The following is a 288,358-nucleotide window of genomic DNA, read 5'->3' as shown; positions in this document are numbered from 1 at the left end:
AGATGCTACTCCGGCTCGAGTAAGCAATTGAGAAATGAAGTCCTCTCTCGACACAAAAAAACAACAAGTTTACAAGTCACCCATCATCCCCCTCTGCTATTCTTATGCTGCAGTGGTATGGACGATGACAATATCTGATAAGTCAACGGTACAGGTTTTCGAGAGAAAGGTTCTGTGTTGTCCGAATGGATGAAAACACTCCAGCTCTGAGAGTATTCAAAGCACTACCCGACGCGGGAAACAAAGAAAGAGGAAAACCTCCGCTCCGTTGAAAAGACCAGGTGGAGAAGGACCTGATTACATTTGGAATCTACAATTGGCGCTAAACAGCGAAAATGAAGAACGACTGGCGCGCTGTTGTAAACTCGGCTATAACGGCGTAGGCGGAATCTACGCAAATAAAGAAGAAGAAGCGGATAAAAATAAAACAAAATTTTCTATAGAAAAACAAGAAAACTAATCCGACTCAGCTCGTCCTGCTAATCATTTACAAATACATATACTTTATAGGATATCCAACGCTTCCTTTTTAGTATTACAAACCCCTGGAAAAATTAATATATTTTATTAAGGGTATTATAAGGTTTATGTAAGCCTTTGTTCCCTCTGAGACCACGAGCACAACAATATGGCAGCACATTATAAATGTGACCTGGTCTACGAAAAGGGGGCTTAGGTGTCAAAAAAAGGAGAACAATTAATGAGATAACGAGAAACTGACGATTATTTTTAACAGCTTTTCCCAGAAAACTAGTTTTTGCACGTTAGCCCCCTTTTCGTAGACCAGGTCACAAATATTGAAAACTCTTTTCAAGAGTTCATAGCCTGCGTGTGGGATTGCAATAAATACACATGGCACGAAGTTAATATAAAGTTTTCAAAATAGAGTGTTAATATGAAGTTGAAATATATTGAATTTTTTTTAATTCCCATAGTATTTAATTAATAGCAAAAACACAAAATACCTCTAAATTTAACAGGTACTCTGTTATTGTTACAGGCTCTCTGTTATTTCAGCACATTCGCAACTCACGAATACGAATACCACCGTTATTGCTATCACTCTATCTCTCACTCGTTCTCTGTTTCTCCATACAAAACATACAAAGCACTTGCACTTCTCTTCTCTCAACAATAAGTAACAGTACTTTCTATTTGTAGATAGTTCTCAGCTAACAGCACCACCTGTTGTACCCATGGCAATGTGCATATGCTCTACGCTCTCATAATAAATGCCTCCCACAATAACTACGTCATTATTTTAACCATAAGTATTTCTTCTTCTTAATGCATTTTATGCTGTAAATTTATCAGCTCTTCTGTGTTTTGTTCCACCGGCGTGAGTGGCTTTATATACGTACGATTATGTCAGGAAAGAGAAAGTATGTGAACAGATGAAAAGAAAATATGAAATGAAATGATAATCGGTGACAATACTAAACTTGGCGCCAATTTTCATATTCGCTCTTTCGCAGAGCGTCTCTTGCTGTGCTTTTATTTTATTTAATTTCGTCTGCTTTTACTACATTTTCCACATTTTCTTTGACTGCACATGTATGTGTGGGAAACATTGGCGCTTTAAAAGGGTGCAATTCGGTTTAGTTATTAGTAAGCGTTTAGTAGTGGCCATGCTCTTGCTTGTTATGGTGGCTTTCTAGAGGAGCTATGTTGTATTTTCTAATGATAATTGCAAGTTTTTGCTTTTACGAATAATTGTGAGTAAAATTTTTAATTATTAAATAAAATAATATTGTCATTAAATTTAAATTATTAGTCTCTTAAATAAGCTTCAAATGTTAGAAACCATTTCTGATGAAAACTTTGGAGAAAATTCCACCAACAGTAAATACTTATTTATATTTAAAATTTTTTATAAATTGCATAATTATTGTCCAAAGGTTGATGATATTCGAGTGTTGCCTTTTATATTTCGCGATTAGAGAAAAAAAACCAAAACTAATTATCGAAAATCGTTTGCTGTTTTCCAAAATACATTACGACAATATAGCACCCGGAAATTGCAATTAAATTTCACGGGTAAATGATATCTCAAAAACATGTATTTTTCAAACTTAGTGGAACTGTCCTTAATTACTATCCCAAATATGAGCGTGATCTGTTTACCAGTTTGTTTACAGCAGCTGCTTAAGTCGGTACACCTCTGCTGTGTGTGTTGCGATTATTACAATGGATAAAAATATCGAAATTTCTCAAATTTTATATTCATAACCATATTTCGCGTGCGGAATCATTGCGAATATTGGAAAAGGCTTACAGTGATTCAGTTTTATCAAAAACACCAGCCTACGAGTGGTACAAAGCCTACGTCCTCTTCAACTGATGAAAATATTAGAAAAGTAAAGGATATGGAAAACCGTCAAGCAAGTCTTAGAGAGATGGCAAGAGCTACATCGACATCTCCCGCGAGTCTGTTAGAATGGTTTTGGTGAATATTTTGGGTATGAAACGCGTTCTTGTTCGACTCGTCTCGATAAAACTGATTTTTTTTCAAAAAGAGTACAGTAAACAGGTCCAAAGGGACATTATTGATAGTGTAAATTTCGATCTTACATTCATGGAGAGTATTATAACTGCCGCTAAGACATGGATTTATGAGTTTGACATGCAAACAAGTCAACAGTCATCAGAATGTAGGGAAAAACATTAGCCTAAACAAAAAAAAAAGCACGCCAAAACCGCAAAAAATCAAGGCGATGCTCATTATTATACTCTCGCAACAAAGTTGCTAAGGAGAGTATTATAGTTTTGTTCACATAACGGTTGTTTGTAAGTCCTAAAACTAAAAGAGTCAGATATAGGGTTACATATACCAAAGTGATCAGGGTGACGAGTAGAGTTGAAATCCGGATGTCTGTCTGTCCGTCCGTCCGTCCGTGCAAGCTGTAACTTGAGTAAAAATTGAGATATCATGATGAAACTTGGTACACGTTTTCCTTGGCTCCATAAGAAGGTTAAGTTCGAAGATGGGCAAAATCGGCCCACTGCCACGCCCACAAAATGGCAGAAACCGAAAACCTATAAAGTGTCATAACTAAGCCATAAATAAAGATATTAAAGTGAAATTTGACACAAAAGATTGCATTAGGGAGGGGCACTTTTGGAAAAGTGGGTGTGGCCCCGCCCCCTACTAAGTTTTTTGTACATATCTCGGAAACTACCATAGCTATGTCAACCAAACTCTATGGAGTCGTTTCCTTCAGGCATTTCCATATACCGTTCAAAAATGGAAGAAATCGGATAAAAACCACGCCCACCTCCCATACATAGGTTATGTTGGAAATCACTAAAAGTGCGTAAACCGACAAACAAAACACGTCAAAAACACTAAATTTTACGGGAGAAATGGCAGAAGGAAGCTGCATCCAAACTTTTTTTAAAAATTGAAAATGGACGTTGCGTCGCCCACTTATGGACCAAAAACCATATCTCGGGAACTACATACTAGACCGATTTCAATGAAATATTTTCTTAACACCCTGATGTCATGTACGAAATATGGGTGAAATCGGTTCACAACTACGCCTTTTTCCAATATAACGCTATATTGAATTCCACCTGATGCCTTTTCTGTATAATATACACATTAGGAACCAATGATGATAGCGGAATAAAACTTTACACAAATACGGTATTTGAAAAATATGTAAATGACTGATAATGAAATCTCGATTATCACTTTATCATGCGAGAGGATAAAATGTTCGGTGACACCCGAACTTAGCTCTTCCTTACTTGTTTTTTTTTCGATATTCATGCTTGGGTGCATCATGAATTTCTTCGGAGAGACATGTGGTCAATAAGGAGTTCTATTTGGCCTTATTGAGGTGTTTGTGTGAGAACACACCGCCGCCGGAATTGTGAAAGAAAAGTTCCATAATTTTTTTTCGATTAAAAAAGTTAGTTTTTGATCTGAATTTTAGTTCAATATCTTTTAGAAAGATTTTTCGTTTCTATCCTATTATCCTTTTAAAATTTATAGAGTTATTTTTTTTGTTTCGAAGTTTTAAAAATCTTAGAGAGATGGCAAGAGCTACGTCGACAACTCCCGCGAGTCTGTTAGAATGGTTTTGGTGAATATTTTGGGTATGAAACGCGTTCTTGTTCGACTCGTCTCGATAAAGCTGATTTTTTTTTCAAAAAGAGTACAGTAAACAGGTCCAAAGAGACATTATTGATAGTGTGAATTTCGATCTTACATTCATGGATGATGTTGTGCGCTGTGTATAGGATACACCACGTAAAAAACAATGAAAAGAAAAAAACAGCCTCAGAAGAGAGAACCCTTTTGTTGATGACAGCTGCAAACGTATTAAGAATAACGATTTAAGGGCATGCACTTGGATGGTAGTGCAGAACCATTTTTAGCGCCGTCGGCATATTACTCGAAAAATATTTAATTTATGTCTTCGAAAGATTTGCTGTGTTCTACCTTTCCTTATCCTCTTAAAACTTATAGAGTTATTTTTTTTGTTTCGAAGTTCTAAAAATCGGTTTTTGTTTAACGTAATAGTTAAGAAAATCATAAAATAAAATTTAAATATTTTTTTTTGGTTCATAAAATTTCCAAATATTTTTGTACATTTTTTTTTTTTAGAAAAATTATTTTTTTCAAAAAAATTAAATTTTACATTTTCATATCATACAATATCATATAAAATTTTTTTATTCATAAAACTTCCAAATATTTTTGTGCATTTTATATTTTAATTTTTTTTTATCCAAGATTTTTTTTTAATTCAAAAAATTAAATTTTATTTTATTTCCGTCAATAAACTAAATTCTCAGCTATCGCATTGCATTAAATTCCAGCAAAACTGACCAGATCATATGCCAGCATGTGATGCTTTAAGCTACTTTACTCTCACTATTTTTCAAACCATTGTTTTGCGTCTAAAAAAAAGTTGAAAAAAAGTCCAACAATGAAATTAGTAAAGTGAGTCAATGCCAAACGCGAAATCACAGTGCTCAGTGATTCGTTGGTGTAAGCAAATAATGAAATTCCAGCAGCTGCAGAGACAACTGAGCGGCGCTTTTGAAACAACGCACAGGATGCATAAATACTCGTACTACTCGACCGCTCGGTCGTTCGGACAGTCAAGGTAAAGTGTTGACTGAAATGTATGTAGTAAAATCGTGGGTGTCAAGGCGCGGGATGCGCCGGAGCAAAGTGTGCGCGCAGTACTTGACAGCTTTTGCTGAATGACCACGGGCTATTCATGTCATACTCAAACAATTGTTTACCAGTGCTGCCACCTGCCTCATGCCAGCTGTTGGCAATAAATAGTGAATGTAGTTTACAAGATTTTAAAAATTAAAGCATGTAAATAGCGGCGAGTGAAGAGCGTGGAAAATGAACGGCTGTGAAGTACTTTACGTTGCTGGGGTTGCTCCGGCAACGTTGCTAGGCGATCACTGTCACAGACGAAGGGGTGTATGCAAATGGGCGTAAGTGAATGTGCAAACAATTTGTATTTACCTTTAAAGAGGTAAATGATGAGTCCGTTGCCACCTACATTGTGTACACGGAAAAGTGTTGTAAATCGCTGTCTGAAGGGTCTGAGGGGTCATGACTGAACAGGGGGAGTATATAAATTGTGAGCAGCTGCCCATCGGTTTATGGATTAATTTGACAAGTTCAAGATGATACAAAAATTTATTAAAATATGCGACCTATAGACTACAAGATTTGTAAGAATGAATAGAATTTTTAGGAAATATAAGTAAGCAAGTATTTCAAAGGCTCTTGTCTTCTAAAAACTCAAAAAGGTAAAGAAAAAGTATTTTTCTCGAACAGAAATACTTTCAGTAAAGCCCCTAAAAGAGGTATTGGTGGGCGCTGTAGAAAGCAGAACTGGCTATATACATATGCGAGTTAAAGAAAGCTAAGATAGCCTCGTGAATATAATTATAAATAATAATGTTACTGTATGCACCTTTTTCAACAGCGATGTGACCTACAACGATGTGCGGACGGAGTCTGTGAGTGAAGTCGACGAAAAGTTTGAGGATGAATCGAACCTCAAGCACCACATATATAATCTTCTTAGAAACAGAATGGTCGTAGTGCAGTGGGGTAGTGACTCCACCTCGAAAAGTTAATAGGGACACCTTGCAGGGTAAGGTACTCTATTCAATGCTTAAGATCTTGGTGGTTAATGACATACTTAAAGAGGACATACTTGCAAAGAAGCCTGAACGTGTCCAATGATCTTCGCACTGAGCTTTTTTACGAATAGATCGAAGCAAAGAGGGAAGATTGGAGGGGAAGTTTTTTGTGAGGGACACTTCGTCAATATTCGCCATAGAACAGAACTGCAATACTAGCGTTAATATCGCTAACTATGCACTCAAAGCTGGTCAAGGAGTATCTGTCCTCAGTAAAAATAGCATCACGCTGCTTCATCATCAGACTCGTTCGGGTGCCTGCTCACAGCGGAATGGCTGGCAAAGTCGATGAGGTACCTTTGTTCCGCTTAGATCGGATCCTTTTGGCTTAGAACAGAACGAAGGGGATTAAGAGGAAAGGTTTCCTTAGCAAAATTCGACTTGCCACAATCGTAGGGACTCTTACTGGATGTCAGACGCAAGCTGTTGAAGTTGTATGGAAGAGGGTGATAAGGAAACATCCTGGCACTTTCTCTTCTATTGTGCGGCCTTTGAAATACTGAGGTTGAAACAACTCTGTAATCCTACCTTGGACGAACCAGAAGACATAGCCGAAAGTGACATTAGCCGACCCAACAAATTTGTGATGGGCTCAAAGCGCTTTGCAGATTTGTAAGTATCTTATGATCAATTATTGCATATATATAGGTGTTTTAGGTAATACAACGGTCCGGCGTTCTAAGCTGTTCAAGTGAGATCTCTGTTAGGATCGACCTCTTCACTTAACCTAAGTATATCAAAGGCAAACTTCGAAGTCTAATTTTTCAGTTTATTTCACTTTAAACTTTACTATTTTTTAAAAGAAAATTAAACATAAAAAGTATTGGAAAAATAAAAATTTCATTTTCAAATAAGAAAACACATCGTCACCTACAATGCAAGACAACGTATAATCAAAAAAATGTATATTGAGTTTTTTATTATTTACGATTCACTACATCATATTACACCCATGTATCATAAAATTTTCGGCCTCCGCCGTCAGATAAAACCAACATATAACCAATTTATAACCAATAGATATCCAACTTATAACCATTTTATATCCGAAACTCAAATTTTTTTTCAATACTATGAGTGATTTCTATTATAGCTTTTTTCTTTCGCCTATAAACTTATGAAAAGTGATGTTATGTTACTTTGCATTTTAGGCGACGATATACTTGTATCTCTAGGTTATAAGAAAAGCAAAAATATATAATTTTCTTTTCGATTTTTTTTTTTATTAAAAGTATGCTAAACAAAAATTTTCCTTAAGAGTAACGCACACTGTTGACCAAACCCAAATCTTAAAATTATTTAATATGCTTCACAAACTACTTTAACTTTATTTTCTAAACTAACGCGGCCGCTGTCACACAATACGAATGCGCACAAACTCCTTGGCAACTCGTTAAGTGCACAGCACTGCGTCTTACACCTTATTGTGCATTACAAGAAGTTAGCACCTTGTTTACTACATATACGAGAAATACATCAGCCGCATCGGTGCAAATTGTTTAATGCCATCACGTATACGTAACTTTTTGCATACACAACTCGAGACGCAGCATACAACACCAAACAAAAAAAAAAAACAGAAAAAAAAACAGAAAAAAACGAAGAAAAGAACTTCGTTAGCAATGAATTCGAGCAGCAGTTGCTGTTGCTGTTGGTCTGCAACATTGTGATTCGAACAACGCGCGCGGTGCTTGGATGCCAGCAGATGCCTGCTCTTCCTGCATTCGTGTCCATGTTTTGTTGCCTTGCCATGCGCCATTGTCCTTTTGCATACAAAATTGTAAGGAAAACAGGACATGTGCCTTGCATCCGGTTCTACATGCCTGCACATCATCTACTTGCCGCCACGTTTTTGTCAAATTAATTCTTTATGTGCCACCCAATGCAGGCAATACAGGCGTGAAGGCAACAAGCAGTTGCCATAAACTCACTCAGCAACCTAGCAAGTGTGCAGGCACTCAGCCTACCAGTTTGCCAACACCACAGCACTTCATACACTACACATACAGCCCTTCCATCAGTTTACGTAGTTACAGCAGCAGTAACAATAATCAGCAACGCAGCAGCGGCATATGATTTGTGCTCACTTCGTAATGTGCCGCATAAAACTTTCACACTTTGGCGGCGAAAAAGTTTGCAAGGGTGCACATGCAATATACAACGCTTTTTCATGTGTGCAAGTTACGGAAGAGTGTGTAACGTGCCTTCCGGTAGGGTCAGCGCCTTGTTGCCTACCGTTTCTTCGCTACGCCTGCACCTACTGATGGTTCATGTGCAATGTTTTGTATACGGTCTTCCTTTCTTATGGTGCATGTAAGGCTGTGTGACATAAACTTTATGATTCGCCTGTCGAAAATGAGCTGATTATTGCGACAATAAGGAGTTATAATATATAGTTGTTGTTGAACAGGTAAGGTGTATGAAAAATATGTGTTGAATAGAGCAAATTTTGAAGTAAAAGATGAGCAAAAATAATTGAAATTTGATACAACTTCCTTAATTAAGGGTGTCATACCGTGCGACGGTTTCAAAAAATCGATCATAAATCTCTCGAAAACTCGTCCATGCCTCTGCACCGTATAGCAGGACGAGAATGACGAGTGACTTATAGAATTTGGTCTTTGTTTGTCGAGAATCTTTTTTTTTCTTTATTTCTCAAATGGCTACTCAGCCTGAAGTAGCATCTGTTGGCAAGAGTCATTCTGCGTTGGATTTCGAGACTTACGTTGTTGTTGATGTTAATACTGGTTCCAAGACAGACGAAATTATCTACTGCCGAGAGGTTCAGAGAATGAATTGTAAGTTATTATCGCCTTTTCATATACTAAACATGTACATATATGTGATCTGGTCTACGGAAAGGGGGCTTAGGTGTCAAAAAATCAATTTTCACTTTTTAATTGATTCTAACGGAAGATGAGATGCTTTTTCACGTGATGGAATCCAAAAAGTCATAACTTGTTTGAAAGTTCCCTAAAATGTAAAGACGAATGAAAACAAGACAACAGCAGCTGCGCGGTATTAGAGTAAACGTCAATTCTTCTACTTTTTTAAATGTTCCACACTAGCAACTTACACGATGAACTATAATAATATTCCGACCAAAAACAACACTTACTGGTCGTCCTTGAAGCCTCTGGAAAGGAGAACAATTAATGAGATAACGAGAAACTGACGAAACGAGTTGTTTATTTTTAACAGCTGTTTCCCAGAAAACTAGTTTTCGCACGTTAGCTCCCTTTTCGTAGACCAGGTCACATACGTATATGAATTTGGTCAGCATTGCGTATACGTAACTGAAATTGTATTCCAGAAACACGTTGCATTAGTAGTAAGAAACATTTTCTAAGTTCAACCCCATGCATAATTAAAGCGTTTTTTACACTTGCCGCTAACTTACGGTACTTCGCTTGAATATTAATATTTTATGCACACACACACACACTATCTTATACTACAACACTATGCGCTTGTCCGCTGGCGCATGGTGAAACCAGACAACCACGACCAAGCGGCATGTGTCTGCATTTATTTATTTGCAGCAGATAATTACATTAACAGCTAACTACATAGTTTGCAGCGCTCAACAGATGTAATTATCGCACACAATCACTGCCTTTCACTTAATGGCAGACACACTTAATTAACCCTAAAAGCATGAAAAAAGGCAAGAAAAAATGTAAACAGTTGCGCTGCATGCTTAAACAGCTTAAAGAATGAGTTAAAAGAACAAATATATGAGTATTGAATATTTGGCGCAAACAAATCGAAAGATAGTGTTAATAATGCTAGGTATATGCCGCAAACATCATACCACCAAATTTATTAAGAACTTTTATTTTTATTACTTTTATTTGATTGTGGTCTGCATGAGAAAACATTTTTTTGGTTTTTGTTATTGCTTGTAGTTGTTGCATGCATAAACATTTATTTTTGGGTAAAATATTAAGCTGCGATATTTCTTTAACGCTACTTCAAACGGTTGTATAATTTCATATTCAATTTTTTGTATTTGAAAGTTGTCCATACATTTGGTACACACGCAAAAGGCAAACAATAAATCATAAAATTGTCAGGCTTTTTGTACACATACAAATATATTATATATATATTTTTGCAGAAGTCACCGAATATTTTTTGAAGCAGAAGTGCTTAAAAACTCTATAGGCGAATTTATCTGCATTAAAATGGATTACTGCTCGCTCATGCCCATGAGCTATCTGCCATAACATGCATACCTATGTACTATACATATCCTCACCTAAAATGCAAAATAACGTAATACAACTTTTCATAAGTTTACAGGCGAAGGGAAAACCAATAATATTGAAACAAAATTTGAGTTTTGGTTATAAAATGGTTATATATTGGTTATATATGGGTTATATATTGGTTATATATGGGTTATATATTGGTTATATCTGACAGCTGAATCTAAAAATTTTATGTTACATATGTATAATATGATGTAGTGAATCGTTAGAGATAAAAATCTCAATTTCGATTTCTTTGATGATAAGTGGTTTTGCATTTTAGGTGACGATACTTACATACTCATATGAATGCATAAATGTGATGTCTTGTATATTTTAACAAACAAATATTGGAAAATGTGGCAAGGTACAAAATTTCATTATTTAGCGTGTTCAGAATTATGTCAAGTATTGTTAGAAATTTGAAAAAAAAATGCAGTTTAGACAACTTTATGTGAATACACATTAAAATGGGTCGATTTTTTTTTTGATAAAATCGCATTTGTGCGAAATGCTCTACAGATTACTCTGAACAGCTTTCCCTTAGAGACTGTGGGTCTAAAACCGGTTTCGAGGCAGCAGTTTTTAAGGCCAAGTTTAAAAACTCTGAATAACCGGTTGTATGAGAGATATGTGAGTAGGCTCTTAGGCACTTCTAAGAAAGTTTCTCCACGTGGAAGCGCCCTCCGCCTCACATTTTTATATATTTTTTTTTTTATCAAATGGAAAAATTCAAATCTCGCTTCCGACTACTGAAAAAACATCTCGTTGCATAGATTTTGTAAAAAATTTAATGCTCTACAAAATGCTATCCTACGATTTGTTCGTAAACTTAACCAATTTAAATATATCAGCTGTTGAATTTTAATTTTTTTAAGGCTGGGCTTTTTCTTATGAATATCATAACATCCCGTTGCAATTAAGTACCCATCTTTGGAAAGACTTTCTTAAAAGTCTCTAAGGACCAATTTTTTAAAGTACCAAAGGGAAAAAATATTCATATTTTGACCCACCCTAATGCACATATAAGTACATATCTACAAGTACATGTAAGCTAGCAAGAACCAATTTTTTAGAGTATCACGGAGTTGAAAGAAAAAATATTCGTTTTTTTCGACCCACCCTAATGCACATATAAATACATATCTACGTGTGTATTTAAGCTAGCATTAGTAAATAAAATGGTTGTCATATAAATTCTTCAAATTTAACTAAATTTTGGTATTTTTTGAGTGTCATAAAATCGCTGCAGGCTACCCACCTAATCCTAATACGGTTTTATGGCTAAAACCCAACAAATATCACCCAGAAATATGTATGATTTAGTTTTGTATTTGTACATGTGTATTTGTTTGTTAGACTGTACACAGGTGTCGGTTTACTGTAGCACGAATACAGGGGGAAATATAACTGTTTATGGCTTTAGTTGCAAAAAAATGTAATAAACTTTGAAACTTCGTACAATTTGCTAGAGATTCGGAAAATTTAAATCTATCTGATTGAAAAATAAATTATTAATTTTTCTGGTTTTTAATTGCTATTTATTCAATTTCTCCTCTATAACTTTAAATTTAGGTAAAACAAGAAAAAGATTCCTTACAAGAACTTTACTTTGATCGCTCAGTTTGTATGACAGCTATATGCTATAGTGATTCGATCCAAACAATTTCGCAAACAGATTACACTGTTGCTTTGAACAATAACCAATGCCAAATTTGGTGAATCTATCTCGACAAATACAAAAGTTGTCCATACAAACACTTCATTTCGCTTGTTCAGTTTGTATGGCACCTATATGGTTTGATCACAACAACTTCTTCGGAGGTTGTACGTTTGCCTTAAATAATAATACGCGAAAATTTCGTGTAGATATCTCATCAAATACAAAAGTTTTCCATACAAAAACTTGCTTTCGAAGGATCAGTTTGTATGCCAGCTGTAACCAATAGTGATCCGACCTCAACAATTTTTGCATGGATTGCCTCCTAGCTTCTAAGAATAACTCATGCCAAATATCGTAAAGATAACTTGTCAAATATATAAGTTTTCCATATGTACACTTTATTTCGATCGTTCAGTTTGTATGGCAGCTATATGATATAGTGGTTCGATATGAGCGGTTCCGGCAAATTAGCAGCTTTTTAAGGAGAAACGGGCGTGTACAAAATTTCCGATCGATTTCTCAACAACCCAGGGAGTAATTCACTCATATACAGACGGATAAATGGACATATATCGACTCAGCACGCTGATCATTTATATATATATATAACATATTTTTAAAAATTTATTTTATATATGTAAATATAATATATGTACATATCATATGTTTTAAGTTCTCAGACGTTTTCTTCTGGTTACAAATATCATGGAAAACTTGTTATAACCTGTGCAGCGTATAAATATCGTCCTTATAAGCATGAATCATGAAGTATTCTTTTTTAATATTTTTAAAGCATTTAAGTGCTTCATATAACTACTTATATGTATTATATAGTTTTTAACATGCCCTAAATATATATACATATATAAATATATATTATTTATTTTAATTTCTTTGTGGTGAAAAGTTGACCTACTTGAAACTGACTTTCAATTTTCTTAGTCTCACTAATTCTAAAGACTTTTACTTTTGCTTATGAACTTTTTGGAATGTCAAACTACCCACACTTTATATATAATTACTTACATACAAGTAGTATATACTCGTATATCTACTTACATAAACTGTCATTTACCAGCAACCTCACCACCTCAAATCAGCCTCGCTCTACTTCTTTACTAATCTTTTCTCACTTACAGGCACAAACTATTAGAAAGAAAAAGTGAGATAGTCATACTTTTAATTAATGCAAGCGGCAACAAAAAAGCACGCTAAGCTAGAAAAAATATTAATTTATAATACACAGCAAAGTAAAGCAAAAAACACACACACACACATACCTTCACTTGTACACAGTGATTAACGAAAGTGTGCAGATAAAAGCAGCAAATTACAAATTACCTACATTCCGCAAAAAAATCCACAATATCCTTGCTGCTGCAGCTTCCGGCTAAGGTTGCTGCTGCCACTATACACCACAACTGTCGCCGTCAATTAAAAAACAACTACAAACTCGAGTTACTATGAGGCGAGCAATTTTCTCGTAACTACAATGGATCGCTCTAAAATGCAGGCGCTGGTCTAGTGCTACATGCTTATATATATAAACACACTTACATACAGACATAAATTTACCAGCTGGCTACGCTTTGCAAGCACATTTTGTTTCAAGCGGCTTTACCACTTAGCTTTCCTATCCTCCACCTACCAATGAAAAAAAAAATAAACAAACAACATTTCCTTTGTTTTCTAATTTTCTTGTTGTTGTAGCCACACTTGTCACCTTCGCTGTACAAGCACACTGGCAGCGGCTTGGCGATAATATCTGCCCAAAATAATTTCTACACAATTTTCATTGTCCTTACTCTTCAGTCGCCTTTGCGCTTCATGACTTTGGTGGCGGCATTTACCGTTTGTAATGTTGTAGCCTTGTCAGTACTGGAAGGTATTTTGCTCGCAAGCGTATGCGCCTGATGAAGTTTTAAATTTTACATTGAATCGAAGTGTTTATGCACCTCGAAAGCTGTTGTTACAAATGAGGATTGAAAAACAAAAAAAAACGTTGTTGAATTTATTATCTTGTACATGAACTCTTAATTGAACGTAAATAGCAGGGGCAGAGGTGGTATTGGTACTGGTTGAAATGCGTCGGGATGTGGAAAAAAATTTCAGATTTTCTTTCACAGGCAACTGTTATGCTTACTAAGTTCGGTTAGGGTAGATAAATACGCTGCTCACTCTTAAGACCACGAATAATCCCCATTGGACTGCTAGAGACGCTTATCCCTTGTGAGCCTCAGCTTCACTGCGACCACTCTGGGCAAGAAGGCTTTTACAGCCCCACAAGTGCTGGTTGCAGACCAACGCTCTCTGAGCTCGCGTGAAACCCATAGATACAGCATCAAAATCTACGAAGAAAGAGAAACACCTGCTCGTTCTCAACCTGATGGAATTTGGGAAACAGTGCCTTTTCTTGCAAGCTTATCGACTTTACAATTTCCGACGATTCCGCTGTGGCCACGTACCAAGGCAAGTTTAATATAGAAATAGCTCGTCAGCGAGCTAAAAATCTGTATAGCAGCATTGCTCTATGTACGCACATCTCCGTAAAAGAAGTCGCCCTTCGGAGAAGTACATATGTTGCTACCTTGAATACCGGCATTTCTGCTTGAAAGACATTACAGTGGTCTGGCAGGCAAGATTTAATTGAGAGCTCCCGACAGATGACTTCCCCTCCAATCATCTTTTGAGCTTCAATCTATCTGTGAGCAAGCTAACTGCACCGCTTCTCTAGCGACTCCACTCTACCTACGTGTCTCCCGGAGGTATGTAGATGTCGCTGGGAGTAGGTTCCGCGGCGCACTGATCTAAGTTATCAAGAATACAATCGAAATGAGATGTGATTTCGGAATGGTACGTCTGGGACCCTTAATGTGTCCAGTTTCCCGGGGTCTGACAATAACATTCGCAGCAATGCATCTACCGACTTTGCCCACGGGTGCTATATGTGGAATGAACACAAGTGTCATTGGTAAACCTCTAACGAAGGAAGGGATGCATCTGGGGTTTTATAGCTCCAAGTAAATGAAACCAATTAAGTGTTTTATGAATTAACTGCTAAGCCGCTTTTTCCGCACAGCTAGCTACCATGTTGAGGTACTCTTGTGTAAGCCTTTCTCCATCATTCGTCAATCGTATCCAGGAATTTTCCTTTAACCATAAGAGGAACAGCATCTGCATTGGATATCACTCGACAGCCTCGTCGGTGGAGACAGAACCTTGCAGAGTGCCCTGTATTGAATTTTCGAAGAGTAGGCGATATACATACAAGATGCTTGGGACTCGTTTCAATCTTAAACCTATTTATGGCAGTAATGACTTCCTGTCGCACATTGCTTATTGTGCTGTTAATATTAAAATTATATTGCCCTCTAATGCAAACTTAAACTTCTTAAATATCAAAATATTATATATGTACATATATGCACATGTGAATGTAAGCAATGCTAATAAATATGCTTTCAATATCTTTCTTTACTTAAATTTTTTTATTGCTTTCTTTCATTAACTTCGCTGGCTAATGCGGGTAAGCGCGCCCACATCTTGAAAACCGTCGAACCGCATGCATGCCAACATACACACATGCCAACATACACACATATCAAAGTTGTTTAAATTTCGATTTAATATGCTGACTGGCGAGCAAATACAAACAATTTTTATTAAAAGAGAGGCTTGCCTTAAACGCAGTGACACTGCCGTAGCGGCATTGTTGACTCTCCCTTAACATTAATACTCTTAAAAGAGTGAGAGTGTGTCAGCTAAAGTTGAATTTAAATTTAATATGCTTTATACACTTGTGGCAATAAATTACAGTTAATAATGTATTACATTTGCATTCATATACGTATACATATGTACATGTATTATATGTATATACGCTTTTACACTGCTCTTAGAAAGAACGCACACTAACACTGAAAATTGTGGTAAATAGTTGAAAAATTAAAAAAAAAAATTAAGATGTAGTGAATACGCTGTGAGTGTTGTTAGTAAAGATACTGAAAATTGATTCATAAGTTATATTTTTAACTAAAACAATTTTTTTAAGTATTTACATTTCAATTAAAAAATCCAAAAGAGCAAAATTGTAGGCACACAATGAATAAATTTGTAAAATTTAGAAGATATGAAGCTTTTAGAAGTATACCTTTAAGCTGACATTTTTTCAATTTAGTGAAAATGAAGCTATTAGAAGCATACTACCTTTTGGTCATTAACAAGTTTCAAAAATTTTGAGGATATGAAGCTTTTAGAAGCATACCTTTAGGCTGTGAAAAAAATTAAAAATTTAATAAGAAATTAAATTAAGAATATGAAGCTTTTATAAGCATACTTTTAGGCTGTATTTTTTTTTTAATTTAGAGATATGAATTTTTAAGAAGCATACCTTTAGGCTGTGATTTTTTTTTAATTAATTTAAAGTTTTTAGAAACATACCTTTGGGCTGTGAAAAAAATTTCAAAAATTTAGTGGATACAAAGCTGTGCATTAGTTTCTATTATTTTTCGTTTACATAAAACGCATAAAAGTAACTTCTCATTTGGTTTATGAACTTATTGTTAGAAACTTCGTTTATTTAGAAGCATTGGTAGAAATATAAAGGGTAAGAAAACCTTACAGAAAAAATATGGAATTTCAAATTATTAACGTAATACTATAGTTATGTAGTACTAGTATTAAATTCTAAATTTTTTCTTTAAGGTTTATCGCATCTTTTATATTTCAATTTAAACTTATAAATAAAGAGAGTTTCTATGACAAGTGTTTGAAATTGGGGATAGATTTTCAGGCAAAAATCCAATTTCCTACACTTTTAGATACAAAATAAAATACAGATAAGAGAACAAAATATTTAGCTCTACATTTTTACCGCAGTGCTTTAAATAAATTATAATATTGACAAAGTTCTAACCAAACTACAGGTATTTATTATAAAGTCTTTTTACACTTATAAATCATCAAACTTTAAACAAAAAATTCTCTTTCAAAACTTCCATCAGCTTTAAATAAAAACAAACCCCAAGCTGTATTAAAAACCTTACGCTGTATTAAAAAATCCAAGCTGTACCAAAAACCTCACTTTAATAAGCACAATATCGCAGCGGAGTGATTTATGTAAACCACTTTGAGCATTTTCATTTAATCATTTTATGTCTTTATTCCCTCACTAATTTTGGGTCTGCATGAAAACAAAATGTCCACAAAATCTCTGTATTAAATTTTCCGTATTTTAATTTTATGGCGTCAAACCAATTTGGCTATTGTGTGCGTGCGTTGCGGTTGCTGAAGTCGGTCGGTCGGACACACATGGCGCCTGATGTAATTGTTAGTGGTGTGGATTATGACTTTATTACAGTCAATTTGAGGCGTAAAATGTGTCAACAAGCAGAGTTAATGAAACTTTTGGTTCGCAAATTTGACAGCAAACTTCATATGACTGTGCGGCTTTGGGAAAATATGTGACTGGCATTTACACAAGGGACATTGTTTAAAAAATTTAAGGCATTTTTCAGTTATGAGAAATTGCTAATGAAGTAGATGACATTTACTAAAGGAAGATATAGACGGAATATGACATTTACTAAAGGAAGATATAAGAAGAATATGACATTTATTGAAGTAAAATATATAATTAATATTTAAAATACTTTTAGGTAAAGGCAATCACTTGCTGGTTTATTTATTTAAAATATTTTGTAGTTATAGTTAAATAATGGAGTGATATTGTTTTTTTTTTTTAACATAAGCTATTCCTTAAAGATTTTTTCTCGAAGACTTCTTTAAACTTTTTTATGAAATTTCAATAAACAAGAAAAAAACTATATAATAACCTTCACAAATACAAAAAGCCCCTAACAAGATGATATGATGAAGAGATTTGATAGGTCAATTTGTATGGCAGCCACATGCTATAGTGGTTCGATCTGAACATTTTCTTCGGAGATTGCAAAGTTTTAGAAAAAAAACTTATGCAAAATTTCATAAGGATATTTCAGAAAATGAAATATTTTTCCATGCAACTACTTGATTTCGACCGTTCAGTTTGTATGGGAGCTATGTATATGCTACAGCACTTCGATTAATAATATCTTCGCATATTGTACCTCTGCCTTAAACAATAGTCCATACCAAATTTTGTGAAAATATCTCGTCAAATTAAAAAGTTCTTCATACAAGCAATGGATTTCAATTCAGTTTGTATGACAGCTATATGCTAAAGTAAACCGATCTGAACTATTTCTTCGCAGATTGCACTATTGTCTAATATAATGATCCTTGCTAAATTTCTTGGAGATAGCTCATCAAATAAAAAAGTTTTCTATGCAAGCATGTGATTCCAATCATTCCATTTATATGGCAGCTATATGCTATAGTGGTCCGATATCGGCGGTTCCGACAAATTAGCAGCTTCCTAGTGAGAAAAGTACGCTTGCAAAATTTCAGATCGATTTCAATACATAATATATATGTATATACACTAAAAATTCCTGCATACCTATAAGCAATTAGAAACAATCACAAAGTTTGTATAAAGCTATCGGCAATTATCGTAACAATTTGTGTTAGCAACTGCTGGAGAAAAGTTGCTCGTTGTCATGACCTAATCCATACAATTTAACTCATAACTGTGACTTCCGGTTGATAAAAAAAACCAAAGCACAAGTATATAATTGAAAGCAAGTGAAGCTGACGGCATCCTCGCCCCCAAACAAGCATTCATAACCGCTTACGATTATTTCACTTCCGAAAGCCTTTGCAGCACATAAAAGGAACATAAAATGCTCGTATACCAGCATACTATGTAGACATACACGCGTGGTTGCAGACATACATATATACTCGTATGACACGTGAGCTTATAACAGGAGCGGACTTAAGAGCAGAAATTTTCAAAAAATTACAAAAAACGCATGAGCTCGAGCCGAGCGCAAAAATTCAAAGCCTTTGAAAACTCTAGAATAATTATGATATATGCTGAATTGAAAGTCTTGGAAAGAGACTGGCATAATTTTATAAGTCACTGATATCTTCTATGTAAAATTCACGACTTAATCTTTGTAGTTTAAATATCTGATAAGACTTAAAACCAAATTGCAAAATCCTGCCCACACTGACCAAGATTACAAGCTTCGTACAATAATTTTTTATGACCCACATAACAATAACCATTTTCAATTTTACTACAAAACGCTTTTATTGCATTGGTTGACCTCGAAAAATACTACGTACTTACTTTCGAAACTCCCGTTAGCTACTTTTTGGAATCTCTGCCGCCAAATACAGCAGCAGTAAGCAACTCGAACACTCAGAAAAGTGAAATGTGTGCACGGCAGACCGCAAATTCAAGCAACCACATGCATACTGTTAGCTGTGTAGGTGTGTGTGCGTCAGTGTGCACCACCACTGACAGCGTTTCCTGTATAATAAAACAATAAATTGTCAAATTCCATTGAAAACTCGCCAAAGCACGGCATTGAAATTACCAGCGGCACTGAATTCAAGTGACTTGACGACATTAAAATTCCACTAAAGTTTAGTGGAGATGCCGAAAGTAGTAAGGTGCGTGTATGCAAAGGTATAAGTGTGCTTATGTGTATGTGTATGGTTGGTGTGTGGCTTTGAAAGTCAATATAAGCGGCATGCAATTTTCTGGTAGTATTCTACTGGCCAGCATAAGACTTTGATTGCAGTCTATACGCCCGCAGGAGAATTAACTAAAATCTACTGAGAAGTGTAAAAAAAAGGGAACGGCAACCAGAAACCTTTCAACAACCTTACTGCAGGAAATGAAATAAATAGTTTACGAACAAGTTTTGGACAACTTTTGAATCAGAAATGAATTCACAAATGAATTATGGCCAACAAAAGGTTTTTATATATGTGGTGATCAAAGATAAAGGGCATATGTCAGCACATAGCCGGATAGGCAACTTTAATTTTGTTGAAATATAGCATACAGATACATAGATATATACTTATATTACTAAAATATAAAAAAATTCCCTTCAACCTCTCCCTATGCGTAACCTTCCTCTGCAACTTCTGATGCGTGACTTGCGGTTATGAGTCTGGAGAGTTTTATGCCGACTCCAAGGAGTTGGCAGCGGACATAAAAGAAATGATCGGTATGGTATAGAACTCAGATTATTCGTAACAATGCGGAGATTAACTTCAACATCTGGGAAAATAGTTACAATAACCTCAAATAAAAAAATATCCAAAGAACTGCGATGTCTTTATGGAAAGCTGGCTGCCAGTTGGCTCTATGTAAGAAATGTGCCAGTGCTTAGGTGACTCTTGCGACGCAATGTGATGTGATTTAAAAGTCATGCGGTGACTTCAGGGCAGCTGGCTCTATATAAGAAACGCAGGCACCGTGCCTGGCCACTGTTAAAGTGACACTCGCGCCGCAATGTGATGTGAATTAAAACTCATGAGGTGACCCCACGCGGCAAATGTAAACAAACGGGTCATTGACTTCATAAAATACTATATAAACAAATGGGCCAGTGACCCCACATGTAAACAAAGGTTGTTGACTTGGCTAAGTGTAAACAAATGTAGTACACTCAGCTAATTGTGAAGCAAATGTTAATTGACCACAAAGGTAAACAAAGCGGTAAATGATCTCGGCTAAATGTCGGCCAAAAGGGTCAGCGAACTCTGAACAAAGGTTGTGGACTTGGCAAGATGTACACAAAAAGGTCATTGACCTCGGCCAAATGTAAACAAATGTAAACGAAAGGTTCATTGACTTCATAAAATGCATACGAAGTGATCATTGAACTCGGCCAAAAGTAAACAAAAGGGTCAGCGAACTCAAATGTAAACAAAGGTTTTGGACTTGGCTAGATGTAAATAAAAAAGTCATTGACATCGGCCAAATGTAAACAAATGTAAACGACCCTTTCGACCCTCATAAAATGTAAAAACAGGGGTCAATGGTCCTGCGTAATGTAAACAAAAGTTTCAGTATTCTCATATGTAAACAAAAGTTGTGGACTTGGCTAAATATAAATAAAGGTTGCGGACTTGGCTAATTGTAACCAAAAAGGTCATGTGATTTTTGAACTCCATTTCTCTATGGTAACCACTATACCAAGGAAACGACGAGAACTCACTGTGTCCATTAAACATAAAGTAATAAAAGCTCCTCAGCCTTTTTAGATAAATTTTTCAAAACCTGCTGATGCATCAGAATAGATCCATTAAGTCTAGTACAAAAATTAAAAATAAATAAATTCCTAGAGTCCTTCTCACACTATTGATTTTATCGACCAGCGCCAACTAACTAAATATACATACATATACCTAATCTACAAGTAAGTAGAATCTATAGCGATTATCCTTTTCTGCTGTCACTCTCGGCATGTACCACTGATGCAGTCAAAGGTAAGCAGCTGGAAAATACATAAGAACAACACTTGAAACTTAGCTGCAAATAGAATTTAATGGTCAGGAAAAATTTAGAGGTGCAACAACAACACACATAGCGAATACAGCGTGACACATACCTAGTGACCCAAAAAAATTTTTTTTTTACTGCGTGTAAGCTCCGAGTGGTACATTCGTCGACAAACAAAACTCGAAAATTTCAAACCAAATTGAAGAAGAATGTTTAAAGCGGATTAAGGCAACATACATCTAATACAACAAATGCAATAAAAGCTGTAATAAGCCACATAAATAAAATCACTTTACAAAAAAAAATACATAAAAACGGCAAACCACCGCCAAGCATTGCGTGCGAGTGCAGAGTTCGACATTGCTTGGAGAAACCTCTAAAGCCTCAAATGCGATTTCGGTTGAGCAAATAAGTGCTAGGAAAATAAGCTGTATAAGATGAGGTAAGATGCCGATATTTGAGACTAAGCAAACACACAGCCAGCAAAGCAGCTGTTAAGCGCAAGTTTCTGCTCTTGGCTTTACAAGTGACACATGTGTAAGTATGCGCATACACATACACACACACATATATATACATATATACATATTTGTGTTAGCATGCAGTTTTCCTGCAACTTTTGTATTTGCATGCTTTGAGCGCTTGCTATTAAGTAAGAGCCAAAAAAGCTCTTAGAATACACACACAAACGAACACGCATGCATGTGTGCGCTTACGAAATGTAGTCTAAATGCGATTAGTTACTACAGCATAAATAAATACAAAAACTTAGTTGCATTACTACCAAAATACACAATAGTTTTTGTGTTGAATTTGAACCACTTTTCTAGTAGCAAACAGCAAAGCAGTTACAGATTACGTGCTACGAAAATTGTATTTGTTTGTGGGCGGAGTCGCACGAAATTGCAATGAACAAACTGAAATATTTGCATGTGTTTACTAATACCACAGAATTGCTTGAGTAAAAATTGTTGTAAACTGTGTAATTTGTAGTAAAGGAAATATAATTTATTTGTCTCAGAAAAAAATTTATACAAAATGAAATCAATTTGATCTATAGTTCAATGTCATGCCCTTTTATGGAATAATTTTAAGATGTAAGTACTTCAAATGTAGAAAATCTAATTGAAAAATATAATATTGCCATTCTATCTCATACTAGAGCTTAAGTCCAAATTTAACATGTTATAGGCACTTTAGAGTCTTCGCGTTTTTGTTTTATGAGTTTTTTTCTTTTGAATAAGCATTATATTTAGTAAATATTGTGGAAATATATACTGTGTGTCTAACATTGGCAATCTCTTCAAGAGAAGAAGAGAACATTACCAGAAAATTTACTTTGCAAATAAATGCAAAGTCTCTCTGGGCTGCATATTTGAGGACTCCATATCTGAGGACTACTTTCAAAAGAGTACAATGCAGTGCTATACAGACAGATTGGGCTAGTATAGTAAGATCACGTACCAAACAGTCAATGCGCATGGGCAGATTTTCAAGAATTTATCTGAGAAGAACTTACAGTCTGGCAGCACTTCAGGCAATATCGTCCTTCGTCAGTTAAAATCATGGTACTGGCGCGCATAAAAATTCTTAATAATGTGGCCACTGAAAACAATATTCTACCAGCGTGGATCCCTGGTCATAGAGGCAACAATGAAAGAGAGCTAGCAGATCGCCTGACGGAAAAAGCTGTGGCAACCAGTTCTATAGGATCGGCACCATTCTTCGCTGTGGATTCTCATACTGTACGATAGAAGCTATGGAATGAAGAAAGGGCCAGTAAAAAACGACACTGGCAACAAGCGCTTGGACTTCGACGGGCGAGGCTGTTTCTGGGAGAGTTTGTTAGAAAACTGTTCAAAAAACTAAATGCTTTCCCCAAAAATAAATTTTAGATTTTTTGAAAATTCTAACTGTATATAACCGCTTAATACGTATAGAGCGTTTCGGATAAAAAATTTTTAAAATTTTGTCAGGCGATTACACCAAGTCCAAAAATTCTCAAATCACCGAAACTATTTGCTGGATTAACTGCAATTCTAGGATCTAGGCTCTGCTCAAATATATATACATTGGTCATATATGCAATGATGATATGAAATTCACAAGTGAATATTAAAATTTACAAGATTCAAACGCTTTAAATCAAAAATTTTTAAATTTAGAATATCACCTTAAGCAAGCGCTGGAAATTGGTAAAATTTTCAATAATTTAATATTTCATTACTACTACAATTTTTTATAAAAGTAAACAAGCATAAAAACTCTACCAAGTACCAACAACAGGAGCACATGTGTTCTATGCTGCTCCTACTAGGCGTATACGTAACATGTGGTAGGAGACTGTAAAGCCACCAGCCGCTACTACTAGTTAATTATAGATTGGTTTCTAAGCGTAATTATAGCAACAAACGCACATAATTTGTGGCTTACAACAACAACAACAGTAATATGTGCACATATACAAACATAAAACTCAGTACGAAAGTTCTAAGCAGCGCAGTAGCTTCAAGCTTTTAGTAAATTTTGAGCGACATTAAAAGTTTCTTCCTTAGCTTATTTTCGTATTTACATTTGGTATGATAAATATATATATAAATATGTTTAAGATATGAAAAATTAATATTTTGCATTTAGTGTGATCTTAACTGTAAATATATTTCTTATATGAAAACTTTAAGAAAGAAAAAAAGCTTCTTAAAAATATCAACAATAAAAGTAATATGAAATATTGATATAAAGGTATGAAATATTGCTTTTTTATGTACACTCAGAGCCAACAATAAAAAGTTTATTTTTATTAAAAAATACTAAAGTAACTAAGGTACGCTAAAATTCGGTACCAGTTTTATTGAATTTTATTGTTGAAAGCGCGCTTACGAAACATAAAAACAAAAAAACTTGAATCAATAAACTCAGCTATAAAACCTAACACCACCTACAAGCATCAAACAGATCGGTAGTTAACATCGATTTCGCCTACATTTTAAGCGTGTCAACCATGCTTTTTATTGCCATGTTTGCCACATTACTTACAAAGTTAGCCATTTCTCGCTGCTGTGGTCGCAATGCGCGCCGCTTTTACGTCAGCTCATTCAATTTTTTATTTTACCAATTTCCAGCAACTTTTACAACTTCGACATTACGCATACACACCCACCTAGCTTTCTTAAAACACCTACGCGAACAATGCAGTTCAGTTTTCCATGTAATTTGCCAGCTAACTGCCCCTTTTTATGCGTTTAACGTTGAGCGCATTTCACAAGCTTCCAACGACTTTTTACACCTTTATGTGTATGGGTAACGGTGATGCTTGAAATTTGCGCTTCTCCTTTGTATCAATGCTGATTTGCAATTTTACTCTTGAATAATTTGGAAGTTCAAAAAAATTTCACTTCTCTTATTGCATTTTTTATCGCTCCTCAATTAATAAGTGTTTGATTTGCTGTTTTGTGTAGTTTCCGCATTGTTTGCACTTTGGAGTAATTAATTGTTAACAGCGAATGATTGATACAGTTTTTATTACTGCCAAGGTACATTTTTACTTTCCTTTCTGCTGTTTTTTAATAGTTGGAACTAAGTAGAAAAGTTTGTTGGTAGATGGCGCTCTCAGCTTTTAGCAATGTGAAGTTAGACAAGAATTGTTATATTTCAAAAAGCTACTGACTTTATTAAGCGGTCGGACGTTTAACAAGTAGTCACGCGAAGAACTTTTCATATTCTGAGTAAGCGCTTAAAAGCTTTAGTTTTTTCAGGCTCTTGGTGAGCTTTTCAAGTCTCTAGTTTTTTTTAGATTCTTGGTGAGCTTTTAAAAGCTCAAATGGACTATAAAAGGCTAAGACAGTTTTAGGTTTAAATAGTCTCATAGCTCTCAGCTAACAGAAGAGAACAGAAGTTAGACACGAATTTTTATATTTCAAGCAACTACTGACTTAATAAAGCGTGGATAGATCTGAGTTTAATATACGAATATAGGTGGGCGAGAACATTCCAAATTCTAAGTGAGCTTTTCAAAGCTTTAGTTTTGTTCAGATTTTTGGTGAGCTTTTAAAAGCCCACAAGGACCAAAAAATCATACATTCATTTTCAGGCGAAAACTTTTTCAGATTCTAAGTGAGCTTTTCAAAGCTCTAGTCAGTCATATTCCAGTGAGCATTTAAAAGCTCTTTTTTATTTTTCAGATTCTTAGTGAGCTTTTATTTTTTAATTTTTTTCAGTTTTTAGTGAGCTTTTAAAGATTAAAAGCTCTATTTTTCCTAAGCTCTAATGGTTTAAGAAAAGATACATAAATGTGGAAGTTTAAAATCACTCAACGTCGGTAATATTCCAGTAAACTTTTAAAGGCTTTTCAATTTTTCTGATTCTAAGTGAAATTTTAAAAACTGTATTTTTTCGAGCTATAGTGACTATACATAGTTGGTTTAAATAATCTCTTAAAATAGTTAGCCTTTAAACTGAAAATATAAAATGTTCTGATTTGTCACTAGGATCTAGGTTTAAGATCTCCTGATTACTAGTACTTTTTCAAAGGTTTTTTCCATTATGGATAAAGAACTGTTTAAAATCACTTAAATTAAAATTATTTATCTTGATTAAAGAGATGCAGAAAAATGTGCTTGCTCGGAAGCCATATTTAGTATGAAATATTAACATAGAACATCAGAAAGCTTAAAAGCTCAACTCAGCCCTTAACTCAACCAACAGCTGAATCAACATAAATCTCGAAGTTTAAAGTCTCTCAACATCGGTCATATTTCAGTGAGCTTTTGATAATTTTTTTTTTTATTTTTAAAGAATTTTTGTGTGCTTTTAAAAACTTTTGAAGTTTTTTCTCATTATGAACGAAGTACTGTTTATTTAACTTACATACCTACATTAAAGAGTCACAAGAAGCAAATACTTTCTCTGAAATCATATTTGGTATAAAATATTAAAATAGAACAATAAAAAAAAGTAAAAGCTCGACGCAGCTTCTATCTTTATCATTAGATTAACCAAATCAGCTGAAGCAGCATAAATCTTGAAGTTGAAAATCTTACAACCTAACTAAATATTTACTAACCACAAATAAACTTAGGCAAAATGTATAAGCAAACGCAATACACCAGCAACAACAATACGGAATGCACTGATAAATAAAATCCTGAATTTATGAAGAAAAAATATATAAAATAAAAACTTTTGTTACTGGGGAGGCTAAAGCTTTTGCACCGCAATGGGAATAAGCAAAAGGCATTGTTTGCAGTCTCAAGCGGCGCAACAGCAACCAGCAACCAACCACCAAACAGCCACAACCAGCAGACCAAAACCAAGATCGGCAACCGCGTGATACTAAGCAGCAGCATGAATATTTAAATAAAAATGCCGGTGTTACGCTTGAGACTGCGGCGCCGCACACTGGAAACTTCAGTTTTCCCCCGTGACATGTGCCATGTGGCAAGTAAGCTGTACACGGCTAGGGCGCAGCGGTCGCTTGACACCGCAGCATAAATAAATAAATATGTAAAGCAACAAATCAACAAACGTTGGCGTTATTTAAATTTACAAATACAAATACATGCAGACAGAAATATGTAATATTTATAAGCGAAAATAAAAGCAAATATTTATGCAAACAAATTTAATACGCCTTTATGTTGCAAGTTGTCGGCATGAAAGCCGCTTAACATGCCGAATGCGGCAACTTTTGTTCTCCGACTTTAATGTGAAACAATTGTGGACAGTCTATGCAAGGCTTTTCTATTTTATTTGCCACAATTTATGCAACATGAGTCCATGTGTGTATGTATGTAACATATTGTTGTTGCTTGATGTTTGTGTTGTGCAAAAATGACCGCAGATAGATTTCGAAGGCAGGCCAAGCACATTACATAGTACAAGTATATATGTATGTTATGTACAATTGTATATATTTCTGGTTGTATATACAGAAGTATGTTTGTGCCTATGTAAGTTTATGGTTAGGTCAGGGGGAGACAGGTAACCGTTTGGTGCTGTAACTGAGTGCGACTGCTATATACCGTTAGCTAATATATATATGCCTTTACACATACATAGGCATTTTTCTCCTTCATCAGTGCTTGGACTTTCACTTAAATGAAAGCTGAAAAGCGAAAGTTTAAATTTTGTCGGCGCAGCTAATGGGTGTGACACGGTTCATTCGATGATTTTTATGATTGTGTTTCATATTTTTTAAGAATTTTCTGCACATTTAAATTAATAATAGTATTAAAATTGAAGGCGGATGGAACCATGTGTCGAAGTTCACGCAAGTGAGAAAATTCTCTAAGCGACATTCACTTGCGAGTGGCCAGAAACGATTTACATATGGATGAAGCAGCTCACGACTTCCGGTCGTAGACCAAGTATCCTCTGCGTAGCCAATAAACTTCCGTTTGAAGGCGTGCTAAAGTGAGAAGGCGAACCATCCCACCCCAGTGGTCTGCTCATGGTTTGGGAGCCGACCCCTACAAACGTGTTAGGGATTACGATTTAAGGGCATGCACTTGGAATGTCCGGTCCCTTAATTGGGTGCCGCTGACCAGCTGGTTGATGTCCTCGTTAAAGTAAAGGCTAAGTTCGCCGGGGCTACAGAAAAATTCTTCAAGGTATCCGGTTCGAAGAGCCACCAAGCAGATCGATCATATTGTGATAGACGGAAGGCATTTACCCAGTTGAAGACGTACGTAAGATTCGAGTTCCTAATATCAACTCGTTTATCAACTCATTTCTTATCAACTCCATTATCTTATTGCAGCTAAGATACACACGTTTTTCTGTGAAGTGAAAACCCCACGTCAAAAGACACAAGGAAGATTCGACGTGGAGAAGTTGCAATCACAACAGACAGAAGAACAATTTTCTACTGGTCGTGCATACCTGCTCTCTGAGAACACTCGTCAGCAACTCGGTATAAGGGAACTGTGGAAGGGCATTTCAAGCTCCTTACGTATATGTAAGTGAACAGAAAAAAGATTGCACAACGTTACAATCGACCACAAGGGATAGATACTTAAAGTTGAAAAGAGAGACACATTTGCAGAAGAGAGAAGCCGAAATGCGTGATTACAAAGGGCTTGGCAAGCTGCCCACAGGGGTAATGCTCGAAAATTCTACGAAAAGATGCAGCGACTAACAGAAGTTTTCAAAAAAAAACTTGAAAACATTTTCTTTTAAACGCATTAAGCACTTTTCCGCATTTGCAAAATTTCATTAATGAAATACGCTCATATAGAATATTTCAAAAGTTGTATATGAACTAGTTGTAAACTATTTTTTTGTAAAACCAAGCTATTTCTATTATCAATATGTAATATGTGTAAAACTGGCTGGAGAGTTTTTAGACAGATTGGTTTGCTAACTAGTTTCATAGGAACTAGTTGTAAACTTTTTTTTTGTAAAACCAAGATATTTCTATTATCAATATGTAATATGTGTAAAACTGGCTGAAGATTTTTAAGGCAGATTGGTTGCTAACTAGTTTCATAGGAACTAGTTGTAAATTATTTTTTAGTAAAAACAAAATATTTCTATGAACAATATGTGTAATATGTGTAAAAGTGTTTTGGAGTTTTAAGACAGATTGGTTGCTAACTAGTTTTATATGAACTAGTTGTGAAAAATTTTTTGGTAAAACCAAGATATTTATATTATCAATATGTAATTTGTGTAAAACTGTCTTAAGAGTTTTTAGACAGATTGGTTGCTAACTAGTTTCATAGGAACTAGTTGTGAACAATTTTTTAGTAAAAAAAATATTTCTATGAACAATATGTAATATGTATGTGTAAAAGTGTTTTGGAGCTTTAAGAGAGATTGGTTGCTAACTAGTTTCATAGGAACTAGTTGTAAATTATTTTTTAGTAGAAACAAAATATTTCTATGAACAATATGTAATATGGTTTAAGACAGATTGGTTGCTAACTAGTTTTATATGAACTAGTTGTGAACAATTTTTTGGTAAAACCAAGATATTTCTATTATCAATATGTAATATGTGTAAAAGTGTTTTAGAGTTTTAAGAGAGAATGGTTGCTGACTAGTTTTATATGAACTAGTTGTGAACAATTTTTTGGTAAAAACATATTTAAAGGTATTCAAAACATTTATACTAAACAATTTAAAAGACTTATTTGCAAATGTTTCACAATCGGACTGGTTATTTAATATAAAAAAATCAATTCTTATAGTTCTTCAATACAAACATCAATTTTTGGAAGTGCATATAACATTTAAATTGATTATTAAATTGATTATTCTATTTATTTATATTAATTCATTATTTATTTTAATACATTTGTTCTTATCACCTGCAGCGCTATAAATAAGCATATATGCCTTTGCTGCTATTGTTTGCTTAAACGTCTAACCAAACAAGCCCGTTATACAAATAATTTATTTTATGCACTGCAACACCTATGCGAACCACTTTAACTTCGTTAGCGTACGAAGAACAATGTGTAGCAAAATAATAAAGCAAATAACTCAGGCGTGCAAACCAAATGCATTAAAGTATGCTCAGTGCTGTTGAGAACGCAAATTGAAACTGTTATGCACATGTGCTTGACAAGGTAGGGCATATACAGTGAAAGCTGGATATATTATTACAATGAACTTCCTTATTAATGTAATAAACTACAAATGCATAAATATATTAGAAATTGTTATGAATTTAAAGTATGATTTAAATTACGCATTTAAGCTACCACTTGCTGCTAACACTTAACGGATCGCCACTGCGTATGAGTAACCTCAACTTAACAACATTTCCTTGCAATGCAAGGCAGTACATTTTTCTGCTATTAGCACAACAAGTAATCCACTGCAATATTTTAGAGCACTTCCTATTGCATTTAAGCGCCTTATGTAATTACCATAATTAATTTCAAATCGCCTGCAGTTATTTGGCGCAGAATTATGCATTCAGCACTAAAAGCGTGCGGCCAGGCCAACGCTTAAGCTGCCTTTGCAGAATTTAGCAACATGTATTACTCATTTCCTATTCTCATTTCATATGCGTGTGTATATAGCTGCTTGGACTGCTGCATTTCAATTTACATATGCATATGCGTAAAATCCATTGCACTTGCATTAAGTACTTAGGTTATTAAATTTGGTTAGCTTTTAAAGTACCACTGCAGGCATTTGCCGAAACTGCTTTCTGCTGCTGCTAGCGCATATAGAATAAAGTGAAATAGAATAGTTCCACAATGAAAATGTGATTGGCTCTAATGCATTTCATTGCGCCGAAATGAGCATGTTATCTTATGAATGGCTGCCATTTAAGTATTTTACTGTTAGTTGTTTGTGAATATATGTGTGCTTAGAGTAATGTATTTCTGTACACTCAGTTAAAATGCAATTCAATGAGCTTATTGTTTGAATTTTCAAAAAGTATGTTCAAGCAAAATATTTTAAGAGTATATATTTGCGAATTTATGTAAATACCAATAATATTTTGCATGCTTCAAAGTATTCGACAAGAGGTGCTGAAATGCACTTATAATAAAACATAAGCAATTTACGAACATTATACCACGAACAAGGACAGGCATATCTGAGGTATATATTGTATACAGGATCGGACCAAGAACGCTTCCCTGTGGAATTCCAGCACTAATAGGATATATTTTCGAATATTCGTCTTTCACTCTTACGTAAAAGTGTCTATCTAGGATGTAGTTTTTCAGAACAAGGAAAAACGGAGCAGGGAGCACTTTTTTTAGTTTATAAATCAACCCAATATGCCAGACTCGATCAAAAGCTTGTTGAATATCTAAAAACACTGCGGAACAGTAATTTTTACTTTCCAGCGTATTACTAATAAAACGAACAATGCGATGGCATTGTTCAGGAGTACCGTGTTTGTGACGAAATCCGAATTGATGCTGCGGAATAATGGAATTTTTCTCTAAAACTGGTAACAGTCGTCGCAAAAGGATTTTCTCAAATAATTTGGAGAAAGTTACCAGTAAGCTTATCGGTCTGTGCGACTTTGTGTCTTAGTTTTTTAGGTATCGATTTGAAATTTTGCACGCCGCTATTTTTCGCCAAGCAGCTACTCATTTGTTGGAATCGCTAATATCGGTACACTTTAGCAAAAAGCTGCCATACAAGCTGAACTATCAAATGATTATGTTTTTGTATGGCAAACTTTGAGATATACTCACGAAATTTGGTGTGAACCATTATCTAAGGCAGAGGTATAAAATCCGAATAAATTATTCACATTGAATTACTAGATCATGTAGCTGTCATACAAACTGAACGATCAAAATCAAGTCTTTGTATGACAAACTTTTTTAATTGAAGAGATATCTTCACGAAATTTGGCACGGATTATTGCCTTAGACATTGATACAATCTCTAAGCAAATTATTCAGATCGCATTACTATAGCATATAGCTGCCATACAAACTGCATGATCAAAGTCAAGTCCTTGTATGAAAAACTTTTTTATTTAATAAGATATCTGCATGAAATTCAGCATAGTTTATTATCTAGAGCATAACTACAATCTCCGAAGAAATCGTTGAGATCAGTCTACTATAGCATATAGTTGCCATACAAACTGACCGATCAAAACCAAGAAAAAGTTCTTTTTATACCATTTTATGCTATAAGAAATGCACCTGTGCAGGTTATTATAGCTTCGGTGCAGTTGAGCTTAACAGTTTTTTGTTCATGCCTCAATGTGTTCGATATGAGGTGCTGGACTAAACTGTTATATAAACAATTTATCTTCTTAGTTTCAAAATTTAATTTTCAAAAGTTTGTTGCAGTGATGTTGCTTAAATGCTATTGAAATGAATATTGAAACAATGCTAAAGCTTAGCAAATAACAAGTAAGCTAAAATAAATAAATAATAAGACTGTTGCTGTAAGCGGCTGCTAAATTTAACATTTCGCTTTACAGAAGCTTTAGTTAAGCTGAACTAAATCAAAAAAAATTTAATTTAATATAAAATAAAATTATTTTGTTTTTGTTGGTTTTATTTATAATAAAAAATTCAGATCCATTAAGATTTTTTGAATTTTTTAAATATTTCAAATTTTTAAATTTTTTTTAAATCAAAAAAAATATTTTTGAAAAGAAAAATTTTCAAAACAATTTTTCAGTTCAAAATTTAATATGTACCATAATATTTCGAAACTCTTTTATAAAAAATAATTGATTAACTCATTAGGTTAGTAGCTCTGAAATATTTTCCCGATCTCAAAATTCATAATACAGCCATAACAAACTTTATGCAAGAAACTGCCATTTTACAGTCAAATGAGTGCGTAATAAATCTCAATATGCCATAAACTCAATTTATGACACTACATGTCCAATTCACACTGGTTGCCTGACAATCGACATGCCTCGAAATGCACGCACAGCGCAATTTGCTGCTACAGGCAAAATGGAATTCAATTGAAACTTTGAAATTTTCAGACTTACGTAAGCCGAAGTCTGTGCTAAAAGTTGCCATTATTAAAAATGGAAAAGTTTTCATGTGCTACAGTGACCTTCACCCATAAAAACGTGTCACATGCACTGACTGTGGAAACCCTTTAATGTCACTTGTGGGTTGAACTTACAAACACATGCCTACAGACACTGCTACATGCATGTAAATTCCGTTTTTAATATGCACATTGTGATTTGCGACATGCCACCATGTGTTGCATGCAGCGTATGCTAATGAGCTGCAACGCCAACTTGATTGTAGCTTTGACGCAGCTTTTGCGCGCTGTACTTTTATCGTGAAGCAACAGCGTGTGTGGGCATTTTCTGCCTGTGTGCTGGTTAAAGCGGCGAATTTGTCACATAACTTCAACGGTAATGAACCAGCGTTAACTGCGTTAGTTGTGGCAGCAGCAATAGTGACTGATGGTGGCGTGAAGGTTATGGGCAGCTACAAATTAGTAAAAGTGATGCGTTTGGACGCCTTTACGCATATGCGCATGCATAAATTGGTACTCTTATATAACTGCATATGGTATAACCGATACTTTATAATATTTGCGCTTTTAATACCCTGAACAGGGTATACTAAATTTGCCACGAAGTTTATAACACCCTGAAGGAGACGTCGAAGACCCTATAAAGTATATACATACATATATATAAATGATCAGCATGATGAGCTGATTCGATTTAACCTTGGTCATGTTCCAATTCATCCGTCCGTATGTCCGTCCGTCTATACACCGGTATACGCGAAATTAGTTTTTGAGATATTGATCTGAAATTATCCACACTTCATTTTAACGCCAAAAAACTGCTCATTTGTCGGAACTGAGAAAATCGGACCACTATAGCCTATAGCTGCCAGAAAAACTGATCCACCAGAATCAAGTCTTTGTATATCAAACTTTTTTAATTGACGAGACATATTCACGAAATTTGTCATGAGTTATTTTCTAAGATATTGGTGTAATTTCCAAAGAAATTGGTCAGATCGGACCACTATAACATATAGCTGCCATGCAAACTGCTTGTATGGGAAGTTTCTTAATTTTAAGAGATATCTTCAAGAAATTTAGCATATGGTATTACCTAAGATAATAATTGAATCTCCGAGGAAATCGTTTGGATCGGACAATTATAGCATATAACTGCCATACAAACTGAAAGATCGGATTCAAGCGCTTGTATGAAAAACTTTGTCATATGAAGAGATTCTTACGAAATTTTATAATATAGATTATTGCCCAAGACAATAGCTTAATCACCTAGAAAATTGTTCAGATCGAACAACTATAGCATATGGCTGTCGTACAAACTGATCCATGGAAATCAAGTGCTTGTATGGAAAATTTTTTCGTTTGACGAGCTACTCCCACGAAATTTGGCATGGAAGATTGCCTAAGACAATAGGTTAATCTCCGATGAAATTGTTCACACCGATCAACCACAGCATATATGCAGCTATCATACAAACTGATCTATGAAAATCAAGCTTTTGTATGGGAAGCTTTTCCGTTTGACTAGATATATTAATGAAATCACGAATCTTTTGTATTTCTGAAGTGTATTGCAGCTTTGATGCAACCAAAGTCAATGTTTTTTCTTTTCTTTTTTAATTAAAGCATTTTATGTTGCAAGGTCAAGCATTCGAACGAATTTATAACTTTTCAACGATCATATATACATAAAATTGCTAGAAAAAATCGCCTTGTCAGCTGAAATGTATATAAAATATGGTTTTTGTGGCAAACGAGAAATGTTGCACATACAAATTGCTCTACATAAACATAGAAGCAGTGAAAGCCGTGGAAATGGTCAAAGTCAAAAAGCATGTTTTCAACTACAGCAAACTCGTATTGTTGAAAAATGTGACAAATGTGATGCAAATCGAGATATGTGCAACCAAACGTTAATTTTTATTTGTATGCATACATATACAGATATATAAACAAGTAAGCCAGTGCAACTGCTGGCTGTGAATATGCATTGAACAAACGCAAACTGTTGTTGCGGTTATGGCAAAATCTGGCAACACCAATGTGCTGCCAATTGTTGTAATGTTCACTGCAATGAAAACGAGCATTGACACATAAGCGAAAATACGAAAATACAAATTTTTATGCATGTACAAACACATCTACTATATAAGTATACAGCTACCAGTGTGTTTATGTGCGCTCATTTACACAGTCCGCCATAAATGTGGTCATAAAAACTTGTCGCATGTCAGCGACAGCAGCAATGCAGCAATAGCAATTGGTATTTTTCACTTTTCACTGTTTTTTGGCGATTTGTAAATGTTTTCCCGAACACATACTCGATTGCGTATACGCCATAGCATGCTGTGCTGGCATGCACTGCTGTAGCTGCGCTTACTGGTCGCGCTCTGTGTTTTGTTGTTTACTTTCAGCATGTACATGTACTATGTTTCGCGCTTTAAGTTCATTGCTTTTGCTTTTTTGTGGTTGATAAATCTGTGGCATTGTTTTTTTTTTCTCTGTTTCTATTGATTTTGCGCTGAAATTTGTGGCCAATTGTGGTGGCTGCTTGGTGTTGAATGCTCATAATTCAGTCGATTGCACTAAATGCTTACTGTGGTCGAAATAAGTAAAATACAATTTTAATTGCATTCGACCAGATTGTGTGTACGCCATTAGAGTTGTTAGTAAGTGTGAAATTTTGTGGATAACAATTATGGTTTGCGAATGATATATGGCTTCGTGCATAATGGAGTGTTCAATTATGAAGCTGATGAGGGCGAGTAAATATTATTTTCACTTGAATTTTTGTGGCAATTGAAATAATACTACTTGCTATCAGCAAGTGTGTGTAGTAAAAATATTTAATTGGCTATCAGTAACTAGATTTTTCGATAATAAATACTAAAAGCTTGTGTTATCGAAATTAATCGATTAATATACTAAATCACTTGAATACAATGATATATCTGGAACCACGAAAAATTGGCAAATAAAAATTTCAATAACCAGATTTATCGAAATAAATCCATTAATTTAATTAATTTATTAATTAAAATAATACTACATAAGTGCGAAAATTTATAAATATATGTAAGAAAATTTTTTAATTAACTATCGATAACTAGATTTTTCGTTACACTTAATGTATTTTACGCTTGTGTTATCGAAATTAATCGTTTAATATAATAAATTACCTGAATACACTGATATATCTGAACCAAGAGAAATAGACAAAAAAAAAATTTTGGATAAAAATATTTTTCGAAATAAATCGATTAATTTAATAAACTACATCAATACAATAATAACAGAACATGTCTGCACCAATAAAAATTTGCAAATATTTTATCGATAATAAATACTTAAACAAATCGGCATGAAACTATCGATAAATATACTTATCGAGAGAAACCGATTAATTTATTAAATTTATGTATAATAAATATACTTTTCGAATAAATCGATTTTTACAAGAACTATGTTATAAATATCGATAAAAAGAAGGTATTCGATTATGTAAACTTCAAAGCGATGAAAAAAAATATGTTTAAAGAAAACGATAGCACGAAATTGACAAACAGTGGCGATAAAAAGAAGTTTCTCAATTATATATACTTGAAAACGTTTTAGAAACTGATAATTGAGGAAAAAGGTATAGCGATAGCTTGTGAACTACTAAATGTCACGTTAATCGATTATGTTAGTATTTTCAATCGATAAGCAAAAAATTATGTAAAAATTAGAATCAAAAGATTTACTAAATGAAATAAATTTGTTTGTAAATGTCACAAATATCGACCAAAAGAAGCTACTCAATTATATAAACGTCAAATGAAAAGGAAAAAAGGTTAACTAAAGAAATTTGCGATGGCTTATACAAATTTATAAAAGCGAGTTTTATGTAACAAATTCATATTAATTTTCAAGCCGTGGTATGAATAGAAAATGGATTTAGGATAGCAACTGATAATAACTATCGACACACTTATATGAACAAAACTATATTCATGGATTTTATTATCAAAAAAATTATTAAAGTAAACGATTAATACATTTTTATTGATAAAAAATTATTACATTAATCCATAAAAACTGCATGGATTTTATTATCGAAAAAAATATTAAATTAATCGATAAAAAAAGTTATCGAAAAAATAATTTAATTAATCGATTAAAATTTTTTTTTAATTCAAAAAATTATGTTATAATTATACACCGGACAACAAAAAAATGTATTTCCATATTTTTTCCTTAGGAGAAACTGAAATTTTACATGCAGAAAGCAGAACCAAAAATCGTGTCGACCAGTGTAATCGATAAATTTGTATTTGTATAACTAACCGGGACAGACTCGCATCATCGGAAGAGAGCTTTATATACAAGGACGTAATATATTTAGAAATATGTTACGAGATAGCGTAGAATATAAACTAGTTGCTGAAAGACTAAAGCTTTTGCCATTAGAGTTCACTTATTTACTTCACTGCCAACAAAATCTCCCGAAATGCAGAACCTGCCACCACAATGCAATTTCCACACGATTGCAGTGTTTATACAGTAAATCTTAAGCATAGTTTTACTAATTTTGTTTAAATTTTACGCCCTCGAATTCCAAATATACACTTCGTTCACCATTTTTTCACTTCCACTAAAGAATATCACCAAAAATCTATGACGTCGCTAAGAACTCACTCACACCACATCCCCGCTTAACCTTTAAGCTTCGCTTACATGCATTAGTCCCACACAAACGCACACATTTCTACAAACAAAATGCAGAATTATCTGCTAAACAAAGCCAACGATAAAGCAAGCAATACCAATACACTTCGCATTAGCAGTTGGTATACAAAGCCCACAATGTTACACACACACAGATACGCACACCCTCGCATGCTCGACTTAAACGCCTGCCACTAACTAAATGCCGCTCGGGTATGCCTAAAGTGGCTAAGTGATGAGTGTTTAGTGTGCTTGTAAGTTTACGCCTTTTAGCTTTACATTTTGCTGCCGAGCCGAAAGCGGCTGCCACCCACAAATCACTTAGTGCCGGACTCGACGATGAAAGCTGCACATTTCGGTTGTTTTGGCCCTCTTTAAAAGTGCTTAATCAGTTTTCGAAAATACGCTTTTACCCAAGTGCCTGCTAGCTGCACGGAGATCGCACAAACATGCCTACATATATAGGTATGTGTATATACATACCTACGTATTTGTGTGTCTGTATGCGTTTGTAATTGTATGCGAAGCAATGGTGCATTCATTTAAACGCTTGCTCGTTTATTCATTCATTCGTTTTGGCACTTTTGGGTTAACGCCTACGACGATTCAAGTGTCAAATGCACATGCAGCCGCACGTTAACGGTAATACGTATACGTACGGCGCTGCATTGTTGTGCCCAAGGAATGAAGCGTTATAAAGAGCGGAGCGTTCGAGAGTGCTGCTGAGTGGCGCGCAGTTTACAACCCAATGCATCACCCGCAGCGGAAAATTATAATACAACGAGCTGTAGTGCAATGCTAGCTGCTAGCAGCTGGCCAGCGCCTATTATGGCAACAACACAAATAGTTGTTCGAAGGAGCAGCAATGCCTGCTGCTCACAACGGTCTTTCCATGTTTCTGCCCCACGTTTTTCAATTGCCGCCCATTACTCACAACAACCAGCTCCCAGTGGCCTTTCAACAAGCATTTCAACGCCATGAAACAAAGCGCTCCAACCAACTGGTCAGCTGTTCACTTGGTATCTGCAGCAACAATGCGATTGCTTATGCCACACGCAGCGCGCAACTGCATTTCATTATCCACTTCATTGGTTTTATGAAGATTTTCGGACACGATTTGCCGGTGCCGCCGTTGCCCTCCCTTGGCGCTGCTCACAGTCAGCCAATATGCAAAACTAATGGCAAATATGCGAGAAACTGAGAAACTTAGTAGTCTGCAAAGTAAAGTTGAGTAAAAGCGAGCGCAAAACTTTGCCCTTCCATTCTGTGCAATTTGTTATTAATTGAAATTTTTGGTGACATTTGCGACGATTACAAATCAAAAGCCATTGAAATCAGCACTGTGAATGGCTGCAAACTTTTGGAACTTCGAGTCACTTTGTTCATTGGAATTATGCACGAATGTCAGTGCCAATAGCTTATTGGACATGCCGTGCTGATTTTAAAGAGATATACATATTCTGAACTGCAAGCACTTTCATCAGTTGATATATGTACATATTCTGAACTGCAAGCACATTCATCAGTTGAAGTCCTTCAACTTCATCATGCATCATATGCTACAATGCTGTATATTAGAAAGTATGAAAAAAAAATTGTTAGGTCCGGTCAGTACTTGGACTCACCGCTCGTTGCAACTGCTAACACAAGAGAAACTTTCTAGTAATACGCTCTCGTGAAAAGAAATCTGTGTCGTTTCGTGACCGTCGATGGAAGATTGGTAAACTAGTACACTTTAAGGACCAAAACATAGATCAAAAGCGGTCTTCACTCGGTGAACGCTTTTAAAAAGAAGAGGACTCACCTTTTAGCTGAATACATTCTAGAGACTATTAAGTTAGAAAGGCCTAAGTTCGGGTACAACCGAACTTTTTATACTCTTGCAAGAATCAACACCAGGGAAATGATTTGTGCACTGTAAAGTGAAAGAATCAAATGGAATTTAAAATTGTGTTATATGGGAGTAGATGTGGTCCATTTTCGTACTGTGACATACGAATTTGAGAAGAGTGCCACATACTAAATTTTGACGAAATCGGTCGGTCCGGCCTCAAGATATGGGATAAAACTAAAAACTGATTTGAACTTGAATAGTTTATTATAAAAAGTCTGCTATTTTTCTCCACATGACTGTATATTATATAGCGTTTTGTGTAAATTATTGCGATGTCCTTAATTGATGAAACTAAAAACTGATTTGCATAGTTTATTATAAAAGTCTGCTATTTTTCTCCACGTGACTGTATATTACATTGCGTTTCGTATAACGCGACATAGTAAATTATTGCAATGTCCTTAATTCATGAAACAAAAAACTGATTTGCATAGTTTATTACAAAAGTCTGCAATTTTTCTCTAAATGACTGTATATGACATTGTGAGTTATTATTTGCATATCGAAAAATGCACTACTTTCAACAATCACTTGGTTCAACAACACCACCCATTCAAATTCAATGCATTTTCGAATTCACTCACTGCAATGCAAAAAATGTCCTGCTACAAAACTCACACGCATAATAACAAAAACACTATACTTCTCACCATTCACTTATGCGCACTCTTTACTTATCACATTTCATAATAAAAGAGATAATTATATCGAAAACGCAGAGAGCATGCTGCGCACTCAGCTCACACACAACACACCGTGCGTGCTCTCTGCAGTGTGTAGTGTCGCCAAAACAACAGCTATACAAATTGCTTTTGCGCATATTTTCAAATGCATTTGTAGTTTGTTGTTATTATATGTTTATTCCGAGTTTGTGGAACATTTCTGTGCATAACTAAGCAATTTCAAGGCCACTTATAAACATATTTACGTATTTGCCATCATTTACTCAACTAATTTCTGCATTATACATGTGCATACATGTGTGAACATGTTTATATTAAAAAACATATTAACTTCAAAATAAACATAAATATAGTTGCATTTTCACTTACTTGGATCATATCATTTTAGAGCAGCCTTCCTTTGCCTCGATGTTGCAGCTTCTTTTCTCACTTGCACACACTTTTACACTAACACTTTCACATGCGCCGACTCGCACCACTCATTTGCAACACACATATTTTTTCACTCACGAAATACACCACGCTTGAAATCGAACGCACGCACTAATATTTTACATACTTTCTATTAAGCCTTCCATTGCCTTGATATTGCAGCTACTTTCTCACCTGCACACAAATTTTACACTAAGGCTTTCACCTTTTCACTCACGAAACACACACTTGATATCGAACGCACGCACTGATATTTTACATGCTTCATACTACAAAGCCTTCCATTGCCTTGATATTTGCAACTTCTTTTCTCAGCTGCATACACATTTTACACTAAAGTTTTCACACGCGCCGACTCGCGCCACTCATTTGCAACACACTTATTTTTTCACTCTCGAAATATACACTTGAAATCGAGCGAACGCACTAATATTTTACATGCCTTCTATAAAGCACACTTCGAACTTTATTTTCAATAAAACTATTTTCAAATTAACAAAAAATTTACTAAGAAATCTTTAATTTTATTCTGCTGCGGTTGAATTGCACTCGTTTTCATTCGAGACAAACTGTGAACTAAAACGTATAACGGATGTGGGGGCGTCTGATTGACTTTGATTCACAGACTGCAATACAAAAAATATCCTGCTACAGAGCTCACACGCAAAATAACAAAAACACTTTATTTCTCACCATTCACTTACATATGCACACTCTTAACTTATCACATTTTATATTAAAAGAGCGTTTTCTGCTGTCTACCATTTAATTACAAGTTATATCGAAAGCGCAGAGAGCATGCTGCGCACTCAGCTCACACGCAACACACCATGCGTGCTCTCTGCAGTGTGTAGTGTCACCAACACCAACTACTATACATAGGAATTGCTTTTGCGCATATTTGCAAAGACATTTGTGTTTTGTTGTTGCTGTATGTTTGTTGCGATGTTCTCGTACATTTCTGCGCAAAGCTAAGTAATTTCAAGGACATTTATAAACGTATTAATGTATTAAAAAAGGTTTACTCAACATTATTATACATTATTATACATGTACATACATGTTTGAACATGTTAATATTAAAAAACATACTAACTTCTAAATTAATATAAATAGAGCATTTCTAGCATTTTAGAGCTGCCTTCTATTGTCTTCATGTTTGCAGCTTCTTTTCACACCTGCACACACATTTTACACTAACACTTTCACACGCGCCGACTCGCACCACTCATTTGCAACACACATAAGTAAGTAGTTTTTAATTCACGAAAAACACTCTTGAAATCGAGCGCACGCGCGAATATTTTACATGCTTTCTATAAAGCACACTTCAAACTTAATTTTCAATAAAATTATTTTCAAATTAGCACAAAATTTACTAAGAAATCTTTAATTTTATTCTGCTGCAGTTGAATTGCGCTCGTTTTCATTCGCGTTCGAACAAACTGAAACGTATAACGGACGCATTCACGTCTAATTGGCTTTGGTTGCGACAGGGTGGCATTCGCGTTGAAAAAGTTTTAAGTTATTCGAAAACAAGTTTTGTTTAAGAAAATATTTTGTTTTTAGCTGATTTGAAATATATTATGATGCTATTTGCATATAATAAAGAAATATATTTTCGACTACAATGCAAAACAACGCATCTTAAAAAAACTCAAAATTGAGCTTTTCATTGCCTACCATGCATTATATTACATATATGTATGTATGCATAAAATTTCCGCTAACAGGTATAACCAATTCATAACCCATATGTATATAACCAATATATACCATTTATAACCAAAATTCAAAATTTTCTTTCAATATGAGTGGTTTCTATTGAATCATTTTTCCTTCGCCGGCATGTATGCTAATATAATAAAGAAGAAATATTTGATTGTTTGAATTGAATAAACTCCGAAACGACTTTACGGATTTGAAAAATTCTTTCACCGTTATGAAATTACACTATCTCCGTTACATATAGACTATATTACCATATATTTTCACAAAAAGTTAGGGATTCTTACTAAAACGTCACTAATGTAGCCCAAGGTGTAAAAAATTAAATTAATTAAATTGTTAAATCCTAAACAAAATTAATTAATAATAATAATTAATAGTACTTCACATTCGAAACTGATTCAATACCTTTATATGAATTTTTTTTAAATTATGCGATGCGGACTTTCCATTCGTAAGATATCACGCCACGTTCTAGACGATCTGCGACCTCTTCAGCTGATGGAAATATTAAAAAGCGAAGGATTTGGTGCTTGAAAATCGTCAGGCAAGTGTTAGAGATATGGCGAGAGCACATCTCTCACGAGTCCATTCGAATGATTTTTGTGGATATTTTGGGTATGAAACGCGTTCTTGCTGGACTCGTCCCGTAAAGCTGATTTTTTTTTTTTTTTTTTTCAAAAAGAGTATCGTAAACTGGTCCGTGTGGATCTGATCGTGCGAATTCCAATCTCACATTCATGGACAGCATTATAACTGCCGATGAGACATGGGTTTATGAGTTTGGCATGCAAACAAGTCAGCAATCATCGGAATGGATGGTAGAAAATGAGCCGAAACCAAAAAACCACGCCAAAGCCGTTCAAAACTCAATGTGATGCTTATTGGTTTCTTAAGTATTCATGGTTTGGTGCATCATGAAGTTGTTCCGGAGGGATTGAGGCGTTGGCGTAAGAACATCCTTCGAAAGCAACAGCACATGTCATGTCATGTTTTACACAATAATAATGCACCATCGCACCAAATTCGCTGAAGCAGCTGAAGGTCATCCTAAAAGGTGTTTATAAAAAGTGTTTCGAGGACTGGAAAAATCGTTGGCATAAGTGTATTACAACTGGTGGGGATTACTTTGAAAGCGGCAAATTAAAGATTTTACGTTTAATTAACAATTACGGGGTACTTTTTTGTCACAATCTATATATGTATATCAGTTATATTTTTTATATTATATAAAGTAAGTGATAAATTTTGAATGACATTATAACCGATTTTATCCGGCTAATCCATTGAGATTTATAGAACATATAATAGTAATCGATCATAAACAACAAAATTTAATATATTTTGTTCTTATTTTTAGTCTAGCAGATCAATCAATACGAATAATTAAATTAGTCTTTGATTTTTATATAGTAAATAATAATAAAAATAAAAACTTGCTGTTGCACCCTGTGAAATGACACTTTCGAGTTCGCTGACTGAGAAAATGCCGAAAACACCTGCAACCAGACTGCAATAGATGCAACTTTGCACTCTGCACAACAAAACAAACAACAAACAAAAGAGAGTTTTTCATATACTCACACGCACTTCGCTGTTAAATGGAAAACACGAAGCGCATGCACAACCCGAGCTGCGCATTAAGTCAACAACCGCGCAATACGAAGCGCACTTGACATGGTGGCGTCTAAAAAAACTATTATCATATTAAATAGTTAAAAATAATATCGTCGATGAAATATATGTTATGCAAAAATTAAAATGTGAAAAGTGTTTCAATGAAATTGTGAAAAAAATTAGTGCGGACGCGTTAGTAAAAGCATTTCGCAAGCAAGTAATTCGAAACAAAAGTGAGTGTAGTGATTCGGTAAAGTGAAAAAGTCCTTAAGTACAAGTGTAAGTGTAGTGATTTGTGGCAAGAAAGTGTGTAAACAGTGTCTGCTTAATGAAATTGTATAATATTTTACTAGGTAAGTCAATTTCATGCATATTTTCTGAATAAATAAAATGATAACAATATCGAAAAATAGGTATACAGTCATGGTCACACAAATAGCACAGAGCTACGACTCGCGAAATATGTATTTTTTTTTTGCGAAAAATGGTACTTTTTTGAACGATATTTGTTTTTTTCACTTAATCTGTCTAGTCATAAGTACCGTTCGATAAGTTCCGTTATCTATCAGCGCCTGGTTTTTGTATTGAAATATTGCTTTCTTTTGAGGTGGTCACCCAAATAAGACATTTTTGAAAGTGATTTGTTTGCAAACAATAATCAGACGTGACTTTTTATTACTAATTAAGGTTATATATAATAAAGTGATTTAATTCTAGTAAAAATGGGCCGTGGTAAGCACTCTACTCAGGAAAAAAAGACGCATTATGCACAAACCCGGGAAAACCGTTGCAAAAATTTTTATTGAATTGTTACCGGAAAATGGTTTATGAGGGTCTTAAACTGATTAAAGCTGATGAGATATATTAGGCCAAAAAAAAAAAAACTGCAACCACTGCGAAAGACAACAGTTACTGAAGATAGAGCTATAGTCCAGAAAAACAAGGCCGACTCGTTTAAGTCTTCAAGACAAATAATGCAGGAAAACAAGTTTTTTTGTGTCGTAAAAAACCACTCCTGCCAGGGGACACATCCGAAATCGGCTACTTTTCGCGAAAACAAATAGGATTTTATTTTTTGGAAAAATGTACTATGGACTGATGAAACTAATGAATGGGTTCTGATGGGAAGAGTACTGTTCATCGTCCTAAAGGTCAATCGTTGAATCCCAGGTACACAAAAAAGACGACAAAACACGCAGGCGGAAATATTATGATAAAGGGTGCATTTTCCTGGTATGGCGTGTGCCCAATTATTCGCATTAATGGAAAAATGGATCGGTATCCATATTTAAACATATTAAGGAACGAAACTGAACCATTTGCTTTCAATTACATGCCCCTTCGCTAGACTTAATGCAGGATAATGACCCTAAGCACACAGCGAAGATCACAAAGGATTAGCTTATGAAAGAAAAAAATAAATGTTTTGGATCGGCCAACGAAAAGGCTTCACCTTAATCCAATAGAAAACTTATGGAACGATGTTAAAATTAAAATTGCTGCAAAACATTTCAAAAATTTTGAGGGTTTATGGGTAGTATTAAGGAAGCTTGGTAATCCATCCCAAAAGAGAGGTGCGAGAAGCTTGTAGAATGTATGGTACGCAGATGTGATGCTGTAATTAAGTATTAGAAATGTAAATATATTATGACACTAATTCGTACTTTTTTGAAGGATATTTTTTTTCCAAAATTAGCGACTCTGGTCTATGGTTCCAACTCCATTCCCATAGCTCAGAATTTTACCTAAAGCTACAAAAATTGTGTTAAGCTGTGATAGCGCATCAAAGCAAATATTTGTTAAAAATCTATACATAAAAATAATTCATAAATATTTTTCTTATTATTTTAAAATTTTTATATTATTAAAATATTTAATTTATACCTGCAATATGCGAAACTTTATTTTTATATTTTTTTTATTTATTTTAAATTTATTATTTTTTTTATATTTATTCATCCAAAATTAGAAAAGTTTTAATTTACGATTCATTTATTATGAACGCGACTGTGCAAGCTGATAATGAATTTCGTTTCCTCAATAATGGACAGTTCTCTCTTAATTTGCTAAGAAACGCTCTACATAAATATAGCAGCGAATGTAACCACTCCATGTTAATTACAGAATAAAGAGAATGTTAGTAAACAGCAAAGAGCAACAGCAGTAATGTGACTGCGCAGCAGATATACATATTTCTGAATTTACGCTCAGCTGTTTACAAAAACACAGAGGAACTAGACGAAATGAAGACGGAAACTAGAACAAGCATTCAAAGATATGTACTGTTAAAAGTTACTGCGGCATCTGCTGGCAGCTAGTAGGATCGTGCTTGATACAGTGGCAATCAAATTTTTGAAATTATATACATATGTATATGCCTTCGAAAGCTTATATACGCACATACATACATATGTACATACATATGTACGTGGGGATGTATATTCAAGATAAAAATGAAGTTATAATTTGTAATAAGTAGATACTATATAATATAAAATTTGCAATATCTAACCATTAAAAAGCACATTTCTGCATAAATATAAATGATTATTTAAAATTATATTGGCACTTACCGCACTTTATTTTACTTCGTTTCACATTTTCTGCAACAAATTGATACACTTCCCTACTCTAAACTATTTTCCCTATTTCTAACACTTTATTCACTTTCTTCACTTTAAAATAACATTTTATGCACAACCACTTGCAGAGCTGTGCTTGCGCCGACGCTCACTAACACTTTATATATGTACATTAGCATAACACATTTAACATTAACATATCACTTAATGCACAACCAGTGACAGAGCTCTGCTTGCGTCTTCGCTCAGCTTCTGCACTCACTTTTTTCACTTTCACTTTTACTACACAAATAACAACGCCCGAACACTTTTTTTTACTTTAAAACGATTAAATTCGCGAACTTCAACCTAATTCTCCAAAAAACTCTTTAATTGCAGCTTTAATTCCTAAACTAATCTAACTTTTCACGGAGCTGCTGCATAAGCTGCTTAAACGAACGCGGTATAAGGAAGCGTCTATTCGAAATGGCGGCGGAAATTAAGAACGACCAATGAGATTCACGCTTCTAAATTGAAGTGGCCTCTGTAGACTCTGTAGGAGATCACCTGCAACTACAGGGCTTACAAATATTTTTGTACTAGTGGGTAGCATGAGCATGAACATGACCAACAGATGGCGCACAAATTATTTTTTATAATTATCTAATGCACAGCTTATTATATTTGTTTATTAAAAGCTGATTCATTCAAAGTTGAATCATTAATTTAACTGATATCTGATTCGTGGTGATACTTTTTCTACAAGAGAAATTCACCGTCGATCGTATTGCTATTAGAAATGTAAACTCGGCCAACAGAGGGCGTTATTTTTAGTTGTCGTGCCATCTGTTGACAACAGCCGGCTTATTGTAGAGTATCTAGCCATTATATAGAAAAAATCATTGCTGTTAGCTTCATGAAATCTAAATAACAAAGGAAGCGTTGGAAAACCAGTATAAATTATATTTATTTTATGTATCCATGTTTTTAGAAGTACTTTGAAAACTATTGCAACCCTGAGCTAGTTATTGAAGCGGTTTAGTGTCTTCTTTTTGACAGCTCGAATATGATTGGTCGTTCTTGACATCCGCCGCCATTTCAAATTTACATACATACATTTCCTATATTCTCACTTGCGTCGGTGGAATTTGCTGCAGCTCGGGGAAAAGTGCAATTATTTTAGTTATTAAAGCTGCATATTATAGTGTTTTTAGTAAAATTAGGGTTGTGCGGGATTTCGGTTTAACAACGAAAAATCTGATCGGGCGTTATTAAATGTATCTATAATGATTCTTGACAGTAGTAGTGAAATGTGTTTCAGATGGGGAGCAGAGTAAGCTTTAGAGCATTAAGTGAGGTAAATCGATTGAAAAAAACTAAAATTAATAAAATTGTATTAAAATACGACGTAGGCCTTGCTCTCACGCAATTGTGTGTAGCTGTGTATGAATGTATATACATTTATATAGCTACTTGTATATACATATGTATGTATGTACATAACTACTTGCGCTTGCAAAAGTTTAATAGTTCCGCAGCCACTGTATGACGGTAAGATCCTTCTAGCTGCCAATAGATGTCGCTACTACGCTCAAGAGCGAATATCACCTGTTGCCTCCTCCTTTTTCCGCCGACATTGTTTATAGTTCCTTTTAGCTAAGCGTCCGCTTATATAGAGATTGCATTAGCAGAGCACGCAGCATATTCTCTCACAACAACAGCATGTTCTCTCATAATTGTAGCTAAGAGCGCTTGCACAGTTTTAAAGCTGCGCAGTAACACTATTGCTGTTGCTATCACTGTTGATTAACATTTTCTGTTAGACTTTCGTTCTTAGCATCGTCCATTAACACTTCTGGCAATGAGATAAATTAAAATTAAAAAAAGAGTAAATAAAAAAGGGGAAAAAATATAAAGTATTTTTTATTAAAGAAAAATTAAGGAAGGGTTAAATTCGGGCGCAACCGAAAAAAATTCAGTAGATTTTATTATCGAATTAGGCAACGAAGTGCATTATCCACCGTAATTTATAGGTAAGAAATTAGACTAGAGAGGACCAAGGAGCCATATGGGCAAGTGATGATATTTCTAAACGAATACCACGCTCCTCTCAGTGCCGCATAGCGGACCATTAGCTATGACTTCGAGAGGGTAGTCCCGGCTACTCACGGCTGAAGCCAGGGCGGATGACCAACTGAAATAAAAATAAACGAAATAAAATTATTTTCTTTTAAGATTTACTTAAACAAAATTATATTAACACCAAAATTTGAAAAAAATCTCTACAAACTAAATTGAATTGTAATTTGAGCAACGTTCCTCCCCAAAAATAAAAAATCAACAGCAATAATGTACGCTTACAAGCGAACAGTTCACAAGCGCGCAGGAAAATTTCTTCAATTTGAACATATTTAATTACGTACAGAAGCGCCAAGCGTAAAGCTGCTGGTAAAGTATAATTTTCTCAATCTTACCAGTCTCACAAAGTGGAGTTGGCTGACATGCAGCTTTTCGCTTATTAAACTTATGCTCATGCTTGTGTTCTTTCTTACGTCTCGCAGCATTTCTTTAACTTGCTTGCCAAGTGAAACGCTTTCTCAACGCTTGTCTGTAGTGGAAAATGAAATTGAAACCATTTTGTGCAGCTCATTCGAAAGCATTTACATAGAGACAGCAACCAACGCAAGTGTGCCGTTGTGTGTGTGTGTGTGTCTGTAATTGTGTGCGTTCAATAATGCGTTTCATTTTCGACAGTGGCAGCATTGTCTGCTCCACTCAACGCAACTCAGCGCGTCGCAGCGTCGTTCCGTTCAGTTCAGTGTACTCGACATGGCCTCCGGCGCTGGTAAAAACCACCACATACACATTCATATAGCGAGTGGCTCAACAATGGCGCTCGAATGTGCAGAAAGTGAAAGGAGCTTGTGAATGAAATGACTGCGCTCGGCGAATGCGAAAACGTTGTTATATTTTCTGCTTAAATACACAATTAACTTCTGAAAGACTGTGCAGCTGATGTGAAAATTGCGAAAATGGTGAAAATGAATGCGTTGAAAATTTCGCCAATTCAATTAAGAGTTTAAAGAATTCGCTTAACAAGCATTTTTGCTTAGTACCAAATACAGTATTTCAACTTATGTAATTAATAGCAGGTAATGCATTTATGTAATTTGCAAAAATGTAAAAGAAAGTAGGAAGGAAAGGAGATTCGCGTACTTCCTAAAAATTTTATTCTAGTCGTTCACAAAAAGTAAAGCGTCATTTATACGGAAATTCTCATGAATTCTTAGTGGGAGAGAGAGGGAAGGATAGTGGGAGATAGAGGAAATTATGTTATTGTAATCATATAGTGTCTAAAATGACATCTTCATATGAAGTCAACAACATTTCTCACTTATTGAACGTTATATCTGCCAAAAAGTTGACCGGAAGGTGGACATTCTTATACTATATTAAGAATATTTGAGCTAAGGCAAGGTCTTGACTTATTACATCTACTTTTTTATTGAAAAAAAAAGTTAATCGAGTAAACTTTTCCATAAAATTTCACTAAGAAAACTCATTCAACAGATTTAGTGCGGTAAAATAAAATTCATTATACTACATATATAGCTATATACTATATACATATGTATATATAGCATGGACCGATTTCAATCGCTTTCGAATAGATAGTTGTTCACTTAATTATAAGAAGTGGCTGATTGTAGTCCGATTCCATCTTACTTAATCCCAAGCTAGGCCTGGTGTTACCCAAGGTATGACCACGCTTGATCGCTAACTTGATCTCGCTTGAGCTCTGAACTACATAGGCTCCTAGCAATTGACGCCTAGTTTGAGTATTGTTCTTTTTTCTTTCGTATCTTGACCTAGTTTGGGTTTAGCTGAGGTCAAGCTAGGGGTAAATGGAGTTTCGCATCTTGCAGCTTGAACTCCTTTTACACTAGCTTGACCCTACCTAAACCCTAGATTGCACTCAACTAAGCTCTAGTTGGTACACTAGTTGACTTCGTTTGCCTCAATTTCACTTTGTATTCGAAGTTGATCTCGCTTACCTATACCCTGAACTACCCACCCCTAGCTTGTATAGTGTTCTCGTTTGATTTCGAACTTGACCTAACTTGCAACTTGACCCGTCTTTACCTCTAGCTTGACCTTACCCAAGATCCGGGAAAATATACACAGACGATGTGAGTACTGAACTACAGTTAGTTCATGTCATGTTAGATTCTTAAAAATTGATCTCATTTAACCCCTAACTTGTACACTAGCTTGAGCTCATGTCGTCCCTAGCTTTACCTATCTTGAACTCCAACTGGACTTCTCTTGACTTATAGTCCGAGCTCCCTACCCTTAGTTTGTGTAGTATTATCGTTTAATTTCTATCTTGACTTTGCTACTACCTTGAAGTCTCTATGTCTTGACCTGACCTAACCATAGCTTGATCTCAATTAACCCTTAGTTGGTACACTACTTTGACCTCGTTTGCTTCTAGTTGGACCTTTCTTGAACTTCAAATTGACCTCCTTTGAACTTTATCCTGAACCGGGTACCTCTAGTTTGTGTAGTGTTCTCGTTTAATTTTTATACCAACTCTTTATTCCCTAAATCTAATTAAATCACACAAAATCGCTTTTACTAATATTAGGCTTAAGTTTACTGCATATAAAACTTTGCTGGAAACAACCATGCACGTACTCAACTCTTAGAAAATCATTGAGTTTGAAAGAGTTGCCTCATCACATCATGGCTTCTCATTAGAGACCAAGCTATCGCCCACAGGGACACTTTGCTAACTCACTTAACCCTGACCTTCACATTTGTCAGTAGATAAGAGTACTCGCGAGTGTATGACAAATGTTTGAGCACGTGTATCAAAAACAAAAAAGTCAAAACCAAAATCGCCGCTCAAAAGCAAGCAACAAAAACGAAAATCAGTGCCTAATAATGACTTACCACATTAAGGCAGCTCCCTTACGGCATTGAAAGCACATATGAGCACAGAAAAAGCATAAGTCATCACAAAGGCACACATACATTTATAACAACAAAAGCTTAATTAAGCAACAAACGCAGCCACTTTGGTCTAAATGAAGATGTTACCCTGGAGCCGAGTTGAAACACCACGCTACTTACTTATGTGTAAACATACATGTGTGTGTGTTTGTGTTTACCGGCAGTCACGTTATATGCACGTGTCCTGCAGCAATTTGTCACACCAGCGTAGCGCTCATTGTCGGCCACAAGCTCCCTTACCCAAACACGCACACACGTGTAGGTGACTGCTACTGCTCGCCTCATTTCCTTCAGCATTTGTCTTAATTTGCGGCGCATAAGCACATAAGTACAACTGTCAACATATGAAGATGTTTACCTACACACCTACACATACATACACAGCAGTGCTGACATGCCTTTGTAGTGGTTTATCAAGCTGCTTAGAGCGCATTGTTCGCTCTGTGCACTGTGCGCCGCCGCTATTCTCAAGTGCTCGCGGTTGAAGCTTGTCTACTGACACTTTTACTTTTGTAAGCCGACGCTTATGCTCGTAGTTTCAATTGCTGTTGGCATTGTTAATACTCTAGTGACGTTAACAACTTCTGGCTTCTTACTTGCCTTCAACATACATACATACATACTAATATTGTGCCCTACTGTCTTCTTACTTGGCTTCAACGTACATATATTGTGCCGCTCCGACCCCTGTCACGTCACGTTCATCGCCTGTACTTGTCAGTGTGTCTATTTGGCATGCTTTCGCAGTCGACGACGCCCGCTGCATAATGAGCTACAACAATAACAACAACACTGAGACGAACAGCTGTCACATGTTCTTGCAAAGCATATTTGCGTTGCTCCCGCTTTCTTCCACGCCAAATAAAGTAGACCACACCGACTTTTTACTACTATATATTATGCATATGAATCCAGAGAAAAGACGCAGCTCGTGGTTTCTTTTGCCGTTCGCCATTATAATAATTATATGCTCGCTCGCTGTCACTTCAGTGTCGGTGTGTCTAGCTTATTTGCCGCACTTCCTTTATACTGTGCGTGTATGTTTATGTATGTATGTATGTATATATGTATGTGTGCATATATATTATATATCTTAATTGGTAGTCTTGAATATGTATTTGCCTAATTATTTTTTCGCACTTGCCTCAACCTCTCGAGGCACTTTTCGCTGCAGCTTTTTTCTAAGTGTATAATGACAATACGCCAACTTGTTATTTTTGCATTTGAGCTGCTTGTTATTGTGTGTTAGTAGTTCTTACACTTTTTCTGTGCCGTGTTGCTTATTAAAAGTTGTCTTACATAAGCATAATAATATAAAAGAAATATGTTGCATTTATTTTTATTTATTTATACTTACCTCAGCTGCCGGAAAAATCAGATATCAACACTTGCAACCTAAATTACCAAAAGAAAAAACAAAAACACAAGAAAAAATATGAACTTCGGTTGCACCAAAGCTATAATACCCTTCATAGATGCAGCTCTTAAGGCATAAAAGGGTATAAAACGATCTTTTTCTTGCTTTTTGTCTATAAGTTTGTATGGCAGCTATATAATATAGTGACTCGATCTCAACAATTTCTTTGGAGATTGCCTCATTGCTTTAAGCAATTACCCATGCCAAATTTCATTAAGATATATCGTCAATTGAAAAAGTTTTCCATACAAACACTTGATGGCGTTCGTTCAGTTTGTATGGCAACTACATGCTATCGTGCTCCGATATCGACCATTTCCACAAGTGAATAGCCTCTTTGTAAGAAAAGATCGTGTGCAAAATTCCAATTCGATATCTCAAAAACTGAGAGACTACTTCGGCAAACTTCGTTGCAAATTTAATATACCCTGTCCAGGGTATAAAAATTATAGCAGCACAGACTACTCTGTACTTGATTAATTTCGAGCTTGATGCATAAATTATTGTAGCCACTAACAAGTTTAAAGCACATTTTCATTGCAGTCTCACTTTTGAAGGCATTGCGTCACTTGCAGTTGGCTGACAGGCAGCTTGTCTACACAACGATTTTATGTGTACACTTTATATTCTCCACCAACACCTCAACTGCTGCAATTTATCTTCATAGTTGTTCGTGTTCAGACTAACAGTAAAATAATTTAGTAAAATCAGTGTTGTCACTGCTTGATAGCTACATTTTAATGTGAAGTAAAAATGTTGCTCATACGCCGAGGTGTTCTTGGAAAAGACAAACTATGTTTGATAGGCATTACGAATTAATAGCTTAGTTTTCTAAATATGGTTCTGAAATTTTGCACACTTCATTTTCATTTTCAAGAAGCTGCTACTTTATCGGAACCACCGATATTGGACCACTATAGCATATAGCTGTCATACAAACTGAGCGACCAAACTCAGTGCTTGTATGGAAAACTTTTTTATTTAACTAGATATCTTCACGAAATTTGGCATGAATTCATGTATATGGCAATGAAGTAACCACCGAAAAAAATTTTTTAGATCGAGTTGCTATAGCATATAGCTGCCATACAAACTGAACATCAAAACCAAGTTCTTCTATGAAAAAATCTTTTATTTGACGAGATATCTGCAAGAAATTTGGCATAGCTCTTTGGCCAAAACAATGCAACAATTTTGAATTAATTCATTCAGATCGGACCAGACAAGCATATTGCCACTATACAAACTGACCCATCAAAATCAAATCATAGTTTGCGAATGCTCTCGAATAATCAAAACCCAGATATTTTATGTTGATTTAAAAAGTACTCACTAACCAATTCACTTGACTCATACCATTTGCCTAACACAAAAATATTAAGCGCCACTAACATTTAACATGACTGCTGGTCAAGTCAACGCATTTGTGCTGACATTTGCGCTGAGTGACCGCGCAGCTCAGCGCTAAGTCGACTGACTGACAAGCTGTCACAACTGCTTCTACAGAAAAGCGCGCTAAAATAGCAACTGCTGTAAAATAAATATAAATAAAACTAGGCGAGTGTGTACTATTACTTAGCACACTAACAACAACTCGCTTCCCGCTTATAGCTCTATATCAACTCTGCTGCGCCTTTGTGCGCTGCTAAATAAATATAGCATCAGTTGAGTGCGGATATGACGCAGCTAAAGCGTGAAATGCAGCGCTCAGTGACGCTTTGTGCCTTTGACACACACAGAGAAGTTGGCAGCGCCCACACAAAGCCAAATGCACATAGTGCGTCGGGCTGCTGCATCGTCATTTCTGATTTTCTTTTATATTTAAGTTCTTCTATTTTTTTTTTTAGCCACAAAATGTTGTGCATTGCCACTTAGTTACTTTGTAGCGTAGCGCCTGCAGCCAGCCACTGGAAATTTCAGTGCTATTGTAGTCGATTCGCAGTTGTTAGCGTGCGTGCATTTGTTTGTGTATGTATGTATGTTGTCTTAACGCTAGGTTTTCGCAATTGTCGCACAAAATGTGTAGTGTGCAAAGCTATCTTTACTTTCATTCATTTACTCATTGTTTATTTCTTTATTTTTGCCACATCTTTTCTTGCTTTTGTTTGGCTTTCAAAGCCGCTGCACTTGTGGCATTCAACGGCATGTACGTAACATTCTGTTGAAGAAAATTTATTTTAACTGTAGTAGAAATATTTTTTTTTTTTTTGATTCGGCTTACTTTGCTTCTTAAGTATTCTCAGATGTGAATAGTGTAGAAGTGTTTGTAAAGTTTGTTATGTGGGAATATACACATGTGATGTTTCCACATTTTAATTACTGCGGTGATTCAAAGTCTTGCATGTCGAGTTTTAGTATAACGTCGTAGCATATTTTCCATAAGTCTGGACCAAGAATGGATTACTGTGCTGCTCCTAACGTGACCGTTATCTGTCGTGAACCCTCTAAAGTTTTTATGTTACTAAGGTAGCTTCGCACATTGCTCTGAGGTAGTAGGGGATTTTGATAGTCTTTTTTTGAGAGCGTCGAACATATCCACCCATCCAGCGCTGTTGTAGGCATTCCGGACATCGAAAGTCGCCAGCAAAATTTTTATTGTGTATTTATACCTTTTACACTGTGCGGCTTCTGCAATTTCAATGACGCATTTTTAGCTCCTAGAGTTAATCTGCCGAGTCTAGGGAAAGTGCTTCAGTTTCGTTGATAGCCGCTTCGAGTCTGCGTTTACGTAGCCTTTCATAGAGCTTTCCCGCTGTGTCAAGCCTTCATAGTGAGCGGCATGCTGATGGCAAATTGGGATCTTCTTTTCCTTTCCTGATTAGCAGCCGTTGCTTTTCCGGGGTCCAGGGAATATTCCGGCTTCGATGCAAGCCTTGTACATATTCAATAGTGTTGCCGCTTGCTCTGCTGTGATTATTTTCAGAATTTCTGTTGGGATCCCGTGCGGGCGGAGTGATTTGTTGGCCTTAAGCTTGCCAGTGTCTAGTTGGAGATCTTCAAGGGTAAGCTCGCCCTACTTTTCTGCTGCTTTGTATTGCTCAGCTTCTCGGAATAAGATCAGCAACGGCGAAGGTATGTGGGTGTGAGTTGGTCGGCTCACTATTAACCAAAAACAACGATAAGTTGATGATTCTGAGCAGTATTTGGAGACGTTCAAGCATAATAAACCTCGGTTTTTCGACGATATGTAATTCTGGATGAAACATGCTCCATAATATCACTCCAAAGTTCAATCGACAGTCATCCGAGTGTCACAAGTTAGTGAAAACATCAATCCATGAGTTCAATTTCGAATTGGTTCCGCTTCCACCGAATTCTCTAGATATTGGTCTCAACGACTATTTTCTGTTCTCGATCTCAAAAAAATGTTCGCTGTCAAGAAATTTTCTTCGAATAAAGAAGTGATTGCCGAAACTGAGGCCTATTTTGAGGCAAAAGACAAATTGTACTACAAAAATGGTGTCGAAAAGTTAAAAAGTCGTTATAATCAGTGTATCACCCTCGAAGCAAGCTGTGTTCAAAAAAAAAAGAATTTTGGCAAAAAATGTCTTCTACGATGGTAGGCCAGGAACTTTTCAATTGGCATTCACTTACAGTTATATATACAACTGTGCTCATGTCTATATAATGTATTAACAACTCATACACACTTTGCCTTTTTTCGCCTTTTTTCACTCAGAGTACGTATTTACGCTTTTCAATTATGCAAAATGTGCCTATCTCGCATCGAAGCTTCCCCTCTTTGTTTATACACCAACACACATGCAACCTGATTATCAACAGCAATGAATACGATTTTTTTCATATGTCTAGTCAACTACACTTTGTTACTTGGTATAAACATATATACATATGTGTATCAGTTGACATTTCAATATGTCACGCATACGCAGCGTACTGCCTTACTTCATTGCCTTGTGTGCTTTGTCTGACTTGCTTTTGAACAATGCCATTTGTTTACTCAGCAGCATTGTAGCGACTAGTTTCTATGCGCTCTGACGATCCTGTTGAGGGCTAATATTTCATCGACATGCGGCCAAAATGTGAAAAATAGTGTATTTGTGTGGGTAACTTACTCCCTTGGCGTTTGTGATAAATTTAAAATTTTGAAGTACGCCTGCTCATACACTAGAAATCGAGAACGCGTCAATGCTAGCGTCGCCAATCCCTTTTATCACTTGATAACATCAGAAGTGCGTGATTTCTGTGCTTGAAATGGAGGGTGCGGGCCGAGAAGTCCATGAAGAGTATTAAAATGTCGGTCAATTTTCTAGTAAAACCGAAAAAATTCAATTTCATAAAAGTATCGTACTGTAGCGTGCTTGAGCAGTCTCAGCGGCGCTCAGGAAATACATTGTTCATTGGGTTTTAAGCCTACTTTTGGTGAATTGTATCAATTTAAGCGAAATACACAAAATTATAAGCGGAAATCGTATAATCAGCAGACGTAATATTAATAGGCTCAAGTAAATAACAGTTATATAACACACACTTAAGCCGTCAGCTAGAATGTGAAAATCATTGAAGCGACGAAATACATAATTTCAAGGGTGTGTGTGCATTTGCTTGTTGCCTGCTTATCTGTAAGCAACAGTAAACCTCGAACAATACTAGTAGGCTTTCCAGCAGTTGGCGTGCAACAACCAGCAGCCAAACAGCAAACAACCACTTTCTCATTAATAATTGATTGATTGTTGTGCGCCATCAAGTTTTACGCACACATACATACATATTTACAAACGCTTGCATTTACGCTGTATTGTGGTAGAAGGCAAACCATGCACATATATGTGCTTCTGCAGTGCGCTGTGTACCTGGGCGTATACGTTATCTGCTTTTGCCTTCCACCAGCAGCAGTTGCATTGATGCTTCTTAACTAATCAACCAAAAGACATCACAAAATCTAGCATAAAACGCATTTGTGTGGTAGCGAGTGAGGGTTGAGCAGTAGAAGCTGTCGCATAATAAGAGTCATAAATGTCAAAATATGCTGTGAATTGTTACTCTTGTTAATTACATTGTGCTGTTGACATACTAACACATGTATTTATGTTTATATTGCTGCTTATGTTGCACACATTTGATAAATGAACTGTTTCGTAAGCTTGTTATTGCAGGCATGGCGGCATATAACAATTGTGTTTATTTGGTTTATGTGTTTGGCTTTACCGATTTGAATATCCAATGATAAGGGCGAATTGTGGCTTGAGAAACACTGACTCCTTTGAGAAATCGAACTGAAATTTTGAACATATAGTATGCTTTACTCTTCAAGAAGCTGGCTCTGTGTCGTAACTGCCGATATTGGACCAATATAGCACATAGCTGCCATATAAATTGATTAATCAAACTCAAGTTCTTGTTTGGAAAACTTTTTTATTTGACAGGATATCCTCATGAAAATTGTCACGGATTATTTTCCGAGCAACGCTACAATCTCTGAAGTCTTTTTTTAAGTATTTTCATAAAATAATATAAAGAAATAAGCACAAACAAGCGAGCTTTAAGTCAAGACACATTTAAATATATAATCATCATTGAAAACTTGCTGCTTCTTATATAATTTTTTAACTATTTTTGCCGGCACTTCATTTCCTCTTTAACCATAATGCTTGAAGCTAATTAGCAGTTTTGAACTGTAGACTTTACTTCACGAAATTATTAGCAAATAAGTGTCTGCTTCACTTCAGTAGATGCGCTATGAATCTTATTTATTGCTGGAAACTCATTGATACTATTGAAAAGAAAAGAAATCCACACAAAAATAAATGCAAAAACAGAAATCGAAAAAATACCAATTTGTTTACCCAACTATAAACATGACTAAATAATACTTAATTACGAAATAAGAAATAAATAATTAGCAATAATAACTACTTTACGCTTCAGCGGGGCACAGTTCATAAATGACGCCGACAATTATGGCTTAATTATAAGCAAGCAGCTATTTATATTTCCGCACTGACCATCAACTCTGCATTTATTGTTATTGCTATTTGACTCAACAGTTGAATTGTTAAAAGTAATGCGTGTAAAAAATAAGGAATTGTATGTGTGAAAGAGAAAATAAGCTATGAAAGAGAAATATTCATAAAAAGCCGCAATTAAGATTATCGTACATTTCTTTAAGCTTCTGTGTAGGTGGAGGAAACTGCCGTCATATTTAATTAAGGAACTCCAAAATCAAGTTGAGAGGCAGGCAACAGCGCTATTGTAGACATTTCACTTGAAAACAATAGTTAACATTGGCACCGAAATAATTTGCGACCTCAATTTATATTTGATAATACTGTATTCGGTGGAATTTCAAAAACCTACGATACAGCTGTGTAATCGGTTTTTTAGACTACAATGCAACCCACGCCTTAACACCACCGCAAAAGTACAAAATCGCCTTCGCACAAAAATTTATCGCTAGTTATTTGAATATTTTCTCAATTTTCAATTTCATTTTAATAAGTTTCCAGATACTTCGCAGCAAAAGGCTATAAAAATGCAGAAGTAAGCGAAAAGTAATAAAGTGCAGCGAAATATCAAATCGCTTGCAACAACTTTTGCACCGTATCGAATTGAAGCGTGCTCTACTTTTTGTATGCGCTCTAACTGGGATTTCGCTGTGTATATGTGACAAATTCTACGCTATTTGAATGCATAAGCGGATAGTGTGCGTCGATGTTTGTTTAGCTGCTGAAAAAAGGAGCAAAATATCATAAGTAGTGGCAATAAAATTTTCTATGCGTTTTCATATTAAATTGCACTTGGCTGCTGTGGCAGAAGGAAGTTCGCATTTATAGAGCAATATTTTTTATGTTAATATAAATATATGAATATCTTTATGTGAAATATCAACTTATAAATTTTACAGCTACTTGAATATCTTTTAATGCTTAGAATGCTTGCCTTGATTGTTCTCAATACATTTCAAAGCGTGAAGCATATGGCTTATTAAATATTTTAAATAAAAATTTAGAATTTAAATTATATATAATATTGAAACTAATTTTATATTTCAATGCAATTCTATAAAGTATTTTTAGTCGGCTAAATATATGTATACTTCAAATTTTGGCTGCCACAGGTCGTATAATTAACTTAAATGCAAGAGCACTAAAATTCAGGTTACTCATACGCAGTGCTGTCAAGGCATATTTACTTCAGCAAGTGATAATATCTACACAAATGTAGTAAATTGAATCATTTTAAAAATTGTTGTGTGTTTGTGCATACATACATACACACATATGCACATATAATATATATTTGAGCTCAGAATTTTTTCATAAAATGATTAATGTGCCTCGTGTTCACAGAACTTCCGAAAGTATTTACACATTTGCATACCAACAATCGTACTATGCTTTGTCCATGTTTGCTTTTCCTTTATAACCACTTCACATACACTTTCGTATACATACATATTTACACGTATATTTGTTTTTTCATGCGATGTCATTTGTTATACGCTAATGCTTAAAAATTTGTGTGCTAATGGCAAAATAATATGTGACCAAATAAAAACTATTAACAAAAAAAGAGTTAGCTTCGACTACACCGTAGCTATAATACTCTTCACAGCTATATTTCTGATAGCATAAGATAGCATAAAATGTGCTCTATCTTGATTTTGAACGGTCAGTTTGCATGGCAGCTATATGCTATACTGATCTGATCTGAACAATATGTTCGGAGATTGTAGTTTTGCCTTTGAGAATAAACTGTGCCAAATTTCGTGAAAATATCTCTTTAAGTGAGAAAGTTTTTCATGCAAACACTTGATTCTGAACGTTCAGTTTGACAGTTCTGACTTCTTTCTGCAGTTTTTGTAGTACCTATTTGCAAGCCAAGTAATTTTAAGAAAAAAATTGGAGTTTTTTTAATTTTTCTGTCATTTTTTAATTTTCTTTTTATTTTTTGACATTTTTTTTTTTGATTTTTTTTGAAACTTTTTAGAAAATTTTCTAATTTTTTTTGGAAACTTTGTTTTTAAGTTTTCAAAATTTTTCGTTCAATTTTAGTAAAATACTTGTTTCAGCATCAAAACACTTCCTAAACCTTGCTTCAAGTCCAAACATTTTTTTGAAAATTTTTTGCACATTTGTTTTGAAAATGTTTTGAATTTTTTCTTAATTTTGTTTTAAATTTGTTTGAACGTTTATTTGAAAATTTTTTGAAAGTTTTTCAAAATTGTTCCTTTAATTCTACTTGCTTAACACAGAAAACACTTCCTGAGTTTTCTTTAAAGTCAAAAGTTTAGTTTGAAAACTTTTTTGAAATTTTTTCGAAAATTTTTGAAGACTTTCTGAATTTTTTTTTTCAATTGTTTGAAATTTTTTGGATTTTTTTTTTTTTGAAATATTCATGAATTTTCTTTGAAAGTTTTTTAAAATTCTTTCGTTCAATTCTAGTAAAATATTTTTTCAAATCCAAAATTTTTTTAAAACCTTTTTTAAAACATAAGTTTTTTAATTTTGCGATCAGTTCTAGTAAAATGCTTGTTTTAGAACCAAAAAAACTTCTTCAAAAAAAAAAAAATTGTAATAATTTTTGAAAACTTTTTCTTAAATTTTTCATTCAATTCCAGTAAAATACTTACTTTAGCCCCAAAAATTACTCCCTGAGGCTTGCTTCTAGTCCAAAAACGCTTGCTCAGCTACCTAAAAAGCATGCGTAAAATATAACCAATTGATTTGTTTGTAGATTTGTCTCAGAAAGTCTTTTGTAGAAAATTGTAGTGATTTTTTAAAGCAAGTATTTTTCCCAAGCAATCAAGTTTTTAGCTTGCAAACTGTACTTTTTTCCAACATCCCACTATAAACTTTTCTATCATATTTGCATTGACACAATTTCGGTGCTACTTTCTCCCTAAAAAAATTTATATATAAACACATATGTACATAGGTGCAGTAGATTAGTGTGTGTGTGTGGATTTGCGAAACTACTCAATTCGTTTTCATTTGCCAACCATACATTTACTGCGATTTATTTGCTATGGGGAGCACACATATCACGAGCTGGAAGTCAAACTGGCTGAATTGTGGGAAAGCAAGCAGAAAACGGTGCTGATATGTGGAGCGGGTGCAAACATATGTATATACATATATGTATGTTGTATATATGTATATGTATAAATGTATGCTTTTGCGACTCAGCAATATCATATTGCCAAATAGGTTTTTATAGTGAAAAACAATTTACTGGAAAAAATTAATACAAATTAACACAAAAATTCATTTAAGCGGGATTTTGATATTTCACAAAAAAATTATTTATTAATATTTCTGTTGAAAAGAACTCCGGCTTTTGTAAATACTTAATTGATTCATCCAGGCTCTTGTTTTCATTAATGTAATTAAATTGAGGACAAATATTGCCAATTAATGCCTGACAAACATAATAGTTCCATAAAGTTTCGGATAAAATCGAATAAAAAAAAATTCAATATCCAACTGCGCGTGAAGTCAATGACCAAGAATTTTTCGTTACCGAAACTCACACTGTAGACGTGGCGACGCCAACACGATGAATGTCGCCAACAGCAAGTGTGCCAGCCAACTAACAGGTAGCTATGGATATGGCCGAATGCCAGCGTTGCACTCAGTTGCACCTACAATTGCATACAAAATAAATAAACACGAACCAATAAATGGATTTTCTACATAATATCCGTTGCTCACTGCCAATTTTACGGCTTTTATTATGATTTTTATGACATTTACTGCGCACAACTTGGCATACTTTTAGGCGGCGGTGTATTGTGTTGTTGATTTAGCTTATGTGCGCTGTGGTTTGGCGTTTGTTGGCGTAACTTTTTATTATTTAAATTTAAATAGCAAACTAAAGCTTGTATAAATTGAGGTGTCAATGAAAATACTTCACTGAAAAGCATACTTTTAGGCGAAGTGGCTATAATCAAACTCTTACTACAAAATGTGATCTTTTTGATATTTTTGGCATGAAATTATTGATGTAAAAATATTATTATAGGTTTGTGCTAATATTTAATGCCAAGCGCATTTCGAGTTCAAAAACAAAATTCCAAAAAATTTTTAAAAATTAAAAAAAAAATTAAAAATATTATCATACTATATTTTAATATTTAATAACAAGCGCATTTCGAATTCAAAAAAAAAAAATATTAATTTAATTTAATTTTTTTTTTTATTTGTACCTATAATTTGTATGTGTATATGCATCTACAAGCTTTTTCATTAGGTCATGACTACAACTTTAACCCACATTTCTTTGAAAAAAAAAACGTTCCCATTGAATTACTCAAACTAGTCAATAGCAAATTTTGCCCTTCAAATATATTTCTTGGCACGACTGCAATCTAGCCTGCTTCCCTTTTCACCTGCTGCCACAACTGGCAAGTCTGTATCGATTTCATTTGCTGTGGTTTTAATCTGGTCAAAGGTGGATTACAGTAATTGGCAGTAAATGTCACATTAGACCACAATTAATTGCCAAGAGACATGGGTAAAATGCAAGCAAATCAGATTTGCTAACAAGTAAAACTCTACGCTGAGTATGTGTAGCGAAAAGTAAAACTGAAACTGAATGCACACATATGTATGTATTTACTCAAATACTTTTAAGTATATTTTTGCTTTTTTCTCAATGATACCCTTATAATACATACATATATACTCTCCAGCAGCTCTTCTGGTGAATACCCTATTGTTTAACTGGAATTCAACAAGCCCTCATTGGCTTTGACACACTTTCTTTGGTAACACATACACAAGCACAGTTATGCAATTACAATTTCATTATACAATGTTGGGAACCTTGCTTCACTGTCATATGCTCGGTGAAATGCGGTGAAAGAGCACCTACGTACCACATATGCATATTATATTCTTGGCCAGCACAGGTCAGTGAGGCAACAAGCGGTCTGTTAGCAGCACAGAAAAGATAGAAAAAGAACATTTGCAAATGTAATAGCTTAATCACATGCCTGCTGTTGGTCAAAGATGTCGTAGGCACACCTACAATGTGGAACTTTTAGTAGTTATGTATATATGTTGAATTGCTTAATTATCTTTAGCGCATTCGTTTTCACGCCGCCATTTCGGCATATCGCTAATGATAATCAAATAGAGAGGTTTAAGTAAATAAAAACAAGCAAAAATATTGACTTCAGCTGCAGTGAAGCTATAATATCTTAAACAGGTGCATTTTTATAGTATAAAGGTAGCATAGAGTGTATAAAAAGAACAGAATCTTGATCTCGGTCGAAAAGTTTATATGGCAGCTATATGCTATAGTGGTCCGATTTGAATAATTTATGCAAAGATTATAGTACTACCTTGGATAATAATCTATGACAAATTTCGTGATAATATCTTTTAAAATATAAAAGTTTGCCATACAAAGACTAAATTTAATTCGATCAGTTTGTATGGCAGCTATATGTTGTAACGATCCGATCTACACAAAACGTTTGGAGATTGTAGCCTTTACTTAGGCAATATTCTATACCAAATTCTGTGAAATTAGCTTAACAAATAAAATAGTTTTCCATACAAGAACTTTATATTGAAAGATCAATTTGTATGGCAACTATAACCTTTAGTGGACCGATCTGAACAAAATATTCAGAGATTATACCACTAACTTATACAATATTCTACACCAACTTTCGTGAAGATGTCCTGCCAAATAAACTACTTTTCCGTACAAAAACTTCATTTTCACTTACCTTTTAATCATAGAGTAAAATACAACTTCACAAAGCAGCATCACTGAAAGCAGTACACTCTTTAATACATAGACACACACACATGTATTTGAAAGCATGCAATTTACAAACCCCAAACCAAAGCCAAACCACACTCCCTCGTAGCAAGGCAGCCCCAGCACGAGTAGCTAATTAAATTCGAATATGCACACGGGGCGTATGAGTAACTTCACTTGCTGGCACGTGAGTGTGCGCTGCTAGACAATCAAGTGTCCTCACATTTCCCTTAATATGTGCATAAACACTTAAGCGCGCAACGAAGTGTCAACAATAAAAGCAGGCAAAGCATACAAGCGCAAACCGGAAACAAAACAATGACTGTGAAACAAAGGAACCATAAAGCTATCAAAAGAAAAATAAGCAATGGCAATAAGACAGCAGAAAAAAGTATAAAGAAAAAACAAAAAAAAAATTAAAAAAAAAAACATTCCACTAGCTTTTATTGTGTTTTATATTGTGTTTGGGCATTCGAGTGTGTTTGCTTATTGTTGCGTTCATGTTAATGCGATTATGCGCAAATTCAATATGTCACACAAAATATACAAAAGTACCACATAATATTTAGACGGCTGTAGCTCATACAGTCACTAAGCAACTGCTGGGTCAGCCGTGAACCAATGACTATGAAAGAATTTCCATTTTTTTAGGTTTGGTAAGGATTATTGAGATTAACAGGTTGGGGAACTTTTTTCTTTCCAGAAGAGTGATGTAATAGCTCAAGTGAGGAGAGTCAAAAACCTCATAAAGGAAATGTTACTATTTGATGCTAAGGTTATAAAATCTTCAAGTTTAAATCAATATAATTTTTCAAACTTTAATGGGAAGCCGATTTTAAACCGCTGATCTGCAAATCTCTCCGATAATTATATCATAAGCCAGGTCAACCAACAGAATATTTAGCCACACCGCGTGTGAACATATAGGACAGTGAGAACAAAACACCTATTATTGTGTCCATATTGACTCTGCTAATAGCCAGTAGTTCGGTGGTTCACTCTGAGCAAGAATAATCATGCAATCGTACTGGTTCTGCTTATTAAGCAACGCTTGGTGAGCTCACTGAAGATCCAAAGATCCAACGCCAGAACGAACGAAGATATCGGAAAACCGACTTGCTTCCAATCGGATTAAAATGGGAAGAGGGTGACCCTCCCAAGCAAGCTCATCAGCTTTGCGGTTTCCGGCGTTCCGCTGTCACCAGGAACCCATACAAATCAATGTTAAAGTAGCTTGAAGCTAATGTTAATGAGGTCATATACTTTTTGATTAGTTTTGAGCGCGCTCAAAGCCAGTGTAGCTGCTCGGCTTTTGAAGTGAATGCGCATCTCTGTGAAGGAAGCTGCGCTTCGAAGCAGTACATCCAAGCGTCCGTACTTCAGTGATCCGGTAATCTGAAACTATAGTTGATGGATAGCTTCTCACAAAATACTCCATCATATATTCTTACTCGCTCACTGAACCCTTTCGCCGCCAAGGTCCCACCAAGTATGTCTACAGCTGTAACGTGTAAAATGGCATTGACTTCCATTGTTGGGGCTGTCCTTTGTGCACCACAGATGCCGATGAGGGCATCTTTTGATACGTTCTAGTATAAGGTGACCGAGACCTCCTCACTTTCGCCTAGATGTTCGGCTTCCATTACAGCTTCCTATCAAGGAACCCCAGTACTTCATCCTTCTTGGCTGTATAAGAGCTTCCTATCAAGGTTAAACCCCAAATACTTCACCCTGTCCACCGGTTGAAAAATAGAGTCTCCCAACGAGAGCGTGGTAACATAAGGGATTTTGTAGCTCCTAGTAAATTAGACCACCTCAGTTTAGCTTGGATTCAAGACTAATCCATTTCTCTCTGCCCACTTGGTAACCACATTTAGATACCCTTGGCTCAGAATAGTGTTTAGGAATTCTCCTTTTACTAGAAGAGTTACATCGTCTTCGTTGGCAACCAGCTGGCAGTCTCGTTTCTCAAGTTCAAGGATCCAGAGCAAAGGGAAAATCGTGCTACCTTGCGTGGTTGCCATATTTACTTTTCAAGATCCCGTGCACTTCTTCACTCCACCAGAACCGTTTGGTCGAAAGTCAAGCTATAAACGGAATGCTGGAGATTAGCTTCGATGTCAAACTTATTAAGAGCTGCAATAATCACCTCCGACTGTACGTTGTTGAAGGCCCACTCGATATCAAGAAAGGTTTCCAAAGCACCGGTTTTATGTATAAGAGCTGCTTCGAGCCATTACACTAACGAGTGGAGGGCAGCATCGACTGAACTTTACTGTAGGCATGCTGACACCTTTCCTCGGAATTCGATCGCTAATTAACAGGTCCATGAGTCTTTCCAGGGCTTAAAATATTTGTGTTTTATTTTCTTCATTGTTTTTTACGTGGCTAATCCCAAGCCCAGTGCACAACCCCGGGAAGGCCTGTTTCGCCTTCTCACTTTAGCTCGCAATCAAACGGATGATTTTTGGCTATCCAGAGGATACTTGGTCTAAGACTTACCTTCCCTCACTTGCGTGAACCTCTACATATGGATCCATCTTTCATATGTTGCAGTGTCAAAAAACTTTTTTTATTATTATTGTAAGTTATACCAATAAAAATATTAAAAATCATTTACGAATTCAAAACACACATATTTTTTAATTAAATCAACTGGAAAGTAAATTATTTTTGCATTTAAACCAAAATCTCTGGCTCAGAAGGCCTTTTAGGAGGACTTACAATGTGTTTATTTCTTTTCCATACATTTATATATTTTTGAGTAAATTTCCATTGCAAGCAAATGAAGCCATAAGTCACAAAAATAGAAATATTTCGGGCAATTTTTTATTATGACGTCTACTGATTGCTAACTAAATAACAAAAATGATTGATCAACTTTTCATACGTCAACAAAACAACTCGCATAATATGCAAGCACACATATAAGTACATGCACACAACCATATAAATGAAAGAATTACACTACAGACACTACAGCATTACCAACGTGCTGGGCTGATTTGTTGACTGGGCGTTTGGGTTTGGATGACTGCATTGGTGTTGCTTGGCGTGAATGACGAGTTGGCATCCGTTATGGGATTACACTTCCGGCGTTGTTATTTATACAAAATTGTGCTCGTTTTTATGCAGCATAAAGGTAGACAGCTGACAGGTAAATATGTGTACCTACATATGTACATATGCACATATATACAGTTTGATAACTTAATACACTGGCCAAAGCAGGTTTAAGCTAATTTATCCATGTTGTGTGCATGTGTTTGTGTGCACTGAAACTCAAATACGCCTGTTGAAGTACGCTTTCATACATATGTGTATATATGTATACATATATAGTACGTAAATGCAATTTTGTGACACAGATTTCCTTTGTAATATCAGCGAAAATCAAATAAGCAAAACTAGCCATCAAATATCAGGGGGATAGAGTTTTGTAAATGAAAAATATATACGGCGGTATTTATGTACACTTGTGATGGTGGTGAAAGAGAAAGCTTTGGTCTCACATGCATATACTATATATAAATGTTATCAAAATTTAGAATATGATATGTTTATGCTTATAGCTTTGAAAAGCTGGTGCCTTAACAGGTCAATTTAAAAGTCTCCGCCTAACAGGTAGATGAATCTTCTTCTTCTTTATTGGTATAGTAACCGCTTACGCAGTTATAGCCGAGTTTATAACAGCGCGCTAGTCAGTTCGTCGCTCTTTGGTGACTATTGGAGATTCCTAGTGTAGCCAGATCCTTCTCCATCTGGTCTTTCCAACGGAGTGGAGCTCTTCCTCTTCATCTGCTTTCCACATCGGGTACAGCGTCGAATACTTTCCGAGCTGAAGTATTTTCATCCAATCGGACGACATTATCTAGACAGCATAGCCGCTGTCTCTTAATACGCTGAACCATGTCAATGTCGTCGTGTATCTCATACAGCTCATCGGTCCAACGAATGCAGAATTCGCCGTTGCTAATGCGCAAAGGAGCATACATCTTTGGTAGATCCTTTCTCTCAAAAACTCGGAACGCCGATTCATCAGATGTTGTCAACGTCCATGCCTCTGCACCATATTGAAGGACAGTTATGATGAGTGACTTATAGACTTTTATCTTTGCTCGTCGGTTCGTTCGTCATCTGTTAGCAAGAGTTATTCTGCGTTGGATTGGTGTTACTACTGTTTTCAAGAATGACGAAATTATCTACGACTTCGAAGTTCTGACTGTCAACAGTGTCGTGGGAACCATTTCGGGAGTACGACGACTGTTTGTTTGATGACAGGAGATATTTCGCCTTGCCCTCGTTCACTACCAGACCCATTTTTTTCGTTACCTTATCCGGTCTGGAGAAAACAGAACTAACGGCGCGATTGTTGAGGTCAATGATATCAATATCATCGGCGTACGCCAGCAGCTGTACACTCTTATAGAAGATGGCACCTTCTCTATTTAGCTGTAGAACTATTCCTCCAGGAGTAGATTGAAGAACTCCCACTATATGGAGTCGCATGGTAAATATTTTCCAGGCCTAAAGCCACACTGATAAGATCCAAATAGTTTGTTGACGGTGGGCTTCAATCTTTCAGACAGTACGCTCCATAGAACCTTATACTCGTATACGATGTTGAGGAGGCTTATCCCAAGGTAGCTTTCGCAGATTGTGGAGTCTCCCTTTTTGTGGATTGGCCAGAGCACACTTAAATTCCAATCGTTGGGCATGCTTTCGTCCCACCATATTTTACAAAGAAGCTGATGCATGCTACTTATCAGTTCGTTTCCGCCTTATTCGAATAACTCGGCCGGCAAACCAACGGCCGCCGCTGCTTTGTTGTTCTTCAGACGGGTTATTGCTATGCGAACTTCTTCTTGGTCCTACAATGGAACGTCCATGCTCCATCGGCATCGATTGGGGAATCGGGTTAACATAGCACTTATATCTTCCTGCGTCATATACCATACTTGCAACTTACTTCCATATGATTTTTTTTCCATTTTCGGTACGTTTCGCTTGATTTGTGGAAAATGTGCTTGTAAACTTGGCAATATTAAAGTTTGCATATACATACGTGTGTGCATATACATACATTAAAAAACCAATGCATTTACTTGATATGAAATTGTATACCTTAACACTGTCTTCTGCTTGTATGAGTATTTACACTTGTGACACTAACGCCACATATCGCTTGCGAAATCGCACCACAATGCGTTAGCGCACTGCTTTTTAATGATTTTTTTTTTGTTTTTGCTGAGTGTGTTCCATTTCCTCTCCATCTTTTGTAAGTGTTTGTTGGCAACTCAATTTTCGTTGCGCCATAAGCCCTGATCCGGTCGCACGAATTTACATAGCAATTTTCATTTTTACTTGCTGCTTGTGGATTTTATTTGATAACAATATACCGCAACGCAAATGTATGTGTGCATGTTGTAAGTAATGCATTATGCCAGATTTTAGCTGCTTGATTTATTTTTATTAAATTTTTATACCGCAGCTGCATTTATGTATTTTATGACAAGCATTTCGCGAAATTTGTATTTGTTTCTGCATATCACGCAGTAAAATCTTTGAAAGTGAAAATAGTATAAGTTGAGTAAAGTTTAATAAAAAACTGTAAATTCTGTAGCCAAACCATTATAAGCACGTTTTTATAACAAATAAACAAAATCATTGTGAGTGCGCCAAGGCGTATGAGTAACATTTTCTCTGCAATTTTTACACAAGGATTAATTCGTGCTAGAAAACTAATAAAATTTATTTAGTTCAAACAATCAATCAAACGAGCCATTAGCATGCTATTTTTTCTTACTAACACAAAAATAAATAATAATAATGAGTAGTGGGGCAGTGCGTATGAGTAACATTTTCTCTATTACTTATGTAAAAGAATATCTATATTTCAATTTTAGTAAGGCATTTAAATTCTGTTTCAATTTTTGTGAGTCACTAACATTGAAGAGTATTACTCAGAATTTCCTCAAAAAAATTTTTTTTTTTAAAACTCCTTTTTAAAAGTTTCGCTAACAGACCAGAGTCAATAATTTTTGAAAGCAAAAAAAAATATGGTACCATTAAACCTATTGGAAAAGAAAGATAAAACAACAAAAGTGAAAGGAAAATTAATTTTCGGTCGATCTTAGGTCTGGCAGGGGAACTATTTCGACTATTTTTCACATCCCTTAATAAAACTTTCCATAATAGATCAGGATTGATAACACTAGTTGAGATTAATTTTGAGACTGTTATGTTTGAGACTGTTTCTTGTTAACTTTTAAACCGAAAATGATAGTATAAATTTCCTTACACAGAGGAATTTTTGCGTTGTAGTCAAGGAGTTTAAGGTCCAAATCCCACAACTTACTAAAATGGCAAAAACAGTAGTAATAATAAAGTAATAATGGCTGGTTGGAAAATATTTGAACTCAAATTCGTAATTAGGACACCTCAAATACCCATTGACTACTTAGCACAGCAGGCGCAAGTTTTTTTCAAATTTGTTGAGTAGTGGATTTTTTGTGATCTAAAAAATCATATAGTGTCATGAAACACATTGAAAAAGGAAGTTGAAACAACAGAAGGTAAGGGAAAAATAATGTACGGGCGATTTGGGGTAGTGAAGAATAAGGGGAAGCAGGATTAACTAACTCACTGTAATTTTTGTCAATTTAAATATTTATTTTTTCCACTTATTTGGACTTAATATCGAAAATTTTCATGTCGATAATTTAATATCGAACAGTAATCGAAATTTTCAATCGAAAATTTTCATGTCGATAAATTTAATATCGAACAGTAATCGAAATGTTCAATCGAAAATTTTCACGTCGATAATTTAACATCGAACAGCAATCGAAATTTTCAATCGAAAATTTTCACGTCGATAATTTAATATCGAAAAATAACCGAAATTTTAAATCGATATCATATCGATAATTTAATACGGAAAACAACCCAAATTTTCACGTCGAAATTTTAATATCGAAAAATAACCCTAATTTTCAATCAAAAATTTTCACTTACAGTTAGTTGAAATAACCAAAAAATAATTTCTACTGCACTTTTAAAGTTTCAATATATTTACTTTTTATTATACTCGCTTTACTTAATAAATACTAAACTTACAATAATGATTTTGTTTGTAAATGAAACTGTTTTTCTCTGCTAATTCAAATATATCAGTTATACGTACAGACTTTAAATAGCATTTGCACTGTAATCTTACATACAAGAGAGTAAGTTAAGTAAAACGGTAAATACTATATACGCAGTATAATGTTAAAATTTAACATAAATAATTGTAGCACTTGCTACATACTTACATATATCTTTTACAAATATGAATTCCTCATTCACATATATATGTATATATATATATATAATATATATGTAATTCTATACAGTTATAAACATATATTGATGATAAATCATTTTCAATGAGTTCAATGAAACACTACAACTGACGATGATCTTGCGTTTGTTACAAAATTGCCGCAAGATCACATATTTTAAGAATACAATTTCGTAGTTTTGTATAGATTTAGTCACTAATGTATTTACAACGTATTGCCTAAGCGCCCTAAGAGCAAATATAAATACGAGCTAAGCAATATTTTTTAGCTGTTATATATTTTTATGTTTTGAAAAAATATATTAAAAATCATTTCTTTAATAAGCTAAGTTAATTGTAATGCCATAAATCATATGTATGATTTTTAGATTTAAAAAACGGTTTTTTTCCTTGAAAATTTGTTTGAAAATGTTTTTTTCAACTTTTTTTTTTTTAAAAGCGTTTTTAAAAATATTTTTTTTAATGCAGTTACAAAAATATATTATTTTATATAATTAATAAAACTCAAATTTCTGAAAGATTCTGAATATTTGGAAATGAAATTTTTTTTTTAAGTTTTTGAAAACAATTTTTTTAACATTCTTATGAAAAAGTTTTAAAAAGTATTTTTTTGAAAAAGAGTTTTTGAAAATATTTTCTTTTAATTCAGTACAAAAAATACTTGTTATTTTGAAAGTAAGTAAAACTCCAATTTTTTATTAAAACAAATTGCATTACTCAACAGCATACCTTTATTAAAATTTTCCTTAGCTGTGGCCTATTACAAGAGAGATTTTATAATATTAAGATTTTGACTTTAAAGTAGTTTTTACTTGCATTTTTTAACTCAATATGCATATGCATATATACATAACTCCATACATACATACATATGCATATCTAGAATAAAAACAATATTTTTTTATATTTATTGCAAAATGTACACGTTAATTGCACGAAAATAACTCACGATAAGTTGTTCTCAAAACATATAGAGTTTATAAGAGTATATATTGCAAAAGTATTCCATTTTTTGTTTATACATATGTTTTTATTCAATTAATATTATTATTAGTTTAAATTAAAATTATCAAATTTACTCTGGCAACATGTGAAAAAATAATTTAACATTAGTATACAGTATAAATTAGGAAATAAAAAAAAAATAAAAAATAAAACTAATAAATAAAAATCATTACAAAAAACTAAACAACAGAAAACATGTTTGTTTGATTTGTACGATCAAAAGATTAAAATCAATAAAGATTATTTAAGTTCTAACCGCGTGTGGGGGACAAGTAAATGTATTATTAAATTAAACAAAATTAAAAAAGAAAATAAAAATAAAATGATAAAATAAAAAAAAAAAATAAACAAATGAAAACACTAAAAAATATTATAAAATTACAAAAAAAAAAATAAAGTAAAAATTAAAAACAATGAGAAAATGAATAAAAAAAATTTACAAAGCATAATTAAAAAAACAACGAACAACTGTACCAAAGAAATTACTCAGGCAAAAATTATAAAATATGTATGCTCTGGCAAAATGTGAAAATAATTTTCTATTTTTATGTTCCGCTACTTTTTTTATTTGGTAAAAACAGATTTAAAAAACTTAAAAAAAAAATAAAATTTTAAAAACATTATAGAAAATAAAATTATACGTATAAATAAAAATAAAATTAAATAGAAAACAAATTAAATTAATGGAAACAAATTAAATTAACTAAAAAAATAATAATTTTAAATCATTACAAAAATGTTAAAAGCATTAAAAAAAATACATATATATAACAAAATAATCACATTTTTTTAATTTTATTTATTTTTTTGAAGTCTTTCCCTTTTAACTTGATTTGTTTGATTTTAGTTTTAATCTTTTATTGTTTTTTAAGTAAAAAAAAATATAAAAAGCATTAAAAAAATAAAAGATATCAAAAAATATAAAAAAAATTTAAATGAGAAACAAAATAATCACATTTTTTAATTGAATTTCTTATTCAATCTTTTATATTTTTTAATGTCTTTAATATTTTTTTTTTTACTTAAAAAGGAGAACAAAAAATTAAAACTAAAAGCAAACAAAAAACAGAAATTAAAAAAAAAATAAAACAAAAACATTAAAAACTTCAATTTAAAAAACAATTGGTAGATGCTTTAAGTGAATCTTTAATGATAATTCTTTTTACGATGACTTCAAAATTTATTATGAATAGAATAACAAAAGTAACTGTTTCTTACATTCGAAAAATAAAATTAAACTTTGAAAAACGTTTCACATGACTGCCAGAGTAGGCCGGTTAAGTTATTAAATAATTTTTGTTTCATATTTTTATTTTATGATAATATTATATTTTATTAATTTTTCAATAAATCTTTTTTATTATAGGTATGTATTTTTATATATATTTTATATATACAAAGCATTTTTAGCTTGTTTGCTTAACTCTTTTGGCTTCTCTCTTAATTTTAGAAAATTTTGCTTGATATAATTTTAATATAAAATTTTTCTTAAATTAAAATTATGTTTTATTAATTATACTTATTTTATTTTGTTTTATTTTTTAAATATACCTACATTAACTTTTACTTACACTATTAAAAATGTGTAAATAAATTCTTTTTATGTTTATTTGCACTTAATATAATTTATTTAAATGTTTGATTTTTTAACTTTTTTAATTTCGCTCATATTTATATTTCTAAGTACGCACTATTTGGGATTAAAAATCGCACAACTCACTGGCAATTAAAGGATCTTATATAGACGTATGCATAATATGTTTATAACTATTTCTTAAATATGCTACAGACCGTTGAATTAATTATTATAAATATTAAAAAAAAAATTAAATTTTGCTTTGAAAAAGTTGTAGCTTATAACTTTAAAACTTTTTGCGAAGAACGCAATGAGTTAATAATGTGCTACACACTTTATTTTAAATTGTTTGCCTTTATTACTATTTATTTATATTTCGAAAGTATGAAAATTTTCTACAATAACTTAGCACTACATTACTTATTTTAGTGCGTAAAATTGGTACTATATATACTTGTATTTTTGTTACACCATAATATTTACAATATAATAATAAATGTCTGAAACTGCATTTTGCATGTAATAAATATTTTTGTTAACGTCTTTATATTATAAAAGTTCGAAGTCTCAACAACAATTTGAAAAAAAAATTAAATTGAATATTTTATTACAATTAAAAAATGTATGTGAAATATTTTTGTACAAAGACGGTGAGCCACCACCATTTATGCTTGTATTTACATATGTATGCAAGTATGTGATTTTTTTATACTAAAGATTGAAAAGTATATCAACTTGGAAACAGACATTCTTTTAGTATTTACAAAACCTCACTGTCATTACGAAATTATTGAAGTACTGCTGTCCTTATGCATATTTTGCATGATCTTTAAGTCAGCTGGCAAACGGAACTGCGCTCTTTTCAATCTGTCATTTCAGCGCATGCGCTCAATTGCCAACGACGTCACTTTCAGTTGAGATAAACTTCTTCGACTTGTTCGCCATCGCATTCCTGCTGATCCTGCACCTCCTGCAGCTGTTGCAAGTGGTGCTCCTCTACTTCCTCTTCGTCGTCATACTCGAGCAACTCCTCTTCGTGCGTCTGCTGTGACTGGCCATTGCCGCTGTGATGCTCTATGACGATCTGCTGATGTTGTTGCTGTTGATATTCATCTTGGTCCTGCAAGTCCAAGGGATCTAGCACCGTTGTTGTATTTTGCTGTTGTTGCTGCTGGTGTTGTTGCAATTGTCGATGCGTTAGCAGCTGATGATGTTGATGTGTTTGCTGCTGTTCAATTAATTCGTGTTGCTGCTGTTGATGTTGTTGGTGTTGCTGTTGCTGATGATGATGCAAATCGCTGTGCGCCGTCGTCGTGAAGACAAGCGGCGGCGGCGAACTACTGCTCACATGATGATGATGTTGTTGCTGCTGTTGTTGATGTTCTACCGTTTCTGTGGCAATGCTATGATTTCGTACAATATGACCGGCGGTCGATTTACCAGAGCGCGTCAGTGTTACCGTCACCTCAGAACCGAGGCCGGCAAATGACACGGGTGTGGCGGTGCTAACATTCGCATGCGTCGCTGCCGCCGCTCTGGCATGGAGGATTTTGCGCGTGGTGGTTGTGGTCGCGACACCACCGCTATTCGCTGTGGCGCTGCTAACCGTGTGCGCTTGCGTTTGCGTGTTGGGCGATGTGGCTGCCGATGCACTGGGCGACACATAGTTGATGAGCAGCACACGTTCACCGGTGGTTGTTTGTGCTGCATGGCCGCGCAAAATGCGCGTACGATGTGTGCCGCTGCCGGATGCGATCGGTTGGGCGCCAGTGGCAGCTGCGGCTATGGCGGCTAGGCCGCTAGAACCGCTGCTCTGCTGTTGATGGTGCTGCTGCTGCTGTTGTTGGGCACGACTGAGGCGTGTGGTGCTCACCACACTGCCGCTGATGGTGTTGCTGTTGTTACCGTTGCTGTTGCTGCTGCCGCCACCACTGCTCCCGCCTATCACGCCTATCCCGCCTCCTCCACTACCGCTGATCATATCGTTGGCTCATCATTACGTATTATTACCGCCTTTCAAAATGAAAACTTTCTTTACCAAAATGTTCTTATTGTTACCCTAGTTTGTTATATTATTTTTTCATTATTAATTGATGTTTTTTGTTTTTGGTAGTTCATTGTTAGATGTGATTGTATGCAAACATGTAATTTATTCGTTTTTTTTGTTTTTTGTTAAATTTGGTGAGATACGAGGCAGCCACAGTAAAAAAGAAAGAGAAGATAAGAATAAAATGCAAAGTTAATGAGATTAATGTTATATTCGGATGAGAAGTACATATGCAATAATTAGTCACGACTTTTTAATAATATATTGCAGCATATAACTGCTTCACCAATGACGCGAGTAATAACTTTTGGTATATGCTGGTCAATAAGTTATCAGTAGATTAGTTACAAGATCGATGGAGAGTGCATATGATTGCCCTATAGTATGCCTAAATGAAAATAAAACTAAGTAAAGTGTACTTTTTGAGGTTATCTAAATAACCTATATTATATAATATTACTAGCGGGTATTTGTATATAGTCTGCAAAGTAAATTTTACAACAAATAATTCTCGAAAGTATGGCCAATAAACTATAATTTATAGTACTGAGCATCAATTCACTAAACTCAACACAATACTTAAGCAAAGATTATTTAAATATAACCTCAGATATATAATGAAGGTTATGATTACAAAACGTGGAACATTAACAACGGATTTTTGAGGTCATGTAAGGAAAAAGTTATACCGGAAGTTGTCGCGACTTTAATACCAGCAATTCAAATTAATCAGAGAAAATTCAAATTATTAAAAAAATTAAATTTATAAAATAAAAAATAAAGTTAAATTGATTAAAAAAAAATTAAAATTAATTAAAAAAAATATAACTAATTAAAAAAACCAAATGAACAAATAAATATTAATATTAATAAAAAAATTAAAAATAAATTAAATTAATGAAAAAATTAATAAAAAATATTAAAATTAATCAAAAATATAATATTAATAACAGAAATTTTACTAAGAAAAAATTAAAAAAACCAATTTGACAAATAAATATTCATATTAATAAAAAAAAAATTAAAAAGAAATTAAATTAATGAAAAAACTAAAATAATACAAAAATTTAAGTTAATAAACAAAACATTAAAAGTAAAAAACAAATTTAAATTAATAAAAAATTCCAAAATCAATCAAAAATATAATATTAATAACAAAAATTTTACTAAAGAAAAAATTAAAAAAAACCAATTAAATATTCATATTATTATATGTATAAACTTAAAAGGAAATTAAATTAATGAAAAAATTAAAACTTATACAAAGATTTAAGTTAATAAACAAAACATTAAAAGTAAAAAAAATTTAAATTAATAAAAAATATTATAATTAATCAAAAATATAATATTAATAACAAAAATTTTACTAAAGAAAAAATTAAAAATTAAAAAAACTAATCAAAAAATCCGAAAAAACTAATTCTAATAAAATATATTAAAACTAATAAAAAAACTTAAAAGAAATATAAAAAAATTAAAAACAAAAACAATTATTAAAACTAATAAAAAACTCAAATTCATATAAAAAAAATTAAATTAATAAAAAAATGAAATCAAAACATTAAAATTAATCAAATAGCAAATTAATAAAAAAATAAAGAAATATTGAAACTAATACAAACCTAAAAATAGTTAAAAAATTTAATGAACAAAAAATTAAAATCAATAAAAAAATAAAATTAACAAAAAAAATAATAAACCAAAAATGTAAATTTATACAAAAATAATAATAAAATAAATTAAATATTAAAATTAATGAAAAATCGAATTAATTTAAAAATGTTTAAATTAATAAAACTTAAAATTAATAAAAAAATATTAAACAAAAAATTAAAGTTATTAAAATAAATATAAAAAAAACTAAAATATCAAATTAAGAAAAAAAACCAATTCATAAAAAAACATTTAAATTAAAAGGCGTAAATTAATAAACAAATGAAAATAAAATTAATAAAAAAATATTCAATTAACAAAAAACAAATTATTCAAATTAATAAAAAAATAAAATAAGATTAATAAAAAAATTAATTATTGAATAAAACATAATTTTCCAAAGATTTTAAGGATAAATTACAAAATAATCGAGAAAATACATGTGCAACAATGTGAAAAATATTTTTTTTTTGTTTTTTGAAATCGGTACACTATATGTAGTAGAACATAACTGCACTGCGACCCTAGGGCCTCAAGTATTTCTTTTGAGCTTATTCATATGATGTTTAGTGCAAGCCCCACGCACTGCACAACCGTATACATATACACATACAGATATGGAAACTAAAAAGTATTAAAAAAGCACCAAAACTCATACAAAGGTATTGCTGTAAGCATGCGCTTATTGCAAGCCATTACTTCATTCATACAAGTACATACAAATACGGCATGCAATGTTAATTACAGACAGTTAAGCCACATACAATTATTACAAAAAACACACACACATATTAGCATACTTATAGTAAGAAGTATATTAACGAAAACCAACGCCGCCAAAAATTATATTGTACACAAAAAAGGAAATGTAAGTAACAAAAGCAAGGTATACACATAACACAAAATTACATACATACATACAAATATAAAATAAAGCATACAATTAAACACAAATGTACAAAAAACGAAGCAATGTAGTTAAACGAAGTGGGATTTGGCAGGGTTCATTGAAAAAAAAATTAAATTCAAAAATTAGTATTTTTTGTTGGTTTTCAAAAATTGTTTTTTTATTATTTTTAATTCATAATTTGCTAACCAAAACAAAGAAATCAAATTAATAATTACAAGCTAATGACTAAATGAAATTATAAGAATAAGTAAGAAAAATAGGTGTAGATAGTAACTGTATGTTCTTTTAATGCTGTGCAAAATTTATGCTTTTCGATAGGCATAGGTTATTTCAGTTGTTTAGGCGTAAATATCGGAAAATTTTAAAATAAATATGGATTTTTGGAATTAAGATGGAAAATTTTTAATTAATAATTGTCTTTTAAGAAAATTTATACTGAAATTTTATAATTATAATTTTTTTTTAAGAAAACTTTTATTAAATAGTTTTTATTTTATTTTTATTAAAAATTTTCTTAATATTTTTTATGAATATTAATTTTTTTTCCGATCTTTTTTTGTTGATTGAATAAAAAAAATAAATTAGTAAAAAATTCAAATCAACAAAAAGGTAAAATTAATAAAATAATCAAATTATTACAAAAAACTATTTTGACATAAATTTTTCATTAAAAAAAGTTATCAATAGAAAAAAATTAATAAAATAATCAAATTACAAAAAATCAAAATTAAAAAAATTTCTTTAAAGAAGAAGAAGAATTCCTGATAAAAAGTTAAAAATTATATTAATTTAAAATGTTTAAGACGAAAATATGTATATTGATAAAAACTTTTATTAAAATTTTTTTTAAGAAATCTTTTTTAATTTAAACAAAAAAAAATTTAATACATATTTTAATATTTAAATATTTTTTTATTAAACATTTTAAATTAATAAAATAAAACGAAATATTAATTAGTAAAAAATTCAAAACAACAAAAAAATTCAAATTAATAAAATATGTAAGTCAAATTACAGCAATCAATTGTATTGCAAAAATTAAAATGAACACAATTTTTTTTAAAGAAAATTCCTGAGAAAAAGTTAAAACATAAATTAATTTAAATTTTTAATAAGAAAATATATTGATTAAAATTTTTATAAAATTTTTTTTGTATTTTTTAAAGAATTTTTTTAAGGATTTTTTTTCTAATTTTTTTTTTTTAAAGAAAATTTTAATCAAACAATTTTTTGTTTGGCAAAAGTTATAAACTAATATATATGTATGTATGTACATACATATATTTGACCTGGTCTACGAAAAGGGGGCTTAGGTGTAAAAAAAAGGAGAACAATTAATGAGATAACGAGAAACTGACGATTATTTTTAACAGCTTTTCCCAGACAACTAGTTTTCGCACGTTAGCCCCCTTTTCGTAGACCAGGTCACATATGTATATATTTTTTATTTTTTAATAAAAATTTTAAATGAAAAATTAATTTTACGCATTACTAACCAATTTAATTTTGTATAAATAATATTAACCCAATTGATCAACCGCTTTTGGAAACTAACCCTTGAAAGCATAAACCTTGCACAGCTATGAACGTAAATTGTAAATTTCTATATCATATTTTCATAATTTGTTTGTATTCACTAAATTTTATAAAAATAAAAATAATATACAAATGTATTTTCTTTTTTTTTTGTTTTTGTTTCTTTTTTTTTTTGTTCAAAAATTCTAACAGTGTTGTGTGTACTAAACCATTGTTCATAACCATAATCAATATAATAATAAGTAATTTTTAAGTAAACAACCGTTATATGGTTGCAATAAATAAAAGTTAAAATTAATTTTAAATTTAAATATGTGGTAGGTAATAAGCGGAAATTTAAAGAAAATAAAAGTTTTTTATTTCAATTTACTGACTATTTTTGGGAAATAAAAAAATTAAAGTAATAGTTTTTTGCTTTTAAAGTAATAGTTTTGTTTTTTAATTTAAAATAATAATTGTTTAAATTCAAAATAATAGTTTTTTAAATTGGAAATAATAGTTTTTCTCTAAGTAGAAGGTTTTGTGTACCTAGTACCAACTTAATGCTACTTACAACCATTTCATTTTGTAAGATTTCTATATTACAAATACCAACTATGTATTATACATATGTTTAAATTTAAATGTTAAAGCAAACGAATTTTGTCAAAGCTAAGTTGTTCCATTATAATAACAGTTATCTAAATGTATATATAAGTGTATATCGTCACCTAAAATGCAAAATAACGTAACATCACTTTTCATAAGTCTGCAGGCGAAGGAAAAACGATATAATCGAAACCACTCATGTTGAAAAAAGTTTGAGTTTTGGTTATCTATTGGTTGCCTATTGGTTATGTATTGATTATATCTGACAACGGCAGCTGATGCCATTTGATGCTACACATATGTAATAAGATACATATATTCAATTTTGATTTTTTTAATGATACGTTGTTTTCAATTTAAGTGACGATATAGCATAAAATTACTTTAAAAAGTTAATGAATGCACGCAATAATATAGTAGCACAGGAAAATAAGGCAGCAAAATTTAGTAGAGTGCAATAACTTTGGATTTTCTTCACCTTTTCTACTTTAAATATTTTTTTTAGCGCAAAAATTGCTTTTTTCTTACAAATATATATGTATATATGCGGAAGTTGCAACAGCTTGGGGTAGCACACGCGCGCACTAATTATATAACTGCAGCTATTGTATAAATGTATTAGTTTATAATATATAAAGTTTTATAGTTAATTTGCTAATATTCATGTACATAATGTACTCATGTGTTTTTGGCTTAGTGTGGGGTTGTGGTTTGGTTTAAGTTGTGTGTGTGTTGTTGTTGTTTTAGCGGCAGAAAACATTCCTGAAGTAATTTCGCGGAATGTTGCCGAGTGGACAGTCCTTGGCCAGATAAAAAACTGTTTTGTGTGGGTCTGTTAAATTTTGTATGTGTGTGTTTGTACGTATGCATATGCTTGCGGTCACTTTGTAGCGTCGGTATAATAGGTAAGCTGGTCTAGAGACTGTTTTTGTTGCAGTTATTTGACACTGGTTTTGTGTTTGCATATAGCTTGGTATTGTTTGGTGTATAAAATATTTTGCTTTTATTTCTAAACTTTATTTCTAAAAGCCCCGCTAGAAATAACACTTTCGCAGCAGCGCATCCTTCTGCTGCTTAACATCATCTTCATCTTCAACATCATCATCAACATCCAAGCATCTTACAACTGTGAATGAGTTTGAAATTCATTCATATTCACCTGATTAATATTGCCCAGTATTTGATGGCCTTGCAGCGTTTGCACCTGCGCAATGGACAACGATGTTGTGCCGTCTGTATTTTCGGTTTGTGTTACGATTTGTCCGCCAGTTTGTTGTTGCTGCTGCTGTCCACCACCCGTTGTCGTAGCCGTTGTTATATTACCCGATTGATCGATGATTTGATGATGTTGTATTTGCTGTTGTTGCTGCGTCGTAGCCTGTTGCACCTGCACTTGTTGCACCTGCTGTTGTTGTTGCTGCTGTTGCTGGCCACCACCAGCGCCGGTCGTAGTGGTCACTGTCATGGTTTGCTGTCCTTGATTCTGCGCATCCGGATCCTTTTTCACCTGTACCGTATGTAATGTGTGTAGCGATTGTACCGATTGCACCTGTGGTATGGTGCTAACTGCTGTCGTGATCGTTGAAGTGCCAGCTGCATTGCTGGTGCCAGCGCCGGTGCTTGTGGTTATAACTTTTTTGCCGGTTGGTGCTGGTTATGGAGGGGAAATAATTTTTATGAATTAGTTGCTCTCAAGGAAATATAGAAGGTGGGCGCAATTAAATGCGGCGTTATTAGGCGCGGGGCGACAGAGATAGACAACGAGGTGGGGTATAAAAACAAAAAAAAAAATAGGCTGACATAGATTTTCAGCAGCAAAACACAAAACAAAACTAGTCTGGCATAATTTTCCAGCTGCTCTTGAAATTTGCATTTACAAATTTTAAATTTTACGGATTCTATTGAGATTTGTTGGCATTTCTATTATCCAAAATTTAAGGGTATCTTGCGCTTTTGTTGCAATTTGAACTAACAGCGGTTTGTTGAACTGTTTTTTGTTTCTTTTTGGTCATTAATATTAACAATTTTTAGCTAAAAACCGGTCGAGCTATAAAATCCAGTTTACAATAAATGCTGCAGTTTAACAGGAATGTCTTCTGGGTGTTGCGAACTTCGTGGCAAACTTAATATTTCCTGTTCAGGATATAAAAAATTCTTTCATGCTTTGAGCAAAGAGCTTTACAAATTTCATTAATCTATAAGTTACAATATTTCTTTAAACTGTGCTCAAACTATGCAAATACAAGTATTTTCTCTGTGTCAACAATAAAAAGTCCATAACGCACATTTCCTCGAGAGCAACGTTGTGTACAACTGAAAAAGTCTAACTACAGAATTAAATTAAAATTCAATTAATAATAGAAAATAAACTCAAGGCGTGTGTTATGTTTTTTGTTAACAATTATTTCCACTTTATTTAGCGCATAACTTTATGTATGTACATACATATATTTTGGAAAAATCGCCTTTTTTAATAAATTTAAAAAAATAAAAAGCAAATCCTTAGATATACATTAAAAATTAACATCAAATAATATATTGTCGTTTAAATAAATTCTAGTTTGTGTTTATACAAAAAAAAATGTTAAGGAAACAGAGCGTTAGATTGAACTTTTTATTGCTATTTTTTTTGTTTCATGTTAGAAAATACTGCATATTAACGTAGAGTATGTATATTTTTTTTTATTTGAAACAAAGTAAATTTGCGCAAAGCGTTTATGCTTAATGATTCTGTCGCTTTATGACTAACCATTCGATATTTTGCTGAGTAACCGTTATTGTTGTGTTGTACATAACAATGATATGAGCATACAGCTGTACAATGTCATTTGTTAACTTGTTGAGAAAGCCTTGAGAAGCGTGGGGAATGCATAATAAAATCAACACTATTATTAACATTTTCTTTACAAATCTTACTTATGTACGCGAAACGACCTAAATTATTTTCAAATCAAATTTAAACAGCTTAATGCCTATTTTTACTGCTAAATAATTATCAATTTTTGTGTGTTTTACGAGCCGAACACCTCTTCGCTAACAAAATGTATGACATTTTGTAAGGACGTGCCGCTGCTGCTCGTAGCGGTATTCGCTTGTTCCTGCTTTAGCGTGGTCATGTGCGTAACGGTCGCACCGCCCGCACTATTGCCATGCGTTACAATTATGGGCGCATTCGAGGATGTTGCAGCAACTGTGGTGACATTGCCAGCAACGGTTTGATAACTATCGCCCGCCGTCGCTGTTATCTCACTCACATTTGACGCTATAACGCTGTCTGTCTCTGCCGTCGTGTTTAATTCCGTGTCATTACCACCAGACTTACTTTTCTTTTCCTTCTTTACGCCGGGTTTGGCGAAATGCCGTAATTCCAAATGGCGTCGCAAGTTACGTGACTGTCGGATAACTGCATAACATATGGGACAAGTGGCCGGTTGTTCCGATTGTGAGCGTGAACGGGATTCTGTAAAGGAAGTAACGAAAAATTTGCATAAAGCTTTGTTTTGATTGAAAAATATATAATGCTAGCAATATTAATAACAATAAATATTTAAAATGAATTTAAATGTAAAGATAACGGTAAAAAAGGAAAAACATTAATTTCGTTATGCCGAAGCTATAATAGCCCACTGGAATAAAAAAAAACTGTACGAGAAGTTGATTTTAATCGGTCAGTTTGTAGGGCATATAGCTAGTCAACCTATCTGAACAATTTTTCCGAGATTGCATTGTTGGCTTAGATAACAATATGTGTGACCTGGTCTACGGAAAGGGGGCTTAGGTGTCAAAAAATTAATCAATTGATGAGAAACTGACGAAACGAGTTGTTTATTTTTAACAGCTGTTTCCCAGAAAACTAGTTTTCGCACATTAGCTCCCTTTTCGTAGACCTGGTCACATATGCCGAATTTCGTGAAGATATCTCGTCAAATAAAAAAGTTTTCCCACAAGCACTTGAATCTGATTGCTCAATTTATATAGTAGCCATATGCTATAGTGCCCCAATCTTCATAATTTCTTCGGAGATAACGCTATTGCCTTAGATAACCATAAGTGCCGAATTTCGTGAAGATATCTCGTCAAATAAAAAAGTTTTCCCACAAGCACTTGATTCTGATTGCTCAGTTCATATAGTAGCCATATGCTATAGTGGTCCGATTTCTTCGGAGATTACGCTATTGCCTTAGATAACAATGCATGCCAAATTTCGTGAAGATATCTTGTCAAATAAAAAAGTTTTCCATACTAAGACTTGATTCCGACAGGTCAATTTGTATGACAGCTATCAGTTATATTGTTCCGATATCAGCAGTACCGACAAATGAGCAGGGTTTTTGGGAAAAAAGGACGTGTGCCAAACTTTGTATAGATATCTTATAAAACTGAGGTTCTAGTTCATGTATATACCCACAGACAGATGGGAATAGTTAAATCAATGCAACTCATCGCACTGACTATTTACTTAAGTTTTATTGGGTCCCCGACGTTTACTTCTGGATGCTACAGACGTCGTTGCAAACTTAATATGCCCTGTTCAGACTCGAAACACTATGTTCAGACTCTAAACATTCATGGTGAAATTGCATTAACTCACCACTCTTGGTGCGTTTAACTGTTTTCGTGCTGCTTGCTGGGGTTGTGCCGCCGGTGCTAACATCGCTAGTATTAACTGTTGATATCGGTGTTACATTCGGGTCCATGGTCACAATTGTCTCTACCTTGCCCACTTCACTCTTGATATGCGGTGTAGAGGTTATTATCTGTGTCTCGTTGCCATTTTCAATGCTTTGTTGTTGTACCTGTATTTGTTGCTGTTGTTGCTGCTGCTGTTGTTGTTGCTGTTGTGTAGCTTGATGTACGACAGTAGTAGTGGTCGGTGCAGTAATGATCGTTTCCATACCCTCAACTTTAGCAACTTTTGGAGCGGACGCTGTAGAAATAAATAGAAATTTTGGAAATAAAGCCTAAGGTGAAACCAATCCTTTACATTTGCAATACGTATATTAATGCTAAGGACCAAAACTAGTCTAAACGTGGCTCAGAAGCCTAACAGATTAACCTAAACTAACTTAATTTGTTTAGTAAAACAAAAAAGCGGCTTACGTGACATCTTCTTAACACGCGGCTTGCGCTTGCGTGCGGGCAAGAATTGTTGAATAACATCCTTGGGCGATTCAGCGGTCACAATGGTCTGTTGTTGTCCGGCGGCGTTAGTGTGTGTAGTCGTTTGCAAGATCTGGCCAGCTTGGTGTATATCGTCGACGACATGTGCATGTACGGTTTGTTGTGGTGCGGTAGCAATGGTGGCAATCAGTGGGTCTTGGTCCTAAAAAAAAGCAAAAAAAAAACGACATCAGTGCACATACATAATTAACAAAGAAAGTTTCCACAAAATCGTTAACCACTTACATGGTGTTGTTGTGGTATCATATGCTGTAGTTGTATTGAATGCGTGGTGTAGTCATCTTTCGTAACGGTTTGCGGTGCCAGGCCCTGTATATTCAGGCATTGTGCGGCCTGCAATAGCGACGGCAATTGTGCGTGATCGACGCTAACTTCGCCGCGATAAACAAATTCCAACAACGCTTCCAGGTCGTTGGCATTGACGCCGGCCAACATCACTACCGGATGCTTGCATGGCGTATTCTAAAACAAACAAAAAAAAACAAAAAGAGAGAAGAAAAATAAAATAGCATTTCAAAGTGTTGATAAAAGGAGGTTATGAAGTGAAGGTGTGTTTGTTGGCGGCACAGCTGAGTTGATTTACATAAAAACGTAAACAGAGAAATTGCCTGGGAAGTTGGCTAAATGACCGACACTGCGTCTCATCTGTGGCTTGTCTATTTTAGCTCACCGTGCTGCAATGTCTCATATCCACACACCGCCCGCGCTCCCTCATTTTTCTCACGCTCCTTATGCTCTTTCACGCGCTAACAAATGCGCACACATGTGTACACCATACAAAACTCGTTTTGCGGACCCGCTGGCGGTCGTCAAAGACTTTTCCATTTAATCTTTATTTACTCAAAAGTATCTTTTTAGATGTCAGCATTATGCCTGCTCACCGGCGCTTCAAGAAGAATGCTTGCCTGCTGCTATTTCGCAGCTCCTGCTCTACTCGGGCACACTCACAAGTGCGGCCACAGTAACTGTCATCATGAATTGCTCAACAAAAACGTTAAAATTTCTTCTATGGAACGCAGAGCGTAAAGTCATTTTAGGGAGAAATTCATCGAATAAGCGAACGCGTTGCTCAGTGCAATGTTGTTGAAAATCCGGTGAAATCAACGACTTTGCTCCGCAAACTGTTAGTCGACTTTTATTGTAAATTTGTGCGCCATGCCCATGGCTACTTTCTCATCTGCCGCACAAAAAGCGGCTATTGAAATTGTTAGTTTGGAAAGTTTGTTGAAGTTGGAGAGTGTTTATGTAGTTTTTTTTTTTTGTTTTGTAAGAAAAAAGTGTAGTATAAAATGCAAATGTAAAAAATTAATCATAAGCTGGATTTTATATTGCGGGTAAAGAATAGCAAGACTTTTTTGAGTCAATTGAAGATATTAAACTATAATCGCTCCCCGCATTGAAGGCCATTCCGGAAATTTACTTTTTTTGAACTTTTTCGAGGATTAGAAAAAACCTTGACACAAGTTTTTTAGGAACAAGTGAGATTACTTTGAGCGGGACGTCATAGGTTTTGAAGAGTAAATAAGGAATTTTATAATTATGAACAGTCTTACTATTTTTTGCTCAGAGTAGTACATGAATTCATTAATTTAAAATTTAAAATCGAAGTTATCTATGTTTATTTGATTTTTATAAGCCACATAGCGTAAAATAAACATGCAGAGACTTTTTTAAACAACACGCAACTGGCACCTACGTATCTAAATCGATCAGTCTAACCAAAAGTTTGTTTACATTTGCTCACCTTTCTTTCAATACACTTTGGCCCCACTATATACGTATGTATGTATGGAATTGACAAATTTCTCTCAGCTTGACGTTGTTTATACCAGCAATTTTGGGTTACCAAAGTAATGATATTTAGCTATTTAACCAAATACAGAATCTTCAGCTCTGCCGCCAATCTCTGAGCGAATGAGCGCGCTCTATTTTAAAACTCACAATTCAATTGCGAATATAGTTTGAGTTGTTTGGTCAATATTTTATCAGTATATAGACCTGACCTGATAATAAATATAACCATGCGACGCGTGGAGAAAGTAGAGCGCATTGTTTTCACTGCTCATATCACTACTAACAGCATATTTTTTTCTGTTTATTCTCAGAGCGCACTTAGAATGGGAGGACTTTTGTGTTGAGGGTTGCAAGCCTCATACGGAGGTGGTACTCGTAGTATTTAGAGATGCACACATACATAATTTTTTTGATGCTGTTTAACGCTCACCCTACAACAGCTTTATTGTCAATTGGAGCATATTTTAATACTCAGCGCAATACAGTGAGTAAAAATTAACTAAAGTGGCAGAGCGCTACGAAGTGTCTGCACGCAGGAAATCACTTGTTTTATCCGATAACAAAGTGAGTTGTTATTGAACGTTTGGTTTCGACAAGTGACATTGCCGGTCTCTATATTTTATACCTGTCTGTCTCAGAACTCTTTTGATTTTTTATGCTCTACTGCAAAGTGGCAATAACGGAGAATAAATCTAAGTGAGAGTTGGAAATGGTTGCATATTCTTCAAAACTGTTGAAGTGGTTGCTCGTGTTTTTAAAAGTATGAAAGTTGTATGTAAATACTATTTGTAGAGCAGTGTTTTTATATTTTTGAACAGAAACAGCTGATTGATTTTTAATATTTATTTATGGCTATGGGCTTGCCACTTGGAGTTTAAGGCGGGATAATTTAAATTTTTTTTCGATTTTTCAAAGCCCATCAAAACTTCGAAATACTGCACCGAACGGTTTGGACGCTATTTCTATACATAATTTCCGAGGTAACACTGGAGAGTTATTTTCAAACAAAGAAAAGCATTGTTTTCAAAGTGTCCAAAAAATAATGAATTGGAATTTCTAAAAACCCTCTCGCTCAGTGTTATCTGGGAAAAACTATTATCTAACGAATGAACTGTGTTTTTTACATTTCGATAAATACAAGTTCGAATAATTGCTGCCATTGCCGTATTTTTTGACTATTTATTCGTAAAAAATTTGACTAACATTCTTTGAGTATGTTGTTGTTGTTGTCATAGCGTCAAGATACTGCCAATTTGACAGTCCTTGACCCGATAAAAATCCGTGTCCGTTCCAGTTACGTAAATTCAACCTGTCGTGGGAACGGATTCTTTGAATACTTTATGGTAATGTACCGTTAGTTGTAAAGAGATTTTAACTAAGTCGTCAAAAATATCAGAAAAACACAAATAATTCACAAAAAAATAAAAAAAACATTGACTTTGGGCATTTTTAGCTACAGAAAGTAGAACAATATGGGTAGACTACATGTATGTATGTATGTATATTAATGGATTAACTAAAAGAGAAAAAAGAAAAAAAAAAACAAGCGCAAATATTGTAAAATGATTTTGAAGTGGAAATGCCGCTCAACGCGAGATATTCCTACAAATTTATACAAAGAGTTGCCTATATGTATGTATCTAAATATCTGCTTTCGTGTCTTGCCAAGCAAGTAGACATGAGGAGATACATTAGAGGGGGAAATCAACACAAATATAAGCATTTGGACCATGCAATATCCAATATATCGGGTGATTTTTTAAGAGCTTGATAGCTTTTTTTTAAAAAAAAACGCATAAAATTTGCAAAATCTCATCGGTTCTTTATTTGAAACGTTAGATTGGTTCATGACATTTACTTTTTGAAGATAATTTCTTTAAATGTTGACCGCGGCTGCGTCTTAGGTGGTCCATTCGGAAAGTCCAATTTTGGGCAACTTTTTCGAGCATTTCGGCCGGAATAGCCCGAATTTCTTCGGAAATGTTGTCTTCCAAAGCTGGAATAGTTGCTGGCTTATTTCTGTAGACTTTAGACTTGACGTAGCCCACAAAAAATAGTCTAAAGGCGTTAAATCGCATGATCTTGGTGGCCAACTTACGGGTCCATTTCTTGAGATGAATTGTTCTCCGAAGTTTTCCCTCAAAATGGCCATAGAATCGCGAGCTGTGTGGCATGTAGCGCCATCTTGTTGAAACCACATGTCAACCAAGTTCAGTTCTTCCATTTTTGGCAACAAAAGTTTGTTAGCATCGAACGATAGCGATCGCCATTCACCGTAACGTTGCGTCCAACAGCATCTTTGAAAAAATACGGTCCAATGATTCCACCAGCGTACAAACCACACCAAACAGTGCATTTTTCGGAATGCATGGGCAGTTCTTGAACGGCTTCTGGTTGCTCTTCACCTCAAATGCGGCAATTTTGCTTATCTACGTAGCCATTCAACCAGAAATGAGCCTCACCGCTGAACAAAATTTGTCGATAAAAAAGCGGATTTTCTGCCAACTTTTCTAGGGCCCATTCACTGAAAATTCGACGTTGTGGCAGATCGTTCGGCTTCAGTTCTTGCACGAGCTGTATTTTATACGGTTTTACACCAAGATCTTTGCGTAAAATCTTCCATGTGGTCGAATAACACAAACCCAATTGCTGCGAACGGCGACGAATCGACATTTCACGGTCTTCAGCCACACTCTCAGAAACAGACGCAATATTCTCTTCTGTACGCATTCGTGTGGTTGGTTTAATGTCCAATAAAGTAAACTGAGTGCGAAACTTGGTCACAATCGCATTAATTGTTTGCTCACTTGGTCGATTATGTAGACCATAAATCGGACGTAAAGCGCGAAACACATTTCGAACCGAACACTGATTTTGGTAATAAAATTCAATGATTTGCAAGCGTTGCTCGTTAGTAAGTCTATTCATGATGAAATGTCAAAGCATACTGAGCATCTTTCTCTTTGACACCATGTCTGAAATCCCACGTGATCTGTCAAATACTAATGCATGAAAATCCTAACCTCAAAAAAATCACCCGATACCTAAATGTTTTTGCAATGGAAATTTAACGAGTCACCCGAGCGCAACGAAGCACAATGACATGACGCGGCGCAGCACATAAAGCCGAAGCAAACATTAGCTGAACAATAAACGAAGCATGCGCAGTGTAGAGGACCATACCCCTGACAGCACACCGCTCTTCCGCAAGAGTTACTAAATACAAGAGCTACTTATGTGAAGGTTTTGTGCTCTTGTGTATGTGTGTGATGCACTCTTTTGTGCTCTCACTCTGACGCTTAGATTTCAGTGCTAGCAAATTGCGGTCGCTCACCGCTCTCACTCACTCGCAAAACTACTCGATATTCTTGCATATGTATGTATATACACACAGGTAGCGAATGAGCAGTGTGTGAACATTTCGATTGCGTGACTTTTACGACTTTGGCCGCAACGTACCACAAAATGAAACAATGTTGAGATACTTGTATATACTTATAATATATATTGTATACAGACACTTTTTTAAATTTAGAAATTGAAAATATATACATACATATGCAGACAGGGTATATAATACATAATTATTTTGGTGAAATTTATTACTAATTTATAATTAAATTTTTATTGCTCATTCTGATTCTGTTCTGTGTGGGCGGATTGTGTCCGCTAATTTTATTTTGTCTCATAGTTGCCGGCATAGCTCGTTTATGTGCCGCTCTGAGCCGAGTTCGTTGCCAAACGAAATTCGAGACAATCAAATTAATTGCAAGCGAGAATATAAAATGTGAATCTCGTTGAACTTGTTCAAGAGGCAACGTTGATGGTGTAATATTCATGTCACACACAGTGCATACGACACTTTCAGAGGGAGATATTTCCTCACTTGCCTCAATTACTAATATGAATCTTTAAAGGAAATCTCTAAAAATCTGCGTGGTAGAAAATTAAAGTGGTGCTCCGCTACTCATCATCTCTAACACCGTAGCCGTTGTTTGACACTCTAGACTGCCTGCCTCTTCCGCCTGCACACAACTCACGCGCACTCTTCAAAAGCTATTACATACAATTATAAATGTTGCCTGCTTGCTTTTGTACCTATAGAGATATACATACATATATAACCACTTCAAGAAAGGCATGGACTGGCAAACTCCTCTGCAGAACAAAAATCCGTAAAATACACTCCTCACTTTTCTCTATGTTCAAAGCATTGAGATGCATACTAGATTTTGAAGCTCATACAATATAGCATCGTTGCCATGTAAGCGCAGTCATTGTTGCCGGCTTAGCACAAGCAAGGGCAGAGGCCATGCCACCGGTCCTGATGGACAGCAAGTCTCTGGAGCGGCAAAATCTAGCAGCATGTAGAAAAGCGGAGCGCAAATTGCAAGTGATGGGTGCGGGTGAGTGTGCTGCACCACAACTATTTATGTATGAGTTTAGTTTGTGAGTTTAGTTGAGCATACAGAGAGATTCTTTGAACGCATCATATTGAGACTGAGGCCTAAAATGTATGCCAATTGTCAGATTTAAAAGACATCCACCTAGAATTAACCCATTTGAAAAATTATCTCTGTTTACAAACAAACTGATGTTAATTCATTGCTCTTTCTGTTTACTTTTTCATTTGGTTCGTGGGTTCTTGCGCGAATGGCCACATAGATCGACAGGTGTAAACTAAATTGTTTTTTTACATAATAAATATTAATTTTTTTTTCTTATGCAACATTTAATTTGGAAAGGAAAGATAATTTTAGCTAGCAATAATAAAAAAAAACTCAGGTACTCATTCTTACTATTTTGAACTGTGTATATATTTCCTGCATTTTATATATAAAATACCTTTGCATAATGTATGATGAATCAAGTTATATTTTTACAAAGTACTTACCTTTAACAGCTCCAATAAAAACGGTGACGCTGCACACAATACGATTTTATGCGCTGGAAAACTGCGCCCGCCAGCAGCTAAAGTGCAGTCCACCAAGTCGTTGTGACAACGTAAAAGTTGAATGGCCGTCACCAGTGACGAGCCATAGTCGCCCCACGTAAGGGAGTAAAGTGAGTTCATTGGCAATGCCATCATCGAGCCAACGTTACAACGGCGTTAAACGTCGTTGTCGCCGGGCACTTTGTCAATAAAAAAAAATAAAACGTAAGAAAAATTATGTTATTCCGTAGTCTACCTCCACTGGTAGCACACTAGTCCTCAACAAATTCAGCAATCCAAGTAGTTATGAATCTTAAACTGTAATTAGAGTAAAAATAAACGATGATAAAAACTTAAAATATTTTTTAAAGAAAACTATGCATAGGACTACATAATGCTACCCTAATTATCCATATAGTAAACCTAACAATACCCCACTAATGATAGGCCGAAACCTCACGGTTGCGCCTAACATTTGACTAACCCGCATAAAATTTTCCAACATTTTTTCTCTATTGCCGCAGAGCTTATGTTATGTATTTATTTTAATTTTTTCTCATTGTGTTGTTGTTGTATGTGTGGCGTAAACCGGAAAGCACCAAGTGAAATTTCAAAAGGCCTTAATTTTACCTCCGCCGTCCCTACTTGCTTCTCCTTATACAAATAACGTCGGCAATGCGCTGTACATCCACATGTCTCACTCGCTCTCATGCGCTCTGCCACGCTCGCTATTGACATGTTGGTAGGGGAAATTTGGACTTGAATTACACACGTAGACGGCGAAATCGTTGCTAACGACTCTCTCACACCCTCCCTGTCGCTCTTATTTAGAAACAGACTTGTTTAAGCAGTGACTACGAGACGACGAACGATCTACTGACAGACTTCCCCTCTGTCGTCGCTGCCCTGAATGTTTTGCTACTGCGCAATGCTCACGTCAACGCGAAGCACCACCGTACCAACCGTGTGTGGTTAAATTCATTCGCTCCGACTCGTAAAAAAATTACATTCGCGCTGAGCTGCACGACACACACACACACATACACGACGTTTGCCAACGTAATCAAGAGTCGAAATGTTAAACTTGTGCTCCCCTCATCTAAATTGTTGATTCAGCTTGTTATGTGAATGCGTGTGTATGCATGTGTGTGCTCCCAAATGGGTACGACTGATAGTGATATTTTGTGTGAAAATCAATTTTATGTAAATCCTCAAAATCATTAATATTAACGTCGTTCTTAAAGATATTTTAATAAAAAATAATCGTAAAATCAATGTCTAAATTCGAAGCAAGGCTTCGCCTTTGCTGAAGATAGTATGTATGCATGTGAGTTTGTACGTATATCCTTTCCTTTGCTATTGACGCAAAGCTTTGGGAGGTTTGGAGCCAAAAGCACTCACACTTGGCAGCCACAGTAACCGCACGAACAACACTGACAAACCATCGGTTAACAAATATTTTTCTCTGTATCACTTTTCTGAATACTCATACGGTCATAGCCACAAGCTGTACAGTTTGCACTACCGCCACGACACGAAATTCCAACTTTTCTCTAATAATGCGAAATTTTTGTTTAATTATTAATAAACCACCACTTTGTGCCCCCTTTCTTAACATTTCAAAAACTTAGCTTAAGTAGGAATACTTTATTTTAGCTGGCGTTTTTAAATTCTATGAAAAGGCTATAAAACAATCTTTCTAAATTTTAGAAGCACATATTCCATTTTTCCCCAATTTTTCATCACATTTTAATACACTCACTTGGTAAATAATAGCACCAAACAAAAAAAAAGAGGAAAACACTTGCGGATTATATCTCTGTTTTTAAAGTTTCCCGCTTTACAAAATCTATGAAAGAATCTTCTGAATTTATTTTTGTTCTCAGAGTGGGCACTAAAATGGATGAAAAATCTCACAGAGCAGTCAGCCAGTCAAAAAACTCTGCTTTTGCTGCTTCTGCTACTGCTTTCACTAATTTTGTTACTCACGACTTCTCGCCAACGTAGAAAATTTCTAACTAAAAATTTGAGTTCGATATTTTGTTGGCCACACTCGCACGCTCCACGATGCTCGGCGCTCGGCGCTCGCCTCATGTCGCTCGGCGTTCATGACAAAGCCGCGACGAAGACGACGAACTTCCCCACCGCTGTCGTTGCGCCGTCGCAGGCAGTCGGATGTTGACGTTGACAGCAACGGATAAGATTACCAGCTTAGCGCTATAATAAAATAGCGTATTTTATGCGCTAGAAATGTTTTTTTTAAACGAAAACTTTGGTTCAGCACATAAAGATATAATAGTAATAATAATATATTATTAAAAAATTATTAATTTAAGGGCCTTGTTTTCCTTGTTATAAAGAAATAACAGTTATGCGTTTATGAGTTTAAATATATTTAATATATATTTAGGAATTCCATATATATTAAAAGGCTTCGTAGTTTATACGTGTTACTGTTACATGGCAACCCTAAGGGCAAATCGCTATCTTGGCCAGTTTAACAATACACGTTTTTGTCTCTATACGGGGAAAATTACTCGTACATTGCTGTGCCAGCGCAGCTTGTTGTTTCTGCATTAATTGTGAGTATGCGTTTTGTAAATAGAGCAAGATGGCCGCTCTTCTCAAAGTACAGTTTTCTACCACATACAGTGAGAGCGTTACCAGATAGATAGTTAGATACTTTAGAGAGGAGAAAAACAAATAATTCCAATTAGAATTTAATAGTTCATTGAAATTTTCGATGAATGAATAGAAAGGTGCTGTTTAGAAACATCAATCTTGAAATAGAGATCACTCTGCTCACAGGCTCTTATATTTACATACATACATACATATGTGCATATGAATATAGAAAGGTATTTTTATACTGAAGCGCAGGTTCTGCGAAAGTTCGTAATCGATTTGCACTTGAACCTTATTACATAAGTAGGATTTCCCTTCCTACGACACCAACATATGCGTGTATGTATGTGTGAAAGTAAGTATAACTTCTATTAAGGTTCGAGCACATTATATAATATCAGCGCACGGGAAGTTGTATTTAATAAACTTTTGATAACTGAAGTGCCAAGCCACCGGGAACACCATATCTTCAACAGCAGCAGGGTGAAAGTCAGCACTGTATATTAATATTCGAAGACAAGCAAAAGGAACTGCGTCTCTCAAGATCATCTAAGCATAAGTATATGTATGTATTTCAGCTGCGTATCTTGTCCAAGAGCGCCCACGCAGTGAGTTTTCTGGTACATTATAGCAACTTAGCCTCGATGTACATACATACGTATGTCTAATGGATATGCAATCGACCTCGCTAGGGATAAATTCAGACCACTACTAACATTTTAAACTGGCCACTGCAAGCTGAAGAATCATTTACAGAACATGGTCCTAGCTTCACGCGTAAACTGCCGGTTCTGCGTCAGGGAGTCAGAAACACCAGAACACCTGCTAAATGACTGCACAGGAGTCTGCAGACGCAGGTTTAAGGCCCTTGGATCCATGTTTCCTTATAAGGAAGCAAAATATTGGACTTTGTCAATATGCTGGGGCTAGGTGAGCCTTTGTGATTCAGGAGAGGGCACAATATATCGAAGGACGCGGTGTATTGCTCGTTTATCAATCAATCAGATCAAATGGGTTGTTCTCTTAAGACTCCAAAAACGGTTTTGGAAAAATACTATACAATCGGAATAACGGTATAACGGTAACTGTAGTAAGTATAAAAGTGTATACATTATAACAAGTATTCATTGAAAATATATTGCTATTGAATGGCTGGCAGCACCAAGACTCCACTGCTAGTCGCCAATTTCCACCAATCGTACAAACAACAGTAAAACATATTCGAATACTACCAACAATCGGGTAAGCCCACAAATATACATATGTATGTATGTACATACTTAAACATATCTTATGCTTAGGTATACACATTCATACATACATACACTTGTGTGTAGATTTGTATGTAAAACCCGGTGATTGTCGTTTGCCGCTACTAAATGCCAACACTGCTAAAGCTACATAGCTAATCCCGCCAGCAACAACGTGAAGAGGGTAACAAATATCAACCATAACAAGTTGGGGTCTGCTCCAACAAGCTCACCGATTTCTTTTCACAATCAGCTAAACACGTACGCCAAAAACGAATGTTCTGTCTCATTCTCATGTGCGCTCGTGTGCCTCATATTGATGGGCAGTGTGGTGGGGTTATGGGGGCAGGCACCACATACGCACATATGTACATATGCAGGCATGGATCGAATTCATTATACACAGCGGTAATTGCGAGTGGCGAGTTCAGTTGAAATGTGGCCTCGAGCGCTTATAAAACACACATACTTACAATGCATGTACATACATATATATGTATGTATGTATGTATGTATGCGAGTGTGCGCATTTATAAATGGCTGAGGGAATGTACCGCCGTTGGAGACGAAATTTATTTATACAAGTTGCTTTTGAACATGCGAAAAGCTAATGCGAGAGTGGACGAACGAGTATCCATTCGGTGGGCATAATTAATATGAACGAGAAATATGTATATGCATGTTTGTTTGTGTGTTTGTATATTTTTACACATGCCTGTAGATAAGAAATGAACATATTAAAATAGTGTGTACTAAATGCTTCAACTATAAACGTTAAACGCATAAATTACCAACAATGCGTCTTCGACACGCACTCGTCACTAGAAAAGCGAAAAAAGTGCCTAATACAAAATAAAAGTTATTCAAAGGAAAATATAATCATGAATAATTAAAGTACTTGTTTTTTTTTCATTATGCATTATTATAAGTAAACGCAAATGGTTCTATTGATAGGTCTGTATATATGTATGTACATACATATGCATAGTTAAATAAGTGCATAATCACAACACAAATGCAACGAGTAGCAGGCACTTAAATTTTTAGAAAATAACAAACGCTTTAAGACATTCAAGGCATTGACGCAAGCAGACATATTAACGAGCCACTTCACTGGAGACGGTCTATTGCGCTTTTGCGTGGGTGTCGTGGCTGTGACTGTATGGCAAAATAAAGCACAAAGCCATTTTTGGCTATATCAAATGTTTGCAATTACATTTTCGTAAGGAATTTCACAATTTTTGCTCACAAACTAATCGTTGCATCTATTTTACGCACAGTCATGCCACAAACACCTGTTTCCCGCCTTAATCGACCAGCTTAAGGCGTATGCGTTGCGTTGCGTACATTTAAGATTTATATTAGCCGTGGCGTCGTGCGCTTTGTACCACTACTACTTTGGCACTCAGAAGCCAGAAAATTTCACGGTCCTCAATTGAAAGTGTTTTGTGTGTTTATAGACGACAGCGGCAATGCCGAACTCGCACTTGTTGTTATGGGAGCAATATTGCTGCGGAGCGGCCAACTAAGTGACAGAGAGTGGCGGGAATAAATACTACACCAAATGCACAATAATAGAGACAGGCCATCTCCGATTTCGTTGTCTGTCTGCCCGACTGCTGGCTGCCGGCTGCCTGCGTGCGCGTCAATTTAAGTCAATCCATAAAACTGAAAATACAAAAGTCCTATTGACAATGGCGCGTTCTCAAACTCATCTCTAGAGTGCTCCAGCCAGAGCAGGCTGAACAAATGTATGATTCTCCTGCGGCCTCTTGACATCTCAATCAAGAAAGTACTCACCGAAAAAAAAAACTGTTTTCATTTAGATAAAATAAAGTGGTGAGCAGAGGTGCAAGCGATTTTTTTTTGTTATTACTTTTACAGTTAAAATCAAAACAGAGAAAAATCTCAAATATGCTTATGAGTGTAATTATGTACAAGAGTGTAAGCGCTATGAATCGGTTACACACGAGTGTACGTATTTAAGCAAACACATAAATAATAGTATTTATATGCAGATTACAGAGGAATGCATTAATGTATGCAAACATACATACATACATATGTACATCTGTACTAAATTTCTCATATCAAAAACAGCTCAGAAACAACACCTTCGCCTACGTTGCTACAGCAAATAATTTATTAAAAATAATTTAAAAATTTGTTTTTCTGGAATAATACATACTTGTTAAAATAGAATTAGGCCACACACTGAAATTTATATAAATAGCCAGACGCGTGGGTGTTTTTATCAATTATACTGTGGAATCCACGAATGGCAGTACTGAAACTGTATTTTTAACTATATTTTGAAGAACAAATTTTTTGAGAATTAGTTACAAATTTCATTCCTTTCCATTTTACTCCAAGGTCCAATCAAGAAAAAATGTATAAAGAAGTTGAAACTATGAGAGATGATCATCTGATCAAATTAGACCCGGACTGACATAGAAAATTTTAATAGGGACCAGTGTTTTAACAGAAACTGTATTTTTTAACTGTTTTTACAACAACAGATTTTCGAGATTTTGATATAAATTTCATTCGACTACAAGGTCAAGGTCAAATCAAGAAAAATTTTATAAAGGAGATGAAACTAGACTGACAAAAAAAATGTTGCTTCTGCAAAAATTTGTAACTTGATTAACTTCTTCAGTGAAAAGGCATAACCACATACATATTTATTGTATATTAATAGTGGTACTTTTTAGTTGAAAATTTCTATTTCAAATGGACTAGTGCGTATTCGGAAAATGGTATTTTGAATTAGTTCTTATCAAAAAAGCATACAATTCTTCTTATTTTTATTTTTTCGAGAATTTTCGAAATTTAAGCATACAATATCCAGTCTCATACCACTGTACGTCAAGCTATTCACAGCCTAGCGAATGGTTCGCAGATTTTTCACTTCCACAACAAATCTCATTACTGAGTATCAAAGTATTTTAGCACCCGCCTACGTACATAAGTAGCAGATAGCACAGACCTATTTATGGCTCTGTCATACTCTTTGTGCTCTAGCCAGAGATAATAAATACAAAGGTATACAAAAGCAACAACAAAATACTAAAAACAAACCTACTATATATGAAGAGAATGGTCACGAGATTTTCTGCTGAAACTCTGCAAGAAACTTACCCAATCACTTTGAAAATGACATGTATACAGTTAGGTCGTGCATGTGTAAGAATATACCACGCTCTGCATTCATACATCTCCCTCGGAGTATGCTACGAGTAAAAGAAAAATTAAGTGAAAGCAACAATGCAGAAGTCGAAGAGCGAAATACATCAGCCATTGAAGCAAATCATGACCGAAACTCACCCTATCAACTAGATAAATGCAATTACTACCTACAAATACAACAAAAACTGTGCAGGTAGAGTCACTCAGTCACGCTCTGTCCGCTCCTTATTGCTCTGCAAGACGATACTCACGTGCATACCTACATCTCTGCATGCCATAGGTTGTGTTCTGACTTGGAAAGTGCAGCAAAGGCGGTTAAAAACCAAATTCGACGACATCAACTGATAAAAATGTTTCTGAGCATGTGGTTTGGGAAAATCTACAATTTGAGCGGATAAACAACAAGAATCCAAACGTTTTCTAATCTCATTCGAAGCATTGCTGACGCCGCGCTTGATCATGCAAGCAATTACCATTGAACATTAAACAAAAACCCATTTGGCAAACGGATGTGCTGATGTCAGTTGATAATGATGACGTAGTTCGTGAGAAATCAAGTGAATTGCTAAAGTGTTGTAAAATTATTCATACATATTTTACATATACATATGTACATATGCTTCTCCGTACTAGTCCCTGTAGGTCTGCAACTTTGCACATGCGCTTTTCTCCCCAAGCGACTTCTAATTTGTCGGAACATACAAACTGATTTATCAAAATCGAGTTCTTTTATGGAAAGTTCTTTTATTTGACTGGTTATCGTTATAAAATTTCTTGTTAATGATTGTCCTCGGCCTAGGTTGTCCTACTTTTAATTAACCCGTCGAATTGGTTGAAATAGATATTAGGTGTATCAACAAATGTGGCAGGCTATAGACGTTTTCTCGATATCCGACGATCTTTTTGATCTATACCCAAGAGTTCTAGGCATCACAACGGACAAGCGCGTGGGCTCAAGAATAATCAGCCTAACTTCCATTTTAATTGACGATCAAAATCAAGATAAAGAACTTCAAAAGAGGAATTTTTCCACTATTAAGTAAGATTCTTTAAGACTGTGTCTTTATGTTTGGTCACAAGTAATAGGTTAGGTTAGATTAATCTGGTATGCATATAAGCCACGTATTAGGCCAGTTTGGTCCTTTGCGTTACAAGGTGGAGTTCATTTGCTTAAATGCTTACAATATAGTCTAGCTAATGAGGGACAAGTGCACCACAGATGCTCCATTGTTTATCTTATGCCCTGCTCTAAACATTTCCTGCAGTACTCTCGATCTGTGAGCGGGCGTGTGCCGCCACCAGACAGTGACCAGTTAGTATTCCGATCATGTTCCTACAGTCTCTTCTATCGAGTGCCAATAGGATTTACGTGTATTTCCGATCTACCTTTTTGACCTTTGCAGTCTTGCACCCAGGTAGCTCGTTCTATCGTGTTTTGATTTTCTGTACCATGCTTTTGTCGATATCGTCGTATAGACAATGCATGCGTTTTCCAATGTTTATCACATCTTGTGATGTTAGTCGTACACCATTCTTGGCAATCTCGTCCACTATTTCATTGCCCTCGATGCCTTTGTGGGCTGACACCCAGTAGTAGTTAAGCTGCTTATTTCTGCCAACACTTTTCACTGCTGCCCTGCTTCCCAAGACACTTCTGGGTGATATACTACAATATAAGGTTACTGCCTTGATTGCTGCTTGGCTGTCTACGTAGATGTTGACTCTGGAATTGCCTGCAGGTGCATTGAAGGCCAGATCCGCTGCTTTAGCAATAGCAAAGGCCTTAGCTTGAAATATACTTCAAAAAGTTGCCTTATGCCTAACTCTAGGTAGTATATTTCCTCAACAACTTCATGTCACATGTACTAATGCAATATACACTTTTTTTCTTATAAATAAACTAATTATTTCACTTCACCTTTTTAGAACAAAACTTACTGTAAAATGCAACTCTGCATATTACGAAAGACACACAAAGCAGAAATGAAAAGGGCGCTGTCAGCAGAAATCGTATAAATTCAACGTTCTCTGCGCTGTCAGCAATTGTTGTCACTTTTTGACACCCCAAACCGAATGCAATGCAAAACAGAAAACAAAAAACATATAATTCTGATAGAGTGCGAGCGCAGAAAATTTCAAACGCGATTGGTTTCAATTAAATACTAATCAATTTTAATTATTCAAGAGACAGATATGAGTTAAGTGTGTGTGTGTGCATTAAGAAAATATTGAAAGCATTAAATTTGTGTATGAGTGAATTAAGTGATAAAGGAGGAGTAACAAAATTTAATTAGTTTAGATGTCAGTAAAAGTAAGTGTTATTTGTATTTAAGCACAAAAATTCCCTTGTAAACCATGATTAAATGTTATAAAAGCATATTTGTGCTTAAAAGCATTTTCGGTTATATAAAATTTCCTCGCGATTTCGGTGCACTCGAACAGGCTTATTGATTTTTCGTTTGCGAAAATTAATGCCAACAAATTAGGAAGAAAAATCTCAGTACACCATGTACGCCATACCAACAGCGCGGCTATAACAGAATGCCAACAGCAACAACAATAAATACCGCTTGATTGCACAACTTATTTTCAGCTGCAATTGCAAGTTGTTGTTGTTGCGCTACAAAATCAATGTTAAACAAGTAACAAAGTCAATTGCTGTTGGCATTAAAAATAGCCAAAGGACTCAAGCAAATACACACACACACATGCATACAGCGTCGTATTGTAAAAATATGAGCTGTTGCACACATATGAAGCATTGAGGTAAACAAACGCAAATGTGTTTTTCGCGAACACACACGACGAACACGCGAACGCGCCTTCCTGTTTTGACCAGCCATCGTTTTCAGCACACGAAATTGTATGTATGGCGTTCATAAGTGTGTGTGTGTGTGTAAGGTGTGCAAGCCGTGAACTTGTGCGTTCGCTGACTGAAGCAATGTCTTTTCCGTTTCCGTTTGGTGTCATTAACCGCCATATCGAATTTTACTACACACACACACACACCTATGCACTTAGACAAGCGAAATTTGACGCTCACATTATTGCGACGTAGTGGCGAAATGAGGTCAAGCTTTTTGGGTTAAAATAATTTTTAATAATTTTTTTTATGCGGTATGAATGTATGTAGGTGATTAACTTTCATGCAAAAGAAAAAAATATTCTTAACATTTCTACGAAGATTGATTGTGTTAGGCTAAAATGCGTGCAAGTCTAAAAATTGCTTTATTACGACCTAATCATTTTAGCAGCCCGGTCTTTTGGGTTAATGCGTCTAATTTGTGTCCAATCATCGTGGCAACTAGCGCTCATTTACATATTTGTGATTGAAAATGATTACGACAACTTTGTGCAACATTTTAGTTAACTAGCTGATGTCCGTTGGTTTGTGTCTTTATTTTTTTGACGATTTTCTTTTATTGACTGGGCCCACCTACAACCGGAAATAAATAAATTCACCGTCGCGCCTACCTTAACATACACAGCATAGTCAATCGTACAGGCACACATATTTATATTTTCTGTTCTTTTGTCAGCAAATCAAATCCAGGCGTGACATAAACCACATTATAATCGATATCCGCGTCTTATTATAACCGTTAGGCAAGAACGCGTGTCTGCCCACAATTATTCACAAAAATCGTGATCACTCATGCTGTATGTTAGTCACATTTAAGTTTCTTACTTTTTTTTATTTTTTATTTATTTTTTCTTTTTTGCCTAAAATTTATGTCTTCTTTGCTTCAATGGACACCACAACTTACTCTTGAGAATATATGTAAATATGTTATATAAGGGAGATGGATAAATGTGATAATTTTTTATTTTTAGATTTCTTTATGCATTTCTTAAAGCACAAAAGAAAAAAAATATTTTCAACTTGCTTTTGATCGGTTGCTGTTGTTGTAGAGGCAGAGTTCTGCCAAGTTGACAGTCCTCGACCAGATAAAAAAAAATCCTGGTTCGTTCCGGTTACGTAGACGCCACTGTCGTGGGAACGGTGATTTTGATCGGTCGGCTTATATGGCAACTAGCAGCTATAGTAGTCTGATCTAAAAAGCATATTCAGAAACTGCAGCGTTGCCTTGTAAAATAATACCTGCCAAATTTCGTGGAGATATACTGTCAAATAGAAAATTTTGCATACAAGAATTTGATTTTGGCCGATCAATTTATATGGCAGTTATATGTTATGGTAGTCCGAGTCGAACAATATGTCCGTAGATTGTAAACCTTGCTTTGGATAATAATCCGTGCCAAATATCAAGAAGATATCTCGTCATATGAAAGAGTTTTCCATGCAAGCACTTGAATCCGTTCGGTCAGTTTGTATAGCAGCTATATGCTATAGTTATGCGATCTAAACAAATTCTTCGGAGATTGCACTATCGATTTTCGTGAAAATACCTTGTCAAATAAAAAAGTCTTCAATACTAGAACTTGATTTTGAACGGTCAGTTTGTATGGCAGCTATGTGCTATAGTAGTGATCTGATATCAGCGATTCCTACAAATAAGCAGTTTCTTGAGGAGTAAAAAACGTGTGCAATTCAGCTCGATATCTCAAAAACCGACGGACAGACAGGTATGACTAAATTGCTTCATCTCATCCCACTGAGCATTTATATACATATGTATAGTAGTATATTCTTTATGGAGTTTCCAAAGATTCCTTCGGGGTATTACAAATTTCAGTAAACTCCGTTCAGGTTATAAAAATACTTTCACAAAGTATAACCGCCCTCCCTAATGATATACATATGTACATACAAGTGCATATAACATATACTCCATGATTTTTTATGGCAGGCATTATGTGCCTCTTTCACTGCGCGCCTTTCTTTTTTAATTAATTTAATGTTTTGCATGACATTATATGTTTGTTGTGTTGAAATTTAAGTTGTCTTTGACTTAGAATTCGAGTATTCTATGGGCTAAATGTGTGCTAATAATATATTTCTTTTAATTTGCTGACCTAATTACTTCGTTTTTGCTTTGAGTATTAAGTAGCCTCCAACTAAGGGCTTGTCAATATAAGCAGACAGTCGTAGGAATATTCATAATGGAAGGGTATAAGTAATTTTAAATTTCTTTAAATGTGGCAATAGCTTAGCACGAAAATACAGGGTGCTACTAAGCAGTTTTTCCTTACAACAGAACAGATGCGTAGTTTTACCATATCAAAGATTGTAAACTGGACAACATTACTTCAATTAATGAATAAGAGCGAGTCTGTAAGGGTAGTCCACACATAATGGGTTCAAAACTGCATTTTGTTCATAAATGAAGGAATTTGTGGAGTATAGCAGTCAGAAAAGTCGGATGTTTAGCGTTTCGAGAGACGAAATAGTTGATAATATTGACAAAGTGCCATCCACATGAGTACCGAACCAGTTGAGAAAGTACGCAAGTCGTTAAAAACGATGCACAACGAAATTCGCGAAAGTACTGATAGACGGATCAGGGTGAAAAGAAACGGAAGAAAAAACTTTTTACTCACGTGGTCTCGAAAAAGCTACAGGCCGGTTATTGGCCTAGTCACAGGTCTCAACTTACTGGCATCACATGCGAGCCTAACCACTATTAACGATGACACATGTAGAAAGTGCCAGGAAGTAGACATGAGAGAGACGCTGGAACAGTTCCTTTAATTATGTTCGGCCTCATCTAGAATCTGGCATAGATATCTAGAAATTTCGCAGTTCAAGGGAACTGGATGAAGTATCAAAATTAGATATCAAGTCTCTATTAAACTACGCAAAAAAAGTTGGCATCCTGCGCGACGTAAACCGGAACTATTATTAATAATGAACCTCCATATGGCATTACCAAGCACGTGTAAGTCTATGTATGGCGTGGCGGCTAGGCAATGTAAGCTAACCTAACCTAAAAAGATGTTAACTCGGAATAGCTGCTGAATCGTCACAAAATCGATCTATTTATGAAGCGGATGATCAGGGATAGTGAAAAACGCATCACTTATAACCACATCAAGCGAAAACGGTCGTTCTCGAATCGCGGTGAGCCGGTATAAACGATGTCTAAGCCAGAAATGACTGGAATGGTCTGGAAGGTTTTGTCATATATTTGATGGGTTTGACAGAGAATCTAATACGAGCTGTTCTCCTACGGTTGGTATCTTAATTCCAACCTGCATTGTCAACAACTGCACAACTGCACCGTCTGCATGAAGCAATCGCCCAGAAGCGGTAAGCTTTAGCCAATTAAAGAGGAATGTTTAGACAGAGTTGATGGTCTGGAATGTTTCGAGTACATATTTTTGGATCGTTTTGCTATATTTTTGGTGCAAGTGACATGGAATCATCCGCTAGCTGTTGGCCAAACTCTTAATTTGAAGCTATACTGGCAACAACTGAACCTAAAGAAGGCAACAATCGACCAGAAGCGGCCAGATTTGACAAATAAGAGTGGAATGTCTAAGTCAGAATTGACGGTTTGGAAGGTTTTGATACATATTTTTGATTCGATTGCCATGGAATCATCTAATATGAGCTGATCTCCGACGGTTAAACTCTTAAGTCGAACCTGTTCTGTCAACTATTGGCCAATAAAACAGGAATATCTAAGTCAGAATTGACTGTCTGGAAAGTTTTGCTATATATTTGGTGGCATGGAATCATCTACTATGAACTGCTCTCCTACGGCAAAACTCTTAATTATACTTTCAACTATTGAACCGTCTGAAAACAGCAATCGTCCACAAGCGCCCAGCTTTGGCCAAAAAGAGAGGAATTGTATTTCATCAGAACAAAGCCAGGAGCTTGGTTCTTATGTGTCCACACATAGCAGCAAATGCTTACTACCTTTACCTCTCTTCATCTTTGTATAATTTTTGTTCACCTTTCAAACTCGTAAGAGAGAGATATCAGAAACGAAAAAGCAAAAACAATCTCAGAAAAAGTATAATTATTTGTGTATAAATTATGTACTATTTTTTATTTTTAATTTTTTACACAAAAATGTTCATAGACTGACCCTGTTTATCACGCAATTAATAACTTTTCAATTACAAACAAACACATATGACAATTAGCAGACGGAAGACAAAAACGCCAGTAAATGTTAGACCCAACGTAAATACGGTTGTGTAGCTAAGCAAATTGCTAGTGTTTTATTTGCATGTTGAAACACAACACACACACATACTTTAATACAAATACAAACAAATACATGCATGCATGCTTAAATGGGCGGCTGAGTGGGCGGTTGGTGACCACTTGACCAGTCGGGTTAGAACTCTTATGTCGGCATGTACGTGTGTATGCAGCGTCTGAGTGACCACTTCAGCTGATTTGATGTCATTCGCTCCATTTACCAGCGCCAGCTCGTGGATGGTGGTGTCAGCGCTTGTGCCGTAAGGTAAATACACAAAGCAAAGCGCGTCAAGTGTCAGCGGCTCAGCATTTCATTTTGGCTTTTCACAGCGACGCGCACAGTCGCAACGACGGCTAGGCGGCGCAAACTAGCGCATTATCAACACATAAATGCGCGACGACAGTTAATATTAAATAAAAGTTTCTTTTTTTGCAAGTTCGGTGCAGTGAAGCGTCGGTTTACGCCAAAAAGTGTGTCTTAACACATTTAATGTGTGCAGGTTGGTGGCGTTTTTTATACTTTCCATGTATTAAGTTAAATGCTAAGCATGTGTGCACATAACGGCTTATGTGCATGTGTGACGCGCCCGTATGACATTATGCCGCTAAGTGCTGTCACCATGGCATGAAGTCACTCGTGACTCGTTGGGCGTTGGATGCGTGCCGAAATCGTGCAGAAAATAAGAATTAGCGAAAATGTAGATTTTAGAAAAAATTTTAGCTACACATTTGATCAGATAAACTATTTTTTAATATACGAAATAAAATTTGCTCAAATCTTTGCAGCGCATTCCAGTCTAATCTTCTTAAGCGCGACGTAAACCAGCTGTGAACATGGTGAAAATTCTGCAGGCCTATAACTTTGCCAAGCAGCACACATACTCCCTGAATGGCGACATTCTCTCCGCCTCGTTGATAGATTCCAGTCGCATTGCTGTGAGCAGCGCCGAGCAATTTATCGAAATCTACGATATCGGTGGCAAGCAGCGACGCAACGAATTGAATGGCATCGATTTGAATGCAATTACCACGGCTAGTGAGTATGCCGCTGCTGAGGCCGAAGCGGCGGCGGCTGCAGCTCAGGCTGCCGCGGACGAGCGCCTACCCACGAAGTATACGCTCGCAACGGTGGGCGAAGTGGTGCACTTGATTTACTGCGAAGCAGGTGAGTTTTATTAGTTCAACGAAAATGAGAGTACCGAATTGTAAATCTACATTGTTATGGTGTCGATCATAATCGATAATCGATTTAACAAAAAAAGTTATCGATTACAAATATATCGAAAATAAGCGATTTAACACAGCAATTATCGATAGTAAAAATATTTTGCATGGTCAACCCTTAAAACTCCCAAATGAAGCTATATTACAAATATCGCAAAGTTTTAAATGGGTGATTTTTCACGTTTAATCTAGGCGTAGGACGTCAAATAGAGAATCGTCAAGGGTATGCTTTAAGATAACAAGGTTCTAACTCACTTGTTTTATGAGTTTAACCAGAGTAAGAGTACCGCATTGCTATGATATCTATTATAATCATTAATCGATTTAACATAAAAAAAATCGATTAAAAATATATCGATAGTGAAGAAATTTTGCTCATTCAACCTTGAAAACACCCAATCGAAGCTATATTCAGAATATTGTCATGTTCATAAAGAGTTTAATCTGGGTCGTAGGTAATCATACATCGAATCGTCGAAATTTCCATTGGAATTCATTGAGAGAACAAGATTCTGACTCACTAGCACGCATCTAGCACTAAATAAAATAATTGACAAAATGTCTTTTATATATCGAAATAGAAATCGATATAACGATATTAATCAATAAAAGTTTTAAGTTTAATTTAAATTCGTTTAAATTTTCCCTTAACCCCTTCTAACTCACTTGCATGCATGTGACACCAATTTAAAAAATCGGCAGTTTATATATCGAAATATAAATCGATATTTATTTTAATTGACAGTTTTAAGTTTAAATTAAATTTGTTTATATAAACGACAAAAATATCGTCTTATATATCGAAATATAAATCGATAATTATCGATATAACGATATTAATCGATAACAGTTGTAAGTTTAAATTAAATTCGTTTAAATTTTCCCTTCCTTCCTTTTAACGGTAGGCAAATATTTACTCACATTGGAAAAGGAAACACTTGGCACTCCAGTACAAACTGGCACCACCGGCATTAGCTGCACCAGCAGTAGCAATAACACCGTTATTTGCCCGGAGGACGATACCAAAATGTTTGTACGCATTTATGCCAATTTTTGGAAATTTTCCGAGGCAAAATTGATCGACCTACCCATTACAATACGCATAGCTTCTATGACCACACCCAAGGCACCGCTGGTGGAGAGCATCGATGTCATAGAGTTACCACTGCGCAGCGCACCCGATCTCATACAGTGCTGTCAGACATCCGGCAACATTATAGTGAGCAGCAAGGAGCGCATCTACCTATACGAGTATACACAGTGCACACACGAGACCACTCAGCCACGGTTCTCCTACATTGACTTTCTACCGTTTAAATTTTTTGTAAATCTAAACTTCGTGCCGCTGCGTTTGTGTCTTGCCGAGAATGTCATAGCCGCGATGAATAATCGCTACTGCGTCGCTTTCAAAGTGGTCGATGTGGTAGGCAGCAGCGCAACTGGTGGTGTACACTGCAGCCCATTAGATAATGACTACGGCGGTGGCGGCGGTGGTGGTGTCTGTTTGGAGGATGTGGCTGACGTGGATGTCGACGAGGCTATCTCTAGCTCGGAATCGAGTCTAATGAGCAAAGCGAGCGCCGGTCCCTCGAGTCACAACAGCTTTGAAACAGATTCGTTGGAAACGACATCAAGTGGACGACCGATGGGTGTGGCCGGTTTTCCAGGACGCACGCCAATCGATTTCAATGTGGCGCGCATAGTGAATTCGGCTTGTGGACGTGAATTCGAAGTGGATTTAAAATCTCAGTGGGAGCTGGGCGATGCCATAAGTGTTGGTGGCGGTGGCGGCGGTATGGGCGCGACCTCGATTGCTAGTGGTGGCGGTTGTGTAGGTGATACACAAGAGATAATAATTATGCCAGCGCGCGCTAACGACATTAAAATTAAGCTGGTTAATGAAGCGAAAGCTATGAATGTGCAGGTGACTGTGGCGAAACGGTTTTTGAACACAATTAGTCACTATAACGATTACTTTTTTCACAGCGCGTCTCGAGCCATGGCAACATGACCTACGCTTACAACGAGGACACCAGCGTACAATATGATGTGCGTAAACTGTTGCAGATCTGTATGAAGTCCTCGGAGCCGAATGGACGAATAGTGGATATTTTGCGTTGCATGGATCTGAAAGCGATTTATCAACGTAATCCGCACGAGGATGATTTAGAGGACTCCGAATACGACATGGGCAATCAACAGGTGCCTGGCGCGGTGACCACAACCAAACACGCCAATCGGCGCACGCTCAAATCCGGCAAGCATCAGAGTTGCGTTGGTTATGCATTGCTGGTGGCAAGCAGCGTCGACGGTTATCTATATCAGTTTTGTGCACAAGGTATGCTATATATGTAATATTCTAATATTTTAGAGCCAATTTAATAACCGCGTGTGTTTTTGTTTAGGTAAATGGTACAGTGAGAACGAGAAACCTATAGCCACATACTCTTTCACCGCGCCCGTTTTGCGGGTGCACATCAACGATTATGTCATCTATGCAATTACCACAGAGTCCGTGGAGACACACACGTCACGCATTGGCCATAAACTCTACAACAATCGCTTTGAATATCCCACATTGGGCGGACTTTTCCCCGAGGAATCCAGCCCCGATGTCAATTCGGCCATTGCCGTCATTGGCCTCTGCGCCTTCATGCATGTGCAATATGTCTGTGTGAATCGCAACAATTTAGTGCTAATTACTAACAGTGCACTGGCCAACAACAACAACAGTGAAGCCAATAAAAGACGTAGCGGTGGTGGCGTGGGTAGCGGTAATGCGGGTGGACGGAATATTGCTGCGCGCATACTAGCCGAGGCCAAAGTAAAGAATTTGCTACGCAGCAGCAGCAACAATGCGGCACAACAAGCACAGCTGAACGAATGGACGCTGTACAATTTGGAGGTGCCACCGGTGGAGCATGTGATTGAGGATTTGGAGGCGATTGCAGAATCGTATCGTGCGGCAAGCAGCACAAATTTCTACGATTTAATGGAGGAGGCGCATATTATGTTGCGTTTGAGTCTATCGCTGCAATGCGAACAGTTGGCCGAGGAGCGTGAACAACAGTTGCGCACCAAGTTTGTGGAAAATTGTCGCAAATTGGCAGACTTCTCAATACGGTAATGATTTTTATAACCTAAAGAGGGTATATGAAGTTTGCCATTATGTTTGTAAAACCTAAAAGTAAAGGTCGAAGATCCTATAAAGTATATATGATCAGCGTAACGAGCTGAGTTGATTTAGTCATATCCGCTTGTCTGTGCGCCCGTCCGTCTGTATATATGCGAACTAGTTTCTCAGTTGTTGAATCACTAAGAAGCTGTCCACTTGTCGGAACCGCCGATATCGGACAACTATTGCATTTAGCTACCATAGAAACTAAACGTTTGGAAGAAACTTTTTCATCTTGAATTTGAAATTGTTCAGATCAGACTACGATAGCTTATAGTTACCATACAAACTGAACAATCGGAAACAAGTGCTTGTATGAAAAACTTTTTCATCAGACGTGGTATCTCCAAGATACTAGGCAGGAATTGTTATCTAAAACAACGCTATAATCTCCGAGAAAATTGTTGATATCGGACCAATATAACATATAGCTGTCTTACAACTGACCGATCAAACTCAATTCCTCGTATGAAAAACTCTTTTATTTTTCAAGTTATCTACATGAAATTTGGCATAGATTATTATACAAGACATTGCTATAATTTCCGAACATATTGTTCAGATCGATACAAACTGTCCGATCAAAACCAGAATAAAGATCTTTCTATACCTTTTTATACTATAAAAATGCACCTGTAAAGGGTAATACAGTTTCAGTGCAACCAATTTTATCGTTTTCTCCAGTTTCGTAATAATTCTATGCTATTTCTATAAAATTTCCATTTGTACATAATTTATTTGCCAGCTCGCGGAAGAAAGAGGTGTACCTCCAGGCCACTGGGTTTTACAAAATGTGTAATCTACAACTTGCCGACATCTACAGCAACTATATAAACTCCTATGTGCAACCCGCTTACATTGAGCAACAACAACTACCATTTGGCAACTGCACCAATTCGCCAGTAGTCGATGAGACGCAATTGATCGGTCTAATTTATACTGTGAAAATGTTCCTACTCGGTTTGGGCACTGATCGTCTATTGGCCGCTTTTCTCAATCAGTTGGTGAAACCATTTTTCACGCCGAATCGTGTTATAGAACAAGGCTACCCACAAGTGCCTTTGTCTCTGGAATTTCTCAATATGTTTATCAAATATTCGCCCGCAGACATACCACAAATCATGCTGAATTCGCCAGTGGTGGCCGACGCAATCAGTGGAGAGTTGGTCAATTACCTTAAATATCTCGACAAGCTGTAAGTTAACAGTCTTAACCCTTAATTTAATTAAATTAAATATTTATTTTTCTTTAATATATAATTTTTCCAGCAATCCTGACGAGAATCTACTGCTCGCTGTGACAGCCTGTCGCATGTCCAATTATCTGCTCGCACAAGAAGTAGTGGCACGTTTGAGTCGCCGTGAGTTGGCCGTAGCGCTAATCAAACACAAGAATGTGCTCTTCGATGATGGCACGGTGCTCTTCCAACGTCGCGGTTCCCAGCATTATGATTTGTTTAAATATCGTAATGGTGCCACGGCTACAGCAAACGCTGCACAACAGCAGCACAAAGCTACAGCCGCAACACAAGCGGCACGTCGGCAACACAAGCGTAAACCCTCGTTTGGACAAGCGCCTGCGACAAGCGCACTGGTCGGACCAACGCATGCCGCGCATGGCGTGATTTCTTTCTCGGATTTTACAGAAACCATTTTATTGGCCACAGAGAACACGGATTTGATTGAGGCTATCAGCGATGTATTCATACATGCGCTTTGTATTGAGCATAGTATTACGTTGGAAATCATTTTGCAACTCTTCCTCAACTATATCGCCTCGCATATCGGACACAAAGGCTATCAGACTTCGCAGAAGGTGTTTGTGAATATTTTGCAGGTGAGTAAGTTTAACGACTGGCGCGCTGTTGTTAACTCGGCTATAATCGCGTAAGCGGTGTCTGCGCCAATTAAGAAGAAGAAGAAGAAGTAAGTTTAAAGGATAATATGAATTTTTGTGGCTTATATACTCTGCATGAAGGTGTAAGGTGTTCTAAGGCACCATAATACGGGCACCTTCTACGAACTGTTGCTTGTTTTTATTGTTAAATAGATAGTAAAATATTTTGTTCTTCCAGGTCTATTATTATGACTATTTCGATGTGAATCCCATGCACAATCCACACGACATGCCCTCGCACTCGCCTCCAAACTTGGTCGGCGCCGATGAATACGATGAAACTTCCTCAAAAGCGCCCTCATTGAATAGTGAACGCGACAACGAATCGATTGCTAACTCATTGCCCGAATCGAATTCGGGCGCTAGCTCATCCATTGATGAACGCAGCTATTCGCATCCCACAAATCGTAACCGCATCGTCTACGATCAGCTGCATGAACACAACTCGCCATATAAGCGCAACATAACACTTTCGCCCATCCAATTGGAAACAAATGAACAGCAGACGTCATCACAAGCTAGCAGCGACGCCGAAACGAATCTGAAAGGGCTCAAAATACTATTCCGCATGTATATGGGTCGCCTGAAGTCGCTGAGTGATCTCATAACTGATCTACAGCCAGCCGATGTTGAGCAACAGCCTGTTAATGAGGATTTCGTTAGCTTACGAATGGAGTGTATTAAGTTCATGATACGACATTTGCAAGAACTACGCGCACAACAACAACAGCAGCAACAGCAAAGTAATTTATTGCGCCAAAACGCGGGTACACAGTATTATTACACAAAATCCGCGAGTTATAGCGCCGCACAACCGGCCGGCGTGCCAGAGCAGCGTAAGCTTATTTATGTGCCATTCATACCGGACTATAAATTATGCGGCGAGGAGTTTGAACGTCATATAAAAACATATTTACGACCAATACCCTGTTTGTTGGATCGTCCACAATATTTGAATCGTTTGCCGCCATTTAGGCGTGATGACTTTAGTTTTCCCAATCGCGACGAGGGCGAGTGCGAGGTGCGTTTCTTAGGTTGGCATAACGAGCTGTTAACGCTAACGCTAAAGATACAGGTTGGCTCTACTGTATACTAAACTATGTGCGTATGAGTTAATATATTTTTACCCTTTTTAGTCACTCTTGGCATCCACGAAAATCGATCGCGAGATTATTGAAGAGTTCATTGCATTCATACAAAAGACACCGGATTTGATTGGAATCGACAGTTTTCTGGTTATTGTTTTACCTAAGCACTTAGCCATCAACTACATGCTGAACTTCTGTCCCGAATATATGTGGCAGTATGGCAAGGTGAGGCAAAAGGATTTATTATTTTATGTTTAATATTTTCATCCCCGAAGATTTTTAAGTTTGCCACGAAGTTTGTAGCAGGCAGAAGAATACGTCGAAGATCCTTAAAATTATATATATAAACAGCGCCGTAAAGATAAAACTGAGGTCCGGTAAGCATATAAGATACCGGTCCCCTAAATTAGCAACTATTGAAGAAAAAATCAAAAAAAAATTTGCAGAGGGGAATTGTCACCGATCTCCCGACTTCATTCGATTGTTGTTGTTGTAATTCCAGAAATCTGCGAGTTGACTGTCCTTGACCGGATAAAAATCCGGGTTCGTTCCGGTTACGTAAACCTGACTATTGTTGGAACGGTCACGGGCTCCGGTTCACTTGGATTTAGCCATATCTGTTAATCCGTCTATGATCTGTATATACAAGAAAATCGTTTTGAAATTTTGTACCCTTCACATTCTCGCCAATCTTGCCAAGAAGCTGCTGCGCCGATCTCGGGTCGCCGTGGTATATAGTTGTCATACAAACTGATCGACTAAAATCAAGTCTATGTATGGAAAACTTTTTTAGTTGACAAGATTACTTTACGAAATTCGGCATATATTATTGTTCGAAGCAAAGCTACAATCTCTGTATATATTGTTCAGATCGGCCTGCTATAGCGTATAGCTGTCATACAAACTGAACAATCAAAATCAAATCTTTTTATGGAAAACTTTTTTATTTGACGAGAGATCTTTAGAAAATTTCGCATAGATTAAGCAACGCTTAAATCTTGGAACAAATCATTGAGATCAGACCAATATAGCTTACAAACTGATCGATAAAAATCAAGTCGTTTTTCATTTAACGAGATATCTTCACGAAATTCAGCACGCATTTTTGTTCGAGGTCATGCTACAATATCCGAACATATTGTTCAGATCAGACTACTATAGCATATAGCTGCCATATCTGATCGATCAAAATCAAGCCGATCATTTAATAGATTTTTATACCCTTTTAAGGATAAAAGCTCGTGTATCCTACACACGTATATACTACTCGTACTATAGCTACGAAATTATTGTTTTTTTCTTATTTTAATCAATTTTTTAATATCATTTTTAGTCGAACGGTTTTACGCCCAAGCATTGGGAGTCGCTACTGAAGAAAATCCTAAGTAAGCAACACTTGGTGCCTAATTGGAAGGCGCATATAACCGGTAAGCACACATAAAATCAACAAAATGTTCCACTTAACCGCTAAATTATTGCAAACCCACACAGAGATTCTTAATAATTTGGTGGCCGAGTTGTCATTCGAAGAATTACTGCAATGCTTTCCCAGCGAAGCGATCAAACACCAGAAAACTGAAGCATTCCTAAAAGAATTCAACGATAATCGCATCAGTTATGTCAATGACAAACTGACATTCCAAGAGCTACATAGGCCAACACAACAATTGTGCGACAACGAAACTGTGCTGACACGCGATCATCTTCCAATGGACAACATCGATGAGAATAATGTATTTGAACTCACATTACGTAAGGCGGTGTCGAAACAACGCAGCATTGCATTGCGTTCGATGATCGAATCGACGGGCACACAGCTATTCGATGCCACCAGTAACCCCATGTATAACCTCTGAGATAATCGTTACACTTAGAATAGGCAGCAAAGATGTCGCAAAGCAAACGAGCATATAATTGTTTAAATGCGTTCGTGACTCGTGACAGAGGAAAACTTAAACTACTCCAAGTACATAAATGTATGCGTTCAATGAACAACAACAAAATAATATGAAAATTTTTAATGAACACATATTTAGTAAATAGACACAGAAGAGTATGACAAATGTTGTGAAATTAGACGCATAAACAATGTGCACTTCGCTAGAAATGAAATTATTCGTATACATACATACATGCATACACACACACTTCTAGTATACCTGCAACATTACGAAAATTATTTATTATAGTAGGCAAGCCATAAACAAACATACATACATAATTTTAAGGTTAAGAGTAGAAATTAGTGCATTTCTTAATATTATTCTGGTTTATTTCTTTTATTTTTATTTTTTTCTGTTTCATTTTATTTTTTGAGGTTAGAAAAGAGACCATACTTTATTTTAAGAGTAGAAAATATTTAATTTCCTTTTATTATTGTTTGATTATTTTTTTTGTGAGGTTAGAAAGAGGCACATATTTTATTTTAAGTTTAATAGTAGAAAATAGTTCATTGCTTGATATTATTTTGCTTTATTTTATTTTATTTTTTTTTAGGTTAGAAAAAGTATCATATTTATTTTTAAGAGTAGATATTTAATTTCTTATTCTTATTGTTTTAATATTATTTTTTTCTGTAAGGTGAGAAAAATAGTGCATTTCATAATATTATTTTGCTTTATTTTGTTTTTATTATTTTTATTTATTTACCACACTTTTGTTTAAGAGTAGAAAATATTTAATTTCTTATTATTATTTTTTTTGTGTGAGGTTAGAAAGTGGTACATAAATTAATTTAAGTTTAAGAGTAGAATGCAGCTAGTTTATTACTTATTTTTTTGGTTTTTTAACATTAAAAAGAGGCACACGTCATTTTGGCTGCATGCAACATACTTAAAATCCCGAAAATTCGAAAATTCGAAAATTCGTTCTAAGGATTTGAGCTAGATTGAAAATATTTTATTTTTTGGTTATGAATTCAGCACATTCTTCTGCAATTTCTCATAGTTAGATTGCTAAATTTACAATTTTAAGAAAAAATTATATAGCCTATATTTTTTAATAATTTTTTCACTTCGCATTAAATTTCTATAAACTCAAAATGCAGTTTTTAATTAAAGTGGTTTAAGATAATTGAAAAAAAAAATTGCAAATGTTTGTTGTTGTACTAAATACTCATACGAAACACCACACAACTGTGATGCTATCACGTGGCTATTATAAAAGCGTTAATATATAATTAAATTATTATATTTAAATTGCATTTATAGATTTATATCAAATAATTTTGTATTAACAAGCAGTATTTCATGATTTAACAAACTAACAATACAGTTTTTAAGCATTTTTACTAAGTATTCTTATTGTCTGTGCAAAATCTAATTATTCTAAAGCAGCGTATACGTTTTTTTGTATTAGTATATACTTTTACAGTTATGCATAAAAATGCAGCTCATATAATATATATGTACAATTTAATAGTGTACATACATATTATATACTCCGCTTTTACATACACACACACTCTTTCTCCATAAGCATCTAGTAATTTAAGTCACTTTATTAATTTTATTGCAAAATATTACATAACACTTTTATACATACATATGTAGCTGCATACACATTATATACATACATGTATACAAGTACAGTGACATTTTTCAATTGATATTAAATATGCGCAAATCAGAAATATTACGTAAACGTTTGTTAATAGTTTATATATGTATAAATACGCTACTTACATACATACATACATATACTAAAGTTGTAAGTGCGCATGAACATTTCCACGTTTTTTCTCCAAATAAAGTGATATTTTAAATCAAATTAAAAAGTTAAAAAAAAATGTTTTTTTCTTTTGTTGGCATTTGTGAAATGCTACTAAAAGCGTCGTCACTTTTATGTACGAAACTAATTGAATAAGAAAAGAAGAATTGAGGCATCAAAGTAAATTCTAAAATTTTGATTTTTTCCCACTGCTCGCGTGGGAAAGCATTAAATAACATTAAACTGCAGTTTTACAATAGCAAAAACAAGAAAAAAGTTATCTCTCGCTGCATCGAAGCCATAACACCCTTCACAGGTATAAAATATAAAATGATCTCTATCTTGATTTTGAACGGCCAGTTTGTATGGCAGCTATCAGCTATAGTGCTCCGAACTGAACAAAATATTCAGAGATTATAGCTTTGCCCTTGACAATAATCTGAGCCGAACTTCGTGAAAATATTTTGTCAAGTAAAAAAGTTTTCCCTATACGAATTTGATTTGGATCGATCAATTTGTATGGCAGCTATACGAGTACGTTCGAATTAAACAGTATAGCTGGCAGCCTAATTGAATTAGAAGTCAGAAAGTGACTTCAGGGGAAGCTGGCTGCTAGCTGACTTTAAATAAGAAACCAGGCACAGTGCCTGGCCACTGTTAAGGTGATGTGATTTAACAGTCGTGCGGTGACTACAGAGCAGCTGGCTGCTAGCTGGCTCTATATAAGAAACGCAGCCACCGTGCCTGGCAACTGTTGGGGTGACATTCGCGCTGCAATGCGATGTGATTTAACAGTCGTGCGGTGACTACAGAGCAGCTGGCTGCTAGCTGGCTCTATATAAGAAACGCAGGCACCGTGCCTGGCAACTGTTGGGGTGACACTAGCGCCGCGATGTGATGTGATTTAACAGTCGTGCGGTGACTACAGAGCAGCTGGCTGCTAGCTGGCTCTATATAAGAAACGCAGGCACCGTGCCTGGCAACTGTTGGGGTGACATTCGCGCTGCAATGCGATGTGATTTAACAGTCGTGCGGTGACTACAGAGCAGCTGGCTGCAAGCTAGCTCTATATAAGAAACGCAGGCACCGTGCCTGGCAGCTGTTGGGGTGACACTAGCGCCGCGATGCGATGTGATTTAACAGTCGTGCGGTGACTACAAAGCAGCTAGCGGTGACTACAGAGCAGCTGGCTGCTAGCTGGCTCTATATAAGAAACGCAGGCACCGTGCCTGGCAACTGTTGGGGTGACATTCGCGCTGCAATGCGATGTGATTTAACAGTCGTGCGGTGACTACAGAGCAGCTGGCAGCTAGATGGCAGCTAGCTGGCTCTATATAAGAAACGCAGGCTCCGTGCCTGGCAACTGTTGGGGTGACACTAGCGCCGCGATGTGATGTGATGTAACAGTCGTGCGGTGACTACAGAGCAGCTGGCTGCTAGCTGGCTCTATATAAGAAACGCATGCTCCATGGCTGGCCACTGTTTTGGCGCCACGATGTGATGTGATTTAACAGTCACAAACAAACGTTAAGTGAACAAAGTTATTTAATTCTGTGGCAACATTTGCAATTTTTATTAAATTATGCAATCCCGTATTCCTCATATGTCTAATCAATGCAATTACTTTTTATTGAACAATAAAATAGTGATAAAAAGCGAGCTTCAGTACAATGCAATTTGTAAATAGCACGTGACTCTTAATAATAATTAATTAATAGGTTTGCGCAATACTTGTAAGCTTGTTACAAAACCGTTTATGGGAATCTAATTTATCAAGAACGTTCAATGAATGGTTTAAGTCCTCAAATATACGAAAATCATTCATTGAATGAGGTGAAGTTTGAGCGCTGTAATCTTTTGCACAACCTCCTGTGATGATATGTTTTTTTTTCTTTTGGATAGTTTATACCATTAAAAAATATCTTAAAGAGTTTTTGAGTAACAATATTTGAAACATTTTATTGAACTTAAGGCCCACTGTAAGGAAACAGAATCCGTGCGTGTTTTGGCCAAAGAAAAAGGTCTTAACAGTCATGAATGTGTATATATGTTTATGAGGCCGCCGCGATAACTTTTGATTGACAGCTTTTACCGTTAATAGCTTTAAATACGGAGATCCGATTCATATATTTTATTATCATTAATGTCATTTTATCCTTAATATTAGTTGCATTAACAGTAATGTGTTGAGATAACAGTTAGTTAGTACCGCATATCTTTTTTCAGGCATAATTTGCCAGGGGCGTCTCTTTATTTGCTAATATAGATGATGACAATTAATATGACAGCTGTCAAATTAAATTTTTTTCGTGTTTGAAGTGTCAGATCTCATAAAAGTACACATCATTTTCCATTTTTTTTTTCAAATTATCTTTAAAAAATTGGTGCTAAGAACTTCATTGATAAACTTATTTTAAATTTGGACACAGCAGCACTAACAACGGTATACATACAAGTATTACGAAGCAATAATAACTTTGCCTGTATTTAAATTATAAATAGCACTACTTGCTGAAGTGAGAGGCGGGAAAAAACAAATATTTTTTCTATCAATGGGCTTTCAGAACGTCATAGTGGTCTAAATGCCATATAACATATACAAGTATACGTACGTTTCTCACAATGTTTTCGAACTTGCAGATATTTTATAATTATACATATACATATGTACACTAGTACAAGATATATGATCAACTAATTGCCTGTTGTGTGATTTTACTTCACGAGCCGGCGAGATTAGCGCAGCGCACGTAGAACTACCTGTCGATAAATGAAGTCATATACTTGTAGATTTATCTGTGTGTATGTGTGTATGTAAGTGGAAATGCAGAACTTATTGCTAAAGTACTGCGCTGATAAGCGGCGTAGATGACCAAGAAAAACGCGCATACAATGAGTATCTCTCTCGACTGAAGCTTCCAAAATAAAGCAAGAACGTCTAAAAATAGTGATAACAAGAAGGCTATAAACAACTATAACCGTCAATTTGAGAGTACAGATTATACGCACATATGATATGATATATGTAAATAAGAGGAATATGCGCTCTCTGTGGCATAAGCGAGGTGCTTGCTCTCAACACCCAGTAAGCATTTAAGAGGCAATTTGTGAAATTTGGAATTTTTTTATATAGAAAGCATAAAGCTGAAGTATAGGAATTATGTGGTATTATCATCAACAGAGGTATTAACGGGTTATATGGGTTTGTTTAAGCAAAAAACGACAAATTTTAATTTTTTTTTAATTTAAAAATTTTTTAAAATTAGTATTATTCCATGAGAGCAAAAATAATCAAACTTGGCTACGATTCGGACCGATTGCGTCAGTAGAACATAATTTATTAAGTTTGCCACGAAATTTTTAGCACCCGGATGACCCATATTCGTCTGTTTGTCCATCCGTCCGTCTGTATATATGCGAACTAGTTCCTCAGTTATAAGTTATAACTACCATACATGCTGACCGATCAAAAACAAGATTAAATGAACCTGTGAAGGGTATTGGAGCTACAATGTAGCCGCTGTTAACTTTTTTTCTTCTTTTAAGCTGCTAAAGTTTACTTTAAGCTAAGTATATCGCTTTTCAATTCTAATGCTCACTGGGTTATCCACAAGCAATTAACGCAATACGCCGATCCCGCCAGCACAATCAACAAGGCTACGTGAGGCAGCGTGAGATTAACAATGCCGTCTAGCGACTCTTTATTCGTCTGGGGAACGTCGCGCTACTCGGTTCGGTTTTCGGCGCGCGTTTGTCGTCTGAATTTGGAAAATTTCGTTAAAATCAAAATTACCAAATAACACGCAGGTCTGTTGAAAACATCGTCTTAGTTGAAAAAAAAAGAAAGAATACTTTGATCACGGCGTTGTCAAAGAGCTATCATGACTACTGACAGCGGTGCAACAAACAATGCGGCGTCTGCGACGGTGCCGACGGAAAACGCAGACTCCACCAAAGTTGACGATGACTGCACGTTGGATGGCATTTTGGCGCGTATTGGGCAATTCGGCCGTTTTCAGCTCTTTAACTATGTGCTACTATGCATACCGATGATTTTCAATGCCTTCTTCTCCATTTCGTATGTGTTTACGGCGAGTACGGTGGTGCACAGGTGGGTGAAGACAATTTCGTTGTGTTACATAAAAAGACTATAATTATAATTATAAAATATATAATAATAAATCTGAATGTGCAGATGTAACGTGACGCAGTGCGACAGCGCGTGGAGCGCCTACGATGAACCATGGCTCAACTACACCATACCCATGAAGGGCTCCAGCTATGACCAGTGCTCACGCTATGTGTCTAATGGTAATGCGGAACGTACATCCACGAATTACTATGCAAAGCCCTCGAGTGAGTTCTGCGCACCGGCATATTTCAGTCAAAGTGTTACCGAGAAATGTGGAAACGATTTCAAGTTTCGCGATACTGAATATACGATATCGAATGAGGTAGTAATGTGAGACAAAACAGTATTCGGGCTTACTTTCTATAAATATAAATGTTTACAGTTTTCCATCTTTTGCTCGAGCATATGGATGCTGACCTTGGTGGGTACGGTGAATAATATTGGACAGTTTGTGGGCATACCAGTGGGTGGATTTTTTGCAGATCGGTAAGTAAAACGTTTAAGGCATGCATTAAAAGACTGGAGGTTGTTGTTGTTGTAGACAGTTCTTCACCGGATAAAAATCCGGGTCCGTTCCGGTTACGTAGACCCGACTGTCGTGGGAACGTAAAAGACTGGAGATGCTTAACTGCAGTTTGGAATCTCAACAAATCTTTTGAGTCGTTAAGTATCTGGTTAAAAAAAATTGTATATTTAGATTAATACGACGGCTGGCTTAAGTAGCTCAGTAGTATAATGCTTTCAAGGACATTTTGTATTTATTTATTAGATATATTTCTTTTCTTGTTTATAGTAGCTAATCAGCTATAAATACGTTATGGATATGCGATAAGTCTAGCGGACAAACGTTTAACTGTTTTTCAAAAAAGCGAAAGCATATAAAAATAAACTAGACAGAAACGAGTTAACATGAAAAATATTTTGATTACAATTTAATCTATATTTTTTACTTGTTATCGCTTTTAGTTTTGGTCGACGCACAATGCTCGCCGTAGGCGGTTTCCTCAGCGCTATTATGGGTATACTGCGCTCGATATCCACCAACTACTACATGTTCATAGCTTTCGAATTCATTGATATGGCTGTCGGTAGCACACTCTTTCCAACGGCATTTCTGCTAGCCATCGAATTAGTGGGACCCAAACGACGCGTGGCCGCCGCCACTATCATAACCATTTTCTATTCGCTAGGTGAGGCGCTGTTGGGTGTTTTAGCGCAACAATTCCAAAATTGGCGTGATTTATTGCGCGTACTCTACACGCCAGCGCTCTTACTGATAGTCTTCCTTTTCGTGCTGCCGGAGAGTGTACGCTGGCTGCTGAGTCAGGGTCGAGAGGAAGATGCTACACGCTTGTTGAAACGTGCCGCACGCATAAATAAACGTGAAATACCAGAAAATGATCTGAAAGCTTTGGTAGCGGAAAACCAAGCGAAGCTAGCGCAGGCGCACGAAAGCCACTATCCGATTGTGAAAGCGTTGAAGCTATTTCGTTGGCGTATTTTGAATTGTTGCTTCTGTTGGTTCACACACACTTTGGTAGCGCTGGGCCTGAGTCTTACCTCGGTCACGCTGGGCGGCAACAAGTATACGAATTTCCAATTGAATGGCTTGGTACAAGTGCCCGGCTTAATTTTGCCACTACTGATTATGGATCGCATTGGGCGACGCTACTCGCTGTGTGGCTCTATGCTGGTGTGTGCACTTTGTATGGGCATTACAGCGTTGGTGGGAGGAAGTATGCTCGTCATAAAGATGCTTTGAGTGCTTTTAAAGTTCACAAAATTTGTTTCTCTTTTTTTTTTGCTCTATAGATCATGAGATTACCGAGTTGGTGCTCTTTTTAGTTGGCAAATTTGCTATTACATGCAGTTTCCAGATCTTATACTTTTTCACTTCGGAAATATTCCCTACAAATGTACGCAACAGTTTGTTGTCATTTTGCTCCATGATTGGACGCATCGGATCGATGCTGGCTCCACAAGCACCACTTTTGGTAAGAATTGAACTTATATGTATATTTTTGCATCGCTTATGTTTATTGAATTTTAACTGCTTTCAGGCCAATTACTATGAGTATGCACCACAAATACTCTTTGCTAGCTTTGCCTTAATTAGCGGTACATTAACGCTGCTCTTCCCTGAAACTACTGATAAAGTCTTACCAACAACGCTACAAGATGCCGAGCAATTGAATGATAAAAAGCGACAAAATAAGGCAAATATTGTTGAATGAGCTAGATTGCACGTTGGAGTGAAGTGTTTTGCGAATTGTTATATACATATGTATATAGACAAATAAACTTAGTAAATTTTATTAAAATAATCTATAATATTTAGCACACGTATAGTTAATTTAAATGTGTATTAATGTATATTTTTGTATGTGTAGAAATCCATTATAGGTCAGTAGTGTAATATAAAAACTAGTAAATAAAATTGTTTTCGTTAATAAATATATTTAATGTAGAATTTATCATGAAACTATGAGCACTTACCTAGTGGTCTTGAGACAAACTTACGCGTCCATATTATGATTGAAATAAATATGGAATGTTTTTTTTTTGATAAATTTTTATGAATATGTATTAATTAATTGCGGTGTTTGTGTCTTGCTACTTCTCGCAGGCCGTTTAATTGAATATTAGTTTTGTTAGTTGATATTTGGATATACTTAGTTTATTATAATTGCTTCTTTTACGTTCCTATATGCTTGTATATATATATTTTTTTCAAAATTGATATTATTTGCATTGGGAATACATGAAAATGCGTAGTTATTTGTTTTAAATATTAGTTCAACTCAATTTATCACACTGCTGAGCTGTGCGTTTTAAGACGATTTGAAAGTTTTCGGTAACTACATAGTCATCCTTAAAAATTACCAGCAGATTTAATTCAAACTCTAAACACAAAAAATCAATTTAAATTAGAAACTTTAAGTCATTTGTGTACGCTGCAAATTTACCTATTTTAAAGTTCTTTGTAATCAATGTTGGACATGTGAACAGACGTGGTAGAATCATGTAGATAGGTATTTCGAGCTTCGGGCAAATGTTACCGTCTGCAATTTGTATGGTCTGAATTTCTGTGGCATCTTTCGAATATCCCTCCGTGCAACCACATGTCTCCACACGCAGTAATTGCAATTCAATTGACTTTATAGCCACTTCAGTATGTTGAACTGTTAACTGTAAAGCAAAATAACATTTATTAGCATTACTTTATAAATATTTGCATATAAGCACACACCTGTCCAGTCAACGGCCGTGTTACACAACATTCAGTCTGATCTAGTTTACCAGTGATCAGAAATCGTGGTAAATTTATACGTTCCTTTGCAGACTTTTGTAATGTTTCTGGGCTTATGCTGAAATTCACCTCACTCGATATCGTTTTTGTGTCTACCGCAATTGGTTTATTTTGTATGCAAAACTGTTGTATTTTCTGTAGAGATTTTGCCAAAAAGCTGCGTTTCACGTCACAACGTAGCAGGTAGTTAATGTTGATAAATACTCCATGATATGTTTCATAAAGCACACGCGGTTCTTTGTTACACACTAAGGGGAGCTCGAAATGGAACTCCGAGTTTCCTGCAGACAATTTACCGGGCGCAGCCAATTCAAGTGTTGTATTGAATAGTGTTATTGGTTTGACAGAATTGTAGAAAGCTTCAAAAACACCGACGTTTTTTGTGCTTAGCTGTAAATTGACTATACCTTCTAGCGTAAGTTGTATGCCTTCGTGTTTAGCTTCCGTGGTGCAATTAAAATGAACGCAACCCTTTAGTAATTCCTGAAAGATTTTTACTTCAACACTTATATTTTTATCCAAAAATGTGTGCTTTTGAAGTACTTACACCTTCATAATATATTTTATTTTCCTTATTTAAACGTATTTCGAAGTTAATTGCACTCATTGCGGTAACTTATTCTACTTATGCATTCAGGAAATAAGTTTCGCGGAAAATGCTTACAACAGATGTTTTATGAATGGCTGCATTGTTTACGTAGACACTCAAACTGTTAAAATTTTGCAAAATTGCAGAATTCGAAAGGAATAATTAAAGAAAACAAATATTTTTGATATTTTCTATAATTTTGATAAATAAAATACAAGTTATTTACTACTTGGTTTTTAATGGTTACAAAAAAAAACTTTCCATAAATGATTTCGATTTTTTGATGACTTACTCACATACCAATTATCGCCGTATATCGATTTCCCAATCATCTTGGAATGGCCTTTGATTTTTTGTTATTTTCCCAATAGTTGGATCAAAGTGCTTTTCTTTTAATCCAGTTGAAGATTAGATTAACAGCTTAAAAATTGAATAAATTCGTTGCATACACAGATATTATGAAGAATTTAAAGACGATATTAAAATCATACGAAAAATGGGTGGCTGCGAACCCTGAAACTGTCTGCGACGTTGAGACTACCACAAAATGGATATCTTATTTCATTGCTGGTAAGCTTATTTTCAATTCCATATGATCTCCCAATATAATTATTCATTTATAGGACGTATTTCGGATTCAAACGTGGTTTCCGAGCTAGTGTATACTTTATCCAATATACTGGTACTGTATAATGACCGTATCATCGACAAATCGCAACAAAGCAAATTGATATCCGATTTGCAACCTGTGAACCTCGAAGCAAGTACCAGTGCATTTGCGCAACGCAACAACAAAAAGGCAAAGTATATTTACCGACTAAAGGTCATTTTGACCACATTGGAGTATTGTGAAGTTTTCATCGAAATATCAGCTAAACGAATTTTCGGAAATAGAGGCAAATGGTTATTCATTGCCTTGGTGCAATTTGCTAAAGCGGCAGGCCGTTTCTACATACTAAAACATTCGACACAAAAAATTATCACAACACCTACACTTCCCGCACTTAATCGACGTGCAATTATAAAGAAACAAAAGAATGCGCTGAAAAATGGTTTAATAATTGAAGAGTCGATCGAAACAAATGGAAAATTGAACTCAAATGGATTTGGCGAAAGCAGTTCTATATTCCAATTGAAACGTTCCGGACGTGTGATACGTAAAGTAGAAGGTGCGCCACCAATACAGTATCGCGACTTCAAATTGGCAGAGGAGCAAAAATTAGAAAATGGTAACAGTTCGGTGAATTTCCGTTTGGTACAAGCAGAATATCTGTATATAGCCAAGCCGTTAATACACTTAGCTACAATGGGTTTGTTTGGGGAAAAACGTTGGAAACAATATGTCGTTTCACTGGCATTGGATTTGGCCAGCATACGTATGTATCACCAGCATCGACAACAGATGAGCAAAGAACAGAAATTGGAGCTATCACGTCGTTGCATCAACTTAGTGTTATATTTGGTGCGTTCACCTTTCTATGAACGTATTACACAATCACGCCTGGATCGAATGCTAGGCTTTGTGGCCGACAATGTGCCGCTGATTAAAATGATTGCAGGTCCATTACGTGAATATTTGCCCTACTGGCAGGGCACTTACTTCTACCTATGGTCAACGTAAAAATTGTATATATTGGATATATTTTCGATTGTCTTACAAACCTAGTATTGACTTAAAATGCATATATTTTATTTAAACGTGGAGAGTATTTAGGTAGGGAACGATTATAATCGCTATTATGTAGTAGTTAAGAAATAAAGCAAACACTTTTGTAAAAGCAACATATGTTATTTTTACATTATTCAAACTAATTTATTTAGCCATTCTTTCAATTAATGTGAAAAAATAATTATAGTAGTCGTAAAATTTACACAACGCACTTCGTGGTTGTTGCAATTCTAGCGACTTAAATATTCCTTAAATGGTGCCACTCATGTAAATCCGACAGCCGTAGGAAAACCCTTACCTCACCCCCTGATATTGAAATAAAAACAATTTTTTTTTGTTTGGATTTTACTTTTCTTGCAAAATTATATGCTTGTATTTCTCTTATAGGTCTTTTTCGCAGCATAGGCTTCTTTCCATTCTTATAAACATTCATTTTTACATTCGGTCTTCTGCAGTTAAGTATTTATTACATCTAGAACATTGTTATATTACTCAAAAAATGCTTATATCTATCCAACTATTGTTCTATTTTTTAATGATTATTATGTTTGCCTGACTTGATCTGCCTCGTGTAAGCCTTTAGGTATAAACCTGCCGCCAACTATAATGCATGTATGTAATTTGTACAATTTCAATGATAAATTTTTATCTAAATTATTTAGATGTTATTATTAACAGTTTCACAGTTTCTGAAATTACCAGTGTTTTGTATTAAGCTCTCAAGAATTATCTTTGTTTTGTTGGTAAAATCGTTTGGTTGAACTTCTTTAGTGATAATTGTATATTCAAATGATTTAAGTGACGGTTTTAACAATTTTTCTGGACTGTAGCTTACGAGCTATACATACATATAAGTTTATTTATAAGAATTGTATTTAACGAAAAATGACAAATCTGGATCTTATGCACGTAATTAACTAGAACGGTTAATTAATGACTAATATATATTGTAAAAGCAATAGTACTGTTAAACACATTCACACTCAAATATCAGTTAACAAATAGTGCGTGGCAAAGTGTTTATTAAAATTTTAAATTGAATCCCGGACCCATGGCCAGTTGACGCTGATCAATGCCTGCATTTAGCACAAAACCAGTATTCGCAGCAGTTTTCTTATTACCTGTTATAATGCCAGATATAACTTTACTATTGCTATTGGCAACACCGGCCGCATTGCTTCCGCCACTACTGCCCACAATTATTTCGTCTCGACCCAATTGTTTAAACTGCGAACCGCCAGAGGGTGGTTTGGGCGAGGAGGCGAGCGCTTTGCGCGCACCCAATTCACTTTTCGCCGGCCATGTAGGAAACATAGATGGATCGATGGGCAGAGGCAGCTCATTGAAGTAGCTGTGTTTAAGCGCCGCTTCAGCGGTCAGTCTTTTCTTGGGATCATAGGTGAGAAGACCCTGTAGCAAGTCAATGCCTAAGTCGGTGGTTTTGTCGGCGAAACGCCTACGTAAATTTGAAACAGGATAGTCGGCGAATTGTGAATTCTGGCTTAACATATTCTTAACAATTGGCAAATCTTTATAACCGGGCCAAATTCGTTCGTTTGGTGTGCCAAGTTCCTGCAAAAAAGAAAAATAAATAATTAGTATCACATAAGGCGTTGAAGTAGCTTTTGATATAGATTTACCTTGAAAATTTTGTTTAGCTCATCTGTCTCCGTTTTGCCGGGAAATAGTGGTCCCATTTGTAGGAATTCGCCAAAAATGCAACCCACCGACCAGACGTCGATGGGAGTTGAATATTCCAGTGTGCCGAGCAATAGCTCTGGTGCTCGATACCATAGGGTAACAACCAGTGAGGTGTAATTTTTCAATGGTGAACCATATTCTCGAGCCAAACCGAAATCGCCTACTTTCAGCACACCCTTGTGCGAGAGCAATAAATTAGAGGTCTTTAAATCGCGATGTAATATCCAATTATCATGTAAATGGCCAACCGCTCGTAATAATTGCTGCGCCAGACATTTGACTTCGCCGGGAAGGAAGAATTGCTTACGCGCCTTCATCGTCTCCATCAACGATTTCAGGTCGTGTTCCACATAATCCATAACAATGAAAATCTTATCCATATTGGAGCCAACAACTATTTCGCGAACCGTCACTATGTTTGGATGCTGACCTTTTAGTAAAGTATTGATTTCGCGTAAAGATGTTATGGGAAAACCTTCTTTTTCCTTCTCCATTTTTAAGCGTTTTAAAGCAACTATCTCGTTGGTACGTTTATCCTTAGCGCGGTATACCACACCGTATGTGCCCTCCTCAATGCGATTCAGACATTGGAATTCTTCGACAGAGCGACAACCCTGTATGCCTGGAAAATAGTCTGGCAGTGGTGCACCTTTATCATCGCGTGCTGGCGAGTCGTCTCGGCTACCACCTTCTACACGACGCTTGTTACCAGCTGTAGCTTCTGCCTCCGATTTATGCGCTGACTTCATATCGCGCTCTTCTGAACGTGAGCGTGAACGTGTTCGTGACTTTGAACGCGAGCGCGAACCTGATGAATGGGAAGGTGAGCGCGAGCGTGAGGACACTGACCGTGAATCGAAATGCGAATCTGAACAAGAACGAGTACGAGAACGTGATCGTGAATGTGTTGTGCGGTGTCGTGAAGACTCACGTGAACCTGAATGCGAACGCGAACGTGAATGTATGCTCTTTCTGCGAGGTGAGTGTGAACGAGAGCGTGAAACTGAACGTGAGTGGGAGATTGAATGGGCGGAATGAGAGCGCGAACGTGATAAACGTTGATCGCCATCTTCATCATCGTTTTCTATGTGCTTTTTGGATTTTTTCTTCTTGTGCTTTTTTGTGCGATGTTGACGACGTGGCGATTTCGAAAGCTCACCTATAGAAAGTGGACTTTCGGGTAGATCTAGGTCATCTTCATCTTCCTCATCATCGTCGTCGTCGTCAGTGTTATCGTCATTGTCAACACCATTCTTACGCATCCGATGGTTATGATGCCTTTTACTCTTTTTCCTCTTCTCTGTTTTGCTATGTTTGCGGTGTCGTTTTTCGTGCCGCCCCTCAGCCGCTTCCACCTCAGAATGGCTTTCGCTGTCACTTTCACTATCACCACTGCCACTGTCCGTTTCCATATCCTCGCTATCATCCTCGTCCGCCTCATCGTCTTCGTCATCACTGTCCAATGCCTCGCCCTCTTCCTCTTCGTCACTACGATGCTTTGAAGCTGTAGTTTTCTTTGATCGTTTAACTTTTACTACCACCTCGGCCAGCTCATCCTGTTTCTTACGTTTCATGACGTTGAGTCCAGCAGTAACGGACGCTGCCACAGCGCTTGGACTAAGCGCATTTCTTGCACGACGTCGTGCTTCCAATTCCTCACGTGCTTTTTCTTTGCGTTTTTCTTTCTCACGTTCCACAGCTAGTATTTTTTCCCGTCGTGACAATACCTCCGGATCATCAGGAGTTTTGCGCTTTTCTGTGCGCTCAACGCATTCCGTCGACACAACCGTCTCCACTTGCACGATTTCCCGCTCTTTGTTGCGCCGTTTATGTTTGCGGCGTTGGCGGTGCGCTTCACCTTCTTCTACAGCTGCACCCTCAACTTCAGCCACCTCCGGACTGTCCAGCACCTCAATTACGGATTCTCTAATCTTTTCGCGTTTCTGCCGATAACGTTCATTACGTTCACCATCACTGTACCGTTGTCGCTGCACTGTTGTTGTTGTCTCATAACTTTCCGTTAGCTCGATCATATCGCCGCCACTGCCTTTTACATATTTATGCCTTTTACTAAGCAGCCGTGAACGCAAATCCTGTTCAATGCTTTCCGACTCGTTCTGCGCTTCGTAGTTATATTTGCGTCGCTCACGTTGCACCTCATAGTTGACATCATTGTACTCAACATGTGTATGCTTGCCACCGCCACCGTATGGTTGTTGCTGTTGGTGGCGATTGTTATAATAATCCAGACCGCCATGATGGTACCCGCCGCCACCTGAACCGCGTTCATAGTAATCCGGTCTTTGTCGCTGCATATGTGAGTGCTGATATTGTTGATGATAAACAGCGCCACCGCCGCCTCCACCACTATTTCGTCGCACCTCATTGTTGTGTGGTTCATATTGCTTTGCATAACGGCGCTCGCTGTTCGACATCATATCTCTGCTAATAACGTCATCGCGCTCATAACCGCTGCTACCGCGTTGGTGATAACGCAACATCTCCTCGCGCTCCTCGCCGCCACGCCGGTGGTCGCGACCTCGCTCCATATCGCCTGGACGTGGACCTCCACCGCGGTCGTTGCGCATGTCACGCTCTCGACCATGTGGTTCCCGTGTGTCGTAATCGCGTGGATCGCGTTCCCTTTCGCCGCGTTCACGGCCACTTCCTCGTTCGCGCTCGCCGCGATGTTTCTTATCTTTGGAATGTTTTTTCTCTTTGGACGACTTATCTTTGCGTCGCGAGCCTGTGGAGTCGCGCGAGTGCAGCACGTTCGCTTGTGGTGGTTTAATGTCCAAGGAATCCGCATCTTCGTCACCGCTAATTAATTTTAATTATGATGAAAATATGAAATAAAATCGGTAAAACTTGGGAAGAGAATAGATATCTGTGTTTGATTGTGATAATTCAGTTTTTCTTTATCATTATTGTTACTATAAAATTAGGGCATTAAATTTTGCAAAGTAATAAAAACAAATGTTGTATGTATGTGAGTGATGAAAATTTTAGTGATATTTGTTAGTTAAAGATATTGATGTTTGCCAGCGCTGACACACGCTTCCAGCCATCGCCTTGCCATTTGACAATTTGTACTCAATTCATGTTCACTGCTTTGTGGCCTGGTTAGTGTACATACCGCTCCAGTTTCGTGCGGTTTACCGCTCCAGTGTGCAAGTTCAAAAATAATATATTTGGCGCTTTGCAATGGCCAGTCGAAACACATTAACTCAATTTTTTTTTTGTTTTTTTTTTTTTTTAAGTTTTAAGATAATAGTTTTGTAAATCTAGTATTTTTTAACTTACATCCGTTAAAAATCAAGGAAAATTTTTTATCGCCTCGATGTCAATTTACTTTTTTGGCTTGGTCTGCTTGAGATTGTTTTAGGGAGCTTGCTATATTTTCGGGGAGCAGAGCAAAGTAAAAATATTCAAGATCAAAGTGTAGTAATGATTTCTTTAGAAATGTTGAAGTTTGTGCTTAATACTATGTTATTACTACATAAATGCTTAAAGCGAAATATTTTATAAAAAACAACAAAAAGACATGTTCGACTACTAATTAAGGTGTGTTTCATAAATGTAAATGTATATGAAAAAAGGATTGTATAAGTTCAAATCGTTGTAATTTATTTTAACATTTGAATGTTCATTTTCGTTTGTTAGTATTTTATGATTATACTAGGAAGATATAACCAAATTTGGGAGTATTCACATATTAAACAATCGAAATTTCTACCTAGTGATGGTGAATACCCTGTTGTTGTTCTTCTGCAAACGACACAAGGTCTATGTACATATGGGTGAGTTTTTTGGTGTGGTAGTATGAGTTATATGTTAGGCAGTTACTACGAGAGTTAAGATTCATTGCAGAGCAAAGTTCCAAAAGCACTGGTAGGACGGATGCCTAATATATTTTTTCTCAGCTTAGAGGTTTGTCCTTCTACTGATGACTTTTAAATGCTCACATAATTTGTGCGAAACCTGCTAATTTCACTAGTATAAAGCGGGTAATGCCATCCGCTATCCAAGTTACACTGTATTAAGACATATTTCCAAAAATATTAAAAAACATTTTTTTGATTTAATTGAAATTTAATAACGGTCAGGGTAAATATACATTGGTTTGTTAGTGGCCTAAATTGTTATTTTAAGTAAAACAGTTTTCTAGGTTAGATTAGGTTACGCTGGCTGGACAGCCAGCCATACATAGACAGATGGAGGTTTATTAATAAGAGCTGAAGTTTACGTCGTGCAGGACGTCAATGCAATTTGCGAAATTTAAACAGTTTTCTAACAAATACTAAATCCCATTAGATAAAATTGAGCAATTTTCGATTAAAATAAACGGAGTTTTTTGTTACTTTTTATTTGAACGGAAATTAATTTCTATTAATTTAGAATTGGTAAACTACTCGATCATTTTTAACACCTATACATATGTATTTGCTAAAATAGTTCCATTGTATTCATAAAATGCTAAAAATAACACAATAATAAATATGAAACGCACCTCTAGTAGTGTCCCATCACGATAGATTTCATAGAAGAGTATAGTCTGTATACATATACAGAATTTCTCAACATTTCGGTATCTATGGCATCCACTTAATTTAAGTAAAATGACTAATTAAAGATCATACGTATGCACATGCACAGCTTTTTACGCGTACCTATGCTTTGCATACTTGTCGTTTTCTTCATACGTATTTACAATAAGTAGCTGTTGTATACTTACACAAGCACGTCATCTATCCTTAAAAATAGAGTAACATACATAAGTACGTTGATCGTATTAAATATTTCTACTTAATATGAAGTACTCACACACACTCACCTTGAATTCTTTTTTTTTTACCTTGCGAAGCCCATTAAACAACTCAGTCAAGCAATGTGTCCAAGGCATACCAAAAGTAAATCGACATCAGCAGCTTATACCTAGGAACTCAATTTAAGTTTGGAAGAAAAATTGAAAGTAGAAATATTTCTTTTGTTGTATAGAGAAAAGAAATAAATACTGAAAAATGTTGCGTTAAATGTAAATACACTTTTTAACAAAAAATAAATTTACCAAACCAACAAGTCTGTTGTCCAGCTCAAATTTGTCGTACTCTACATATTTTTGGTGTGCAGTGCGGTAGCGCAAAGTGAGAAGAGTTGTACGACTCGTAGCCAGAGTAACAATAGTAATATCTGCCTATTCGTCTGTCACACCCACCTGCATAGACGTCAACAATATAGCTAGTAGAATGCACTCCACTCAACTAGTGGGCTTTTCAGCATTTGCGTATTACAAGCAGGCGGTCAGCTGGCTAAACACAGTATGATACATTGTTGATAATTATACATATGTGTATATATATTTATTTATTCTCGCCAAACTCCCGGCTTAACAGGCAATAGGAATGTGATAAAGTGGACTTTCTTCCTGTTACAGTCGTTTCAAAATCATCTTTTGAGCCTTATTGCATTACCGACCATCATGCGCGCGCACCATCGCTGTCTGGAGGAAATACGACGTAACGCGTAGGGTATATGTATATCAAGCTGCTATGCAAACATTTCACATTTCATTTCGACTAATGTGCATCAAACTTTTTCAATTATTTTTGCACCAATATACGCGAAATTCAGAGTTCATGTTAACTTTTTTATGATTTTTTTTAGGTATTTTGGGTGTAATTTATTTTAACATTTTTGTTTATATTTTATATTATTGTTTTTTGATTTAATGTGAATAGATGGTGGCCATCGCGCGCATCGTTCTTTGGACATGTACACACTTTTTGGCCTATTTGCAATGAAAAAACTTGAGTAAATTAAAAAGTACTTAATAAAGTGGTATTATGTTTAGACCTAATGGGCTGGAGAGTGGATATATGGTAATTACTCGGGGTTAATGATTTTGATTAGGAAAGGCATAAGGTATGCTGAAAATGTTGGTATGTTTATGAAAGGGAGTTAGGGTAGGGTTTAGAATGTGGTTTTCGTATATAAAAACATTACAAAACTAAGCAATTATATGATAATTTTATTCATGATATGACTTTGAATAAAATATTTCAATGTACATTTATGATTAATGGTGGTACTATATTTGCTTAATTTTGTAATGAAAGCTGCGCCATGCTATACACATTTATTTTAATTACAAATGCAAAATTTTTATACGTGCTTTTACACTTTCAATAATTTCCTAAAATTCACAATTCAACAATCTTCAAAAAAGTAATGCGTAAATATTATTCCATGGAAATTTGTTTTCAGTGCCCTTCAACCCATAGATTCTACATGTATGACTGTGACTAAAGACACGAGTTATACACACAATGTGATTTTCCTTCTACTCTCCCCACAATAAATACATTGATTGGGCAAACAATTTTCCATGGTTTTTCAAGACATAAAATACACACCTTAATCCAAAATTATCATTGCCAGGACTTTGTAATTGTCCGTCTTCACTGCCAGACATAATGCAAAATCTGGTAAATTATCAGATGAATGTAATCAGCAAAATTATATTTGCTGAAGTCTGCCAATTACTGTCGTTCTTTTGTCTCGGATTTGGTTCGTCCTTCACACGACAGACAAGCCAAGTGCTAACTTATTTGGTCGACGTTTTATTTCACAAAATTCAGCCGATTTACTTTTTACAACCGTATTTATTTAAAAATCGATTAAATACACACATTGAAGAATATTGCCGTTATTTTGGTGCAATTAGATTTAATATATTAAGTAATATTTCAGTTTATACAGCATTACTAAAATTACACTCTGCACCAATTTAGAAAATATTCTGGAGAAAAACTAGAGAAACGTTTGTCAACGTCGTGTGAAGAGAAGAAAGAAAAAATGGCGTATTTCCAATGAGACCAAGTTGTTTGATGTGAATTTCAGTGCTACCACTTTGACATAAAGAATCAGCATGTAAAACATCTGTTGTCAAAATGTTGATTATAGAAAATTTATTTGTTGTGAAGTTCACAAATATAATGCAATTTAGTTATATTTAAATAAAATAAAATGTTTCGACATATTGTAACTACTGCTAGTCGACAAACCGTCCTAGCCAATGCGGCCTTACGGTTAAAGCATTTTTCTTCACAGCCCAATACACCTCAAGAAAGTAAGAAAAGTTCTACCTTGGTCCGTATAAGGGAAGAAATAAATGCCGATAAGGAAAGACTGCAATGGCGGAAACCAATTGGGGAAAGACCCGGTGATTGGAATAGTAAACTAAAAGCTTTTGAAGATTCAGAACAAACTTCCGATTATATCATTATGATGCAGAAACCGATTAACCTAAGTCCAAGTGCCTTAAAGGAATGGTGGCGAAAACGCAATGAACGTGTTGAAAAACATATGCAAAAGTATGTTCAGGAGCGACATGAAATACTAGGTCCCGAACTAGCTGCTGCACATTTCATTTTATATCGCGGTGGTGCAGTTAAATTCTTACACGAACGTGGCTGGATGCGAGCAAACGAAGATGGAGAATTCAATTTGCCAAATAAATACCACCCGGCCTTTAAAGTCGAGGGGCTTCGATGTGATAACATGACTCTATATTATGAAGGAATAGAGAATTTACGTAATTTACAAGAAATGAAATTTCTGTCATTTCATAATGTGCACACATTTGATGATTGGTGTTTAGATCGTGTATCTAGTTCTGGGTTTCCAAAATTGGAAGTTTTAGATATTTCAAATACGAGTTGCACGGTAAATGGCCTTTCGTGTTTATACCGCATACCAACTTTGAAACTGTTAATTGTCAACGACCCAAAAGAAACGTTAGAGTTTGAATTGGCATGCTCCATGTTGCAAGAAGTTATACCAAATTTAAAAATTGTCGATGCAGCATCAATACATGATTTATAGCCAACAAAACTGTTATTGTTTTAAAATTGTATATTAAAAATTATATATAAAAGTAATAACATCTTCAAACTATTTTTTTATTGCATTTATAATTTCTAGTCTTTTGGTGGTTTGGACTTCATATATTCTGACTTGATATCTTCACGCTCCTCCACAGGGGGTAAGTAGGGTACAATTCCTTTTGCTCGACGGTCAGAACGGACTTTATTCTGAAAAATATTTGCAATTAATTTAAATTTTTTAGACCTTTCATTGATAAATACCCAAAAATCCTTGCAGTTGTTATAATTGGCGAAATATACTTCACATTTATCTCTGTCGTAGTTGTATTTACTGAGGCACTTATAAGACAGTTCCTGTTCATGTAAACAGGGGTTGTCACGTTCGGCATTCGGATTTCGCGGCATTTTAAGCTATTATAGTTATTAAAATGCCAGCTGTTATATAAATTTAAGCATATTTTTTCGTAAGCGTATGGTGCTCAATGTTTAGAATGAGTTAAGAAGGGAACCAAAAATTACGAATGTCAGAATAATAAACAGAATTTAAAGCAGCGATTTTGAACAATGTTGTAATATCATTTATTAAACTATTTATAGGAAAAAACTCATTTTCATAGAATTTTTCCAATTGGTACTCTATAAGCAAGTAATGTCTGGATAATTACTTTTGACAAATTTTTAATTTGAAATAACTAATCAAAATAATATAATTTTGTACTCAGGGTCTAGTTTGTAGTGTCTGTCGTGTAGTACATTTTTTACAACACTGCTTCAATAAATTTATTGTCTCTTTTTTCTGGTGTTTCAAGCGAATTCGTTTTTTATAATTATAGGATTTCGCCTCGATACTGTCAAAATTTTAGAATCAGCAAGTGATAATTCTTGTGATAGTATTAATAAGTGATAACTTCTTCATCTTTTTACTCAATGTGCGATTGAGACACATGCTCATTTCCTCAAAAACTAGCGTAGTCTACAGTTGATGCCTGTTGGTGTGTTAAAAGGTGGTGATAAGATATCAGTTGTTTGCATTCAAAATTTTCAATGAAAACTATATTCATTTATACATATGTGTCTATTCTGAAAACATTTCACTAATTTTTTGTAAAATTTTTCAGAATCTAAAGTTCTATCATATGATATACGTTGGTGTTATTACTGAACGTTTCGTGTGACAAGGGGCGCGCATTGCGCAACTCCAAGCGAAAATCAACGGTGACGGCTGGGTGGTGTGATAATCGGTGGTAATTGTATGGAGATTGTGAAAGTACACGTAAATCTTAAAAGTTGAAAGGAAATAATCAAACAGTAATATCGAAATATAAAAAAAATATGAAGAAACGAATGGGCGGTTCGGACGGCAACAGTTCGGCCGATGAAAGTGGCGCTGAATCTCAAAGTGCAACCAATAGCAATGCTGCCTCCGCAAAATCATCGAAACCACGTAATTCTTCGTCCATTTCAAAAGATAAAGGACTGGACGAATACGCTGAAACGTTCGTGATTGTAAATGAACGGCCAGTAGATGATATTTCACTTGATTTCTTTTATAAACCGCATACAATAACACTATTTGCAATATCTGTACTATGTATGATGTTCTTTGCCTATGTCAGGTGAGTGCGAAAACATAATTATAAATATAAGTATGTATATTAGAAATGTGGGCAATGTTTGCTAGTAGCTGAAACAAAAATAAAATCACAACAAATTGTATGAAAGATATGTGCGCAACTGTTATATCCTTTTCTTACAACAGCATATAACTTACTACCGTATATACTTATACTAGAAATACTAATTTCATCAATTATTGTTATTGTACTCTGATGACATTCTGTTTTGTTGCAATCCTTGTATGCATTTTGACGATGCCTTTATATTTATTTATTTTTACCGCTTCCTGCTTATTACACATTAGCTGATGGTCCGAAGTAAGCTATACATTGCACCAAATTGTATGTTTTCATATATACCTTGACTTATTGCCTTTCACTGCCTGTCAGCAAGGTGAATGTATTTCTACAAACACATACATACACTCCTCCTTCAACATCATAGAACAGTGTTTAACTATTCTAGGCGGAACAAAACGTGCTTCCGAAAAAGTAATCAAAATTAAAAGAGAAAAAGCTCAAGTAATTTTTTTGAAATGTCTATAAAAAATTATTAGCCGGTAAATTTTGACTTACATTAATTCTAAAACGCAACTATTGATGGTGCAATTAAAGTTTTGTTACAACTTGAAGAAAGCAAAAGTGGATATAAAGTGATTCAAAAAATGCATTTGTAATGTCAAAAAATTCACTATTGCAAAGTGTGGCGAAATCAATACAGGATATGCAACAACAATTTAAAGGACAATTCTGCAATCTATTAAACAAGTTCCCTCCCTATCAGTTCAAATGGATGCGTAAGTTTCGTAAAATTCATTACACATTAGTTTATTCCATAAGAAATACGATAAAGTAACTTCGATAGCATAACACTTAAATATGTACATGTGTATGTATGTATATATTGCATTTTTTGTGGTATTTCTGTATGGCAATTTAATAATCTTGTAAAAATTTATAGTTGTATTGATTAAACAAAAACGAATGCCGTTACAATTTTTATATGCTGATTATGAATCGAATGTCAACTTTTTTTGTTGAAATCGGGTGGTGAAATGACAACTTAATTATAGCATGCGCAAAAATAAGTTTATTTTTCTTCTTCCCAAATGAAATCTTCGCGAACTATACCTCACGTGTTTATATATTCTATTTTTGTGATTATTTTTTATTTATACTTTAATGGGTCACACGTGCCATCATATCAGTTCAGCAATCGAAGTACGTTAGAATTTTCTTCAATGAAAAGTGGGAATATTTGCATCCAATGGTGGTTTGAGAACTTAATAAATGTGTGTAAAATTAATATATATTTAGTATTTGGTATGTTTTATCTTCTAAGCATTTTATTTATAAATTAAATAATAATAATATTTTTTGGGAAAATCGGAATATACTTAAGTATGTATAATTATAATCATTATAAACTATTTTAATTTTAAAAAGCATTCTTATATTTTTATTATTTGAAATGATTTTGTAAGACGGTATTATATGTGACCTGGTCTACGAAAAGGGAGCTAACGTGCGAAAACTAGTTTTCTGGGAAACAGCTGTTAAAAATAAACAACTCGTTTCGTCAGTTTCATCAACTAAAAAGTGAAAATTGACACCTAAACCCCCTTTTCGTAGACCAGGTCACATATATACAGAGAAATGTAAAAATTCAAGCCTTAAAAAATATTCAATCAAGAACATTGTACGTCATAAACATTTGACCATTTTTGTGGAGGTTGCTGACCTCCAAAACAAAACACATTTGCTAGTTTCAAAAATGTTGATTAGAGTAGAGCAAACAAATAGATGCGGATCTTCTCGCAACTAATGAGTCTCAGTAATTCACATCTACACACTTTTTAACCTTTTTCCATTTGCGGCCAAGTTAGCCATGTAATATAAATAGTAATTTTTTAAGTACGCTAAATTATCTGGCTTGATGCCAATATTTAATTACCGTAGATATTACAATACTTATGTATATATATGTATACATAATACAAATAAATAATCACGTGAGCGAAATTCTTGAAAATATGTTTGGACATTACTTATGTTTGTAGATATGTACATATGTATCTAATATAATTTCCTAATTGGATGATTTTTTTGTTAATGTTTCCGCTCAGCAACTAGATATATAATACAATTAATATTATTGAGAAAAATTATTAAATTAAAAATTTTCAAAACAAAAAAAAAAACAATTAATTAAAAAAGTTTTTAATTCCCTATAAATAAATTTTAACGTTGGATTAATGCTACTGTAAAAAGATCAAACAATCAAAATTTATACAGCTATCAGTGGTATGATTATATTGTGAGCAATAATTCACTTTTATTCTATGAAATGACTAATTACTCCACACACATTAGCTTAAATTATATTTGAACATAAAATAAATAGTAAAATATAGTTTGTAAATTTTTTTTTATTCTTTAATTCCACGTATTTTAATCCTTTGTTGAGCATGCTACGTCATAACTCGAAAAACAACAAATAATGAATGTTTTGTTGATTTTATGTGGCGCAGTAGTTCAAAAGTCATATCAACTGATAACAAACTGTTCTAAACAATAATAAAAAAAGGATTTTCAATCAAATTGGTTGTTTGACATACTTCCTACAATGAATCGACTAAATTTCTAGGGTAGATGTAACTATGTGTTCCAACCAGACTCGTATTTATAATTGGTTTAAGCTTGTCACCACAGACGCATTGCTCATAAACGAACAACAACCAACCCTAGACTCCTAGTCTCACATTGCAAATTGTATTTTATTTAATCTTTCCTCTAATATAATAAGAAAAATTTAAATATATTCTTAATTTACAGAAATGAAACAAATATTGAGGATAACATTTGGGCTGGAATCCTGTGTGCGGTCTTTTTCTTCTTAATCATCTCGTTATTGGCGTTCCCGAACGGTCCATTCACCCGTCCACATCCGGCAGTATGGCGTATTATATTCGGCTGTTCGGTGTTATACCTGCTAATGCTACAGTTTTTCATGTTCCAAAATTACAAAACGATCATGAATATATTCTACTGGCTGGACCCGAAATTGGAACACTTCCACATCAACATGGAAAAGGTTTGTGCGCCATATAAAAGCAAACGGCAAATACCATAATTAATCAAAATTTATTATTTTTTTTAGGAATATGGTGCCAATTGCTCAGATCTGAGCTTTGATCGCATATACAGCACAATCGACGTATTCGCGTGGGGACACTTTCTCGGTTGGGCCTTTAAGGCTGTGCTCATACGCCACGCTGGCATTTTGTGGGCCATCTCAGTTATGTGGGAGATAACAGAAATCACTTTCGCGCATTTGCTGCCAAATTTCGTTGAGTGTTGGTGGGATGCGCTCATCTTGGACGTGCTCATTTGCAATGGCCTTGGCATTTGGGTGGGTTTGAGAATTTGCAAAGCGCTTGAAATGCGTGAATATAAATGGGCGAGCATTAAGGATATCTCAACGACTACGGGTAAAATTAAGCGTGTTGTCTTGCAATTCACACCGGAAAGTTTTACATCCATACGATGGCTGGATCCAAAATCGACAGCGATGCGTTTTGCAGCTGTATGTCAGCTGGTTATATTTTGGCAGGTATTTTCGTTTGCACATTTGTTTCGGCGCTCAAATTTATAGTAAAAGTTTCCAAAATAATTTATAGGTGACTGAACTCAACACATTCTTCCTGAAGCACATATTTGAAATGCCACCAGATCATTACCTTGTCGTTGGACGTCTGGTATTCATTGGTCTCGTCGTAGCGCCCTCAGTGAGGTAAACATTAATTGCTAGTTTATAAAATTTTCTTTGCATTATTTAATGTTTCATATTTACTTTATTTTTTTTCTAGGCAATACTATACCTACGTGACGGACACGCGTTGCAAACGTGTTGGCACCCAATGTTGGGTGTATGGCGCTATTATGGTCTCAGAAGCAATACTTTGCCTGAAGAATGGCAAAGAACTATTCGAACGTACACAAGGCATTAATATTGTCTTGTGGCTAATTACACAAGTTATCTTATCCGTGGCCTTTGTTTACGGTTGCATGTTGTGGCATGTGAGTTTGACCTGTTGCACTTTCTAACGTGCGCGAATATATTCATTATTATTATTTTTTTTTATTATTTTAGCGTGCGCAAGACAAGTATAATAAGTCAACAGAATCGCCGAGCAAAAAGGGCAAAACACAAAATGCTAATAATTCGCCAAAGCACGAACAAAAAGGTGAGCTATTAGTATGAATATTTATTTGCTATTTTGATGCAGCATTATTAAGCGCTTGAATGTTTTGCAATGTAGAAAATTTCACCTTCGTGTGTTCTTGCTAATTTTATTTGAAGCCCATAATACTATTTTATTATTAGTGTTACTATGTTATTGTCATTGCAAATTTTCGTTTGAATTAGTGTTTTTTCTTTTTTTTATTTGTGTACCTTTGTAGCTACATTTAATAATTTCGTTATTATTCCATTGCACTTCACTTCTTCCTATACTAATACCATATGTATTTTAGTATATGTTAACATTTAAACTTTTCTCTTACTCACCAATTCGCTGCTTTTTGTGTCTACGTACAGATCACAACCAATTTTTGCACCTATTAAAGTTCACCTTATATCTACTACGTGAGCCAAGTCTCGATGAAGACTTAGACGATATTAAAATAAAAATTGTATAATCATAATTAATTCAATTAGAAATTTATGGAGTTATCTTGCTCTAAATGTAGCTGCTTTATACGTCCGAATTTCATTTTGCTACAAAATTTCGACTATTCAGTGTTTATGCAAAGTATATCTGATACTTGTATATGTATGGAGATCTAAAAATTAGTGTCTAAGCATAAACTATTCGGATACTCTTCCTTAAAATCATACTTTATATTTTGATATAATTTCGCTTTGTCCAACCTTTATTTGATTTATGTTAATTTGATCTTATTTTCTTCTATTTTATAGGCAAGAAATCACCAAAAAAATCTCCAAAACGCAACGTACAGAAAATTGAATAAAATTTAAAACTCAAACCTAAACAGAGACAAAAACTCAAATATAAAAAGAAACACCAAAAACAAATTTGTTTATAAAATACGACTTCGCTTCCCTGTATAGCAAAATGTATGCGTTCATACATTAGTAAAGACAACAAACATGAAATCCGAATTGTTCACGCAAATATTAGTATTCTTTTAAGAAATGCGATCAGTATCCAAAACTCACAACTTTTTGCGTTTTTTTATTTTTAAATTAACAAAATGGGAAGCAATAATATACATACAATGCACGCAAATGGATGTCCGTACTCATAAAAGTAATTGTAAGACACCTAAAAGCAAGATGACAAAAAGTTTGTTTAGAAAAAACTATATCAAAGTCGTTATCGACACAATGAATGCAAAAAAAAATCGGAAAAAAATGTAATCTAAAAATAATTTAAATGTAAGACAAAACATTATATAGTTATATATATGTACATACATATATCTATATAATAAAAAAAAAATATAAAAAAATTAAAAAAATCATTATTTTGTAAATTAAAGTTTGAACTGGGCGCTGATAATTATAAAAAAGTTGGAGGAACTCTAAGAAGCATATACATATAATGAAAAATTAAAAAAAATTTAAAAAAATGAAGTTTAAAGGGGTGCTTAGTAATTAGCGTAAAACTTAAGGCATACTTAAAAACTGTAAAAGCAAGTTATGTAAATATTTATTTTCATATAAATTGTCTAACTTATTTTTTATAATCACATTGCATTAATTTGTTGTAATGTAAAGTGTGTGTAAGTTTTTTTTTAAAGAACAAACCAACGTTAAAAGCAAATACGCTTTAAAAATGCAAACAACTATACTCAAACGCAAATGCGCTTTAAAAAGACAAATTAATTTAAGTCAGAGTTTAAGTAATACAAAAACATGTGCATATAACTACATATTAATACAATATGTAAACGTATATAGCATTAGCTGCTGGCTTTGTCAACAGTTAAGCGAAGCACGTGAATTGTAGTTAAGATTTTTGGGTTATGATATTAAAATAAGTATGAAGAAACAATTTGAAGTGAACGCAAAGGAAATGCTCAATTGTTTATTAAATGCTTATGATATAAAGATTTATTTTTAATTTTGTTGCTAAAAGTGATGAGCAAAAACATTTTAAGTACTGTACTTATTTATGATAGTGTAATTGTTTCATTACTATATCGAAATAGCAAAACGTTAATTATAACAATAGAATTTCAATAATAATTTGCAAATTAAAAAATAAATAAATAAAATAAAAACAAAAGCTTAAGTACGTGCTTTTGTTTTTATGCGCTATGTGGCATCCTTGAATTGACAAACCAACTGTTAAGTGTTATAATAATAATATCAACAAATTATACTTAAGGCGAATGTCATTGTTATTGAAGAAATAGAGAAAAACTTTCAAATTACCATAGAAAAAAAAAAAAGCAATTAAGTGAATAAAATTAAAAAAAATAGATTTGTTATACACCATAGCGTTAAGAAAAAAATATAAATGTAAAAACTATACATGCAGCAAGGAATTCGTAAAACGTAATTTAAATAAAACTGACACTCACAAATGTGACATTCCTGTAGGAGTGTAATCGCGGCATGATATTTCGAAAATTTTAAAATCTAGCTAATAAATGTAAAGTAGTTATAACTGCTAATTTGTAACGCTCACTATAACTGATACAAACGAAATTCCATATGCCATACAATCGCATATTTCAATTTGTTATTGGAGTTACGTTAATAGCATAATAATAAAAATTTCAGGTGTTAGAATAAATTCTACAATTGATTTCATATATTATGAAATGCAAACATCTTTGTATGTACTTTAACCAAAGTTTATCCTTAATTTAGTTTAAGTTTGGTACAAAGTGTTCGTACTTTCGAAAAATAGTTAGCTAAAATAATTATATATCGTTTAGAAACCAAAATAAAGATAATTTTATTTAAAATATATATGAAACATAAATTTGTTTTATAAAAGTCATTAATTTTTACTTGAAAACAAATAAATAAAAGCTATTTTTCTTAGATGTGAGAGACCACACTTTTAATTACGGCAACAAAAAATAATATACATGATTTATTTTCCTGAATGGTATGGTGGGATATTGTTTAAAAACAAATACTTTTTCAGATTTCAGTTTAAAGTTTTTATTATAATTAATACAATTAGATTTATCAAAAATATACATAAATACATATGAATAAAGCATTTCGTAAATATCAGTGTAGGTTTTATAAAGTTTAGCTTAAAATTAGTCCAATTGTCATATAATGAATCGTATATATTTTGTTCAGTTGATATATTTTTATATGTATCAAATAATAAGTTACAAGCCATTTATAGCATTGTTTTGGGTTGTAGCCAATGCCACATAGAAACATACATGATAGTCACACATGATACTTTTATACCGATATTAATAATTAATTTGAATTTTAAATTTATTTTTGAGTTTTATAGACAATTATAAACTGCTTTGAAAAGCTGCAGTAAAATAGTAAATGATGATAACAAGCAAAGGCAATACAGATAGTAAATACTGTTTTTCATCGCATTACAATTTCGCAAAATTTATTACCGATATAAATGTATATATATTTCAAATGTGCTTTTAACCTTTTACGAGATAAAAATTTAAATCATATAATATACATATGAGATGTAATGCTGAGTGGCTAAGGGTATAATTTTATAACAATTAAACTGAACTTTCCTTTTATAATAAATCAATTATTAAATGATGCAGACCTTACTGTGTACTAGCAAATGATATTAATGTCGATAGGTTTATACTTGTTGTCTTTGCACCAAATTACAATTCAATAATTTACTGCCTACACATCAAGGCAAGCAGAGACGGTTTTCTTTACGGCATCACGAGCGTATGGTATGTAGGAGAGGGAATACCAGGTCATAGCTAATGATTGTATGATGATAAAAATTAAAGTCAGACCGGCTTTATGAAGCTGCGTTGTTAAAGAAAAGAACAAAAATAATTCAAATAAAACCATTTAAAATAATAGAAAGAAAAATAGAAATATACCACAACTGCAGCAATAAAGGTCATGACAATGGCTACAAGTACTATGCAAGTGGCTATTAAACGTGTGGATGAAAACATTTTTTTTATTTGATTAACAGGACCCATAAGAAAGCATGTACTGTAATTGATATTATAGGTATAAAATTTTATATACATAACAAATTGCATTTAGAGCGTAAAGAACTTGTCGTTTACATACCTAGCCATTGATATTACATTACCAAGCGTATAAAAGACCGCAAACACAACAACGCCTCTGTGTAAAAATAGGGCCAGCGAGCCGAGAAACGATAGTAAGATGCCAAGTACGAAACAAATGCAAAAGCCTTTGATGCGTGTCGACCAGCTAAGCGTTGACATCTCATTAATCTACCATGAACATGAAGCGTTGTAAATACAATATAATTCATTGATTAGCATGAGGTTTTAAATAATAAAAAGAAGTTTCAAATAAGTTTGGTATTCGCGATAGCTTAGGCACATAGCAATAAGCATAATGACCCTATTTATATTAATACGTCAACAGAAGACGCCCACTATATTCCCTATGGGCTTACGTTAGTCATGTTTTGTAAAAATTTAGATACTTCCTCTAAACGTCCGAATTATTTACCAGCAAACTAAATTGCGAACACTTGTTGCGTCAACAGCTGCTATTGCCGCAGGAAGACTTTTATAACATATCAATGGAAATATTACCACAAAGTAATTATATGGCGCTTAACTATTTTTTTTATCGCAATTGTATATGCTAGATTTAAACATATAAACTTTATATTTACATGCAATATGATACATTACCTGTGTGATGATGCTACTCTCCTCCTCCGGTGTGGAATCATTTCCGTTAAGCACTCGACGCAATTTATCCATTTTAATTATAATTAATTGATAGTTTATACGTATTTATTTTCAAATAGAATCTCCGTGAAACGCAAATACCAACTCGTAAAATTAAAAAAAACAAAACCGAATATAAAATTACAACAAAACAAAAAGAAATTACGGAGAAGAAACAATCACTTCTGAGGGAAATGTCACTTTACTCAGCCAATTACACACATACATATTTATATTTGAAATGTCACGTTAGTGTTGCTGTTGTGATTGTTTTTTACACTATTCCTATATTTTATATTCGTTAATTTGGTTTTTGATTAAGTTATTTATATATCTAATCCAAAGTTTTCTACATGTTGAGTAATTTACAGAAAAACAATCCAAAAATGTTAAACCTTAAAACTACTATTACTTACAACACTGCAATGCAATTACAACAAGTGCTATGCCAATCATATGCGCACATGTCCTTCAAACGTCAAAAACAGCTGTCTATTGTTTTGATAAAGTGGAAAAATGTTAATTTTAAGAAATCTACGTTTTATAACAAAAGTTACAAAACTTGATAGCAATTTATTAAATAACGCTCCACGAATTGTAAGGGAACTGCGTAGTCAAACAAGGCAACGACCTGATATAAGTGTTTCTAAAGGGTTAGATGAAGCTAATACTAAGCCTACCGCACAAGCGCTACATGACGAACAACATGCACAAACCGTCATTACGAAAGCAGTAAATAAATATTTAAAAGACGAACTAAGACAGATTGAAAATGGTCGGTCAGCTGATGCTACCTCCACCAACAATAAACCTATCCACAAGGAACTTAAAAATGTCAGTGACGAGGAGGCCGATGATAATGCATTGTCGATTAGTGAGGCTAAAAAAGATTATGTGCCGACTTTCAATTTAGCAGCATATGTGAACAAGTCACCAACGTTACAGCAATTTATACAGCTTGGTGTTAATTTACATAGCATCGAAAGACGTAAAGGATTGGCCAAATTTGTGTTGGGCTTAGAATTTGAGAAGGATGTGAAACCTTATCTGTACTTTCTGCAAGATCAAGGCGTTTCACCAGATGTATTTGGCGAATTTATTACAAAAAATCCACTTTTTTTCAAAATAGATTTAGATGACCTGCAGACACGCGTCAACTACTTGGAATCCAAAAATTTTACACCAGATCAAAGACAACGTATATTTACGCGCAACCCTTTCTGGCTGATGTTCTCAACGCGACGCATCGATCAACGACTGGGTTATTTTCAAAAAGAGTTTCGTTTAAATGGCGATGACGTACGCTTTTTATCATCGAAACAACCACGACTGATAACATATAATATGGAGCATATACGCAAATCATCATTTTGTATACGAGAAGAGATGGGCTTTGATCAAGACGAACTTAAATGCTTGCTGTTAAACAAGCCACGTTTATGGATGATGGGTGTGTTCATTGTGCTTCTATATATTTTTTCAAAAATTTCTAAACATAATTTTGTATGTTTTTAGACTCTGATCTGCTCATTGAACGTTTTGCTTATGCACACCAAACTATGAAGCTTTCGCATGATATGTTAATACAATTCCCAGAAGTACTTTCGTCGCGGGAATTTCGGTTGCGACAGCGACATGAGTTCCTCGTTACACTTGGTCGCGCACAGTATGATCCTGAGAAGGATTTATACATATCTCCAAGAGATTTGGTCAGTGGAAATGACTACCATTTTGTCCGCAATGTTGCTAAAAGCGATCTTGAAACTTACGAACTTTTCCTTAAGACGCGATAGTAATTTTTGTACACATAAAATTTAAAAAAAAAATTTTAAAGTTAGTATTAAAAGTTAAGTTTAGAAAATAATAAAGTTTGAAAACATTAAAACAATTTGTCTGCAAGATTGAGTGTCGTTTAAAATTAGTTTGAATTCAAGTTAAAGCATAGATATATATACTTATATGTATATTTCTTTGTATTTGCTGTTGTCACCACAGAACACATTTAGCACATGGTTTTGAAGAATGCTGCCGATAGTCTTTAGCCGAATAAAAATCTAGGTCGGTTTCGTTTATGTAGTCGCAACTGTCGTGGGAACGGCTTTAATACCATCAGCATACTATCATCAAATATTTTTAAAAAATTGCGGTTCACAATTTAAAACGCCAAAAATATTCCCTTATTATAAATCGCATTTAGTAGTTTTTATTGCATTTTTTTATTTTTCCATTTATCGTTTCTTTATTATATCAAAAATGTCTATAATATATTTAATAATATAATTATGCATGTACATAGGTATGTAAATATATGTATATATTAGTTATATGTACGAATTGTATGTATGTATATAGGGAAAGGGAGTTTGTATGCGTAACGGTTTTTTATTTAGTTTCGTATGGTTTATTAAATTCAATTGTATTCTTTTTAATTTTCAAAAATAAAATTATAAACATTTTTCTTTTAGTTTGGATATATGTACATACATATGTATATATATAGTATAGTTATATGTATTCAAACATTGAGGTTATTACCCCACGCCATACTTGGACTAAAAGCTAGAAAAAACAAACGCGTTCTGGTGGTACTGGTAAACCCATATTATGCGGGTACCAATCATACTACAATTGTAGTTACAAATATATATATATATATAGAAATATGAAACATAGATAATTTTAATGAACCGTAAACTGTAGAATGATTAAAAAATTAAGTCTAAAAATAAGCTGGCGAGAACGTTAAGGTAAAAGGAGCAACATATCGCGAGCGCAAGCATAATAAATAAAAACTGTCTATGGTTCCAGACGTTTTTTTTTAGCAACAAGTGGTTAAAAATAATGAAAACGTTTTGTAAGACAAGAGTTTTTTTCAAATATGAATGTAATATTTATGTTTTACAATTATTTGTATCTTTACTATTAATAAAGTATGCTACATACTAATTTCTAGTGCATATTTTTTGTTACACTCATTGTTTTATTTTCATCATAAACGCATTAAAATAGTTAAGATATATTTATTTAATAATAAATGTTGTAAAAAAGTTCAAATACAAAGCACTTTCGTAAGAATAATAAATCGGATTTTAAGTTTGAAAAATTCGGTATAATATATGTAATAATAAAAGACCTGAGCCCACTCTTGTGTCGCACGTTTCGATCAGTTAGTACATTTTAATAGGTTTGTATATATATTAATTTGATATATAAAGATTTGTTCCGCATGTGTGATTTGTCAAATACTTTTATAAACTTATTTTCCAATCCATGATCAGCTGACAAATGACAAGCAATTAAATCAAATCACACAGCGTTAATTTTTCTAGTATTTCCAACGTGCACATATGCATTTATTTACATATGTGCAATTATAATTAAATTACTTTTCAATAACATTGCAATATAAAATGTAATTCGCTTTCATCATCTGCAATGATTATCATAGCTGTCGCACAACGTACAAATACATACTGCCATGTGTGCATTACACGTTAGTATGTGTATGTATATGAAAATTGTTTTTATGGAATACACAAATAAAAATTGAAGAAATTAAAAATAATTTGCTTATCTTCTTAACGCCAAGTCAGATGTGCATTACTCCTATACTTTGCTATAAATATCTCCACTGTTTCTTTAATTCATCTTTTTTTGTTTTGTTGGTATGAAAATATGTTTAATTCTTCTTCGTATGTTAGCTCCTTAACATTTTTGCATTTTTTCTCGTATTAATTTTAATTCTTCAATTTTGTATTTATTAAAAATATTTATATGTTGCTATGTATTTTTTGTTTTCGCTCCTTTTCTGCTTTTGTATTTCGCTCCGTTTAAAATTATAAAATTAGAATAATATTTATATAAATCACTTTTCTTTAACATTCAGTTCAGTCAATGACGACTCGGGTCAAGAGGATGCCACGTTTGCTTAGCCACAAGCTGGAAAAAAATATTAAAGTTAATATATTTTTCCAATGCCTATTAAAAATAATATACATATTATATATATATGCTTACCCTAGTCCAGCGCCCAATAGCAAAGATAGTACATTTGAAAGAATGAGCGAGTATAGTATTTCTCTGGAAAATAGCGAGTTCTTGCCTACGCGAGTTAAACGTATGGAATAACCTGAGCCCTTTTTCTTTTGTGGATGTTCAAATTTCCAATCTCTGCAAAATTAAAAGACAATTGTAAAAAATTATTCTTGAATTACAAATATTTTATAATTTATATTAAATTTTTAGCAAAACTTATTAATATTTAGCAATAATTTTCAATTTTAAGCTAAACTTTGAGCCATTATAAAATTATAATTATCTACACAATATCGTTTGATCGCACATACTTTGGTGGTTGTTGATCCGGTCGACTATTCCATTCATCCAGCCAATCGGTGTCTTTGTGACTATCGCCTTCCTACAATAAGTGCATAAATACATATTAAATTCATAAAGCTTTAAATTCATTATAGTTAGTGTTACAAACCTTGCTCCAATAATTTATGTAAACATTTTTGAGATCTTCGTCAGGTGTGAGTTCGGTATTCGGGCTGTTGGGTGGTGATTTCGGGCTATAAAAAGCATAAATATATATTTTTCAAAGATAAGTAAAGTATAGTTAAAAAATATTATGCTAGGTACATACCTATCCCTGGGTGTATCACGTCGCGAACTGGCTAGAGAGACAACACGACTGGATTGATTTGATTCACGTTGTGCCTCACGCAGCAAACGTAAATATTCCTCGCCACTTGCGAAAGGCAATGGTGTGATTCTGTCGGGGCTCTTCACGCCAGCCATTGTAGCGGCACTGCTTAGCTCAATCCAAGATTCTAAAAATATTTATGAAAAATTTTAAAATAAGTAAAATTTTATTAAAACAAAAAATTACAATAAATATATTATACTTATTTAAATATCAGATATGCTGGTTAATGCGCACAATTGCAACAATATTAATGCGAATTTGTCAACAAAAACACAAAATAGTGTAAATTTGTGGCAAAACTGCAGCAAACAAAGAAACTGTAGACAACAACAAGTGAATAGAAAAAAAAAACTCGTTAAAACAAAAACTGTGAGTCCAAATGCTCTTTGTGCGAATCTCAACGAAAGCGGATACACGATATACAGATATAGCCAGCTGCACTGCAATAAATTCACTGACTGACTGAATTATCTTTTGTCTACTGAGTGGCGCTCTAATGGACACACTCTCCAACACCAGGAAGACTTATCGTAAAGACTCAAGACTGGTCTCATATACATTCGCACAATATTTTTTTTGCATGATTGTATTTCATAAATAACAAAGAGAAGCAACAGCAGCTGACTGACGACCCACAACAGAACTTGTAACTTACGTACATATATTTGCGCAGGTAAACAAATTGGTATGGAGTTAATGGATCGTCAACAGCAACAAAGGTGGTAAATATTATTGAAAACAAATGCAAAGTAGTACTTGCACATAGAGAAAAACAAATATAGAAAATAATTAAAAATATACATACAATATGTACATAACTTATACAAAGTATTGAGCAAATATACTCAATTACTCGAATAAATGAGTAGAAATATTTTAAAATCACTCATATTAAAACATAAAATACGCAATTGCATATAAATTAATGGTACATATGTACTATAAATATACTATAAATATGCATACTATACATATATGTATGTATAGAGAACGTAAACAAACACGAGCTCGTATCTTGCAATATACGAGATGCGAACCTTTAAAAGAATAATGCCAGCAATTTAGTTCATCAAAAGAGAGACAGAAGAAAAGTCAAACAATTAGTGGTTTACTTTTACTTGTATACATACTCCCTTGATATTATTGCGAGGCTCAATTATGACTTACAATCTGATGAAATTTTACTCGAACTGGTCCATTTGGGATTGAGATTTGAGGAATGCACTGCGACGATTATTTGTATGGAAACCCGAACCCACAGCACGGCAGAGGTTTTAGATGGGCTTCGAACCCGACCAATGTGGAAAGGGTGTCCCTTCATCAGTTGGAACCATAAAGTGGAAGCCAAAATTCGTCGAAGGCGCTGAATGCCATCCTAACTGAGATTATTCAGCCTATTTTGAAGGCGTTAATATTTTTTGGCAGTCCAGGTTAAATTTGAACATTGGATATATGATTAGATGACAGCCGAGACTCAAAAAGGACTTATGTTGAAGGCGATGTTTATTTGTTTTTGTCAGTCCGGGTCAAATTTGATCCTTCGATACATAATTAGATTGCAATATTTGTTTGTATGAAATCTATCAACGGTGTCTAAAATTGTTAGAATCTTCCAAAGCGCACACGAACTCGGTAAGAAACAATTATACATACTACATACATATGTATGTAAATAAAAATCAGCTGATATTCTGTACTAAGTACTACCAGTTTATACGTACATGTAAATATATTTACATAAAATTGCTTAGGAACTGTGAGTAGTGAGGTAATAGCAGACAAGTAAGCAAATAATAATATTCAATGAAAATATATGTATGTACATATGTAATCAAAAGCACAACGTCTGATTATTGAGAAGCGAATGATAATTGTAAATACACAAAATAAACTAACAATAGAGAAAAGCAAATAAAAAGTGTGAAATAAAGTTTAGGAAAATAGTTATCTATTAACCTTAATATATCTATAATATAAGTACAAGAGCGTAAAATAAAATCGCACGTGGCGGTCAAAAACCCCAAAAAGGTATAAACATACAAACAAGCAACTGCGTATGAAATATTTTCCACTACATACATATTTACATAGATGAAAATACCTGCGTCTCATTTTTTTAAGGAGAGACAGACAGCAATGGCTCCTGTCGCCGGTCGTCTTTAAAAGGATATGCCAATGTCGATTGTCAGTTAAGCAAACAAAAGGAATATTATACATAGATAACCAGACAGGAAAGTGTATAGACAGTATAATAGACGGCGATGGCCATTAGTGTCGCTGCCTTAATCAGATTCCACAGCCTTCTTACACTCACTTTCTATAACAATCAGGACGCGCAAGCTAATCATATTATTGGTTGTATAAAGCCAAGGGCATTGAAGTTAACGACGTGAAAGTTGTTGACATTTCTGTCATTGTAAAAGCATAAAGACACAATAAAAAATCAACTTAAGTTGTAAAAATGAACACTCCTTAATTTTTACCTTCATAATAATACGCCAGAACCATGTGTTATGGTAAGCAAATATCCTAGCCGAGGCTAATAAAAAGTTTACGAAAACTTTTTTTAAGCGTTGGCATGCTTTTTTGCCTCGGGAGCCTCTTTGGAAGGAGATAATAAAGATTTGTATAAAAATAATACAATTTTTTTTTTTTACAAATCCGGGTCAAATTTGATCATATAGCATATGACTATAACTTTTGCAATTTGGCTTCCTAAAAAATATTTTATAGTATACTTACAAACATATGCTACATAAAGACCGTCTCACAAATTGCTAATGATTTTTTCAGTAACAAAATTGTTTCGAAGGCCAATAAAGACTTATAGTTCAAATAATTTTTAGAACAACTTTTTATGGTCCGCCTTTCTTTTTATCTTTTTAATTTCGTAAATACTATAATTCGCACCCTAATTAGGATAGACCTTAACAGCAAAAAGTGTAAAACGTACCATCATTGTTATCAAACGAAACTGCGTAGGTGGCTATGTTTTGAATTTCAGCGTTCCAGCTTTATTATGTGCAAATATACTTTAGTAGATAAATCGTGCACATGCTATGCCTACAAACCGATTTACTATATATGCATATACTTTTGTAAATAAATAACAATTATTCTTTCCGCACCTGACCAGTCGCGAATTGTTGGTGCATTTTCGTATCAGCTGACGAGTCGTGCTAATTTGGTTTTATTTTACTTAGATATTGTTTTGCACAGTTATGACGCTTGTCGATCATGATAAACAAGTTTAATGACCACAAAATAAGTGCGAATCAAATGATGATTAATGTTCTTGCAAAACGTTATCAATAGTGAAATAAAAAGCAATAAAAGGGTAGCGTAGAATTTTTCGAATTCAACAACCTTAATCGCCTTGATCAATGTTGTGGTTGAAGCAATAGAAAATATTTCTGAAATAATGTCGAGAAATGGTGCCGAGTTGACAGTCCTTAGGCGAAAAAAAAAATCTGATCAAATTTGACCCGGTCTGTTGCAGAAGTGTTTCCGGGAAGTCTGCTTGCCAACAAAAGAGCCGAAACCGATTTGCAAACAAAAATTCGGACTGAAGACACTGAAGGCCATCCCGGCACAGCCTTAGTAACAGTGGACTAATAGCGTTGACATGCTTGTAATAAAATACGTGAAAAAAAGATTTTGTATTGTCAGTCCAGGTCAAATTTGAACAGTTGGTGTTTTTTCATACAATGTGTCACAGTGTAAACGAGCCATTATTGTTTTTTACCTAAAACAGTATTATGATATTGTAAGCTTGTAATTACCATTATTTATGATAGTCATTCAAACCAGAATATGTCGCCATTACCAATTACAATTAAAGTTTTGCTCGCTTGACACTAATGGTTAGATCACACTACATTCGTTATTGACAAATGTTCTAAGTTTTTATTGCAAATTATATGCGCTGTAAAGAGGTAATGCAGCAAAATCGCAAAATATTGTTTAAAAAACAAGTAGCACAAGAAAAACTGGGTAGGCGAGTAAAACTAAGTATGGATTAATATATTTATAATTCGATACGAATGCAAATTTTTTACATATGACTGATTTTTAAAAGGCTTTACTACAAAGCAGTCATTGAACGGCTGTGTAAGCGATCGTAGCGTCAAGGACAACAACTACACTTAAGAGCGAAAAAAAATAATAGGAATAATATGTATATATTTGCATACAAAAACACAATCTTTAGTTTTACAGAATGCCACGCTAATTGCGCATGCACAAAAGCCACGTTGACAAGCCACAGCAAACTGGCGTGGTCCCGTCCAGTTGGCAATAAAGCAGCATTCTTTATCTACGATTCGCGTGGTTGCGAAAAACCAGAACACAATAGTTAAAGCAATTTTTGTTTCCGAAGGGTGTGCGCATATATACTCCGTGTGCCCACAGACTGTATAAAACAAAATCACTTCCATTAATTTACACAGTTAATATTAAAGCATATGATTTAAGAGGAGTCGCTTCGCTATAGCATATTATATATTAAATACAAGTATAAATATCGTGTGTGTGCTGTTATCTCAAGTGTTGTTTTGTACGGCGTGAGCCAGTGAGCCAGAGTGCAGTAACTTTTGCACAGCGCTCAATGCCATACAAAAGCACGGCGATCACCCCGGCCAGCACGCAAGGCGAGCGACACAACAAATCATTTGGCAGACAACGATGCACCGAGGTACACACGAATCTGCATACTATGTATATTTATGTGTATGTATGTACGCATGGCCCCCGACATTCAGTCAATTAAATGAAGACTAAAAACTCTCTTTGTTGGCGTTCGCTTTTTGTGCGTGCCCCACTATTTTTAGTTGTGTGCTTTTTTATGAATTTATTTTAAGCATTTAGCATTTTTATAAATTTTGCATTTAAATGATTGCGGTTCTAAATTGAAATTTATTTGTGTATGACAAAATGCGGCAAGCGTTGTGGGTCAGCGGATGCCACAATTTAAGCAGGGAAATGTGGTTGCCAGACGTTATTGCGCACATTGATAATGGTCAGCGTTTTTGTGCCATTTGCACTTGCAACACAATTTTTTCATACATGCAACATAATTTTCTTATACTTGCCACATAATTTTTATTGCTTACTTAAGCACGAGGCATGTAGAAGGTGCTGTCATAAAAAAAATTCGAAAGTTCTAAGCTTAATAACCTAAAACTTTAATTTGTCAGGTACCTCAACGGACCGGCGTTCCAAGCTGTCCAAGTAAAATACATACCTCTTAGGATCGAAATCTTAACTTTTCCTAACTTAACCTATGGTAAGCTTCATAACGGACCTCTTACCCTAAACTAACCTAAGATTTACAGTGCAGAGCTCAAATACCAGCCGATCAAATTTGATTCGGACTAACAAAACAAAAAAACAATTTTAATAAATTTTCTCTATTGCAATACAAATCTTCATTACTTCTTTAGCATTTCTTTAGCATACAAGCATGCCAGCCAACGATTAGTTCGATTTTTTTTTTTAATTCAAATTCGAAGAAGTTCTGCTGGCAACGCGGAAGCATTTTTTTCGAGGGATTTTCCTTTGAAAATTTCTCGGAATCTTTGTAAAATTTGTAGTTTTGGAATAATACAAGTTTGAATAAAATGTTTTTTTTTTTATACGAAAGAAATTACATATTCAAAATAGGCCGTTTTTTGCCCGACGAAACCCATGTAACTCTAACTCTAACAAAACTAAATGAAACAGTCCGGTTCAAATCTGACCAAACGGTGAATGAGTTTAGTATACAAAACTTTGGTAAACATATACATAGTGATACTCTACGATAGTGTTATCTTATTCGCGTCTTGCATCAGCTACAACATTCTATAAATACCTTAGCTATCAGCATCAGTAATTATAGTAACTAATTATTTCACAGTACGGTGTATGTAATGGATACAAACGTTGAAAGGAATTGCAAATAAATACCTCATAATTTTAATTATAGCAAAAAATAGCAAAGAGAAATGAAAAAGCATAGGGTTTAGGTATGCATGATCCAACGAAAAAAACGCCACACAAGCGAGTGTGTGACTGAGACTTGTATTTGTGGGCGGTCTCAAGCTACTACATACACAGAAATGACAAAAATGACTAGTACTGAAGTACTTCTCACATATTTATTTTAATACAGTGTGGATCAAAAACATTCACACTATTAACTGATTGAAGGGTTCAAACGGATGTACTACATCATGGCAGTGAAGCGAAACCAAAAATACATATGCACCGCTATATGTACAAGTGCTAATAATATGAAACGCGCAAAAAAAGCAACTTGATTGCAAACAAAAGTGGAATTAAAGGCCTGGGAGCTAACGGATTGACGAGTTGCTTGATAGACATGCTGTCACGCCACTGCAATCCATATGTGGCGCAGCCCAGCGCGCTAACACAACTATGAGTGTGTGTGTGTATGTAAATATGTAGAGACAGCTCTTAGCGGCTTACTGACATATGACAGTGCCTTTGTATACAAGTTTGTTTAAGCGCACAGCGTCTTCTATTACATTAGCTTCATCATTATGGCTTTCGCAAGGCAACTACTTACGCGGCGAGTGAGAAAAATGTCTATAGCCCTATTTGGTAGGTTGCAATTCGTTGGATTGTGAGGCAGATGTTGGTAAAATAAGCACATTAGGTGAAGTAGAAACTGGGCAGACATACACTCGAGACAGCATGGAAATTAATTTGAAGAAACGGGTGTGTTATTAAAGATAACGCACTCAATTTTTGTCTAGATGTAGCTAAAGGGGGCGGCCAGTCTATATATATTATATATAATATATGTATAAGAATCATTCAGTTGATAGAATAGTGAAAATATTGTATTGTAGATTAGGATCTCGAAGTAGCACCTGTTGGCAAGAGTTATTCTGCGTTGGATTTGTTGTTGGTGTTAATGCTGGTTCCAAGATAGACGAAATTATCTACGACTTCAATTTTATGACTGTCAGCAGTGATTACCCCAGCGGGCGCACTATATCTGTACTTTGAATGAGTTTCCATCTAATGAAAAGACATTTGAAGTCATTTGACTGGTAGTAGCAAAAGCCACAAGGTCTGACTGGAGACTGTAATCTGGTATTACAGAGAGTTAGCCCTTGGAGTTCGCTCAGATCTGCAGCTCAAATTATTTTCTCCAGGAGTAGATTGAAGAAGTCGTACGATAGGTAGTCGCATTGTTTAAAAGCTCATTTGCTATCGAACGGCTCGGAGAGGTCCTTTCCGATTCTGACAGAGCTTTTGGTATTGCTCAACATCAGGTTATGGTAAATATTAGATTTATGGTCCCAATGAAAAGAACAAAACAGCCTCGGAAGAGAAACACCGTCTTTGAAATGCTATATACATACATATATAGAACCGATATGTGCGGTTCCGACAGTTTCTTGGTGAGAAAAGATTGTCTGCAAAATTTCAGATCGATATCTCAAAAACTGAGGGATCAGTTCGCGTATATACATATATATAGACAGATGGACATGGCTAAATTGACTCAGCTGGTCATGTTCATCCATCATTTATGAACATGTACACTTTACAGGGTCTCCGACGCTTCCTTCTGGGTGTTACAAACTTCGTGGAAAACTCAACATACCCTGTTCAGGCTATAAAACCAATATTGGGTTTATCCAACGATTCGATTCTGAGAATAAATGCATTTGTATTCAGATTAAAATATAAGAAAGTAATAATTATAAGCTTAGGTTAAGCTTGACACAGAAATATTTGACTGCACGTCAAAAAAATCAGCATTGTACTTCGAAAAGCTTAAAATGATTTGACGGCGGTTGTGGTTAGTAAGAAAAAATACCCCTAAATGCATTAAATGCATATTTGTTTGATCAAATCAACATGCAGGCTGCGTGATCATTCGAGCGTGCGATATATGGTGCACATGCATGTAAGCATGTATATGTATGTATATGGTATATTATATTTGTTTATATTTTCCAATCAACTGATCACAATCACGTATGCAGCGCAATGTGACTTTTACAACTAAATGCACATGCAACTAGATGACAAAAACAAAATATACATACAAAACTACATATAAACTCCATATGTGCTTAAGCTTGTTACACTTTTATCGCATTAATTTTGTAATATAAAATTTTTATAGTCGCACTACAGTGGATTTGCACTTAAGTAGCAGATGCATAAGATGCACATACAGACACACAAGTATACAGTTTCGTATCGCAATTGCAGAGATACCGTTGACGAAATCAAATGACACAATTCAATGACAAACAACAGTTAATCATGATCAATGTGGCGTTTGCATTGCTAAGATCAGTCACAACGAACGCTTATGCAGAAACATAACTATTACAATACACAGTTATTAGAATGCTAATGCTTATTTTTATTTAGAATTTGTACATTTAACAGCTTCTTAAAGGCTTGAAATGAAGTCAATACAAAGAAGCATTCATTACTTAGCAGCCTTTTAATTCGCGTGCAGTTTCTCAAACACGACTTTTGATACCCACAGGCGATAACGCCTAGTTACACACCGTGTAATTGATGCACGAATTGCAATTTTCACTTAGTTAAGTCTGATAAATTAGAATTTTTTAATTTCGGTTTTCTTCTTCGAAACTCAAACGTGACAATATGTTGAGAAACTGCGCGCAATTACTTATTCATCTATTGCTATTAAGAAAATTTGCACCCAGCAGGCAATTTTGCGTGCTTGCTGTCACGGAGGAAGTACATTTCCGGTAGAAATATAATTTCTGAAATAATATGTGCTTACTTCAACTATAAATTTATGCAAATATGTATAGAGAGTTGTTTAGATATCAGTGGAAAAGAATAGGGGGGAGGGGGGGTATTTTTGAAAATATATATAACTCCATGTTTACCGGAGTGCGTGCAGCTGAATGAATTTTTCAAATCCGTCAAGTAGCTTCGGATTCTATTCAATTCAAACCAGCGAATTGTTGTTCTTAACCCTGGACGGGCATCGTTATTTTGGTTGTTTGCAAATAAAGATAATTGTTAGTCGAATCGACGTCCAGGTTTAATTTAGAAATTCGATTTTCTGTAATTTTCTGCAATATACATATGTCTCCTGTTCTTATCTATTCTTTGATTTGATACCTCAAAATACTTTTTGATATTTCAAGGTAAATATTAAGCTAAAGTGACAACCTCAACATCAATTACTTGCAAACTAGTTACGCACTAGTTACAAATAAAATTGGTTATTTTTTCCACAGTTATCATTTTTAATATTAGTACATATTTATATCTATTATACGTACATGAGTATTTAGTTTTCAATTATTTAGATGGCTCGCATACCACATGAGCATGTAATGTAGCACAGATAACAGTCTGTTCAACAACAATGAGTTCCGATTCATTCAATTCAGTCACACGAACGTAATTAGTGTCGGAATGTTTGGTGTGATATAACGATAAAACTGCACTACGTTTGGAATATTTTTGAAATTATAATGAGCATGCAATGGAGTATCTGTGGCAAAACGTTAGCAATTTGTGATGTAGAATATATTTTTATATTCTGCACAGGGTAGTAACAAGTTTGCCACGAAGTTTGTAACACACAAAAGGCAACGTTGGAGATCGCATAAAATATGTGTGTATATAAATAATCTGTGTAATGAGCTGAGTCGTTTAAGCCACATTCCTCAATCTGTATACACACGAACTAGTCTCTAAGTGTTTTAGATATCGATCTGAATTTTTGTACACTTCCTCTTCTCCCTAAAAAGCGGCTGATTTGTCGGAACTGCCGATATCGGACCACTATAGCATACAGCTGTCATACAAGCTGAACGGTCTAAAACTAGTTCTTGTATAGAATACTTTTTTATTTTACGAGACATCTTCAAGAAATTTAGCATGGGTTATTACCTTATACAATAGTGCAATCTCCAAAGAAATTGTTCAGATCGGATTACTATAGCATATAGCTTCCATGCAAACTAAACCATCAAAATAAAATTTTTGTTTGAAAACTTGTCTTTATTTGTGCAGGATATTACATATTATAACTTGAATTACACTGACGTTAACGTTAATGTTTTTTTAAGTGCAAATAAGAACTCTGGTGGGAAGACATTTTTAATTATTTCATATTGTCAGTCATAAAATTTATTACTACTCTCAAATAATGAAAGCTAAACACAAAAATGAATGCCATATATACTATAAAACATTGAAAAATGAACATTTGAAAAACAAGAAAAAAATTTTATCTGACAAAATGCACATACTTTGCAGCAACGCAATATAAATAATGCTTCTGACATTGAAAAAAGGGTTTCCATACAATACGAGGACAGCTGCCAGCAAAATGACCTCTAAAAAGTTGTTGGTCTTTCACAAAATATATTTTTTTGTCACTGTAGCAGCTGCAATATGAAGACAGTACCGGCAAATTTCGTTACTACCCCTGACAGATAATAAATTGTGGCTGCAAATGAAGTACAAAGCAGCAAAAAGTAAATTATGTTTAAGAAACAAGGAAGATGGGCGACGCTGCACAGGAATTGCGAAGCACACAAACCTAGCGGATGCACGTTTCTAGCGCTATACTCATACATACATATGTATATGTGAACGTACAATTCTTCTTCAATACAATAGGTAAACAAATAAAAATGCTGCGGGAATAAATAGCACAAAAATGCCGGCTGCAGTGGATTGCAACACGCGCAGAACTACACAGAAACAGCAAAGCATGTATACATTCATATATGTATATTACGTATTTGCACAAATACATACATATATAAGCAGGCAACTGTGGTCAAATCTATCGCTCACGTCGGCAATCTTCTGAATGATGCGCATAAAATGCATGTTAAAAATAAAAATGCTCATCAACAACAATAATAACTACAACAAAGTGTCGACGACATTGACCGACCCACGCTAATAGCCGCTATTTACAGAGACTTTTCTCATCTTCGTCATTTTCGCAAATTGCGCGCGTAACAGATTTAAATTGAATGTTGTTCATACGCCATGGCTACAAAAGTAAGACCAAACGCTACATACAGGGATACAAAGTCTAAGCAAATAAATTAAACAATTGCGATTCCGTCGTTTTAGCATTTGAAATTCAGCAACGCAAATTTTACTTAATTTATCTTCAACTTTGCTTTATAACTGTGTGCGTGTGCGTGTTTTTTTGTTTTTGCAAGAAAACATTTGCGCAACGCTGATGTGTAGAAATTTCGAACAAGATGAGATGTTGAAATTTTTCTTTTATCGGATGTTTTGGATTAGTTAATCTAAACTGACATAAAATAGCAGATTTTTTTTTAATATTTGTATAATATTATTATTTTTGTATTTTTATATTTTAAATATTATTTATGCACTTTTGCTTTTACAGGAACGCTTTCATTACGTATTTAAAGTGGCACCATTTATTATTCAAAAATAAAAATATATTATAAATATGTTTATAGTAAGTATAGGAAATATAAATTGATTCTTTGTATTTTGAAAATAAAGGAAATAATAAATTAGTCGCAAACCGGAAAAATACATAGTTTTCGAAATAAATGCACGTATGGTCTGTGTCTGCTATAATTCTATAAATATTTGTGTACAAGTATATTGCTACTATTTTTATATTCCATTGTATGGTTTTAGGTAGGTGTGTATATGTTTGCATATAAATTCGCAAAATTTAAACAATTTATTGAGAACGCAGGTGAAATTCATGAGTTATATAAATATTTTATTACATTTGGGGTAAGAGGAACATCATTTTTTCTGGTATATCTTTTTCATTTCGCAAGAAAGCTTAATACTTTTCTTAAATTGAAAGTTTCCATACAAGAATTTGATTTATCACTTTGTATGGAAGCTATATTCTATAGTGATCCGATCTGAACAAATTGTTCGGAGATTCTAGCGTAACTTTGGCCAATAATCCATGCTAAATTTCGTGAAAATATTTCGATAAATAAAAAAGTATTTCATACAAGGATAAGGTTTGGATCAGTCAGTTTGTAAGGCAACTATAGGCTATATTGGTCCGATCTGAACAATTTGTTCAGTGATTGTAGCTTTAAGCAACAATCCATGCTAAATTTCATGAAGATATCTTGTCAAATAAAAACGTTTTCCATACAAGCACTTGATTCCTATCGTTCAGTTTATATGGCAGCTATAGCCTATAGTGCTCCAATACCGACGAATTCTACAATTGTGCAGCTTCTTGGTAGGAAAATGGTGTATGCAAAATTTCAGATCGATAACTCAAAAACTCAGAAGCTAGTTCGCGCCTATACACTCGCCGAAAGCCGAGAAATATCTTTCTACAAAATTATATGTGATTTTTAAATTTAGTTGTGATTATTGAGTCATAGATAATGCGTGCACTTAAAAAAGAGTGCGAATTATTTAATTCAAATGAAATTATGTCTAATATTTCGTCATATAAGTCATTCTCAACGAGGTTTGTATAGTGTGCACAGCGTTCCAATCACTAAAACGTTACTAAATTTCATTAATTGTGAAGTGAAACTTTTCGTGCACATGTACGTATTTGAAAAAAATAAGCAAAAATTATTAATAATACATTTGATAAGCATATGAAATGTAGTACAAAAGACGCAGACAGATGAAAGGCAGTATGAGCGCGTGAAAACCCAGACAGGTTAAAGGTGAAATGTAAATATAAACATGGACTTAACATCAAATTATAATGTAGAAAAGAAATCTAAAAAAAAATGCAAACGCTAAGTTTAATTTCAAACGCAAAGTAAAGCAAAAAGCGTGTACTACAAATGAAGGTAGAAAATAACGCCGCTTAAAGTGCAGAATAACGTAACATCACTTTTAATAGTTTTCATAAATTCACAAGAGAAGCAAAAACGATTCTAAATAGAATTTGGGTTATAATTTGACGGTTTATGCGTATAGTCCCGGTGCGACTCAGCAAACATCACGCGTGTCGTTATTCGCCAGTTACATGTCGAAATGCTCGAACGAGTCGTCGAAAATTGGACTCAACGGATACTATCTGAGGCGTGATAAACATCAAAAAAGAAATGCCAAAAACTATGTTTTCTTGAATTTTAGGCTTCTTTGTTTTTTCTTTAAAAAAGTAGGAAATCTCGAAATGGATCACCCTTTATTTACTACAAATTAAGAGCACAATTAAATTTAAGCAACGAATAAATTGTTTGAGATTGCACAAATTGTACGTGAGGAATGTGGGCATTCGTAATTTAATAGCATTTCATTTAAATAAATTTCAGAATTTGCTAGCACACAAATAAGTACAGTACGGATGCTTACTAAACGGTGACAAATTCAGCAATAATGTGCACATACTTGTATCTTTATGTACATATGATATATACAAGTACATGTAAATATGTATGAATGAAACAGTTTGTGATAAGTATGAAAGTGCGCACCTAATGTTTTGGGTAGCTGTGGCGTTGGTACTCTCCACCAAATGAAAGACCTCTCCTTTTGTGTATTTTTAATGATTATTAGGAATGTTAAGCAGTTGACACATTTAGATAACGCTTATAAATAAATAGAAAATAAATACATATATGTATGTATATATATCTACCACGAAAACACCGAAAATTAATATTTTGAGGTTAGTGCGGTAAGTTTTTTTTAACCTTAAGCTATTTTTATACTCTCGCAACAATGTTGCTAAGGAGAGTATTATACTTTTGTTCACATAACGGTTGTTTGTAAGTCCTAAAACTAAAAGAGTCAGATATAGGGTTATATATACCAAAGTGATCAGGGTGACAAGTAGAGTCGAAATCCGGATGTCCGTCTGTCCGTGCGTCCGTCTGTCCGTCCGTCCGTCCGTCTGTCCGTCCGTCCGTGCAAGCTGTAACTTGAGTAAAAATTGAGATATCATGATGAAACTTGGTACACATATTTCTTGGCTCCATAAGAAGGTTAAGTTCGAAGCAAAATCGGCCAACTGCCACGCCCACAAAATGGCGGAAACCGAAAACCTATAAAGTGTCATAACTAAGCCATAAATAAAGATATTAAAACTACTATAGCTATGCCAACCAAACTCTACAGAGTCGTTTTCTTCAGGCATTTCCATATACAGTTCAAAAATGGAAGAAATCGAATATTAACCACGCCCACCTCCCATACAAAGGTTATGTTGAAAATCACTAAAAGTGCGTTAACGGACTAACAAAAAACGACAGAAACACTAAATTTTACGGAAGAAATTGCAGAAGGAAGCTGCACCCAGACTTTTTTGAAAAATTTAAAATGGGCGTGGCCTCGCCCACTTATGGACCAAAAACCATATCTCAGGAACTACGCGACCGATTTCAATGAAATTCGGTATATAATATTTTCTTAACACCCTGATGACATGTACGAAATATGGTTGAAATCGGTTCACAACCACGCCTTCTTCCAATATAACGCTATTTTGAATCCCATCTGATGCCTTCTCTGTATAATATATACATTAGGAACCAATGATGATAGCAGAATAAAACTTTACACAAATACGGTATTTGAAAAATATGTAAATAACGGATAATGAAATCTCGATTATCACTTTATCATGCGAGAGTATAAAATGTTCGGTGACACCCGAACTTAGCCCTTCCTTACTTGTTTACAGTGTAATTATGAGTAAAAGTTTTTATATCATATAAGTATATGTATATTGTAATTATGCTTTATAATATGTAATTGACAAGAATAACAATAATATGTAATTATGCCCACAATTTTAAGACTGTCGTTTGTAAATGAAAATAGCGATTACATGCTTAGATATATATGTACATACGTACCTAAATACATACATTCACAATAAATACATGTGTACATATTTACAAATTGTTCAGTGATAAGAAAAATCTTTCTCGCCGAAAGACCGTAAAAGTAAATGTAGATAATTTTAAAGGCCTTAGCATCTCATTTGCAAGTAATTAATTCGGTTCAGCAAATAATAACAACAGAAAAGTTAACTTTATCACCCGATCGTTTTAAATATTAATTAACTATGTTCAAATATACTTATATAGTATATTCAAATGTTAGAAAATTTGTCAGTAACGGAAAATATTACGCGTTAAGGAATTTAACAGCTGACAATGCGGAACTTCTGTCTGTAATCCAACTAGTTAGAAAGAAATAAGATTTCTAAAAAAATTGTATACTGAATTATTTGAGTTGTAGTCTCAGTGTGAACCGCCGGTATGCTGAGAGATCAGCCATTTTACCTACCTATCGTAGCTATTTTCGATTCGCGAAGCGTTAGAGAGTGGTGTATCGAACAAACTATACGAGATGTTCAATTAAATAGGCATATATAATTTTGCTGACATGCGAGCAGCGCCTGAGTACAGCGAGCAGTGAAATGGCGAATCGAATACATCTTTTATTGGATCAGTGGTCCACCTAAACCTATTTTTCGACTTGCGAAGTGCTCTTTTGTTGAACGTAATTTGTTATTTCGAAGAAAGACACGGAACTACCAACTGCTTGTATGAAAAGAGACAGTCGGCAGTGAAATGTAGTTTACATGTAACCAGTTAATTTGACTTATCCCGTAAGTACTATACTTAAGCACACACTATATATAAAAACTTTATTGTACATATAGGAGCGGGAAATTGATACTGTTACTATTCTCTATCGCTTTTTGTTGGTTTTATTTTCAACAGTCCCATGTACCAGAAAGTGCGTACATTGAAAAGCTTCGTTTCGTTTATATACGAAACTCTCGTTATTTGTTTTTAATGTAAATAAAACGAAGCGAGTGCAAATCAAATCGATACTGAAATCTAAACTACCTTATGTATGCAAGTATATAACTTACACGTGTATAGTATATTTATTCTAACTATTACAGTATGCATGTATGAACAAAACGTTCTCAATACATGCATAAGTAATGTGTAACGTTTTAGAGTGCCGCAAAAACCGTTTATCGAGAGGGCGGACATCGGAAACGTATTTATATGGGGAAATACTAGTTTCAAATCTAAACGCTAGTCGTACAACGCGATATAAATGCTAAGTATTGTTGATTTATTTTACAATGACATTTGTCAGACACTAGCAGATAGGGTTGCTTTGCTTTCAAAGAGGAAATGTTGGTTAGACAGCTGATTGGGAAAAATTTGAATTTATGCTCGAAAAAAGTTAGTGAGCAAATACTATAAATAATAAAAAAAAAACAAAAGCATTTACACCAAGAAGAAATAAACACAGTCTGATCAAATTTGACCCGGACTGGCACATTTAAACTATAAAGAACAACAAAAATACTTAATATATTATACAATGAAATACATACAATATGATCAAATTTGAACCGGATTGGTCCGTTTAAACTGGCGCTAAAGCTGAATCGATTATTTTTTTTTCCTAGATTGGTACAATCCTTTTATGTTCCTTTGAAATTTTAGCTCTATATATCAATTAGTGTGTGTTTTCCAGCTGTTTGTGGCAGACTAGATACGTCTTCAGACAAGCATAAGAATACTCCTATTTCATTTCCCAAGTAAGTCATATTTAAGACCCTAAAAAGTAAAATCTGACAGAAAACATTTTCATACTATTTATCTGAGTTAAGGAACCTATTTTGAAGGCAATGATAAATATTTGTGTTTAAATACTTGAAACTGTATTTTTCTTCGTCAGTCCGAGTCAAATTTGAACAGATGGTAAACATATTCGAATCACATAACAAATGGAGCAAATATTCTCTAAGAAATACTTAGTAGCAATAAGGTCTCTTTAGCAGACGTCAGCAAGATTTAATTGTAGCTATAATTGGTTTTTCTGACAACTATTTGCTGAATTTACATAAAAACAAACATAAACACATATTGTGTAAATTAGTAGCAATTGAAAAATGGTCAGCCAACGCAAGCAAACTGCTATATGAGAAAGTGCCGATAACTATGTATGTATGTACGCAAAGCAAACATGAACTAAATTGACTGCAAGTAGTTAGAAAGCACGTGCTGTAAGTGCGAATAAAGACCTAAGATCTATGGAACACTGAAAGTAAATCATATACAAGTAAGTGTTTGTGTGCATGTAATTGCACGTTTCCTTAGCACCAAGCCCCAGCTACTAAGTATTTAAAGCACAATGCAGCTAATATACCAATAGACTAATTAGAATGTCCGGCACATGCATATTTACATATATTTATTATACATTTTATAGCGATCACGTGTCACGATCAATCAATTTACGCATTTATAGCGACTTTATGTGGGCAGCTTATTGTGTATGTGTGCCAGAAAATAAAGCAGATTGTACAAGGACGCAAGCAGTTGCATATGCAATAGTAAATATGTTTATTTAATAATATATGTAAATAAGTAAATCGCATGTTATTATGTGGGTTCATGTCTGGCCACCTCATATTATTATATATCTTAAATAAAAGTAGCTTTAATTACATTTTATCGAAAGCCACATTCTGATAGCAAATATATGGAATTTTTTTGTTGCATTTATATTTAGATTGCATGCATTAAATCACAGTAATGCGTAAATGCAAACGGCAATACTCAATAACCAACCAACCAACTGTGGGGTATCAATTACTATAGAATTATAACGCACTGTGGTTTGGCTGGTACTCAAATAACGAGGTAAACAACAGGTGTTGCAATATCCACAATTTATGCAATTGTTTGTAGCAAAACATGTTATCTACGTATTTGCATTTGTTTACTTTGATTACAGATATTGCGAGATTTTTACAATTTACGCGTTATGTGGAAACTCAAGTTGAAATTTAGCACATCAAATTTCAGAACAAAACTCTGCAGAGACTGATGGACTGGTATATAAGAGAGCGCATTCCGAGGAACCATTTATCAGGAGGGCTTTTATAAAATCGTGTGATGGCAAGAGATCTAGTGATCTCTTTGCACTCAGTAAAGCTAGCCTCTCCCTAGTTTTGGGGCTTTTAACGGGGCATTGCCCTATTTCTGTTGGCTACTAAGCGTTTTGCTAATTTATGGTACAAACACAGGAGTTCTTCTTTTCAATGGCCACACAAAGAACTACATATACTAGCCATCTAACCTAACCTACATATAATTTTACTTATCTTAAAAATACAACGATATACATACATATGTATGTATGTGTATTAAGTTGTGGTTCTTAGAACTTTCTTAGGTACCAAAAAAAAAAAAAGTTGGTCTTAAAATCACTTTCGTCCCATGCTGCGTCTAAATAATTGTGCAGCAGACAGTTTAATTTGCGCTAATGCTTCAGACAGCCTAAAAGGTTATAGTTAAGAAGGGATTTTTCCTTTCATTTCCTTTTAGCAGGTGTAGCTGGTGGCATTGTCTTTTTTTGCTATTGCAAACTAATCCTTCGAAACTCATTGTAATATACCTGTAATAGAGCGGAGAGGTCAGTAATAACAGCTGTGCGAATTTCTTATTGTTGGCCTTTCTTAGTTCGCACACAATTTAGACATAATCTTAGGTAGAGAGATCATTAAATATTTTAAGGTCGGCTGAAGAACGAAATAAAAATGCTGAGGAGCGCAAAGAATGTTATTTTATCATCTTTAACAGCTTCTGTTTACGATACTGATATTTAACAGCACTAAATTAAACGCTGTTAATATAACATTTGCTGTAATGTAAAGTGATTCGAAAATTCGAAGATGTTAGCAGATGTACAACATGTAATGTTATTTCCACTGTTAATAAGTTAAGAAATGCATGTTGCTTTATAGCATTAATTAACACTCAAAATCCATCTATTAATATTATATTAGGCAACTTCTCTAACATTTATAATATCACTATAAAATAATATAGAATATATCTTTTTCTGTTATCGCTATGTAAAATATGAAATGTGTTAATGTGTTCTGTTAAAAATTTTTTATTCTAGGCAGCCTAAAAACTCTAAAAATATATTATATCTGTTATATTTTTTACACCTGCTTGCCTTCAATATATGTAAGTTCGTTTTTTGGATCTCATGAATATACGAAGTTTGAGCTATCACGTTGCCGTTAAGGTCTTCACTTAACATTGACGTAGGTAAAAGAAGTATACTTCAAACAATATATATATATGTACATACTTTTTCCTATTATAAATTAAATAAAAGGCCAGGTACACATTTAAAAGGAATTGCAGACATGCGTTTGGCTTACGAGAAGCCGCAAAATTACATGCAACACGTACAGTCAGGTCTAGAGCCATATAATAGTGGCATGGTGACAACCACTGCAATATATGAAAAGCGTACGTGATGTCAAACTGGCATACAAAACGATAATGTAAACACTATTTACACCTTCACATGGCGATGACAATAGACAGGCAATGATTCGCGTCTACAGAAAACGTAGCTCGTAACGTCCACAGGTACAGGTAAAGAGAATTAGCAAAACAAACGAAAATGTATTTATATATGCATACATACTATGTACATACATAGAGGTATAAGTATTCGTCGATTTATTCTAAAAATAGCAAAGAATTAATCATACATTGATTTGTTCTTATACAAAGCCACATACAGTCAGTCTTTCGCGCAGCGCGTGGAAGCGTGATGAAATATTTACAAACACTTCAAGTCACTATCAATGGGCTTTGCTAAAAACGTGGTGGCGGTTTACTACGCAGTAACCAAAAGCTGATACGCGTTTGTGATAAAGTGGTACACATCAAAGCAAAAATTTAACAAATTGACGTACATATGTATATAAGTATTAGAGAACCAAAAATAATATATGCATATGTAGGTATAATATGTAGGTATATAAATAAGCACATGTTTATTTGTCAGTCCGGGTTAAATTTGATCACTTGGTACGAACTTGTTGATTTTTATGCTACGATTTTCCTTTCAAAGTGAGCGAAAATCCAAATATTTTATAGTAAGTATATAGTTATGTGTATTATTAAGTATGTAGCTGCATAACCGGTTGAAGCACGCCCATAAATATGTGCCAAATATGCCGCATACGTTGAAAATATCGCTAAAAACCGGCTGTTCTATGTGTTATGCATACATATGTATGTAGATATCCAAATACATATGTACATACATATAATAAATCAATTATTTATACGAGAAGCAAAAAATTTACACTCGAGTGGCAGTGGAAAAACATTATGAATGAATTATTATGAAAAATGCGTCTGTACCAGTTTTTAGTCGTACTGAGCGCGAAGCTGGTAATTACAAATTATGTGTGTATTTATGTACATAAATAGTTTATATTATATGCTTGTAGTGTTCAATAAACTTTGCTGTTAAAAAGAAAATTGAGGTAAACGTAAAAATGACTGCAAGTGCTAAAGAATCAACGAGAAGTAAACAAAAGTCAAGTTGAAAAGATCAAAATGAGGCGTGTTGTTAAAACGGAAATTTTGTACACAAAGTGTTAGATGTAAAACCAAAATGCCACATAAAAAATTGTTTACATTACGATTGGCGACGTCTCAAGCAGTTGCTGCCACATTGAGACAATGCCGATGCGAAGGGGTCTAAAAAAACCGCAACGTCAGAATTGTTTACACAAGAGAATAGACCAAAAGCACCGAAACTAATGTTAATAGTTGAGCCTTGAAAAATAGACATCGAAAAACACATGCTTTGAAGTGGAAAATCGATAAAAAAAAGAAGATAATAACAAATACAGGAGAGGCTAAAATTGCCGCGTAATGTCAATAAATAATGCAATTGAGCATAGTGTGGGAAACACATTAGATAAGTTGACGTATTGACAATAAAAAACGTACGTATTATATGTACATACCCTCCGTAATTTGGTAAAAATTTTAAAATAATAAAAAAAGTTTTCCATACAAGAACATGTCTTTGAACGTCAAAACTTTTCTATATATGTATAAACTTTATTTTGAACGTTCAGTTTCTAGTGGTCCGATTTAGGCAATTCAGACAAATAAGCAGCTTCTTCGCGTATATACAGACAGTTACAGGCATATGGCTAAATCGACGCAGCTCGTTACGCTGGTCATTTACACACAATTATATCTAACTACGATTTGCCACTTTAAAATTTTGCTAGAAATATAAATATCAGTAATGAATCACACTTTTCACCTGAGGAAAAATTTCATTTAGCTGTTGTGGTGAAATTCGTAATCCACCTTTAAGTACCTACTTAACGCTTTTTACTTAACATGTCTTAACTGTTTTTTTTTGTGTTCTTATTTTTTACGTGAATTACAAACAAAATGACGAAGCTAATATGTATTATTGAATTCACAAGTTTATTAGCACATCCAAATAAAAATGAACAAAACATATCAACAGTCAAGCGGCAAAAATAAATAGCAAGAAGACAGCACTTTTAAACAAATAAACAAAGGAAGTCAACGTCGACAGCTGGCGTCCGATTGAAAGCAATAAAACCTTTCGCCAATACAGATGTACATATGTATGTATGTACATTGCCCCACATGAATGAAAATATATAAGCGATTTAACAGATACACAGGCGCCAAATGGTAGGAAGTAAGCGATACGACGCATATGATAAAAATAAAATAAACAGAACAATATTGTAGTACTTAAGGAGAAAGGTTATGTACCGATACTACAAATGTATAAATTTTATTATAGCGACAGGAGCGAGCAGAAAAAATTTAAAGTACTACGCATTGAATGAATAAGAATAACCAAAAGTAAAAATAAAATAAAAAATGCAATTCACACACGTAACAACATTTTTTTGCTACGCTGAGGTATATGGGAATAATATGTAGAAAAACGTGAGTTTGCTAGTGCATGTGTATATATGTATGTATGTACATATGTATGTATATATGTAATTGTTTCACAAATGTATACAATTGTATTCATATAATAAATATATTCATATACATATACATAGGTGAATAAACTTTCAATTTTTATTGTGATTATCCAATTTAAAATAGCTTCATAAGTGAATATTGCCAACTCAGGAGACTTTGACCTATGTACGTATGTACATATGTATAATAATTGCTTACAAATTTACAAAATTCTTATACTGTTTTTATCTTTTTTTTGTTTTTTAAAGGCAGGTTTAATGAATATTGTTAAATTTTAAGTGGAATCAAAAACAATAAAATGCAATATTGTTAGTTCATTGAGATATTTTTTTATATTAGTGGTATATTACTGGTAGATACATATAACCAAAAAGTAGCTTCACTCTACATTAAATCTGCATTTGGAATATGCATGAAAAAAAGGAATATGTACATACCTATATGTATGTATGTATATATGAAAGTTTGTTTGGTAAATAGTAAATACCAACAACGTACTTATAAACCTATGCAAGAAATTATAGTATAAAGCTATGACGTCAATGGACGTACATACGTTGTAAATATGTATGTACATATGTATATGAAGGTGTAATTTGTGCATTCGTAGACGGAGAATTAAAACATGAAGAAGTAAAGGATGTGTGCAGCAATAATAGAATTATTACATATAACATTTCTAAATAACAATTGAATCACTAACAGAATTATTACACATTTTCTAAATACTTATTGATTCACTATTTAATAAAACAAATAAAAAATTTATACAAAATAAAAATAAAATTTTTTGCTAAGAAGTGAAGTCGCATTTGAATTATTTGAAAAGATAAAAAAAAATCGCATAGTACCCAATATGGCTATTATATTAAGCTCCTATCTGTTTTGAAAACTTTTGTTTTGCTTTTTAACTTCGTTACAAGAGTCAAAAGTGACTACGTGCCGTTGTAAGAGCACTGAGTGGTGAGTCTGACGTGTGTGTCGACAACAGGAAAATGGCGTCAATACAAAGACGCAAAAAACCGGAACCAAAAGCAGATGCAGAGGTGGTGGTGTCCGACAGTTAACAGATTTGATGCATATAATACATATGTATGTATGTACCTATTTACACATTTATTCCAAGCGGAAAAGTGTGGCATAACAAATGGCGGCTTATATGAGCAACAGCTAAGAAATAACCCCCGAGCGAATCATCCAATATCTACCCATGTACCTTATAAATTCGCTTGTTTACCAAAACAGGCATCCAATTTTATCTGCTCACTTTTCTATTTTACTTTCGTAATGTCGAAAATAGCGCCTGCGCCAACACGGGCACTCTTCTAAGCTTGCTTTTATTTTAGAAAAACCAAATGGATTCTTATATATGTATTCTATCACCACAACTGTTTTTTATTTTTGTTTTTTGAGGCTTGTATTATGTAAATTTTCAACTTTTAAACCTCTTTAACCTCTAAGAAACCGCTGTGTACAAATAAATTCTCTTAACCATTTAATTATCAATTTTCTTATTATTGTATTTATGTAAATAATTTTAGGCAAATAAAAGGCTTAATTTCAAGACCAATAGGGGACAATAATACGCACCACACAATGGGACTGTAAATAAGCAAAACAACACCGCCTAGCATTAAAAGTCAACAAATACAGAAGTAAATAAGAAAACGCAAATGCAAAAATAAATGAAACTAGATAAGTAATGGAAAGAAAACTGGTATGTACCTACGTAAATGAAACACAACCACAAATGTACATACACAAAAACAAAGTTAGCCACGAAGAGATACTCGCTGGTTTGACGCCGATAAAAGGTAAACAACACTTCAAAATAAAAACTAACAACACCTTAAAAAATGTAGTAGCTGAAAAAATGTCAGAAAAATGACGAGAAAGCTCTCAAAAATGGCTGCTGAGTCGAGTGGCTTTTAAAATAGCAACGATTTATTAACGTGGCAAAATAAAAAAAAAACATCGAATTGACTTTTTACATATATGTATGTATACCTATTATGCAGACTGTTGTAGATAATATAAAATACAAACGTATATATGCACAATTGTAAAACTACTTACCGCCAAGCAAATCTTCGCCCGTTTTTGGTGGAGTCGAGGTCATCTTGTTGGATTTTAGTATATGTTTGTGTCGGAGCGTTTGGGCGCTTGATATACTCAGTCTGCTTTTAATTCCACACTTCTTGTTTATTTATAAAGGTATCACTAATCGACGGACGGCTGGATATGTGCGTTGTAAATTTACGTGATTTATAGTGAGCGTACTTTTTTGCGTTTGAAATGTAATTAAAACAAGGGAATACTAATAAAACGCTTAACCTCACAACCACAAACTCGAACCGAGAAACTTTAAGTAAGAGATGTCCTATCAACCAATAATTTGCTTTTAAATTGATTGAGACTCCCACTAATTCAAATAATCTGTTTAAAATTGGAAAACACGAATGTTTTTTTAATTAAAAACTTTGCCTCAATTGATTTTGCAGGCTTGTGCGAGCACTATTCACAAAATAGTTTTTATTTCAAAAACTATAGTATGCGCTAGAACTGATACTGCAATTTTACTTTACTTTAGTAAAACGCCTATAATATCCCTAATGCGTTTTAAATATAAGCGTTCGAAGCGAATGGTATATACTTATGTATGTATATATATATATCGCTATTGTTTAAGATTTCTACAAATATTACCGTTCGCGGCGAACGAAAGTCAACGAATGGCACGAAGCGGCGACTTCTGCAAAGAACGAGCAAAATTTATTGAATTTATAAAATGTGGCCACATAGAAAAAAGTAGATTACCTAAGGCCATGTTTACATGCATTATAATTACATTTAATTATAAATGCAAACCATTACTTAGGAATATTAATTTAATATCTTATAACGGTTTGATATATTTTAATTTAGGTCCTTTACTAATTGAATTTGATTTCATACAAAAAGTAAATTTAGTTAACAATATTAACTTATTCAATCTGGCAACTTTTTACTAGAGAAATTTATATTTTATTTTTTTTTTAATAATACGCAATTAACATATAATTTGGTTTAATAATTGTAGGTACTTATAATTTTATAAACAAATCTTTTCATATTTTTGTTTATAAACTTGAGTTGAATATCGAATCAACTTGTTATCGTTCTATTTTTTATTTGACATTCGTAAATATGCATACCAACATACACATCAGTGAATTAGCAGAAGAAAAAACTAGCAAAATAACAAACGTGCCCTTTTTCTTTAACAGCGCAGCAATTTCGTTCCTCCTTCTATTTCAATTCCTTAAAATGTTTAATAATATTAATCTTTAAAAAGACGACAGTTGAGTATTGCTGAAATCGAGAACTTAGGTTTGTAGCCATTTTTAATTGTATAGAATTACAATAATTGTGGAACTACGGTGAAACATGAGAATCGCGGATGTGCTCCGCCGGTTGGATGCATATCCACGTACGCTTGAGGATTTTAGTGTGCGCACTGTAAGCGGTGCTGCAGGTACATGTTTATTAAATTATAAAAAAATCAAACAAATTAAATTTACTCTTTGGTTTCAGTTACCCTAATCAGCACCAGCATCATTGTTATACTGATATTTCTAGAATGTATTGCCTATATGCGTCCGAATCTCACAGAGGAGCTGTTTGTAGATACTACACGCAATCACAAGCTACGCATCAATTTGGATTTAACCATACATAATTTAGCTTGCAGCTGTATGTAATTAAAATGTTCACATTATTTGCGTGTGATTTACAAAAATTTTTGTTTTTGTAGATGTCTCACTGGATGCAATGGATTCTTCAGGTGATCAACATTTACAAGTTGATCATGATATTTTCAAACATCGTCTAGACTTACAGGGTAAGCCAATGAAGGAAACTGAGCCCATAAAAGAAATTGTCGCTGTGTCGCCATCAAATAAAAATTCCACCTGTGGTAGTTGTTACGGCGCCGAGCATAATAGTACACAGTACGTATCATAGATAAATAAAACTATTTTAAATGGAATTTTAAAGTTCTTCTGCTCATTTAGGTGCTGCAATACTTGTGAAGAGGTGTTGGAGGCTTATCGCCACAGAAAGTGGAATGTGCAATTAGATAAAATCGAGCAGTGTAAGGACCAGTTTAAACGCAATGATATTGATGCATTTAAAGAAGGTTGTCGAGTACAAGGCCACTTGGAAGTCAATAGAGTAAGTATTTGTGCCGGTAAATGCAAAATGTATGTATGTATAGTAAATATTGTTTATAAACAAAATTTCAGATGGCTGGTAGTTTCCATATAGCACCTGGTAACAGCTTCTCAATTAGGCAATTTCATATACATGACTTTCAATTCTCCGATGTGAAATTAGACCACACAATTAATCACTTGTCTTTTGGTGATAAAATAGAATTTGCTAAGACGCATCCCCTTGATGGGTTACATGTGGAATCAGACAAAGGTAAGTGAAAAAATATAGATTTATACAACATGAAACATAGAATGATGAATCACACATTTTTCAAACCTATCTGAAGCTTATTAAACTGACAGCATTGTTTATGACCCACTAATACCCCGGCCTACATAACTAGAAACGAGCCGTTTTTTTATACGGCCAGCGACTGTCAACTAGGCAGACTTCTACAGCTAGAATAACAACAACCCACTAATACCCCATTTTTCCAGTTATTCCAAGAAATAATTTTCAAAAACAAAAAGTATTTTATATGTTTAATATACACATATAACTGCTAAATGAATTCCATTAAATGATTACTCAAAACTTAGTATTACGTAAAAATCCCGAAAATATGTTGGGCATGTCGTTGTCATACATGCCTTACAAAATAATTTATTTTAGCAACGAATACCGGTACCAATGGCCATAAAAGTACCAAATGTTCCTCCACCCTGCAACATCACTTTTCCTACATTGTTTATTAACTCGCGTCCGCGCAAACCATACCTGTAAATTAGAGAAATTATTAAAAACCTTGAACATCTTCATTCGTTCCAAAAGCAATCTTTGAGCCGCATTTTGCTGGCCCATTATGTAATTAAATGAAGTTGCATCAGCCGCTTCGTTTTTAAGCACAATACTCACCGCAACGCAGAGAAGCCGCCAAAGAGTGCACCACTTGCCATGCCCACACAAAAGCCAATTGTGAATCCAGTCTTCATTTTATCAAAACATGATGGACCTTGTGCTTGGCCAAAAGCTCCACTAGGCAAAGCTGGCATTCTAAATTGTTAGCTTACTTTGATTAGTAATTGCACGTGGATTAATGTTTCTGTTTCGCGGTAGACAAAAGTTAATTTTGGTTTGTCCCACAACCGAAGCTTAAAGTTATATATTCGCAAACCGATCTAATGGATTATAGAATTTCTTCCCATGCGAATTACACGCGATTTCGTACTATGTCGTATATATTTTTTTTTGTGAGAAATGTCATAAAGACAAAGAGAAAAATGACAGCGAAAGTGCGATAATAAACAGAGAACGCCTAAATAAATTCAACATTCTGTTCTCCAGTTTGCAGTAGAAATGTAAAATTTGTGAATTATTTAAACATCTATGAATCCTTTTATTGTGTTAATTGCACCTATTTTACGAGTCTGTAATAATTATAATGTAAACTTTTTAAGCGAATTTTATTAATTAACCATATGGTAAAATGAGTTAAAAGAGAATTAATAATACAGAGCGCCCTCTAGTTGTGAATTTCTGTAATCGTAAGAGGAAACAAGATAATTGTATTTTGCAATTGCTTTTCATTAGTGATATTTCACCATTTAAAATATGTTTTTGTTAATATGCAACACTTTTTAAAGTATAATAATTTTATTTTATAGATGTAAAAAGCGAAATGTATAATTACTATTTGAAAATCGTGCCTACAATGTATGCAAAAGTGAAGAGCCCGCCCATACATACCAACCAGTTCTCAGTGACGCGCTACAAGAAGGACCTTTCGAATAAGGAGCGTGGAATGCCGGGTATTTTCTTCAGTTATGAATTATCGCCTCTGATGGTGAAATATGAAGAAAAGCAAAGGTAGCACTAAATATTTAAAGAAAACTGTATGTCTGTGTACTCAAGTTTTGTTCGTAGATCTTTTGGCCACTTTGCCACGAATTGCTGTTCAATAATCGGTGGGGTTTTTACTGTTGCTGGGATTATTGCCGTCTTCCTGAACAGTTCGTTAGAAGCACTGCAGCGTAAATTGGAAATAGGAAAGCTGAGTTAACAACACAGGCGATGTACAACATTCTTTACCAATTTTTTCAAATTTTTTACATGAATTTATCAGACTGCAGGTTATATATGTATGTATATAGACCACTTACGACTAATTGTCGCTTCCTTCTAAATACATTAACATACATATGTATATGTATTTATATATTATTGAAAGCGTTTGCGTGCACATTCCGGTGCTGTGTTTTTTAAGAATCTCTTCTACATATATGTATATCATGAATTTAACTTTATGCTTGTATCATTCAAATTTTTGTTTCTACTAATTTGAGTTTTGCCTCTTACTTTCCACATGCCCAACATTTTTCCCTGTGTATAATGGATTTTATATATTGACTATTCCAAAAGTGTAAATTTTGTTTTATATTTTAGCTCAAATTCGCATAATATAATATTTATATAATATTGAATATTTTCTTTTTATTTTAAACTTTATATGGTACGTTTGCCTACAGATATGAAACCAGACGTATTGGAAAAGTACTTAGCATTATTCTCAGTTTGCGATTTCTCAGCAGCCTGTGGGTTTACGATTTCCAAACCTTGCAATGGTGTGAAAGCCACACTTGAAGCCGTACCGGAAATTTGTCGCTTCACAGTAGTGCTACCACCGTAGACCTGTTGTTTCTGTAAGTTCTTTTGCAGCGTTTTGCTAATGCGCACCTTGGTTTTTTCATCAACTTGTGGTAAACGTATACGACCTGTGCCAGTTTTGCCAATTGTACCGCGCGAATATCCCAGATCACCTTGGTAGGCATCCTCTTCGATCTAAAAAGTTTTTTTATTACAACCCAATTCGCAGGTAATTTAAAAATCTTCACACTTACATCACCAAAATTCATGCGATTCGCTTGTTTACGGAATTCCGTAAGGGCATAGCGCTCCTTCATCTTACGCACACGTTTGCCACCACGTTTTTTCTTGCTACCCTCTATGGGCTTACTTAATGGTTTGATAAATTTGACTGGCGGCGGCTCCTGCAACTTGTCCAACTTTTTCTCAATATCCTCCTTGAACTTTAAACCTACTTCACCATGCACACTCTCATGGCAAGCATCAACACGTGCCGCAAGTACAGCCTTAGCTGCAACTAAACGTGCTGCTTTTCGTCTGAGATCCTGTAAATATATAAACGATGTTTTAAGAACGTTAATGTAGATTTAAAAATGTATATTTTAAAATATTAACCAACCGGCGGCGTATCTTGCACAATCTGTGAGAAGTAAACATAACCAGTGTGGGGTAGCATTTGTGTTTTGGAGAATCTGTAAATTTTTAAAATAAGCCAATGTTGAAACAAAAGTACTATAAATCATTTACCCTGCTAAAGTTTTCTTTTGTGAGCCTAATACTTGCACATTACAAGCAGGCATTTTCGATAATTTGGTTAAACCGCCCGCTATACCCAGTAATTTTGCTGCGGTCGAAGCACCAACGATCATTGATAGATTTGGTGCAATAAAAGTCATACGACTTTCTACGTACTCGTAGATATGAGATTTGTAGTTATTTAAATCAATGGCCATTTCACAAGCTTCATCAATCTGTGCCTTTTCTGTGGCTGTCAACTCAGTGCTACAAATACAAAATATTATTTTCAGCAATTTATGATTTATATATGAAATTATGCTGGCTACCACCACTTACCCTTGTGTGGTCGAAGCTGTAACTGAAACGATCATTATGGTTGCTTGCGTTAATATGGCTTGCAATTTCTCATTATTCTTTACCTGCTCCAGATCATTGCCCAATTCCTTCACTGCATACAAATATTCAATTTCACCGACAATCAATGAGTCCAGTTCAGGAAAACGTTTTTGGTATTTCTCTTTGATAAATTTGTGTATAATGGCTAAAAGGTCCAAAAATTATGTTAACTTTAAAATTTAGTGAAATAATTTACGCTAATCTTACAAATTTCATTATCGATATCAACGGCAATTGCATTTGCTTCAACAATTAGTTGATACTCTGGATCGGACTCCACATTTCCCAGCATCTCCGCAGCGGTACGTTGTCTACTTCCGTACTGATCGATTTGTTTTAACACATACTGCAGTCGTTCGGAATCACGCAATTTACATAGATCTCTAACGGATTGTACCTGCACATCAACTTCCATAAGGTTGAGTTGTGGCTTAAGTAACTTTTCTGATAACTCTTGTGCTTTTTCCGGCTCATCTTCCTCGTCCATCTGCAAACGACGATACTTTTATTGTTGGAGTATATATTTTGAAACTTTTTACTTACATTTTGCAGCTCGTCCAAGTCGTTGTCATTGTCTTCCTCTAGATCAGCTAGCAGTTCATCGGCTAATGACATTTTGAAAAGTTTAGTTTATATTTTTAAAGAAAGTTTAAAAACAATACACTATTTGCAATTATTGGTGAAAAACGTTTACAAAGCGTTGTTTGACAATTATTATTGAAACAGCTGTTAAGTACTTTGACATTTGCTTGCGTATGTAAACAAAAACAATAAACTGTGTTGCCAAGCTCGTATTTGACGGCATAATATAATAAATTGTACAAAGATAATTATTCCTACATTTTTATTAATATTAGGCTGTAATTTCTTGTTAAAGTAAACGGTAAAGATCGTTTTTATAAAATTTAAATATTGATTTGTACATCATTGTTTAATAATAATGATTTAGAACTATTAAAGACATTTCAGCGAGGTATGACTGTTGTGCATAAATTCAAATGTCATCAAATTGCGCGGGTCTTTATCGCATTATGCGAAAATAAAACAAAAGCTTTGGCTTTTATTTGCGCAGGACATTACATTCATCCCAGTTATCTTGTGTAATATAATTAAATCGAAGAAAAATGTCGAAGAAATTGAATAAAAGTGGTAGTGCCGGTACGCCTAACAATAATCTCTTCAAGTACTTTTCACGTTCACCACGAACGCCAAATAGTATACCCAAAACACCCAGTGAGGAGGAAACCAAAAAAGCTACAGCAAAAGCGGAGAAGGAGAACTTACAAGCTGGGCATGGCAATGAAGATAATGGGCCTTTAGCTAAACGAAAGTTAGATGTTGACGCTAATCAGAGTAAGAGTGATACAATGGATGTGGATGAGGATGATGAAAGTATTACAATTAAACGCCCGTCCCATAAAAGACATCGCATAATATTGTCCGATGATGAAGAGGAAATCAAAATTAATAAAAACGGAAGTGAGAAGAATAATAGTGGCGATGACTATAAACCAAGCGACGAGGATAACGCATATAGTAGTGAAGACGCTGATTCCCCACCAAAAGGTCGTACCAAGGTATATACATACATTATATCTTGTTAAATGTTTTTTTTTTTAATATATTTATTAACTTTTTAAGAAAACTGATGAACCGACGCAAAAGAAACCTAAACTGGAAAAGAGTAGTTTCATGGAAAAGCTAGCTTCTTTGCAAGCCTCAGCAACTATCTCAGATGCTAAAGCAAGTGCTAAAAACGATGCAAAATATGAAAAAATTGTATGCACAACGTCCACATTGGACGAACCGGTGGTGTGGCCACATCAAAAGCTTGACTTTTTGCAACCAGATAAAATAAAAGATAAGAATGGCAGACGCCCTGACCATCCGGACTATGATCCCACGACTTTACATGTACCAGAAAAATACTTGAATTCCTTATCACCTGTGAGTAGCACAAATTATGTTTATGTTTCCTTACTAATTAGATAACTTTTAGGGTGTACGTCAATGGTGGGTCTTGAAGTCAGATAACTATGATTGTGTGCTCTTCTTTAAAGTGGGTAAATTCTACGAATTATATCATATGGATGCGGAAGTTGGTGTCCAAGAGCTCGGTTTCGTTTATATGCGTGGGGAATTCGCACATTCCGGTTCGCCCGAAGTAAGCTTCGACAAAATGTCAAGTATACTGATTGATCGCGGCTATAAAGTGGCACGTGTGGAACAAACTGAAACAACCGAAATGATGAGCGAACGTTGCAAAAAGACCAAACCGACGAAATTCGATAAAGTAGTGCGTCGCGAGATCTGTCAGATATCTAATCGAGGTACACAAGTATTTGGAACGCAATGTCAGATTACGCCACATTACCAGCCAAATTACATGTTGGCTGTGGTCGAAAAGGTAGTGCCATTTAGGAACTTTATGTTGCAACAAATCTTAACTTTTTTTTTATTATTTTTTGCAAGAATGAGGTCAGCTCCAGTAAATACGGAATTTGTTATGTCGACACCTCAATAGGTGACTTTTATGTTGGCGAATTTGAAGATGACAAAAACGGTTCCCGGCTATTAACTTTGCTCTCCCATCATATGCCGGTTTTGGTACGCTAATGAAAATAACTGTAGTTCTAGATAAATTATTAATATAAGCCTTATAACATTTCTAGTTAATTTTTGAGCGTGGCTCTGTTTCTGAGCGTACACATGAAATATTCCGTACTATGCTCTCCGGCATACTCAAAGATCCATTACCTGCCAATGGCTCCAAAGTATGCAGCGCTGAAAAGACACTAAAGTATCTTGCTGAGAATTATTTTGCCAAATTTTCAGAAGACTCAACTAGTGCAGAACTTTGGCCATTAGCGTTGCGTACAATGCAATCCGAAACTGATCACTTGGGTTTAACGCCGCGTGATGGCTGCAAGCTAGCATTAAAAGCGCTTGGTCAATGCATATTATATTTGCAACGTTGTCAACTTGAAGAGAAGGTGCTGCCAATGGCACGCTATCACCTCTACACACCACCAGATATGTTAAATGAGTCGGTATTGGATGCAAAGGCAAAAACTGTGCAGCAAAAAGCCGCTCGGCGCCGCCATATGGTCATCGATGCCACCACACTTGCTAATCTACGCATTACTGGCGAAGAGTATTCGCTGCAATCCACGCTAGATAATTGCTGCACGAAATTTGGCAAACGTTTGCTGCATCACTGGATATGCTCGCCAAGCTGTGAGTTGGACGTGATTGTTGAACGGCAGCAGGCGATTACCGAACTAATAGAGCACAACATGGAGTTTCAAGATTTACGCGCTTTGCTGGCGCCAATGCCTGATTTCGAAAGACATCTGGCGCAAATACATTTATTCGGCAATAAGCGCATATCGCAAGATCATCCGGATGGACGTGCTATACTCTTCGAAGAGAAATTATATAATAAGAAGAAAATACAAAACTTTATTGGCATATTGAAGGGATTTACAGCGCTCATGGAACTGCCCACGCTTTTTAATGGCTTTGAAACATCACTCATGAAACGTTTGACGCAGTTGCAGCCAGCTGGCGGTTTCCCTGACATGGCTAAAGAATTGGAGTTTTTCAAGGTATGTGCATGCAACACTTGTACGGTTGAGTTTTATGCAACTTAAGTGTAACATTTATCAAACAGACTGCTTTCGATCACGAAGCCGGTGCGCAGACCGGTGTTATTGCACCTGAACAAGGCGTGGATGCAGATTACGATGAGGCATTGGCGAAGATTAAAAACATAAACGACAATTTCAAGGATTATCTTATTGAGCAAGAGAAGTTCTTTGGCTGTCGTTTGACACCAGGTGGCGAAAAGAATCGCTTCCAGCTTGAGGTGCCGGAAAATGCGGCTAGAAAGGCCGGAAAAGCCTACCAATTGGAGGGTCAGCGTAAAGGTAACAAGCCCGTGAGACGCTTCTCAACGAATGAAACACGTGTAGGTTACTATTTAACTATTAAGCACACCAGTGTATACTCACCACACTTATTTTGCATTGCAGTCACTACTAAAGGAATTGCAACATGCCGAAACCGAACGTGATGTCATACTCAAAGATTTATCGCGTCGTATCTTTGAAAAATTCTCCAAACACTATGAACTCTGGAAGCAATGTGTTGATTGTGTAGCCAATCTTGATGTTTTAGCCTCGTTGGCAGAGTATGCACGCGCACAGCAAGTCATCTGTGTGCCTGAGCTGCACGAGCAAAGTGACGAAAAGCAGCCATTCATAGACATTGCTGAGGGCTATCATCCATGCGCCGCAGCGGACACTTTCATACCGAATGGGCTCATGCTAGGCACCGGTGAGACATCAGCACCGCTCTCCATTCTAACTGGCCCCAATATGGGTGGTAAAAGTACGCTTATGCGACAGGTGGGCTTGTTGGTAGTGATGGCACAAATCGTAAGTTTGACATGCACTGTATTTTTTTTTTAAATTTCTGTTCAATTTTCTATTACCAGGGCGCTCATGTGCCAGCCGAGCATTGTCGTATTTCGCTGGTCGATCGCATTTTTACGCGCTTGGGCGCGCAGGATGACATCATGGCTGGGCAGAGCACATTTTTGGTGGAACTAAATGAGACATCGCTGATTTTGAAGCATGCAACGGTTAACAGCCTGGTGCTGCTTGATGAATTAGGTAAACTCAATAGCAAATATTTATATATGTACACATCTAAAAGTAATAAAAATTGTTTGTCTAATTTCGTTAAAACAGGACGTGGCACGGCCACCTACGATGGCACTGCTATCGCTGCTTCGGTAGTCAACTATCTCGCAGATTTGAAATGCCGCACGCTTTTCTCCACTCACTATCACAATCTTATTGAATATTTCCACAAAGACGAACGCATAACCTTGGGTCACATGGTGAGCTATAACTCTATACCCACAGCAATTTATTTATTTTCAACGTAACCTTTTCACTTGTAGGCTTGTATGGTGGAAAACGAGGATACCGAAGATCCCACACAGGAGACGGTGACATTCCTTTACAAATACAGCGCTGGCGCATGCCCGAAGTCGTATGGTTTCAATGCTGCCAAATTGGCTGGCATGCCACAACCGATTATAAAGCGTGCTTATGAGGTGAGTTTCCATTTTTTCTAACATTTTTGTTTGCGTCGTCTAATATTTGCAATTTCAGCTTTCTAAACGCGTGGAGGCAATCGCTTTGAAACGTAAAGTCCTGTCCAAAGTTGTTGCTGGCGCTGGTGGCAACAGATGCAACGATCTTAAAGAAATTAAAAATTTACTTTTGCAGCTAAAAGCTTGTCATGTTTAAGCTATTTGTTTTTGTTTTGTGCTGGAATGATTTTTGTTTGTTTACCTTACCATATGCACTTCTATGTATACGAATTTTTCAAAAATATAAACACATACCCAATACAAGCTCTATTTTTTTCTAATTCTACGATTTATTTGCTCTCATTTATTAGAATATTAATACACAACGGCTTGATTTGATTTATTTTATTCAGCATTATCTTTCGCTAATTTTTACATTCATCGCTAATTTACGAAATATTTATCACAGTAAAATAATATTACAATTAAATAAATGCTTAAAAATATTGCTTTTTATATAAACGAAAGGAAAAACTGTACATAAAAATTAGCTATTCGAAACTAAAAAATAGTTGAATAATTTGCGCATTGTGTTTATATTCGATAAATCCCAAATATAAACACAGATTTGTGCCAATGCACACATACTTATAAATTCTCGCTACATGATTAGTTAAATAAGTGTGTGTGCGTGTGTATAATATTGTCAGTTATAATAGATTGTAAGTTCTGTAAACATTAACTTAACAAAGCGGCAAAGAAAATAGGAATTTGAGTTTACTGATTGTTTTGTGTTGCTTCTGTATGCATTTGGGTACGTGTGTATGTGTGTATGCGCGTTTTAACAATGAAAAGCACATATAACGGTTTATGCAATAATATTGTTACAATAAATGTGTTGCTTATATAGTTTTGTTGCTTTTTATACTCTTGCAACCAGTTGCTACAGAGTTTACTGCTAAATTTCCTAAAAAATCGGTGATTTGGAAGACATTTTTAATTTTATAAATTTCTGCGTGAATCCAAATGTATTTTTTCTTTATTAAAAATATTCCCCATTCGATTCTGCAAATTTCTGCATTTTTATTTTTTTTCTACGACTAGTAGTTTAGAAGTTATAAGCATTTTTGTTTTCGCGTGTATTCGGCGGCTGCTTGCTGTATGCTCCTGGTCGCCTAGTAGAAATCTGAGATTTTGCCACCAAATTGAATGCAACTTTCTGCAGCGGCGGTGGAGGCACTCAAATTTGCGTGCATACGCAAAGGGGCAAAATGGGGAACACGGATGCGGCCATATGCAATTCCCGGAAACGGGAACAGGACCTCGCCCGGAAATGGTATAACGGTACCACACTTCCGGTTTGAAGTTTCAACCGGAAGCCACAAACCGGAAGCGGAAGATCCGACCGAGAGCATCCGTTTCCGGTTCGCTATTTCCGGCTGGCTGTGCAGACCGGAAGCATGGCATCGCTTTTCATTTCCGAAAGCTTCTGTTTCCGGTTCGCAACTTCCGGCCGACAGCCCAGCCCGGAAGCGTGGAACCGTTACTCTGCTTCCGGTTTCAACTCCCGTTTCCGTTTTTCAACTTCCGTTTCCGCTTTGTGACTTCCGGTTGGGACTTCGGACCGGAAGTGTGGTGCCGTTATTTCGTTTCCGGTTGAGGGCCTTTTCCTGTTTCCTACATATGGCCGCATCCGCCCATTTCGCCCCTTTGCTTATGCATTGAATATGGCCGCATCCGTTTTCCCCATCTCGCCCCTTTGCGTATGCTGCAAATTTGTAGTGCATCTGCCGCCACTGCAGAAAAAATTGCATTCAATTTGGTGGCAAAATCTCAGATTTCTACCAGACGACCAGGAGCATACAGCAAGCAGCCGCCGAATACACGCGAAAACAAAAATGCTTATAACTTCTAAACTACTAGTCGTAGAAAAAAAATAAAAATGCAGAAATTTGCAGAATCGAATGGGGAATATTTTTAATAAAGAAAAAATACATTTGGATTCACGCAGAAATTTAGAAAAACAAAAATGTGTCCCAAATCGTCGGTTTTTTAGGAGCAAATCGGCAAAATGATTCTTTCCCCTAAGTGAGGGTGTTGAAAAGGTGTGTGGGAGAATTCCCGAGTATCTCTCTCTTTATTCCGAGTCCAACACTTGTAAATTCGAACATTTTGTCCATGAACGATTAGTTTTTTTACTCCCGAACTGCCCGTTTCTTGCTCAGTGGTCATAATGTCTTATAAAGCAGTTTTTGAGCGCACTTAAAAGCGGGTCAAATAGTTAGACCTACTGAATTCACTTTGCTATTAATTTTTTAAATAGAACTGAAAAAAGTGCTACAATTACCGTTATTGCTGCTTTGTAATTGTTATACACGAAACTGGGTGTTATTTATCATTGGAAGATTCATATGCACACATACATATACACACAAGCGCAAACTACTCTACGCACGCAAAATAACGTTCACACACTTCTTCCCACTCACACCTTGCCTACAAACTAATACTCGTACAACTTATTTATGTATGTGTGTGTGTGTGTGTGCTTTGTATGTGTTTAAGGTAAAATTTGGTGGCGGCATTTGTAATTTTGTAAGTATAAATGTAAAAATTATCTTATCACTTAAAAAATAACGCAGTTTTCAGAAATTTGGAATTTGTGTTCCTGATTACTTGCTTCGTTTCCGTTTTTGTTTTTGTTGTTGAATTTCACGACCTTCGTATGATACGTTTGCAATACTCGCTAACACAAAAACATATGCACATATGTATATGTATATGAATTTGTTGCAATATATGTGCATAGCTATGTACATATGTATCTATGTGCTTTTACACTTATCCTAAATGTACATATGTATGTATGTATGTATATTTATATATATTTTACAAATACATATTGCTATTGTGTGATTCAGATATTTGTTTTCCTTACGCACATCTATAAAAAATTGCCTAACTTAGCGTACAATTTGCTTACAAGCTAAATACACGTAACTTATGTATATATGTATGTATATGTGTGTTAATGTATGTATATGCATAGCTGTGTGCGCGATTTCGGTTAGTAAAATTTTGAATTTCCACAAAATCGGCACAAATATTGTTGTTATGGGTAAAAAAAAAGCGCCAACAGACATTCGTGTGTACATACATAGCTACATACATACATGCATATGTATGTATGAATGTGTGCGCTGTCAAGTGCGTCTATGTATGTAATTCGGTTTAATGTGTTATGTAAATCATTTATAAAATTTCTTATCTCAAAACAAAAATGAATTAACCGAAAATTGCAAATTACGCTTTTGCTACTACTCAATAATTTTAACCGTTACTTTTCCATAAGCGCATAACTAAGTACACATACACATACATGTATATATACAAAAATGTTGCCTACAAATTTTAATTTTAATTAATAGCTACTGTATACAATCTTGATGCTCTCTTTATCTAATGCAGTAAGCAAGTTGTTGTTTTTATACCCTGCACAGGTTATACTCGTATTAAGTACGCCACGAAGTTTGTACTACCCAGAAGAAGACCTTATAAGGTATATACATAGATATATAAACAGTCAACTTGATGAGCTGAGGCGATTTAGTCATGTTGGCCTGTCTGTCTGTCGGTTGGTCGTATATACGCGTATTAGTCTCTCAGTTTTTGAGATATCGATCTGAAATTTTGCATACGCCCATTTCTGCACAAGTAGTTTGCTCATTTGTCAGAACGCCGATATCGGACCGCTATAGCATACAGCTGCCACACAAACTGAACACATCGCGGCGCGAGAGTCTCTTAAGAACTGGCCAGGCACGGTGCCTGTGATTCTTATACAGGGTTTGTCCGGAAAGTAATAGGACTGAGTCGATTTAAAAAAAAATGATTGAACCAATCGTTACAATTCTTTAAAAAGTTTCAAAATAGGCTCCTTTTGCATCAATGCAGCGCTGCTAGCGCGATTTCCAAGCATTGAAGGCGGTACGGAAGGCATTCTCCGGAATTGGCTTGAGAGCCCAAGTGTATGCTGTTTGGATCCCCTTTCAGCGACCTTTTCAGGGAAGGAAACAAAAAAGTCCGGGGGCCACATCTGGGCTGTAGGGCATCTGCGGAAGCGTTGGGACGCCGGCCTTGGTTAGGTAGCTGTTCACAAGAAAGGCGGTGTGAGCCGGAGCGTTTGACCCTTCTTTTGAGTCTCTTGAGGACTTTGACGTAAAACTTGGTGTTGACGGTTTGTCCAGGAGTAACAAATTCATGGTTGATGCCAAAATAAGGCAATGAGCACCGTTTTTACTTTGGATTTGCTCCTTCATTAGCGACCTCTACCCGGCCCTCCAAAAAGGCCTGGTGCCACCGAAACACACCTTTTGGTGCTGAAGCAACATCTGGGTAAGCTTGCTTGATTATATCAAATGTCTCTGTCGCAGATTTACCGAGTTCCACTTAGATCGCATAACTCTGCTCTAACGAATGCTGCATTTACGGCTTGCACCACTCACAGAAACACGTCGCGCGAAAATGTTTGTCCTCACGCTCCAGGTGCTCGCAGACAACTGACCAGCCTCTACCGAATCCAGTCGGTGCGCGAACGCTCCGAAGTACAATCGCGGCGAAAGAGAATCAGTCCTATTACTTTCCGGATAAACCTTGTATAGAGTCAGTTGGCAACCAGTTATATTGTTCAGTTTGGAGCACTATAGCGTACAGCTTCCATACAAACTGACCGTTCAAAATCAATATAGAGATCGTGTTATACCCTTCATGTTATGGGAAATATACCTGTGAAGGGTATTATAGCTCCAGTGCGGACGAAGCTAACTTTTTTCTTATTTTAATTTTTGTTTTTATAAATTTTGCTTGTTTATGTATATGTATTTATGTATGTTCATGTGTTTCATGTGACTGTGTTTTTTGTTTTAGCGGTTAGCTTCCTGTCAACAGCTGATTATCGCCAGAAACCACCAGCCGCTGCTGCTAAGCCTAACCTCATCGAATTGTGCGTCACACTAACAAACACTCATTCTCTCACGCACACACACATACGCATATGTGTTTGACCATTCACGCACTTCTAAACCGCATTTCACACTCATTCCACTAAGCAATTCGGTATTATATACTTTGTTTTTTGTTGTTGTTTGTGTTTTTGTATTGTATTGTTATAAAGATGGCTTAAACTATTACTTAACATATTCAATAACAATGCTTGCAATCGCCAGCCAATAACCCAACGGCAGTCGCCACTAATCGTCGCGTATGACATCCTTGCGCGCCTTAAAATTACGCCACGAACCGTTGGTGCAGACGCCGGCGCCGCGCCACCAATCATTTACGTCCGTGTACCAGCGCGGCTTACGTAATGACTCCTCGTCATGCAGTGCGGCACAAACGCGACACCAATAGTACGTGTTGATAAACTCACCGGTGCCCTTCCATTTGAAATACGAATTGTATAGTTCGTCGTCCTTATCGAGTATGTGCAAGTATTCGGCTAATTCTTTGGGCGAGGCGAATTCATCGACATGGATGTAGGAACGATGTGGTGAGCTCACCTCATAATCCTCCGGACGTGCACCCATTACAATTGGTAAAATATTGCGTTGCAGTGCGTTGACGAAGAACTTTTCGGTGATGTAGTCTTTGCAATTGGAATTCTCGAAGGCGAGGTAAAATTTGTATTCGTGATCGAGTAGCTCGAAGCATTTGTCGGCGGTGTTGCGCGAACATTTGTAGTTGCCGCAAACGCCGTAGATGTCAACCTACACAAGTGCGCGGTGAAGGATGCACACGAGACGAGTTGAAGTCCGGTGAGGGATGAAAAAAGATGAAGAAGAAGAATGGAATAATTAAAAGTAAGCAATAAATTAGCAGAATGTATAAGCAAAAGTGAGCAATTAGTAATATTTGGGGAACTTAAGAAGGTCCAATCTTTATAGCTTAGAGATTCAAATTCTTAACGCTTTCTGGCTAGAGGTTCGACAAACTTTTCGATTTGAAATACACTTGGATGCTTCATGAGACGACTCTTTTTATATTAGGGGGAAACATTGAAAGCCGGAGGGCAGAACTTTAAACCGATAAATCTAACCTATTCTCAACTCAAGACTCTCCCACGGAACCACCGGTACCGCCGGCGTTTTGGACTGAAACCCCTACATTTTAGATTAGATTCTATGGCAGATCCCCATTCAGTATCACAGGGGAACAGTTAATACATTTATCCACAAAAAGTTCTACAATTAACTCCGATGCCTTGATGCCATCATCAATCCACTTAACTTTTTCATTCCCCTTCCTGCTAGGCTCACCTGGATGTCCCAAGGTGTGAGATAGGAAGTGTTTTAGTCCAGCTTTTGCAAAGGCAGGGAAATCGAGAAGGAACTGTTGAAATGTTCCTACTTCGACTTCTTCGAAGTAGCTTTTAAAACTGGCATCCGATAAAATGTTTAAGCTTCCCTAGTGGACAAAGATTGGACCAATTTCCAGCATTAAGTAAAGCATATAATTATGAACTTTTAAAGGAAGGCTTGAATGCTTCGAAAACCATTTTAAAGCTCGTGAAGAATATTTGGCTTAGCCGCCTTGTTTACTTATCACTTCTGCTTTTATGGCCGGTGGTAAAAGTAACAGTTTGCTGTAATATTGAAAATAAGTAATATCAAATACTTACATCTATATATTTCTGCAATTCATGCGCGAATTGCAAGCGTCCATTGCGTGCACCACAATTCGACACGAACCAAGCGACTTTTTTCGTTTTATTCATGGCATAATTGTGGTCCTGCTCCACTTGGTTGATTTTCGAGTCATAGTAGACCCATTTCTCATAAGGCGCCACAATGTCGCTGTCACGCCTGCAATTAAAGTCAAGGCCGTTGCATTAGCTAACAGTCAGAGATGAGATGGAGTAAAAATTCAAAAGGCGATTACCTGTAGGTGGCCGTCCAATTAATGGCGTCTGGTACTTTGACATTTTGCGTATGATATGGACATTCCAGATAATACAACATGCTAACCTGCTGTGGATTCGCTGGTCGCCCCAGGCCAGTCGGTATGAAATGATCCTTATAGAGTATCATATCGGCTTTGTCGGCGAGACCACGATTCGATGTCAGTTCACAGGTATCCACAGGACACTTCGAGCGTAGGAAGACATCACGACCTTTATTATAATTAAGTGATTAAGAAAGGCTTGCAAACTAATGTTATCCACATTGCGTTTACCTTGCTTTACATTCCATGGACCGAGTCCATTGTAGAGCAGTATGATTTTCAGTCGTCCGCTGGCGCGCACCTTCTCATAGTTCGGCGGCATATACATCAACTGATTGACAATGCGATCACTGTGCGGGTTTTGATAGGGGAAAAGTCCAGCACCGCGTGGATCATGCTTCTTGCCACGCACCAAACTACCGCCTGCGCCGCCACCTCCACCACCGCCATAACTGCCACGTTTACCCTGCCCTGTACGCGTAGGCGCGGCGTGCGCTGGCTTCGGATAGTATTCACCTTGCCGGAAGAACCAAGGACGTGCAGCGGTGTTCTCCAACGGCACCTGTCCTGGATGCAAGTGCTGCTGCTGCTGTTGTTCGCTCAATTCATTATTTACAGCGTCTATAGGTGGCGCGTTGTTGGTGCTAAGCACAGGCGCTTCGCCCGAGTCGTCGACGTGTGCCCTCAGCGCCGCTGCCTCATCGTCCGACGCCACAGTGATGGCGATGTGCGTATAAGGTTGCGCTGCTTGTTCGTCTGGTGAACGCGCTTGTGCTTGTGGTGCTGCGCTTTTCGATTTCCAAATTTCATGTTCACTAAAAGGCGTACCAATTTTAACGGTTTAATTAAGCAGAAGCGTGTGGGTGTGCGTGTGTTTCGACTTACCGCAAATTGAATCCGAATATCAGTAGTAGCGCGCAAAAGAGTGTGAAATAAAAATATTTCTTTAACGAAAATTTCGGGCGACGCATTTTTTGTCTGTTATTCGCTGAGCGTGTGGTTCTTTAGCTCGTTGTCGAACCGCTTTGGAAGGCACTTCTCAACCGCCGCCTCGTCTCGTCAACGACATTTACAGAATGCTTTTCATTTCCCTATAAATACAATACAGCTGAGAGAATGTCGACATTTCGGAGCGATTACATTATACATGTGTGCTTGTGTCGGCTCAGTTATTGCTGCTCTTTGAGCATAAATACACCTTGAGTCTGGCATGCCACACATATTCATGACTATTTTCTTAACATTTGTGGACTTTAGGTTTTCGGTTTGCTAGTGCTGAGCGGTAGGTATAAACATATTTTTCAATTATATTACATACATATTATTTATTTGTTATTGATATTGTTTGCTGCTCCAAACGGTCTCACAGCTGTTTCAGAATGTCGCCCTGGTCCACCGCTACCCTACAAAGCAATAAGCTTAATTGGTTGGAATTAATTATTTGGATAAATTATCTAGTTGCTCTTGGTGAGTAGGTTCAGTTTAATATACTTCAGATAAATGGTTGAGGATTACAAAGTGACCTTAGGTCTATTGTGCCCTTGTCTAGTATACGTATATAAGGTTTAGCTTAGGTTAGTTTAGGTAAAGAGGCTGATATTTGTGGATATAATTCCACTTGCTAGATTGCTAGAGACGCTTGTCAGTTGTGATGCCTAAAACTCCTAAGTACAGATCAAAAAATGTATTGAGCCTCTAATATCTACTACAGCAGACTCACCGGGTTCGTAGAAATATGGCAAGCAAGATGCTTCAACTTTAGTCTGGCGAAAGTGGTCATGAAGGAGTTGTTTCCACCTTCTCTTTCTCCCGGCAACTTTGACAACTTATCTCATCCAAAATATGTAACCTGACCGCGTGAGTATCAACGGGACAGTATCCGGTTAGGACACCTATCATTGCGCCCATGTGAAATTAGCTTAGAGCTGGTAGTTCTATGAACTTTTTGCGTTCCACTCTGAGCCAGAAGTCTTTCTCAAACCTACGTATACTCACTTTTGTATAGTGACTCTGCTATCGGAGTGAATGCATACCTCTCTAAAAAAAGAAGCACTTCGTCGAAGTACATTTGCTGCCTCCTTAAGAACTGCCAGTTCAGCTTGAAGGGCATTACAGTGGTCTTAGAGAGCTTTGCCTTTGCGGGTTAGAGGTTAGAGGTTTTTGAACTTTCGAAAATTATTGACATATTCTTGAATAATTTCATTGTATGCTACTAATTTGCTTTGAGTCGTGATATATGTATATATATATATATATATGTACATACATATAGTATATACATATACATATATATATATTTTTGGTCATATGGGCAAATGGACAGATTTGAAAAATGAATGGTATGATTCCAATATTTAACCTACATTTGGGAGCAATACAACTTTGAGTGAGAATATTTTCAAAAATATATTTTAGAATTGGTTGCGGTTTTCCTTGCTGTCTACCGGCTATATTCCTGTATCTAATTCTCAAAACGAGTTTTACTTGTTTACATTTATTTACTTATACTCCAACACAAAAGAGTTGGTAAAAGTGGATTAAACAAATTTCATGTGAACTATATGTGTGCATATGTATATGTCTTGTCTGTGTACATATTTACATAAGAAGAATTTCATTGTCATTTTGCATTTGTTATACCAATTGTTACGCTGTGGTACCGAATTCGAAATTTCAGTTTTTAATTTCTTAAAATTCAGACGAAAGGGTAAACTTTGATAACAAAAATTAATTATTTGATATAAAATAAAATTATATAATATATTAACCAATATTTAATAAAAATAATAAAATTAATAACTCTTAACTAATAGTCAACAGCACATTTTTTATTTCATTTAAAACATAATTCAAAATTATAAAAGTAACCTCAAAATGTGTAAAATCCCAAACGAATTCAGCACTTGAGCTGTTCTTCATCTGCGTCACACGAGACAATAACAAATAAATATTCGGCTTTTAATATGCACTAAATTTGCTTAATTGTTTAAACAGCCGCCACTAATTTTCTCAGTTATGTATACTATATAAATAGCTCTTCCGAAGTGAACCAAAACTAAGAGCGTAATAAAAATTATTGATATGTATATGTATTTGTGATTTGTATAGAGCACTATCTGCTCAAAATAAAATTCGTACCTAAGTTTTTAACCGAAAAAGTAACGGGTGATAAAGTGGAGGTACTTTTTTGATAGCGTACAAAATACAGCTTGTGCAAGAACTACAACCGTTAGACCTTCCCAAGAGACATCGCTTCGCTCAATTCCAAGTAATACAAGTAATATTGCCGCATTTGGTACGAAGAGCAACCTGAAGAGATTGAAGAGCTGCCATTTTATTCAGAAAAAAACAGCTTTTTGGTGTGGTTTGTGGCCCGGTGGAATCATCGGTCCATATTTCTTCAAAAATGATACCGATGAGGACGTAACCGTCAATGGTGACCATTATCGGGCATTGATAACCGACTATTAAATGCCTGAAATTGAAGCACATAATCTCGGCGATATTTGGTTTCAACAAGACGGCGCCACTTTGCCATCGCATCAGTCAATGGATTCATTGAGAGAACATTTCTGTGAGCAGATAATTTCACGTTTTGAGCCGGCCGATTGGCCACCAAGATCATGTGATATTACACTGCTAGACTTTTTTCTGTGGGGATATGTAAAGTCCAAGGTGTATGCAGACGATCCCGCTTCGATTCAGGCCTTGAAGCAAAACATCACTCGTGTCATTCGTCAGTTACCATTCGAAATGCTCGAACGAGTCATCGAAAGTTGGACTCAACAGATGGACCATCTGAGACGTAGTCACGACTAACATTTGAAAGAGATAGTCTTTAAAAAATAAATGCTAAAGAATATTCTTTCGAATGATAATAAACAGTCCCCATTAAGTTTAAAGTTTCTATGTTTTTTCTTTAAACAAATAGGGAACCTCGAAATGGCCAACACTACAGATCAACTTGAAACTTATTTTTATAACTAACTACAAAGCAGAGTTTTTGCCAAAAAAAAACGATTTTTTGAAAATTCTACAGTGGCCATGCCCTTAAGGAAACAGTGCTTGAAAATCGTGAGTCAACAGAGAGTCAGCCGGGGTTGTCAATATCAGGCAGCCGAGACTTACAACTAGTGTATGGTAATTTAAGTTTTTACAGCCTCAGGAGCCTCAGGATAATGAAATTTTGTAATAAAATACGTGAAAATGTAGTTTTTTGGTCAGTTCGACTGAGTTCGGGGCAATCCGGGTCAAATTTGATCAAGCAAAAAACTTATTTAGACTGATCTTGTGAGCATTTGACTTGATACAGAAATTCAATCTTTGAAAATGCCCTCATTCTGATTTTGTACATAGACATATGTTAACGAAATAGCTTAATCTTATATCTGAATTTGATTGTTTTCATTTTTCTTTTTAAACTTTTGTTCGAATAATCCTTCTAATATTCACTGCACTTGCCACTGTATGGATGAATATGTACCAAAATGTATATTTTCATCTGCATGTGTATGTATGTATATAGAAAACATTTTCCGCTCCATTTAACTTCAACTTTTTAGTGTAAAAATCATTAAAATTTAATGTTTATTAAGAGCATATCGTCACCTAAAATGCAAAACAACGTATCAAGAAAAAAAACTTGAAAAACGTTATCAGATATAATAACCAATATATAACCATTTTATAACGAAAACTCTAATTTTGTTTCAATATTAGTGGTTTCTATTATATCGTTTTTCTTTCGCCAGTAAACCAATGAAAAATGATGTTATGTTGTCTTGGCTTTTAGGTGACGATATGCACGATATTTACCACTTCATAGAACTGTATATATTTCTTCGTATTTCAATAGTTTATAGTAATTACTAGCGAATTGCCAAAGCGTTTACAGTCAAAACATGCTTTTAGCTCCGTTCAAAATACGCAACTGATTGGTAATGAATGAATGAGCAAGCAAGAATGCGCTGTCTTCTGCTTCAGCTCGCAATTTCATACCCTTTATGCAATAAATTACATATGTGTGGATGTATTTATTATTATACAATTTAATAAAATATACAACATTGGCTTGGAAAAAAGAAGTTGTTTTTAATTTAGAAACACAGCAGCAATAATTGTAGCATATATTCAGGGGCAAATGTAAATAAAATCGGATTATAGAATTCGGATTTTACGACGATTGGCGATTAAAGTCCGATTGGGTTCAAAAAAGAATAATAAAAAGATATATAAAAACATAAATTAAAACTCCGCCAATATTTTTTAACTCGGTAATATGCCTGAAAACTATTTTGGAACATGCTATATGCCGATATAACAGCAAAGAAAGCAATATAGTTAATACCTTTCTTCGATAATAGCGGTGTTTAATTATATATTTAAAAACACTTAGCACATTTCGAAATATGCTTAGAAAAAAGTCAGATGTTTTGAAATGGTTATACTTGGATATACATATGTACAGTTACAAAAAAATATGCGGAGAATATTCAAAATTGAAAACAACAAATGATTTAGCATTATAGCTTTAGGCATGCAAAGAAGTCATAATATAAATTATAAACGCATATATCTATGTATATATTTACATACAGTTCTTATATAGCATATACGAGATTTGTTTTATTTACACATGGCTCAGCGCGACATTAACGGTATAAATACACGACTCGCGCTAAGCTGTGTGATAAAATACTTTGCGGCGTGAAATTATGGGCGTTTGTTATATTTCTGCAAGTGCTCAATGCTTTCAGACTATTGTTACACTTTTTGTTTTTGAGACAGATAAGATTAAAAACGCACATGGGATATTTTAGAGACTTAAATTCTTTTTGGGTACTGTCTATCTTTACATTAAAAGCAAACAACCTCGTGTTATATGATAACTGTATACATATAAACGCGCAGTTATTGTTCAGTTATATGTCAATACCGAAAGCTAATTAAGCTTTATGTCAAACGTTCTAATCAGTGCATCTATTCAAGTACTTGCTTCTTCTTTTCTTTTTATATGGCGACAATACGTATCATAGGCGCCTGCCTAAGCTACTATGAACCCGAATGGTGGACACGTTCTACGAAAATATCGGTAAGTTACAGCACAAATAAATCGGATGCATTGCGCACTGGCGCTATAACACTAGAGAGCTGGCAAGTTCGGTTCATGTTTCCAATCTAAGCTGGGCATTTTGCCACGAAATTTCTAACACCCAGAAGAAAACTTCGGGGACCCTATAAAATAGATATGTATAAATATTTACATATAATAAATGAGTCACTGTAGCTATACACGTGTGTATGTCTATGTATACACGAAACTCTCAATTTTTGAAATATCGTTCAGAAATTATGTATTTTTTTATCCCAAGAAGCGGTACTGCCGATATCGGAGCATTATAACTATGTATGTACGAGTATATTTAGTTATAAGTTAAGTTTTTGTTGTTGTTAGGCGATATCAACTGAATATACTGTGAAAATAGTATCCAATAATATGATTTCTAATTGTAAAATGTAACTAAGGACTATAAGTACGTACATATGTATATAAAAAAATGTATAATCAGTAATAGCTGGATTTTGATAAGAAATGCTATATATAAAAAAATATCTTCAAAACTGCGGCAAAGGAAAGTATGTAAGTTCATGAACGAAAACAAATTGTGTGCTAAAATTTAAACGAGTCTAAAAATTTGAAAAAATCAAAAAAAAATATATATTTATAAAAAAATTTCCCCTAAAAGTTTTTTTCAAAGTTCAAATTATTTCTCTATAACAGCTGTTTTTGAAACGATAAAAAATACCACATCTCAAGCTAGAGCCAAAACGGTTGTTTTCGAGTTGTGAGTCAAAACGATGACAAAAATCCATGAATTGGGCTTCGAATTACTTTCGGTCCACCATATTCTCCAGATCCGGCCCCAGCGACTATTTGCTGTTCACAGATTTCAAAAGAATACTCGCTGAGAAGAAACGCTCGTCGAATGTAGAGGTGATCGCCGAAACTTAGGTCTATTTTGAAGCAAAGGTCAAATAGTACTAAAAATATGATATCGAAAAAGGGTCGCTATAATCAATGTATTACTCTTGAAGGGAACTATGTTGAATAAAAAAAAACGAATTTGGCCCAAAAAATGTATTTTACTATGGAAATTGGGAAAATAAGTCATGAGATACAGATATCACATATCATACGTGGTAAATCGCCTCAAATAAGAACTTTCCCCAATCAAACACACACAATCTTAGCCTTCCACGTAATCTCTTTAACAATATGGCATAGCCTTCCAATACCAAATTAAATCCAAATCCCATGATTTCTATCTTTTGGTTAAGCGAATGCGAAGTTTAGTCATCTTTTCACTAAAAAAATCCGTCTATATTGAAATTATACTCATTATATATTCACACCCAAACATTTTCGCCTTTTTTTTTGCAAAAATATGTCAACAGTTTCCGTATTTGCCAGCACCTGTATTTGACCAATGGGAATTCGTAAGCAGCGTGCAGCATAAAGAAAGTACTTTATCTAACTTATAAAGTGAACAGAGTACACTCCACCCAATTTTGTGTTTGTTTAATGGAAATGCGACCAAAAAAAGCGGCCACAAGTGCCACTTTCGTCACAAAAAGTTCCATTTACAAGTGATTTTGTGTTGAATGTACACAAACTCCAGTTGAGCCTGCGGACTATTTCCGAAGATGAGGTTTACTTGCGATCCGCATGTGCACCTATTTTCGCAATTGCAGCGGAAGTGTTTAGATAACCGTCTACTTACAAATCTACGCAAACCTATGCATGTGAATGTGTATGTGTGTGTGTACTTGTATAAGTAAAAAAATATCTACGTGCCAAATTGCCACATGTTATTTATGTAGAGCAGTGCTTGTCATATAAATATCACGTATAAACAGGCTTATAAACATACAAGCACAAATACATATGTATGTATGTACACATGTACGACTACATATTTACGTGGTAGTCCTAAGTAGTGCCACTTCATATTGGGGTTTTGCGCTTAAGTGTTTTCTTTCGCGTCACATTTTCCTGTGCAAACTTTAATTTGGTTGCATCAAAAGGGGATCTACACGGCGTATACGTCACTTCACGTCTATATGAAGAGAGCACACGTTGTGCCCACCAGTGTATTGGTGTTAGTAAGCGCGTAGTTAGTTAGTTGGTGCTGGAAAACTGCGTTCACATTTTCCAGGTAATCAGGTTGATTGTTCGCTCCAACCACTTATGTGGGTGTGTATGCGTGCACATATCTACACATTTTTATAGTTATGCATCCGCAGCCTTTTTCCACTTTAGCGTACTCAAGTGTTTTTATAAGTGCACTGGGATGACTTAGTTGTCGCTAAAGTTGTTTTGTTTATATTCTTTTTAATTTGTCCCCTTATTCACATTTGCGGAATGCACATACTCGATTTGTGGTTTCATTGATGCGTTGCTGCGATGTGAGCACACACAGACACACTCACCTATACATATGTGTATTCATTCATCAGTTTTCTCCTGAGCCGTTTGTTGATTGCTTGTTATTGTTTGTGTGTGTGCGTCTGTGTGTTTAAATAGCAAGAGATTAAAATGCAAAGGACGCAAGTAGTAGCCTAGAGTTATTGATTTCAGTAATGAATAGATTGTGCTGTATTTAGCTATAAATAAACTGTATTTAGTTATATATGGGCTGAATTCCTTGGCACACATTATGGGTGTACAAGGTTTTCTGGAGTAAAAAACGGCATATTTTCAATATTCAATAAATTTCAAAATTCAGCCGAACCTCAGTCATAAGTGGATTCTAGAAAATTAAAATAAAAAGCAATATCGGTCGTGTATTCGATTATTGCCTTCAGAAAAAAAATTACGCAGTAAATTCTTAGAGCACTTAGATGCTGTTTAAGCTGACTCTTCTTCTACGATGACCATCGTCAAAATAAGGGTTAACGAGTTTCAATATCTACTTTTAATGAGTCACACTTAGCTTTCCCGAAAACAGCTACTGCGAACAATAGTGTGACAAAGAACCACGTTCTCGTTCCCTTGCGCGGCTTCGTTTTTGTTACTGTAGCACGTTAAACTCCTACTTATCCAGAATAGACACCGACATATCTAAAATATGTCCTGCGTGCAATGAGTCTCCGCATGACACTGGCCACCTCTTTGTATGCCCCACTAACCCCACTCATCTGACACCCTTCTCCCTTTCGTCCGACCCTGTCGAAACACCATGGTTTTTGGCCAAACTGTTGGATGGCGTCGACGACAACTTATCTAATCATTAACATCCTAATGGAGATTAGGTACCCATTATAACAAACACGTCCTCGTAACGACAGACCGCCGGTTGAAAAGGAGTGAGATAGCTGAGGGAGTGGCGGTCAAAAGACCGCGTGCGTGGTATCCAGCAAGAAATATTGTGCACGAGAAAGCTGTCAATACGATGGGTGTGGCGTTTGCTGACTCCGGACAACAAGCGCATTTGTGAAAATACTTTACTGCAGTGTTTTACGTTGTTTCAGCGTAAACCGAAGTAATTTCGGCGTCTTTTCGCTACCGTCGACAAAGCCTGGGTCTACTGAAATACACAAGAGACCACAAAATAGTTTCCTTATCAGAAAAAGCCGAATACTGTGCTAACGATCAGAAATATGTTGGGATTCACAAGCGGTGAGCTAAGTTGACTGCTTGGAGAAGAACAAAACGATCACAGGGCTCTACTATGCTGAATTTTTAGGTTGATGACAGGGAGACTGAATAATAGTTGAAATAGTGGATTCAACCGGAGCTTCTGATCAAAAAAGGCTGAGACTGCGATATCAGCCAGAAATATGTTGGGATTCACAAGCGGTGACATAAATTGACTGCCTGAAATAGCCTCAGGAAATATTGGATCGATTCCACCATGACAATGCACAGGCTCTGAACTCAGCAGTTGCCTCCACCAAATTGATCTAATTAAGCTATTTTGAGAGTTTTCTTTGACAATTTACATAGACCATAAGCCATTGAAAAGTTAGCACATACATTAGCACATATTTGAGGTACACAAATACTTATCAATAACACTACAATTATAACTGCATTAACGTGCAACGCATTAATCAATTTTTAATTCTTGTATCGGTCTATTTTTGACTTTAATTACATCACACAATTGGTATTTCACCTCATTCGTGTGCACTTTATGGTGTGTCATTAGCTTAATGAAGTTTTAATCGTTTGAATCATCGATAACACAACGAGCCATAAGGGTATTAAGTCTAAAAGATAGTAAACTAAAGTGTTTAGAATATATCTGTAGTGTGATTAACGCGCACCAAATACCATCAATACAAAGTAGAGGGTGCTTTTGATTAATTATTTTATCAATAAAACTTGTCGCAGAGCACAATGCATGTGACGACTTAACCAAAGTGTAAATAATTCGCAGACAGGGTGGTCCATACTGCTTTAATTGAGAATGCAAACAACACAAGAAAACCCGTTAACTACGGTTGCACGGAAGCTATAATAATCTTCACGAATAAGAAAGTTTCTATGCAAACACTTGATTTTAATCGTTCAGTTTGTATGGCAGCTATATGCTATAGTAATCCGATCTGAACTATTTCTTTGAATATTGCTTCATTGCTTTGGGCAATAGTGCATGCCAAATTTCATGAAGATATCTCGTCGAATGAAAAAATTTTCTATACAAAAATGCCGATGCCGATCCTTCCGTTTGTATGACAGCTATATGCTATAGTGGTTCAATATCGGTTGTTCCGACAAATGAGTAGTTTCTTTGGGAGAAAAGAACATGTGCAAATTTTCAGTTTTATGTATTTAAAACTGAAGCACTAGTTCGCGTATCAGCATTTTCATTGCTCCTAACTTTCGAGTGAAAAATAGGTACTTCTTAGGAGCACCCTTTGCACAAAGATTCAACTAATCTGATAAAATGAAAATATATATATACACGTACATATATACTATAAAAATGCCGAAGCAAAACGAAAACTTTAAGTATTCGGTTGCAAGTTAATAGCGTTCACTTCCCAACCCTGCGTATGCCATATAAACACCCTCAGACTTATAATAACTTGGGTAATGACTCGCACATGAGTTCGTCAACTTTTGAGTGGGTGTGTTGCAAATATTTTTATATAATATCGCAATAGCTGCTGCTACACTGCACCTATTGTGTTGGCAACAAAAGCAACAAGAGCAATACAAGGCTACACAGCTTGTTGTGCACGATGGTGAAGGATGTCTTAAGCGAAATTGGTGCAGTGGGGCTCCTTGGTGGTATAAATATTGTTAAAACTTTACTGCACACCGCCCAGCAACGGTCGGCCTCACCATCTTCTGCTCATCACCAGTTAAAGCACTTGACTCTTGTATAGATATGCGCGCTGCACGAAGAAAAACAATAACATTGGTGGCAAAAACAAAAGCGTTGGAGGCAAATAAAAGAAACAAAAACAAGAGGAAGCTTACAAACTCATGAGCATGCATAAACAAGTGGATGCATGTGTGTGAAATGTATATATGCGCTTACATATATGTTATGTGTTTGAGTATATATACAACCCGTGCGTATTAGAGATGTTTCCCGACATATTATAGGCAATCGATAGCAATCCTAAGCGTCTATAACTTGCATTTTAACTATCAAATAGATATTATTGGATATTATAACTTACTAAAGTTCATTATATAATTATCATCGAATGTCGATTATTATCAATATAAATAGATAGGTATCGAACGGTTTTGAATTATTAATTTGAAATATCACAATCTAATATTCGATCATAATTAAATAACAAATGAATCATCTTCAATATAATCGGTAAATTTTATTGGATATTTTTACCAAATATCGATTATTATAAATAGAAATCGAACAATATCGAACGTCTCTGAATTATTGATTTGAAATATACAAAAAATATTAAATTTTAAGAACACATCAACTCCGATCAAAATAAAATTTATATCATCGATAATCGATAAATACCGAACATCACTGAATTATTATATAATTTGAAATATGTAAAAAATATGATATTTTAAGTACAAATTAACTCCGATAATCATAAATAAAATCGATATGTTTGAAATCGATAAATATCGAACATCTCTAAACAATTATTTTTTTAAATATGTAAAAAGTACACATTAACTCCGCTAATCATAAATAAAATCGATATCATTGAAATCGATAAATATTAAACAACTCCGATACTAATAAATAAAATTGATATGAATGAAATCGATAAACATTCGAACATCTCTATACTCTGTTTTTTAAATGTTAAAAGTACGACATTTTGAGTACACATCAACTCCGATAGTCTTAGAATAATGAGCATCTTTATTTATAAACGGTAAAACTTTAAAGAATAAACAGCCACTGGTCGTACATACAAAATATAATTAAGTTCACTGTAATCACAGCCATCTCAAAAGTAATTCTAAACAGCCATCTCTTATAAAACATAAAGCTAATAATAATCCTCTAGATATGGACCGAGCGTACATATATAAGCTGGAAGAGCGCGTCGAATATGAATGCCGAGTGAGTTGGACCCTCGAGTGAGATATGGCTGCCAAGTGCACTTTAATTAAATTTCAATTACTTCTTGCATGCATTGCACACACTGAACAAAGAATGCATGGACGTGGGTTTGTTGATGTTAGCCAATAACGCCCACTAAAGTAATCCGAGCACATAGCCTTGGACAAAAACTTTAACCTGCGTAGAGTTGCCATTGTGCGTGCAGCTATGTTGACCATATGCGTCATAGGTACATACGTACGCACAGTTGCGATCAAATACTTAGTAATGCTAGGTATTATTTTGTTTTTTTGTTATTCACTTTGAAAACCTGAGTACCCACAGTCTAAGAAAAGTACCGTTATTGTCTAAAACGCATGTTGAAAAAAAACTTCGATTCGCCAATATATAAGACGTCCACCCAATACCGAATACCAGCCGAAATATACAACAAAACCGGTAAATCATGGAGGTGCAAGTATCATGGTTTGGGCATGCTTTTCTTGGCAAGATATAGGACCGATTTATTGAATTAGGGAAAACATGACTGGAGATTCGTATGTCAAAATACTCCAGAAAACCAAGCTACCGTAAGCCAGTGAAGAAATGCCGCTCATTAGGACATTCCAGCCCGACAACAATCCCAAGCACACAAGTAAAGTTGCGAAAAGGCGGTTTGAGGAATGGAATGTCAAGGTAATAGAATGGCCGCCACAGTGCCCAGACATCAACCCCATCGAAAATTTGTGAACTGATGTCAAGGAGGCAGTAGCCCGATGTAAGCCGATACCAACCACGCAACTATGGAAGTCTGTGAAGAACGCATGGGAGTCTATTTCCAATGAAAGCTGCCTAAAACTTGTTGACTCAAAGCCACGACGCTGTGCTGCCATACTAAAAAATAAAGGTTACACAACTAAATTCTGATTTCATAAAAAACAATATGCAATTTGAAAAAAAAAATATTTTACTACTTTTTTGTCGAAATTTCGGTTTAATTTGTTACACTACTTAATTTTTGACCGCAGAAATTCCTCATAAATTGTTTTGATTTATTTATATCGCATACTTTTTTATCAGTACCTCTTTTACTTTTGCACACTACTAAGAATTTGACCGCAGCTGTACATATGTACATATACACAAATCTTTAAAAGGGGTTTGAGCATGAGCTGGCATGACTAAAAGTAGATATGTTTTTGGTGAACGTACTCGTACTTAATTTATGTTCTATGTTCTACGTTTTTCGTGATAAATGGTTGGTTACACATAAGAATTTGAGGAAAGTTCTAGCAATTTTCTTCTGTGAACTGAAGTAGAGTAAGCTGATGAATGAAAAAATTTAATAATAATAATATCTTTTTACTATATTTAAAAGTATCTTTCAACTCCAAGATGAATTCGGCTTTTACTGGAGTTTGTCGGTGTTACGGCATATCTTCAGAAACTGAGCCAGTCGGCAAAGATAAAGAGACGTTTTTGACAACATGCAAAGCAATCGGCCGACCGGTCACAAAGCACGCCACCCCAATTTGATCAACTGGATGGAGCAGAATATAGATGGAGAAGAGACAAATCTGCCAGAGTACCTCACTCCGAATTATAACAGGATATCTTTTGATGTCTCCCATTGAGCATCTACATAGTGAGGCCCAGATGCTCCCTGTAAAAGTTCATAACATACTTTTCTCCAAGCAATTTCTGCTCGGATGTTTTCACAGAAGCTATGCCAGCAGTCGCTTGCTTGAAGCGTAGCCGCTGCCTTGGAACATCAGGAGAACATTGCTCCAACACTTCGACGAACTGGTACAATATGCCGAACAAATTTCGGACGCGACCAATTTCCGACGCCACTATTAACACAATATCCTGTTCTCACGACAGTCGGAACTACGTAACCGGGACGGACCCGGATTTTTTTATCTAGTCAAGGACTGTAAACTCGGCTTAATTGCACCACTACAACAACAATAAACTATTAACGCGTTCACCGACCATCTTCCAGTGAAAGACGTAATTGGAATCCAAATACCACCTATTGCAGAACAAGAGCTAAAGTTGCCGCGTGAAACAAGAGTGACTTCGACTAGCTTTTCGTTCTGGGTCTTGTAGCAGCTTAAACTCCCACTTATCCTGTATAGACGCTAACATACAAAATATATGTCTTGAAGCAATGACTCTACCCATACCTTTGCAGGTCCAACGATTCCCACTCATCTAACATCCCTCTTCATATGGTCTGACCCGGTTGAAACAGCACATTTCCTGGGCCCGTAGTTAGATGACTTCGATGACAACTAACTCGAACCTAGCTACCCAAGTGGGGACTGGATAACCGCAACAACCACAACATCAGTTCGTCTGCTAAATATTATTTACTTGTTCCAATGAGTACCTAATAATGTTCTAGCTAGCGAAAGTTGTGTATTTAAATAAATTGCCTACCTCAATTAGTGGCGTCATATTTTAAAAACATTATTGCCATTGTTAAGCTATTTTTGTTTAGCACATATTTTCCTTCAACGCGACTACTATTCCCACATCTTAATTGAGCTGTCAAACGTAAGATGCCTTTAGGTGTAGATAAAAAACGACAGATGACACACCACATAACTTTTTATCTACCTACTTAGCACTTATTTGTAATCGAGTTATTATTTTAAATATCTAAATAACGATATCCAAAAAGCAATATCGTTATTGTAACATAAGAATCTATCGACGTTGAGCCTTGGTGGAATTCCCAGGAAGCAAAAAGCGAGTTTGAAAGGTCTTAGGACTCTTTTTATACTCTGAACTGGGTATATTAAGATTATTAAGAGGATTGTTATACCCAAAAGGCAGCGTCGGAAACCCTATAAAGTATATAAATGATCAGTGTGAAGAGCTGAGTCGATCTAGTGTCCTTCCGTTTGTATATATGCGAACTAGTCCCTTAGTTTTTGAGATATCGACTTGAAATTTTGTACACCTTCTTTCCTTTTCAAAAAGCTGATCATTTGTCGGAATCGCCGTCATCAGACAACTATAGCATATAGCTGCCATACAAACTGACCGATCAAAATCAGAAAAAAGATCTTGTTATACCCATTTATCCTGTAAGAATGCACTTGTGATGGGTATAGCTGCGATGTTGCCAAAGTTAAGTTTTCTCTTAGTCTAGACTCCTTTGGTATTAAAAATTGTCTCTACACTCTAAAAATAAACATATGTACCTTTAGTTGTGTGTTAAGTTCCCGTCTATTAAACAAGATTCCGAGATAGAATCTCCAGCATTGTACAAGATAAGCTCTGCAACTGAAATCTCCCAAGTGGCGAATTATAATATCGAAATAGTTATAAATTTGTCCCATGGAGGATATTTGTTTTCACTTTCTATGCGAAATACCACTTTAGAGGAATTTTGAGCACGGCGTGCTACAAGCTCAGCTTAACTTAGTGTTGTGATGCGTGTCAAGTAAGTGAAGTTTACCAGCTTATCGGCTTACCAATTAGTCTCAATTACATCACAACTAATTGCGATGCAGACCTACATACAACATTGTTTAAAAAGCAATTATCGATACTGCAGCGGCATTAAACTTTACAATTATTTTTGTTGTCGAAACATTTTAGCTAAAATTGCTTTCGGCTCATTGCGTTGATAACAAATATGGCTGCGAGTAAGCTGTGTTTTATGACACTAAAGGGTAGGGGAAATTTGTGGCATTTCAACGGTGAAACAAAAACAACATGACAATAAAATATAATTAAGTAATAAACAAAATATAAATGGATAAATAATTATTATGGAAGTCGTGGCGAAAGCAAAAAGCAATAAAATACGAAAATTTAGTATTTGGAATAACCTATATATGTATATGTATATAATGTGTATTTTTCTTAATTTGTATGTGCTCCAAAATAGAAATATTTCAAGGCAAGCATTCAAGAAAATATCTGTATGTTTTTTCTATTTATTATTTATATGTATGTACTACTGTTCCCAAAAAGGTGACATTTGAATTTAAACTGCGCGCGTCGAAGGATTTGGAGAATTATCTTTTTTTAGGTTGGTAGTACTGTCAGTTACATTTATGTCAAATTTCATGTCAAAATATTCATTAGTGTTTGAGATACATGTCGTTTTGTGAGCTGCTAAAAGTGAGTCTTTCGTTTTTTGCGATGTCGAAATTTGTTGAGCAAAGAATTTGCATTAAATTTTGTTTACGGAATCAATTTTCTGCTGCGGATACGTTGAGAATGGTGCAGAAAGCCTTTGGTGATGAGGCTATGTCTAAAAAAAATGTTTACAAGTAGTATAGTGAGTTCCAAGCCGGCCGTGAACGTGTCGAAGACGAAGAGTGTCCAGGGCGACCATCAACCTCAACCGACGAAGCTCACGTTCAACAAATCAAAGATTTGGTGTTGAAAAACCGTCGATTAACAATTAGAGACCTTGCTGATGAAGTTGGCATATCGAAAGGCTCAGCCAATACCATTTTGAAGGACGTTTTGGGCCTCAAGCGCGTCAAATCTCGACTGGTACCGAAAACATTGACATTTTTGGAAAAAAGGCGTCGCGTTGAAGTGTGTGACGCGATGCTTTCCGACTACCAGGGTGTCATGAAATGCATTATAACTGGCGATAAGACTTGGATCTACGCTTTTTGCCGAGACCAAAAAAAGCGCGCCAAAGTCGCTCAAAAATCAAAGTCATGTTGACTGTTTTCTTCGATTATCGTGTTGTTGTGCATTATGAATTCCTTCCAACCGGTCAAACAGTCAACAAGGAATATTATTTGAACGTTATGCGTCGTTTGCGTAACGCTATCCGCCTAAAAGGGCCGGAATCGTGGAAAGACAATTCTTGGTTTTTACACCACGATAATGCACCATCCCATACTGCCCTCGTAATTCGTGATCATTTCACCAAAAACTCAACCCATATCGTTCCGCAACCACCGTATTCACCTGATCTGGCGCCGTGCGACTTCTGGCTGTTCACCAAGCTCAAAAGACCGCTCCGGGGACACCGTTTTTATACGATAGAGGAGATTCAAGCCGCAGCGAAGACGGAACTGAAGGCCATCCCGGAAAGTGACTACAACCAGTGTTTCGATGTTGGAAAAACCGTTGGCATAAGTGCATTGCATCGGGAGGGGATTATTTTGAAGGGGATGAAATTGATTTGGTAGAATAAATAAAGAATTTTCAAAATACATAAATACAATGTCGCCTTATTTTTTGGGCACAGTTGTATATTTACGGATTTATGTTTACTCTTTATAATTATACTTCAAATATCAACATTGCAGCGCATGTGAATTTTTAAATTTCCATTTTTTTGCATATATGTATGTATATGGAATCTGCATATATTTGCAAATATTTTCTGGAAATTTGAAGTTGAACCGACAGATAGTTTCGGATATATGAGCGTATTCGTAAGGCTCAGCGTAACGAGCTGAGTCGATTTACTCATTTCCGTTTGTCTATATACTGAAGGACTAGCAGTTTTTAAGATATCGGTCTGAAATTTTACACATGTTCTTTTCTCCCTAAGAAGCTGCTCATTTGTCGTAACTGCCGGTATCGGCGCATTATAGCATAGAGCTGTCATACAAACTGACGGATCTAACTCAAATCTCTCAAAGGTACCGTCACAAAATTTGGTGTGAATTGTTGTCTAAGGCAATGGTGAAATCTACGAAGAAATGGTTTAAATCGGATCACTGTAGTATATGCCTGCTATACAAAAGGAATCATCGGATTCATGCGCTTCTATGGGAAACCTTTTTATTTTACAAGGTATCGACACGAAATTTGTCATGGATTAATGTCAAAAACAGCAGTGCAATCTCCAAAGAAATTGTTCTGATCGAGCAACTAGAGCATATAACTGCCATACAAACTAAGCGATTTAATTCAAGTCCTTGTATGGAAAACTTTTTTCTTTGATAAGGTATAAGGAGTCACTATAGCATATAGCTGTCATACAAACTGACCGAGCAAAGTCGTTGTAAGGCATATTTTATTTTTGTGAGGGCATTAAGTTGACGTTTTTTTGTTTATTAAATTTATTAAAAAAATAACAAAATCACAAAAAATACTTTTTTTCTGACTTGCAATTGGAAATAACCCCCGAACTACATATTGTTACATAAAAAGAATAAAATTAACAAAAAACGCTCAAAATATGGCAGCTTTTGAAGAAAATAACGCTGAACAAAGTAAATTGCGGTTAACACGCATCGTTTTGTATATACATACATACATATGTATGTAGATAAGGCAATGTGTAGCGACAACGCGTCTAGTAAACAGCAAAAACACAAACAAACGTCTACAAGTATATGTATATACAATAAATACACACATATAAATATGTAAATATGCTGTTTGACCAACAAAAAATTATTTACTAGGAAGTAGCAAACACATTTGACGCACTAAACGCGAGTTTAGAAGAAATTACGAGCACTGCTGGCCACCACCCACGCCGTACATATGTCCTTAAATGCATAGACATGGTTACATAAATACATATATACATACATATACTTATTTAATTTATTTAAGTAAGCTCATACTCATATGTGTGTGAGTTATTGTTTAACAAAGCACAACTGTGAGCATATGCAGACGTATAAACATACATACACACATAAAAAAGCATACTGGAATGTAGATAAATATGTGTGTATGTGTGTATGTACGTATGCCTGCACTCACTGCTTGCCTTTTCGACTTCTTGGCACATGTCGCGCTTGCTTTAAGGTGGCAAACAACTAACTAATGCAGCGCAAAGCAGTGTTTTGTTGTTGTTGTTTTTGTTTTTACTCCATTTTTGGGTAATCGATATTGTAAAGGTTAAAAACTTGAAATTGGCTGCTGGCGTGTGGCGTACGCGGCTGCCTTTGATCCTGCGCCCACCGTTTGCCGTTCGCCGTCCGCCGCTTGACTGCCACATTTACCTTATTGGCATTTGTACATGCACACACCTGTATATAGTATATGTATGTATGTATATATGTATGGATGTGTGACTGCGCTTGTATTTTTGGTGATTATCCAACCCTCAGGTTTGGTTATGAAACTTAAATTATTAATATCACTGCTGTGTTTACATAGTGCTAAATATTTAACCTCAAGTTTTGTTTTTTTTTTCTTTCTCTCTGCTTATTGGTTATGGAATATGTTTGCTGGAAGCGTATTTTACTTACAAGTAGTTTTTTGTTTGCTATTTCAAAGTATACACAGCGATATGTGCGTGCTCGTTGTTGCGTTGTTTGCGTGCATGTGCATGTACATACATACGTTTAGGTGTATATGTGTAATTTTCTTGTCGTACATATATGCATACTCGTACACTTTTATCACTCACTTAAGGATGTGCTTTAGAATTTTCAAGGTAGACTCTTTCGACTTTCGCCTTTATATGTTTTCAACTTTTCATTTTCCGTCCGTTTTACTATGCACACGGTGTGTTAAGATTTTGCAAAATTTAGCTTTTCACACTGCAATTTTTTTTTGATTGCTTCCACAGCGCACAGGATATTTTTTGCAGTAAATGCGCGCAACGCGTACTTAATGCTTGCCGATGTGGCGACTTTTCACGTAACTTTCTAACTGAATTTTCCTTCAGCTACAGAGATTTTTATTTGCCGTTCAATGCTCGGCTTGGCCGTTCGTTGATATTCGCTCGCTGCTTACATGCCAACTCTCGCCGCCGTTGTAGCTTTGGCACAGCTGTCATTCTATTTCTGCTGAGCGCACCGCGGCCGGCACGGCGCTCTGTGTACACACACACACACATTTATGTATATACTATGTATCTAATGGTTATTGCTTGTTTGCTTGCTGCCTTTCAACACTGCGCCACCCTGCCAACCCACTGTAGCGGCAAAAACAACCATTCAGCGATATCAGCTGCTGCAGCGCGCTTTTGGGCGCACATACAACCCCTTCATGTTTAGAGGCATAAGTGGTTGTGTGTGCTGTGTGCTATGTGTTGTCTGTGCTGATGTCCTTTTTCGTTTGTGTTTTGTTTTGCGAGAGACAGAGCGGCGTCGTCGCTGTTGTCTTCGAAGTCTCTTAGTCGCCACTGTTTTTTTCTGTTCCGAGTTGTTGATATTCATTTTTTTATGCAGTTAGGCGTGTTTTGGTAGTACAACACAAGGGTTTGACTATGATTAAAACTAAAAAAAAATTAAATTAAAAAAATTATATTAAAATTTACTAAGTTTTTTAACAATATTTTATTAAATATAATTTGAATTATTTAATATTTTTAAAAATATTTAGACTTTAGTACACATACACAATATGGATATCGATTGGGTCCATATAACCGTAAAAAAAACCGATCAAGACAGTCGAGTCTAAGTTACCGAAATGGACTAGGATTTTTATCCGGCCAAGGGCAGTTAACTCGGCAAAATTCCGCGAAATGTTTTATACCGCTACAACACCAAAAACAAAGTTAATAATTCAGGAATGTTTTATATCGCTACAACAACAAAAACAAAATTAATAATTCGGGAATGTTTCTACCGTTACAACAACAACAACAACATTCATAATTTTTCAGTATTTTTAAAAATAAAGTAAAAAATAATAATTAGAACTTCTCCACTACCTCCACATTAATAGCATAGTTTTCGGCGCAAATAGAAAGCCCTGGTTGTTTGAAACTCTTTCGTTCAGCTGTTGCCGTATCAAAATGTCTGCAAACAAGCATAAAGATTGTGTGCGTTCCAACGACAATCGGTTCGAAGTAACCTGAACGGACAAGGATTTTTACCCAACCAAGGACTCTCAACTCGGCACCAGGCCTCGAAATTACTTAAGGAATGTTTTCTGGCGCTACAACAACAACAATATTGTTATTTTGTATTCTGTAAGGCTCTATGGATCTGTTCACATGACAATCGGGTCTACATAATCAGAACAAACACGGATTTTTAGTATTCTTTTATTACTTAAGCAACATTTTCTGCCACTACAACAACAATGACATTGTAATTTTGTATTTTATATGGCTCTATAGGTCTGTTCTGATTACCTATCGCTGTGGGAACACTTTCATTGAGGCGGAACAATATGCCCACGATAGTCGGGTCTATATAAACAGAACAAACACGGATTTTTAGCCGGTCACGAACTGTCTGCAACAGCAGTTGTCAATATTACTTCATTTCTTTAGGTGCTTATTACAGCTACTGCATACATATTCCGAAAAACCAAATACTACACAATTACATGGTGTTGCATAAAATCTATAATTAACCTGAAAGTATGTTATACTTTCGAAGAAACTACCAAACCATTTCCGTTCCTAAAAGTCGCCCCTGTTACCAATAAAAGACGTGTCAGCAAGTGATTTTATAAATTACAAGTTTAAATATATTTCCCAGTCACAAGAATACGCCATTACATACATACGTACATGTATTGATTTATATAATACATTTTAAAATTATTGATAGCGCCAAATATTAAGTTACACAATATGTAATACACATCCGTTAAAAAAATTATAGCAATAAATAAATTATCATGGAAAGTTCCTTCTCTCGATTCTATACATATGTGGTTGTTTTTTGGAATGAATGATTTTTCATAAAAAATGGGCAGCTATTTTTTACAATTCACTGAATGACAGCCTATTTCGTTTAATGTCACTGAAAATTTGAGTACATATAATTTTACAAACTATTTTTGCCCTAATACCATTTTCAATGCAACTGCGCTGGTGAATTTATAAAATTCTACTGCGGTCTAACTAGTCTTCACAAGATTTTCTTGTTATCTTGCCTACTGCTGTTTTGTTTTGGCGTCTTTAAAAGCTAGTTTTAAAGTTACAAGCTTTTGTAGGTACATTTTTGCTATTGCAAACAAAATATTTAAAAATTTAAATTTTCTTCAAACAGTCAAAAATAGGTTTGCGCTTCAGAGGCAACCTATTTATTGTATTACATTTGACAATAAACATATTTATGTGGAGCTAAACGTTTCATACACATTCGCACCAAATACTTTGCTCTTCTCATCAACCATATAAAATGTGATCAGCGAGGTCGCCAAATTCTGTGGACGTGATTTTTCATCGAATCCTTGCGACGTTAAGCCACTTACAATCGGTATAAGTTTAGCTAAAGCCATTTCCACGCTGTTTATGCTGAGTACACTATTCGAGGTTGCCACGTCGCCACCATCGCCCTTTTGCGTGGTTTTATTTTCTTCGTTTGCTGTAGCCTTTTGCGCTTGCGTTAATGTATCGCCAATACTTTCTGCGATGGCATCTACCGTCAGGGAAAAGCCTCGACAGATACTGTTCGAGCAAACACTTGCGGCATCGTCGCTCTCCAGCAAGTCTAACGTTTCATTGTACATTTTTTGCAGCAGTGGTCCCACTGTATTATATTCTGGCACTTGTGGCGGCAATAAGTAAGTCGCCATTTTTGCAATGGGATCGCCTGCATCGCTATTTATGGCCATTTGTAGCGTCCAAAAGAGCTGTTCTATATCTGAAAGACTAAAACGTTTCGACAGCGGCAATGTCTTCATAACAACAAGTACTTTGGCACGTATTATACGTATTAGCTCACTTAAGCCACCATCATGTATGAAGTAACCAATGAGTGAGAGATACTGTTGTTTCAGTTCTTCTAAGATTTGTTTTCGTTCCAACGTGACGTCTTGGTATAGGTAGCCGCCGAGCAAATTCATTTGTACACGCAAGGCAATGACTAACATCGATGAAGCATAAATGAATGTTGTCAGACGCGTGAACGCGACAATCTTCATTTCTTCCCACAATTCTAGTTTATTCGGTGGATTCTGACGAAGTTGATCCAGCAAAGCGTTGGTATTGCATTCACGTATTATGGCTGCATATAATTCGGTGCCCATTCCAATAATTACCTTATTGCAAGTATGTTCTGTTGTTTCAAAATGTTGCATACGCTTTGTCTTTTCGAAAAATTCGCGTGCTTGACGCGTTTGATATTCAATAAGTTTTCGCTGTGCATATTTGATAGCTACATATGTGCCTCCAACTAGCACGCCTGTGACTATAAATTTTCGTCGGTGACGTGTGGCGAAATCACGTAGTCTGCTGAACATTTTTTGTTGTTGTTGAGCGTTAAATCGGTGTTCCGAAAACCCTTCGAATATTCTCCTAAAACTCCTTTTGCTGCAATGGAAATAAGTGCTTTTATTAAAACAGAAATTCTGAAGTAGTGTACAAAGTGCAATGGATCTAAAGATTTACTTAGTAGTGAAACCTGTTAAGATTAGATTATCTCATACCCTGTTTTAAATTTAAATACACTTATTAGTTATCCACCCATTTTGCACACACCAATCAATACAAATAATACTTACTTTGATTTTATTTAGTTAGTATAGTTTACGATTGTTTTGTTGCCTCCTTCTTTCACTGCCCACACATTTATCGTCTCATTACTAGAAATATTTAATTATTCATATAGTTTATTGATTTGCAGTGATTTATCAACTGCTTGAAGGAACGATATGTGAACATACATACACACAGCACTATTTAACGACAGTCGTTTATAAAAAAAAAAGGGTAAAATTTAGATTAGCATCCCCGGATTTCGGGGATAAAATGGGTGTCACTGGAAAGGTGGCGTTCTCCAGATCACGAAAATATATACATTTAGTTGCCGCTGACTTATAGTTTTTAAGATATTTGCATTTAAAGATGAAAAATTGACAGCTTTTACATTGATAATTTGTATATTGTGAGTAACTTTTTCACTTATATTATGCACTTTTCACGTACTAGCACTTCACTCTAACGTTTCTGCATATTAATTTTTTTAATATTTGTTGTAAATAAAGCTTTATTTTAATTATTTTATTTTAGTTACAATTCTCTGCATTTGCACAATAAGAAAAGGGTTGCCATGGTTATTTTTTTTGAAGCGCGGCGCGGAAAAAAAAATAACCATGGCAACCCTTTTCTTATTGTGCAAATGCAGAGAATTGTAACTAAAATAAAATAATTAAAATAAAGCTTTATTTACAACAAATATTAAAAAAATTAATATGCAGAAACGTTAGAGTGAAGTGCTAGTACGTGAAAAGTGCATAATATAAGTGAAAAAGTTACTCACAATATACAAATTATCAATGTAAAAGCTGTCAATTTTTCAACTTTAAATGCAAATATCTTAAAAACTATAAGTCAGCGGCAACTAAATGTATATATTTTCGTGATCTGGAGAACGCCACCTTTCCAGTGACACCCATTTTATCCCCGAAATCCGGGGATGCTAATCTAAATCCCAGCCAAAAAAAAATTATTACTATTAGTTAATGTGTATTATTTTATTAAATATTTTCTTATAAATTTAAATGAATTACCAAAGTACGAAGTCCGAATTTTATTTATTCAGTAGATGGAAACCTGCACGGTGAAATATAGAAATATGTATTACTGTCAAATAAATGGATAGGAATTAAAAAAATGACAACAAAAATCAAATGACATTTCTTCTGACATATCTGCCGAAATGCCAAAAGTCAGAGTTGCACCAAGAGCTTAACCTTTCGTATACTGTTAAACACAATATTGTCGTTTTTTAATACCTTTTTGATACACAACGGTTAAGTATTTTGACAGTTGCAACAAGTGGGGGGTGGATGGTAAATAAAGTTTAATCATATCTAAAGTAGTAAATTAATATAAATTAAGTAAAGAAGGCAATTAAGATTCAACAACCGAATTTGATACATTTTAAAACAGAGGTGAAGATACAACTGAAGGTGTCACACAATATGGCTCAACCTCAAGTAAAGTCGGTAGTTGCTGCGGAGGAAGCTAACAAAAACTTAATTATAGTAACTGGATTTGGACCATTTGTTGGACATGAAGACGTGAATGCCAGTTGGGAAGCTGTACGTCTTTTGCCAGATGAGCTTACTTGGCATGGTCACCATTATAAGCTAGAGAAACTGGAGGTACCTGTTGAGTATGATGCTGTGGACAAAGCCGTCGAAGAAATATGGTCACATAAGCCACAAGTAAGCAGAACTAACGGCCTATTTCTTGCGAGTAACTTATCTTTTTTATTTTAAAAGCTTGTTATTCATTGTGGCGTTCATGGTAGTGCAAGTTGCATTCATGTAGAGAAATTGGCTTATAATCATAAATTCACACGACCGGACTATGCGCGCCAGCGTTTACCAAAGTCTACAGCATGTTTATTGAATTGTAGCACCAATATGAATGATAATCATACCTTACATTGTGGCTTAGATGTGGATAAAATTGTTGAAGTGGTTGCTGCATCATGTGAGTGTACGCCAACTGCTACAGACGAAGCCATACAAAGTAGCGTGAATGTAGAACCAGAAGCATTTACCGTACTTCAAAGTTCAGATGATGTCGGCAATTATTTGTGTGGATACATATATCTAAAATCTCTTGATAGAAATAGGAATCGCACTTTATTCTTACATGTACCACCTATAAATTGTCCATTCACATCAGAAGAGACGAAGGAGGTGGTGTTGCGAATAATTGAAGAATGTATTAGACAAGTTACGGAGAACGAAAAAGTAGATTGTTGAATTATATGAATATTCTTCTTATGCATTTGTGTCTTACGATTTTATCAAGAAGATGAAATTGAAAATGTTTTTGCTTTATATAACGTAACAAAGTATTACAACTAACGAACTAATATGTATGTTTTAACAACTTTATAAAATAACCGTAAATAATATAACAGTTTGATATTTTTTTATGGTTTTGATCGGCCACTTATATTTAAAGTTATCAGCCAGATTACTGTTGTTAGATCTGTTGTAAATCAGTAGTAGTAAAATTTTTTATAAATGTATTTTCTTTAAATAAATGTATAAACAAATAATATGCACATATGTATGTATGTGTATATATTTTTTCGGAGACCTAAATAAATTGGCACCACTTACATTCTTAATCCACACAAAATTTGGCAGCACTAAGCATTGTTTTGTTATTTTCTCATATTCCGTAAAATTTTAATATTAAGAAATCATCAAAAAGTTGAGTGCTAATAAAAACCTGTGAAATACTTAACTTTGCTTAAAACATGACACGACACGCTCGTAATTGCACAGCCGGTGCTGTATATACATATAATGAAAAGCGGCGTGATGCAGCCGAATCAGGCTATGGCACCAAAGCACAACGTCTTGGAAAAGATTCGGTTAAGTCCTTCGATTGTTGTTCTCTAACTTTACAACCTTGTCGTAATCCAGTGATAACGAAAGAAGGATACCTTTTTGACAAGGAAGCCATTTTGCAATATATAATTACAAAGAAAAATGAATACAGTCGTAAATTGAAGGAATTCGAACGTTTACGACGGCTTGAGGAGACGGAAAACGCACAGGAGTTAAATCTTAAACAACAAAAATGCATTGAAAAGTTTGTAAACGCTGGTAAACCAGTCAATGAGTGTGCCAGTGATAAAAAATCGGCTGACGTAATTGCTATAACACCAAGCACCTCTGCGGCTGCAGTAGCTGCGGCCGGTGGCTCCATCTCTAACATGACCAATGGCAATGAAAAGAAGTTGCCTAGTTTCTGGGTGCCCTCCGAGTGTCCAAATGCTGGTGCAGCAAAGGCAAAAAAACCTGATTCAACCATTTATTGTCCCGTCTCCGAGAAACCTTTAAAAGTAAAAGATTTAATAAATGTAAAATTTACACTAATCAAGGATGGTGATAGTAGCCGTTCGCTAATAGCAAAAGAAGCGCGTTACATGTGCCCCGTAACTCACGATGTACTCAGCAATGCTGTACCCTGCGCTGTGTTGCGTCCAACGTGAGTTAAAATTTTGATATATGGGAATAAACATTTATCTTACAAATCTTATATTTTGCAGTGGCGATGTGGTTACAATGGAATGCGTAGAGAAATTAATTAAGAAAGATATGATACATCCTTTGACGAATCAGAAACTATCCGAAAAAGATATTATACCCTTACAGAGAGTGCGTTTGCGTATAATTTCTTCAACAATCAGATTTCTCATGTATATTTTTTTATTCACTATTTATAGGGTGGTACCGGCTATGCTATGACCAATGATAATTTAAACGCCAAGGAAAAGCGACCAATGTTGCAAGTTTAGAGTATTCCTCTTTAAGTTAAGCAATTTAGTTCTTTGTTGGTTTCGATATAAGATTTTGAGTATCTTATGTTATTTTTTAATTAATATTTTAAAAAATTAACTTAAAAAAATTTTGGAATTACTATTTTTTATGTTTAAACATAAATAACTTCAATTGTGAACCTTAACTAATATTACATATTAAAAATAAATATACATACAAGCATTTTTAGGTGCTGATAAAATATCACTTGTTTCTGTTTCTCTTATCTTTGTATCTGGCCTTGACCCAAAATTATTCTGCACAGTTCAATAATTTTATAGGTTCATTGACTGTAATAGGAAACCTAACTATCGGTCAAATTAATTTCAAGATAACAGCATCCATCAATGACAGCTGAAGAGTCAACAAACGATATTGAAAACACTATCTTTTTCAGATGCAGGTGTCAATGGCGACCTTCTACTCATCGAATATAAACGCTTGGCAATGCTACAGAGGCATTAGAAAGCAATCAACTGCTTGTGCGAAAGAAAGTAATTTAATTTTACTAAAAAAAAATATACATACAAAAAATTTAAAATGCGCACAATTTTTGTAAAAATTATATCGGTTTTGACTCTCATCATTAACACTCATGCAGAGTCATACAAGGAGTGCAAAAATGCCGCTGAAGGCACTTTTGTAGCGATTGAGAACAATTGCCTCGCATACATTTATTGCCTGGACGAAGAGTCTTTCACCGATTCATGTCCGGTTGGCACCTATTTCGATGCAGAGCAACAACAATGTTTACTAGATGAAGATGGCACCAAGTGCACAACTTTTATGATTCAGCCTACACAAGCAGCCTTAACACAGCAGTTGTTAACACACACTGAGACTACAGTCACCACGACGACTAGTACGACGACTACTAGTGGCTCGCTGTCGACAAGCACGTTGTCACCACGCCCACAGTGCAAACCAACTATGGATGAGTATTTTCCATATCAGCAGCGCTGTGAGTACTACTATCGCTGCACGCGCGGCTATTTGAGCATATTGCGCTGCAATCTGGGCTACGGCTGGGATTTTCTGCAAGAGAAGTGTATGCCTCTGAAAGAGGCGCAGTGCTTTAAGGCTGTGCGGACGCCTGTTTCTAATTTTTAAATATTTATTTTTCGCTTTAATTTTAAGTGTTTTATTTTTGTGAATAAATGTTATGGCTCAGTATAAAATGTGCATGTGTGTGTAATTCATTCGTTTTCGCTTGAAAGTATGCAAATATTATTATATAGTATTTATGTATATGAAGTTCTGCAATTCTAAACAAAGGATTTATCGACAATTGGTTTTTATCATAGGAACGTACAAAATCGATCTCTTTACGATGTTAGGCGGTATCGTTTGAAATTAAATACTATATTGCCGTAATATTCTTCATAGATGCCCTTCTTACAGCATAAAAGAATATAAAAAGACCTTAAACATGACTGTTCTCACGACAGTCGGGTCTACGTAATCGGAACGGAACCGGATTTTTATCCGGCCAGGACTGTCAACTCGGCAGATTTCTGCGCTACAATAACAAAAACCGATGACCGGTCAGTTTGTATGTCAGCTATATGCTGTAGTAGATCGATCTAACCAATTTCTTCGCAGATTGTATTGTTGGTCTGAGATATAATCCATGCCAAATTTTCTGAAGGTATCTTGTCAAATAAAAAAGTTTCCATATAAGATATAGATTTTGATTAATTCACATCATATCACGGCGCGAGTGTCTCCTTAACAGTGGCCAGGCACAGTGCATGCGTTTCTTAGATAGAGCCAGCTGGCGGCCAAGTGCTCCGAGTGTCACTTTAATATTGGCCAGGCACGGTACCTGCGTTTCTTATATAGAGCCAGCTGGCGGCCAAGTGCTCTGAAGTCCCCGCACGACTGTTAAGTCACATCCCATCACGGCGCGAGTGTCACCTTAACAGTGGCCAGGCACGGTGCATGCGTTTCTTATATAGAGCCAGCTGGCGGCCAAGTGCTCCGAAGTCACAGCACGACTGTTAAATCACATCCCATCACGGCGCGAGTGTCACCTTAACAGTGGCCAGGCACGGTGCATGCGTTTCTTATATAGAGCCAGCTGGCGGCCAAGTGCTCCGAAGTCACAGCACGACTGTTAAATCACATCCCATCACGGCGCGAGTGTCACCTTAACAGTGGCCAGGCACGGTGCCTGCGTTTCTTATATAGAGCCAGCTGGCAGCCAACTGCTCTGAAGTCACCGCACGACTGTTAAATCACATCCCATCACGGCGCGAGTGTCACCTTAACAGTGGCCAGGCACGGTGCATGCGTTTCTTATATAGAGCCAGCTGGCGGCCAAGTGCTCCGAAGTCACAGCACGACTGTTAAATCACATCCCATCACGGCGCGAGTGTCACCTTAACAGTGGCCAGGCACAGTGCCTGCGTTTCTTATATAGAGCCAGCTGGCAGCCAACTGCTCTGAAGTCACCGCACGACTGTTAAATCACATCCCATCACGGCGCGAGTGTCACCTTAACAGTGGCCAGGCACGGTGCATGCGTTTCTTATATAGAGCCAGCTGGCGGCCAAGTGCTCTGAAGTCACCGCACGACTGTTAAATCACATCACATCGCGGCGAGAATGTCACCGGTCAGGCATGGATGTGATATCGGAATTCGCTCGATCAAGCATCTTCAAAGGGACCTGTTTACGGTACTCTTTTTATAAAAAAAGTTCAGCTTTATCGGGACGATTCGAGCAAAAACGCGTTTGATCCCAAAATATCCACCAAAATCATTCAAACGGACTCGCGAGATATGTCGAGCCAACACTTGTCTGACGATTTTTAAGCACCATATCCTTCACTTTTTGCTATTGTCATCAGTTGAAGAGGTCGAAACTCGTCCAGAACAAGGCATATCTTCAACGATTTCTCGACCGCGTCTTTGAAGGATTTGTACCACTCATAGGTTTGTGATTTTGATAAAACAGAATCCTTAAGCCTTTTTCAACATTCGCAACGATTCCGCATAGGAAATTTGGTTAGAAATACAAAATTTGTGACAAATTCTTTGTTCGATATTTTTAGGTCACAGCATTTGAGTATGTTGGTTTTTAGGCTTTAAGCCTGTGCCAAAGCAAGCTATTTTTTTGGAAAAGGCTTTAATTAGCAATACATATACATTAAAAAAAAATTTTCAGCAACAAAACACCAAAAGACAGTAAAATAATTATTGCGATTTCGAGAAATTTATTGCGTCGATTGCGGAAAATATTTTCGAACATTTCTAATAACGGTTATCTAATGCATCAGTGTTAACATCAAAAAACTCTGCACAAATTATGAACAAAATTGTGTGCTTTCCCACCAAAAATATACTAAAGACCTACATAGTTTGCAATAAATAAATATATACATAAAAGCGAAATTAGCTCTGATCGCCTATCAATCGAAAGTTAGCAGCAAAATCAAAATAACGTCGATTCAAGCTACTGACTCAGCAAGGGAAAGCACCGCGGCGAGTGAGTGATACAAAAAGATAAGATGCCGCATAAACGAATCCCTTATCAGCCGGCTGCGTAGATTTTCAATTATCATCTGCAAGCGAAATGCGAAGCAGATCTTAAGTTCGAGACGCTATTTAAAGCGCGCAAATACCATCGAAACGACAGAGCAACCACGACAGGCAGCAAGTTCAAGTGCAGAACAGCAGCTGATTTTTCTAAAGCAAATCAAAACATTTGGGGTTTTCTCTTATTTTGTTTTGCACTCGAGTTTTCTCAACTCATTTCATGAAATCACACAAGATGTGCTCTCAAAATATACACTTTTGCTCAATACAGCTAACCGTTATCACCTGTACGCTATTGGCAACAATGTTGCTGCAACATGCTGCCGCCGCACCCGATTTTGTTTCACACAAAGCTTGTAACGATGCGGCGCCGGGCACTATTGTCGCCAATCCAGGCAATTGCAGTCAATATATCATTTGTAACGGTTTGCGTTCGACGCTAGGCGAATGTGCGGCCAATACATACTTCAATCCGAATGTGTTGTCATGCGACAAAACGTCTGTAGCTTGCAGCGGCAATTACAGCAGCACAGTAGTGACAGCAACAACAACAACAGTGGGCGCTACCGCATACACATCTACAACAGTTAACGCGACGGGGGCGTCGCCTGCATCCACTTTCCTGTTTACTACACGCCGCCCACTCAATACTTATACGCGTCCGCTGTCCAATAACCGCCCCGGCAGTCCATCCTTGACGACGGCGTCAGCGCCAACTTATGGTCGTCCTGTCTGCACCAGCTGGTACGATCAGCAATTCCCGCATCCCAACAACTGCGAGTACTATTTCCATTGTGTTGGCGGCTTTCTCAGTGTGCGTCGTTGCTATTTCGGTTTTGGCTGGGACTTGGATCGCCAGCAGTGTGTGCCCATGCAGCAGGCGAAATGCTTCCGCCCAAGGCTCGTACGTTAGTTGGCCGCTGCGCTGTCTTTGTTTTCTATTCTTTTGTTTTTGACATTTTGTTTAATGCACAAATTTGTTATTTGCTTGTTTTTATTATTATTGCGAAATGTTTTGGTGCATTTCATACATACTAAGAACATTCATTCAGTTGTATGAAAATAGTTTAAGTGTAGCATTAAGTGTTTAAAAATAAAATTATTTATATAAATTAAATTGTTTGTTAAAATAAATTTTAAATTATTCAGATAATTTTTTTTCTAAATAATTATTTTCCATTAGTCTACTTTGTAATGGATTGTAGAACCACATAGTCTGCAATACCATTGATGAGTGAGTCAGGTTACGTTAGGTTAGTTCAAAAGGTCGATACTGTTATATTCGCCAACACGGATCTCACTTGGACATCCTTGTACGCCGGTCCATTTTGGTGCCTAAAACTCTCATAAAATTATCATGAAGACCCTTACAATTATTAAAAAAAAAACACTTTGAGCCTACCACACATTTCGTGAGTGGAATAAAACTCGTATCAGTTTGAGCTATTTTTCCTGATAATGACGAAATTATGACGGCCGAGACGCTTAGCCTCAATCTTGCAAAAACTGGACTATGAGAAGAATGTGCTTGGATATTTTCACCTCAACTTCATCTATACAAATTGAATAATTTGCAAACGATAAGATAGCCCTTACTATGGATGCCTATTGCACAAGCTGAGCAGTGGGAAATCCCACAACTGCGAAGGGATGAACCCTGCTGTGAGCAAGTTTAGTAATTCTCCTGTCTTCCATTCTAGGTCTTCCTCCATACAATTTTGATAAAAAAAAAACTCCTGCAATTACGGTAAGATGAACCTGCGGATCTCCTGCTTTCCCTTCTAGGTCTTCCTCCATAAATGTTCCATAATTTGCTTCCGATATTGCACAATGTCCAGTAAGAGTTCCTACTATTGTGGTAAGATGAACTTTTCGGATATCCTGTATTCCATTCTAGGCCTTTGATAATTTGCGTTCGATACTGGACAATGTCTAGTAATAATTCTATCTCTATCTAATTTTGCGGTACGATGAGCCTGTGGATCGCCTGCGTACTAGTCTGGTAATCGCACAGAAACTGGTTATCGACCACCAACTGCTAAGCACACGCGAGGTCCATAGGTCCAGCGCTAGAACGCAGAACTACCACGGAGATTCAGATAGTTCTCGCACCAATGTAAGTGTTATTGCCTCTTGCGAGCTCCTGAGCTTGGTGAATGAATCACTGCAATTCAAATAGTTCTTCCTTATAAAAATAAAGTGTTAGTTCTATGTAGGTTAGTAGATAAAAGATTTTCTGAGCGTTATGAAAATTCAAATTTAAGTAGTTTATCTCCAATTTGGCGACCTCAAGCAAAATGGTCCTTAAGCTTTCCAAAGAGGCTACTCATTTGTCGTAATCGCCGATTTCGGACTACTATAGCAAATAGCTGTCATACAAACTGATCGGTCGGAATCAAGTGCTTGTATGGAAAACTTTTGCATTCGACAAGGTATCTTCAAGAAATTTGACATGAATTATTGTCTAAGACAATGGTGCTGTTTCCGAAGAAATTGCATTGATCGGATGACTATTAAATATATCTGCCATATAAACTGAATGATCGAAATCAATTTATATATCACTTTCATATATCATAAAAAATATGTGTACTTTTCTTATGGTTTGCAGAATATTAAGTAGTGTTTAAAGATTGCTCATACGCAGTGGCAAACGTTGAATATTTTTTATGCTATGTGATATATAAAATATATGCTTTATTATGCAAGAAAATAATTTTACTTTAAGAAAATTTATTTTTGATTAAATTTCTTATATATTAGAGGCTATATAAAAATATTAAAAATCCTTTACCCTAAATATATACAGAGTTAGACGATATTGTTTTGAAAAACAGCTATTTTTCGCGCCATACGCGCCCCTTTGACACAATTTCCATTGAATTTATAATTTCTGTGCATTTTCATATTTATTATTCCATTGCTGAACATTCCTGCTGCATAATGCGACATCATTTGCATGAAAACTTCTCATAGACAACGGCGATTAGAGGAGTGAAATGCAATTTATAATTTTCGCCGGCATGACTAATGGACAGCGAATACCTTCGAATACACGGCACTGGGTAATAGCAACAACTTACCAGACTAATGGCAAAGAAACAAACAAACGACCACACAACTAATACGGTACACATGAATTGTTCGTGGATAAAGTGCCTGGCAAAGGCTGTGAAATCAAAATAAATCACAACAATAAATTCGTGGCTGGCCAAAAAGTTCAATTCTTCAAAACAAACGTACAGGCATGCAAAGCAACATGTTTACGTACATATGTATGTATATGTATGTGTGTGTAAAGTGAAGTGCCTTGCATTGCGGCTGAATGACGGCGGCGACACTTTTGCTGGCTGCTGCTGGTGTTGCCGCTGTCACCGTCGCAAACTAGTCAGCGAGCCCTGACGGCCCAGTTCCCAGTTGGCCACTTAGCTAGCCGACCGGCCAGCCAGCCAGCCAGCCAGCCAGCCAGCAAAATATATTCGAACATATGTACATAGCCATAGAAGTGTGCGACCAGCCTAGATCGACCGATCAACGCCCTGTCAGCCACCTCCATCCATTCATTTCCATTTGTATGTGTCACACGGCTGCTGTGGTCAGCCTAGCAGCAAGCAAACATATATGTGCAGTTGTGCGATGCCTGCTTGTATACACAATCGATCAGGCGAACGAGCAGACAACTAGCCAATCTTATGGGCCAACTGGTGTGCAGATACTTCAACAAGGCTGTCGCGTCGGCTCTAAGCTCACATGGTTATGTATATATATGTAGGCACATATTTTATTTTGGCCACTATTCAAGCATCCTCAACGGCAAAACAAAACCAAGTCAAAACAACATCAGCTATGATGTGTCGGAGAAATCCGCATTTTATCCGCTCATTCGTGATTGGAATAATGCAGTTCTTGTCTTGAGTACTCGGTGCTAGAGGAACATAGTCATGCTTGTATGCGTGTGTGTGTGTGTGTTCGCATTTACTCGTACATTCCCGCCGCAAATTTGTATTGTAAATTAATTTCACTTGTCCAACGCGTTGTTGTTGGTGTATAAAATTCATTTTTGTATAATTATTTCACAATCAAAATGTACTGACAACAACTTTGAGCAACAGCAACAACAACTACACTGCAGCTGGTTATGATATTTACGAAAAAAAAATATTTTGTAGAAAAAAAGAAATTAAATCAAGTGACAGAAAATATGTTGAAATTTGTTGGATTGCTAATTATGCGAAAATACAATATGTACATACATACATACATATATAGACATGTACAAATATATGTAAATTTGTTGATTTCGAATCGCACGGGTAATTTGCAAGGATTTGATTCATTTGGTGGAACGTTCCGTGACAAAATTGTACTTTATATATTATATAATATAATAGTAATATTATATATATATGTATATAGTATATAAGTTATATATATTATACCTCATATACGTATATGAGTACCACCCTAATAGTGAGCATACATTTTTGCTACTTTTTAGTTGAGAATTTGGTTGGATAGGCCACCGTGTCATTCCCTGTAATTCGGCGTCGAACCAGTCAAATAAATTCGGCGTAATGGAACCATATATTATCCTCTCCCCGGTAGTCAATGCAGATTGTAGTCGCCTAAAAACGTTGACTTCCCGCTTTCTGACAAATAGGACTGTCATCGAGAAAGCTTCATTGAGTCTTCGTTAGATATATTATACAGCATTATCATAAATTTGACCCAACGTTGATTTAATCAGTGCAACCTGCCTGAAAATGAGATGTCTGGAGTTAGTAAAGAAGGTCTCCGTGTCATTCCTTGCAATTCGCCCTCGAATGAGTCCAACAATTCGACATAGTAGATCTATGTGACCGTTTTGCCCTTCTCCAGGTAGTCGATGTAGATCCCAGCGTGTGATTCCCAAAAAACGGTGGCCTTCAACTTTTTGGCCAATAAGACAGCCTTCGTCTTCTACGAGTCAAGTTCGTCGGAGGAAGTTTCTGGCGGAGCGCATCAGTGAATCTATGCTTTATGGACGGTCATAAAACGATACTGAAATTTCTTCGAAGAAATCCATGCCAGAAATCATCGTGTCGACAGCTTTCTTATGCTAACTATTTTATGCAGGATATGATCCTTGCGGGCTTTGAAGATAACTTTCGCCTCAGTAATTTCGCGCACTCTTATTAGGCAGCTTCGACAAACTAAATTGATATGACCGTTTTGTCTTTCTCCAGGTAGTCGATGTAGATCACAGCATGAGAATCTTAAAAAACCGTTTCTTTCAGCTCTATAGGCTATAGGACTGTCTTCGTATTCTTCGCAGGTTCATTGATTGGTTGAAGTCCACTGTTGCGATTGTTTTTTCGCCTACTTCGAAGCAAGTTCATTGGATGAAGTCCACTGTTTTGATTGATTTTTAGTTTCCGGGGCTCATCACTGGATCCTTGTTTTTTGGAGGGTCATAAGATGATTTCGAATTGTGCTGAAACGCCATCAAGCACAGTCATCTTGAGCACTTGTAAACGACAATAAGAAATCTGGAATTTTTGTGCATAATTCTTTGCAGTAGCCGTTTCGCTACAACTGGTGGTGATTCATCCAAAACCGGCGTATTACCATGCTGAAACTGATTACTTTTTTCACACGCGTTCCGAACAAAACTATCGTTTCGATTGAAAACTTGACAGTAGCCGTCTTCGAGAAAGAACTAGACCATAGTAAATTTTCTTTCGATAGTGGCGTCATCAGATAGTAAGGCTAACTAATTTCCAGATTTATATAAAAAAAACAGTAGATACTCTCCATCGTCTGGCAACACTTTTGAAAAGGCATGCCAAGTATAAATGTACAGTACATTTTAGTTCGTTCGCGTATGTCCAGTATTCAAAAATAATTTTGCCTTACACTTTCCCTCCAACAAAAGCGCTAAAGGCTAGTCTACGCCTTTCTGACGTCTTCAAACTGTAAAGCGGTTAGTCATTTGTGGAGACGAAACATTTAAAAATATTTTCGAAAACAAAACGATTTATTGCCTCTCAAACAGCAGAAGTAATGGCACCATAATCATCATAAGCTCATTCATCTGCGGCATTGATCTTTGCCGGTGCGGTGTGCTCACTTTCGCAATTCTCACTATAAAAGTACACTTATAGCGAAAAGTGCGAGGGAAAAAAGTGTCAACAGCTCGCTAGCCAGAGTGTTTCGAGCGTGAGAGGCGACAGTTTTAGCTTTGAGCACTGCGAGTGTGTGCTGTGTGTGCATCGTTTGATAGAGGACGTTTTCGAAAATGTTGGCGAAAATTCAAAAATTCCGTAAGAAAAAAGTAGAAAATCTCAGCCAAAGCAATTCTAATGATTCTGAGCGCATTTGATTTGGAAATTGGAAATGCTGTTTGTGCGTTTTAATGCAAATGAACAATAGAGGAATATCTAAGTAGCGAGCTGGTCATTCAGTTGCGAATCGAACGGTGAACGGTAATGCAGAAATCGCAAATGCGCTATTTAGTGAGTGACGCTAATGAAATTGGAATACCTACAAATATCACTGTAGTTGCAATTATAATTGGATATCGGGTTTTATAGTAACGACAAAAAAGTGTGTGAAAAGTAATGCAGTTTTGAAAAATAAGATATAAAAATATATAAATTTAAAATTGAGCCTATGAATCATATTTTGGAAAATATTCAAAACTCAAGTTTTTAAGTGAGTAAAAAAATAAAGATGTCATAAAAAATATACATATATATAAAATTATATAGAAAATTTTAATAAATTTTGAAATTTTTCAAATTAAAAAAACGGTGACTTTTAAAATCTCTGCAAGTCTAATAACAATAAGTGTTTATATAAACTATAGAAATATTGAACATTTTTCAAACTAGAAAAACAGTGATATAATTTCTTAATCAATTTATGTTGTGAGCGGGATTTAAAGTAAATTAACTTACATATGTATATAAAACTAAAAATAATCAATACAATAAAGTCTAGAAAGTATAAGTATTAAAAAATCAATAAAAATAACAGGAACTGAATTAACATTTTGATTTGTGTTTGAAGAAAATATTTGTATTATTGACCATGCTTAGTGAAATCTATGAAATTCTAACGGGAGATCACTATAAAGTATTGAAAATAGCATTTACAAATAAATTGAAAAAATTGAGCTAATAAAATCTAACGAATCTAATGAAGAGATTACTGTAGAATATTGAAAAAGAGTTTTTAAACAATATTTAGGAAAAAATATAAAAAAAATTAAAAAAAAAAATTAAAAAAAAAAATTTTTAAAAATTTTGAAAAAAAATTAAAAAATCTTTTGAAATAAAAATTAAAAAATTTTTGGAACAAAATTTTGATTTAAAAAAAATCTAGTTTTAAAGACAAAATTATCAGAATATTTTTTACTTTTTTTTTAGGAAAAAAATTTTTTAACTATTAGAATCTATGGGAGAATATTGAAAATATAATTTTTAATAACTTTTTTATAAAAACCGAGGAGATTTTTATGGAATAGTGAAAATGGAATTTTTCAAGAAATTAAAACACAAAAAAAATTAACTGTTAAATCTAACGAAGAGATTACTATAGAATATTGAAAATGAAGTTTTCAACAAATTAAAACAAAAAAATTTAACAAAAGAATTGCTTTTGAATATTGAAAAAGAATTTTTAAAAATTAAAAAAATAAATTAAAAATAAAAATTAGAAAAAATAATTGAACTAAAATGTTGATTAAAATACAACGAAGAGATTAATGTAGAATATTGGCTATAGTATTTTTAATATTTTTTTTGGAAAAAATAATTTTTAAAATCTAAAGAAGATATCAGTGTGAATATTGAAAATATAATTAAAATCTAAAGAAGATTTTACTAAAAAGCGTTAAAAATATATTTTTTTTATTTAAAACACAAAATTATGTTAGAATTTATTTTATTTATTTTTTTTAATACCGTTAAGCATTAATATTTAATGAAGGGTTTATTTAATAATTTTTTAGAAAAATATTTTCAAAAATAAATAAAACAAATTTTGAAAAATAAATAAATATTTTTCATATTTTTTATATAAATAAAAATTTTTAAAAATATTTTTCACTATTAGAATCTAACGAAGAGATAACTATAGCATATAAAAATAGAATTTTTATTAATTTTAAAGAACAAAATTATGCTCACAAATTTAACTTTTTGACTCATGATTATAAAATCCATCATTCCAGCTTTTGTCTTGTAAATAAGTAATATCAGTGCCTAAACTCTTCCTTGCTTCTCAAAATTTATTAATTTTTTTTGGAAATTCAGAAAAGGCAAAATTTACCGCCTTCGGATTAACCACAGCATTTTGAGAAATTTTTGCTCAATTTTAATTTATATGGAAATTCTGCTTTTACTTTTTACAATCTTTGGATTAACCTCAAACATTTTTTTGAAAATTTTGCCTAGGATTGCTGTAATAGCTCTGGCTGCGGATGAACTTTTTCTTCTTGTAAACTTTTTTAATTGCTGCTGTCGATCGATGAGGTTTTTGTACTTAGCTTCATTTGGGGTAGCATAAACTCCATATATATAAAACATATAAAGATCACGGCTGATTTTGCCAAGCATATACAAGTATTCATATAAAAACCCTAGAGCTGGGTCACTCGCACAGGTAGACTTTGTCAAACTATACTTGCAATGTATTTGCTCTGATATCTTGGAAAGCATATAATAGATATAATACAAGTACCTATGTATATCAAATACACATACTAAAAGTAGAAATAAATTACATTCCCCGATTATACAATGTGTTTAAATTTTGAAAATTTTGCAACTAATCTCTGTCCAAGGATATTGTGTGCGCAAACAAATTCCAGCTCGTTACAAAATTATTTGCGGTGGTTGAGGCTTCCAACTATTAATAGCCAGCACACTTGGCTGGGCTGGATTGCTTAAATTTATAATTTTCGGACCACAAAGACGACGACAGCTGCGTCGTCAAAGTGGCAGCAGCAGCATGTATAAGGAACCATTAACGAGTAGAAAATAATCACAAATATACAAAAACACATACCTTTGCTTACATACATACACAACTAGATGTATGTGTGCGTACACAGGCCTGCACATATTGTGGAAGAAAAAAGAAATTGTTGAAAATATATTTCAGCGAAACGGAATTTTAAATTTGGAAATCCAAACGGAGAAACGGAGAAAGTTGTTTGTGTCGTCGCTGTGTTGGTTTTAGTGAAAAGTGGAAAAAATTTCGCGGAGAACCAGAAATGAAAAGCAGGAAAAAAGCAAAAAAAAACAATACTTGTTTGTGAAATAAACACAGCAAATAATTTTTGTCACATAAAATGAGTAAAGCGCAGAAAAATTATGTGCTTTTCACAAAGTGAAAATGTGAAAATATTTGAATAAAGCGGCTATTTTTAGTGTGTGAGTGTGTGCGAAGAAACGCAACAAACGCGACGGCTCAGCTGGAGAAAAGTGCTTTCTACTGCGGTGTGACAAACAGCCAAAAAGTGCTATGAAGTTGCCAAAAAAATTGGTAAAATATTTAAAAGATTCGAATTTATGACGAAATATGACATAAATAAGTGTGTTGTTAAAAAAATAAAAATAAAAAAAAATTTCCTATACACAGTTTTAAAAATAAATATCTAAATTAAACGCAATGCAATTTTGCATGCGACCAATCATTTAAACACCCACAACACACCGCAGCGCACTCCATCAGCATAAATCTAAAGTAAAAAGCGAAAAAGTAGACACGACAACGAAAATAAAATAAGTAAAAAATGCAGTCGCTCGCTTGCAGTGGCCTGCCGAAACCTCAAAGTTAAATTTAAGTGACAATAATGCAATACATTTCAAATGCAACAACAATTACGGCAACAACCACATGCAGTGGCTTCAACAACAATAATTCGTATTGGTTGCAGCGACGCAGCTAAAACGCTTGCCAACACAATCAGCACCAGCAACAGCACTAGTCACAGCAACAAAAATCGCCGCCAAATCAACACTGACAACTACTACAACGCAGGCTATCCACTCGTAATCTGAAATACCCTAAATTCAAATATTGGAATGAAGAAAATTCCTTAAATTAGTTTTTCGCGAAATGCGCGCGTAAATAGACAACAACAAGAACAATACACGTTTTTTACCCACACATACAGACGTACACAGCTGTACATTCATGCATGGGCAAGTAAATGTAGGAATACTTAGGTGAAAGCATGTAAATTCGCACCCAGCAGGTAAATGGACAGGTGGACAGATATATAAAAACCTATACATCGACCGATATTAGTAAAAATGTTAACTTTGGCTGCACGTAAGCGATAGTATCATAATTTCTGTAGCACAAAAAGTATAAAAAATTTGTTAACTTATTTTCAGCGTTCAGTTTGTATGGCAGCTATATGCTATAGTCGTTCGATCTGAGCAATATGTTCGGAGATTGTGGCCTTGCCTTAGAAAATAATTTATGCCAAATTTTGTAAAGATACCTCGTCAAATAAAAAAGTTCTCCGGCCAAGGAATTGATTTGGATCGGTCCGTTTGTATGGCAGTTATATGCGATAGTGGTTCGATCTGAACAATATATTCGGATATTGTAGCCCTGCCTTCAAAAACAATCTGTGCTAAATTTAGTAAAGATACATAGTCAAATTAAGCAGTTTTCCATACAAGTACTTGACTATAGTGGTCCGATTTGAACAATTTATTCGGGATTTATAGTGCTGACTTGAAGAATTAACCATACCCAATTTCGTGAAGACATTTTATCAAATAAAAAAGTTTTCCATATAAAAACCTGATTTTAAGAAAAAAAATTAGAAGATAACGATTGGAAGACGCTCTACTAAAAACATTCACAGATGCTCCAGTGTTTGTTTTGATAAGTTTGCTGAGTAGTTTTTTTGCAGAAAGGTGGATCTGTGGATCGATCTAAATCCAGGTTCTCAGACTTAATCTTTATTTGAGTCATCCATGCTGGTATAAATCTATTGCTATCTCTTTAGAAGAGAACTAAGTTCAGATGTAGTCAGACTATAGTGTGGAATTCAGCGTCGGCCAAGACCTAAAGAACCTTTCTCTGACTCAGCCATGCAGAAGCCTAAATCTATTGCGATCTCTCTTGAAGAGAACTGAGTTCGGATTTACTCAAGACAACAAAGAGGAATTGATGAACTCGAGAATAATCCAGTTCTGAAGTATCATTTATGTGACTCAGTCATGTACCATAGAAGCATGATTCTGTAGCGATCTCTCTCAAAAATGATCGTATTGATGTGAACTCTCTCGAAGAAAACTGAGGACAAATAGGAATTGATAAACTCGAAAGAAACCAAGACTGAAGGATCATTGCTTCGACTTAGAGAGAAAACGGAATTCAAGTCTTCAATATGCTACGAACTGACTGAACCCTTATCTGTTGTAAGTACCTTAGTTTCGTTGTAATTAGAACTGACGCTTCGCTGACAGCTTTCCATTTATAAGAGGACTGACACATTTGGGCTATCAAAGTTTCCAGTGACAGTATCATTCCACTTCATTGCCCGGCTGGGTATAACCCAAGTGCCATTTGTTGATCTTGCGCGCCATACTTTTATACCTTTTTCCTTGATTTGTTGCCTTTGTTGTCAGACACACTGTAACGTTAGTTGGTCATTTCTTGTGTGATGGCTGTTGATATTGCTTCCAAGTGGCTAAATTTTGGCGAAATATCAGCGGGGACTTTGGCAGCGCTCCGGCAGCGCAATGCCACCTCCACCACCCCAGCCATACGTCTTGCACTGAGGTGACGGACTGATTTCGCAATGCCGACAATCGGTTGTTTGTACTTATTTTGATTATACAAATGTGATTTTTCAACTTGTCACCTACTTGTACAGCCATTTACATATGTACATACTCGTATGTGTATGTAGATAAGTATTTGTGAAGGCGCACAAGTGAAGTAGCCGGAGGGTACATAACTATTCCAACAACAATAAAAATCAAATACAATACAATTTAACGTTTTGTAATGATGAGACATTGGACAATGATTAGAGGGGTTGTTGGCGGTGTGTCGCATGAAGGTTGAAAAAATTTAATTTTACCGGTAAAAATAGCCCTCGGACAAAAACAAATCGACTGACGAGCAGCTGAAAGTGGCGAAATTTGAAAACCTGCAATTCGTCTAATGGCTGCTGCCAGGCAATTTAACAAAACAATCTAAGCGGTCCACTAAATTTTATTTCTACTTGCTACCCTCTTGTTTTTGTTGTTGTTATTGCGATTTGTACTAAGTGCAGTTAGTTAGTAGTGTGGACAAAGGCACTGATTTTCGGTTTCTCATTACGTCGAGTTCAAAGCTGCCAAAAAGGTGGAAAACAAGGCGAGGCTATAAACCGCTATAAACACATCGCCTGGCTGCCCAAGCAGTCAGGTAGTTAGGTGGCCGCTCGATGCACGAATGTCACACGGCGCGACACAATAACGAAATTGGAATACGATTATTTTGTTTGCTGATTGTGGTCGTTTTTCTTCTTCTTCTTGAATTAAATGCCTTTTTCTACAAATGATCTGTCATTCCTTATAGTGACAACAAAAACAACCACCAGTACTAAAATACATATTTATATACTTATATGTTGCTAGAAGTGCACAAGTTTATTGCAAATAAATATGCAAATCTCAAATAAATTTCATTTAATTGCCAGCGTTGAAAAGCTGGCCAGCCGCAGGTATGTGTGTAGCTGGCTATTTTGCTGCCTGGCTGGCGGGTGTGCAGACGCCTGCTAAATTGGGCAGCGCAAAGGGTTCTATTTGCCAGGGATCTCAACGCAGTAGCTGATCAACAAGCTGCAAGCTGGCTGGGTAACCTCTTATTTATTTCGGTCCATTTTGTACTTTTGATTGCACAATGAAATGCGACGTTCGAGATTTTTAAAGAAATTGGTGTAAATTAATGCTATTTCCTCAATTATATGCTATGCTACTATTTTTAATGTACGGCTTGAGATGCTTTGAGGAATTCTGAGAAGTCCTCTGTCGGGAGTTCTCAATCAATTCTTATTTCAAATTGCCAAACCAATGAAGTTGTCTTTCAAGCAGAAGTGGCAGCCACCAACAAGGTAGCAGTGGATGTACTTCATTGAAGTGCGGTTCGCTAACAGTGAGTCAAGAAGTTAATGACCTCACTAGCTGTAGTATCAAGCTACCATGCTATAGCGGAATCGTCGGAAACTCTAAAGCCGATGAGGCTGTTTCCCTCTCATTGTGCACTCGGTCGTTGGATCTGTCGGCGTCCCGCGAAATTAGTCAGGGGATGCGACAGCCTTCTGGTTCAGAGTGGTACGCAAAAAGTTCATAGAACTGCTAACTCCTAGTAAGGTTCACTTGGGAGCAATGATAGGTGTCCTAACTGGATACTGTCAAATTGGTACTCGTGCGGTGAGGCTAAAGATTTTGGAGGACTCAGGGAAGTACATGATGTGGAATCATCTAGACACTTTTTCCTGCTTTCTCCAACTACAAACCCGGCGAATCGGCTTGAGATATTAGTCGGCTCAGAAAATTTGTGGTTAGCTGCAGGCTATTTTATCTGTGTATAGAACTTCTGGGGATCACAATGGGCAGGCTTCTCCAGCTGTCTAAGTGGAACTAAAACTAACTTTAGCAAAGGATGAGGACGTTGCAGCAGTCATTAGGTTCCCTTAGAGTCATTATTATACGTCATTAACATATATGTACTGTTGTAAACTCAGCTATAATCACGTAAGAGATGTCTACGCTAATAATAAAGAAGAAGAAGAGTCATTACAGATATCATAAGACATAGGTTGTCAACAAAGTGTCCATAACCTCAACTTTTAAGGAACATTCGTGTAAATTTGTTTCTGCAGCTGTTGATTTCTATAAAACGGTAGTTCCCGGACTTTTTAGGTTTATGTAAAGTTAATCATGTTATAAACTAAAAAAATATTAATGTATATCCGCTGTGCTTAAAGTGTTATTTGTCTAATTACATATATCAGACTTTCAAGTCAAAGAGTTAGAAAAATTATATTATTAGTATAATTTGAAGTTTAAGAAAATCATTTTTAGAAAAATTTTCACCCAAAATGTCGCAATTGAGCGCTTTTTTGACTTTAAAATCACAAATTCAATCAAATATTTATATTAAATACATAACTGAGCTCATGCGCTGCCATTAAGTCACCAAAACCTATCTGCAAAGCTATTTGATTATATCCAATAAATTCACGTCAACCGCAGCGTATGAGTAACATTTATGAGTGGCCATCTCAACCACCTGCGCTCTGAGGAAATAAGGCTATGCTTATTCTCCACATTCACTCAGCTTTCCTCCACCGCGCTCTTTTACTCTCACTTCATTTCACAGTACTTGGCAATGCTCTCTGCTTAGGCACCACTCCTCTCACTAACCGCTCACTTAGGCAAATCATTCATCAAGCGTCGCTGCGATCGGTTTATTTTTGTTTACAATTTCGTTTGTTTTCGAAACAAGTGTCCCAAAATTAAAACAATAAAAACGCCACAATCAAAATAAACACGAATAATGGGCGAACGACCAAAGCAACTATCAAAACAAATACAACAATTAAAATGCAATACACAAATTTAGGAGGAAAATGAGTATGCGAGTGTGCGCTTTGTTTATGTGTGTGTTTTTTGAAGTCTAATTCTTATGTTTTTTTGTTCGGCACACATACATACATACACCAGTGCTAAGTTAAGCCGCGAGATAAATTTGCGCTGACAGCGATGAGCCATCGGTGGCGTATTGAAACGACACGCACACGCAGACATCGCTGCAGCTGGTGAACGCCAGTGGCAGACGGACATGCAGACCTTGCTGACGAAGACGAAACGCTGACAACGTCGACAGGCGGAAAGGCGACGACGACAGTGACGATGTTGCCGTTGTGGTTGTGTCGTGCTGCCGCTCATAGAAGTGTGTTTGGACGGCGATAATTACGTTGAGCTGCAGCAAACATATACAATTACCGTTATGTTGTTGCGTGTCAGTGTTGAGTGTGTCGAGCGTGTGTGCTGTGTACTGCATATGTGTGGCTTTTTGCTTTGGCCCATAAAAATGGAAAAACAGAAGATTTAGGCAAATGAAATGCGAGAGAAAAAAATATTACACACACATATATGCATAAATAGCAAAAGGTGTGAAATGACTACTTTTACAAATGACTTTTGTTTACAATTTCAGCAATAAATTATATTTATATTATATTTGTTTCTGTATTCAACGTGAGTTAAGAAAAAAGGCTGTGTGATTTAGTAAGAACGAGGGTGAAAATAAAAAAAAGTGTGAAATTAAGTAAAGCACGAATTTTTGTATGAATTCTTAATGATTTATTATCAATTTTACAACTAAATTAGTAATTGAGAACTTACGGAAGTGATCTACCAAACAAACAATCGTGCTTGTGTGTACAGAAAAACCAAAATTTATGTTGTTTTAAACTGAGTGTTCGTTTGCATCTCGTTTGGATTATGGAAAATGTTACTGCGACCGCAACAGCAGCCACCATACGACAGCAACAACAACAATTACAACAGCATCAACAGTTGCAGCAACACCATCAAGAGCAACAGCAACAACATGAACATCAGCAGCAATTTTGCTTGCGTTGGCACAATCATCAGGTAAATAAGTTAATAGAAATATTCAAAACCAAGAAAAAAATAGTAAAAATCAGTAATAAACATTTTTTTATACAAGCACTCGATTTTGATCGGTCCGTTTATATGACAGCTATAGGCTATAGTGAACCGATAAAATGAATTTGTTTGGAAATTATAGTATTATCTTAAAAAATAATCCATGACAAATTTCGTGAAGCTATCTTTTCATATAAAAATGTTTTCATACAAGGACTTTATTTTGATCGCTCAGTTTGTATGGCAGCTATATGCTAAAATGGTACGATTTGGAAAATTTCTTCAGATGTTTTAACTTTATTTTAAACAATACTTCTTACCAAATTTCATATGGATATCTAATCAAATAAAAAAGTTTTTCATACAATGACTGAATTTTGGCAAAATGATCTCGCATGACAGCTATATAATAAAGTAGTACGATCTAGAAAATTTCATGAAATATTTTAGCGTTTTTTTAGAAAATAATCTGTGCTAAATTTTGTGAAGCTTGAAGCTCTTGTCAAATAAAAAAGTTTTCCATACAAGGATTTCATTTTGATCGATCACTTTGTATGGCAGCTATACCCTATATTCGTCCGATATTTACAATTCCAAAAAATTTATTGGTTCTTGCGGTGAACAAATCGTGTGCGAAATTTCAGATCGATATCTCGAAAACTAAGTTAACAGATATGGCTAATTTGATTCTGATCACACTTTTACAAACTTTGTGACAAACCCACCCTTCAGGGTTATTAAACATTGTATTTATTTTTGAATGCTCATAAGACGTTCACTTGCGCCTGTTAAGAAAACTCCGACTCCGAAAAGTCTTTCCGCGATCTTTCTGATACCCAAAACATCCAAATATAAAGCAATAGCAAAAATGTTACTATTCCCAGAAAGAGTGCAGATACGAAAATAGAATTTCTAAAATTGCCTCAAAATCGTCTTCGCAGCAGAAAAGGTACAGCAAATGTGACTCGCACGCGCCCTGCTGTCAATAAAACATTCCTTGCACTTTTCCGCTTCACAAAGCAGCACACATTTCAGGCAAAAACACATTGGGGTCCGGAAGAGATATGGACAACAGCAACTGACAGGCCGGCAAGCAGACGAGCAAATGAATGCAAAATAAAACAAATTGCATACATTAATTACAACAAAAACATGAATGCAACTCAATGCAAAAGACAACAAAACAAACGAAATGTCAAAAGTGGAACTAACGGCTCATTGAAATAAGCCGCGCCATTGCTAATGCAAACAGAAATTTATAAATATAAGCGTGTGTGCGTATGCACACATGTGTATGTGTGTGTGCTTTGGTTGTAGGTAAGGAAGAAATTCTTTGGATTTTGGCAATTGCACGAAACGTTCAATTATTTGGAAAAATGTTTTCCCGTATTAATGCATGTGTATTTATACATTAGAGCGGGCCGATTTTTAGGAGGCCAAAAACAGAAAAAACCACAAATGCGGAAAATGTTTTACGGATTATTCTGAACAACTTTGCTCAAAGGATTATGAGATTAAAACCTGTGCTATTTTTAAGGCGAAATTTTTTAGGGATTATAATAATTTGAATATCAGTTTTTGAGATATTCGAATGAAATTTAATACGTACATAGGTACATTTTGATATTCTACTGATCATTTGTCGGAATCGGTAATATCAGAAAAATACATATCTTTCATTCGCTTCAAAAATGGCTGGCACGAAACTGGTACCCTTAATATTTTAGGTAAACTAGAACATTTCCCGCACACACGATTTTGTAGAAAAAAATCGAGCCGCTCTATTATGCATATATGTACGTATAGCCTAGCGCTACTTCAAACGGTTTATTTGAAAAAAATGTCACCAATGACTAAGTTTTTCCGCTATAAACCCACGCGGCTGAAAAGTGGCGTGTGGACACCTAAATTTAGGCAAGCCAGGCGGAAAATAAAAAAACAACTTGGGCTGCACTAAAGCTATAATACCCTTCACAACTAGAGAAATGTTTCTTATAAGAACTTGATTTTGACGGTTGGACGGACGGAAAGAAGGAGATGCCATGGACAGATAAATATGGCTATATCGACTCAGCCCGTCCCGTTAATTATTTATACATACTTTATAGGGTCCCTGACGTTTCATTTTGGGTTTTAAAAACATTGTGACAAAATTAAAATACCCTTTTCAAAGTATAAAGAATTGATACTTTCGAAATTTAGAAAGCTCGCAATGAAAAATCCTCTCTAGAGTGCTCAGAGTTTTGAATTTACCCATGTAGGAATAGCTGTCTTTGTAATACCTTATTTTTAGATTTCATCTCAACAGGAATTGGACGCTATGACTCAACGAGTGTTAGTCTCACACTGTCCTAATATTTATATACCTTCTTTTCTTTGCAGACCAGTCTTCTGAGCACACTGCCAGTGCTATTGGATCAATCACATCTGACTGATGTCACCATCTCGGCCGAGGGGCGTACTTTGCGTGCGCACAGAGTTGTGCTCAGCGCATGCAGGTAACAAACATCAAGCGCAAAACTAACTTACATTAATGCCATATTTTCACAGCACTTTCTTTCTGGAGCTCTTTCGTACACTGGACACCACCAGCCATCCAATTATTATTATACCCGGCGCTTCGTTTGCAGCAATCGTGGCGCTACTCACATTCATGTACTCCGGTGAGGTTAATGTGTATGAAGAGCAGATACCGATGTTGCTTAATCTGGCAGAGACTTTAGGCATTAAAGGGTTGGCAGATGTGCAAAATAATGTGAGTGTGCGCAATTTTTTTTCCAAACAAATTTTATTAATTTTAAATGTTTTATGAAGTTACAGAAAGCAAATAGACGCGCTGCAACAGCACCACCGGCGCCACCACCTCCCGCGCATGACTTCTTGGACGCCTTACGTAAAGAAGAGACGGACACACCGCCTACGCCACCCTCCCCACCAGCAGCACCAATGACTTCCATGGCACCGCCCACGTTGCCACCACCTTTAGCCTCCACCGTACCACCGCCAAGCGCGCAGTTACCTTTACTCTCCGCCGCCACAGTGCCGAACGCATTCAATTCAACGCTACTCGGCAGCAAGCTTCCCACACCGCTGGAGAGCTTGTTTCTCAAGTCCTTGCAGTTTTATCCGAACTTGCTGCCGCAGCCACTAAATTTCTCACAAACAGCGCTGAATAAGACAAATGAATTGCTGGCTAAATACCAACAGCAATGCAACAGTTTGTACCAGGATGCGCTGAGTTTATCCGCCAAGGAGACTTCACCAGCATACACCGCTGATGACTATGCTCCAACTGGTCAGGTGTTTAGTGGCGCGTTGGATGAGGCTGCCGTTGGTTATGGCGCTGCTAAGCGTTTCTGTTTGGGTGAAAAACAGCGCACATTGAGCTTATCAACGGCGCAGGCGCAAATGACGCATCTACATTATCCGCATCAACAGCCACATGTACCGTCACCACAAGCGCACATGCAACACACGTTAACACATACACAAACGAGTTCACCACAACAAAAAGACATCAAACGTATTGATAAGATTGTCGAAAATTTACGGAAAACGCCAACAGTCGGCGAAAGTGGCTTGTTGGGCACAAGCTGTGCGCCACAGTCACTTCAGCAGCAGCGTCAATCACCGCTACAACAGCACCAAAGCCTACATGGTCAACTCCAGACGCCGTCGCTGAGCGTGAAGACGTCATTGGGCGGTAATTACACGCCTACCTTGCAATCACCACATTTGAGTGGGCACAAATCAACCTGGTCTTTGTCTGCGACAGCAACTTGCGGTACGACGCAGAGTCAATTACAGCAGCACCAACAACACGCACACGCTATGCCTTATTTGAGCGCAGAGGAGCAGGTGGCCAAGCTGCAGCAACAAATCGATCAGTTTGCTAGCTGTAGCCGCAGCGCTGCACCAACTGCAACCACAGCAACAGGCGTCGGTAGTAGTGAGCTTAAAGCTAACGCGCAGTCCGATACGCTGACTACACAGACAGAGAAGCCACCTACTGGCTCAGCACATGCGACGCACACGCCCAATGCGCCGAACACAAGTCCACAGCAGAAACCACCGTCCAATTCAAAGTTGTATGCGACTTGCTTCATATGCCACAAACAACTCAGCAATCAATACAACTTGCGTGTGCATCTAGAAACCCATCAGAATGTACGGTGAGTTAGACTATTCGTGTATATCGTTAGTTGATATTTTTGTTTATCATGCATTCTTCTGCTTCAACAGTTATGCTTGTAATGTGTGCTCGCATGTGTCGCGCAGTAAGGACGCTTTGCGTAAGGTAAGTATTACTAACTATCTTTCAGTTTAATGTCACAAATCTCAATTTTATATTTTTTTCTTCATAAGCACGTCTCTTACCGTCATCCCGGCGCGCCCTCACCCTGCGAATCGGAAGCGCGTCGCAAACGTGCCTCTAAAGCGGCCAATGCGTCACCGCCGGTCATTACCGTCACCACGCCAACAAGTGCTGGTAATTCAAGCAGCGGCAGCGCGACACCCACCTCACCCGCCGCTGCTGTCAGTGCACCATTTCAATTGAATCCCCTCAATACGATTGCCACGTCAGCTGCGGGCACAACGGCCACCTCAAGCGGCACTGGCGGCAGTACGTCTGCTTTGAACGCGGAAGCGCAAATGGTGGCGGCAGCACAATTGAGTTCCGCGTATATGTTTCTACCAAATCAATTTCACTTAGCGGCTGCAGCAGCTGCTGCAGCACAACAACAACAGCAACAACAACAACAATTGCATAATGCCATAGATGCTACGAATACAGCAGCAGGGGTTGCAGCTTTAAGTTTTGCCACAACTTCGGCAACATCTGCGCCAACTACCACGACTGCAGCGAATGGTGAAGATAGTGCTGCCGGCTTATTGGCAGGCGGTATGCATATAAAACGTGAACCCAGTCCAACTATAAGCAGTCCAGGGGTGAGGCAACAAATTAACAGCAATAATAATAGCCTTAGCGGCGGAACGGATATGAGTCCAACAAATATGCCTTAATAAAAGTGTTTGCAGTACATACTTTAAGACACACTAAACACTTTTTAGCGCACTTTTTCCACCACTTACTAACTTATTTCTATCTATGTTAATTATGTCGCAATTTTATTAGCATTATTATTGCTTATTTAGTAGTTAAAAAGCGGCTATTAGACATAAGTCCTTTAAAGACCTTTGATTTCCGTCAATCCCATCGTTAGCCCCGGCTGTGATAATTAGTGAAAACCGTTTAACTTAATTATTTTATTGGAGTTTATGTTATAACTTTTAGTTATATTTATAGAAAATAGCAATCACTTAGCACCTACATAAGTATCGCCACTGACATTCGAACAGTTGTCACTGTTTGTTGAAATGTTTGCAGTTTTCAAAGTCAAATATTGGTACATCATAGGCTAGATTACTTAAACTTTGCAGTTTTCAAAGTAAAATATCAGTAAATCATAGGCTAGATTGCTTAATGCCAGACTTTCTACAAGAATTTAAGTTATATAGATTTGAGCGCAACAATAAAGCAGCACTTACCGATATTTTGCCCAATTTGCTTTGCAGCCTACGAGTAGCATAACAAACACTTGTGGATTTGGTTATTAACTCACTATCTTTCACATTATTTCTGTAAACACTTTATATACACCACTTTTAATTACCAAAAAGCACCGTAAATGTGCTAAAACTCCACTTTTGCACACTTCTAACAGAGAAATTAGCACTTGGGCCAAACTGCTTTGCCACTTCTTAATGGCAGCATGCTTCCTTATGAAACAGTAGAAACACATTGTGCACTCTATACGTACACACTTCTTCTATTTACGATTTCACATAATTAATTTGTTAAAAAATACACTTTAGACACTTTTAGCAAAGAAATTAACAACTTGTGCAAATCTGTAGCGGCGCCTTCCAAAGGCGTGTGCTGGCAGCAGGCACACATGCTTATTGGCGTTATTTCTTCACTACATTTCATAATATATCTACTTATTTGCAATTAATACACTACACTTTGTTTGTTAATACACACCGCACATTAAATGAAACATATTTTCTCACTTTTAACAACAAATTAACACTTTTCTAAGTACATTGCAGAAGTAACGCCTTTTGACAGCTAAAGGAAGCGGAAAACTGTAAATTAAAACAGTGCTGCCATACGAGCAAGTGGTGACATTTAATTCGTCAGGGTAGCATTTTCATTATAAAAATTAGTTTAAATGTGCTGAATTTGTTTTAAATTATTAATTTTGATTTTTTTTGTTTTTGTTTGTTTTAATAAGCGAAAACCCTTACATATTATTGGAGGTTTTTTTGGTTAGAAATCATAATCACTTTTCTGACAATAAATTAATGACAACAAATTTTAATTAAAAAAATTATAATAAAATAGTTAAATTATTTTTATTTTGCTATATTAATTAATAATATTTTTAAACTTATTTATTTAAATACTTTTCAATACTAACCATTATTTTCTAAAAATTGTCATTCAATTGTTATTGCAAGCGCAATTATACGGAAAGACATTTAAGATAATAAATTTGTACATCTACACAGCCATACAACACATCTACAGATGTATATACGTATGTATGTATTTGAATAACACATACATATTAAATAGGCTTCACAAAATTACTCTAAATTAGACTGTAAGTTAAAAAGGCACATTTTATACAAAAAAAAATGACTTTTATACACAAACAACACACACAAAAAGACAAAATAAATTTATTTAATATTTTAAATTTTATATGTATAAAATTAGACATGTTTAATAAAAATATGAATTTAAAAAATGGTGTTTAATTTAAAAAGGGGCATATTTTTGTAACCGTAAATGTGAGTATGGGGAATAAAGTAAATATATACATATGTACATATGTACATATATTAATTATATTATTAATTTAATAGAATCAAAAATGAATTTCACCTCAACTAGTTGAGAGTTCCTGCCATGCAAATTTTCCTAGTCATGTGTATGACCTTATGTTTTTGAGTAAGTGATCCTAAATGTATGCAACGAGTATATTTGAATTTACTGTTATAGACTAGGATGAGACCAGGCTACGTTGTAACCAACACTAGTGACCGCAGTGGTCCAAATATATGAAAAAATATAGTTAAAATTATATTGCGATGCCATAGGACTTGACCACCGTTGGTCCAACGCTGGATAACATAGGTCCACCTATCAAACTAGTGGCACAAGTTGGCTCTGGCTCTATAAAGTGATTCTCGCTCCTCGATGTGATATGTTTTGGCAGCCACAAGGTGACTTCAGCGGAAGCTGGCTACCAGCTAGCTCCAATTAAACCATTTTTAAAGACCAATCAAATTTTTTTTTAAAGAATTTCAATATTGAAACAGAAAATTTTAATTTCTTGCAAAATATTTTCTTTATTTTAGTTTACGTACGCCTGCGCGACAATATTTTTACAAAATTTCACGCAATATCATTTTTTTATTTTATATAATAATGCAAAATAAATAGTTGTATATGTTTTACAAAGATGTTATATAAATGAAATTTTACACATTTATTCCTACACGACGTTAATGTAAATTATAAGATAATTGAATGATAGACGACTGGCTGCCTAAGGGTTAAGACCAAAGGGTTAAATAATCATACAAAGTACGGGGTCAGTAAATTGCTGTTTTTCCGAAAATAAAGTACATAATATCTTGTACAAATTAATACAAATACAACAAGCTTGTTAAACATACTACGTTTAGCAAACAAAAAATAAAAAACAGACTGTCACTATAGAACTTAATTAGGGGTGGCAGAAATAATAATACATTTTTTTGGCAGCTGATAAGTTAGTTGTTGCAAATGGGCGCGTTTGATTACATGTTGGTGTTTCCGGTGGCATATTGAGGACCGACGACGGTAGTACTATTCAGCAAAGCTGCGTTTGTGTAGAAAAATGCATAGAAAAATCTTTGGAGCCGATGAACGACTTGCTACTGCTAAAGTATATACTTTTTAGAAACATTATAAAAGTAAACAAAGCAAACGGCGGCTAAAGTGTGGTGGTTAGTCATAATCTATTAAAGTAGTCGTTGCGTTTTTCCACTCCTCCTTAATTTTAAGTTTTCAACTTAAATAGTTTCAACTTCCCATACTTTGGTATTGCAATCTTGACCAGTAGAGATCACAGTGTTGTTGTCCAACCAGACTAAGCGTGTAATTTGTGATTGAGGATGAGCATCTGCATAAAAATAATAAAAATAAAAACAATTTTAGCTTGGCTTACAAAACTTAAAGAAGTAACGCTTACTTTTAATGATGGTGTGCTTGGCCGGATTGGCTACAGACCAAATAATAATGGTAGTATCCAGCGAACCACTGGCAACCAAAAGTGAATTTGGTGACCAAGCCACTGTATTGACACGCGCATTGTGGAAGCCCCATTCCTTGTTGTGCGCAAGCTAAAACAAGAATATGAAATCAACAGCTGTTACATAATTTCCTATCCTCTCATTTACTCACATTATACTCTTCGACGGCATAGAGTATGACTTTGCGATTCGCATCGCAAGCAACCAAATACTTATTGTCTGGCGAGTAAGAGCAATCGGTTACCGGTCCCAAGTGCTGCAGCTCGATTTTCTCTTCCAACGTGGTGCCCTTCAGCGTGTACACATGCACCTTGTGATCATCGCCGGTCACTGCTACATCCAATGTTTCCGGGTTGGCAGAAATCGAGCTTGCCTCATATTTGATTGGTAGTGAGAAGACCTTTTTATTGTCCTGTACAAGTGTCAGTTCTTTGACGCAAGCGAGTGCTATTATGTTTTCGTTGCGGAAAATCGCTAAACCGCGTGGTTGGCAATTGAGTTTGACAACGTAATCGGTGTAGCTGTTGCTTTCAACGCTTATTTGGCGCAGACTGTCATCGATGCCGCAGGTGTAGACGAAATCGCCCCAGGCGACAATGCCGTTGATCTGCAAATAAAAAAAAAAATAATAACAAATTAAATTTTATGCAACAAATATTTGTAACGTATGAATTTACCTGATTGCCATGCCCGGTGCCACCAATGCGGTCATTCACACCACTACCGGAGTTCCAGTTCGTTACCACGCCATCGTGGCTGCCCGTATAGATGGTGCTGCGATCATCGCTCAAACCGAGCACAGTGATTGGCTTATTATGACCCTTAATCACACGCAGTGGCTTCGATGGGTCCTCGACATTCAAATAGCTAATGTTACCCGACAACGATACGGTGAGCAAATGTTCGCCTTGCCATAGGCAAGAAACTTGTTGATCATCAACGGTGGTACCCATTACGAACTCGGTGACCAATTCGCGTGTTTCCACATTCCACAAGCGGCAAGTCTTATCACCGGAGCAGGTAAGCAATTGTGTGCTATCGGGTTTCCATGCCACAGCATAGACGCCACCCTTATGTGCAGGACTACCGAATTCACCAATCAAATCGGAGGTGGCGCCATCGTACAGGAAGACTTTGCCATCGAAACCGGCCGAAGCGAAATATTTACCGTTAGGTGAATAACGTACAGCCTGTACGAAACGCGAATGCTCCTGTTTGGTCATTTTGAATTTAAAAGGTGGACCTTCGAAGATGCCAATGGTGTTATCTTCGCTGCCTGTGTATAAAATATATTTTTAAAAATGAATAATTGATAAAAAAAAATCAGTTGCTGTTTTTACCGGTAACAATACGGAAGGGGCGTGCTGGACGAAAATCGCAAGAATTGATCGGTTTCGATTGACCGCTAATTTCACCGACCGAAGTGCCGGTTTCAGTCATGAAAACATGTCCGAAACGTTCACGACCCTCACCGACAATAACAATACGCTGATTGTCTTGCGACCAGGCGATGTCCTTAATAGGACCGCCAATTGGTTGGTATTCACACTTCAGGATGTGTTCCTTGTTCACGGTATCCCAAATGCGTATTTTGCCGGAGGCGTCTGTGAAGAAAAAATCGAAAAAAAATCATTTGAAAAAGTTTAGAGGTTAGGTTTATAAGAAAACTTATAAAATACTACTTTTAACATTACTTGCGAGTTTTAAATTTGTAAAATATTTGTTTGTTTGCTATTAGCTATGCGCTTGTTATCTACCTAGCAGAAAACGGCGTCACTGATAACTGCGTTATCGCGTATATAAAATAATCGAAAATGCAAAAATATTTTTTATCGCTCATTTAGGGCTTTTAATCTTGCATTACGCTTCAAAGCGGCAAACAAAACCAAATATGGCTCTAACTGCAGTTCTAGGAAAATAAATAACATGGTTTTCAACGATCAGTTTATATGACAGTTATACGTTGTAGTGGTCCGATCTCTACAATTTCTTCAGTGATGGTGCTGTTAATTTGCACAATAATCTGTGCGGAATTTCGTGAATATACCTCATTAAATAAAAAAATTTTCCATCCGATATCGGCGATTCCGACAAATGAGCAGCTTCTTAGGGAGAAAGGGATTTGCCCAAAATTTCAGATCGATATCTCATAAACTGAGGGTACAGTTTGCATATATACAGTCAGTCGGGCATGGTTAAATCGACTCAGCTCGTCATGCTGATCATTTATAGATTTCCAGGGTATAATTAATCAGCAATCAAACATTACGAGAAGACTACGTACGTACATATATACTATACATACATGTATTTATGCAAGCTTTTGCAATCGCTTCCAAGTATATATGCATGAGCTAGTGTATCATCTACCCAGTCTTTTTGTCTTTGCTTTTAATGTTTGTTCTCATACTCAACTATGTTTAACAAAAACGTTAACTAAATACTTAACTGTAAAATTGCAATAAAAAGAAAATAATGAATGAATATGGGTAGTAAAATCGTTGTATGCTTGAGCGCATATTAAACCTTTGGGGGGAAAAAATATAGAAAGTAGCTAAATAAATAAAACACGAACGGTACAACAACCGCTGAGCTGCGCGTCAATGACTCACTCATCAACAAAAACCCGCGTTTCAAGCACAACAAAGATAAAGCAGCCAATCGAAAGCATCATCAGTAAAAGAATGGTGGCTGTTGTTTCTGTGCTACGATTCAAAACGGCGACGTCTAAGTGCCGCTGCGACGTTGTTACATACAGACATCAACAACTGTTAAGTGTAAGCATGGATAGCAAGCGTTTTATGCTGATTAAGCGCAGTAATGCAAGTGCTAGCTATGAAAATATAAAAGCAATGTAATTAAAAGGCCAGCAGTTGCGATAATACCAGCAGCAGCATAGATCTTGAAGCGAAGCACATAAATCCGGCACAAATAAATGGACAATATGAGCATTTTATTTTATTTAAAGTTATTGTAGCGACATAGCATTCACTAAATCGGTGAATAATCATTTGTAGAGCTGTAGTAACAAAATACTAAATACTTTCAACAAAATTCAAGAAGAGAAAGGCTGACTTGGTAATGATTAGGCGTTGAAAAGTTTAAACAAAAGTAGCAAATGTGCTTATGAGAGCGTAACGACTGCTACAACAACGAAAATTAAGATAAAAAGTCGCACAAAACAACGAGTTTACATACAAACAATACTAAAGTAACTGTGAATTTCAACGATATACATATGTACATATGTATGCATTTATTGTTGCAAATTATTGAAATTTTTAGTATAGATAAAGAAGAAATGATATAAATATGTGGTTTAAAGCGACAATTGAAACTGATTTTGACTTTTTATCATTATCGCAATAGCATTTATAATTTATTAACTTCTATGCACGATTTCACGCTATGAAGGCATAATAAAATTGCAAAAAAAAATATTTTCTCAATCTAACTTTTATCAGCATTCAGGTATATGCTTACATTTGCCGATACAAGCGTGAGTCACACACATATTTTGGTGTTAAAATTATAATTACGAAATCAAATGCCAGCAGTATAACCCAAATAAGGTGTTAACCAAGCGAAGTTGCACATTAATTATGTATAAGCAGACTATGTAGCAGATATCAAAGCAAATTGTAAAAAAAATGCTTGAGAAACAAAAATAAAGTAGATGACACAACGAAATGTATAATCATAAAACTGGATATTTGCTATCAACATTTATAAACTCATTTTTATTATTTCTGTTTAATGATTAATGCGGCTGTGATGCTTTCAAACCAAATGGCATTTGATGGGTATTTTTAGCACATACACATAGTATGTATGTACATATATAAACTGCACTAAGCTAACAAATACACATTACAATAGCTACTATTACACTAACAATAAAAGTATACTGTGTATATAGAAACGTGTGTATAATTTTATCTGTATGTACTTACCGCCAGATGCAATGTAGAAGCCACTTGGCGAATATTTGGCCACATTGACGGCGCATGAATGCTCCGTGTAGACATCAGCGATGGCTGGATTCTGCCGGCGACAATCAGTGCATATAACCGTAGCAGTTTCGAGGAAAAGCACACAAAAATAAAATTTAAAAACAACAACAAATGTTGTCAGTGGAAAATTTGTTGGTTGATAGAATTGGACAAATGGACCGGCAATTTTTGGTGTATATACAGGCATTGGTTGGTTGTATGATTGCGTGTGCATCCAAAAGCAGTCCGCACATTTCATTTTAATTTTAGGCCAAAATAAATGTGTGTGCATGTGTTGGCAAATCGGAGCAAATAAAATTAACGTTGAAAAATTGACGATGACAATGTGTTTGTTGTTGTATACATTTTTTGTTTGCAAGACGTTAACAGCCGATGTGCAGGAATCGAAGAAAAGCATGAAAGTAGAATGAAAGGATTTTGAAGAAATAGAATATTTTAATATATTTAGTATTTAAAACATAAATATAGGTACAAATTATTACGAAATCTTACTAGAAAAGTTTTATTAAAACAAGTTCTTATATGAAAAACTATTTATTTGAACAGAAGAGAAGAGAAATTGGATTATTTTTCAAGTTATGCTATAGTTTGGAAGAAATTTTCTAGATGGGACCACTATATCATAACTGCCAAACAAGCTGAATGATAAAAAACAAGTTCTTGTATGTAAAGGGTTATTCAAAGTTCTTTCTTTTTAATATTATTATCATTAAATGCATACAGTAAAAACATCTATTTTTCCCGTCCTCTACATATGACTTATTTACACAAAAAATATTTTTCGTTAAACAAAATTTGGATCTCCTAGCGATGAGCATTTGTCCACGATGTGCGTGGGATTTACTGAAATCACATTTATTTATATACACATATGTACATGTATGTAAATAAATTGTATATATTCACTATGTGCATATACTCTTTTCCTAAAAATGTTTTGATTTTCTTTGTGTTGCCTGTATTCTTACTTCTAGCCTTACTGCAGATGAAGATAATTTGTTAAAAATAGAAGAAACAAACAAATGAAACCGGGAACACCATTGGAATAAATGTTGGAACACTTTTCTGCTTGGCAGCGAAGCGTTTAATAAATTTTCATTTGAATGCAGCTGCCAGAAGACAAAAATAAACATTAAACACATAGGCGCAATGGGGAACACTAAATTTGAGATGGGTGTCAGAATAGTAAAGTGCTTGAGCATACATAAGCGTAGGTATATAATAAAAATTTTAGAAGGTATAAATGTATTTGTTGATAGAAGACAGACATATACCAATAATTAAAATCTAAACGTTAAGCTAATACATCATATACATATGTATAAACTACTAGTAGCCAATAAAATATCTGAATTGAAATATTCAACTCACCTCAATATTTCTAATAATCACCGAATTTCCATTAGTGTAGAGGAAATTCTTACCTTTAGGATCGCCACCCAATACAATAGGTTGGCCACGTTGGGTGCGTGGCAAGGTGGCATATATGAATTCTGTATGTGAAAAGCGCAATGATAAATAATTAAACACAGTTTATTTAAGTATTTCATTGTTTATGTGTACATAAGTGCTATAATTAAATTGTATGAACAGCGGGCGCTCAACAGGAAGTGGCATATTCATAAATGTACAAAACACAAGCACAGTGATACACACACGTACATATATATTTGCTCATTTGTTGTCGAAGGATAGCGAGGGGAGACAAATTATAGTAGCAAAAGCCGGCTATATGTCTATTTATCACTCGCATACAAATAAAATTGTTGTAAGTAATTCACTGCTTCCGCTTTATGTTCGTAAAAGTATTTGCATTAATTTTTGCCCATATAAGCACATATAGTGCTTCATCGAAACATGTTGTTGTTGTCGCCGATATAGCCCCCCATTCCCCGATTGCGCCCACTGACTCATACTTTTTTCGCTTTATATTTTTTTCAGCAAAATATAACCGGCCAACTCACTATTTTGATACGCTGGCTTTTGAGGTTGTGCCATTGCTGCTCTTTTGAAACACTAAACTTCGTTTAATTTACTGCACTTTATAAGAACTAAAACTGCTCTTTGTTAGAAAAATTATATTTATAAGCTACTATTTTGTTGTAAAAGAATTGATACCACCAAAATCAGACCGAACAAAAGTGAATTAAATTACTCGCCTTGCCACAGTGCAGTGTTGCCGAAGACTGATTGAATTCTATGTGAAGCAGAGTTGCCTGACGAGAACTCTCAACAGAAAACGACAAAATAATAAATAAAATAAAACGGCCTTAATTTGATGCAACTACTTGCCGACAGATGTCGCAGATCTCACATTGAAAGACGAAATTTTGACTTCCATTCTAAACAGTTTATTTATTGTTTAATAAAACAAAACATTATTTTAGTTGACAATATAGTGAGCTAAAAAAAAACATAAATCCCTTTCGACATCTTCCAATATTCAGAAAACATTGTGTCATATATATACGTTTTCGGCTTGGACACAACAGACTAACTCACAAAAAACTGTCAATCATTAGAATACCTCAGACTTGAACTAAAGAGCCATAACTTAAGTGAATTGTTAACAAATGTAACACTTTCTAACATTAAAAACTTTATTAAATTTATATGTAAATTAAATATCTATTTTGAAGTTTGATAATGTAATACAATTAGTTTAGTAGATGTATTTAATAAGTTATGAAACTGATGGTATTAGGCGCCAATTCTGATACTTTTTGTATCGTTAAGTTTTAATTGTATTTTGCTTTTCATTAATAATAATAATAATAAAAATAACAATTAATAAAAATCTATAGATCCTACTTCCAATAGTCTCCTCCGTCTAATTTACATTCGGAACGTTTCCTATTGGAAACTGACTGTCAGCTGTTTTTGACACATTGATATGTTTACAAATTTGTAAACAAACTATTTCCAATATCATTTGCTGCACTAATTTCTTATCCTGTCAATATTTTGTTTGAAAATGTTGCAAACACCTGCGGTGAAGTTCGTGAATCCACGTTATGGACAACTGATCATTGGTCCACCAGGTTCTGGTAAAACTACATATTGTCATCACGCTTACAACTTCTACAAAGAGCTGGGACGTGACGTCGGCGTGGTCAATCTTGATCCAGCGAACGAGAATATGGAATATAAGCCAATAATCGATGTAATGCAACTTATCACAGTAGAAGATGTAATGGAACAATATCACTTGGGTCCAAACGGTTCACTAATGTACTGTGCAGAGTTTTTAGAAGCACATCTCGAAGATTGGTTTCTACCAGAGTTGCGCAAGGCAGCGGCAACATGCAACTACTTTCTATTTGACTGCCCGGGGCAAGTAGAATTATATACACATCATACTGCTATGGCGGCCATATTCGCGCGCCTGCAAAAGGAAGGCTACCACTTGGTTACAGTAAATCTCATCGACTCACATTACTGCTCTGAGCCAACGAAATTTGTTTCAACACTGCTGCTCGCCTTGAATATGATGTTGCGTATGGGCTTACCGCATGTGAATGTTCTCTCAAAAGCCGATCTCTTGCGCAAACATGAATCAAAATTGCAATTTAATTTAGATTACTATACAGACGTATTGGATTTGAAGTATTTATTAGAGTCACTAGACGATACACCAACAATGAAAAAATACCGCAAATTAAACGAAGCAATCTGCTCGATGGTGGAGGATTATGCATTGGTGTCATTTCAACTACTCAATGCGCGCAGCACAGCGAGTTTGCTACGTTTACGGAATCACATAGATAAGGCTAATGGTTATATATATAAGGCAGGCGAAGAGACGGCGGTTAATGCGTTGATGGCATGTGCAGTAGGTGCGGAAGCTGAGTCCATGCGGCAAGCACATGATATTGATCCGTATGTTACATGAGTTGGATGTTCTTGAAAATTTTAATATAAAAATAAAAAATAATGAATTTTTTAACAAAAGTAGTATGATAATAAACAAAGTGGATTCAAGAAATATTGAAGTTAACACAAATCCAAATTTCAGTATATGTATCAAGGTGCTTATTTGTTGTATTTGTAAGTTGTGTGTTCCACTGCAAGTTCGTGTTTTACATAATTTAGTTTCAAACTAGAAAATTTGTTTTTAAATTTGTCAGCGCCTTCCAATCAAAAACCGTTTAACATTCGTTGCAACGTAATAAACAGGAAAACACAACCATTAAATGTAATCAAGCCCAAGCACGTCAAAAAGACAAGCTAGTGACTGCAAGACATACAATGTAAATATGTGCTTTTGGACACATAAACACAGGCGCGTTTCAGTAAGTTTTAGCAGCAATCAACCCAACAATATTTCTTACAAAAAAAGCACAAACACATTAGTAAGGTGTGGAAGTAAGCACGGCTATACGAGCAGCTACGTCTTAAGTTGCAGAGAAGTCAGTAGTAGTTACATATTTACAAATGTAAATGCTTACACACATACACGTATGGCAGAAAATGCATGTTTAACCCTTGAACAAGTTGCATTACAACAGGACACACCTTTCAGCGAGTTGACTTGCATGCATCCAACCGTCAGGCGGCGTCAAGTCTTTGAAGCCACACGCCATCGCTTACACTTTGTTTTGCCGGGCACATTATCATTTGTAAAATCAAGCACCACCAGCGTCATAATAACAATAAAATGGGCAATATGACTCGTTGCCGACTTTAACAAAGGAAGTGGCCAATGACGTGCAGAAAAACACACACACATACCAACATGCGACACACACAACGCTAAAAAACATGGCAGGTTAAACCCTTTCATTGACTTGGCTTGTCGTCGTTGAATCTCTGCACCTGACAGTGACTTAAGCTGTCTTTCACAATGCATATTTATGAACACTGTCTGCGCCTTCATGCGCCATACTTATGTGCATGTATATGTAAATGTGTGTGTGCATATAAATAGCTTCCATCACGCAATTTGGTTATTAAATCCTTGTTGCACATTCAACTCAGCCCTCCAGCTATGCATCAAGTTTATCCACCTGTCGCCTGTTTGATTCACATTCATTGCATTAAACCCGATATTTAAATGTAATACAACAAATACACCAACAACATTAGTACTATGTGTATATGTAATAAGGGGCGTTGTACATTCATGTCGGGGGTAAAGTGCATAAATATTATTTAAGTGGCAAATAAAAGTTGAACAACTCAACGTATAAAATTGCAACATTTCTTAATTGCGCAACATTACAAGCGGCCGAAGGCATGTCACACACTTGCATATTTGCGCTTTTTGCTGCTTTTACATATAAGCACTGTACATATATGTGTATGTATGTGTAATTGTGGGTTTGTGTACGTGTATTTGCTTATGCAAATGCAGTTTGCTGTACTTAATGAAATAAACACTCACACCTTCAAGTATTTTGCTGGCGCAAAGTGTGCGCCTGGCAATATGCAATGTTTTTGATAACTGCAAAAAGCGCCAAATATTAAAGCTGCGTGTGCAGATTTGAAAGGAAAAGAAGAAAAAACGGCACCGAAGCTATAATACACTTCACAGCTCCATTTTTTATAGTATAAAAGATATTATAAGATTTTTAACGATTAGTTTATACTGTATGCCAATAGCTATATGCTATAATGCTTCGATCTGCACAATTTACTCGGATATTGTAGCTTTGCCTTGGACAATAATCTATACCAAATTTTGTGAAGATATCTCGTCAAATAAAAAAGTTTTCCATACAAGAACTTGATTCCGATCGATCAGTTTGTATGGCAGCTGTATGCTATAGTTAACCGATCTGAACAATTTCTTCGGAGATTACATTGTTGCTTTAGAAAATAATCTATACCAAATTTCGTGAATATATCTTGTCAAATTCAAAAGTTTTCCATACAAGAACTTTTTTTCCGATCCTTCAGTTTGTATGGCAGCTATATGCTATAGTGATCCGATATCTGCAATTCCGACAAATGCATTTCATTTTGAAGAGAAAAGGACGTGTGCGAAATTTCAGATCGATATCTTAAAAACTTAATGCAAGTTCGGACATGTCTAAACCCAGTCGGCTAATTATGCTGATGATAAAGTTAAATCCAATCAACGTAGTAAATTTGGTCCTCCCTGATGTATTATTAAGATTGAACCAACTGTAATCAGGTATAATAGAGCAAGTGAGGTTAGTCCATACAGCTGAAGAGAAGTCTTTCAAGGTCAAAAATGAGTATTGGCGGTCTAAAACGTGAGACTGAACTTTGGTTGGAATATAAATCCACGACATATACATACATGGAGCAGTAGTTGTTTACCCGAAAAGATCACTGGTATTAGGCGAGGTTTTGTGGATATAAGAAGAAGAAAGCACTGTAGAAGCGCAGTCAAGCGACTCCTCGAAGCTATTGTTGTTGTAGCGGCAGAATTCTGACAAGTTGACTGCCCTTGGCCGGATAAAAATCCCGTCCGTTCCGCTTACGTAGACCCGACTGTCCTGCGATTGGACCGTTCTGCTATATGGTGCATGGAGGATGACAAAATCTGATGAGTCTGCGTTACGAGGACGGTTCTGCGGAAGATTTATGGTCCTTTGCGTAATGGCAATGGCGAATACCGCAGTCGATGGACGATGAGCTGTACGAGATGTATGTCGACATTGACATTGTTCGGCGTATTAAGAGACAGCGGGTAAGCTGGCTACGTCATGTCGTCCGAATGGATGAAACAGTCCGGCAATGTGAGTATTCGACGCAGTACCCGCCGGAGGAAGCAGAGGAAGAGGAAAAACTCCATTCCGTTGGAAAGAACAGGTGCAGAAGGATCTGGCTACACTTGGAATCTCCAATTGGCGAAGTGATTAGATGTTTGACCGTCAAAATAAATGTTTTAACGGACTGCTTGAGCTGGATTTATATACACTAATACAAGTCGCAAGAACCCATCTAAGTCTTTTCCTTAGTGAAAGCCGTTTATCACGTTACAACTCAACTGAATTAAAGGGCTAATAAACCCATAAACCTGCGCCACACTCCAAATTTGCATGTCAGAGCAATTATAAAGAGATTTGAAAACAAAACCTCGCTTAAAAAAGAGTTGGCAATTCATAAACGAGCCGAACCGCTGACGTCTTATGAAACCATACAAGCTGAAATGAACTGCCGCTCGCCGCATTGGCTTTGCTTGCCTCCTTGAACTCACAACCGAGTTGTAGAAAGACTTCCGGCTCAGCCAACTCATGACATAATTAATGAAAATTAATTAAAAGCATAAATTTCGCACTTAGCCGTTGGCGGTTTTGCAAATAACTTGGTAAACAACGCAGGATATGCAACAACAAAAAGCAAGCAAAAAACACTAAAACAAAACAACAATACTCATAAGCAATAACAATAGCAAATTGTTGCAACGCATGACTAACGACGACAACATTTCCTTCGAAGCGACGGCGAGGAAGCAGTCGAAGAAGAAGACGGTAATGAAGAAAAGTGCGCATGAAAGAGTGTGAGAGTCTAAAACGAAAAATGTGGGGTGTGTTGGAGCGCAGTTATAGGTTTATATGGAAGCCGTAATGCACTAATCTAATAAACACATACTAGCGCACATAGCCACCATACATATGTATGTACACACAGTAGACACATAAAAAGCTCAGGCGCCTAAAAGTCAACTATAAAAAGTCTTATTTATGCCGCAAATACGCCGGTGCGCACACACAGTTGCATACGAGCACACACATGCAAAGACACTTCCTTGTTGGTTTGTTTGTATGCACATAGGTACGTGGTTCCGGCTGGCTTTTCCTGCACCTGCATAGTTGAGTTGACATAACGACTTGGCCTGTTTGCCATTTGCAATTACGCATTAATTCTAAAACATCACCCAAAGCACCAGCGTCAGCGCCGCCCCACAAGCATAATCGACTGTGCATGACTTTTCTATGGGTTTCTTGTTGTTGCTGCTATTGTTAGTGCAGTTGCACGGCATATTGCATTGCCGTTGTGCTTAGATGGGAGGTAAAACAAAAATTGCATGTGGAAATTGTTCGCATTCAAATGCTAACGCACACAGCGGCGCAAAAAACACAGGCAAATTACAAAACTAACAACAAGCGTTGTCGCCGCCAACGCCAACGCCAACGACGACGATGACGATGACGACAACATTAATTTATTTAGTGCACTTTATGACTAAACACGAACCGCACCAAACCACAAATGCAGGTTGCAGTAACCCACGCTGGGTTGGCGATTGTTGTTGTAAATTTTGCTGTTGCTGTTTTTGTAATGTTTGTTATTTTTGTTGTTATTGTAAATTTTGTTGTTTTTGTAATGTTTGTTGTTTTTGTTAATATTCTAAATTTTGTTGTTGTTGTTGTCGAATATGTTGCTGTTTTTGTATAATTTGTTGCTTTTGTATAATTTGTATAATTTGTGGTTTTTGTATTTTTTGTTTTTGCTTTTATACATATATGTAGTTTGTTTGTTTTTGTATTGTTGTTGTTTTCGCAATATTTGTTGTTGCCTTGCTGCACTGGTGGCTTGAGCGACGCAAATTACAATACTGCATACCTGGTTGTTGCCTGTGTGCTGTCCAACTAACCGAACAACAATCCACAGCGCGACATATTGCTGGGTCAGAGATGCGGGACCGACGCACAGTGGTGAGCTTCGCATGAAATTTGAAGAGTAAATAAAGTGCAATGCCTAAATAAAGAGCATTGAGTTATAAAGATCGCTGCTGCTGGATCTATGTCAGATTTTTCTAAGTGCTTTCCGAGGACATGTCTGTACCTAGGGCCATCGTAACTCCTTTTTGCTTAAAGCGCGCCGCTCCATGATTTCTGATCTCGTCTGACGGACTTTATTTACAACTTCATATTCGAAATTTTAGAATCTTCCAACGCTTCGTAGTAATTTGATGAACTTGCGCAAAAGCTTATGGGTTAACTCAACTCTCTCTAACTTGACTTTTACTCTGTAACTCTCTCATAGTATCCACCCAAAATCAAGACCACAACAGTGTAAGAAATTCTGGAGCAGATTTGTCAGAGTTACGTATCCTTATACTCTGAGCAGGGTATATGTATTGGTTTTACCACGATGTTTGTGACTTGTTGATGTTACGTAGAAACCCTATAAAACAGAAAACTATGTATATATATAGAGCTGAGTCGATTTAACCATCAGTTTTTGAGATATCGATCTGAAATTTTGCACACGTCCTTTTCTCTCTAAGAAACCACTCATCTGTTGGAACCGCCGATATCGGACCTCTACAGCATATAGCTGCCATACAAACTGAATGATCGGAATTAAGAGCTTGCATAGAAAACTTCTTTATTTGACAAGATATCTTCACGAAATTTGGCATGGATTTTTATCCAAGGCAACAGTGCAATCTCCGAAGAAATAGTTGAGATCGGAATACCATAGCATATAACTGTCATACAAACTGAACGATCGAAATCAAGTGCTTGTATAGAAAACCTTTTCGTTTGACGAGATATCTTCACGAAATTTGGCACATGTTATTGCCTACAACAACGGTGTAATCTCCGAAGAAATAGTTTAGATCGGATCACTACGGCATATGGCTGTCATACAAACTGAACGATCGAAATCAAGTGCTTGTATAGAAAACTTTTTCCTTTGACGAGATATCTTCACGAAATTTGGCACATGTTATTGCCTACAACAACGGTGCAATCTCCGAAGAAATAGTTTACATCGGATCACTATGGCATATAGCTGTCATACAAACTGAATGATCGGAATTAAGATCTTGCATGGAAAACTTCTTTATTTGACGAGATATCCTCACGAAATTCGGCATGGATTTTTATCCAAGACAACAGTGCAATCTCCGGAGAAATAGTTGAGATCAGAACACTGTCATACAAACTGAACGATCGAAATGAAGTGCTTGTATAGAAAACTTTTTCGTTTGACGAGATATCTTCACGAAATTTGGCACATGTTATTGCCTACAACAACGGTGCAATCTTCGAAGAAATAGTTCAGATCGGATCACTATGGCATATAGCTGCGATACAAACACATATCACAAATACGAAACACAGTGCCACACGCATATAATCACATTTAAAATGTGCCTACTATCGTGCCGTTTGTTGTTGCCATCATTACCTCCGTTGTCGTCGTAGCAGTTGTTGTTGCCATTAAAACAATGGAAACCTGTTGGCATTCGGTACTAACTGCAACAAAGGGTAAATATGCAGTTGTAAAACAAGAAGCGAGGCAAGTGAACAGAACAGCAGGTAAGCACCAACAGTCTAGTCTGAAGCCAAAGCGAATGAATCCTTTTACTCCACCAGTTGCACGTTGCAAGCTAGCCACCTAATGCCACACCACGCCAACTTGCTTGGCGCACTCATGCATTGTTGCCTTGGCATTTCCGTTTGGTTTGCTTGTTTTCGCATTTTTCTTCACGTAGTCGTCCACTTATGCGCACTCAGTGGGGTACTCTCAAGCTTATATACTTACGTAGTTGTGGTCTTACGTGCTTACATATTTCATATTTACAAACTTACACACTTAACCGATTGCTTACGTACTTATACCGTTACCTTGTTGCGTGTGCGTTTTCTTCTGGATTTTAATTTTTTGCTGCCTACTGCTTCGTTAGTATACACGAGTGGGCGACAAGCAGCATTGTGATTTTTTATTGCAATTGCTGCGCTCACTTATTGTTGTTGTTTTTTTGCAGCAAGTTTACCAATGAGTATACTTACTGTTACAACTAAGCGCCATTGTTCACTTGCCACACGGGAAATGTGCAGTTGTATGCATGTGTGTTCCTATTTATATGTCCGTGCCTGTATTTATGGCTTTTATCATTTGCCATGACTTCGCCTTGGCTATAAAATGCAGTGTTGCTCCATTTGGCGCATGCATGTCACTTGTTGTGCCACTTGCACTCCTTCCAACCCGCTACCACCATCGCCGTGTTCGCTTTGCATTTCTTAATTTGTGCTTTTCCAAGCGCTGCCGTGGCGCTTACCCGCTACCCTCGCATTTGCACTGTTGCTTCCTTGTTCGCCTGCATTTGTCAGCTGCACTGTTTTTTCGCCAGATAAAACACATTATCATAAATTATAATTAAAATTTATATGTCGACATCATAGGTGGTCGGGTTTGTGGGTATGTCGGGTTATATTATCATACACACTGCACGGTTGTTATTTTTTCAGATTTTTTGCTTCAGCTAAAGTGAGTGGGGTTTCATTGTGGGGTCACCCATTTTGCTCTTGGCTCGCAGTTGTGTATTTGAAATATGTTTATTGTGATATTTTTAATTGTCGGCTAAATAGCAGAAATTACCCATTAGCTACCAGATAGCGAGGGGGTTACACGCGTGCAGTTATTATTTATTGATAAAAAATTTTTGAAAAGGAATTCGAGAAAACACAATACTCTCAGTATGGCCTTGATTTGGTGCTATTTCTTCTTCTTCTTCTATCTTCTGATGTGGACTTTATGTCTGCTGGTAATTTGGGAGGGTAGCGTAAGGCCTGTAATAGGCTTAATTATGAAACTTTATGCTATTCCAGAGCATAGTCCGTTTCAGCTTTAGTTTCAGCCACTTTCGAGTTTTCTCTTCCTCTGTCACCATCCTTCAAGGCTCTATCTGAAAAACTGCAGACCAAAAAGCTTTAAAGTTAATTCCTAATATTAATCTGGTAGTGAACGACGGCAAGACGAAATATCTCCTTTCATCAAACAAACAGTCGTCGCATGGGCAACTTTAGTCCTATGTCATTTCTGACAGTCATAACTTCGAATTTGTTGATAAATTCATCTATCTTGGAACCAGCATTAACTCCAACAAAAACGTCAGTCTCGATTCTAATGCAGACAACACTTGCCAACAGGTGCTACTTCAAACTGAGGGGGAAATTGAGAAGTAAAGTCGACTAAGAAAAACCAAATTCTACGTGTCACTCATCATGACCGTTCTTCTTTGTACTAAATTGGCAATCGAAAGAAGTAAGAGCTCCATGTATCCATCATCAAGGACAATTTTTTGATATTATAAATAACTAGAGCTTAGGTATTAATATATCCGTGAAAAAGCGGTGACAATTGCTTCCTGTTCGTCGACTGAATGTCCGGCTGAATGTAGTCAGCATCAGATATGTGACGCAACTCAATTTCCTGGAAAACTGCTGCGGAATGACTGGCTTTACGATAATGATGTAGAGAGGGAGGGATATCTACGTATAAAACGGCTTCTCTGGCGATCGGATGACTTGTGAGTACAACCGGGACCTTACGATTGTTGGGAGAACCCATACTTCAGATTCTATCAGTGTATGAGTTTTGTGCTCAACAGACATGATGATCTGAAGGCATTCTTGCTTCAGAAGCACCTATCTGATAGGTCTTAGTACAGCATAGGGGCGCGCGAAGAGGATTGGGTAGGAGAATCTCGAACTCTGCACTCACAGACGATTGTTGTTGTTTTTGCAGAGGCTGAAAATATTCCTGAAGTAATTTGAGGGAATGCTGCCAGTTTGTTAGTCCTTTGTAGGATAAATCTGGTCTGTTTCGGTTATGTAGATCCGAATATCGCGGGAATGGACTGACAGATGACTAGATGTTAGCGACGTGATCTCCACTTGTCGGAATGATTGAGAGTTATAGGGTGTTTGCGTGAAATGTGAGTATGGGGTTCTAGCCCAGGACGTCAGCCCAAGACGCCAGTCCAGATTAGTATGGAAGCTCAACCTGTGTAGTTTCGGCTACAAATTTAGACCGGAAAATTAAATCTGGTAGCACGCGGAGCCGAAACCCTTGAAGTTTGCTTTAACCTACATATACGGTACGAGCCCTTCGAGGAGTATGCGGTGATTGAGGTTTAATACGCGAATGCCGGAAGAATCTTCTTCCAAAAATTTTATTTTTATTTTAAATTTTTAGTTTATATTTACAACACTATAGAAAAATATTTAACAGACTTCACTAAACGGTTATGAGTTCGGCAAAGGGAATAAGCAAGCCATATAAATGAGCACTGACGCTGCTGATAAAGGTAAACGAATATAATGTCTATGTGTGTGTGTGTGCAACAACTACATATAACGAGCAAATCATTCGGCACTTAAAATGCTATTTAAATATGAATAAACACATAACGGTAAGGTAGATATGAAATTGGCTCTGGAAAACTCGACTGGTAAGACATGGCGGATACGTAACATGAAGAGGCATTTATGCAGGCAAATACTATGTTTGGGCATATATGTATGTATGTAGCAGTAATAACAGGTTGGTAGTTGCATGTGACTGAAATGCGGACACACACACACATCATACACACATATAAAACTTACTTTCATATAATGTAGTATATGTGTGTGCATGATTTTGGAAAAATCAGCCCATTCAACGGCAAGTGTGGCGAAATTGTAGTGGAGTGGTCATTTTAGTGAGAAGTCTGCTAGCAAATTGTACATTGTACAGAAAATTGAGGAAATCAACTATTATGCCAACATACAGCGATTGCTTGATTCGTGCATGTGTGTGTGTATGTGCTATGAATTTCATAGCAGGCGAATAAATGAAGGAACAACTAGCATTTACCGGTAGGCAGGCGCTGATATTTACACTAACAGTTAGCCGCTTTTATGCTTTTGCTCGATTTTTATGTTATTTGGTTTTTTTTTTACATTTGCCTTTTACATTTCATGTAAGCACTGGCTCTTGACTAGTAATTTTTGTGCTGAAAATTTCCGGTTGTTTATTTATTTTATGTTATGCAAATGTGCATATGGGAAATAAATAAATAAATAAAGTTAAAATTCTCTACAAACTGGCTGCCAGTTGTAAGTAAGTGATTATGGCTGAAAGCTGATCGCCGACGAACACACATGTATTGAAATGTGTAGGCTAAATGTTATTAAGAAATACTAGCATTTTGGTTTAGTAAAATTTTTAGCAGGCAATAGGGAACTCAACTGATGTCTTAATAAATGCATATGAGTGCTTTCGGTGAATGAGACGGCTGAATAGCTATGCAAATCCATTTCCGTGCGTTACATGCTTGTCTAGAATTGCTCTCGTTTGTAATAAATATGTAAATATTTAAGAAGCAGTAAGTAAAATAAAATTCATAAATAAAATTAAATACAAAATTTGTATATTTTTTGCTCTTAATATGCATTTCTAAGCCTTTTAGCATGAATTTTTGCATAATTTATATTTAATTGCTAGGGCATTCGCAAATATGTTATGAAAAGTGATAAATATTTAAGCAAGCTTTAAGCTATGTAATTTATTTTGTTAATAAAAATATGTAGTTAGTTATTATACCATATTTGTTTTTGTGTAAATAATATTAATACAGTACAAAAGATGTCAGCAAAGAGTCTTTGCTGTCTGTTGCTATAGGAAAATTTGAAAAAAATTTAGAAATTTTACAACAAAAATTTTGCTTTAGCTTTTAAAACTCCGATACTATATTATATTGTGAAATAATTTATGCGAAACTGAGACTAAACCAACATTTGTTATATTTAAAGCATACATTTAGGCGCTATCTAACAAGTATTTGAGTTTTATGGTCACTACGGACATATAAGTGCAAGTATGTTTTATATCAAAGTATTATTCTGGATTTTAAAACCGCATATTCTATTATAAGCAAAATAACTTAATGGAAACTGAGACTAAACCAACATTCAATACTCAATATCACGTATTTGTGTTGTCATGGTAATATTGTATAAATAAAATAGTTTTCCAGCTTTAGAAATATTTATAATATTCTCAATTGAAGACAACATAAAATTCTCTATTTTCAAAGCATATCCTTAGGCGTTCAACATCACTCTCTGGTAAATGTTGTATAAATAAAATATTTTTCTAGAATATTCTATTTTTTCTATTTCTGAATATTTTTTTTGAAATCTCAATAATATATTATATAGTGAAATAACTTATGCTTATTTGAGAACAAAATTCTGTTCTGTTTTTAAAGCATACCTTTAGGCGTTCAGTATGACGTATTTGAGTTTTGACAGCTTAGTTGTTAGTATTTATTTTTGTGTAAATATTAATAACATAGGACGAAAGGTTGCAAAGGTTTTCGTTAGGTGTCGTCAAAATGTATTAAATTCATTACTAAAGTAAAAATTAAAAAAAGATAATTTTTTCAGTAAAACCACTGCTGTTAGCATTTAAAATTCCAATGCGAACTATGTTGTGAAATAACTTATTTCAAAAGAGACTAAACCTACACTTTTTTTTTATTTTTAAAGCATGCTATTAGGCCTTCAGCATCTCGTAAACAAGCTTTCATGATAACTACGGTCGTGTTTGCGTAAATACTTTCCGAATTAATATATTTTTTTGGCTACTGATATCTCAATACTACAGTATATGTAAAGAACTTATTCGAAATTGAGGTTAAACTAATATTTAATATTTTTAAAGCATACATTTAGGGTTAATTCTCTCGTATGTATATTTTCATGTTAACTAGGGTCGTATTTTGGTTTGTTGGTCGGCTTTTTGTGTTGTTGAAAATTTCTTTTGATAAACCCTAGATAAAAAACTGCCGTCAAAAAGTTCTGAGGTGGCTTTCAGTCTCTCTGAATGACGAAATTCGACTAAAGTAGTTCTGTTGTTTTTTCTGAGGTACGCAAGTTCCGCTAGGTAGTCTCTAAATAATGGCAATATTTAAAGTGAGATCTCGAATTATACTAAGCCTACAGTTTTTTCTCCAAAGCACCTTATAACTTTCTTCTGATAACTTTCTTTTTACGAATATAGCACATTCAAAGAGGAGTGCACTTACCACACCAGTAAGGTTTCATCAAATCATCGTTATGTGCAGCATTCCAAGGAATTTTCAAATACTTAATATGTTGACTGGCATCGGCGCAGCAGGCAATGCAATAAAAAGAAAACTCATAAAATAGTAATAACGAGTAATCGGGTAATAACAGCAGCGGTTCGAAGGCGAGGCTAAACACAAACAATATTTGTATATAAAAGGTTTTGGGGCAGGGTGGCATATAGCTTACAGCAACATGAAAACAATAAAATATTGAAATTTAAAGTTTACGACAGTACAGTAAAGACAAAATTTATACCCAATAAACATTGAGAAAATTAAATGAAAATTTAAAGTCGGCTCTAAAACGTTATTGAAAAATTGTAGTTATATTTTTAGAGATTTGCCTTTATTCTCTCTACTTCTTGACGCTTGCACAAAAAAATACTAAAAATAACGCTTTTCACTTCATTGAAGGGTATACAAATCAAAAATCGCACGAAATCGCAAAAGCGATGGCGCAATTGAAAAGCATTTTGTAGCAACAGCAGTTCAAATCAGGCACAACATGACGACCATTTGTTGCAGGCAACAGTTACCAAAAGTCGACAACAACAACAATAACAATAAGGCGAGTTGTAGCCGAAACAGCAGTTCAATTTCTGCTTATTACACAAAAGTGTATTGAATTTCAAAGCAAAAAGCCAAAAAACGAGCCAAGGCAAGCAAAAAAACGCTAAACGCAGTTGTTGTAAGCAGCGTGTGTATATTTTATATATGAGGCAGTTATAAGATTGTGCCTGTGTGCTTGAGTTGCCGACATTTCAACACAAGCACTCGAGCGCAAAAGCGCACAACTGCATGAGCGCGCGCAGTCCACAAATACAAAATGCCAACTGCAAGCACAAAACGAGCGCACACATACATACATACACATGCATAAAGCAATTTTACTCAATACGCTCGTAAGCGGCATCAAAAAGTACATGCGAACGCAAAAAAAAAAATGTAGAAAATAAAATAGAAATAATGTGTACATTGATAGAGGTTAGGCGCCAAGCAGGCAGGTATGCAACTCCCGCTGCAGCGCGTCGACATGGCGTATGAGCAACATACGTGGTGAGGCAGTGGCTGAGCTTGCGTATTAAAATAGTCATTGGGAAATAGCAGGTGCTTATTGCTGAGGAGTGAGATTGTGTGCGCTGCATACACCATTTGCTACGTGCATTCAATACTAAATACCAGTACATGCCACATGCTGCATAAACCATGTGTATGTATTGCATGTGTGCAGTAATAGGAGCGCGCATATGCGTCATTGCATAAAATGAAAGATGGCAACAGCTGTGTGAGCATACAAATTTACTAGCAAATCGGTAGTGCATATGAACATAAAGCGCAAAAAGCGGCAGGCAGACACGTGTAATTATATAAGGGTGGTTCATATATGTATGTGGCAATATAAGGGAAGTTGACGTGTTTATTGGTTACAGGCAAGGGATCAAGTTGAAATATACTAAATTAGCGCTCAAAGATTACAACAATATATTTACAATAACAACAATGCTTACGAAAACCACAACAAAGGGTTTCGAATAGTTCTAACTTTGTTGATAATATGCTTAAAATAAGCTTCTTTAGCCTGAATTTAGCCAAAAACTTTTGAACCAAAGGTTTTTGAGTCTGCTTACTAAATGAAAGTATATTCTAATTCCGGTCTCAATGTTAATTTTATTTCAAATTGATTTGAAAAAACTTGCAAGCAAGTCAAAATGGCTAAGAAACTAAACTTTTGCCTCAACATGCCTAAATTGTTAGTGTAAAATTGTAATTTTTTAATCTTCGTTGCCCATTCGGTTAGTCAAAGGTGACGAATCAATGCGCCGAAAAATTCGATAATCCGAGAATATCTTCCCCAAGCAGGGCTTGAAGTCTCTAACAGTGATTTTTCGCGCAAGTTCTGCTTCAGTAGAGAAGTATATATTGGGTAGTCGAAAAAGTCTTGTTGAAGTTGAAGTTTGATTAGAAATGTGAAAATAATTTTCGACTACCCAATATATAATATAAGAACACCCCTAATGCCTCTCACCTTATAATACCTCTCACCTTCAACTACCTTGCACACATATATGCTTGTATCATCAGTATGACTGTTGCATTCAATTGGCTCAGCATTCTCTGCATTTAAGCTTTATCTTTGCCAGCGTGTGTATTTTTAAGTTAAGTCACAAGCGCTCCCGGTTGACTTCTAACTGCTTAATAATGCTGATACTATTCTGTTTAGCGTATTTGAGACTGCATTTTAAATGGATTTTCTAACTTATTGAGAGAAGTTTCTGCATTATCAGCACTTTTTGCCGGAAATGTGTTATATTAAGAAGTTAGTATCCTCTGCGCGGGTGTCGACTTGGAATGTTGAGGTCTCTTTGCCTCTACTGAGCAGATGACCGACTATTCTGGTAACAAGAGAGGGCTTCAGAAGAAACTTCGGAAGGAGGAGATGAAGGCTAAAGCACGATACAAGGTGGCGGTAGAGATACTCGTGTGTAGCCGACTCGAAGGCAAGTTCAACTCCAAAGAAAAATAACTGAAACAGTTGGCTTGAGCCAGCGATGAGTTCAAAAATTGCACGGAAAATTTTGCTATACGAAATTTGTGGTTTGCGAATCTCATAGAGGAGCAAATTGTTGAAAATGGGCAGCGTTCGACAGAGAGCGAATAAAGTTCCAAAGCAACGCCAGCAGCTAGTGAGATTGCGAGACGACATCTGATCGCGGCGCTCATCTACCGTAGTAACTCGCTAGGACAGATGTCGCAGAAGCGGTGAAATTAATGGAAAACTGCATCGAAATTCCAACGCTACCTAAAGTGAAGGCCATCATACCTCGCGTGGTAGATCCTGAACATGTGCCGGCGGTGCAACAACGTAAGAATCCGGTCAAAGCTACATCCTTAAAATCAATAAGGTGGCAGATGAAACTCTTTACGGGAGGTTGGAAGCAAGTACCTTCGCCTCAAGAAAACCCCCAACCTGTCGACGGCAACAAAAACACGCTGAATAAAGGTGAAGTGGAGAAGGATGTCGGCATAGAAAAGAATGTGGCGGCTTCACTTATCGCACAGGAGGAGGAGAAGGTACTTAGTGCCGAAGAGAACATGTTAAAGTTTAGGATCGCCGATTCTGCAAACATCGTGCCGAAGAGAATATGTTAATGTTTACAGGGAGCCAAAAAAGCGGAAAAATCGAGATTGCGGAAAAAGTTCTACGGATCATTCTGAACAACTTTGCCTAAGACATTATGGGATCACACAGATTTTTTTGATAATTTTTCAGATATCTGAATGAAATTTGTCGGCATCGGTCAAATCGGACTACTATCACATACCTCGCATACAACTGATAACTCAGATTTTTTAAACATCGTTTTAAATAGCGCCGGCTCGAAATAGATTTTAGACCAATAGTGTCTCAGGCAAAATTGCTCAGAATAGTATGCAGCACCGCATACGCGATTTTATAGATGAAAACGATAGCTCTACTGCTCTTATCTCCGAAACTATTTGTCGAATTAACTTACAATTTTCGGAGAATATTGTCAAATATTTTTACAATGGAAATATTGCCAAAAAAAATAAATTTTAAGTAATTCTTAAGTGGCTATAATCCTATATTAATTACCTATTGTTATTAGTTCTCTTTAGGATTTCTCTGGCTTCACAAAGGTCTTATTTTAGCAGAACCCAACCTAACCTAATTTTTTGGCCTTTATAAAACGCATTCTTGTTTTTAAAATGAAAAGCAATTTCATAAAAAATTTTGAAATTTTTCCAAAAAAGCATAATTTAAAATCTTGTACAAAACTCCGATTAAATACAAAACTCATACTACTAAAGCGAATATTCCAATGTGTAACCTGAATAATTCAAAATTGCATTCCAATTAAGAATGAAACTCAACACCCAACAACTTTTGCTAACCCACTGGGAATCCGCAGTAATACAAACAAATAAACGCACATATGCAATAATACTGTGCAATATATTGGCTATATATTATATTGCGTTTTAATTCTTCGCTTTTGATTGGAAATTTACTAAATTTCGCCGCCAAAAGCAACTAATTTACAATTAAAATCGTTGCTGTAATTCATGTGTTGTGCGCAACAACAACAACAACCACAACGCTACACACATAAATAAGCAGATATCAGATTACACAAATCATTAATGATTGATGTGAAATTAGGGAATTTCGTACAAATAATAGTGAATTTTTTCGATTGGCATTTAGCTTGATTATCGAAAAGGCCGGCGGCAGCCAAAAACTTGCATTGTTTTAGCAATAAATTTAGCAAATTTTTCAATGCCAACAGATAATAAATTGTGCGAAATTCTAAGCGATTATGCAATGAACTGATATGAATTTAAATTAATTGAGTTTAATGGTGGCCAAAGCGCAACTGCGGGGTGGGCGGCGTAGAAATTAAATGCAGTAGTTAAGCAGATGGAATTTTAAGTGGAAAACTAATGGTACAAATTGCAGCAGAAGCCTTCAAAAATGTTTTTGGAAGTATGTGAAAGCTTTTTCGAAAGTCATTCCTTTTTGCTCAAGCCACAGATATAGAAGAAAAATATAGAAACGAGTAAGACGCTTATAAGAGTTTGCGCAATTTTTAATTAAAAGTAATATTTACTCAAGCAAAAATATACGAGTACAACGACAATAATTTACAGTGGCTGAGCTATGTGTGCACTGCTGTCAACGTAATGACTAATAAATAACATCACATCGCGGCGCGAGTGTCACCTTAACAGTAATCAGTCACTGTGCCTGCGTTTCTTACATAGAGCCAGCTGGCAGCCAGCTGCCCTAAAGTCACCGCACGACTGTTAGATAACATCACATCGCGGCTCGAGTGTGACCTTAACACTGGCCAGGAACAGTGGCTGCGCTTCTTATATAGAGTCAGCTGGCAGCCAGCTGCACTGAAGTCACCGCACGACTGTTAAATAACATCACATCGCGGTGCGAGTGTCACCTTAACAGTGGCCAGTCACGGTGCCTGCATTTCTTATATAGAGTCAGCTGGAAGCCAGCTGCACTGAAGTCACCGCACGACTGTTAAATAACATCACATCGCGGTGCGAGTGTCACCTTAACAGTGGCCAGTCACGGTGCCTGCATTTCTTATATAGAGTCAGCTGGCAGCCAGCTGCCCTGAAGTCACCGCACGACTGTTAAATAACATAAAATCGCGGCGCGAGTGTCCCCTTAACAGTGGCCAGTCACGATGCCTGCATTTCTTATATAGAGTCAGCTGGCAGCCAGCTGCCCTGAAGTCACCGCACGACTGTTAAATATCATCACATCGCGGCGCGAGTGTCACCTTAACAGTGGCCAGTCACGGTGCCTGCATTTCTTATATAGAGTCAGCTGGAAGCCAGCTGCACTGAAGTCACCGCACGACTGTTAAATAACATCACATCGCGGCGCGAGTGTCACCTTAACAGTGGCCAGTCACGGTGCCTGCATTTCTTATATAGAGTCAGCTGGCAGCCAGCTGCCCTGAAGTCACCGCACGACTGTTAAATAACATAAAATCGCGGCGCGAGTGTCACCTTAACAGTGGCCAGTCACGATGCCTGCATTTCTTATATAGAGCTAGCTGGCTATCAGCTGCCCTGAAGTCACCGCACGACTGTTAAATCACATCACATCGCAGCGCGAGAGTCAGTCTTCACTGGCCAGGCACGGTGTCTGCAATCTGAAATGGATTATTGCATACGCAGTGTTATTAGCTCCGAAGAAATTGTTTAGATCAGATTACTGTAGCGTAAAGCTGCTACTGACCCATCAATCGAGATAGAAGGCTTTTCAAACCCTTCCGTGCAGTAAAATATAAGAGGAAATGAACTTGTGAATCCTGTTTCATTTCTCAAAAAGTTTTATGGATAAAACTTTCGGTCCAATTTTTGCTGCTCTAATATGTACCAATATATATTTAGCCAATTATGATTATTACATTTTTTCTTTAATTCCCGGCCCTGCAGTTATTCATCTAATGGAGATCGGTGCAAGAAGAAGTTGCACGTTTGCATTTTTGTCTATTCCTGAAAATTTATCATATTATTAACGGAAAATATTTTTGTACAGCCAGTGCTTGTGTTGTTATTATTGTAGGCCAACTGACCGTTGCACTACATTTTCTGCAGCATATGCTAGCTGCAGCGTGCTATTTGGATGCACTCCCACTTTGGCTGTGTTTCTAGCGACGAACTCGATTTGTTTTGAAATCTGTAGCAATGCAACTCGCATCGACTCTGCGAATGACGGCAGCTGTTGCCACCCAGTCAGCGGCCACAAACAGCTGCTGTTAGTCGAAAGCTGCCAGTTATGAATGTTTTTGTTGCTGTTTTTGCCATTTTTATTAAATAAATAAAGTTTATGCTTATGTGTATTTATGTGCTGTTGGATTGTGTGCCTGGTCAATTTATTGCCCAGAGTAATGGAAATTTGAAGAAAAAAATCAAACGAGTTTTCAACGCAACAAAATTTAATTTCATGCAAACGTAAATAGTTTTGCGCAAATTTCACATCTAAGCGCCAGAAAGCACTCTCAGTGAAATTATACAAAAAACAAAAAAATCCAAATAAACTCAGCGTGCAGCATGGCGTATGTGTGATGCGCCGTCGTATATATGAAATTTTCATTAGATTTGCCGACATTGCGGCTGCATAAATATGCAATATTTACTTTGGCAAATTAATTTTGAAGTGCATAACAAATGCAAACAAGCAGCGACATTGAATTAATTTATGCAAGCGCACTTCTATATACGCAGGCGTTTTCATTTGCCGCTGTGTGCGTGCATGTGTGTGGCATGCTGCTTTTGTAAGAAATAATGCTAATAATTGCAAGCCTTTTACTTATCAGTTTTCATTTATGTGCGAAAAATTATAAATTCATAATTCATTAGCACAATTAAATTGATTATTTTAATTCAAAATGTGTTGTATGAATGGCTGCGAAGATAAAAGTAAGTAAACTGGCGCACGAATTTCGGTTGGGGCGTATACGTAACTATTTAGAATATCAATACAATGCTTTCTTATTGGGGAAATTAATTATTTAGTGGTATACAACAAGCAAGCAAAGCTTTAAAGTAATTGATGATAGCCAAAAATGCTTATATTTAATTAATTAAGGGTTTATATCCACTGGAAAGTCGGAAAAAATGTGTTTTTTTGTGAAATTTTTCACTTGATAGTGCAAGAAAAATAATTTCATACAGAAGAAAAGGTTATTTAATGAAATTTAACAAGTGTTGATGCAAATTTGAAAAATTTTGTATATTTTACCCAGCAGGAGAATAGCCATCTTAAGGATGGCCTCCGAAAAATATGTAAATTATTGTTAAATAAATGGAATTACTATAATTGTTAAAAAAGCTTCAAAAGTCTAAAAGTAGTTAGAAAAGTCAATATAACAATAATTTTTGAAAGTTGGTCAGTGCGTATGAGCATTTTTTTTTTCAATCTTCAAACTCAAAAATTAAAATTTTCAGTAAATGTAATTACTACTAGTATAATTGATAAAATTAGCTTCAAAAGTCTAAAATTAATTAAAATACGTCAAGATAACAATATCATTTGAATGTTGGTCGGTGCGTATGAGTAACTTTTTTTGATCCAATCCCTAAACTGTTAATATTTTACGCAAATCACATTAATACTAATGTTAATAAGTATGCCGGAAGTTGGAAAGTAATTATTTTGAAGTCTAGATAAACAAAATTTTAAAACAATGGTGGTGGCATAAGAAACATGTATTCTGAATTCTCGAACTTTTTTTTTGTAACTCAAACAATTTCAAAGTATGATAATGATGTCTACGCCTTAGTTGTTGGCTCATTAATCGTTTTATGCGTCAACACGCGAAATATTAAAATGCTGGTAGGGGCGTAGGCGTAATTTTTTTGAGAATCTTAAAACTTTTATGCAAATGAGTTTACCATAACTAATGAAAATAGCGTCAAGAGACTAAAATTATTTATTTCAAGTTCAAAATAGAGAGCAGGAAGCCAAAATTTGTTGTAAACTCACGAAATATGAAAATGTTGTTAGGGGCGTATAAGTAACTTCTTTGATAATCTTCAAAAAGTTGTTTATTTATGCAACTAAATTACTACAAAGTATGATGATGATGTTAACGGTTTAATTGCTGACTTATTAAATGTTTTAGGCGTGAAAACGTGAAATATTCAAATGTTGGTAGAGGCGTATGAGTAACATCTTAGAATATCTTGAAACTGTTGTACTTTTATGCAAATTATATTACCGTAATTGACGAAAATAGCGGCAAAAGTACAAAATCGAGCGTTTGAAGTCAAAATTTGTTGTAAACCCACGAAATATCAAAACATTGGTAGGGGCGTATGAGCAACATTTCGTGAGAATATTTAAGTTGTTGTTCTTTAATGCAAATTAAATTACTTTCAGTGATGCTAATCGTTTCTAAAGCTTGATTATTAATTATCTCAAGAACAAAAACAACAAATTGCAGCAAAAATTTGTTGTAAAGAGGCGTATGAGTCACTTTTAAGATGTCTTATAAACACATTTATTGCGCTGTTATGCACATTTAATTATTAAAATTAATATTAATTATGCTTAAGCTTCAAATTTGTACTAAAACTTGAAACTAAAAAGCAAATATCAAGAATGTTTTTATTCGAAACACGTGGCGTATGGGCAACATTTTAGTGAAGTAAACTTAATATTGAATGTAAGTAAAACAGTTAACATTAAATTAAATAAGTTTTTTAACTAAAACATTATACAAATGTATTACATATAGTGTGGCAAGTGAATTGCTGAAAAAATGTGTAAATGTTATATGCCCAACACTGGCATACATTTTTCGTGGTGTTGTGCAAATACAAACATTGCTTGGCGGCAGCACGCTATGTCAATGCAAAAGACATTAAAACTAAAAACAGCAAAATGTTGGCAACGCGACAAGCTGACAGTGTGTAAATTGTTTTAAATTTGCCACAAAATACACATGAATGAATAAGTAGGCGAAAAAACGGATACAAGCATAAACACACACACACGCCCATACTGTTGCACATGCTCACACCAACACAAGCATGCTTTTGACCGATGCCAAAATCAACAGTGTGCTGGATTGCGTTTATCGCATATTCTGCGGGTATTTGTCACACACTTACATACATAGCAACACACAACTACACATAAATATGATAACTTATGTGCTTGTATGTTGTTATTATTGGAACGCTTTCATTGTCGTCTTTTTTGTTGCGCGTTTGGCGTGTTGCTTGCTTGCTTGGGTATTTGTTGCATGTTTGCTTACGACGGCATGAGTAGCGTATGTGGTGTTTGCCATGCTACCGCACACACACACACACACATGCATGCATACGTGGCTACATTTGTGTTGCAACATATCACAGCATTTTATTTCGTCGTGTTTTTCGAGGTTGTCTTGTTGCTAGAAAAATTATTATTATGCTTGTTGCGGCGTTAAAGTACACCCGTTTCAAACACACACACACACCCACACTCTAAGCGCACATGCAAAGCATTATAAGTATTGGTGTTTATGCCTACATTTAGGCGCATTTTCACACTCTGCCAACACTTGCGTGCTATGTAATCACGCGGCGCTGTTTTGCTTGCACGTTGTCGTTGGGTGAGTTGTTGTTGCTTTTGTTCGGCACATTAGTTACAGTTTTGTAACAGCCCATAAAAGGTATTACGACAACAAAAACGTAACAAAAATATGTGCTGCTTGTAGAATTTGCATTTTTCCCAAAAATGTTGTGGCAAACAATTTTTTTGAGCAATTATGCTAACAGTGCCTTACATATGGAGATTTACAATTAAAAAAAAATAAAAAACAATATATATAGAAGCAGTATTTAGCTGTATATTGCTTTGCGAATTACCTACAGTTACCACAGTTGACTTAAATTTTTTGCTATTATTACACTTCAGTCGCACAGCTTAGCCACATTTTTCCTTTATTTTAATTTTTTTCCCGTTTGACTTTGTCTTCCTCGTCATAATTTCTAATTTACGTATGCCTTGCTCAGTCGTTTCCACTGATTTCTTATTGCCGTTTGCCTTGTTTTTTATTGTTATTGCAATTCTACTCGCAAACGGCAAATGCACATGTTCAGCGCTTAGATTTTTTCCCGACTTTACTTGTTTCGTTTATGTGCCTTTGTTTTGCTTTTTTTCTACTTTTTTACTTTTGCCTCAGTTTTGGGTTCAGCTTTTGGCACAGATAACATAAATTCAATACACATACACACATAAAAATAAAACCCATAAATATGTAAGGTCCGTAGTCCTTTTAAAAAGCGTTTACACCAAATTTAACAAACATTAAATCTTCTTGTTGCTTTGAAAAAAATGTAGTTGAAACGTTCAGCAGTGCGTATGAGCAACAATTTGTGTCAAGTAATGAAATATGCAAAAATGTGTAATAATTCTTTTAATAACAATTTTTTTTTCTCAGAAACTAACTTTTTAAAAATAAAGCATAATTACTAGAAATTCTAAATAGTAAAAATTTCTAAATCATTATTAAGTTAAAATTTGCTTATGATTATGTACAATATCTCCATAAGTATTTTATATTATAACAATTTCCTATGAAAACCATAAAATGCGCAGAAAAACGCTGCTTAGCACTGAAAATATATGAAAAATTCGATTAAACTGTGCCGCGCTGCGTATGAGCAACTTTTTGTGAATTTTAAATATTATTATATGGAAGTAAATGTAAAGAATTTTTTTCGTTTTTATGCTTTGAAATGTGTATTCCTCCATAATAATCAGGCTTGTTGTCTTGGCAAGTCAGAATATATCAGGAAAGATCTTTAAATATAATAATAAGCTATTGCAATGCTATTTTCATGCACACAACTGTATGTAAGTTTCTAAAATATTTAACACCTCTAGAAATCTTTATGGACTATATTATAATATTTTTTATATTATGACCCGCCGAATTGCTTTTGCCTTCCTTAAAAAATTGATTCACACGAATAAAAAAAAATAATTTTTAACAAAATTTTTATAAAAATAGTTAAACAACAATTACAATTTTAGTAAGAAGCAGCTGGTATTGTAATCAAAACTTCTTTTTAACTTTTAGTAAAATGTGTGACACGTCGTATGAGCGACATTATGGCTTCAGAAGATTATTGAAGGAAAGATTGTTTGAAACTGTTGTAAATTATTTATATCTGTTGCCAATACTACGTGTAGTTGCTATAATTGGTTGCATCGCAATACAAAAATATGATTTTTTATGAAAATAAATTTAAAAAAAAATATTTTCTTCACGCTGATCGGTCAGTTTGTATGGCGGCTATATGCTATAGTGATTCGATCCAAACAATTTGTTCAGGGATTGTAACGTTACCTTAGAAAATAATTTATGCCAAATTTCGTGAAAATATCTCCTCAAGTTAAAAAGTTTTCCTAACAAGGACTTGATTTTGAACGTCAATTTGTACGGCAGCTATATGCTATGGTAGTCCGAATTGACGAAATTGTTCAGGGATTATAATGCTGTCTTAAAAAATAATTTATGTTAAATTTTGGAAAGATAGCTAGTCAAATAAAAAGAATTTCCATACAAGGACTCGATTTTGTACTTTCAGTTTGTATGACAGCTACATGCTATAGTGGTTCAATATCGGCGTTTCCAACAAATGAGCAGCTCTTTGTGAAGAAAATAATGTGTGTAAAATTTCAGATCGATATCTCAAAAACTTACCGAGAGGACTAAATCTTCTTACCTTGTCACCTAATTCAGGATATATGTAAATATACCCGAATACCATCATAAATATCGCATAAATGTCATAAAATTAAAGCTTGTTGCATATCTGTAAAGTCGTTTACCCTTTGCACACTTATTTAGGCCTATTGCGCCAATACTTGCTGGCCACATATGCTCCATTACTTAATCTCACGTTGCCCAGCAAATTGCAGCAGTCCGAAAGTGTTGCCAACACCATGGCGCCTAATTATATATAATTACAGCTCATTAAAAAGGAAGGCGCGCGCTTGAGGAGTGCTGAAAATAGTCGCGCACAAAGGCATAAAAGCAAAACAAACAGCAGTTGAAAAAGCAGTCCGGCACACTTTGGTACAGGCGCGGCAGGCACACATTGTCATTGTCATTGTTTGGTATAAAGTGAGAGACGGTTGGTATGACAAAAGGCTTCATTGCTGTGCGGCACACAAATTATGTACTTTTTTGGCAGTCAACGCCACTATCACGGTCATTGTGTGCATATGTGTTGTGTGGCGCGGCACAAAATTGTCAGCAAAACGCTTCATTAAATGATAAACTTCACGACAGACAAAAGCGCAACGAAGCGCACGAGTAGCGAGCTGCCGTGGACAGCTTTGCATTGGCGCAAACATGAAGTTGCGACTGTGCACTGCATAAACAAACACATATACACACATACAACTAAGTTTTTACGTTGCATACAGAAGCGGCAGCAGATAATGGCCGAGAGCGTTGTGTGCTTTGTTTGCCAAATATGCTGCCGCTACTTAAGTGCCGAAATTGTTTGAAGGCTGTCACAGCCACACACACAGACATATATGAACACTTGCCCATGCAGTTATAAATAAATGCATGTGTGTCGGCAATGCTTTGAGCAATTTTTTGTGCGCTTCTGTGTTATTTTACTCATTGAAGGCAGTCGCTACTTGCTTTTGTTGCTTGCTTGACGTTACGTTGTTGTTGCATTTGTCGCTTGCTTATATTTGCACATGCACATGTCACATAAATAAGCACGAGCAGCACATATGCAATTGCCGCCGTCGAACGGATGTTGTTCTCTTGTCGCTGGCACTGTTTATGCGATAACTTGCATTGCTGCTGCCGCCGCTGCTGCTGTTTAACAATTCAACGCGCCACTTGCAACAATTGCTATAAAGCACAATAGGCAAACAAAAGGCCGCTGGCAGCTGATAGCGTTCTTTGGCAATCGTGCACTTGCTGCGCTGGCTTTTGTCCAACGCTAAGTGGATAAGCAACAATTTTCGTCGATCAAGCGCCAAGCAAGCGATTATCACTGTCAAACTGGCTGCAATTGCTATTAAGCGTGTCCGCTTTGTACCATCCCCTTATCCTCCTTCTTGCCGAGCTGTCTATGCATGAACTGCTTTATGGGGCTGCTGGAATGCCTGGCACGCGCCAGAGGTCTATTAAATTGTGTGATGGAAGTACTGTCGGGTCTGCAATTGATATATCCGTACTTTGGAGTGAGCCGTGACAGTTGCTGTAATTGATATTTTTTGTAGCTGAGTGAGGCTTCGAAAATTATTTAATATGTCACTTATATGAAGAAATGTGTGTTCCTTATAACGGTAATTGAGAAATCTAAAGTAGTCTTTTTTCCTCCTGAAACTTCATATTTAGCTTTTTTTATTATCAATAGTCTCTTTGATATACTCTCTTGACGCCACCTCCCTTAGCAACTTGCTGGCCTTCTCAACCTCTTTCATTATGTCTTCATCAGGCGTTTTGTCGCCTTAGTGGATCTACAATCTGATCTTGCTGAAACACAAGCTGATTTTATTATAAACCTTCGATAGGGTCCCTATCGACTCTTCATAAATGTCCACTGACATGGGTTTACTTTGCTTTGTTAGGCTTCTCCTCCTTGATCTGCTGTCCGTCATTTAAACCCCGTATAGACTTATTTTGCAGCTTGGTGCATCTCAGAAGATCTTCGTCTGGCTCCTCCAGAGGGGGACCATATGCGAACACAAGGTCTTCTTAGATGATGCCGAGTATGAGCTACCGTTCGATGCCTTCAAAGGCGTCGCTCATTTTAGCAACACTAACCATTAAGAAATCTAAGGAAGCTTGGTCCGCGGATTTGATGACCCTGTACCGCTCTACGGGTTTCTGAAAAGTTAAACTCCGACTGGGAACCCACAATATTGTCGAGCACAAAATCTAAAACTGGACTGGACGATCTGACACCGATCTCCATTAATCTATAATGTATGGTGCGCGATGAGTTGGAGTTGCCGTCTACGACAACCACCTGCAGGCTGTCTCTGGCCAAACGCTGATATGCTTTGCTGCTTCTGCGCTGTGCTGCTCTGTACCCATGTGCTTGGGCATTTTGGGCCGAGTTCCGATAGCCTCTCTGCGCGTGAATTCTCTTCTGGGACACACTTTGCCAAGAGGTTTCGACTGGAAGTTCTAAATGTTTCCTTTTCGGGTTGCTTTCAAACACCTTCACTAACTGTTGTTGGTGCTTTAATTCTCCTTCGTCAAGTGAGGTGCCGACAGCCTGGTCTTTGGTAATCTTTTCTCACTTCATTTCTTTCCTTTCTTACGCATGCCATCCATTAGCAGCCAGTGTATTTTGGTTGGTACTCCTGGCGGCTTTAGAGGTGAAGGATTCCATATTAATGCTATGACTACGTACCCGTTAAATTTTCGGTTATGTTTTCCGGCATACTATGGCTGGGAGCACTCTTAATCATCCCCTGGATGGAGACGAGAAGGGTCTCTTCGACGGATTGTGTTAGGTATCCTCGTGTCCTATATATCCCTGTCAGGGCGTTGGTCGTCAATGTTGTGGTGTTTGTTTTCTGTTTCCAATTTTTTGTCCCACGAGTAGGCTGGACCTCAGAGCCGGTATGCGAAGAGAAAGCGTTTTATGCCTCTGATCGGACATCGGAGGGTACCGTTCGCTATTTCATTACCGCCCATTGAACATTCAACCATCAGCTTGGGTACCTCGACCATCTTTTCATGAAAGCAAATCTACCACATCCCGAGAGAGAATCTCGCATAACATTGTGCTTTCCAAAATTCTCTCATGCCACTACTAGACTGCTCAGCGCGCACAAAAGTATGCTTAATTTAATAAACATTGCGCTGTGCTAAGTACTGCTGACGGCACAAATGTATGGTGACCTTTTAGGCGCGAGTTACTCAAACTCATGCAACCAACGAAGGTGTTGACTGGCGCTTGACATTTTTGTTTTTGCTTTAACTAATTGTCCAAATCTTTTGCTTTCATTCAGCTTTTACAACGATATTGGTGAAAGTTTCGCTTTTCAACTGTTTTTTTTCTACAAATTTTATTCAATTTCTTCGCTGTAAATGAGTAGCATAGTTTTGCTGTTGTTTTTGTGCTGTTGCCTACTATTAATTTATGGTCGACGCGTTTTGTTTTGTGCTGCCTGTGATCCTTGTCACAATTTCTGCACATTTCAAGTGCCTGTGCGTACTTCGTAAGTTGCACACTTTTATGCTCACGCATATGTGTGGGCTCATTGTCCTTTCTTGCCTAGTGTTCCAAGTTTTCAATGACCCGGCCATAGCCAAAGTTGAGGTTTTGTTTGATTTTGCTTTGAAAATGTGGTCGTAGGCAAACAAATGACAAACTTTTCCTATTCATTGCCAAATACAAAAGGAAAGTGAGGTGTTCAGCAAGGCAAACAAGGCCACAGGTGCTGGGTTTGCAAGGCAATGGAGCGCTAGAGGGCAGCATGTTTTAAGAAAAGCATTATTTGAAAGAAAACTTTGTAGAAATGGATGTTTAGCTGATTTTTGTGTGTTGCGATGATATGGATAAGCATAAAGGAGGGCGAGTATGTTGCTTGAATTTTTGTATAATTTGATTTTGAGAAGGAGAAAGGACATTATCCAAGGAAGGTTGGTATAATTAGATTAATGTTCATTTTTGAAATAAGAACTAACCAAATAAACATCTTTACCGGAAGCCTCCACTTACATGGCAGCCACTTTTGAGATTCATCTCTTTAAACTGAATATGCAGTTAAGCACTAGAATTATGATTTGAGGTACGGTACCAAGAAACAGTCTTTTATGAAGAAAGTGCTGTTGTCTGACTAAACGGGGTCATAGGGAAGCTCTGTAAAAGGTTTTAGGCAATTAAAACATGAGCCAGTACAGTATCTGATTTATACCCGATATCAAAGACCGTAAAATCACCTACGTATACCATTCTATGGGGAAAAGTTGTTTGTTGTTGCAACAACATATAGTCTTTAGACCTGGTGTCTGATTTGAATTAATACAAGTAAATGAACATAATAATTCTTCCGTTTTCCGTTTCAGTTGGGTATAAGTAACCGGAACGAACCCGGTTTTTAATCGATTTTTAACCGATCAATCAGATTATCTTACCTGGAATGAGACCGGTATGAAACCGGTTTATAACCGATCAACCTGGCAGCTTTTCTTCAAATTAGTTTTGTAAATGTTTGCTACAATAACACCAGCAATAATCCCGAATCTCGAAATAAAAGTGATGACACTTAGAGCCGTTATTTCAGCGGTACTTTTCTAATCTAAAAGGCATATTAACAATTTATTCACCGGCATATAAAAATATATGTTTGAAGTAATGATCTCGCCTCAGCCTAAGGGACAAGGCACTCTTTGATAGCTCTGCTATTGATTGCGTACAAAGCCTTTGCTGGCTTTCGTTGATGCCCTAGGTATATTTTTTCAGTATACACATACATACATATGTACATACCTACATCTCTTTCTATATAAGTAGTAAGTATATTTGTATGTATGCAATCCATTCATTTGTTACCCTGATTGCGTTTGACTATGCTGACGATTACTTTACCTGTGGTTCTTCGACTGTAAGTGTGCCTTCTTATAAGCATAAACGCTGAGTAACTGTTTGCCTATGTATGTATGTGTGTGCGCATGCAAATTAAGGCTGTGCTTCAAGTTTGCTTCTGAAGAAGTTCACAGATAGTTTTTGATTCTTTTCGTCGTTTTTGTGCCCACTTTCTTTGGCGTACATTTCATTGTTATGCAAAACATGTTCGGTGAGCCTACGAAGGCTTGCCTGGTCAACGCCATTACTGCCGGCAACACCGTGTGTAACGGATATGCAGCACAAGCAACACAACGCACCAGCTAAGGTCAATGCGAGCAGTCTTCAAGTAATGCATGCGAACGTTGTAGGGATGGAGCGGTGGTGCTGGTAGCAAAAAGCGAGCAACTTAAAAAGTATTGCCCAGAGTCAGCCAAGCAGGCGCAGATAAATCCATTATGAACGCACGTTTGCGCACACAGACAGATCGAAGTGATGAAGAAAAGATATATATATTTTTTTCTTTGCGCAGAGAAGCAGAAGAATTGAGTGCATTAATGGTTGGTCGGCATAAAACAAGGAGGGAAAAATAAAGGCAGTAAAAAGTGAAGAAAAATTAAAACGAAAAAGAACGCAGACAGCAAACGCAAAAGCGGTTCATCTTTCAATGGGAGTATGGTATTCTCAGCGGGATACAAATTTTACTATTCAAAATTGAAAATATCAATCGACTTTTAAGAGCAGTTTGAAGAGTGTGGTTCTCATGACCACTAGAAAAAGTGTTACTGCGATGAAGAGGAACATTTTCAGCAGAATATCAGTGGCAATCGAGTGGTAGGTGGTGTCTTTATAGCAAAATTAGTTACCAAAATCGCCTTCTGTTGACCACTGCAGTGTCTTCCAAGAGGAGATCAAATCAATTAAAAAAAGTATAGAAGAAGATCACAGCAATGAAAGGAAGCCTCAAAGAGTGTGCTCAGAACAATGAATATATTTGTGTATATAGATAGTCAGGCGGTTTTGAGATCAGTACAATCTCCAAGGGTTTCATCCAAACTAGTGAAAGAATGACTTAATATTTTAGTGGATCTAACTTTCTTATCATTCTGCAAAGGGTTTCACAGGCACAGTGATATCCCTGGTAACAATGAAGTATTTGAACTAGCCAGAGCAGGCACCATCCCACAATCAGATTCCGGAAAAAACGAAATTTATGTACTTCTGGCCAGATATACATACAGAAAAGTGTCAATGCAAATTAATCTTAACATCATAAAGTGTAAACCCTTGCACACACACACACATTGACAAAGTGTAAAGCCACAGCTATTCACCAGTTGCACTGCGAAAGTGACTGACAGCCTGATTTAGCGACTTTTGCGCGTACATTCCGTATTCACGCTCTAAATACGCTGCCAACTGCGGTGGACAAGCAACACATGCAACAAAAACAACAGCTAAAACAAAAAGTTTAGGAATAAAATGTCCGCCACAGTCACACACAAAGGCATTAGCATAATTATTACTAATTTCGTTTGTAATTGCATGGCGAAATCACACAC

The 288,358-nt window shown here is 35.7% G+C and overlaps 26 protein-coding genes and 2 long non-coding RNA genes across 43 annotated transcripts; 15 read left to right on the top strand and 13 right to left on the bottom strand.

Annotated features, from left to right (window-relative positions):
- Nucleotides 1-75,250: 75,250 nt before the first annotated feature.
- LOC120777625 (box A-binding factor) lies at nucleotides 75,251-76,684 on the bottom strand. The gene has a single exon (XM_040109079.1). The coding sequence runs from the start codon at nucleotides 76,658-76,660 to the stop codon at nucleotides 75,590-75,592; it is 1,071 nt and encodes a 356-aa protein (XP_039965013.1). The 5' UTR covers nucleotides 76,661-76,684; the 3' UTR covers nucleotides 75,251-75,589.
- On the bottom strand, nucleotides 76,581-95,333 carry LOC120777621 (transcription factor GAGA). 3 transcript variants are annotated; one of them, XM_040109071.1, is made up of 8 exons: nucleotides 95,311-95,333; nucleotides 93,283-93,639; nucleotides 86,820-87,056; nucleotides 86,514-86,736; nucleotides 86,005-86,340; nucleotides 84,736-84,873; nucleotides 82,573-83,063; nucleotides 76,581-76,738 (listed from the first exon to the last, which is right to left on the bottom strand). In XM_040109071.1, the coding sequence occupies exons 2-8, from the start codon at nucleotides 93,475-93,477 to the stop codon at nucleotides 76,676-76,678; spliced, it is 1,683 nt and encodes a 560-aa protein (XP_039965005.1). In that variant the 5' UTR covers nucleotides 93,478-93,639; nucleotides 95,311-95,333; the 3' UTR covers nucleotides 76,581-76,675. The 3 variants fall into 3 exon arrangements, with proteins under 3 accessions (XP_039965005.1, XP_039965004.1, XP_039965006.1); XM_040109070.1 differs by lacking the exon at nucleotides 95,311-95,333 and adding an exon at nucleotides 95,084-95,304; XM_040109072.1 differs by lacking the exon at nucleotides 95,311-95,333 and adding an exon at nucleotides 95,084-95,304 and having other exon boundaries at nucleotides 76,616-76,692.
- Nucleotides 95,334-102,484: 7,151 nt separating this feature from the next.
- LOC120777618 lies at nucleotides 102,485-116,888 on the top strand. Its single transcript, XM_040109067.1, has 11 exons — nucleotides 102,485-102,696; nucleotides 108,289-108,667; nucleotides 109,632-110,650; nucleotides 110,713-111,064; nucleotides 111,132-111,849; nucleotides 112,647-113,096; nucleotides 113,170-113,737; nucleotides 113,976-114,872; nucleotides 114,934-115,110; nucleotides 116,219-116,312; nucleotides 116,377-116,888. Exons 2-11 carry the CDS (start codon nucleotides 108,337-108,339, stop codon nucleotides 116,739-116,741), a joined length of 4,971 nt encoding a protein of 1,656 aa, XP_039965001.1. The 5' UTR covers nucleotides 102,485-102,696; nucleotides 108,289-108,336; the 3' UTR covers nucleotides 116,742-116,888.
- Nucleotides 116,889-121,207: 4,319 nt separating this feature from the next.
- Nucleotides 121,208-125,181, top strand: LOC120777620 (solute carrier family 22 member 3). Its single transcript, XM_040109069.1, has 6 exons — nucleotides 121,208-122,704; nucleotides 122,789-123,047; nucleotides 123,108-123,211; nucleotides 123,692-124,461; nucleotides 124,538-124,719; nucleotides 124,786-125,181. Exons 1-6 carry the CDS (start codon nucleotides 122,475-122,477, stop codon nucleotides 124,957-124,959), a joined length of 1,719 nt encoding a protein of 572 aa, XP_039965003.1. The 5' UTR covers nucleotides 121,208-122,474; the 3' UTR covers nucleotides 124,960-125,181.
- A 146-nt stretch (nucleotides 125,182-125,327) lies between these two features.
- LOC120777626 (vacuolar protein sorting-associated protein 26C) lies at nucleotides 125,328-126,695 on the bottom strand. Its single transcript, XM_040109080.1, has 4 exons — nucleotides 126,583-126,695; nucleotides 125,976-126,518; nucleotides 125,692-125,914; nucleotides 125,328-125,628 (listed from the first exon to the last, which is right to left on the bottom strand). Exons 1-4 carry the CDS (start codon nucleotides 126,640-126,642, stop codon nucleotides 125,522-125,524), a joined length of 933 nt encoding a protein of 310 aa, XP_039965014.1. The 5' UTR covers nucleotides 126,643-126,695; the 3' UTR covers nucleotides 125,328-125,521.
- Nucleotides 126,696-126,939: 244 nt separating this feature from the next.
- Nucleotides 126,940-128,440, top strand: LOC120777624 (peroxisomal membrane protein PEX16). The gene is made up of 2 exons (XM_040109077.1): nucleotides 126,940-127,194; nucleotides 127,248-128,440. The coding sequence occupies exons 1-2, from the start codon at nucleotides 127,083-127,085 to the stop codon at nucleotides 128,243-128,245; spliced, it is 1,110 nt and encodes a 369-aa protein (XP_039965011.1). The 5' UTR covers nucleotides 126,940-127,082; the 3' UTR covers nucleotides 128,246-128,440.
- Nucleotides 128,441-128,636: 196 nt separating this feature from the next.
- On the bottom strand, nucleotides 128,637-136,809 carry LOC120777619 (serine/threonine-protein kinase PITSLRE). Its single transcript, XM_040109068.1, has 3 exons — nucleotides 136,408-136,809; nucleotides 129,934-132,814; nucleotides 128,637-129,865 (listed from the first exon to the last, which is right to left on the bottom strand). Exons 1-3 carry the CDS (start codon nucleotides 136,464-136,466, stop codon nucleotides 129,317-129,319), a joined length of 3,489 nt encoding a protein of 1,162 aa, XP_039965002.1. The 5' UTR covers nucleotides 136,467-136,809; the 3' UTR covers nucleotides 128,637-129,316.
- On the bottom strand, nucleotides 134,845-135,203 carry LOC120777629. Its single transcript, XR_005705521.1, has 2 exons — nucleotides 135,063-135,203; nucleotides 134,845-135,008 (listed from the first exon to the last, which is right to left on the bottom strand). It is a non-coding gene; the product is annotated as an uncharacterized LOC120777629 (long non-coding RNA).
- A 91-nt stretch (nucleotides 136,810-136,900) lies between the features above and the next one.
- LOC120777627 (distal membrane-arm assembly complex protein 2) lies at nucleotides 136,901-137,947 on the top strand. The gene has a single exon (XM_040109081.1). The coding sequence runs from the start codon at nucleotides 137,021-137,023 to the stop codon at nucleotides 137,876-137,878; it is 858 nt and encodes a 285-aa protein (XP_039965015.1). The 5' UTR covers nucleotides 136,901-137,020; the 3' UTR covers nucleotides 137,879-137,947.
- Nucleotides 137,908-138,754, bottom strand: LOC120777628 (coiled-coil-helix-coiled-coil-helix domain-containing protein 7). Its single transcript, XM_040109082.1, has 2 exons — nucleotides 138,142-138,754; nucleotides 137,908-138,087 (listed from the first exon to the last, which is right to left on the bottom strand). The coding sequence occupies exons 1-2, from the start codon at nucleotides 138,283-138,285 to the stop codon at nucleotides 137,974-137,976; spliced, it is 258 nt and encodes an 85-aa protein (XP_039965016.1). The 5' UTR covers nucleotides 138,286-138,754; the 3' UTR covers nucleotides 137,908-137,973.
- Nucleotides 138,755-138,783: 29 nt separating this feature from the next.
- On the top strand, nucleotides 138,784-144,740 carry LOC120777622 (phosphatidylserine synthase). Of its 4 annotated transcripts, none has more exons than XM_040109074.1 (8): nucleotides 138,784-138,872; nucleotides 138,999-139,496; nucleotides 142,332-142,590; nucleotides 142,657-143,109; nucleotides 143,177-143,289; nucleotides 143,366-143,576; nucleotides 143,650-143,743; nucleotides 144,097-144,447. In XM_040109074.1, exons 2-8 carry the CDS (start codon nucleotides 139,213-139,215, stop codon nucleotides 144,195-144,197), a joined length of 1,515 nt encoding a protein of 504 aa, XP_039965008.1. In that variant the 5' UTR covers nucleotides 138,784-138,872; nucleotides 138,999-139,212; the 3' UTR covers nucleotides 144,198-144,447. The 4 variants fall into 4 exon arrangements, with proteins under 4 accessions (XP_039965008.1, XP_039965007.1, XP_039965009.1 ...); XM_040109073.1 differs by having other exon boundaries at nucleotides 138,791-138,884; XM_040109075.1 differs by lacking the exons at nucleotides 138,784-138,872; nucleotides 144,097-144,447 and adding an exon at nucleotides 144,478-144,740 and having other exon boundaries at nucleotides 139,213-139,496.
- A 1,944-nt stretch (nucleotides 144,741-146,684) lies between these two features.
- Nucleotides 146,685-148,631, bottom strand: LOC120776467 (vesicle transport protein SFT2B). The gene is made up of 4 exons (XM_040107135.1): nucleotides 148,398-148,631; nucleotides 147,796-147,965; nucleotides 147,597-147,714; nucleotides 146,685-147,519 (listed from the first exon to the last, which is right to left on the bottom strand). The coding sequence occupies exons 1-4, from the start codon at nucleotides 148,467-148,469 to the stop codon at nucleotides 147,388-147,390; spliced, it is 492 nt and encodes a 163-aa protein (XP_039963069.1). The 5' UTR covers nucleotides 148,470-148,631; the 3' UTR covers nucleotides 146,685-147,387.
- A 273-nt stretch (nucleotides 148,632-148,904) lies between these two features.
- LOC120776464 (transcription termination factor 3, mitochondrial) lies at nucleotides 148,905-150,265 on the top strand. Its single transcript, XM_040107131.1, has 2 exons — nucleotides 148,905-149,886; nucleotides 149,952-150,265. The coding sequence occupies exons 1-2, from the start codon at nucleotides 148,953-148,955 to the stop codon at nucleotides 150,227-150,229; spliced, it is 1,212 nt and encodes a 403-aa protein (XP_039963065.1). The 5' UTR covers nucleotides 148,905-148,952; the 3' UTR covers nucleotides 150,230-150,265.
- Nucleotides 150,266-150,901: 636 nt separating this feature from the next.
- On the bottom strand, nucleotides 150,902-177,699 carry LOC120776465 (BCL2/adenovirus E1B 19 kDa protein-interacting protein 3). 3 transcript variants are annotated; one of them, XM_040107132.1, is made up of 6 exons: nucleotides 177,045-177,699; nucleotides 153,082-153,268; nucleotides 152,923-153,007; nucleotides 152,783-152,853; nucleotides 152,454-152,606; nucleotides 150,902-152,375 (listed from the first exon to the last, which is right to left on the bottom strand). In XM_040107132.1, exons 1-6 carry the CDS (start codon nucleotides 177,085-177,087, stop codon nucleotides 152,324-152,326), a joined length of 591 nt encoding a protein of 196 aa, XP_039963066.1. In that variant the 5' UTR covers nucleotides 177,088-177,699; the 3' UTR covers nucleotides 150,902-152,323. The 3 variants fall into 3 exon arrangements, with proteins under 3 accessions (XP_039963066.1, XP_039963067.1, XP_039963068.1); XM_040107133.1 differs by lacking the exon at nucleotides 177,045-177,699 and adding an exon at nucleotides 153,344-153,601; XM_040107134.1 differs by lacking the exon at nucleotides 177,045-177,699 and adding an exon at nucleotides 153,379-153,601.
- Nucleotides 177,700-178,190: 491 nt separating this feature from the next.
- On the top strand, nucleotides 178,191-181,642 carry LOC120776462 (endoplasmic reticulum-Golgi intermediate compartment protein 3). Its single transcript, XM_040107129.1, has 7 exons — nucleotides 178,191-178,482; nucleotides 178,542-178,700; nucleotides 178,762-178,957; nucleotides 179,021-179,180; nucleotides 179,252-179,432; nucleotides 180,827-181,028; nucleotides 181,086-181,642. Exons 1-7 carry the CDS (start codon nucleotides 178,395-178,397, stop codon nucleotides 181,219-181,221), a joined length of 1,122 nt encoding a protein of 373 aa, XP_039963063.1. The 5' UTR covers nucleotides 178,191-178,394; the 3' UTR covers nucleotides 181,222-181,642.
- Nucleotides 179,687-180,415, bottom strand: LOC120776463 (reactive oxygen species modulator 1). The gene is made up of 2 exons (XM_040107130.1): nucleotides 180,078-180,415; nucleotides 179,687-179,939 (listed from the first exon to the last, which is right to left on the bottom strand). The coding sequence occupies exons 1-2, from the start codon at nucleotides 180,212-180,214 to the stop codon at nucleotides 179,831-179,833; spliced, it is 246 nt and encodes an 81-aa protein (XP_039963064.1). The 5' UTR covers nucleotides 180,215-180,415; the 3' UTR covers nucleotides 179,687-179,830.
- Nucleotides 181,633-183,653, bottom strand: LOC120776461 (U4/U6 small nuclear ribonucleoprotein Prp31). Its single transcript, XM_040107128.1, has 7 exons — nucleotides 183,483-183,653; nucleotides 183,147-183,426; nucleotides 182,880-183,084; nucleotides 182,553-182,807; nucleotides 182,425-182,497; nucleotides 182,060-182,350; nucleotides 181,633-182,000 (listed from the first exon to the last, which is right to left on the bottom strand). Exons 1-7 carry the CDS (start codon nucleotides 183,552-183,554, stop codon nucleotides 181,665-181,667), a joined length of 1,512 nt encoding a protein of 503 aa, XP_039963062.1. The 5' UTR covers nucleotides 183,555-183,653; the 3' UTR covers nucleotides 181,633-181,664.
- A 288-nt stretch (nucleotides 183,654-183,941) lies between these two features.
- LOC120776460 (probable DNA mismatch repair protein Msh6) lies at nucleotides 183,942-188,367 on the top strand. The gene is made up of 11 exons (XM_040107127.1): nucleotides 183,942-184,516; nucleotides 184,581-184,886; nucleotides 184,939-185,346; nucleotides 185,412-185,546; nucleotides 185,612-186,547; nucleotides 186,613-186,909; nucleotides 186,974-187,378; nucleotides 187,438-187,615; nucleotides 187,694-187,845; nucleotides 187,909-188,064; nucleotides 188,123-188,367. The coding sequence occupies exons 1-11, from the start codon at nucleotides 184,064-184,066 to the stop codon at nucleotides 188,258-188,260; spliced, it is 3,564 nt and encodes a 1,187-aa protein (XP_039963061.1). The 5' UTR covers nucleotides 183,942-184,063; the 3' UTR covers nucleotides 188,261-188,367.
- A 4,799-nt stretch (nucleotides 188,368-193,166) lies between these two features.
- LOC120778258 (glycoprotein 3-alpha-L-fucosyltransferase A) lies at nucleotides 193,167-215,224 on the bottom strand. Of its 7 annotated transcripts, none has more exons than XM_040110029.1 (7): nucleotides 214,802-215,224; nucleotides 196,190-196,460; nucleotides 195,928-196,133; nucleotides 195,274-195,857; nucleotides 194,980-195,211; nucleotides 194,720-194,903; nucleotides 193,167-193,808 (listed from the first exon to the last, which is right to left on the bottom strand). In XM_040110029.1, the coding sequence occupies exons 3-7, from the start codon at nucleotides 196,011-196,013 to the stop codon at nucleotides 193,293-193,295; spliced, it is 1,602 nt and encodes a 533-aa protein (XP_039965963.1). In that variant the 5' UTR covers nucleotides 196,014-196,133; nucleotides 196,190-196,460; nucleotides 214,802-215,224; the 3' UTR covers nucleotides 193,167-193,292. The 7 variants fall into 7 exon arrangements, with proteins under 7 accessions (XP_039965963.1, XP_039965964.1, XP_039965968.1 ...); XM_040110030.1 differs by having other exon boundaries at nucleotides 196,190-196,445; XM_040110034.1 differs by lacking the exon at nucleotides 214,802-215,224 and adding an exon at nucleotides 199,858-199,954 and having other exon boundaries at nucleotides 196,190-196,445.
- A 1,041-nt stretch (nucleotides 215,225-216,265) lies between these two features.
- On the top strand, nucleotides 216,266-217,162 carry LOC120776860. The gene is made up of 2 exons (XR_005705465.1): nucleotides 216,266-216,477; nucleotides 216,628-217,162. It is a non-coding gene; the product is annotated as an uncharacterized LOC120776860 (long non-coding RNA).
- Nucleotides 217,163-217,203: 41 nt separating this feature from the next.
- On the bottom strand, nucleotides 217,204-220,076 carry LOC120776856 (peroxisomal biogenesis factor 3). 2 transcript variants are annotated; one of them, XM_040107902.1, is made up of 4 exons: nucleotides 219,975-220,043; nucleotides 219,129-219,140; nucleotides 218,967-219,047; nucleotides 217,204-218,775 (listed from the first exon to the last, which is right to left on the bottom strand). In XM_040107902.1, the coding sequence occupies exon 4, from the start codon at nucleotides 218,703-218,705 to the stop codon at nucleotides 217,575-217,577; it is 1,131 nt and encodes a 376-aa protein (XP_039963836.1). In that variant the 5' UTR covers nucleotides 218,706-218,775; nucleotides 218,967-219,047; nucleotides 219,129-219,140; nucleotides 219,975-220,043; the 3' UTR covers nucleotides 217,204-217,574. The 2 variants fall into 2 exon arrangements, with proteins under 2 accessions (XP_039963836.1, XP_039963835.1); XM_040107901.1 differs by lacking the exon at nucleotides 219,129-219,140 and having other exon boundaries at nucleotides 219,975-220,076.
- A 170-nt stretch (nucleotides 220,077-220,246) lies between these two features.
- Nucleotides 220,247-221,341, top strand: LOC120776858 (pyroglutamyl-peptidase 1). Its single transcript, XM_040107904.1, has 2 exons — nucleotides 220,247-220,634; nucleotides 220,692-221,341. The coding sequence occupies exons 1-2, from the start codon at nucleotides 220,389-220,391 to the stop codon at nucleotides 221,181-221,183; spliced, it is 738 nt and encodes a 245-aa protein (XP_039963838.1). The 5' UTR covers nucleotides 220,247-220,388; the 3' UTR covers nucleotides 221,184-221,341.
- Nucleotides 221,342-221,586: 245 nt separating this feature from the next.
- On the top strand, nucleotides 221,587-222,945 carry LOC120776857 (nitric oxide synthase-interacting protein homolog). The gene is made up of 3 exons (XM_040107903.1): nucleotides 221,587-222,426; nucleotides 222,488-222,596; nucleotides 222,665-222,945. Exons 1-3 carry the CDS (start codon nucleotides 221,690-221,692, stop codon nucleotides 222,734-222,736), a joined length of 918 nt encoding a protein of 305 aa, XP_039963837.1. The 5' UTR covers nucleotides 221,587-221,689; the 3' UTR covers nucleotides 222,737-222,945.
- Nucleotides 222,946-223,234: 289 nt separating this feature from the next.
- On the top strand, nucleotides 223,235-223,868 carry LOC120778409 (probable chitinase 10). The gene has a single exon (XM_040110192.1). The coding sequence runs from the start codon at nucleotides 223,299-223,301 to the stop codon at nucleotides 223,866-223,868; it is 570 nt and encodes a 189-aa protein (XP_039966126.1). The 5' UTR covers nucleotides 223,235-223,298.
- A 2,535-nt stretch (nucleotides 223,869-226,403) lies between these two features.
- LOC120778583 lies at nucleotides 226,404-227,368 on the top strand. The gene has a single exon (XM_040110450.1). The coding sequence runs from the start codon at nucleotides 226,517-226,519 to the stop codon at nucleotides 227,207-227,209; it is 693 nt and encodes a 230-aa protein (XP_039966384.1). The 5' UTR covers nucleotides 226,404-226,516; the 3' UTR covers nucleotides 227,210-227,368.
- A 14,294-nt stretch (nucleotides 227,369-241,662) lies between these two features.
- On the top strand, nucleotides 241,663-248,213 carry LOC120779031 (chromatin modification-related protein eaf-1). 2 transcript variants are annotated; one of them, XM_040111153.1, is made up of 6 exons: nucleotides 241,663-241,961; nucleotides 244,359-244,474; nucleotides 244,527-244,731; nucleotides 244,797-246,148; nucleotides 246,219-246,273; nucleotides 246,342-248,213. In XM_040111153.1, exons 1-6 carry the CDS (start codon nucleotides 241,809-241,811, stop codon nucleotides 246,999-247,001), a joined length of 2,541 nt encoding a protein of 846 aa, XP_039967087.1. In that variant the 5' UTR covers nucleotides 241,663-241,808; the 3' UTR covers nucleotides 247,002-248,213. The 2 variants fall into 2 exon arrangements, with proteins under 2 accessions (XP_039967087.1, XP_039967086.1); XM_040111152.1 differs by having other exon boundaries at nucleotides 244,791-246,148.
- A 1,527-nt stretch (nucleotides 248,214-249,740) lies between these two features.
- LOC120777761 (actin-interacting protein 1) lies at nucleotides 249,741-256,532 on the bottom strand. Its single transcript, XM_040109264.1, has 8 exons — nucleotides 256,324-256,532; nucleotides 255,731-255,852; nucleotides 254,300-254,390; nucleotides 251,687-251,950; nucleotides 251,024-251,622; nucleotides 250,498-250,953; nucleotides 250,286-250,436; nucleotides 249,741-250,216 (listed from the first exon to the last, which is right to left on the bottom strand). Exons 1-8 carry the CDS (start codon nucleotides 256,355-256,357, stop codon nucleotides 250,107-250,109), a joined length of 1,827 nt encoding a protein of 608 aa, XP_039965198.1. The 5' UTR covers nucleotides 256,358-256,532; the 3' UTR covers nucleotides 249,741-250,106.
- Nucleotides 256,533-257,277: 745 nt separating this feature from the next.
- LOC120777358 (GPN-loop GTPase 2) lies at nucleotides 257,278-258,362 on the top strand. The gene has a single exon (XM_040108626.1). The coding sequence runs from the start codon at nucleotides 257,334-257,336 to the stop codon at nucleotides 258,249-258,251; it is 918 nt and encodes a 305-aa protein (XP_039964560.1). The 5' UTR covers nucleotides 257,278-257,333; the 3' UTR covers nucleotides 258,252-258,362.
- Nucleotides 258,363-288,358: the final 29,996 nt, after the last annotated feature.

Source organism: Bactrocera tryoni, chromosome 5 (genome assembly GCF_016617805.1).
Source record: "Bactrocera tryoni isolate S06 chromosome 5, CSIRO_BtryS06_freeze2, whole genome shotgun sequence".
NCBI lineage: Eukaryota > Metazoa > Arthropoda > Insecta > Diptera > Tephritidae > Bactrocera > Bactrocera tryoni.
This window is presented reverse-complemented; position numbering and strand designations above follow the sequence as displayed.

Bases quoted from the DNA above. Each gene is read 5' to 3' on its own strand.
- LOC120777622 (XM_040109074.1), top strand. From the start codon at position 139,213: ATGAAGAAACGAATGGGCGGTTCGGACGGCAACAGTTCGGCCGATGAA. The intron at 139,497-142,331 runs GTGAGTGCGAAA...CTTAATTTACAG, and splicing joins ATGTTCTTTGCCTATGTCAG to AAATGAAACAAATATTGAGG. The intron at 143,577-143,649 runs GTGAGTTTGACC...TTATTATTTTAG, and splicing joins ACGGTTGCATGTTGTGGCAT to CGTGCGCAAGACAAGTATAA.
- LOC120777625 (XM_040109079.1), bottom strand. From the start codon at position 76,660: ATGATCAGCGGTAGTGGAGGAGGCGGGATAGGCGTGATAGGCGGGAGC.
- LOC120779031 (XM_040111152.1), top strand. From the start codon at position 241,809: ATGGAAAATGTTACTGCGACCGCAACAGCAGCCACCATACGACAGCAA. The intron at 244,475-244,526 runs GTAACAAACATC...ATATTTTCACAG, and splicing joins GTTGTGCTCAGCGCATGCAG to CACTTTCTTTCTGGAGCTCT. The intron at 246,274-246,341 runs GTAAGTATTACT...TTTCTTCATAAG, and splicing joins GTAAGGACGCTTTGCGTAAG to CACGTCTCTTACCGTCATCC.
- LOC120777628 (XM_040109082.1), bottom strand. From the start codon at position 138,285: ATGCCGCGAAATCCGAATGCCGAACGTGACAACCCCTGTTTACATGAA. The intron at 138,088-138,141 runs GTATTTATCAAT...AATATTTTTCAG, and splicing joins ACAACTGCAAGGATTTTTGG to AATAAAGTCCGTTCTGACCG.
- LOC120777627 (XM_040109081.1), top strand. From the start codon at position 137,021: ATGTTTCGACATATTGTAACTACTGCTAGTCGACAAACCGTCCTAGCC.
- LOC120777620 (XM_040109069.1), top strand. From the start codon at position 122,475: ATGACTACTGACAGCGGTGCAACAAACAATGCGGCGTCTGCGACGGTG. The intron at 122,705-122,788 runs GTGGGTGAAGAC...CTGAATGTGCAG, and splicing joins GCGAGTACGGTGGTGCACAG to ATGTAACGTGACGCAGTGCG. The intron at 124,462-124,537 runs GTATGCTCGTCA...TTTGCTCTATAG, and splicing joins TACAGCGTTGGTGGGAGGAA to ATCATGAGATTACCGAGTTG.
- LOC120777619 (XM_040109068.1), bottom strand. From the start codon at position 136,466: ATGTCTGGCAGTGAAGACGGACAATTACAAAGTCCTGGCAATGATAAT. The intron at 132,815-136,407 runs GTGTGTATTTTA...AAAATTAATTAG, and splicing joins AATGATAATTTTGGATTAAG to CGGTGACGAAGATGCGGATT. The intron at 129,866-129,933 runs GTAAATCTATAT...TCTTTTTTGCAG, and splicing joins AGCTAAACAAAATTTTCAAG to GAACTTGGCACACCAAACGA.
- LOC120776467 (XM_040107135.1), bottom strand. From the start codon at position 148,469: ATGGATAAATTGCGTCGAGTGCTTAACGGAAATGATTCCACACCGGAG. The intron at 147,966-148,397 runs GTAATGTATCAT...TGTTCATGGTAG, and splicing joins AGAGTAGCATCATCACACAG to ATTAATGAGATGTCAACGCT. The intron at 147,520-147,596 runs GTATATTTCTAT...TTAACAACGCAG, and splicing joins CCTTTATTGCTGCAGTTGTG to CTTCATAAAGCCGGTCTGAC.
- LOC120777624 (XM_040109077.1), top strand. From the start codon at position 127,083: ATGAAGAATTTAAAGACGATATTAAAATCATACGAAAAATGGGTGGCT. The intron at 127,195-127,247 runs GTAAGCTTATTT...ATTCATTTATAG, and splicing joins GATATCTTATTTCATTGCTG to GACGTATTTCGGATTCAAAC.
- LOC120777761 (XM_040109264.1), bottom strand. From the start codon at position 256,357: ATGGCACAACCTCAAAAGCCAGCGTATCAAAATA. The intron at 251,951-254,299 runs GTAAGTACATAC...TTTTCTTCACAG, and splicing joins CTTCTACATTGCATCTGGCG to ACGCCTCCGGCAAAATACGC. The intron at 250,954-251,023 runs GTAAATTCATAC...TTTTATTTGCAG, and splicing joins GCACCGGGCATGGCAATCAG to ATCAACGGCATTGTCGCCTG.
- LOC120777621 (XM_040109071.1), bottom strand. From the start codon at position 93,477: ATGATGGCATTGCCAATGAACTCACTTTACTCCCTTACGTGGGGCGAC. The intron at 86,737-86,819 runs GTAAGTGGTTAA...GCTTTTTTTTAG, and splicing joins TGATACCACAACAACACCAT to GACCAAGACCCACTGATTGC. The intron at 83,064-84,735 runs GTAAGTCTGGTG...CTCCATAACCAG, and splicing joins CGTAAAGAAGGAAAAGAAAA to CACCAACCGGCAAAAAAGTT.
- LOC120777626 (XM_040109080.1), bottom strand. From the start codon at position 126,642: ATGAGTGCAATTAACTTCGAAATACGTTTAAATAAGGAAAATAAAATA. The intron at 125,915-125,975 runs GTGTGTGCTTAT...TTTGCTTTACAG, and splicing joins CACGGCCGTTGACTGGACAG to TTAACAGTTCAACATACTGA. The intron at 125,629-125,691 runs GTAAATTTGCAG...TTTTGTGTTTAG, and splicing joins TACAAAGAACTTTAAAATAG to AGTTTGAATTAAATCTGCTG.
- LOC120776460 (XM_040107127.1), top strand. From the start codon at position 184,064: ATGTCGAAGAAATTGAATAAAAGTGGTAGTGCCGGTACGCCTAACAAT. The intron at 185,547-185,611 runs GTACGCTAATGA...TAACATTTCTAG, and splicing joins CCCATCATATGCCGGTTTTG to TTAATTTTTGAGCGTGGCTC. The intron at 188,065-188,122 runs GTGAGTTTCCAT...TTGCAATTTCAG, and splicing joins TTATAAAGCGTGCTTATGAG to CTTTCTAAACGCGTGGAGGC.
- LOC120777618 (XM_040109067.1), top strand. From the start codon at position 108,337: ATGGTGAAAATTCTGCAGGCCTATAACTTTGCCAAGCAGCACACATAC. The intron at 113,738-113,975 runs GTGAGTAAGTTT...TTGTTCTTCCAG, and splicing joins TGTTTGTGAATATTTTGCAG to GTCTATTATTATGACTATTT. The intron at 115,111-116,218 runs GTGAGGCAAAAG...TATCATTTTTAG, and splicing joins ATATGTGGCAGTATGGCAAG to TCGAACGGTTTTACGCCCAA.
- LOC120777358 (XM_040108626.1), top strand. From the start codon at position 257,334: ATGTTGCAAACACCTGCGGTGAAGTTCGTGAATCCACGTTATGGACAA.
- LOC120776463 (XM_040107130.1), bottom strand. From the start codon at position 180,214: ATGCCAGCTTTGCCTAGTGGAGCTTTTGGCCAAGCACAAGGTCCATCA. The intron at 179,940-180,077 runs GTGAGTATTGTG...TCTAATTTACAG, and splicing joins GGCGGCTTCTCTGCGTTGCG to GTATGGTTTGCGCGGACGCG.
- LOC120776856 (XM_040107901.1), bottom strand. From the start codon at position 218,705: ATGTTCAGCAGACTACGTGATTTCGCCACACGTCACCGACGAAAATTT.
- LOC120778258 (XM_040110029.1), bottom strand. From the start codon at position 196,013: ATGCGTCGCCCGAAATTTTCGTTAAAGAAATATTTTTATTTCACACTC. The intron at 195,858-195,927 runs GTAAGTCGAAAC...TACGCCTTTTAG, and splicing joins ATATTCGGATTCAATTTGCG to TGAACATGAAATTTGGAAAT. The intron at 194,904-194,979 runs GTAATCGCCTTT...CTTTAATTGCAG, and splicing joins AATTGGACGGCCACCTACAG to GCGTGACAGCGACATTGTGG.
- LOC120778583 (XM_040110450.1), top strand. From the start codon at position 226,517: ATGAAATCACACAAGATGTGCTCTCAAAATATACACTTTTGCTCAATA.
- LOC120776465 (XM_040107132.1), bottom strand. From the start codon at position 177,087: ATGACCTCGACTCCACCAAAAACGGGCGAAGATTTGCTTGGCG. The intron at 153,008-153,081 runs GTATGTACCTAG...TGCTTTTTATAG, and splicing joins CGTGATACACCCAGGGATAG to CCCGAAATCACCACCCAACA. The intron at 152,854-152,922 runs GTTTGTAACACT...CACTTATTGTAG, and splicing joins ACATAAATTATTGGAGCAAG to GAAGGCGATAGTCACAAAGA.
- LOC120776461 (XM_040107128.1), bottom strand. From the start codon at position 183,554: ATGTCATTAGCCGATGAACTGCTAGCTGATCTAGAGGAAGACAATGAC. The intron at 182,808-182,879 runs GTAAGTGGTGGT...TTGTATTTGTAG, and splicing joins ACAGCTTCGACCACACAAGG to CACTGAGTTGACAGCCACAG. The intron at 182,001-182,059 runs GTAAGTGTGAAG...AAAACTTTTTAG, and splicing joins ATCGCATGAATTTTGGTGAT to ATCGAAGAGGATGCCTACCA.
- LOC120778409 (XM_040110192.1), top strand. From the start codon at position 223,299: ATGCGCACAATTTTTGTAAAAATTATATCGGTTTTGACTCTCATCATT.
- LOC120776857 (XM_040107903.1), top strand. From the start codon at position 221,690: ATGACACGACACGCTCGTAATTGCACAGCCGGTGCTGTATATACATAT. The intron at 222,427-222,487 runs GTGAGTTAAAAT...TATATTTTGCAG, and splicing joins TGCGCTGTGTTGCGTCCAAC to TGGCGATGTGGTTACAATGG. The intron at 222,597-222,664 runs GTGCGTTTGCGT...CACTATTTATAG, and splicing joins ATATTATACCCTTACAGAGA to GGTGGTACCGGCTATGCTAT.
- LOC120776858 (XM_040107904.1), top strand. From the start codon at position 220,389: ATGGCTCAACCTCAAGTAAAGTCGGTAGTTGCTGCGGAGGAAGCTAAC. The intron at 220,635-220,691 runs GTAAGCAGAACT...TTATTTTAAAAG, and splicing joins TATGGTCACATAAGCCACAA to CTTGTTATTCATTGTGGCGT.
- LOC120776462 (XM_040107129.1), top strand. From the start codon at position 178,395: ATGAGAATCGCGGATGTGCTCCGCCGGTTGGATGCATATCCACGTACG. The intron at 178,483-178,541 runs GTACATGTTTAT...CTTTGGTTTCAG, and splicing joins CACTGTAAGCGGTGCTGCAG to TTACCCTAATCAGCACCAGC. The intron at 179,433-180,826 runs GTAAGTGAAAAA...TTTATTTTATAG, and splicing joins ACATGTGGAATCAGACAAAG to ATGTAAAAAGCGAAATGTAT.
- LOC120776464 (XM_040107131.1), top strand. From the start codon at position 148,953: ATGTTAATTTTAAGAAATCTACGTTTTATAACAAAAGTTACAAAACTT. The intron at 149,887-149,951 runs GTGTGTTCATTG...GTATGTTTTTAG, and splicing joins GCCACGTTTATGGATGATGG to ACTCTGATCTGCTCATTGAA.